The sequence below is a fragment of the Nuphar pumila genome, chromosome 3 (assembly GCF_984573655.1).
Source record: "Nuphar pumila chromosome 3, dmNupPumi1.hap1.1, whole genome shotgun sequence".
NCBI classification, from domain to species: domain Eukaryota; kingdom Viridiplantae; phylum Streptophyta; class Magnoliopsida; order Nymphaeales; family Nymphaeaceae; genus Nuphar; species Nuphar pumila.
Window position 1 is genome coordinate 122,284,143 of NC_143251.1, and position 288,358 is coordinate 122,572,500.

A 288,358-nucleotide genomic window follows, 5' to 3' on the forward strand; every position below is an offset into this window, starting at 1 on the left:
TAGACTTTGTGCTCTGATACACATGGCAGAGTTTAAGCTATAATTGTATATCTATAGTAGTGCATCTACAATGTTTCAGTCTAAGGGATGACGTAATGACGGTCACAGACTCTAGTGCTAGTATCTTGTTTTTCTGATAATTAAAATATAAAAAATACAAATTGTGTGAATGAACACTCCAAGAGAGACCTGAGTATCCATAGTTGGTCAAGCGTGGTACTCTAGGGTAACAAGATGAAATTTAACTTTAATGTTTGCAAGCATTGCATAAATTACAAAAAAAAGTTAATTAAAATAAAGGAAAACTATTCATGCATAAGGTAAGTTATAACATGGTTGTATAGTTGTATACATTTAAATTGTTTATAAGTGTATTTGTATGTTTAAATTGATATTTGTATAATTGTATGCATAGAATACATGTTAGCATGATTGCATGCTTAAATGAGATATGTGCTTAACTGTTTGCATAGATTGGTATATGCAAATGTAAGTATATGTTTGAATTACTTGTGCATATAACTATATGTGCAAATATAGGTGTATATGTTTATATGTTGAATTGTATGTGCACTCATGTATAATGAGATGCGTGAGTTGTATGTTTCATTTACACGTCGATGTATGAATAAGATTGTATGCTTAAGCAAATATAAATGTATACATGTATTGTATGTTTGATATACACACGAAAGTGTGCGTAAATGATTTGTTTGTTGAGACTTAGTAAGGGTCTGCAAAATTGTGCTGAGACAAGTTGTGTCTCCCGCTCACTTTTTTTTCTCTTTTGAATTTTGTGAGAATGGGCAGACGGATGTCGAGGGACACAAGGACTGTTGTATTAGACTAGACTGTTGTAAAACATGGGTTTTTCGATAAAAAAACTGGGTTCAGGTTGGATCTGAATCCAACCCAGATCCATACCTGAAAGACCCCCCGTGCTCTTCTATTTAAGCATAGAGAAGGGGGGCTCTCCTTTTATGAAAAGGAGCCCCCCTCAACTATCTCTCTCTCTCTCCCAACTCTTCTCTCCCTTCCCGTCTCTCTCTCTCTCTCTCTCTCTCTCTCTCTCTCTCTCTCTCTCTCTCTCTCTCGTCCCCTGGCTCAACCTCAACCCACCGGAACAACCATCCAATGCCGGTGACCACCAGCCGTACCACTCGCCAAAGACCCCCCCCGGTGCATGTCTTTATCTCTTTCCCCCCCTTCTCCCTGCTCTCTTTTTCTCTGTGAAGGGCACTGGCAGGAGGTTGCTGACCTCCTGCCTCTCCCTCCCTCTTCTCTTTATCTCCTGCTTTCTCGGTTCGCGGGGAGGGGCTCTACCCCCTCCCTGTTCTCTCTGAGGTCAGGGAAGGGGCTCAACCCCCTCCCCTTGCACTCTGAGCCGAGGGAGGGGTGTTGTCCCCCTCCCCGTTCCCTATTTCGCCAGGGAGGGGTGTTACTCCCTCTCTGGTCCTCCATTCTACAAAAGAGGGGTGATGCCCCTCCCTATTTGTTTTTGTTAATGGGGAGTGGGGGGCATCGCCCCCCTCCCTGGTTCCCTCTTTCGGCAAAGAAGGGTGATGCCCTTCCCTGACCTCTCTTCTCTCCCTGCTTCTTTTATCCAAAGAGGGGTGCTAGGTAGTCGAGCCCACCTCCCTATCGGTTTGAGGTAGGATCGGGATCAACTTGGTAGCCGATCCCACCCCATCTCTCTCTCTCTCTCTCTCTCTCTCTCTCTCTCTCTCTCAGGTTTGGGGCCAGGCTCAGCCTGACAGTCGAGCCGAGACCACCCCAGCCCTTTATTGTTTTCAAGAAGGGGCTAGGCTCGGCCTGGTTGTCGAGCCCACCCCAACCCCTGCTTCCTTTTTGCTTAACTGAGCCCGACTCGATTGGGGCCTAACCTCCCCTCTATTTTTCCAGCTCGGCGTCTGGCTCAACCTAGTGACTGAACCAAGGTTGGGTTTCACCCTTTGTGACCTGAACGCAACAACAACTCATGATTTTCTCTTTTCTTTTTCTGCAATATGATGAATCATTGAGCGCACCCCATTGGTGCAATGGATGTGGCACGCGCAACAAGGCATAAGCCTTTAAAGACCTACGATCGAAATCGTCCACAAGTTCAACCATCTCCGAGGTAGGAAAAAGTTGCACAATGGACAATGGATGAATAAATCTTAAAATATGTGAATTAAATATATATGTATATATATACACGTATGCGCATTTAATTCAAGGATACAATTTTGAGATCCTTGTCATCTTTCCTTTATGTCATTTACTTTACCATCACTCTTTTACGTGCATAGACTACTGCTTACACATTTAATTCAAAGATTTATTTTTGCGTTCTTTGTCCTCTTTCCTTTATGTCATTTACTTTGCCATCGCTCTATTACGTGCACATGCTAGTGCTTACGCATTTAATTCAAGGATGTAGTTTTGTGATCTTTGTCCTCTTTTCTTTATGTCATTTACTTTGCCATCGCGCTTTAGTGCAGAGGCTACTGCTTACATATTTATTTAGTCAAGGTACAGTTTTGTACCTCATGTACTACTTATGTATTTATTTAGCTGAGATGTGGTTTTGTACCTCATGCACTGCTTACACACTTATTTAGCACAATGTGCGATTTCGTACATTGAGTCTTGCTTTATACATTGTCGTCGCGGTGTAATGTGCACATGCTTACATTGTAATATATGTATCATTCTTACATAAATGCAACCTCGTAGGACATGCAAGAGTGTATCCTATCTTGCTTGTTCCCTACTCACTCTTTTTCAAAAGACATAGGTTTGTGCATGGATGCTAGAATTTTTAAGAAAAAGGATTCCTTGAGAAAATCCAACTTTCCAAATTTGTAGCTTTGCAAAGCAAAGTTTGCACGCTTATAAATTGTGAAATTGCAACTAAGCTTTTCCAAGTCGGCGCATTTGGAAGAAATGTTTTACAACTTTGGTTTGAGATTCTGATATAACCCGGATATCCTCGGTTAGGGCATGAGAATGTGTTTGGGTGGGGTTTCTACTAAGAAATCCATACCCTCCTTTTTTCGTAATCAATATCGCGAGACATGCACATCATGTTGATACTATGATAATTGGATGAAAGATTCATGGCAATCTCTATCATACAAATTGCACAATATTATAAAAATAGTTGAAAAGACCAAATTATGTCAAACTAAACTAAATAGTTGCATCATTTCTTTTACAAAACATTGTGTTGGGGTTTCTTTTGAGAAATTGTTATCCCTCTCATTGTAGCTGTACTTTTTGACATGCACGACATGTTTGTACTAAGATGATTGGATGAAAGGTTTGTGTAACCTCGAAGCGTGTGAATGGTGCATTGTGTAAATCATAAAATGGTAATGATCACCTTCACATGCAAGATGCTCGAGCTGATTTGAAAGACCAGAGCATGTAGAATGAATCTTCAGTTAAATAAAATCTGACACACTCATTCGTCCTGTTGTTTTCCGTCAAGGGAGAGGATGAGATGGTACAAAAACTCTGATGGTCAGGTTATTAACAACTACCCTTCAATCAAATGACTTGGTGTCCCCAGTCATTGGAGTTAGGAGACGGGACTGTCAAAAATTACCCTAAGTGGTAGATCCCATAGAGTTCTATAGAAGTTAGATGCATCCCTTGCTACGTATGTCTTTGGAGAATTTTCTCTCGGTCACTGGTCGTCTTTTTAAGAGCAGACTCAGCTAGCTACCCAGGATATCGGAAATACATAGTATAATAAATTCTTGGATTAGTCTTAGTTATTTCTACGTTTCGTGCTTGTACGTACCTACAAGACAGTTAATATCGAAACAAAGTTATCTTGCTCATATCACTTGTTGAATTGTGTATCTTGTATAAATTAAATGCATATGCTAGAATTCTCTACATTACTTGTTGAATTATGTATTATGTATCATGTATGAATTAAATTCATATGCTAGAATTGTCTACATTACTTGTTGAATTACGTATCATGTATAAATTAAATATTTATGCTAGATTTGATATATATTATCATATTCGTGCACCTATTAGTTTTTCATGAAACTGAATCATCTTATGGGTACACGCGATGATTAGGTTGGTACAACAAGCGATGGCACGATGACATGATAGTATCAAGATGAGACTATTTTTTTGACGTTTTACTCCTAAGGATATTGTTGTAATTTTGCGTAAGAGTTTTCTTGAAAAATCCTCTTTTTGTATTAACTCTAAATTATTAAAAACAACATTTCTTTTTAATCTATTTAGTTTTGAATATACGAAGTTTCAATTCAGTTGTGTAAAGGAAAGGTTACACAAGTAATGTGCCCTGTTGACTTGTTATTTAAAAAATATTATTTTTCATTGAATGACTATTTAAAACTCTGATAAAGGAATGATTACATGACTTTCAAAACTTTTCGTAAAAAGTTACAAGTCCAGGATTTTGGGGCCGTTACAATTTTACCCTTTTATCTCATTTTTGGTGTTTATGTATAAACTTTAAAATTTTATTTGTGATATAAATGAAAGCATTTTGTGACATTTGAATTGCAATGCTTTGATTCTAACTTTGTGACATGCCCAAGTTTAAGAATGGTTTCAAATTAGCTCGAAAAGGTCTTTCATTGTATTATATATATATATATATATATATATATATATAGGCAAGGCGTTACATAGCTGATAGGGGTCTGCCTAACCCCAAGCTTGCCTTTTTAAAAAAAAAAAGTTAACATCCATCGTATCGAAAAATATGATTTGTTTCTTAGTTTCTTGTATTGCCCTTTAAAATTGAAAAATATGTTCATCCTCACAAAAATGAAAGGGTGAATGTTTTAACCTACGTCACAAAGATGCATGGATACGATGACGTGTGACACGGGTTTGACTTGCAAGATCATTTTTTTTTTTGAAAAAATTGACACAAGGACACCGAACTAAAAAAATAATTTTGCATATTTTAATGTTAAAATACATTTTATTAATATAAAATTTTAAAATATTAATATATTGTTTGTACATGTCTGTGTCTGTGTCCACAAGCTCAAGCATGTTCGCTTGTATCACCAGGGATACACCGTCATAGGTTTTAACATGTGATTGTGAAGGTTCTCGTTGTTAAATTTTATACCTTTATTTTTTTACAATTTTTAAGAAAACAGAAGCTCATACCAAAAATATTTAAAACCCTGAGGCTTATTTTTTTTTTGGAATTAAGGGAAAAAACTTAGCTCTCAAATAAAAATTTTCCTTTGTTTAATTTGTAAACACCCAACAGCAAGAGTCAAGATTTTTTTTTTTAAAGGCAAGCTAAGGTTAGGCAGGCCCCTACCAGATATCTCTTAAACATGCCTATGTGGCCGAGGGATTCAAACCTGTGCCTTCAGCTTGGCACAAGACCCCGCTTACCACATGGGATATCACCTCGGTGGTAAGAGTCAAGATCACCACAGTTACCAGAAAAAGAAATGGATATAGTGGAAGAGGAGAAGTAAGCGATAACAAAGTAGTATGATATACAACTATGAAGCTATTGCGCAAGTGCATGAAAAATGAAAATGAAACACATAAAAAGCAATATGAAGTGTGAGCGAGAGCGAGAGCAAATAAGAAATGACATAGAACTCAAGTATAAAACCAATATGTAAGCCGGGTATGGTTTGTGAAATTTCATACCAGAAGCGAGTCCGACCCAAGTTCTGATTAAGACACATGATTTTTTAATAAAAAAAGATTAAACATTATTATTTTAACAGGTATAGGCTGGGTTCACTTCATATAATCCTTGTAAGACCTAGGTACGATCGATGGATTATGTTTAACTTAAAAAAATGTGATTCTTGTGTTTTTGGTTTCTTGTATTGTCCTTTGAAATTGAAAGATATCGTTTCATCATGGTAAAAACAAAAGTGTAAATGTTTTAAGCTACATCACAAAGACACATGGACACGAGGACGTGTGACACGGGTTTGAATTGTAAGTTTGATTTTTTTTTTTTAGAAAATATGACACAAGGACACCAAATTTTTAAAAAATTAATTAATGAAAAATATTTTTATATATTTTAATGTAAAATGCATTTTATTAAAATAAAACTTTAAAATATTAATATAATATTAAAATATTATAAGTACATGTCAGTGTTTTTGTCCACACGCTCGAGCATGTCCGCTTGTATCCGACGATGAATCGAACACGCAACCTTCTGATCTGGGGCTCCGCTGGTCTGGTAGGAGCAGTTAGTGCCCGTCACCTTGTGTTGGGACGTTGCAAGTTCCATTTGCTTGACAGTTTTTAAGAAGACAAAAGCTCATATCTAAAAAAATTTAAAAACCTGAGGCTTATATTTTTGTAATTAAGGGCAAAATCTTAGCTCTTAAATAATTTTTTTACTTTCATTTTGTATAGGCCAGGTCTGGTTCAAGTAATCATTATAGATTTTTTTTATAGTGGACATGATCAGACCTGGGTTCGAACCTAGTACCTGCACCTTAAAGTCAGATTCGGGTTCGGATTTACCTGGGTCCGAACCAGATCCGACCCCTTGACACCCCAACCTCTGATGCTTAAAGGTAGGCACATAAAACGGCCATTATTTGGATCATGTTAGACAAGAAAGGGTCAGCTTGAGCTAAGCACAAGCTACGCATGGTTAGTTGAAAACAATAGTTTAAATTGTGGCCTTGTGGGGAGTTGTTTCAACCACCTCCTAGATTTTGATACAAGCAAGAAAAGTTCAAGCCTTCATAAAATGGTAGGTTAATTCATTCAATTTAATATATTATTTAATTTTCTTTTTCAGGTTCATCATATTTAAAGGCATCTTAAGTTTGAGATTTTGGAGACTTATTCACTTACCTTTGCTTGTTTGCTTTGCCTAACAGGAAACAATTGAATACCAAGACGCCGTTGCCAGCCCAACCAAGGGGATCAGGTAACCATTTATTGTCTGCCTTAACATTAGAATATTAATAAAGGTATTAGATTCATACTTTATTATTCTCAATATTTATGAAAACACCATACTCCTAGTCTAGACTAAGGTACTATGTGGCTTTTAATAATACCCCTTAGACATTATCCAAAAATAATAATAATCATAAACTCAGCTGCACATTCTAGTATTAGGCAATTACAGGCAATATTTTAAAGAGTGAAGGCATGTTAGATCATAGTTAACAATATATGGGATGACAACATAATCTTTTTCACAAGGCTAGAGAATGAACACAAGACACACACATTAACAATTTTTTTTTTAAAATGTTTTCTGAAAAAAAAAACTCTTTGGTCCAAAAGAATATGGTTTCTGCAAATGCTTCAGGGAAAAAAGCAGGATTGCATTCATCTTTTGGGTTTTGAGAGTTTTATAAAAAAAACTGCTTTAAATTAGGTTTTACTAAAGATAACCTCAATACCCCCAGAGACTTGTGAAATATTTTTGTGATGTAATTTCTCCAGTCTATGCACATTTTTTCACTAAAAGAAGCTAATTTCTGGAGCAATTGATACTACTGCGGCACTGCCTATGATATATATATACATGCCTAACACTTTTTGGGCCTACAGGCTGCCTACCAGGATTTGGAAAGATTTTTTCTATTTTTCTAAAATTTGACCATACAAATGTGATCTACATGACGGATTTTATAGAAATAGACTCTTGAATCATCCGATTCTGACACACAGTTAGGTTTTTATAAGATTTAAAAATCAATGGTCTATAATTTTCAAAAACATTCAATGCTTAAAAAATCACTTTTAGAAAAAAAAACATGATCCAAGTATTATTTCCTAGCAAATCGTGCGTCAGATTTGCAAAAAACAACCTGAAAACCCTTATCACTTGTAGTAGGTTGGTGGTAGGCTCAAAAAGTGTTAGACAGCTATCGCTTTTCCTATATATATAAATATAAATAAGAATGATAGGGTGCTCCTGGAGCACTTACAACCATCTAATAGAAACTTAAAATTTTCAAAATTTTTGAGCTTTTTCCTATAGATATGATCTACAATCATTATTGAGTCAAAAACAAATTTTGGATCATGTGATTATGGCATACATGTAGGTTTTTTAAGATCTTCAAAAATCAACGGCTTACAATGTAACAAAATTTTATGACTTAAAAAACCTATTTTTGTTTTTTAGGTAAAAAATGATCCACAACATGATTCCTATCAAATAATCTATGTTAAGTACATCTGTAAGGTTTGATAGAGAAGATGCAACCTTTTTTTTTTATTTTTAACCTGAAGAAACCGCACCCGAGACAAAGACCTGGTAGCACTGACTCATCCATACCTACGGTCGTCGTGCCGGCAGCGTAAAACTCCGAGGCTAGAACCTCTGCCCCCGGGGCCTATGCTATGCATTGGCTTGCGCAGAGGGGCGACATCTATGAGAATCGAACCTTAACTGCCCGAGACGATGCAACCTACAACGATGATTTCTTGTATGTGAGAGTAAGTGCTCCTGTGTGTGTGCGCGCGCGCGCGCCATTCTCGACCTTTCATCACTTTAGTGCATTGACATGCATCAATGTGGTTGCTAACTCAAGTACTCATTGGAACTTGAAAGCAGACAATGAAGCGCGGATCTTACTGAACAAACACCAGGGTTTGTTCATCAACTACACTTTCTTACATAAGTTTTTTTTTTCGTTTTCAATACAGTCTCTCAGTGAGCAAATTTACCATGGCCGGAATGCAAGGGAACCCATTGGACAGACTGAGCCAAGGATTTGAACACTTTAAGAAGGAAGTCTATCAGTTAAGTATCAGTATTGTATCTTTGTTCGAAAAATTCTTGATATCTACACTTCCTAGCTTCTGTAAGTTCAACATATTGTTCTACAAGATCTTGGTTTAGAAACAAAATCACCCTTAATTAGCTCCATACTGAATTTTGATATGTAGTGCTCTTCAATTTTCCCTTTGTTTTTAAGGATTCTATTCGTATGGGTATCTAAAAAGTTACATGAATTGAGGCATTCTTCTTGAAACCCATTGATGTTTCTACTAATTATTCTAATGCCACAATGAACATGGATATAGAAACACCATGTTTCATGAACTTTGTCATGTTATATATGATCTCTAGCTTGTATGCATTTTCTTGTTTAATTTAGCTGCAAACTGCTGATTCTTTCAGGAAACAACCTGAGGTTTTCCAGGCGCTGACAAAAGGGCAAAGCCCCAAGGTATGATTACGGGATTGCCTTGTTAACTTCATCTAAAAATGGCCACATACACCTAGAGTGAGACCTAGCTTAGGGTCTCATTGGGTTGTGAACCAGAGACCTGTTAAATCCATATGTGAATCAAACATGTGGAATCCAACTAGAAAAGTGGTTGGATCTAATCAGATAAATTGCATTTGTTCATAATCTGGATTGAACACACATTTTGGATATGTTCAAGTTAAAATTTGACCAATAAAGTACAATGACAGCCTATACCCATATCCAGAATTGAAGAAATATGGGCCTGTCCGGGACCAATCATGGGATTGAAATTAATTTGGATGTTATGCCCCTAATTCAGGCTTGGTTGGGTTCAAGTAAAATTTGGTTTATGGACTTTTTGATATTTAACCGCCCTCAGGATCAGAGACCTAGCTGCTCTGGCTCTGCCTGCCATACTTACGGTCGCTGTCCTGACAAGGTAAAACTCCGTGGGCTTACTCCTTGCCCCCAGGGAGTCGTCATGCTTTGGCTTGCGCAAGGGGTGATGCCCATGGGATTGGTTTATGGGCTTGAAATTACCAATTCTATTATGCAATCTTGAGGAGTTTGAGAAAGAATCTTTTGGCCCATTGGCTTCAAAAACAGCTAGTGGATCTTGATGGTCAGAATATCGTGATTTTTAAACCAGATCCAATGCCTTGGCTAAGCAAGTGCTGGGCTCCCGCATCCAAACATGCTCTTCCTAAATTGTGTCAAATCAATCGAAAACAATACTCAAGTCTATTTTGTATTAATTTGAACAGTAGATTATATAGGCCCTTATAGTTTCAATAACTTACTTTTTTTTTCTTTTTCTTTTTTGAACTTCTTTGTTCCAGTACATGATCTTTGCTTGCTCAGACTCCAGGGTGTGCCCCTCTCACATTATGCAGTTGCAGCCAGGGGAAGCTTTCATGTTTAGAAATATCGCAAACATGGTGCCTCCATATGACAAGGTAAGCGACCAGACAAGTTTTTTGCATATCATTTTCAATAAATAAAAATTCAAGGTTCTTTTTTTTTATTAGTGATTATTTCACTATTATCTTTTGGTCTTATTGGCTATAGACAAGATACAGTGGGGTCGGTGCTGCTATAGAATATGCAGTTCTTCATCTCAAGGTATGCATCTTCCTGCTTGCCTGGTGAAGGTGATGTTGCAAAGCTTCCATCAGTTTAATAGAAAAATGTTGTACAATTCACATAAAAGCTCAGAAATATTATGAAAAAAAGAAAGGAAAAGGAATGACTTAGAGGGAAGAGCGTAGAAATCAAATGCTTTAAATATCCATGCAGTTGAAACAATTCTCATAATCAACTTGTAATTCTCTAAAGTATTCATCCCCTTGATCATTTCCACAAAGTTTGATAGACTTGGATCAATTCTTTATTTCCTCTCAGGAAAAAATACTATAAAATTACAATTTCAGAGGAATGTCAAGGATTTTGATGTGATTACATTGAACTTTAAGAGTTAATAATAATATCAATAGTGCCATATCATTGTATTAACCACAATCTTTAATATTGAAAATAATGCTAATGAAGATGTAGCAGTAGCAGCAGTAATTTGAGAATGAATAATATATTCTAGGCATTGAATAAAACAAATAATTAGAACGTATAGTAATGCCACATTGTACTGAACATCAACTTCATTGGCAGACGATCATTAAATTAGCATGGCTATGTGCATATATCATAATTACTTCTTTCATTTATAGCTATTTTTCATTCTTAGAAATTTTTTAGTTCAAACATTTAACTCTTATAAGTTAGGTGCAAGAACTCATCTATGATCCTCTATTACATCGACGCATTCTTGTCCACATTCTAATTATTTGCCATTTAAATTGAGGGCATTTATCAAGTTCCATTTGCCTACTTATTCAACACATTCTTCTTAGATATTACTGTATATTTTTGTTTTTATGACGGGGACTCCTACTAGGATGTTAGAATAATGCCTCAGGTGGGTTTGTACTCAGTGGACCAGCTCCCTGTAGTTAAAACTCTGAGTACTAACCCCTTTATCCATTAGGAAAGTGCTCCCAAAATTTACTGTATATGAACAAAGAGAACCTCATCTAAAAAGAAAATTGATTTGAACCCAAATGAGGTTCCAATCAATCCTTTTGTTCAAGCATTTTCTAATAAATGTCTTCCTCTTTATTTTGGTGAAGGTGGAGAATATAGTAGTAGTCGGTCACAGCTGTTGTGGTGGCATAAAAGGCCTCATGTCCATCAAAGACGATGGCACCACTAGCAGGTAATTAGACAAGGCCGAAGCATTCTTCTATTAAAAGTACAATGTTATATTTAGCCAAGCACTATATATGCAACACAATGTTAGTGATATTTTGTTGAGAAATAGAAAAATCATTTATTTAATTTAGTGAATCAATAAGGAAAATAAAAAGTATTTTAACAGCTAACAAGGGCAAAGTTGTTTTAGTTGGTAGAACTATTTACTTGCGATTTTAGAGAATCTGACTTTGTGGGTAGATAAAGAATGATCCAGATATGCAGCTTAGTAGTAATATCTAATTTCTAAGAGGAGCCAGTCTTGGATTTTTACTGCTATGAAGATCAATATGGGTTCTTGAACTACATCTGCATCTGACCTGATGTTAGACAGATCACCAGACCTTAATATTTCAACCAACCATCACACAGTGCTCAGATGAAATGCTATGGTGTTTTCAGTGACTTCATTGAGGACTGGGTGAAGATCTGCTCTCCTGCCAGGGAAAAGGTGAAGACCGAACATGCCCAACTCTCCTTTGCTGAACAGTGCGCCAAGTGCGAAGTGGTACTTTCCTTCTTTCTCAACACTCATCAGAGAGAGAGAGAGAGAGAGAGAGAGAGAGAGATTTCAAAAGACTAGTTCGATCATCATGAAGTTTTGGTTGGTTGGTTTGAGTGTGCAGGAAGCAGTGAATCTGTCTGTGAACAACCTGCTGTCCTACCCCTTTGTGAAGGAACATGTTGCAAACAAAAGTTTGTCCCTGTATGGAGGCTACTACAACTTCGTTGATTGCGCATTTGACCTGTGGGAGGTCGATCAAGGCTGCGCACGTGCGGTGTGATGCTGCCAGACCACCAACTATTGCACCTCTGCTTGTGGATTTCACAAAGTTTGAGACTCTTTTTTCTTCTTTGCTAATCGAATAATGATATGCCTCTCTTTATTGAGAGAGAAAATATAAAAAATTGACATTGCTGTGACTCCACACCCTTTTGATAAGAGGGTGGTCATGAATCATTTTTGGCCTGTTGTTTATGTGCCTTCATCTTTTTTTGTTTGCATCATGAGCTAGTAGCTTCTTCTATTCCTACTATCACCACCATTTTTTTTTATTTTAGATAATCAAGAAAAAAACTCATCACTGACCACACATTGCCAGCCTCCTGTTGGTGAAACCTTTGATTTTCCCCTCTTCCCACAGGGGAGTACACCCAGTTTCGACCTTGCAACAAGGGATGCCAACTTGTGACCACGCGTCAACTTGATGGCATTCACAAGTTGCCTCTACCAAACGATCTAAGTCCTTAAACTAGTTCTGGTTTGGGCCCTTTAGTGTGACAACTTTCCAAGTGCTTGATTGAGGTGGCGCAATATGCCCAACCAACCTGACCCACGCTGCTTGGCAATCTTGACAAGGTTTGCAAGATACTTGCATTTTACAGTACGTGCACGCCTCGTAATTCTCCCCACATGAAAGCATGTAGAGACTGAGGGCTCTCAAATTGGTTTCTCTGACTCACTTTCCAACTGAGTTTGTCAGTGTGGATCCATGAATCGCATTAGCTTGGATCTGTACTTTCATTGTGGTTCAGCCTATTCACATCTTTGCAGTACGCAGGTCCTTATAACCTGAGCAAGAAATGACATGTTTTACATATAAGTGGTCTAGTCTAAGTGCTAGCTAGTAAGCTGGACCCAATCTGAATCCAAGCCTTGGAGGGAAACCGAGTCCAATCCAACTAGGACTAACAGTGTGGGCTCACCCTGTCTAGTGCCTAGGGTTCTGTTAAAATTTATGCAGGTTTTCCATCGTCCATGTGTGTACGAGAGAGAGAGAGAGAGAGAGAGAGAGGTGGGGGTTTGCTGACATGTTAGTTACAAACTACACGGCTTGTCAGCTACTAGGATGGGCCTTCTTTGAATACTAGATGAACTACGGGTGTGAAAAAGAGGGAATATCATGGTTGTAAGCATTTAGGATTGATACTTCCATCAAAACAAGACCAAATCCTCACTCATAATAGACAGTCATTATATAGGTAGGGGTCCTGCCTTAACCCAGCATTGCTCATAAATGGAAAAAAACAATAGACAGCCATTTGCATTCCAAAAAAATAGAATCTAACTTCACTGCAACAAAAAATACATAAATAAGCAGAATAAAGCAAACACCATGCCGCATGATTTAAAAAGTAAAAAAACTTCTGACAACAAGCCACTTGTGATGAAAAAAGGTTCTTTTAAATAGAGAAATAAACTTAGAAGCATACAGTAAAAGGCCAATAAAAAAATTTCTTTCCCAGGTTTTCCCTTGTTTGCTTTAAAGTTGAAACTATCTTTGTAACGACCCTAACTCCGACTTGTTAAAAAGTGATAATTTTTTTTAAACAATTGCGAAAACAATCCCAGAGACCCAAAGCCTTACAGTCGTAACCACATCAACAACCACAAGGGATCATACATTACCAATACCGAAAGCAATCCAATTTTATTCAATATGAAAAGTCTAGTGACATGAACATGAAAAATAATTATAATAGCCAAAATTAAGAATAGGTCTCTAAAGTAGAGCCCTTTTGTCCAAACTGACCGTGAGTCTAGCAGTCATGTAGCCCTCATGGCATCCTAGAGTAGCAAGTCTCATCACTGAGTCTCAGTAACTATGAAAAACATAAAAAGCAGGGTGTCAGAATGCAAGATCTTGCGTACAAATCCCTCTATCAACTTAAATAAGAATAAGATAATGCAAATGGAATTCACGCAGTATAATAGAGAAAATATAACAACTATCTCATGCTTCAAATGATCATTTATGCATTAAAAGAGCAAGAATTATGTAACCAGGAACATCATAATTCAAAAAAAGCAATAATGTTGCATGATCTAATACAGAATAATAAAATGCATGGATTCAATGCACATACATGAATAACTTATTAAGTTATTATTAGAGTTTTTTTTATATATGCATGTCTTTATTTAATGCTCATATTTTTGTTTATCTTATTATTATCATAACCTATGGATACTCAAAACGGGTAAACAATTCTTGAGTTTAAGTTGGACCCTCAGTTGTAGCTTAACATACAAATTGATATTTTAATACTGGGTTTTCTACTTGACCCTCAACCGACTTCAGGATTCAGCATCATTCATCGAAATATTAGAATTCAACATCTAATATTGGGACATTAAAGAAATCAACATCCACTAATGCAATTTTCTTGGTATACCAATGACCACAGTTGTGTCTACACACCATTCCCAGACAAAGTGGCGGAATCTTCCTAAAACAGTGGTCGGGCGGTGAACCACCTAATTAGGTTTAGGGGCACAAACTCACGCAGAGTTTTAGTATCCTCACGGTTCTCCAAAACCACAGTCCACAATTTTCACATTAAAGAAGAGACATCCAAAAAAACATTAATTACACTGTTTTCTCATTTATCTTTTCAGTTGAAATAATGCTTTATTTAAATTTTTTGTTTTGCAATTCAGCATGTAAAAGTCAAACATTTGTTTCATAATTTAATATGCAAAACTCATCACGAGACCACGGCCCGTTATCACATAAAACAGTATAATTTATTTAAAAATCCTAAGTTGATTTTTGTGATGCATAGACTAAACATAAAGCAACACATACTCAAGGCCCACACGTAAAGATGGCAATAGACCGGGGCGGGGGACGGGGTCTCCACCCCACCCCGTCTCAAGATTAGAACCTCCATCCCCGCATGGGGATGGATTTTAGCCTCCACCCCCACCTTCATCCCTGTTTCATGTCCTCCATCCCCGGTTCAAACGGGGATGAGGCGGGGCGGGGCTCCGTTTCCCCGTAGTCTATTGCCATCCTTTAGAAGGACTGGGGATGGGGCGGGGCGGGGCGGGGAAAAGTGTAAGTCCATCCCCGCCTCCATTTCCGAACGGGGATGGATTTTAACCTTTGTCCCCGCGTCCATCCCTGTTTTATACCCATCATCTCGGGTCCAAACGGGGCGAGGCGGGGCCCACTTTCCCCCATTCCATTGCCATCTCTACCCACACGGCCTACGGTGACCCAATTTGACCACTAACACATCAAAGGCAAAAACCATACAGAACATGCAACTATGAAATCATTCAATATGATTGGGTTATATATGAATAAGTCAATCTCTCATGTATAAGATCACATGATACAAAAATACAAATATCATTTTCCTTATTTTTCTCATGATCATTATGCACTAATCCATGTGATTAGGTAAGTGCCATAACAAAAATTCAATTTCCATAGTGTACATTTTTATTTCATGCATATGTAGGTAGACATCACTTTAAATGTCAAAGTATGCATAATCGACATACCTTGCCATTTTGCAAGCTCGGGGTACGACACTCGTACCTACCGAGGCCATACTATTGTTACCCGCACACGGGACAACATTGGTAGATATAGTATTACATTCAAATGTTTTCATGACATGTGCAACACTGTTCAGTAAATGTCATGTAAAAATCTGTATATGTAAAACTGCATATAATGTATGTCTATGTCTACATTTTCTTGCATGATACTAAACCCTTTTTAACATATATCAATCTAGAAATAACATGAGTCTTTCATTCAGGCGAATCTGGACTTTTATATCACAAGCGTGGGTAATCCGTGTCAATCTGGACAATGATAATACATTAAAGCAAAACATTATACAAGCTTAAATTTGCATATTTGTATGCACAGGCTGAGTGTTTATCCATCAAAAAGCTAAACATATAACAAGGAAAAATTGAATGTTTTAACATGCAAAAATCAACATGTGAATTTTCAACATGCATAAATTCTCGAAACAATAACAAGCAACCCAATATATATATATATATATATATATATATATATATATATATATATATATATATATATATGTGTGTGTGTGTGTGTGTGTGTGTGTGTGTGTGTGTGTGTTTAAATGGCTTGGCTCAGCCTACTCAGGTCGGCTGGCCCAGCCTGACAGACCCTGTTTAGCCCAGCCGAACCCAATTCGGCTGGGCCTAATAGGCATCTATAACTGTCTAGCCCAAACTCCTTTTGGTTGGGTTTGACAGGGCCGTTGTTAGTAAAAAAAAAGTAACACACACACACACACACACACACACACACACACACACATATATATATATATATATATATATATATATATATATATATATATATATATATATATATATTTCTTTGAAATGATTATAGCCCACCTGCCAGCCAAACCCAGTTTGGTTGGTCTTGACAGGCTGTCAAACAACCCCAGCCGACATTGGTTCGGCTAGGACTAGCCATCATCGTCTAGCCCTGTTGAACCTGGTTCAGCTGAGACTGACAGGCCCTATAGTTACCCAGCTGAACCGGATTCAGCGAGACCTGCAAAAATGTTGTAGAATAATAAAAAAGAAATATCTTTTATTATTATTTATATATATATTTTGCTTGCAGACACCTGGCCCAGCCAAACCCAGTTTGGCTAGGTCTATTCCCTGCTAAGACTTACCCAGCCAACACAGTTGGTTGGGTCTGTGCCATGCTAATATTCACCCAGCCAACACAATTGGCTGGGTCCATCCATAGGCATATGCCCTGCTAAGGCTTACCCAGCCAACATAGTTGGCTGGGTCCAGCCGCATGCATATGTGCAAAAACAAAATCATAACAGAAACAAAAATCCATTTTCAACACATGAACTTACACAATATATGCTTTATCAACCCATGATCTAAACGCACAAAAATGGAAATATGTAAAGAGTTTGAACTATGGCAATATAACACATCTCAGTATATGTATTATTTTTTGCAGATTTCACATTCTCTTTGCAATGAATATTAATTCTAGCATACTTTGTGCATTGAACATCAACCTTATCAATCCCAGATTTAACATTCATTAAGCATCGAATAACCATTTTATAAAACACAGATTCATTATGCATTGGATGATACTCCTATAGATCACCAATTTAGCAATTAATGCGCATTGAATATCAACTTTATAAATCATAGATTCTTTAAGAACTAAATAAGAACTTTATAAATCACCGTATAACAGATTTGGGTCAGATCTGCATATGGAAGCCATGGCAGATTTGTTTCAAGACTGCATCATGTGTGTGTGTCGGATCTGTCCAGATCAGCCCACACTACGTGTGGCCGATCTCTACAAATCTATTTTCTTGTAAAAGTGGACAGATCTGCATACAAATTCATGTATCCAGATTTCTTTTTTTTACAGATTTGACTTTCATGAAATAGGAATCAATAACGAGATATCAAAGATGAATGAATGGGATTCATACTTCGTAAAATCCGATTTACATCCTCGTTTTCTCATTTGAGAAGAGAGAAGAGTTCGTATCTTTTTCTGAGATGTGAAAAGAATCTCACGTTCTTCTTCCTCCCTTCTTCTTCCTCTTCTTCTCACGTCTCTCTCTTTCTCTCTTTGTGTGTCTTTCTCTCCCTCTCTTTCTTTCCCCTTTTTTTTTCTTTTTATTGAGGAAGCCCTAGAGGTGATGCCCCTTTAGGGTTTCCCCATCTGGTGGGTTGGAATTAGAGTCTCACTCTATCTCCAAATCCCACCTTCCCCATTTTTCTTCAACCATTTTTGTTAACTTTTTAAAACCCTTTTTACTACTTTCACTTTTTTACTAATTGCTCTTCTTTACCCCGCTTTACTTACCTTTTTCTTTTCTCATTCCATGGTTAGGGTAGAATCTTCTCAAGAATAACTATAAGGTAAGTTTTGAAATTCTAAATTAATACTTATTAAATAATGAATTAATTATTTATGACTTATTTCTTACTAAATAAGCATCCAGAAGCTTCCAGAGGGTATCTTATCCTTCTGGAGGCCTTTTTAACTTTAATTTAACTTTTAATTTAATATAAAAATGAATTTGCAGCTATATCATTGTTGGGTATGGGTTTGGATCTAGATCCAAGATCCAAATCCATATCCAAACCCCATTTGCATCCTGGGCCAGATCAAATCCTAATTAATGTTGGGTCTTGGATAGAGTCCAGATTCATGTTAATTTGGGTCAAAGACAATGGGAATCAATAACGAGACATCAAAGGTGAATTAATCAGATTCATACTTCGTAGAATCCGATTTACATCCTCATTTTCTCATTTGAGAAGAGAGAAGGGCCCGTACCTTTTCCGAGATGTGAAAAGAATCCCACGTTCTTCCTCCTCCCTTCTTCTTCCCAGGTTTCTTTCTCTCTCTCTCTCTATGGCTTTCTCTCTCTCTCCCTCTCTTTCTTTCTCCTTTCTTTTTCTTTTTATTGAGGAAGCCCCTAGAGGTGACGCCCCTCTAGGGTTTCCACGTATGGTGGGCTGGAATTAGAGTTTCACTCTATCTCCAAATCCCACCTTCCCCATTTTTCCTCAACCATTTTTTTTTAGTTTTTAAAACCCTTTTTACTACTTTTCCTTTTTCACTAATTGTTCCTCTTTACCTTGTTTTACTTACCTTTTTCTTTTCTCATTCCATGGTTAGGGTAGAATCTTTTCAAGAACAACTATAAGGTAAGTTTTGAAATTCAAAATTACTACCTATTAAATAATAAATTAATTATTTATGACTTATTTCTTACTAAAGCATCCAGAAGCTTCTAGAAGGTATCTTATCCCTCTGGGGGCCTTTTTAACTTTTAATTTAATATAAAAATAAATTTGCAGCTATATCATTATTGGGTATGGGTTTGGATCTAGATCCAAGATTCAAATATATATATCCAAACTCATTTAGATCCTGGGCTGGATCAAATCTTAATTAATTTTGGGTCTTGGACAGAGTCCAGATCCATGTTGATTTGGGTCAAAGACATTAGATTCAACCTGATCCAAATCCGGACCTGTTGAAAAAAAAAACTATTTTCGGGCCAACCGTAGCTCGGATTGGAAAAAGTAAAATATCGTTAGACTCGGGATTTCGAGACACATCTAACGGCACATACTTTGAATTTTGTTTTCGAAGTTCACCCAAATTTAACTTGCATTTTGCTTAAAATTCGCTTGAATTTAAAGGTTGAAAATAAAACGTTTTCTCACCTTTTAATTGACTCGTTTAGACCTTATTGATGAGACCTGGGTCGATTCCATACTCAAAGAACACAGGCCTATTATCGAGGTTTACCCGATTTTTTTCTTCTATACTTAGCACAAGATATTACAATCTGGCCCTTGATTGTCTTCATAAGTCTCACTCTGACGACCTGTTCATCATCATCAGAACCCATCATATCAGCCTCTAGTTCTTGCAGATTGTCCATCACGGTTAACTGTAACCTACCTCTACATCAATGAGCATCCCTCGAACTGAACCAAGACTGCTGGGTACTAGTTCACGGCCTTTGAAAATGGTCGATCTTGGACGATGAATTATAGAAGCTATTACTGATAAGTAACCATTAGATGGAAATGTGAGGCAGATTCCGGAGTTGATGGAACCATAACATGAAGCTTGTGATTACATGAAAGGTGGAATAAGTAAATGAAAGTTATACGTTAGGCTGTTAGCAACAGAATCCATGTTAGTTGAAGGAATATTGAAAAGTCATGAGCAACTTCGATGGTTCATTTGACTTTAGATTGGTTGTCAACTGAAAGCAGATGCCTTTAATGGCTAATGTAATTGCAAATCAAGTAGCAAGGACATCAAGATATAAAAGTAAATATGGAATCCGTCCATACTGTAAATCTCAGGCACTCACAAACACATGCACACACTACACGACTCACAATTTTACATGGTTTGGTTTAGGGTAAACCTACATCCACGGTGAAATACTCTCTTTCTCAACGTTTTCCAAAGGAAAAGAGAGGTTATAAATCAAGCACCAGGATTGGAAGGACGAGAAGACGAGTTACTGAGGAACTCCAATCCAAAGATTGGCAGATATCCAAGACCATTGCACAGTCAACTCCCATTTCATAGATCACGTGAGCCATCTCATAGAATGAAAATAAAAAACTGAAACAACTCTTAATGAAACCAATAAAAAACCGGTTATCTCCCCAATAAGTGTTACAAGCTGGTTTCGAGGCTCCATACCCAGATCAAATGGGTCTGGATATGGTTCAGGCCCAATTTTCACCTCCTGAGATCGGATCGGGTCGGGTCGGGTCGGGTCTGGTTTTTTACCTAGATCAGACTCAAACCCGATATTTTGGTCCCATTAATGTTGAACAAACCCAAACTTAGCCTAATTGAGCCCCGATGAAGCTCAAACTTAGTTTTAGACAGAGTCAAATCCAAATCCAACTACTTTATGGATCTGGATCAAGTATAAACCAAACCTATTATCCCTCAAACTTGATCCAAGCTCTGTCCTACCTTATTTCGGGTCCGGCCACTCATAATATACCCAATCCTATCATGATCCAATTAAATCTTAACCACCCCCATTGTGCAGACCACTTGAACCCTAACCCAAATAATGATCCAAAATCTCTTAATGAATCTAAACCTCTTTTAGTGGATCTCCTTGAACCCATTGTAAGCCCCAAAACCCCACACCAAGAAAACCCTAGTTTAGGCTTAAGCTCGTATCCAATTGATCCAATCCAAAGTGAACTTTCTCATAACCTACTTATACTTAAATCTATTATGGATCCAAACTTTAATAACCAAACCTAAAATCATCTTATATCCATCATGCCTCTAACCCAAGCCTGCTCCAAACTTTTAACTTGCCTAAATCGAATCAGTATCAGTTTTCACGATTAGCTATGGATGAGGTTCCTCCGTGGATCCAGATTTTGACACAATTGTTTGCACCAGATTCGTTTGACATGTTTCACTTCGAAGGCATCTCATATGATTATAGTTGGTTTGGAAAGAGCATACCTTGTTTTCTTACACCTCTTAGAGTTTGAAGGGCATGTGATTGTTTATATTGAATATTGTACATGCATGACATGAACAATAGAACAGAATTGAAAAAAACGCAAGTAGAATCCAGCCGTGTGGGCAAGTCTTCTCCAACTTAAAGAGAATGATGCAGGAGCGAGAGTGAGTTGCCATCGGGTCTACCGGGTCCATTGAGATCCATTTTCATTATTTGGATTTTTTTTTGTATTTATTTAGTTTGGATCTTAGTTTAGGATCATGTTTTGAATTTTATTTCACATCCGATCTATTTCAAATCTATATTAGTTCGAGTCATGTTTGGATCATAGTATCGGATTGGATCTATCTTAGATCCATATTATCTAAGGTTTCTTTATTGTTTGTTATAAATATTAATTGTAGAGAGACCTAATGTCACAAATGAATGAGTAATTTTTTTTATTATTTTTCTGATTTTTCTGTTATTTTGCATGTTTTCTTAGTTTTGTAGCTGTACTAGGGTGCCAATTCTTGCAGGGTTCAGGAGATATCTTCCCACTTGTTGCGTCAAAGTGTCAAACAGACAAAGGTTGTAATTGTTGGTGCTACACGACACCATGTGGTGCACGTTAGATATGCTTTCCAACTCTAACAGGTCCAAGATGGATTAATTGGACCCTCCCCATGTTGGGACAAGGGGTGGTCTCATCCAGACAATTCATAGGCTTTCCCCTAGCAAAGGCTATGACACGTTGAAATTGTGTTTCAAAATTATTCTTTTATCGAGCTTAATCTCTTGACCGTATTCGACTTAACTTTGAACAAGCCACCTAGCTTAGCTGAGCTCATGGTTGTGCCTGTTTTGACTTCAATTTTTTATACTTTTATAAATTAGTTGTTAGAGGAAGAATTGATTGTTGACCGTTAAACAAATGAGTTAACCGTTATGTGACGGCACTTAATTGAGTTGGTTCGTTACCTGACAGTTGGGATCAAGTTTTGGAGGGCCCTTTCGCAGCAAGAATACAGTCGGCTCAATGCCCTGTTATCAGGTTATGCCCGGCCTCAAACTGGGTAGTGACGTTACCAACTCTATGCATTGATCCAGAACACATGATGGGTCTTCACGGTGGCATCCTTATATATGCATTATAACAAACACACATTTTCTCCCAGATTCTTGTAACATTGTAACTCTCTTTGCTAATGCAAATAATATTCGCTCTAAAAAAAAATGAGCATTTTCAGACATTAAAGTGAGATTTATTCAAAATCCGAAGCAAAAGATGGTCATTTATACAATTACAAATCAGAAAATAACATTTAATTAATAATCCAGGGAAAGAAGTTGAAGCCAGTCAGACAAACTATTAAACTTGTTCTTAGCAAAATTTGGGAATGATTTAGAAACAGTAGACAAAATATCATCACTGAATTCTCTGCAAAAGTTTTTCTGCCATGATTCTTTGTTGTGTTCCACTCAAGTGCTCTGCATTCATGATTGCATTAGCTACCACTATCACTGTCGATGGTGACGATGCATTCACCTGCAAAAATAAACACAATTACATAAAATAAATTACAAAGTTCGTAGTGTTTAGCATACAAACGGCCCCATAATACACGGTAGACACCCACCAGAGAGAAACTTTACCAACAATTCTTTTTACAGTAAGAAGAATGGTGTGCTCCCTTTAGTTTTAAATTGCCTAAAAAACTTGATAAATTTGAAAAAATCAGGAACATCGACGAGATATAATCATACCCAGACACGGCCATTCAACCCAACAGCTATCTCAAATGAAAGCTTCTTCCCAAGGGCCTCAAGAATTGGACAAGTTGGCCTACTCAGCAACCTGATGCGAACAGAAGTAGCACCAATCAGGTCCATTTGAGAACTGCAATTTCTATTTCCAGAATAAAGAGGAACAAGACGCATGGCACTTACAAACGTGCCATCCCAGTTGACGATTCAAACATATAGCCATCTTTCAAAGGACCAAATTCTGCAGCTTTTCCACCATCTGCAATTTTAAAGGAACTTGGTGAAGTTTCCATGTACAGGTACAGATAAACTTCAGAGCCACTATCCAAAGTTTATCCAGGCATTTTAACACTTTGGCAAAGCAAAATGACATAATCACAGGCACTTTTCAGTAAGTTTATAATAAATCCTAAGTTGAAACTCCAAAATATTCTAAGAATTTTTTCACCTGCCATTTCAAAGATCAAAAGAAAAAATTTAAATTCAGCTCTTAATTCTTAAATATAAGAAAACAGATAGAACGTAGAATTCCATATAAAACAAAATCAAGGTTAAGCTGGCCTCAAACAATTTAGCAAAGGTTATAATAACCTGACAAGTAGCCAGACAAACCAATTCCATATATTTGTCACCCTGGCCTGAAATGAAACCTATAACTGGATCATGATTGACAGGTGTTGGTAAGATAGCATGTTACAGTAGCCTCAGAATGTCGAGATGTTTTATATTAATATATACAGCAGGGAAAAAAGAGTATCCATGATGTGGTACCATTAAGAACACTGTTACATGTCCTGAGGGCATGTATAACTATGGAAACAAATCCATACACAACACATTCATTCCAATTGGCTTTTCCAAGTAAATAACAATTGAAGTTCTCCCAAGTCCATATACAACATATTAATAGAAATTACAATGTCATGCATTGAAAATTAGTAAACCATTACAGAAACTATTGCCAAAGTATTGCATAAAAAATGAGTATAACATGATGACCAATTTGAGGACTCACTGCGAAACAAACCGTGGCAAAAAATCCATGCATGCAAATTCCAAATATCTCTTGATAATAACCACACTTGCTGAAAAGCTCTTATGCACCATCACGTGTGTGTAATAAGATAAAGTGGAGTACATGAAGTAAAAGATGTTTCATATGCTGGAGATGCATACAAAAATATGAAACAGTTACCATCAGTGCAGGAGAGCTCAGGATTCATGCTTCTATTTGCTTTGACAACTCGGAGATAAAGCAAGGTACTTATCTACATTGTAAAATTGAATCAGTTAAAAAAACAAAAATAGCCATATTTCTGCACACACATGATCCAATAGTGAGGGCCATGAGGATCTAAATGGACAATAGCATACACAGCCAATGCTCCCCAAAAAACTTTACCAAGTTTAGAACTTACTTATCATGAACCAAAGTACTAAAGAGAAAAAATCTAAATCTCCACTCAAAGCATAAAATAAATTGTACCACCAAAAACACCCTGAGTGAATGTAACTTGTATGATAGGCAAATGCAGCTCACACTATAGAATGAGTATCAAACAAATTTTTATTTAAAAACCCAACCTAGACATATGATGGCAATTCCTGTAATAAAACAATATTCATGAAATAAAATCCATATAATGCATTAAGACTTCTTTCCACAAATGAAACTGAAGATCAGAAAAGTATTTAAGAGCCTCATTTTTTATAGCAAGAGATTGCAGGTTGACTATAATTGATGACAAGATCCCAACTTGCTGTTAGAATTTGGCTATCAATGATTCACACAGTTTGCACATGCATCAACCTTGGAGTACAGGGATGCCTAGGTATTTGATAGGGAGAACATTCTTTTTTCAATGGAATAGATTTTGCATTTCTGATATCCCCTATCCAGATTCAAATCACATTCGATGCAATTTATTTATATCAACCGAACAGGATTGAAGATGGATGTTTCCTTATCAAGAGTTACATTATCTTTTCAAACTCATTGACAATCTCCTTGAGGATTGCAATTGGTTTCTTCTTATCCTGTACAAAGAAAAACATATCTCCAAAAGAAGTTATTGTTCAACCAGAATTAATGAATTGTTTAAGGAACCAAATTGTCTATTCTATCCTCTAGCTATATTCTCTTTGTCAAACACACCATGGCCAGGAAGAAAAGGGAAAATGAAAGTGGTTTTCCTTGGTCAAAACCATAGTGGCATCTGCCCCCCAGTTGTCCATTAATGAGCACTACAAATTTGGCTGTTTGTGCACAAAGCATTGCCTTTTATATCTAATCATATTTAAAATCCAAAATATGCCAAAGAGTCTTCAAAATCCTCAAATCAATATGGTTATCAAATCAGTCATTAAAATTGCATCCTTCTTCCTGCTTCCATGCAAAAAACCGCCATTTCCTGAACTATAAAGATACCTTCTTGGATAGAATGGCCCTTAAGGGGGGGTTTGTTCAAGGTTGCCAAACTAGGAAGCGGAAGCGGGAAACGATACGGGAAGCGAGAAGCAATGCATTTTAAAATTTATAGGAAGCGGGAAGCGAAGTATCAATTTGAAAGAGAAATATGAATAAACAATGAAGCAATATGGTAACTGAATAGGAATCAAACAAGAAACAAATAAAACTAAAATAAAACTGATCATTCTTATATTTCATGATTTTCACTAAAAGAGTTAATTTTTTATTAAAATCTAACAATGAAGGTTACCAATTTAGAGAAAGTACATGGGAAGTGAGAGGGAATACATGAAAAACATGAAAAAAAAACGTGAGAAAAGCATATAGGAAGCATAGACCATGTGTGTGGGAAGCATAGAAGAAGCGTGGGGGAATCGAGATTCCCATGAAGTTTCGAAAGCGAGAAGTATCTTGCTTCCGAAGCGAGTTTCTGGGAAGCGAGCTTCCCACCTACCTAAGAAGCTTCCGGTAACTCTGTGTTTGTTACACTCCCACACAAAGGAAGCCTCTTTCCTTTGAAAAGGCTACTTTGGAGGGAAAGTGCATCCCCATGGGGGGAGGTATGAACCATAGTAAAAAATATCAGTATCGGCTATATCTCGGCAAGGCTATTTTTTGCAATATTATAGGTTTGGTGATAAATCTCGAAAAAATATTGGGGCTTAAAAAATATAACAAAAATAAGAAAATATCATGTTTAGATTAAAATACATAAATAATAAAAGAAATAAGTAAAAAAAGAAGAAAAATATATTTAAAATGTAAAAAAAAATAAAAACAGTAAAACTAATTGAAAATATCATGATATTTTACCTCATTTGCTGCATTTACAGTGATAATATCATGATATTTTGATAATATTGCGATATTTTGAAAATATCGCCAATATATGTGACTGGTATGAACCCATTTTGACAGGAAATCTGCTTTGATTTGCAAGATATGTTGTCATGACTGATAGCTTTTTGAACATCATAATTTTAACTGAACTCGTTTCTCACGTGGCTATATAAGTAAAAAGTAATTTATTTGGACTACCAAAAGAAGATAAGCGAAATGGAGAGATTTTTTCTATATGAAATCACAAGATTTAATTCCTCCTCAACTCCAAATATTTGGAGTATATTTGAAGTACTCCTGCTCCTAATTTTCCCAAGCCTGATCCGATCTTGAACTGTGAATCTCACACTTTGTGGAATAAGTGGCACAAAGATGACATATGATTATGTATTCCATTCTAAACTCTATAGAGGATCATCTCATACCCTCTTTTGAGCATCATAAAACTAGTAAGGAACTTTTGAATGTTCTCAAAGCAAAATATGAGGAAGCTACTACTGTTAGAGATGCTAACCTCCACAAGAAGCTACTTAGCATCATCATGAGTGAAAAAATTAGGGGTGTCAACAGATCAGATATATTCGATATCTGACCCAATTTCGAATTCGATTAATCAAATTTGGTTAAGAAAACAGAATATAATTAATAAACAGATTTGGTTTCGGTACAATTTCGAATTTTCGACAGATATCTTAATTCAATTACTTGTATTTTTTCAGATTCAGTATTAGCTTTTTTCATTTGAATCAGAGTCCAATTAGCCAATATCCAATTAATCGGATTTGGTATTGGCTACATCGAACCTGAATCCAAACCATTTACATCCCTATCAAAAATCAAAGATTATATCCTTGAATCCCATAAATTTGTTAATGATCTCGTTGTTGCTGGGAAACATATTGGTGAAGATATTGCATGTCATCTCATTACTTTATTTATTTATTTATTTTATCTTGAAATTTATTAGGGACATGCATATTGTCACGGGCTAATTTTTTATGAGCCTATGTGGCACCAAGCAAACCCAACGTGGCCAGCTTAACAGTCAATGGCATTATACACTACCCCATATACGGGTGCCAAGACGGTCCTCTGCCCTATGCACTACCCCGTGCATAGCAACTTGGGATCGACAGCCTCGTGCACCACCCCAAGCGCAGCTGCCTTAGTGCGCTTCCTGAATGTGCGGACGCAATTGTTGTTTGAGTTCTGAATAGGGGGCGATGTGTACGCCCCTCCGAACCAACCAACTAGAGTTTATATGTATGCAGGGTTTTAATTTTGGCTGCGAATTGATTTTCAGCCATGGCACAAAAGCTCTTAAAATTTTCAAAAAGATCACTTCTATTTTTCATAAAATATATCCATGTGAACCTTGTAAAATCATCTATGAAAATCACAAAATAGGATGATCCTCCTTTTGACACAACCGGAGAAGGATCCCACACATCTGAATGTACCAAGTTAAAAGGATTACCAATCACTAGACTTGAATGGCAAGGCATGATTTTTGGCTAGTCCTCAGCTCACGCAATCTTTAACATGATTTGACACAACTAGCTTGGATTTTCCAAAACTTTCAAAGGACACTAAACTTTGCAATCTAGAGCTGAAAATATGACCCAGTCTCTAGTTCCACAAAATAGGTTCATCCAAAACTGAAGTTTCATATCCAGTTTCAACTTGCTTTTGCTCCCTCGTATCAATCCAATCCAGATAACACAGATATCCTCTTCTTTGGCTAATCCTAATCTTCTTCCCTGACAACTTATATTGCACCACACAACCAACTAAGGAGAAGATAACATTTCAGTTAAGTTTGGTAAGTTGACCCACAGAAATATGATTCATGGTAAGGGATGAAACATGATAAACTTGAGAAAGATTGAAATTACTACTAGGATAGGAATCACAAGTAATTGAACCTACTTTGGAAACAGACATAGACGAATCATCTATAGTGTGAAAGATGCCACTGCAGGGATGACAGTCAGCAAGGACAAACTCATGAGGTGTCACATGGCATGAAGCCCCAAAATCTATCAGCCAACCAAAAATACCTGAGAGAGTAGAATTAGAGGAGAAGGCAGGAATGATAGAGAAAGAAGGGCCAATGGTTGACTGAGCAAGAAGCTGCAGGTACTGGATCTGATGTTGTATCTCCTGATGAACATGTTCCAATCTCTGAAGCTGCCCATTACCCATCACTTCACCTCTTCCATTCAACTTCACTGGAATAATTTGAATTGGTTCACTCTTCTCCATTCTTACAACCTCCAACTACTCTGAAATATATGCAAGACAAGCACTACAAGTATGTAGCAACAAAACAATCTCAACCAACAAGGAAAAAGAGTACAATATCCTAACATGCTAGTCAGGACACTCAGCCCAAGAGAGCTTAAATCTGAACACAAAAATAGAACACACTACTTATGTAGGAAAACTACCAAGAAAACCACAGCTTTTCAACCCAAATAGATCAGCTCACGCTCCCAAGAGAAACAACAGAAGTTTATCACAAAATCAGCCTACCCGATATCCAGAATATGCTTAGAAGGACAAAAAACAAGTTACTGCTGGATGTGAACACCTTAAGATTTCAACAAAACTCAGCATAAAACTCAAAACTAAGCACAAAACTGATATTGAAGTACTCCAAACTAAAAAATGACATCAATAGAACCAATTCAAACCCTTAATAATCAAAAAACCAAATCAAATTTAAGGGTTTTCTCAAGACTGGTATGAGATTTTCAAGAAACTCAGAAATTCTTGAAAATTTTACCAAAATTCTAATATAGCTCCAAATCCAATGGGGTTTGATTTATAGACCTTCTAAAATCAAACCCTAGCAAGTTCCCAATTCAAACCAATCAAACCTAACCAGAGTGGACTCAACCTTGCTGATACTGACCAGCACACCCAAACTCAAAAAAACAAGATTATCATCCCACACACTTTTAGAAACTTCAACAAAGTTCCGAAATACCAAGAGAATATCACCCAAAGTCACTCCCAATGTGATTCTCTACCAAAAACAACCCAAATGCAGTCAAATAGAGCAATAAAAAACAGTTGATATGCTCAGAATAGAGAAAACTCTCCAATCTGGACAGAAAACCATACCCAATCCAGAAAATATTGAAAAATCTGTAGAAAATCCAATATTTCACCAAATCCAACGATTCCTGATTTGATAAACTTCTAAAATCAAGAACTATTGAATCCCCAACACAAAACAGTCAGATTCTACCAACCCTTCTAGACGACAGCAACACGTAATCCAAGACAAAAAAATGGTTGACGTGGAATGAAGTATTCTTTGCAACGAGAACCCTCCTTGAATCCTTTCTTCAAGCTTGGTATGGCTATGATACCATGTGAAAATTGGAAACATGTGTTAGGGTTACTGCTTCACAAATGGAGCACAAAGGAGGAGAAGTTCACGTATTTCATTATCCTCGATCTTTGAGAGAACCCTCTTACATGTTAAAAAGGGTCAACCCCCTTTAGAGTACATCAAAAGAAAAGATAAAAAGACAAGTATACCCCCTTTACTATAGGGTATGTACATAATAACTTTATAAACTTACTTTACACATGTTTATAATACCTTATATTACATATACTTTCAATAGCTCTAAGCTACATCTCTTTTTTATTTCCATTCAAGCCAATGCCTCATATAGCAGTTAGGATCACCATCTTCCTACCTTTGAGGCTTGAATTAGAATTATTTTACAAGTCAGGTAAAAGAGGGTTTAACAATCAAATAGATATCCACTTGGTGGGATCTTTCATGATCGGGTATGCAAAGAGGTTGTGCCACATAATGCTCCATTCTATCAAATCTGCCCGTCTACAAAATCCACCCCAGATTCAGCATTCCAGAATGGGAAGTTCATTAGAAGTCAAGGCTGGTTGTGCCAAGTTCCATTGCAGTGTCATTGATAGACACATAAAGCAGTAGTGGCCTTCCAGGGATTGGAGGTGATCGCCGTATGAATGAGGTAACACGTAAAAAGGAATATGAAAGACTGACAGAGAAAGGAAAACAAACTAAAGCCTCCAAAGCAGAGTTACCGGAAGCGCCTAGCCTAGTGGGGAAGCGCGCTTCTGAAATGCACTGGAAAGCACCAAGTTTTTTGGGAAGCGTGCTTCCCCCTTTTTTCATTTTTTTGTATTTTTATTTTTATTTTTATTTTTATTCTTATTTTTATTTTATTTTTCTCTTTTTTCGCTTCTCCCTCGCTTCCTGATCGCTTCCTAGGTCGCTTCCGGTTCGCTTCCTAGGTCGATTCCTGATTCGCTTTTAAGTCATCCCACGCTTCCTGCTTCCTAAAATTTTAAAAGTTCCTCGCTTCCTACTCCCGCTTCCTCGACTGGCAACCATGCTCCAAAATCATTGTAGGCAATGCCATAACTGAATCAGAAGGCTACAGATCTAAAGCATACAATCCACAGAATTATGACAGCACTTTAAAGTCTTCAGCAGATACATATTTCAAAAGTGTTCCTCTATGCTTGGTTACATGTTTACAGTTTTCAAAACAAGGTCTTATTCATGGTTCTTACCTCAAACTTTGGTATATTTCTCCTGGTTCCCCCTTCAAATGCAAGTACAGGAAGGAATGCTACAGTTGGCCCTTTTATATCCACTAAAAAGTTCTGTACCAAAACAACAAAGAACAAATAAAAAATGGTATCATTAAGGCTCATGAAACAAGGGTAGAGAAACATGATGCACTAATAAGAAACCATAATTTCACAGTAATATGCATAAAGCAGTACCTATGACCATCCACAGAAATGGGGAAAAAGAGCTGGGGAAAATATCACAACAGGGAAAAGAAAAGCATGATATTCAATGCCAATTATTTTAATATTAACATCACCACATATCAAGCTTAGTGAATAGCTTACTCTGAAGAAAAGCTAAACATATATGCATCAATTATAGATACTTCCAAAAACTTCCATAAAAGATCTTAGAAGAAGAAAAAAAAGACTCGGAGATAAGTTGCACAACAAATATTCAAGGGGTCCTAAACTAACATTGATTCTCATTTTTCATTCCTTTCTGTAGAAGAAATTATTTTATTAAATTTCTTATTGGTAACATGCAGTATTGTTAAAAGCACGCCTCTCCTTGAGGCGAGGCCCTCTGCGCCTCAAGGCGCCAGCCTGAGGCATGAACAAAGTATTATATTTTTCAGAAGAAGTTTTTCAGTTATATAATTAGTTTTCAGATATTTATCAGTTATATAATTAGTTTAAGAAGAAGAAGAAGTTATATTATATTTTTTAGAAGAAGTTTTTCAGTTATATAATTAGTTTTCAGATATTTTTCAGTTATATAATTAGTTTATATAATTAGTTTTCAGATATTTTTCATTATATAATCAGTTTCTTAGTTACTTTTATATGTTAATCTCATATTTTTTAGTATTTATTTGATATTTTCGAAGAAGAAGTTATATTTTTCAGCTATATAATTAGTTTTCAGATATTTTTCAGTTATATAATTAGTTTTCAGATATTTTTCAATTATATAATTAGTTTTCAGATATTTTTCGTTATATAATCAGTTTCTTAGTTACTTTTATATGTTAATCTCATATTTTTTAGTATTTATTTGAGATTTTTTATTTCTTATTGGTTGTTGCTTCATCAATAAAGCATTTTTTTATTTATTTGTATTTTTGGATATGTTTTTATATTTTTTTAAGTTTTCAAAAAAAAATTGAGGCTTACGCTTTACGCCTCGCCTCAATTTTTGGTGGAGCGCCTTGCTATGCCTCAACGCTTTTCACAACACTGGGTCAGATAAATACATATTGATAAATGAGTCATACTTGAAACAGGGTCTGATAATTATCATTTAACGACATGATTTGTTTATATTTATTTATCATACAGATTGACATTATCAACTGGAAATTTTTATAATAATCCAGGCTCATCTTCTTAGTTATTTTATCTACTAAAAGAAATATAAACAAGCAAAGAAGAATATGAAATTACATACAAACAGTCTTAGCCATACTATGCAAGGCAATTCTTATGATATTATCAGTTCCCTATAAATTTTGACAGAACATTTGTATTTTGGAAAATTAAGAATATAATTTTGTTTTTTTTTTCAAAAGTGTCAAGAGAAAGGTAGAATTTTTCAAAATATAGAAAAACAAAGGTAAAACAAAAAAAAACATATTTAAGTAGAGAAAAACAAGAACAATAAAAGTACAGCAAGAATCACAGTAATATTACAACAACCAGATGCCAATATTCAGTTCAGAACCACGCATGCCTAGAAAAAATGACATACATTAAAACAAAAACAAAAAAGACAAAGAAAAGGTCAAAGAAGACTTGCACATATAGTTAAATTACATTGAATGCACTTTCAGCAAAATAGAGCAGGAATTGAAGAAACAAACTGACTATGCTATATAACTTGATGTGAAGAAAGAACTTTACTGTTATTTGTAAATTACATCATCCAAGCATGGAGTGGTCATTTTATGAGTAATGACTAATGAGATATGACATTGATAATATAGATGCACTGTAGATATAATGTCAAGTAATAATAAGCTTGACACATCAGATACAATAACAAAAACTTGCAACTTTTAAACAGAGAACAAGTTATCAACAAACCAAAATAACCAAATGAAGCTCATCCATAAATGCTTACGTCTGATTTGCAATCAACAACAATACCAAGAACTGTATCACCCACAGATGGTACATACTGCACAGACAGAAACCGAATCAGGTTACACCATGATCATTGTTACAAACATTAAAAAACATAAATTTTAGTACAATAAGGACATAACTATAAAAAGGAGATTTTCCTTGTAATGTTGTTCATATCTCCAATGAAAGCAGTTGACAACATTGTCAGGCATTAAATAGACAGGAAGAGATGAAAGAGCACAAACATTGAAAGTCAGGCTCCAGAAAAGGATCAATTGCAGTTAAAATTTACAGAGAACTTCTCAATGAAGCAATCAAGCAACATATTTAACATATAAAATCTTCGAATAGATCCAAGCTACAGGCTCAGAATCATTAGAGGGAAACACATCTTATCGCATGAAAGACCACAAAACTCATCAGGCGTATTAACTAAGCTGCTTCATATTTCAGTCACCAATTTTCAGAAACTAGCAAATTAAAACAAGCTGCAATGATTCTGGCTAGCAGATATCCTTGCTAAGATGTAAGGCATGGTCTTTCCACTCACCCTCTTCTGGGAGCTTTCCACCCAATATTTATTCGGTTTAGAGAACCTAAGCCTCCCAGCCATCATGACAGAGATAGCATCACAGTCCTGAAAATTAAGTCATAAAGAATGACATGAAGGTTCAAGCGGAAACATGAGAAAAAAATCCAATGCAAATTAAGGGAATAAAAGAAAAAATAAGGATATCAAATAAAATAAACATTTCACTGCAAGGGTATCCGAGTACAAGAAAATAGAGCCAAAAAGAACCAAAGAATGTTCCAAAACAATTATTTCAGATTCCAACATGTGAACCAAACTACTGCAAAAAGCTTTGGCTACAAAAATGATAACCACATATAACATCCATAAAGGCTGCAACACCATTCAGACGCAACCATATGCACAGATCATCATGTCATGCTTAATCCAAAATAATATCTTAAGAGATCAAATAAAAACAGTAAAGAACGCAAAGCTAGACCCGTTCTGTACATGGTCTAAAGGCACCAAAATTAAAACTACATACGTTTCAAAGCTATGATTAGCTGGTCTGGTAGTTAAGACTTAAGACTAAGGTGATCTTGCTTCCAAATTTGTTTCTCCATTGAATATCAATCAAGGTGGGGAACAGCGAGCCAATTATAGAAAACCGGAAGCAGGAAAAGAGAAAAAGTAAGAAACTAGCTTTTCAAGGCACCATAAGACGAAGCATAAATAGACGTCACAAGTGTGGAAAAACTCACATTATCATGCTAGCAAACGACAACAATAAGCTGATCTGTTAACTAAGGAACTAAAGTAATTCTATCTCTTTTCAAAACCCAATCTCCAATGAGGTGGAGACCCAGAACCACAGATAGCCACGTAAAAAAAAAACTAGCATTTTTTAAGATAGCGCTCCGAATTCAGATCACCAAATCAAATCGCCAACAATGCAAGGGCAGAGACATCCGCCCCCAAAACTGGATTTCATGCTTGTCATTGCATCCATGAAATCTTAAGCGCATACAGCCACCACCATAATGAAAAGAAACACAAATATAACAGTATAACAAACAACCTTTACTGCTACAAATAGCAGAGAATACAATCACAAAAACTGATAACTACCGAACTTTGGGTATGCTTATTCTGTCTAACCAAGAACGTGGGGAAGTGATTTATGATGATAAGAAGCAATAGTAACCAATGTCACCAACATCATGGTTTATTGGATAAGTCTAACCATAACACGAAACTTGAGCAACTAATGGAAGCAGAGGAGAAAAACGAAGGCATATCGATGATGGGTGATTGAGCAAGAGATGGATTAAGGATTTACTTAACCTGGCGCAGGCCTCCTCCGAGTTTGAGGGTCTGGTTTACCATCTTGGACAAGTCAAGAACCACATCGCCCGGTGCCTAGAAAACCAAGAAAACTCAACAACGAGGGAGATTTTTTGTGAAGAAAACTGCCCAAATAAGGAAAGAAAAAAATAAGAGAAGAGAAGGAAACCAACAACGAGCTGATCGACGAAGGGAGATATGTTCGAGGATTCTTCCTCCTTCATATTCTCTCTCTCTCTCTCTCTCTCTCTCTCTCTCTCTCTCTCTCTCTCTCTCTCTCAAGAAGTTGAACTGAAGAACAGGAAGCAAGAGCGGCGACGTTCCACAAAAAACCCCCAGCAAAAGGAGAGAGCGAAAACTCTAATAATGTCTAAGGTCGATTGTAGAACCTAAACGTCAAGGCTCCGCACATTTTACGGCAGCTGTAGAAGAAAAAAAGTTAGACAACCAATAGTAACTCTGACATGATCCTCCATACTTCTGCCTAGAGATGTAAACGGGTCGGTCTCGGGCTGGATCTAAGCATGTCGACCTAGTCGGTCATGACTTAAGCGGGATTCGGATTCGGATTCGGATTCGGATTCAGATTCAGATTCAGAGTGACACGGAATAAGATAAAACAGAATCTATAACTGACACTTAATTGGGTTTGGGTTTTAATCAGATTTGGATCAAAATCGGATTCCAGTTCAGGTTTGAATGCAAATCTCAATGCCAAACCCGATTCCAAATATTAATAGGATATGAAATTGACTACCGAATCCGACTAAATGGACGTCGGATTTGGGTGTGGATTTTAACTTTACATTTTATTTTATTTTATTGTTTTAAAAAGATCATTTATATTTTATTTAATAATAGATTATTGAAAGAATATGTCTAATTCGACCGATTGTTTGCACGGACTGTCAGTTCTTGGACCCTATCGACAGATTACCGATTTGGTTCGAATCGCCCAAGGCCTTGTTTGTTTCATGCAACTTACATGGGAAAATATTGAGTTAGCAACACACCATGAATGAAACAAACACCAAACCATCATAATGGTGGGAAAGCGGCTGATACAAATGGGGCCCAGTTTTTTTCACCACCAACCACTTTTTATACCTCCTCCACTATACTACCTTTCACGTGAAAAAAAATCACATGGGCTGAGATGGCAGTACTTTTCCCATGTAAAGCCTTTACTTTACATGAGAATGAAACAAACAAGGCCTGGGTGCCTTCACTTTCTTATTTCGGCAAACTACCTTCGGAACATCATTCTTCCAATTCAGCCAAACTTTTACCCAAATCTCACTCTGATCCCAATTACCAACTTCCAAACAAGGTAATTACCAAATACTACAAAGAGGAAAAACGCTTTCAAGATGATTAACCACTTATATTCAAAGAGGGAGAGACAGAGAGATTGCAGTGAAAATTATGTTCTGAATATTTTACTTAATAAGGTTTTGTTCAAGTCATAAAAAAAAAAAGATTTTATTTAAGAACCTTGAATTTGTGGTTTTCCCACGAGGGTAGTTTTGAAACACGGTGTGTTATGGTTTGGGAGGAGTCCATCGCAGTTTCCCCCAACAACCTCTATGGTTTGGGAGCAGCTTATTGCCAAAGCCACTGCATTGGAGATGGAGTTCGCAACCTCAACACCACATATCAACACCATTCAATGCGGAAGTCAATTTTTTGAACTTTGAATTTTTAAATTCTAATAGTATTAGAGAAAAACTCTGATAAATTTGGTAAGAATTTATAAACAAACCACTTGACTGTTTTTGAGGAAAACACTTGCCAAAATATTGTTGAGACCGATACTAGTGATTATTATAGGAACTAAAATGGTTGACCATGCCCACGAGAGCTTCCTATGCTTGGCTAGGTGGGTCAGCTCAAGGCATTCAAGTTGAAGGATATCGCCAGGTCGATGCCTGGGATGTACATCCCTTGTCACAAGGTCAAACCCAATGAAAAACTATCCCCGGTGGGCAGGAAAAGGAATACTCATGAAATTTTACACTGCAGACCACCACCACAAGACCAGAGTCAATGTTCAAGGTAACACCTCTGAACCGTAACAGTGGTTTTCCCTTGTCCAAAAGAACAAGGCTTCACCACCCTTAGTGAGCTAGACGCCTAGACCATTTTATGCTTAACTGGACCATGGTTCTCAGTTAATTGTGGTTCAAACCGGATCGAGTTGTCTAAGAAGAGTTAACTGTCTCCGGAGTCCAGAATATTGAGCAGCCAGCATTCTGTATATAACATGCCATGCTTTATTTTTGGACAAGTTAAAAATGGATGAACATTATTTGATTCAAACCAGTAACTTTGTCTGAAAAAGATAATTCTCCAAACACCTGACAAGATAAACCGTTTTTCACCATCCAAGCAGGAGAATAGCCCCCCAGTGGCACTCTTCTTGAACACTGACAAAAACAAAATTTTGGAATTGCTCAGCAACATTTGAGTTCAAGGTGTCGCTTTATAATCCCCATCATCTCACTCCCTTGAAAGCGCCCCAAGCAACCCCTTGCTGCTGCTATTTCATTGAACTTGCACACAGAATCACCACTGAAAGGCTTGCTGTGCCTACCCCCATTGCTCTCCGCCACTAACTCAGTTCTCCCTTCATCTTCACCAGCTTCTGCTGAGGGGAGTGGAAATGTATCCAGTGAAGTATGCATCACGATACTCTCTCCTCCAACTGCACCAACATAGTCCTTCAATTGGCAAAGCACAAATGGCACTGGTTCAAAGCTGTGATCGCCATACTCAACAGGAGTCGAATGATCACCAGTGACACAGAGCAAGTACTCAAACTTTCCAGTGTTTTCGGCCTTCCAAAGAAGGCAAGCTAGCTGCCCGATTGCCTTATCAACTGCTTTTAAAGCTCTAACCTTAAACGAGCTTGCCTTGTCATGCCCAGCATCGTCTATCGCCTGCAACAGACATGCGTCACATTATTTCCTACCAGGAGTATTACCATATTGTAGAGACAATCAGAATTGCTGATTATTAAATAAAAAAGTAAATAAACAACAAATACAATATATATGTTCCACTACCTTGATGTGAAGGAATCCAAAATCATAGCCATCTGCTCGACCAGGTTTAGGATCATCCTCCCCTGGAACAAAAACACAGGGAGGTGGCTGTAATGGAGCAGACAAGGCCTTTGCTATTGTGGTTGCTTTTGAAGTTAGCAGTGTTCTGTAGTCACCAGTTGCACCAGGTGCTTCCAGGACATCAATGTCCAGCGAGAGGCCAAGTCCTGCAATAATTTTGGTTGGAGCTACCATGCAAGGCCACATTCCATGCTTTTGCTGAAATGCAGGTACCTGTGAATAGGATGAGGTCTAACAGGATCAGCATTAACCTTACACAGGAAACACCAAAATCTTACTAACAACATTCATCTGATTATTGCTTGTTTAAGTGCTTATTTTAACTTGCCATGAGCCTGAAAAGGGTCTCAAGGTTTGAACCAAGCCCATCAAAAACCGACTTATCTAACATTGCCACATGCTTTCCAAGTCAATTAGGCACTCCAATCACTATGTTCAAATGATGCTGAGTCATCCCATCTTGCAAACTAATGGACATTAGATTTAAACAAAGTAGATGTGGTTTAGCTTGTGCGAGGAGAGTTGCTTTCATCTATTCAGAATCAGAGTACTACTCAATCTTGATTTCCGAAGCAAAATTGGAAGAACATTCATTTAGAGAGTGGAAGTGTCATTATTTTCTTTAGTTTTCTTCCTCTTTCTCCTAAACGGCAGGTTGCTTTTCCACCATAACTGTTAGAAAGTTGCACAGCGGAATAAACACAACAGAGAGAGAGAGAGAGAAGAAAACAAGCACACACAATGACACACGATTTGCGTGGTTCGGCCAATGGCCTATGTCCACGGGCAGTGGAGGAGCAGAGATTTTCACTATGTCAAAAAAGGGATTACAAAGGTAGATGACGGCTCTCTATCACAGAAAACCTAAAGCCACAAAGAACACCCAAACTCACAAAAGTTAACTAAGCAAGAAAACCCTAAAAGAGTATTGGGTCCATAAAAAGCAAAAAAAAGGAAAAGCGGGAAACGTTTTCCCTTTTCACTCATAATCAGAATATCTGGCAAAATACGCTTTTTTCAGTAAATAATTGTTGCTTTCTCTCTCTCTCACTTTGAATATAGATATCTTCATATTTAGTTTAGATTTATATTTATATGTGTGTGATGTATGGTGTATGTGTACATGTGTGTTCAGTGCATTAGGGGCACGTTTGTGCAGCGGAAATGCACATACCCCCATGCAATTTCTGCAGGGCCCACTGCAGCAACAGAAACACGAGATCCTCTTTCCGCATGGAAAGAGGACCTCATTTTCAACGGGCCACCCCCCTTTCTGTTGAAACACTTCCCGTAGAGGGGCAGGAGTTCGAGTTTTATGGAAGAGTGCTCCAGGCAGGTGGTGCCGCAGAGCTCTCTTCAGCAGCAGAAAAACATGCCTTAGGTATTTATGCATGTTACAAAAGAAAGAAACTTCAAATAGTATGTATTCATCCCACCTCAATTCGAATTCCACAACCTCTCAAAAGGACCACATTTGCAATGTTTTTCCCTTCTGAGGCACGCTTCTTGTTCAGTGGATGCGAGACTAGAATGTGTGACATTTCTTTGGATAGTTCATTAACAACTGCAGCTGTATTCTTCGATTCCTCTGTACCATCGAGAGGCATAGACTTCAAAAGCAAGCGGTTGTCTTTCAGTGGGTCAGTGCCTGAAATGTTGCCACTCAGTTTTGGCCCTTTAACCACCACTCCACACCTATGCTCTGTTGCATATCTACATAGAGAAAACATTCGACAACTCACTGGTGAACAAACAATACAAAGAAAACAACCATACCCTTCGATATTGATGATAATTAATGGTAAGACATAATTTTCCTGACCACTCAATGGAAGAGTTAGACAATATAATTCTTTTTATAAATTCCAAAGCACGTGTTGGAAATGCCCTATCAAAAACCTCAGTCAAATTCATACTTTCTAATCTAAGGACATGATTAGGTTGAACGGTAATCAAACAATTAGGACAGAACCTTTGACAGTAAGCATTTTTTTTCACTAACAAACAGTACCAAATTCATTACTGCATTTAAGTACGTATAAGTTATAATATTTCCCTTTCAATTGTTTTCTGTTTAAAATATAATTCTATATTTTGATGAACTTAAGTCAAACAAATACCATCAGCTAACAAAAAACAAAATATGTATCATCTTCTAGTGAATCCAAGACTACTCACCGTACTCTGACTTCATATTCAGGAAAAGATGGTAATTTCATTCCATCCAATGCTGCACAGAGGACTGGTCCCTCTTCCTCAAAATGCCTATCTGCTCGCCTGCTGGTCACTGTTCCAGTGTTCTCATCCAAAGTAGCAAAGTTTGACTATTAAGGCAACAAGAGTCTTTAGCATATGTAGGAAACCAACTATAAGAGAGAATTCACAAACCATAGACAATCAAGAAATGTTGCTATCAAACCAAAGAGGAAAGTAATCAGCCAACAATTAGAAGACATCTAACAGCTTACAATGGCAAATCTAGCATTCTGACCTCTTTTCCAAACTATTTAACATGCAAATGCATGAGAGAATGGCAATACTTGAGAAACGAACCACAGTCTGGCGTCAAAACCATCCTCTGTGTCACCCTTAATGGGATACAATAGTTGTAGCACATTAACCTAAAAAGGTTCTAGGAAACCAATTTTTTGCTTTTTGTCTTTTTGAAATAAACCTCTTGGACAATTTAATTGTGATGATATTCACGATTCAACACCGAAATTTCAACTAAATATCCCAACAACTCCCTTAGGTAGATGCAATCACACTTGTCTAGATATACGATTAAATCAATACCAATAAGAGGAGTTAAGCTATGGAGTTAGCATACATAGTTTATCAGGAGGACTTTTTCGATCCTAAATTCTTAACAAGTAACAGCAAGATAGCCACATAAGGCTTGTCTGAGAAAATATATTGAGGAATTATGCAAGTAATCTCTCAATAACTATCAATTGCATTGTCACAATATTCAAATCTACAAACAATACTGATGCACGTGCCATGGAATTGAGAAGCTCGTCTTTGTGAATAAGATGAAATATGAAATCCATGAGGAGACATTCATGGTATCAGCAAAGAATGCCCAGTCCTTATCTCCCATAGATGCCACGGCTTAGAACAACATCCTGTTTTCATACAGAGCAAAAATTCTTTCTCAGAAGGAAAGCTCGTTTGGAGAAAGAGCTACTTTTCTTGAAGAATGGTCTTGAATAAGCTAATAATACCACAAGCAATACCACTGCTTTTATGCCCTTCAATTTGCACCTACAATAACCTTATCCAAAATCATGTCTAGGTCAGCGCCAAGTCTGTACACTTCGGCAGGAGGATAAGTAAACTACATCTGAAAATAAAGAACGGAATATTTAAAAGGAAGAAAGACTGAGAATGCTATGACACTGCATGAGCTTTGATCAAGTTCTCAAACGTCACTTTTGAGTCATAATACAGAATTGAATCTTCATACATCTAGGAACTGAAAATTATGTTCTCTAGTAACGTGGTATTTCACTTAAAAATGCTACCTTGGAACCTCTGGTTCAGGGTAACATGAAAACCCACCATATATTAATCCCCAAAATCTAATTTCTTCATAACACCATCTATAAACTTCAAGGATCAAAATCACCAAGAACAGAAAAAAGAGACCCTCCAAAACCAAATTCATCACATTCTACCACAAACAAATCTTCAAAGCAACAAACAGATAAAGTATGGGAAAAAAGAAGGTGGGTGGTCTGACCTTGAATGCAATATCACCAGGGGACATCGCCAAACCGGCACCCATCGATTCAAAGGCCCCTCTGCCTCTGTAATAAACTCTTGGGTTGTACCCGAGAAGGGAGAGGTGGGCAGTGTCGCTCCCACAGGCCAAGCCAGGCTCAACAGGGTCCATCAACCCATTGACGCCAGCAGAGGCGATGGCATCCAAATGGGGAGTGCATGCCGCTTCAAGAGGGGTCTTGTAACCGAGCATGGGCAAGGAGACGTCCCCCAGACCATCGATCAATACGAAGGCGACCCTCCTTCTCTTCCCCTCCATGAAATTCTTCTCTGCTCTCACTAAAATGGGTGCTAATGGGTTCTCTTCGCTCGATCAAAATGAGAGAAGCAAATGGTTTCCGGTTTGAGGGAAATTTTGGAGAGAGCGAGAGACGCAATCGCTCGATGACATGGACAGTCGTAATAAATAACTTCATGAAAATGATCGTATCCCGTACCTGCAGCCGTATCCATGTGACGTACAGTTAATCAAACGTTCTCCCACGGCCACTGTATTTTTATAAGTGTTGACAGAATCGAATCGGATTCGGCCCTTCACCAGTTTTCTAGAAAAAGGGTTTTGTTTTTTTATTAATTTTGGTAATTATGATATTTATTGGCTATTATATTGATTAGGCATTAAATTCATATTTTAGAATTTGTTTATATTTTATAAGTCATTATAAAATTTATTGGTTATTCCCTCAAAAAATTATTGGCTATTATAATGTGTGATTTTTATGAAGACTAAGTCTTCTTTAATGAATATTCTGAATGAATCTACCACACTCACCGAGCTCACTAGCAATCGCAGGCCCTCTCTTGCCTCGGGGGACTTTGTCCTCACGGTATAAGATGCACACTCGTGGGTTTTGAACTGGTAACATCTCTTCACCTTGGTGACATTCACGAGCTGCCCCTACCAAACGAGTGGAATCCTTGTGGGCATAAAACTAAAGTCTCAAAATCCATTACTTGTCATATCTAATATATGAAAAATCAATTACTGTTATAATAGAAACAATATTTATTATTAGATAATAATTTACTTTTAAGTACGTGCATGCAAATCAAAATCTAACTTCAATCTTGTTAGAAAAAAATTGCGAAAAACAGTGTAAAAGTCACATGTGAATATAATCATATATGAGAATAAGATAGTTGTTTCCTTTTTTGAGACTCAGAATTAGTTTTAACTAGGTTGACCTGTGACCCCATTGGTCTTTAAAATGCTTGAACTATCATTACATGAAAAAACATTTTGTTTTTTTCACCGTTGAGTTTATCCATCGGTGGATAGGCATTAGAACCTGAAATAATAGTTTTTCATGCTCCCAAACATCCGGGGCCTGTTGTGGATTCCATACTTCTACTGTAATATCATATGTTTTTATACTTGGTTAAATTTTGAGATTTATGAAATTTGGCTAAGTGTTGTAGAATTATAGGAAAACCCTCAATATTAGGATGAGATAATTGAATCTGGCTTGGCCCAGATCTCATTGTCAAGACTGAAACGAGACTGAAACGAGCCAACTGAAATATGATAAAAAGTTTTACTTTCAACGTTTAAATTCAAGCAAAATTTAGGTTAAATTTTGATGAAATTCAATGGCAAAATTCAAATTATATACGGTTAGATGCACCTCAGAATTTTAAGCCCAACGGTATTTTACTTTTCTGAATTTGGGTTACGATTGACCCAAAAATCATAATTTTTCAAAAAAGGCCCACCTTGATGGGCCGAGTCCAGATTTGGATCGGACTTGATCCAATTCATATAATCCAAAATAATATAGATCTGGACTCAGTCCAACCAGCTTAAAATTTAAATGAATTTTGGATATAAATTTGGATCTTGGATCTAGATTCAGATCTAATGAGATTAAAGTTTTAATATCATAATAAAGGTTTAATTTGAAGATATTTAAAGTTAAAAAGATTCTCAAAGGGATAAGGCACCATCTAGAAGGTTCTGAATAATAAATAATTAATAATCAATTAAATTAATAATAAATAATATTTAATTTCAAATTTCAAAAGTAGCTAACTAATTAGGTTCTCTAAAAGAGTCCATTAAGAGTAGAGTTGTTAAAGAAAAACAAAAGTTAACAAAAAGGAAAGAAAAATGGGTTTGAAAAAAGTTAAAGAAATAATTTTTTAAAAATTAGGAAAGAGGAGTTGGAGATGGACTCCCATATGGAAAGTCTAATCTCCAGCCCCCTTTAGAAGGATCTAGAAAGGAGGGGCATCATCCCTAGATGCCCTCTATATAAACACAAAAAAAAGGGGAAAGAAAGAAAGGAAAAGAAAGAGAGGAAGGAGAGAGAGAGAGGAAGAAGGAGGAGCTACCTCCTTCTCCGATCATCCGACGATTTCCGACTTCGTTTATAAACTTCAAATAAGGTATGAGTTTGTTCTTTTTATTCAAATAAGGAAAAAGAACCTAAATTTGATTTAGGTGATATTTTCTAAAGAAAATCATGAATCTGGTTTGGTTTCCCATGTTCAAATTAGGGAGAATCGATATATTCATGGTGGTTTAATTATATTTCAAATTTAAGATCTGATTTCATAATAAAAGCATGCTCTAATTCAGATTTATGTATATATGTGCATATATATATATATATATATATATATATATATATATATATATATATATATATATATATATATATATATACCTGGACAGATCTGTCTCATAAGATGAATGGTCAGATTTGGAAAAATCTGATCATTGCAGCGCTAGACAGATATGTCTTATCATGCTTGTTGTTCGATTTGGACAGACATGTCCATTACAATGGTGGACCGATCTAGACAGATCTAAAGAGAGGTTGTAATACCTGAAAATGAATGTGAGTATGAATGAAAAAAAAGTATTTATTTGATTTTTCATTCCAGCATGTTATTACTTCGACTAATGCTGCATTTTAATTTTTTAGAATGTTATCAATACACACCATGTTGTGCTTTATTTCTTTTAGCATACTATCGTACCCTAAATTATGTCTTGGGTTACTTCAAAGTTTTGAGTACTATGCAATTGTTGTCATTTGTTTAAAAAAAAAACAATGTTGAGGTCTATTCAGACTGAGTTATTAAGGTTTGCCAATGTTTTCAACGTTGAGGTCTATTTAGTGTTCCTGTTATCAGTTGGTCCCAGTTCTGACCAAGGTCTGGACAACGACCAGTGTGCTCGCCCCATGCATGCCGCTATACTCATTCGGGTGTAGCAATTCTTGTGAAAAAAAATTAATCTGACAGGCCCAGCCAATCCACAGTCGGTTGGGCAGTCGAGTTTGTTTTTGGCCCCAGCCGACTGGTTTGGCTAGGCAGAATTAAGACCCAGCCGACATATCGGCTGGGCAGTATTGAGAAGGGCACAACCCTAGCCGACTGCAGTTGGCTGGGCTATGTACTTGAGGATTTTGGAAACAAAACAAAAGAGTTTTTTTCTTTATGTTTGATTTTTTTTTAATTGAGATAGAACAGGGGACTGTTCAGCCCTAGCTGACACAGTCGGCTGGGCAAAATAGTGCATTGTTCAGTCCCAGCCAGCTGGTTCAGCTGGGGCTGAAGCTCAAAAAAAAAGGGGCAATGATTTTGGGTAGAACTGAAACAATATATATATATATAATACATAACAAATATGTCATGTATATTCAGGTTTGCATGCAATACACATCCAGATGTACATGTGATGAATGTTCAGAATTATGTGAATGTATGTTTAGATGTTTGACAGATTTAATACTTAGATTTGTGCACGTTAATTATACAGATTTCGGCATGTTTAAGATTCTGATTTGTGTGTTACCATTACCCAGATTTATACATGTTACACATGCTCATGTTATAAAGATTCAGACTTATACATATATGTTGAATGTTGCATACATGATTAATGTGTAATGTGTAATGTGTTCTGTCATGCCTGATTTCATGTGACCAAAGTACATGTTTTCATGTAAATTAGGCAGGCATGTATGTGATTTTGTCACATAAAATGTTATTTATATTATGCAAGATTAGACTGACACATATGCTTCTATACAATTGTTATGCATACCTTTACATGCATGTTTATATGTCACAAAGCGTCGCAATGGCTTTACATGGTTTAGTGTGATACAAGACACCACATATGTGCAAAATTTTCATAATTATTACTAATGGTTAAATTTTTTGAAGTAGCATATGAGGCATTAACATAAGCATATGCAAATTTGAATGAAATGCATGAGACAATCATGTGAGATCAAGATGTGTGTTTCTAAGCCTATGTTCATATACATATGAAATTGTTACACATGTACATTCTTAATGTGAGTGAATGTATGTGCATTTGGTGAGCATGCTGAATGATTTCATAAATTACATGTTCACTGTGATTTTTGCATGTGATGCATGAGTAGTCAGAATCTGCACCATTATAGGCCATGTGGGTCGCAAGCAGGTGTTGCTCTAAGTTATTAAATGCATTGCAAAAATCCATTTAAACTTATTGGTTTTTAAACTAATTACACTGTTAGATTTTGTATCGGGCAAAGGTCCCGTGTTGTGTTTTGCATGTTGATTTGCAAAATGAATTTTGTGCAAAGAACTTGTCCTTAATAAAAAGATAAAATGAACAGAATAATATAATTAATGTTTCTTCTAGGATGTCTCTTCTTTAGTGTAGAAATCCTAGATTATTGTTTTGGGGAACCGTGAGGATACTAAAACTCTGTGTGCAACTGTGTCCCTGAACCCAACTAGGTGGTTCACCTTCTAGCCACGGTTTTAGGAAGATTTTGCCATTTTGCCTAAGGGTGGTGTGTAGACACAGTTGTTGTTATTGGTATACCAAGAAATTGACATCAGTAGATGTTGATTTCTCTGGTGTCTTGACATTAAATATTGATTTCTAATGTTTTGATGGATGATGTCGATTCCTGATATCGGTCGAGGGCCAAGTGTGAAACCCAATAATAAAATACAAATTTTGTATTAAGCTATAACTGGAAATCTAACTTAAACTCAAGAATTTATTGTGCCCATTTTTTAGTATCTGCGAGTTTTAATGAAAAGTAAAACTAAAATTATATGCATTTAATAGGGACATGCATACAAAAGAAAACTCTGATAATAACTTAATAAATTATTCATGCATGTGTATTGCTTTCATTTATCTTTATTGTTCTGCATTAGATCGTGCATCTTTACTGTTTTCCTACTTGTGATATATTCTTGTTGCATGATTCATGTTCTTAAAATGTTTGAATGGATATTTAGAGTATGAGATAGTTATTATATTTTCTTTAAAAATGTTACATGAATTTGATTTATGTTCTTCTTGCTTATTTGATTTATTAGAAGGATTCATACATAGAATCTATGATTCTGACACCTTATTTCTTATATTTTTCATAGCCTCTAATGCCCAGTGATGAGATGAGCTACTACTGTGAGCTACGAGAAGCACATGACTACTTGACATTTTACTTTGAGACAAAGTGGCTCTACATTTTGTCTTGACTTTTTTTATTTATTGTTCTTAGACCTTCATTAATAATGAATAAAGTTATTTTGGTTTGGATCATGGTGGTGTAAGATCCCTTGAGGTTGTAGATGAGGTTATGACTGTAAGAGCCCGGGTCTCTAGGATTGTTTTCGTAATTGTTTAAAAAAAATCCACTTTTCAACGGGGATGAGTTGAGGTTGTTACATCCACTCCAACGTCCTCCCAAACAGAGCCTTAATATCGTCTACATCATTGATTTATAGTGTCAAGCCAAGCTAAAGCTCGTAGCTCATGACCAGCTTGAACTAAACAAGCTAAACTAGAGCAACTAGTTTATTAAAAGAAAAAAAATGATCATTTTGTATGGGTAATTTGTCATAATTCTCTAAAACCCTATAATTTTTTATATTCTCTCGATGTCCAAAATCGCAAATATCTGACATCGTTAAGACCCTTTTACCCTTTGCAACTACGAGTTTAGGCATTTTTGCAATAAAATTATACTAATTGTCGAATATGTCCAACACCCACTTAAATCCAGAATCGCAGGTTTTTTATGTGAATTTAGACCTCACGAGCTCGCATAAATTTATTAGAGGAATCTTGATGAAACTGAAACCACCAAAATCACAAATATCATACTCTTTTGTATATAATAAATATTTTTTGCATAAAAATATTTGTGAAACATCTCTCACAAATAATGTACTTTCACATATATCCTAAAATTGCATAAATTTATATGTGAAACTCCACTAAAGAGAACCAATAAAATCATAAATATGCTACTTATATATTTGTAAAAATTTATTATATGTAATTTTTCTTAATAGTTTTGATTTTGTTGAATCATATATATACTCAGTTTTTTTCTACAGTTTCTTCTTCTCGTTTGTGTCTGCAAATAACTTCTAACCCTTGAGGCGATTCTTATATTTTTAAGAGGTCACAATATCATCATTGTGATTGACTTCCTCATCTATAGTTTCGTAAGGTGAGTTTCATATAATATATACACATGTATCCCCATGCATATTTCTTAGGAGGTTCCGGTATCATCCTTGTAATCGACTTTCGTTTAGTATTTACTATGTTTATGATTTTTTTCATGGAAATATATATTATTATACTTAAGGTTATCTAATTTCACTAATATTTGTTGTTCTTGTGTTGGTGTAATGTGGCTACAGTTCACTATGCACAAGCATTAAAAGGGTTAAAGTACACTATCGTGGTTATTGTAGGTAGTCAATGATGGCGTCTAAAATGACCAAAGTACACTATCATAGGTCTAATTACACTAATTAGAAATCTATAGTGGTTTTCAAATATATTATTTTTAAGGAATTTACGACTTTGATGTCTTGCAAAACCAAATATATGGATTTAACCCTTCATTATAGTTATTTTTTAAAAAACCAAGAAATGTGGATAGATGTTGAGGATGGTGATGATGTAGAATAGATATTATTTAGTGGTGATGTTTACTTGAAAGTATGCAAAGTTAATGAAGGAGCAGTTGACCAATGAAATGATGCAAATCCCGTAGAGAATGTGCATCTATCTCAAGCACCATCTATCAATCTGAGTCCTTTACCGATTATCCAATTGTCTCAAACAATAGATGATATTAATGTTGTACTTAATCAACGGATCACTGCAAAGGATGTGAAACCACATGGGTAAACCAATGTCAGTAATCTTCATCGCAGTGATTTGAATGACATGCAACCTTTCTGGGCATATGACAATGCTATGTATAAGTTATAATTTTGATATAATTTATAGTTGAGATGCAAGTGATGATAAACGTAATATTTTAATGGTTAATCTTGAATATTGGAAATGCAAAAATGATGCATGCATGGAAGTAAATAATGCGATAAATAAAATAATTTTTGATGTAGTTGGTGAAACCGAACTGTCAATTAGTGATAGCTGCAATCATGTTGACAATATAGAATTGGATGATATTGATGATGATAAGTATACCATGTCAATTGGAGATGGTAGAAGTGATGAAAGTGATACACCAATGCCATTGAAAAATGTGAACCCTTGGTTTTCGTTCAATGAGTTCTCATATAATGAAAAACAAATGAAAATCATTAAAGTGGAGACATCTAATTTGTATGAGCATTTGTGTAATGAAAGGCTTAATGATTATGAACAATTCCAATGGCTATCAACACACTCAAACAATCTAAAATTTGCTTAAGGCAAAAGGTTTAATGATCTCCAACACTACTGCGAGTTTTTAAAAGATCATGTGATCAAGAATAACTATAAAGAAATTTTTTTAAAGAGTTGTAATAATAGAGTCATTGACGTATGCACAAGGAAGAACGCTCATATGATGGTTGATTAGCCCTGAAAGATCAACTGCACAAAGGTACATGAAACGGGTTTCTTTTAAGTAAAGAGGTATGATAGCGAGCATATATGTGGTGGATCATTGGGCAAGCTTGTAGTGGAGAAAGTGTCTTTTAAGTGTATTTCAAGTATTATTCACAAACACATGCACGATAACCCGAAAATTACTCTAAGCGAAATCATGAATGACATCAGTCGCGAGAAAAGTGTGGAGGTTACGTACAAACAAGCATAACGTGAACGAGAACACACTATGGCTGCATTATATGGTTCATTCAAACAGTCATTTAAGATGTTTATCGCCTATTTGAATAATTTGATGAATGCTAAACGAGGATCGCTAGGGTATATTAAGACTGATCAGAAAGATCGATTTAAGTACATGTTCTTATCCTTTCAATCAAGCATCGATGGATTTTTGAAAGGATGCCCTTTAGTTCTTATGGTAGATGACACATTCCTAAAAGGAAGATATACATGTATATTATTGTCGGCCCATAGTATTGATCCTTGTGGTGAGATGATTCTGGTAGCATTTGCAGTTATTGATGAGGAGTCTAAAGATTTATGATCATGATTTTTAGAGGTATTAAAGCACAAATTCACACACTTCGATGAGTTTAGAGAGAGTTGAGTATTGATATTTATCTCAGATAGGCGTCCAAGTTTAAAGTATATTACTCCACACATATGGCCTACATGTCATGTTGGATTTTTTATGAAGCATTTGATAGAAAACTTTTCAAAAAAAATTGGTTTGCCACTCAATGCACTTTGGTGGAGTGCAGCTTTAGCAACCACAAAATAACAATGCAATTATTTTATTAATAAAATTAAAGAATAAAGTACAAACACATACAATTATATTGCCACTAACGTGCATTCAAAACATTGGGCTAACTGTCACTTTCAAGCAAAAAAAATATGGTTGTTTAACATCTAATATAGCAAAGAACATCAATTCATGGATTCTCGTCATACATGACATGCCCCTAATTTCACTTATTGAAAAGCTTCATCTTATGTTGATGAAACTTTTTAAGAAAAAGGGATTGTAAAGTAGCATATGACAGATGTTGTGGTGTCGAATGTCAAATAAAATTTAGAGATACTGAAGAAAAAAGCACAACAAATACATGTGTAAGTAGTGTATTGGCTCCGACAACCTACCAGATGATTACTTTGATAAATGGTTCAAAGTTGAATCGTATTGAACTATATATGATCAATATCTATTCTTCTCGATGGTAGATAATGTCTCATACATTGCTCCACTTATTCTTATAGTTGTCGATCCATCAAAAGTGGTTCACAAGGCAAGCAACTTAAGTTTAATAAACGGAGAACAAAACACAGGGATGTGTCATACAAGTACAGTGTATGTGGTGAGGTTGGCCACAACAGGTGGCACCATGAATAACAATGTATATATATAGTATTGTTTAATGAATTGCTTCTTTGTGTGCATATCCAGTGTTTTTTTTTGTTTTTTTGTGTGTATATCTAATGTTTTTAATTAATTACTTCTTTATGTATATATCCAGTATTTTTTAATTAGTTGTTTCTTTATATGTAAATCTAGATAGTTCGAGATGTATGACTGTATATGTTCTTACAAAAGAAAGAGATTCAAAGAGCCTCAAGTTTTGACGACCATGGAACAATCGGTCGTATATAAGGTATAAGCAATATTCTGAATCATGTGTGTATATTTAATATTAATCGTATATAATTTATTTTGTTGTTAAGAACATGTTACTAAAAAAAAAGTTATAGAAGAGAACACCCCAGATTCGAAAGATTATAAGTTTGGCAAAGAAACTCTCTTGGCAAGTGACGTAAGTGTTAGTTTTGCACATTAATTTGTTTGTTTTTTTGTTATATTTGCACATAATTTTGTTTGTTCTTTTGTTACCACACTATATTTACTATGTAGCATCTACCAATATTCGTAGAAAGAATCCAAGTGGCTCACAATGAGGACAAGAAAAAAAACAACTTGCCGAAGACCCTTTACCTTATCTTGTATTTCTCTGTGAGTTATAAAAGTGATGTTTATATTATTTTACTACCGATTAATAAAAACTAACTGGTAAACCTTCTTTGTTCACAACAATGGTCACAACTAAAGGACATCGAGGTAGGGCAACTGACTGCTTAGAGAGCAAGGACTTGCCGTATCATTTTCTTGATGATGACAAGTTATGTTTTTACACAACTTTTCATACTTACAAATAAATTTTTATGTGCACAATGAAGTTATACTAGATTTATATTGCATCTTTTAATTTCTTTCAACCGGGACAACAAGCACTAGGTTCTTTGGGAAATGAACATGAAGGAAAATGATTTTAGGCTATACAATTTCACGTTGAACACATATTTAGCAAATAAAAACCTCAAACAAATAGTATGATAACATAACTTACTCAATAATGTACTCGCTTTTTTGTGTACGTTTGTTATCTCCTTTTTTGCGTATGTTTGTTATCTCCTTTTCGTGCATGTCTTGCAAGTTCATTTTTTTAGCACAATTTGGGTTTGACTGTTATAAAAATTGGACGGCACAGAGGATAAAAGGTATTCCTCAACAAGAGAACGAGTAATTATTTTGTATTTATTTGTTAATTCATTTTGTACATGTATACATTTTTTCACTTGGTATTTCCTTGTTCTATAGGTATGACTATGGTATATTTGTCATACAATATATGCAGTACTTGAACAGAAATTGGAGATTGAACTTCACGAAGGTATGCATTTATATGTTAGTTGTTCATTAGTTTGAGATGTTCGATGTAGTTAGTTGTTTACTAATAAAGAGTTATTTTCAGCAAGATGTCACCAACGTAAGAAATCATATGATCAAATTCTACAGGCACATGAAAGAAAAAACTTTCTAAAGATGTGAAAGATAATGAAAAGGTGGCAACATCAATTAGAAAGGTACTAGACAAGTCTGTTCGACTAGCTTAGCTATGAACAATTACACATCTTTGTAATAGATCAAGTTGAACTTACATTTGTAATTGGATGTATCAAGTTAAACTTTGTAGTGGAATGGATCAAGTTAAAATTTGACTATAACTTTGTAATGAAGCCCATCTATTGAATGCAACTTTGTAATTATTAAACTTTAAGTTATCTAATTTCGTGCAAACCAACTATATTTATTTCTACGTTAATCATATTGACTGTTCGATTTTTGCAATTTGGAGAAATAGTTTTGCAAAAATGTTTCATTTTTGCTGATTAGTAGGATTTTCGCAAATATACTTCATGAGATTTAAGAACATACATGCAAACAAGTATGATATATGCAAATGAGTTGGAAATAGTTGCCGAAATTAATAGCTGGAAGGGAAGCAAGTTGTGGACCACTGATTAAGAAGAAAAGAATAAAAAAAGCCCTAGATTATGCGAAAATAAGTAGGTTGGGGACCAAAGTGGGTTTTTATATTATTCGAGCAATTCACAAAAAATAAGAAATATCACATATTTATCATAGTTTTGCAATTATTTAAGAACAATATTTGTGATATATAGATATTCACAAATAACTTCATGCGAGAGCATGCAATATATGCGAAAATGCAAGTTATTTGCGAAATTAGTGGTAAGTGTTTTATACATAAATTTATACGATTTTAGGATATATGCAAAAGTATGTTATTTGCAAGAGATGATTCATAAATTTCTTTATACACAAGTATTTATTATATGCAAAAGAGTATGCTATTTGTAATTTTTGTGATTTCAGTTTCATCGAGATTTCATAAATAAATTTATGTGAGTTTGTGAGGTCTAATTTCACATAAAAAAACCATCAATTTTAGATTTACGTGTTGAACATATCCAATGGGTGGTAGAATTTTATCAAAAAATGCATGAATTGGCAGTTGCGAAGGGTAAGGGTAAGAGTCCTAATGTTGTCAGATATTTGCAAGTTTAAACATCAGGATAATATAAAAAATTGTAGGGGTTTTATAGAATCGCGACAAATTACCCATACAATACAATCATTTTCCAAAAAAAAAAAATAGTATCAAACCCCCAATGAACAAAAACTGTAAGGCAATGTATCCCCTATGTGTCGTGGCTGATTTTTGTCTTTTTTTTTGTTGATAGCCAAGCTGGGGAATAGCCATGCAGGATTCAAACTTGAGACACCATGGTCATGATAGTATGACCTAACCATCCAGCCATCTTATTCGACCCTTAGTTTTGTCTTGCTCTGAATTAATGATTAAAAAAGGATAGGGAAAGAACCAGCATTTTTATAAAGAGTGATTTGATGAACCAAGAATATCTTTTACAGATCGAGGAACAAAACATTTGGCTTGAACATCTAAGCTTTCTGTTCTGAAAGGCAAGGTTAATGATCATGTCATGTCGGGTACATCGGCTTTTTGTTCGGTCTATCCAAGAGCAGCATGTACCTTGTATCTTTGTTGCAACAATCGACCTCTTACTCAAGACTATTTATTACTAGATTGCATTAATCGAGCTGATGAGGAATTGTGGTGGACTGATAAGCCGCCAAATTGGCATGTATTCTCCGAAATGTAACTTCATCTTGGGTAATGGGGTTGCGTTCAGCCCCCATCGTGTATTATAGAAAAAAATTCTTGTAACTCATTTTTAGGGAAAAAACAATATCTGATTGTGGGTGTGTCCAGAAATATGTTTGTTCTCAAAAGCATGGCATGATGTACCTCGGCATAAAAAGAAAGAAAGAAAGAAAAAGATGTGCAGTTTAATCGCATTCATGGGCCAAATCAATGCACCTGTAACGTGTTTTGTGATATTTACAGCAGTTACATTTAAGAGGAATTAACCAACTGATGGTAATACAAAATTATGATGCCTCAATATAACAAATGATGTACAATAGCTACACAACTATGATTCATCAGGCTTTGGCTCAAGGATTACTGGAAATTGCTCTTTGTGATCCCCACGCAAGACCTCGACAATTACCTGGAAGAACATGGGAAAAGGTAAAAAACATCCAAACAGCAAAAGAAATACAATGCTAATGAAAATTGAAGAGAGAGAGAGAGAGAGAGAGAGAGAGAGAGAGAGAGAGAGAGAGAGAGAGAGATTTTAAAGCATTCAGGTTGTAAAACATTGTATGCAGAGATTCAGCATTAGCTGTTACGTTAGAAAACTTTCGATTGTAAAAGCGCATGTGATGTGACAAAGTTGAAGGACCTAAGCAACTATGCAAATTGATTGCTTGATGTCTTATGTCGGCATTGTATTTCTTAGAATCTGTAGTAAGATGAGTCAACAGTTCAACCCATACACAGCATCTTCACACTTAAACACTTTGAATTCTGGGGTATAACACTAAATGGTTCATTCCAGCATAAGATTTAGAAGCAACTAACTGAGAACCATAGCATTCAGCATTTGGATGGAAAAAAGGCACATAAAGAAAAAGAATTGAATAGCCAGGTACAGAAAGAAAACTGGGCTGCAAAGCTTTGGACTGAAGTTACCTGATCACCTACTTTACACTGGTCAAGGATTCTGTACAGGTCACTCCCATTTGTAACCTTCTTTCCATTAACAGATGTTATGATGTCACCTAAGATGAGGCGTCCGTATCCATCTCGTTTGGTGGGTTGCAATCCCTGCAAGGATCCTCATTCGTTTAGGCTTTACAACATTCACTCTTTTACTTGAAAAGTGTAATATCCACAATACATGGCTACAATTACAAAGTGATTGATGATAATACAGTTAAGCATTTTTTAAAGAAAACAAATTGGCGCATATTATAGATCTAAAATTTCCATATAAAACTAAGATTTTTTTTGGGGGATAATCAAACAAGAGGGAAATTAACACAAAGAAAAGTAAATATCAAATGGATATATAGATAGTAAGGTGATGAATGTTAGCGGGTACCGCTTTGCCGGCAGGACCATTTGGAGGAGCATCTAGAACAAGCACCCCACTAACACCCAACTGCTCAACAGATTGATCAGGCGCAAATTTGATCCCCAAAATAGGTCTAGTAACTTTTCCAAATTTCACCAACTGCTCAACAATTCCACTGACCTTGAAAAGCAAAACCAACATATATAATGTAAAAAACACCTGTGCTTGTAGCAAAAGGAGCCAGTCTGATACTAGTGCATCGAGGGGAACAAAAAAAGAAAGAAAAGAAGACAACAAATGCTCAAATGAGAACACACACTGTGTCAACTGGAATTGAAAAACCAACACCAGATGATGCGCCCGATGGTGAATATATAGCTGTATTTATGCCAATTAAGCTCCCTGAGCTATCAAGCAGAGGCCCTCCACTATTTCCTGGATTGATTGCTGCATCAGTTTGAATAACATCTTGTATAGGATGCCCTGTTGCTGCTGAACTTATTTCTCTTCGAAGTCCACTGAGAGTGATGGTAAAAATAGAATTATCAATTGGAACACAAATCAAAATTATAAAAAACTAACCAAGAATCACAATGCCAATTATATCTCAAAAAATGCAAAAATATTGTTCAGTAGGTATAGATTCGTCTATTATCGTCCATCACCTTACATTTTTTTGCTATGCCATCACTATTTTATTATTTCTTCTCTCACGTGTCTAAAGCAGCAATCTATGAAAGACTTTGAAAGGTAAGTACATTATGTTATTTCTTTCAGTGAGGCTGAATGTGCCCATGTGCATCACACATGAAAGGAAATGAGAGCCTCTAAGAATGTTTACCAAATCACCACAGTGGACACACAAAAGAGCCACAATAAGATCTCTCACAAAACCCACCAAAGGAGCACACAAAGAATGCTCATAAATGTAAAAAATAATATTTTATTAATGTAGAATCCATGTGAGAAGCATACATAAAGAGGGGTTTCACCATTATATATACATACTTTTGGGAGCTCCATAGAGTTGTTGGAGCAGGTCCAACAGCTTTATTTAGAACCAAGTGTTGACCAGTTCAACATGAACTAAAAAGTTTAAAAATAAACTAACCTAGTTATATATATATATATATATAGAGAGAGAGAGAGAGAAACATATATATATACATATACATACGTATTTACACTATGTATATATACATTTTTAACACTCCCTCTCAAACTTACGGTTGGATAACAGAAAGTTTGCCTAAGAGAAATTGAAATCTTAAGAGCAGTGAGAGGTTTGATGAAGAAATCTGTCAACTGATATTTTGAGGTAACATATGAAAGATCGATAGTGCCATGTAGATAGTCATTGCGTACATAGTGGCAGTCCATCTCAATATGTTTGGTACATTCGTAAAAAGTCTAGTTGTTGATAATGTAGATGAAATTTTTGTTGTCACAACACATTCGTAATTGAAGTCTTAATATATCTAATAATATGCAAAATTGCTCCCATATGAACAGAGGTGGAAGCATGCTGAAACTGGTTGGTTGTGTGAACTGCATGCACTATATCGGGTCTCGTAATTGAAAGGTAAGAAAGTGTCCCGATAAGTTGTTTATACGACATCGGATTTTCAAGTGGTTCTCCATTATCAATTATCATCTTAGTATTGACAACTTTGGGAGTATCAACCTTTTTATCATCTGAGATTTCAGACCTGACAACAATATCTAGAGCAAATTTAGATTGAGTCAATAGATAAGCTCTAGAAGAATAAGCAATTTCAATGCCAAGAAAATGTTTTAGAAAACCCAAATTAGTCATTTGAAAATGTGTTTCGAGAAGTTTCTTAATGTGTTCAACTCCCTGTTTGTCTCCTCCGGCGATGATCATGTCGTCACATAAAGGAGAAGACAAATAATACCTGCACCAAAAATCTTAACAAACAAAAAAATCTTAACAAACAAAGATGTGTCAGTTAGAAAAGATTGAAATCTAACATTAAGCATAAATTGACTAAACCGATCATACCAAGCTTTTGGTGCTTGTTTAAGACCATAAAGGGTTTTATCCAAACGAAGAGTTTTTCCTCTAAGAACAGTTATACCAGGTAGTGCTTCCATATAAACATCTTCAACCAAATTCCCATTAAGAAATGCATTCTTGACGTCCATTTGATATATAAGCCATCCTCTCACAGAGGCTAGGGCAACTAAGGTCCTAACTGTGGTCATCTTAGCAATTAGGGCAAAAGTATATTCGTAATCTATGCCATATTCTTAAGAATATCTCATGACAACTAATTTGACTTTGTATCTTTCAAGAGTTCCATCACTCTTGGTTTTTACCGTATACACCCATCTACAACCTATAGGTTTCTTTCCTGAAAGAATGTCTTGAATAGTCCAAATATTTGCTCTTTCTAGAGCGTCTAGCTCCAACCTCATGGCTTCTACCAATTTAGAGTGTTCTTTTGCTTGAACATAGGTCGAGGGTTCTATACAGGAATGTAACAATGCAATATAGGCTTGATACTTAGGTGAAAACAAAGTCATAAGACACAAATTTCCCAAGAGGTTTTGAAACTCTAGAAGACCTTTTAGTTTGTATTTCTATATGGTTTTTACTATAAAACCCATAAAAAAACCTTTTTGGACACGAGTCGAATTCGGACCCGACCCAGATCCGATAACCCATTAGGGTTATAACACCCGATGCAGGGGGCGAGGTTTTTTTTTTTAAAAAAAAACCCTCTACATCCCCCACGCGTCGCTTTCCCCTTTCCCCCTCGACTGAAAAGGGAAACCCTTTGAGGGTTTCCCGAATCCACCCCCCCCCCCCCCACGAGCTCTTTAAGAGCAACACAGAGGGGAGGGAGGACTCACATCACCTCCTCCTCTCCCTGCGTGCGACAGCGCTCACGCCGCCGTAGACGCCAACCCCCTTCCCTCACAGGTACGCCCTCCCTCTCTTTTCTCTTCTTCTCCCTCTGCTCTTCTTCTTCTTCTACTCTGCGCTCGCCGGGAGGCCGACAGCGCCCCCCCCCACCCCCTCTCTCTCGGCCTGTTGGGAGGTTGGCAGGAGGTCGGTGGCCCCCTGCCGTGGCCACCCCTTCTTCCTCGTTGGTTGCTGGAGAGCCGACAGGAGGCCGACGACCCCCTGTCGTGCTCTCCCCCTTTCTTTTGTGTACACCGGGAGGCCGGCGGCCCCCTGCCGTGCCTCCCCTCCCTCCCTGTTGGCAGGGGAGGGGCTGAGCCCCCTCCTTGCGCTCCTTGTTGGCAAGGGAGGGGTCGAGCCCCTTCCCTATGCCCTCTTTTGGTAAGAGAGGGGTCGAGCCCTCTCCTTTTGTTTCCAGTAGGGGCGATGCCCCTGCCTGTTTGTTCTTCGGTAGGCAGGTAGGGGCGAAGCCCCTGCCTTCACCTCTTTCTGTCAACCATCGGGGTCACCGCTTATTTGGCAAGAGTAGTTAGTGCACGTCTCCATGTGTCGGGACGTTGCAAGTTCAATACCCTATGTTGCGTTGTTTTGAGGTCAGTTTAACCTCAGCTTTCGAGTTAGTCGAGTAAGACCCACTCATGCTGCCCCCTGCTTCCACCGCATGGAGTTGACCCCAACTCAGTCAACGCTTCTTGCATTTTAATAAGCACTTTTAATTGTTTGCAGTTCGCCCAAGTTCTGCATCACCTACACTCGTAGGCACACGCAACGTAGCAACCTCCTGAGGCAAGGGAAGACTTTGGATGAATTAAATAAAGATTTAAGAAATTAAGATAATAACATATGATACTTATATGACTCATGATTTACTGTTCCTTGATTGTCCTTATATCCCTGAAATTATATGCTTCCTGTAACTGACATATTTTGCATGCTTATTTAGTTTTGTAGTTAGTTCTTGTCATTAATTTCCTTTACTTGCTTCTTGTTGTTGTCGTCGTATTGTGTAATTTTAGATTTGCTAGTATTAGTTCTAACTTGTGTTCCATCTGTGCGTTGCTAGATGCAACTAATTGTACCCAGAGTCGGTTACTCGGAAGGAATGATTGGATCCACAGTAATCTCAAGACTTGTTTGAGATTTCTTGTTTTGTAGTGATTGAGCATGCCAAGTTATATTACCGATTTTATGTCATACGAAACACTATGTGGGGTTATCTTTCGAGAAACCCATGACCTACTATCGTAGTCAGACCCTTTAGACGGGTATGGTATGTTCACTATAATGAGTAGTATAAGAGGTCGTTGAGCACCTCGAGCTGTGCAATAAGCACTCTGTTAAAATAAATAAAAATAATGATGTTTGCCTCTACAGGCCAAATGCTCAAAGATCTATGCATGTCAAGATTGAACCAAATGAATTGCAACATATTGAATGTTCTCCTTTCGTCGTAGTCGTACTTTCAGGAAGGTACAGTCCTACTTTTAGACAAGTACATCACACTGGTGTTACGATGCTTGGGATGATGAGGTTGTGGCAACCTCGATGCGTGTAAATAACACAATGTTGAGATCATATAAATAGTGATGATTCGCCTTCACAGGCAAGATACTTGAGTTGGTTGAAAGACCAGAGCATACAAAATTGGTCTTCAGTAAACTAACACCTGACGTACTCATTCGAACCGCTGACTCCTATCAAAAGAGAAGACGGGAAGGTACAAAAACTCCGATGGACAGGCCATTAATGACAGTTACAGGCAAAAAATTCGGTTTTCCCAGTCATCGAAGTTAGGAGAAATGGGCTACAAAAGATAGCTTTCAAGCACTTCTACAGAAGTTAGATGCATCCATTGGAACAAGTGGCCTTTGGAGAATTCTCTCTCGGTCACCGACCGTCCCTCTAAGAGCGAACTCAACTAGCTATTTGAGGTATTGAAAATATATGGCATAATAGACTCCCGAACTAGTCTCAGCTGTTTCTACGATTTGTGCCTTGTGCGTACCCGCAAGGCCAGCTAATATCGAAACATAAATTAACTCGTTCTCATTGTTAGTTGAATTGTTCATGCCTCATGTGGCATTACACTTATTAGTTAAACAAATTATATAGTTCTTTACTTGTATTAATTAGCTAACCGTACTAGTTAACTGTACATAATGTTGCTTACATCTTGTGTTGTCTCTTTCCTTCAGTTTAGATGTTCTTTGCATATATTTTTCAGATTTAATTTCTCGCAATTACAAATGTTACTATTGCTTTCAATAAAATAAACTGTTTATCTTGTGATGTCCTACTTTATTTATTCTACATTGTCTATTTGTGCATCTACCAGTTTGCTACGAAACTGACCCATTTCATGGGCAGGTGGCAAGTAGAACTTTACAGACGACCGAGCACTTGGATTTGAATCTTCAAGCATGCAACCATGATCTCACGAACATCAACATGAAGCTTGGAAACCACCAAGCTCTTATACACAAAGAGAGATGATTCACCCCTATATATACACACTTTTAGGACCTCCATAGAGTCATTGAAGCAGGTCCAACAACTCTATTTTAGAGCCATTAGACCTCCCCCAACGACTCTATTTGACTCTCGTCAACCAAGTGCTCACTAGTTCAACATGAACTAAAAAGTTTAAAAATAAACTAACTAACCTTGTTAAAATGTATTGTGTATATGCCACTTGTATTCATTTGTATTTTGTATATATATATATATATATATATATATATATATATATATATATATATATATATATATATATATATAGTTCACTATGTATGTAATCTGAAATACCCATCAAGGGTATTTTAGTCATTTCATATTGTAATAGGAGTCAGTCTGTAACGAACGGAAACTTAACCAATTTTTTAAAGAATTTTTTTTTTTTAACACAGCGAAACTACTTAATCCACTCTAAGCTAAACATCTCGGGTATGTCATAGGGAAATCGAAGCAACACATCCATTCCATTACTAATAAAATTTTTAACATTAATCAAAATGTTCAAATTATAACAAAAGTAGAAATGAAAGTAGCTAAGCTATTTCAAGTTGTCCCGAAAACATCAAAATTCGTGTATCATAATCCCTACACCATCCCGCAATCACTCTGTGTCATTTGTTCTTCACTTGAAAATGGTAAAGTAATTGGATCAGACTACAACCAATTTAAGCATCACTGAAATTTAACAACATAATCATTCTGATGTCTTGACTAATGAAACAATCAATGTCATAACTCATTCTTAACATATGAACAAAACAAAGTTCATTATACGCATATTCAGGTACAGTATATCGCAAATTCCATATGAACCAAAAACATAAATAGTTAATTTAAGTTTCTCTTTAATTATCCCACGGGTACTCGCAGGCCAAGGCAACCGTAGCAAAAGAGAATGGAGGATCTGTATTATAGATCTTACATTCATTGAATCTAGTTATAGGTTAATATGTCAAGCATAAAATGTCAATCGCTAAACTCATAACCTTCATGTGCTCTATGGATTTGGAAATGCTGCAAATTCCATTTCAGAAAATGTCCCAACTTGTTTTATGTATCATAACTGAAGAAATAACTAGGCATCAGGATAATGGTGCAACATCTGCAGTTCTCTACAGGGCTGCAGCAACCAATGAAATATTCAACTTATTTATGTATCAAGGCTGAAAGAACAACTCGGTATTGGGATCACTGAGCAAATGGAACTGTAGTTTTAACATGGACAAGGCACAGGGTTGCAGTCAGTTGCTGCTTCTACGAAAAAAATAACTTATTATAGAGTAGCACTTTTTCAAACGGTAGCCATCATCCATGCTCCACAAAAGCCTTCCAATTATTAAACTAGAGCAAAAGATTGTCACTAGCAGCTTGGCATATGATGCCTATTTTACCAGATTTGGATAAGCTGGTCTAAAGGACACTATTTCTCTACACGAGCATAGATATGCATAGATGATCTCTGTTAGTTTTCTTTTCCTCTTTTTTCTTTTTTAATTTTAGTATGAAGGCACTTAGATATCCTATTCCAATGAATTCCAATAGTTGGGCCTGAACTGTATTCATTAGCACTTAAAATTTTACTGCAGGTGGTAATCATGTAGTACATGCCTACATGATATTTTTGTAGAAAAGGAATTTACAATGTTCAGAATGAACAGAGGCCTGAATATCATGCATTACTTGAGAACAGTGCCCTCAAATGGCATAAACGACTGCAAGTTCTATCTACCAATAATAATCAAGATTATTCATTTTCTAAATTGGTTTTTATCATGAAATAGCTTCTAATGAAATAACTGTGAACAATGCTTGATGGATACAGATTGGTGCATATAAAATTGTAATGATCTCAAGAGAAATTCAAGAAAAGAACTTCCAGGAATGCAACTGCAGGCTTGCACAATAAATCACAATAGAATTATTCCAGTAAAATTAGGAAGAAAAAGCATGATCATAAGCACAACATATGAATGAAACATCTTTAACTATAAACAGAGAGGAAATATAGTAAATCATGAACTAGTTCCTCAGAATAAATGGCATTTGCATACAAAGTTATAATGGAAACTTAAGACTTGAACTGGTTGAAGAATAAATCGTTTTAAGATTAAAAAGAAAATTTATGAGAATAATAACAAAACAAAAATGTGTGAACCAAAATTCATAATAATGAGTTAAGCATGGAGAAATCTGCAGAGAACAATATTTTGAAGATATGAATACCACTTTTATGCTTCTTTTATAGGGAAAAACGAAACGTTTGTTGGTTACTATAATTGTGGAAAACTCTGAACTATAGACCTTGTAGTCACAATTACATCAAGAATATATAACTGTAAGAGTTTACAAAATCTGTTAAGATATTCCAACATAGAAAAATGCATTTCAGAAACAAGAAATAAGTTTCTTTACCTGATCACACCTGTTGTAAGTGTATGATCAAGGCCAAACTGCAATTTCAAACATCTGAAAGTGTCAATCCTATAGTTTCTACAAGCAGAAAGGAACATTGCCAAATGTCATGCAGAGACATGAAGAAGAGCACCTTCAAGGCAACAAAGAAAAAACAATGTGTCAAAGTGATAATGAGAAACTACACCATATATGTGACACCAATGTGTTTGTCCTGTAGAGCACATGTTATTCACTATAAAAATAAAAAACAAGAAAATATTTAAAATTAGCACCCTTTAATGAAATCACAAACAAAAGTACACTCAATGTTATTAAGAGCATACAAAAAAGTGCTTAAGCACAAACCCACAAAGGCAAAACACTAGCCACCAATGGGAAAATACAAGGCCATAGGGCACAGTCACAAAATAGCGCACAATAATATTTTATTCACTGTAAAATTCTTAAGAAAAGCACACCAAAAATGTATGGGAGAGATCCCATATATATAGAGAACAAGGAGAGCAAGAGGGCTAGTCCAACGGCTAGTTTGACTAGCTGTTGGACTAGCCCAACAGCTAGTTTGACTAGCTGTTGGACTAGCCCAACAGCTAGTTGGGCTACTCCCAATGGCTAGAAGGGTTAAAAAAATGAAAAATAAAAAGTACAAAAATGCCCCTAATGGGCATGGCCTATTATAAAAAGAAAAAAGACAAAAATGCCCCTAATGGGCATGACCTATTACAAATACAAAATAAAGAAAATACATAGGAATCTATATAACACAGACACATGAAAATGATCGGTGTACCCGTGTCGACACGAGGGCAGGTACCGGACGTAGTGTGGGTAAGTTGTGGTCGGGTTCAACCCAGACCTGAGTTTTCTTTAAGTTTTACCTTTGTCAAACCAAGGTCAAAGAGGCGTACCTGGATTCTCCTTCCTCTTCTTCTGTCAATGTTGGAGCGAGAGGGAGAGAGAGAAAGACATGTTTCTTTTCTCTCTCTCTCTCTCTCTATCTATATATATACACACACAAGATGGATTAGGTCCAACTCGATCCAAAATCCAAACTGTATATATATATATATATATATAGTCGTGTCCCCATAACCCCAAATTTTTAAATCGCCATGTCGTACCCATACCCATGTGACATAGATAGGAATCCTAAGAATATATATATATAATTTAACACATCCATGTAAAATTACATTGAGGTAAAATTCATCTATAAGGATATGGGAACTAGAGCCCAAAGGGGTTAGCATAGTTGGAGCAGGCCTTGGCTGTAAGACTGGCGGTCGGGGTCCGATTCCCATGGGCGCTACCCCCTTGTGCAAGCTGAAGTAAGCACAGTTCCTGGGGGTTAGGGTACTCAGCCCTTGCGTTTACGGCGCCCTGCTGGTGTCTATGTCTGAGGACCTGGTAGTAAGATAAAAAAAATATAGTGAAATGACCAAAATACTCCTATCAAGTATTTTGGTACAAATACACCAAATAATATATATATACATATATATAAATATACACATATATATACATGCATGAATATATATAAATATATATATATATATATATATATGAATATATATTTTAACAATTATCTCCCCATTCAGCATCAATATAAGCAATTAAATCTAATGAAGATGAAGCAGACAAAAAGAAGCCTCGTGAAAAAGAAGACTTAATGTATCTAATAATACGCAAAACTGCACCCATGTGAACAAAAGTGGGAGCATGTTGAAATTGACTAGTTGTGTGTACAACGTGTGCTATATCAGATCTAGTAATTGAGAGGTAGGAAAGTGCTCCAATAAGTTGTCTGTAAGAAGTGAGATTTTCAAGTGGTTCTCCATCATCAATTCACATTTTAGAGTTGACAACCTCAGGAGTATCAACTCTCTTATCTAATGTGATTCCAAACCTGAAAACAATATCAAAAGCAAATTTAGATTGAGATAATAAATAACTTCTGAGGGAATAAGCAACTTCAATTCCTAAAAAATATCTCAATAAACCTAGATCAGTCATTTCAAAATGATTTTTAAAAAGTTTTTTAATGTTTTCAATTCCATGTTTGTCTTCTCCAGTGATAATCATGTCATCCACATAAAAGAGAAAAATAATAATACCTACATCATAAATCTTAACAAATAAAGCAGTGTCAGTCAGGCAAGTTCTGAATACAATATCGAGCATAACATGATTAAACCTGTCATACTAGGCTTTTGGTGCCTGTTTAAGACCACAAAGAGTTTTTTCTAAACGAAGAGCTTTACCCTTAAGAATATTTATACCAGGTGGTGCCTCCTTATATACTTCTTCAATTAGGTTTTCATTGAGAAAAACATTTTTGATATCCATTTGAAATATAGGTCATTTTCTAATAGAGGCTAAGGCTATTAAGGTCTTAACTGTAGTCATCCTACCAACTTGAGCAAAAGTTTGTTCGTAATCTATGCCATACTCTTGGAAATATCCCTTGATAACTAATCTGGCTTTATATCTTTCAAGAGTTCCATCACTCTTGGTTTTAATCTTATAAACCCACCTATAACCTATAGGGTTATTTCCTTATGGAATATCTTAAATAGTCAAAGTCTTCTAATTTTGTTCTCATGGCTTCTACCCATTCAACATGTTCTTTAGCTTGAGCATAGGATGAGAGTTCTATATGCGAGTGTATTAATGCAATGAATGCCTTATAGTTGGGAGAAAAAGATTCGTAGGACACAAATTTATCAGGAGGTTTGGAGATTCTAGATGACCTTCTGGTTTGTACTTCCAAATATTTTTCTAGTGCACATAAAAGATTGAAATCCTTACGCTTGGAGCTATGTCACAGGGATTCGGCTAGCACGGTGCCGCACCCGCGTCGACGCGGGTGCGGTCAACGCACCCAGGATCATTTTGGTCCAATTCTCGGACTTAAAAAAAAATTGCCAAGAAATTTTTTTTTGCCCTATATGTCACAGGGATTCTCCAACTAGGTGCTGCACCCGCACCCGATGCGATCAACCTAACCCTGGGTGCAGTCAACGCACCCAGGGTCATTTATGTCCAACTTTTGGACTTTATATATATATATATATATAATTTTTTATATTTTTGCCGCACCCAGGTTTTTTGAAAGTGCCGCACCCCCGCACCCGCACCCATGTTACATAGGCCTGGAGTATTGCAAACAATTGGTGTCTCTATGGGTTTGCTCTTCATTAATTACTTTTTATTCTATATCTATGACATCTTGACCATCATTAAGGTCACATTCATAGTCACAACTATCATACTTTGAAGTCAAATCTATAAGAAAGGAATACTCGATTACTTCCTTAGCTTTTTCAAAAAAAAAAAACTTTTCCAAGAAGGATACATTTCTATATATATACAATTTTCCATTTTGAATATCAAAACACCTATAACCTTTTTGGTTATCTTCATAACCTAAGAAGACATAAGAAATGTCACAAAAAGAGGGTTTATCATTGTTGTTAGTGAAAAACAAAACATTTACATCCAAAAACTCTTAATCTAGAGTAATCAGGAGTTAATTTAACAAGTTTTCTATTGGAGTTATATTTTTTTAAAGAAGATGGCATTCTGTTAATGAGTTAGGTAGCAGTTAAGGCTGCTTCAACCCAAAATTCTTTTGGTATTTGGTTTGCTATTAATAAGGTCCTAGTAGTTTCCAAAATGTGTGTGTTTTTGTTCGGCCAAGTCATTTTGTTGTGGTACGTGAGGACGAAATCTTTAATGTGTGATGCCATATAAATTGAGATAATCCTTAAATTCTTTTGACAAAAATTTTCCCCCTAAATCGGTATGAAAAATGAAAATATCATTTTGAAACTTATTTTTAACCATTTTGTGAAATGTTTGAAAATGTAAAAAAACCTTGAATTTATGTTTAAGTAAATTCAAGTATGCCTAAAGAAATCATAAAAAAAAATTATATAATGTGTATCCGCCTTTTAATCTGACTGATGCTGGACTCCAAACATCCGAATGTATTAACTCAAGTGGCCTAGAGAAAACAAAAGTTCTATCATGAAATGATAATCTCTTCATTTTACCAAGAATAAAATCTTTACAGGCAAAATTTTTATAATTATAAATTTTTCCTAAACTTAAAAAATGTTGGATTTTGGACATATGAAGATGACCAAGTCTTTTGTGCTACAGATCCAAGTCTAATTTCTGAACACTATAAAAAAAAATATTCTTGGGTAATTTTAAAAAAATCATATAGTAGAGACCTCCTTCTCTATGGCCTTCCCCAATCAACTTTCCTGACTGACGATCCTGTACCCAACAATCATTAGAAGAGAAGATGTTATATCCATAATCAAATATTTGAGAAACATATAAAAGATTTAAATTTAATTTGGAAATATATCTAACTTTTGAGATAAATAATCTTTTGAAGTTTTGAAATTTTTTGAAATTTTCAATTCCTTTTATTTCAAGAGATGTACCATCGGCTGTGAAAACATTTGACACACTTGAGTTGTTATGGCATTCAAACAAAATATTACTATCTGGGGTCATATGAAAAGAAACACCAAAGTCAAGAAGCCAAAGAAATTTACCGAGATCGAAAAAAGATGAAACAATTGCTCCATTTGAGGAAGATCCTTTGAGAAGAGGTTGAAGTATTCCCATTACTTATGCCATAGATACGGGTGAATCTTGATTGCTTTGGTCTTTTGACTCTTGTGATGAGCCGACCAAAGCTACTTTCTTTTCATCTCTTCTCTTTAATTTGAGGCATTGAGGCATATAATGTCCCGGTTCATGGCAATGGTGACAAATCACTCGTTTTGTCATAATCATTGCCTTATTTGCTGAAATGAGGTGGCCTATAGGTGCACATATAGTTTCTCGGTTTAGACACGGCTAGAACATAATCATCTTCATTCTTTGGAGTATGCTTTTTTAGCCTATTCTCCTTCATAGCTATTCCTCAATAGTGTCAACAATAGAGGAAACTTTTCCTCTATGTAGAAGGGTTGATCTGGTGGTTTCAAATTTCGGCCTCAAATTATTCACAAATTGGTAAAAGTGTTCCATATCAAGTTGTTTTTGGCGAAGTTCGATATCTTCGGAACAATGCCACTTTGGCTCAAAAAGAGCCAACTCTTCTCAAAGTTCAAACAACTCATTATAGTATTCTCTAATACTTTTGTCTCCTTGGGTCATAGTTCGCACTTTGTCTTGTAGATTGCACACATGTGCAATATTTTTAAGGGAATACATACTTTTAAGGTATTCCCAAGTGTAAAACCCGGTAAAAAAGAAGAAGATCAAACCCGGTTTGGATCCGGATCCAGACCCGGGTTAACCCCTCGTGCCTTTTATAAACACCCCCGCAGGGGGGGGGGGGTTCTTTAAACAAAAACGCAGACCCCCCTGCGTCTCCCGTCTCTCTCTCCCCTTCGACAACCCCCGCTCTCCTTCTCGTCCCTCGCCTGCCGGAGACCCCCTTCGCCGACAAACCCTCTCCGACCACCCTCCCGTTTTCTCCCTCACTCTGCTAACACTCCCCCCCCCCCCCTACCCACACACACACACACACACACACCTGTCGATCATCTCCCTCCCTCGTCCTCTTCAGTTCGCCGGAGCCCCAGGCTGGCTACCCCACCCCTGTCCGGCCAATTCCCGATCCCCCATCCCCCGACCACTCTCTTCTCTCTCCCATATCCGACCCCGAGCTCCCCCTGCCGGAGCCCTGTGCCTTCGACAACGAGCCCCTATCGAAGTGTCTCGTCGACGACTTTCCCCTTGCAGGTACGCACCTCCCCCCTGTCTCCATCTTCTTCTTTTTTCTTCGTCTCTCCTTTTCGGGCCGACGGCCCCTGCCTGTCTCTCTCTTTTTCGGCTAGGAGGGTAGGGGTGTCGCCCCTGCTGACCACTCTCCCGTTTTCTCCCTCACTCTGCTACCCACCCAACCCCCCCCCCCCCCCCCCCACACACACACACCTGTCGATCGTCTCCCTCCCTCGTCCTCTTTAGTTCGCCGGAGCCCCACACCGGTGACCCCACCCCCGTCCGGCCAATTCCCGATCCCCCATCCCCCGACCACTCTCTTCTCTCTCCCATATCCGACCTCGAGCTCCCCCTGCCGGAGCCCTGTGCCTTCGACAACGAGCCCCTACCGGAGCGTCTCGTCGACGACTTCCCCCTTGCAGGTACGCACCTGCCCCCTGTCTCCACCTTCTTCTTTTTTCTTCGTCTCTCCTTTTCGGACCGACAGGCAGGGGCGACGCCCCCTGCCTGTCTCTCTCTTTTTCGGCTAGGAGGGTAGGGGTGTCGCCCCTGCCTTCCCTCTTCTTCTTCTGATCTGCGGGCAAAGGGTGGCACACCCCTACCTTCTGCCCAGCCTTTTTTTTCGACAGTAGCGACATCACTCCAATACCGCTACCCTACCTGAGTGGCAGCCCCTGGTTTGCTCACTCACTCGTTCGGTCGTTGTGCCGACTAGTGGGTGGCTTCGGGCATGTTGTACTTACTTTGGCGCATGAGGGTTGTTGGTTTTGATGCCCCACATCGTCATGGCTGTGAGCTGTGTTATTTTGCCACGAGGTGCTTGGGTGCTCGGCTTCTCAACATGTCCATCGTGCACATGTTTGTGTACACGACTGGTGCTTTTTGAGTCTCTGTGTTTGCTTTCCCTTTTGTCGCAGCGGAATCGTGTCCCTACTTGGTGTTAACAGCTCAACTGCAAGGTACCTTGTGCATCTTGCTAGAGGGCTTGGACGTGCGATTTGGCAAGCCAACGGGCAGGGGCCCCTCTCCTTGCTTACTGTCAGGCCGCTGGGCAGGGGCGTGCCCCCTTCCCCTTCTGTCTGGACGTCGGGCAGGGGCTGCGCCCCCGCCCCCCTTATTTTTCTCCGCCAGATTAGCAATAGGGGCACGACCCCTGCCCCCTCCCTCTTATGTCAGATCTGCGGGCAGGGGTTGTGCCCCTTCTCCCTCTGTTGATCGGCGGGTAGGGGTTGTGCCCCTGCCCCTTCCACTCTTTCTCTGTTGATCGGCGGGCAGGGGTTGTGCCCCTGTCCCTTCCTCTATTAATCGGCGGGCAGGGGTTGCGCCCCTGTCCCTTCCTCTCTTCCTCTATTAATCGGCGGGTAGGGGCACAACCCTGCCCTATTCGGGGTCTCGACCACTTTTTGTTCCAAGCATTTGAGTTTATCGGGTTAAGATCTCACCTTTGTGTTTTTTTCAGCTCGCGCAACGGATCCCGCTCGCGCAACAGATCCTCAAGCCTTTCGTCACTTACACTCGGAGGCGACCGCGACCCCGAGACTTCTCAAGGTAGGGAAAAGTTGCGCAAAAGGACAATGGACGAACTAAATTAAGCAATTAATACTAAAATGGAAAAAAGACAAATATATATATATATATATATACGTATATGTATATATATGTACGCTTTTAACTCAAGGACGCAATTTCGCGATCCTTGTCATTTTTCTTTCTGTCATTTACTGCTTTCTGCTTTTACTTTGCCGTCGCGCTTTAGTGCACAGGCTTCTTCTTTTTGTCATTTACTGTTTTCAGTCTTTACTTTGTCGTCACGCTTTAGTGCATAGGCTTTTGCTTTCGCATTTACTGTTTTTGTCTTTACTTTGCTGCCGTGCTTTAGTGCACAGACTTTTGCTTTCACATTTACTGCTTATGTCTTTACTTTGCCGCCGCGCTTTATTGAACAAGTTTTTTTTCTTTCGCATTTACTATTTTTTGTCTTTACTTTGTTGCCGCGCTTTAGTGCACATGCTTTTGCTTTCTGCTTCTGTCTTTACTTTGCTGCTGCGCTTTAGTGCACAGGCTTTTGCTTTCGCATTTACTGCTTCTGTCTTTATCTTGTCGCCGCGCTAAGTGCACAGGCTTGCATTTTGATACATGTGATTACATAAATGCAACCTCGCAGGGCGCACAAGAGCATATACCGTTTTTGCTCTTTTTGAAAAGACGTGAATTTGCGTATAGACGCTACAACCTCGAGAAGAGAATTCCTTGCACGGTTTCCGGCCTCTCGACTACGCAGTCTTGCAAAGCAAAGCTTGAAAGTATTGTGAGTTGCAAAATTTGCCACTAGATTTTCCCAAGCCAGTGAATTTTAGAAAAGTGTTTCAGATCCATGGCGATCTTATATCATACAAGTTGTACCTCTGTTTCAAAAGACTAAGCATATCAAAATAAGTTACTTGATTACATTATGTCTTTACGAATCATTGAGTTGGGTTTTCTTTTGAGAAACCCATACCCCTCTCATCGTAGCCGTACTTTTAGACAAGTACGGTATGTTTTTACTACGATGATTGGATGAGAGGTTCGTGTAACCTTGAATCGTGTGAATGGAACATTGTGGAAATCATTTACATAGTGATGTTTCACCTTCATAGGCAAGATGCTCGAGTTGGTTTGAAAGACCAGAGCATGTCAAGTCAAACAAAATATTTGTTGCATCATTTCTTTCACAACACATTAAAGTTGGGGTTTCTTTCTGAGAAACCTATACCCTTCTCATCGTAGTCGTACTTTTAGACAGGCTCGTTAGCACTATGATGATTGGATGAGAGGATTATAGTAACCTCGCAATGTGCAAAGACATAATGATGAAATGAAAATCACATAAATGGTGATGATTCGCCTTCACAGGCAAGATGCTCGAGTGAATTTGAAAGATCAGAGCATGCAAAATGGGTCTTCAGTTAAATAAAACTTGATGCACCCATTCGCCCTATTGTTTTCCATCAAGGGAGAGGATGGGATGGTAAAAAAACTTCGATGAACAGGTTGTTAACAACTAGAGCATGCAAAATGGGTCTTCAGTTAAATAAAACTTGATGCACCCATTCGCCCCATTGTTTTCCGTCAAGGGAGAGGATGAGATGGTACAAAAACTCTGATGAACAGGTTGTTAACAACCACCCCTCAGGCAAATGACTCGGTGTCCCCAGTCATCGGAGTTAGGGGACAGGACTACCAAAAAGTATCCTAAGTGGTAGATCCCATGGACTTCTGCAGAAGTTTGATGCATCTCTTGAACAAGTGGCCTTTGGAGAATTCTCTCTCGGTTATTGGTCGTCTCCTTAGGAGCAGACTCAGCTAGCTATCTGAGGTATCAAAAATACATGGCATAATAAACCCCCGAATCAGTCTCAGTTGTTTCTATGTTACACACCTGTGCGTACCCGCATGCCAGCTAATATCAAAACAAAAGTTACCCCACTCACATTACTTGTTGAATTGTGCATCATGTATCGATTAACTGCTTATCTTGTGTTAGTTAACTGCTTATTACTTGTGTAAATCAAATACTCATGCTAGAGATAGCTTATTGCTTGTGTAAATCAAATGCTCATGTTAGTTATAGCTTATTACTTGCTAAAATTGCTTACCGTTAAAATGAAATGCATATATTTAATTTTGTTCTATATTGTCTTACTTGTGCACCTACCAGTTTTTCGTGAAACTAACCCATTTTATAGGCACAAGTGAAGAATAGGTTTACGTGATGGCTGATGGCGCGATTGCGAGATGGCTTTGAGATTTCACTCTTTCTGCTTGCAATTTGCGTCCTGGATACCTTTTTAGTTTTGTGTTTTTGTCTAAGGAAAAACCCTAATTTTGTACAAACTAGGAGTTTACCTCTAACACATATAGTTTACTAAATGTCTTGCTAAATTGCTTCTGCTGATCATGATGGTTTTTACACTAACGTGCCAAAAGTTGTCAACTTGCTTTTCTTTTAAAAAAAAATTGTTTTCGCTGATTTACTAAAACAAAACCCTAAAAAATAAAGGATTTTTTAGTCTCTTTCAAATATTTTGAAAGGCTTATAAGTTTGAAATTTTGGGGCGTTACACAAAGCCTTATTGTCATGCTCAAACTTTGCAAGACTAGAGTATTTCTTGATATCTACGTTATTAATTAACCAAGACATGATCTTGGTATGCCCCATCCTCCATTCTTTCAATTTTTTCTCATATGTAGCTAATACCTTAGTTTTCTCTCCTTCTGTGAGGGGTACCTCTTTCTCGTTTTCTATTTTTTTGAGGAATAATTTTGGTTCCGAATCGGAACCATCTACTAACCCCCACAACCCCTTTCCCCAAATATGGTACTTCATAATTGAAGCCCACATTACATAATTGGTATCATTTAGTTTTATGGGCATGATGGTGACTTTATTATTGTCATCCATTCTTACAACGGTGAAAGAGAGAAAGAAGATAAGAGAGAAAAAGAGGAAGAAGAATGAGAAAGAGGAGAAAGAACAAGAACACAATCATGGTTTCAGGATCTTTTAGTAGAGTCAACAATCTTTTTGAGCCAACAAACCACTCATTTCTTCAACTATGTAAACACAAGAATACTTGAATCACCAAAAAGGAGAAGAGACAACTACTTGCTTCAATGGCACAAAAGTCGAGGCAGAAACTTTCCAAGATCCAAGAGCTTGCTAGCTTTGATACCATGTAAAGAAATGAAGGCCTTCAATAAAAGCAGAAATGCTCACAAGTGTCTATTAAAGGCATATTAACCATAACCCACAAAAGGGCACAAATGAGAAGGCTCAAGAGTAAAAATAATAATCTTTATTTCATTCACATAAAATGCTTAAAAAGCATTGATATAATGAGAGGGGAGTTACCCCTATTTATACACATAAGAGAGAGGAAGAGACGAGCCTTGAAGGGACTCAAAGAGAGTCATTGGAGCTAGTCTAACGGCTCTATTTGTAGCAGTTGGACTAGCTCTAACAGCTCTTAAACTAGTCAAAACAAAGTTTGGACTAGTTTGAGTCTAGTTCAAAATGAACTAGACAAACTAAAAAAGAAAAAGAAAAGAAAAATATATATAAATATACATATATATATATACACATTTTTTAACAAGCACATGTGAACTTGTTAACTAAGTGGACGACCAACAAATATGCACTTTGTTAACATGAACTCAAGTTTATCCATATTAATTTGAAGGTATGAACATAGCTAAAAAACGGATACCATGAGGAAATGATTTCTCATTTTGTTTCTGCCTATTTCTTGATATATGATAAAGGAGTTTGTTAATAAATGTTATACATGAAGTGTTGCTATAAGTGAAAAATCATTTACAGAAATGTGAAGTATCTAAACCAAAATATAGAATTGACATAAGCAAGTCCACAATCCCAGTGAACCAAATAATCATATGTTCCAACTAAGGGCTTCAGATATAACACATGTCCATTTTCACTCTCCCAAATCTGAGGCTGAGTGGAGCCATCATGCAACTAGCAGTAGTGAAGGGCCTTGCTCAAAGTGGAGTCAATAATGAAGAATTAAGGAAGTTCATGTTGTTATCACAGTCATGTTTATTGAAAGGGGAAATCTTCTCATTCAGTTATTCATAAGGTTAAGCAAAGTACAAGAAACAAATTAAAGGAATATGATACCTGCAACCATCCTTACAGAAAAATATATAAATCATAAAAAGAAAATTACTCACAGGATTTCCAATTGCATATACTTTCTGGCCTACAAGCAGGTCAGCTGAAACTCCAACAGGTATGGGTCGTAATTTGTCCTTTGGTGCATCAATACGCAAGACGGCGACATCCTTGTCCTGATCAAATCCAACAACTTTTGCCTCATATGTTGACTGGTCAGAAAGAGTTACTCTGGACATAACAAGAAACATGTAAATAGTAGCCTTGGTGCAACTAACAACAAACATGCTAATGGCAACCATATACAAATGCTGGTAATACTAACTGTATATTTGTTTAGTTATTATTTGTTTTGGTTTGGCCTAGGTCACAGTTTGTCATACAGGAACAGTGCAGTTATCCACATGAAACCCTCAGCAAAAGAACACCTAGAACCAGGAGAGAGTTTAGCTTAAATAACAAAGTTGAAAAATCCTGAATGAAGAAGATGGATTCAAAGTTAAAAGGTGCAGGTTGAGTGGGAATCATTCAGCAAAAGGCTAATCAAGTAGAAAGGACTAATTCACATAGCCAAGTTTGACATTTGCTTTGCTCAGGAAATTTGTCAGAATTCCACCTGAATAAGCAGAAGTCAAGTCTCATTTTGACTCGAGTTCCATCACCTAAGTTCCTGACAATTGAAAGTTCTTTACCTGAGCATTACTCAAGTTGGTCAAATTCAATATTCAAAATCGGGCTGACAATCCCTTCAACTATTGACTATTCTAGTGATCATGCTACTAAACATTGTCACAGACTCAAACATAAGAAGATGTGAATGAAGTACAGTTACATGAATATGAAAAGAAGTGCTAGATAAGGAGATGTCCATTTTGTGTGCCCAAACAATGGCACATGTAAATTCAACAAATAATAAGAGCTCAAAGTAAAAGTGACCAAGTTTTTGACAACTTCCAAAAATGCAACGAAGATGGAGAATACAAGGCTGACTTAATCAGGGTGGACATTTTTGGCTAAAGTAGATGAGCCAACTTTATTGTCAAACTTATTAGTCCTTAATGAAAATTATCCAAAATAAAAAACCCTACTGTACTTTGGTTGGTTATCTTAATGAGATCAACTCTCATTAATCATAATACCTGTAGAAGGATGCAAAAGACCAACTTCAACCAAAAGCAATGAAACCAAAGACCATAAAATGGCATGAATAAATAGTAGAAAGATCACTAACACCAAACTTTGATGATAAACGACCGATTCTTGGTGGACACCACATCCATCTAGAGTTGGAATTTTCCAGTTCTCATAATAAATCACAATTCTTAGTGGACACCATTTCCATCTAGAGTTGGAATTCTCCAGTTCTCATACTGTGTGTGTGTGAGAGAGAGAGTGCATATGAAACAAATCTATAAAATAAGGTGCATATGGTACATACAGTGACATACACTTAAACACCCTCTCACCATTGGTGACATCTTGGAGTGATAACTCCTCTCCACGAATATCCAGCCTTGTTATAGAATTGTCGAAGCATGTTCTTCAGGGTATATTTTTCCAACTTAGGTAGCTGGGCTGGTTTTAGACTCAGTTGCAACTTAGGGTGTGTTTGATGGCGGGTCGCACGGGATGACATGCCGAATGTGCGACTATAGAATGGTGAAACACTGTTACACTGGGAGAGGATGGTGGTAACACCACTAAAAAAACTCGGGCGGAGGGGGGGGTTCTAACCCCGACCCTCTCTCATTCTCCCCCCCTCCCTCTCCTGTGCAGCAGCGAGGCCGATGGAGAAAGGCCTGCTCTCTCTCTCTCTCTCTCTCTGTCTCTCTCTCTCTCTCTCTCTCTCTCTCTCTCTCGTCGTTCTTCGTTTTTCTTCTTTGATTAGGCTCTGAATAAGAAATTTCTTTGATTAGGGATTTAAATCAAATTTCTTTAATTTAGGATTTTTTATATTTAGTTTGATTAGAGTTTTTCATTGATTTGATTAGGGCTTTTTTTCTTTGATTTTCTTTGATTATGTTTTTTTTCTTTGATTTTCATTGATTAGGGCTTTTGATATTTAATTTGATTAGGACTTTCCTTTGATTTGATTAGAGATTTTTTTCTTTGATTTTCTTTGATTAGGGTTTTGAATCAAATTTCTTTAATTAGGGATTCTTATAGTTAATTTGATTAGGGATTTACTTGTATTTGATTAGGGTTGATTTTCTTTTATTAGGGTTTGAATTAGGGCTTTTTATATTTAATTTTATGGTTTATTTATGGTTTCTTTTTCTTGTAGTTTAGGGTTTTTTGATTTATTTTCTTGCATTTTAGGTCTTTATGATTTATTTATGGTTTTTCATTTGTATATAAAAAATATGAATTCTTATTTTTTCTCAAATTACCCAAAAATTTAAATATTTGTTGGTACTTGGATCCAGTTTGAGATCCATATTCGGGGTTAAAAGCAATAATTTTTGATAAACTTTCATAATTAGATCCAATATGACACCAATAAAAACATTTATATATAAAAAAATATCAATTCTTATTTTGTTCTCAAATTACCCAAATTTTAAACATTTTTTGGTTTTTAGATCCAATCAGAGATCCATATATGAAGCTAAAATCCATAATAAACATGTTAAAAAACTCATGGTGGGCGGATCGAGTCATACGATCCAAAACGAAGTTATCCGACCCATTATCCATATGTGTCCAAACTGTCTACATAGCGTAAAAATCAAATGACGGACAGAAGGAACACAACTTTTTGTCCAGTCGAAACAAACACTGGACATAGTACAATTGTTATAGAACAAACAAAATATGTGTTATGTCTGTTATGTTCTATTGTTCCGTTCAATCTTGGACAAGCAATCAAACACACCCTTAAGTAACTAGCTTGGCCAAAGACAGGAGAGCATATTTCTTATAAGATAAAGTTCACACACAGTGCTATTGGATGTTAACAATTCATTATATTGTTTTTTGCCTATAACAAATTCCGATGGTGTTTCAGTACTTTCATCATCATTCTAAGATTAATCAAGTGATCTGATAGAAACCAAAAGATACATTTACTAGTTGTACTTTTGGAAGTTAAGTCATACCTTAATGTATTATGAATTCATGAAAATACCTTATTGGTGACAATTTATGTAAAGTTCGTATGTCATTTCAACTTTGCTAGGGAAAATGTACATAATTTGTACACAATTGCAAAGGTCATAACTCATAACCTTGGAACAAAGATATTTACAGCGACAACGTTTCAACAAAGAAGAACCCTTGACAGGTTAAAATATATGATCATCATGGATTTCCACATATGTTGACTGATAAAAAGCACATTGTAAATAACAATTTATATGAAGAAAATACTTGATTCTAATTTAAAATTCAACTACCTAAGGTCAGAGGCTCCCCGGATTACATGATAATTTGTAACAATGTGTCCATCTTTGTCCCACACAAATCCTGACCCAGAACCCTGTGGTACCTCCAACACATCCAATGTAAATACATCTTGCCTGCAAATCAAAGATCAAACATTAGAAACCACAGCGCACTCCTAAGCATAAAACCAAACATACCATTTAGTAAATAATAAAGCATCTGTTGACGCAGGAGGCAATTCAAGTTAACTTCAAGGAACGGATTCAGGAAATAATCAGATAGATTTGTGCCGAAGACAAACTAAGAAAAGAATCATGAACTGCGTTTACAACGACAATCCAATATCACCGAATTCACAAGAATACAGAACAATTCATTAAAGTATGCTCCAGATATCTCGGAAGGATTTTCCCAGGACAATGTTACCAGGCAAAGACTGCTACTCTAGTCTTTATAACGCTGATCAAAACCATGAATTGGTGCTTACCCACAATGAAAATTCCACAAAAATTAATAATTTGAAACGCCCACAAATTGAAACAGGAAAAAAAACCACAAAAAAATAGAATCAAACTAAAAAACAAAAAAAGGTGATTCACAACCTTACAGCAAGATTGGTGATATAGACGACGGATGGCGTGTTCTCCTGGAACAGGCGGACGGTGGCGAGCTCATCCGACTGCAATTTTCTGGGCGTAGTGAAAACGAAGGCCGAGGCACGATCGGCATCGGCGGCAAGCAAGGAGATAGAAAGAGCAAGGGATGTACAGAAGATGAAGATGGAATCAAGCTTCAAGGAGGAAGTAATAGCTTTATGAAGAGAAGATAGGAAGTGGGATTGATGGTGGTGGTTCTGTTGCAGTTGGTGGTGGGTTGAGGTAGCAGAGACAGCGGTTGTGCTTCTGAAAATAGAGGATCTGCAGATGAAGAAGCGTAGCCTGATGGTGGTGGGTGTTCTCTTAGAAGAGAAGGAAGATGGTGAGGGAGGGAATGCAATGAGGGAATGGAGGGAAGAAGCGAGGAGCGAAGCAGCCATCGCCCCCTCAATTGTAGGACGCAGCCTTTCAGCTCGCTAGCCACTTGGATTGAAGTTTATTGGCAGGCGTTGGTCGTTTCTCCAAGTGTATGTTTCTCTCTCTTCCCGTCGAGTGTTTTATACTGTTCAGTAGAAGTCATCATTTCGCCTTTTTTTCTTTTTATTTTTTAGTTTAATGTTAAAGATATGATCTACATAGTATATTTAGCCTACGTGTTTCAGATCGTTTTATTACAACTTCTAAGTGGGTTTTGCCAATATTTTAATAAATTAGAAAAAATTGATTTTTCATATCGAAGAAACAAAATATAAGATGCACCGTGTTGAATATATCCATGAGCTTCGATTTATAGTCATAAGTTGCACCTATGATTCTCTAACTAAGCTTTGAGTTTTTATTTTTTAATTTAAAAACTCATGTATTTTTTTAATATTCACAAAATGTGATTTAAGGTGCCAAGCCTGACAAACGAACCATGATGTTGAAGCGCTCGAATTGCCATTAACTAGATGTTGTGGACAGTCAACTGTAGCAAATAAATAAATAAATAAATGTATCCGGATAAACAGCAAAATCAACCTGCTCAAGTTTTTGGATCTAGGTCATAATATCTACATTCCAACCCTTTATAGATGTGGATACTGTACCTGGGCTGGTTCAGTGTTTTTGATGATTTCTGAAGTGCTGTGTTATATTCGGGCATGTGAATTCAGAAAGAATAGTTTAAAAACTCATAGGCTTGGTTGACTTGGCTCGGATCACTCAGTTACTGTGTCAAAAATGAATATAAACTTGTTTTATACAAAACTATGCTGAGTCAATCGAGTTGAACTGGCCGAGTCATGGACGAGTAGAGATGGCAATGCATTGGGGGGAAATGGGGGCCCCGCCTCGCTTCGTTTGGACTGGGGATGAAGGACATGGATGGAGGTTAAAATCAAAATCCATGTAGGGATAAAGGCAAGGATGGACTTATGCGTTCCCCCACCTTGCCCCGTCCCATCTCGAACCCTATTAGTAAAATAACTAAAATACTCCTCAAGGATTCAACCTCCTTCTTTAAGAATGAGGGTGGACTAGGAGGAAACGGAGCCCCACCCCGCCTCGCCCCATTTGAACCGGGAATGGAGAACCTGAAATGGGGACCGAGGTTAAAATCAAAACTAGTGTGAAGATGAACACAGAGATGAAGGGCAGAATTTTGAGACGAGGGGGGGGGGGTCCTGGTCTACTACCATCCCTATATGGACGAGTCAGCTGAGTCATGCATATATATATATGTTGGATTATCCACCACTATTGACGTGGTGGTTATCCACGATGTGGATTCATCCTCACATCTCGGACGATCTCTTTCGATAAACCAGCATAGGATCAAGGGGGAACGGTTACGCAAACCGTTCCCACCCTATGCCCTATATAAGGGTGTCATGAGCAGCCCTTTAAGGCATCAATAATTTGTAATCTAAGAGGGAAGTGGTCTACTCATCGGCTGCCTAAGGGAGTCTGCGCTCGTGGTGGTTGCAGCCCGGTTGAACAGATAAATTCCTTTTGCCCGATCGATCACCACCGGACCGGCAACGATCTCCTCTACTCCAGTCGAACCTCACCACCGGCAACAACAGCCTGCCAATGGCTGCCTCAGGTATAACAATCTTCCCTGTTTGTTTTGTTTAACATAGTTTTGTTGTGTTTTCTCTGTCTCAGCGCAGACCACCGCCATTAAGGGGAGGCAATGCCGGATGAACCAACATTGGGTTATGGGCCCACACCCTGCATCCACTGCACGGGGTGTGTTTTTGGTCGTCTAGCTGTGCAGGTCGCTGTGGGGCGATGCTGCAGCTAGTCGCCGGCACCGATGACTGTCGTCGTTGGGCGACAAACAAAAAAATAAGAAGGTGGTTTTGGGTTTTTACCTGTGGTCGTTGGGCTGCAGGAGCATCAGCCATCGCCGGTGGAAGCCGCAGACTGTCGCCGAGCTTAATGGCCGATATCTGTCCAGCGACACAGCCGACATCTGTCCGACGACGCAGCCGGCACAAGGGTTTCCCTACCGTCGGGTGGGAGAAAGTTGATACGCTAGTCTGGGTTTTCTGTGAGGGTCGTCGGAAGGTGTGGCAACTCGCCAGCAGGCGACATTGGTCGCCAGAAGGTGACGTTGGTCGCCGGCAGGTAGATAGGGAAAACCACTCTTTTCCAAAAAAAAAAGGGTTTCTGTTTATGATTTTTAAACAGTGAAAGTGGGTCGGATCGGGTCAAGGTATGGGTTTGATCGAATTTATATCGGGTCAGACCCAAATCTGGTTCATGCCGGGTCCAACCCGGATCAAGTTAAAAATCGGGCCAGACCCGGATCTGGTTCATGTCGGGTCCGACCCGGATGAAGTTAAACCCTGGGTCAGATCCGGATTCGGTCATAAACCGGGTTTGACCTAGATCCAATTAAAGTCGGGTCCAACCCAAATCCAGTTAAAGTTGGGTCTGACCCGGGTCCAGTAAAAGCCGGGTCCGATCCAGATCCGGTTATGTACCGGGTCCGATCCAGATCCGGTTATGTACCGGGTCCGACCCGGATCAAGTTAAAACCGAGTCTAATTATATATGTCGGGTCAGACCCGGATCCAGTTCAAGCTGGGTCTAACCCAGATCCAGTTCAAGTTGGGTTCAACTCGGATCCAGTTTGAACTGGTTTTGACCCGAATCCAGTAGGGTTCAGGCACTATTTGGCCTGAACCGGATCAATGACTGATTCGGCCCCTTCCAAGACCGGCACAAAGTTATTTTTTACTGGTTCCTTCCAGTTTCTCACCGGTTCCTTCCAGTTTCTCACCGGTTCCGAGATGCTAAGACCCTGTTTTCATAAATATAAGAAAATACAGGGATTTTGGCATATAGTTATAGGGTTTTTATGAACCTTTGTTCATACTTGACACTGATTCATAAGGTTCAGAATCGGTTTGGACCCTTAGATAACCAGTTTGGGGCTGTTTCAGACCGATTTAGAGTGCTTTCAGACCGGTTTTTGCTTAATGACCCATGATTTTACCCATTTAAGCTTATTTTTTTGTTATTGTTCATACATTTATTTAAAATTATGCATGCATAAATGATTGCTTAATATTGGCATCAAGAATAGCTAGATGACTTAGTGAATTCATGTCACCAAAGTGACTTAATACACGTATGTTGTCAAAATTTTATACTATCATATGATTTTAGCTAATATTACTATTGTACTTAGATTCATGAAATAATAAACGACCCAAAGGTAATTTTATCGTGTTTGGAATTTAAGTAGAGTGGAATAAGGTAGATGTGTCTAGATACATCACACATGTGTATCCAAATGTATCGTGTGTCAATGGTCTAACTTCATAAGAACCTTAGTTTTACCGAATATGGTCGGTAGGCGAAGTGGTTTCGCGTGTCGGAGCTTTTACCAAAGTAGAACTCCGATGACCCCCTTCACTCGCCTAGAAATAAGCATATTAAGGGCATTTATTCTTTTGCTTTTTCATTAAAAGTTTTAATCGCGTACGAATGCCTTTTTGATACATGTCTTTTGTTGTGCAGTTTCTAGTTCTATGATTTTAGATGGCTCTAGTTGTATACATTTTCTAGATGGATCAAATTTTAGTGATTGGAAAAAAACTGTACTTTTTACATTATGGTATATGGATCTGAATCTGGCCCTAAGGATAGAAGAACTTGCTGCTCTAACTGATTAAAGCACTATTGATCAAAAGACTGCTTTTGAGAAGTGAGAGTGCTCGAATAGACTTAGCTTGTTGCTCTTACAATCTAAGGTGGCTAAGAATATTTGTAGTGTCATACCACAATGCAGGACAGTTAGAGAGTTTTTAAGTGCTATTGAAGCACAATTTGTGAGTTCAAACAAGGCCAGAGCCAGTACCCTGATGTCTAAACTCATATCTATAGAATATACTGGAGGGAGAAACATTCGCCAGCACATTTTGGAGATGAGGAACATAGCGTCTCAGCTAAATGACATGAAGCTCACCATCTCTGATTCTTTCCTAGTGCATTTAGTTCTAGCGTCCTTACCCTTAGAGTACGGACCTTTCAAAATCTCTTACAACACACATAATGATGAATGGACGTTCAATGAACTTATGTCCAAGTGTGTTGAAGAGGAAGAGAGGTTGAAAGAGGAGAAGGTGCAGAGTGCACATATGACTTCTCATGCATCCAAAGTAGGACAAAGGAAGAATGCATTTAAAAAAAATGTTAGGAAGAAGCCAACAAGGGATAAGACATCCCAAGTCAAACAATCTGACTCTGATCCCATAAAGTGCTTCTTATGCAAGAGAAAGGGGCATAAGAAGATAGATTGCATAAAGTATAAAAAGTTGTTGAAAAAGAGAGGTAATTTGTCATTTATTTCTCATGAATGTAATTTATTATAAATTCATGAAAATAGTTGGTGGATTGATTCTGGTGCTACTGTTCATATTTCCAATTGTCTACAGATGTTCCTGAGTAGAAGGGAACCAACAATGCATCAGAAGAGCATCTATTCGGGAAATAAGTTGCGTTCACATGCGAAGGGTGTTGAAACCTAAAGGATTATTCTAGATACAGGCGTAGTTTTGGATCTTCATGATGTCTTTTATATTTCATCATATAGTAGAAACTTAATTTCAATTTCAAAATTTTATAAATTTGGATATTATTTTAAGTTTGAAAATTCTAAATTGTTCATTTATAAAAATTCAATTGAAATTGGTTCTGCATCAGTTTATGATGGTTTGTATAGATTGAACATGAAGATCCAAACTCAGGAGTCCCTGACTTCTAAATACGCATTGGTTGAAAATAAACATACCTTGATAAATGATAAATCTTACATGCTTTGGCATCGAAGGTTGGGTCATATCTCTGAAGAGAGAATAAAGAGACTCGTAAATGAAGGGATCTTGAAATATCTAAATTTTACCGACAATGACCTATGTGTTGATTGCATAAAGGCTAAGCATACAAACACATATAAAGAGAGTGTCAAACGCAATAGTGAGATATTAGAGATAGTTCACATACATGTATGTGGACCTTTTACCCCATGTTACACAGGCAAAAAATATTTTGTCACCTTTATTGATGACTATTCTTGGTATATGTATCTCTACTTGATCTTTGAAAAATCTGATATTTTTCAGATGTTTAAGAAATTTAAGAAAAGAATAGAGAAAAAAATCAATAAAGTTATTAAAATAGTCAAGTCTGATAGAGGTGGCGAATATTATGGTAGGTTTACTGAGATGGGGCAAAGGGAAGGACCATTAGCGTGATTTCTCAAAAAGAAAGGCATTGTGTGTAAAACCCGAAAATTTTATAAAATAATTCAAATTGGGCCTAGATCCATATTTCGGATCTAGGACCCATAAAGGGGTATTTATGTTTAAATAATAGAGTTATATTAAAATAATATTAATATTGGTAATAAAAGAGAAATATACATGAACACATATGTATATATATATATATATATATAGCAAACTCGAGGATCCACATTTGGACCCACATGGATCCGACTTGCGGATCCATATTGATGGGGGTCAATTGGTATGAATAGGGTAAATTTTAAATAAAAACTAATAATAATAATAATAGTAATAAGAAATAAATAAAATTTAAATTTTTATTATTATTTATCCGAGGATCCATAGTTGGATCCATTCGGATCCAACTGGTGGATCCATATAGTTTGGGGGTCGGGTTACGGGCCTCGGGTCCGAACCCGAGCCGCGCCCCTGTGTAACCCCTTTTAAAGAAAGGGGCAACCCGATAAGGGTTGCCCGTTAGGTCTTCAGCAAAACAAGAAAGGGGCAAAAGGGGGGGGGGGGGGGGGGTGGCGATAAAAGGGAGGTGGAAGAGGGGGTCTCACCCTCTTCCCTCGTCTCCCTCGTTTCTCTCTTCCCCCGCCTTTTTCTCTCTCTCTCCCTCTCTCTCTGTCGAGTTGGGGGAGAGGAGGTCTCCGGCGAGCTGCGGCAGCCCACATCCACCAACGCCGACCTCCGGCAAGCACCCTCTGTCACGGCAGTTGCGTGGAGCGACGCCAGCAGCTCGACCTTCGCGTTTCCAGCCTCCGATCGCCGGAAAAGTCTTCTCGAGGTACGGTGCTTCTTGGATTTCGGGGAAGGAATCGAACAAGGGTTCAATTCCGTGCGATGGTTTGAGATGGGTTCTTGAAAAACCCTTCCTGGGGCTATTCTCTTTCTCAAAAATCATGGGGTTTTCAGTTTCTTTTAGATTTGGGGATGATTGACGAAAACCCCAATCCGTCGAAACTGGGGATTGACAGTTTATTTTCGATTTGAGGGGGGGGGGATTGTATTTAAATTTCTTGTTAATTTGATGATGCTAACTTCTTTAATGATTATTTCTCGATGTTTAGCATTTTATGTGAGTTCTTTTAAAACTTGTAAAGCTTGAGACATAGCCGGTACCGATATTTGTGACTGTGATAAATATAGCGAGAGAGTCTATGGTTGCTAGGGTAATGGACATCTGTTTTACCAAATTTCCTATGTACTTGCATACTTTTACCTTCCTAGAGCATGAAATTTCTTAGATAGTTAAATGAGATAGCCAAACATTGAAGGGTACCATTATATTGGTTAAAACTCAAAACCATTTGATTTTCTAAGCATAAGAAACATCAGCTATTTATAAATATATGAAATTTGAGTTGCAAAGCTGGTAGTCAAGAAGGTCCTAGAAAGAAGAGGTTTCTACCAGAAGATGATGATTTTTATCAATATAGAACTTCATGAGTCTTGAAGGTAGGAGAACCGATTGCGTACAAGTAAATGTGAATTATGAAGCACCGAATGAGATTTGGGAGGTGAATCAAATTCTGTCTGGTCACACATGATCTAGTGATTCACTAGAGAATGAATCAGTCCAGTTGCCTGTCTAATATCCAAATTTGTTGAAAACATAAATAGGTGGTTGCATGGTCAATTTAGTGGTATTCTTTTTACCATTTCTTAAAGGACAGTTGATGCAATTAGATAATTCAGGATATGCAATGTATAGAGGCAGCTATTTTGAGAAGAGAAAAAAAAATGAAACACCGAAAACTCAGTAACTCTTGGGAATTAGAGGAAATTGGCTTTAATATGGATGCACCACATGCCTGATGATTATACCTGCAGTGATGATATGCACATAAATTTTTTGACTATTTAAAAGTTATTTTTCGTGTTATTCAAAAAAATAAAATTTATGGTCATACTAGATTTCTAGATAAATGGTTTAGGTTGTGTAGGCTAACGTGGTATAGCTTGTTTCTTGTGATGGATCAAACTTGGAGCATTTTAACAACATAGAATTCCTTGTTTGTTTTAGAGTGCTTGTGCTGGTCATTCATGTAGACTGATGTTTAAAAAAAAAAATGTGCATGATAGCATGTTTTCAGCTGTACACTTATTATCAATTGTGGTTGCTTGTGTGTCTAGCCTTGTATGTTCATTTCATTTTTTTTAGGGAAAGTCTTGTATATTCATGAAAAATGCTTATATGTGATATTTCTACATGTGTTGCTTTCATGAGCACGTAATTGCAATTGAAATATAAAAAAAATAATGTAACATGTTTGTTTTAAACTCACTTCATGGATCTTTATTTCATTTGCACTCTCTTTATGGGTCTTCACAAGTCATTGATACCAGTCTTACGTTAAATTGTCAAGAGTTTTCTCTAGAGAACCTATAAATAAGTGGTTTTCTTGAAAAACCTCAAAAGAGCTTTCATCAGAACATGCTTGAATCTAGTTGATAGCATGCTATAGGCAAGAACTGTCTTAGGACCTTGGGATTTGGAATTGGGAGCAATTTCCTTTATGTAGAAGTGCAACTGTGATCTCCGAATTAGTTTCGGTCAGGTTTGGATGTGTAGGTATTCACACCCAGGTTTGAGCAATAACCAACTTGATTCGTTCCTGATGTGGGCATGGTAATCTCAATATGTCAATATTAATTATAATGAAAGTATGCATTCAGCTTCAGTAAATTCAGGAAGGATTAGAGCATTCCTGGCTCTTTAAGTTCTGGAAAGAAGTTTTTGAGTGGTAAATCCTAATATCTATCTGAAATTAACTGCACATGGTATCGGGTAATCAAATGCATGTTGTACTACATTTCTCTTGTATTCAAAACCCTGCTATGATGCATGTCTTACTGTTTCAATTGTATGAATGAGCCGTACGCTTGAAAGATTAGTTGCCTAGTAAAATACTTGCATTATGAAATAGTTTGTGACTGCGTAAATGTGTAAATTCTGGAATATGTGTGGGTATTGAGGAAGGGGTATATAACCATGCTCTTAAAAACTTTTGTAATCGGTACGGCATACTCTCTAAGGAATCAATGGGCTGTAATTCTCTAATTGCTTATGAGAAATTTAGACACATGCTTTGCTGAATGGACAAGATGGATTAGATACCCGAGGCGGGTATTTGGAGCTGATAATTTATGCACATTGAAAGATAAATCTAAATATAACTTTAAAGTTAATGGTTGTGTGCTTACGGGTTTAAAGGTACCGGGGCATCGGTGCTTGTGCTGTAGAATTTGTAACATGGGAAATAATTGATTTTTGTTAAAATGTATTGCTTTGGTACAAGTGTATACATGATAAGAATGTGAGCATGATCCAGTTATTGATAATTCTTCTTGAAATGGTACATGTACACTCACACACTTAAAGAAACCATGGATTGGTTAATACCCATATGTGATGTAGGTAACACACACATTGAAAATGCATATGAATGAATTATGACATGCATATGTTTGGGTTTATATTTGCATGAATATATATGCTTTTGGCATTTTGGCTTAGTGTTATAAATGAAACACTATTTTGGGTTTTGTTATGAGATGCACTGATGGCCTAATGGGACCATCATCGGCCTGGAGAGCCGTGAGTGTGGTTTTCTTTTATTTATGTTTCTAAATGCATCACTTAAACCACATAAGTTGGTATGGCACATTACTACACTGTTCTAGTGGTTTATACGAGCTGGAGTCCCGAATGAGTCCCCGCAAGGGAGGATGCGGGTTTTCACTTTACTTTTGCATATGGTGTTGCAAACTTAAAGAATGAACTTTAAATAAAAATAATGAATAAGAACAGTGTAATATACATTCTAGGATATCTCATCTGGAGTATGAGAATCTTAGATATCCGGTCTTGGGGAGACTGTGAGGATACAAAAACTCCGTGTGCGTTGTTGCCCCTGAACCCGATATTGAGGTTCTTCTTCTGGCCACGGTTTTAGGGTGAATCCGCCACTTTACCCGGGAGTGGTGTGTTTGACACAGTTGTTGTTATGGTACCAAGAAAGTGGCACTTGTGGGCGTGGGGTGTCCCTTGTGTCCCCGACATTAGATGTGGAGGTCTAATGTTCCAATGGATGGTGTTGTTTCCTGATATCGGTCGAGGGCTAAGTGGGAACCCAGTAATAAAATACAAATTGTGTGTTAAGCTACCCTGGGAACCTACTTGACCTCGGGGTTTGTACCCGTTTGGTGTATCCGCGGGCCACGGTAATTAAAAAGAGGAACTTAAAGATGTGTGCATTTAATAGGACATGCATCTGGGGATGGATGAGTTATACTTGGGCTTGTCAGCTTCAGTAGAGGATATAGTGGCGCTTTCTTTTGTCTTTTAGTTCTTTTAATTTCTGCAATTGTTACTTTACTTTCAGTTGAAGAAAACCTTGTCTTTGAAATTTTCTTACTCATTAATAAAAGAGTTTTAGTTGGTTGATATGAATGATAATTGCAACTTCGTTTGTGGTGGATGGGCTATCCAATGGAAAGTGGAACTGTGAGGACCCCAGATCTCTGGGAAGGTTTCCGCGACTCTTAGAAAAAAAAATCGCATTTTTAAAGGGTATGAATTGGGGTCGTTACATTGTGCCTCAATATACCATGCCTGGTAGTGCCTATTAGAATGATGTAGCTGAAAGGAGAAATCGTACACTTAAAGAAATGGTCAGGGTCATGTTGAATTATTCAACACTTCCCATGAAATTGTGGGGTGAAGCCTTAAGGACTGTTGTGCATATTTTGAATAAGGTTCCTACGAAATCTATGCCTAAAACTTCCTACGAGTTGTGGACAAGTAGGAAACCATCACTGTCCTATATGCACATATGGGGATGTCCTGCAGAGGCTAAGTTGTATAATCTCCACGTTAAAGCCTTTGATTCAAGAACAACCAGTGGATATTTCATTGGTTATCCAGACAGATCAAAAGAGTGCAGGTTTTATTGCCCATCTCATTCACCGCAGATTGTTGAAACAGATAAGGCAAAATTCCTTGAAGATGGTTCACTAGGATTAAGTGCACTTCAAAACCTTGGTTTTGAAGAAGTACAAGATCCAATTTTGTCACCTGTTAAGAAAAACACTGAAAGATACCACATTATTATTCCTAATGATGAGGTGGTTGATAATTTGGTTATTGATGTACAGATCAAAAGTGAACCTATTGTGGATAATGCAGAAGAGCACGAACATGATGATCAGGTTCAATCTGAACCTGAAGAACTACCTGTTTGGAGATCCATAAGGATTAGGAGATCTGCCATACATCCTGATTATGTGGTGCACCTTCAGTAGTCTGGTGATTTCATAGATATGAATGATGACCCATTGACTTTTATAGAAGTTGTGAAAAGCAAACAATCTACACACTGGATAGAAGCCATGAAAGAAGAGTTAGACTCTATGACTAAAAATTAAGTGTGAGATCTTGTCGAGTTACCTAAGGGAGTAAAGCCCGTAGAGTGTAAATGGGTCTTTAAGACCAAGAAGGACTTCAAAGGTAACACAGAGAAACATAAAGCAAGATTGATTGCTAAAGAATTCACCCAGATGGAGGGCATTGACTACAATAAGATGTTTTCTTCTGTCTCAACTAAAGAGTCAATGGGGATAATTTTGGCCCTTGTAGCTCATTATGACTTGGATCTACACCAGATGGATATGAAAACAATGTTTCTCAACGATGATCTGAATGAAAAGGTATATATGGATCAACCTCTTGGTTTATCTGAAAATGATTGTCTGGTTTGCAAGCTCAACAAATCAATATATGGACTTAAACAGGCCTCCCGACAATGGTATATTAAATTTTTCCAAGTCATTGTGACTTTCGGGTTTACAGAAAACATTATTGATTAATGTATATACCTTAAGGAAAGTGGGAGTAAGTTCATTATATTGATGTTGTATGTGGATGACATTTTACTTGCAACCAACGATATAAAGTTGCTTTCAGAGACAAAATAGTTTCTTGCATCATATTTTGACATGAAAGATATGAGTGGAGCTGCTTATGTTCTTGGCATTGAGATCCGTCGAGACAGAGCAAAAAGTTTTTTAGGCCTTTCCCAGAGATCCTATATAGATAAGGTGTTAAAGCGATATGGGATGGAGAATTGTTCTCCTAGTTCAACACCTATATCAAAAGGTGACAAGCTGAGCCTAAAGGATTGTCCACAAGATGATATTGACAAAGCACAAATGAGTGCTTATCCATATGCACCAGTTGTTGGCAGCTTGCAGTACGTACAAACATGTTCTCGACCAGATATTTCTTTTGCAGTAGGGGTGCTTGACAGATTTCAGTCTAACCCAGGTATACCCATTGGAAGGCTGCCAAGAAAGTCTTGCGGTACTTGCAAGGGACAAAAGACTATATGTTGACGTATCATAAAGTTGATCATCTCAAGGTCATTGGCTACTCAGATGCAGACTTAGGAGGATGCCTTGATAGTAGAAAGTCTACTACTGGGTATGTCTTTTTACTTGTTGGGGGCACGATCTCTTGGAGGAGTGGGAAGCAGACGACCACTGTTGCCCACACTATGGAGGCATAATTCATAGCATTGTATGAGACTACCTCGCAGGCTATATGATTAAAGAACTTCATATCATAGTTAAAGGTGGTTAATTCTATTGGGAAGCCACTGAAGGTCTACTGTGATAATGAAGCTGCGGTATCCTTTTCGAACAACAACAAAAATACTACGTCATGTAAGCATATGAAATTGAAGTATTTTGTTGTTAAAAAAAGGATGAAGAATCATTTAGTGCATATTGTTAATATTGGTACCAAAGAGATAATTGTTGATCCTCTTACTAAAGGTAGCACCGGGATTATATTCCGAACATATAATGAGGATGAACTTGTTAAACTCTTTTTGACATATGCATATAAAATAAAGTGATCACTTTCAGTTCATTGATTCACGTTATTACTTGTTTGTTGTTAATCTCATAAGGATTAGATATTCAACTAAGGACCTATAGAATAAAATAAAAAGGTCATTCTATTCATCAAGTTATTCCCATAAGGTTTTTTGGTTAAAGGGTTTATCGTCGAATCAAGTGGGAGAATGTTGGATTAACCACCATGATTGACGTGGTGGTTATCCACGATGTGGATTCATCCCCACATCTCGGATGATCTCTTCCGATAAACCAACATAGGATCAAGAGGGAACGGTTATGCAAATCGTTCCCACCCTATGTCCTATATAAAGGTGTCATGAGCAACCCTTTAAGGCATCAAGAATCTGTAATCTAAGAGGGAAGTGGTCTACTCACCGGCAGCCTAAGGGAGTCTGCGCTCGTGGTGGCTGCAGCTCGGCTGAGTAGATAAATTCCTTTTGCTCGATCGATCACCACCGGACCAGCAACGATCTCCTATGCTCCAGTCGAACCTCACCACCGGCAATAGCAGCCCGCCAATGGCTGCCTCAGGTATCACAGTCTTCCCTGTTTGTTTTGTTTAACACAGTTTTGTTGTGTTTTCTCTGTCTCAGCGCATGCCACCGCCATTAAGGGGAGGTGATGCCGGACGACCCAACAATATATATATATATATATATATATATATATATATATATATATATATATATTATAAAATATAATATAAATTTATGTATATTATATATAAAAATATGGTTATAGATAATATATTATAAACTTTTCATGTCCTCCATTTCCGCCTCCATCCCGAATGGGTTTTGATTTTAACCTCCATTCCCGCCTCCATCTTCGTTTCATGTCCTCCACTCCGGGTCCAAACGGTGCCCCATTTATCCCAAGTCCACTGCCATCCCTAATGCCATTCAACACTGGTTTTCCTGTGTTTCAGATGGGCCCCAAATATTTTTTCAGAGCTATTCATAGTCCAGTTGGCTCCGTTTGGAAACTGGCAGTCCAAGGCAGTGTATACATTTGAAAAGGTGGCAGTTGCCAAATCCTGGATTTGGCATCTACCACCTCTACGAGGTGCCAGTTACCAAATCCATTCATTAGTACAGATACAAATGGAAGAGGACCTCACTTCTCACCTCAAAATCAAGTGCATAAACTCCTTTCCCAACATTCATCAGACCATCACTAAGGTAGTTTTAGAATGTAAACGGTTCCCGGATCCAAACAACTAGTGATTTTCACACCATAACACAACTTCATCGATGGACGATTTAAGTTATCGGGTTGTAAGCTGCTTGATTTTAAGGCAGTGAACAAGCTGAATTCTTGAAGCACAACACATTTTATCTTTCAAAGGCACCGGATCAAACCTTGCTGGTGTACAGGTGTGTCCGTAGCTTTTAGAGGTGGGCCATGTAAGGCAGGGTGGTCGTGGGACCCCACCCAGGGTTTTCCTAGCTTCTTCGGAGAGGCTTTCTCGTCATAAAAAAAAACACATCTTATCTTCGGAGCAAACCCTAATCTGCATATGAGTAGCGAACCCAGAATCCATTTAAAATGAAGACAGTGCACTTATTTCACAAAACATGATGCAGAACAGTTGATGGACTTATCCTTTGCTTTGGCACACCCATTGATGATCCTGATCAACTCAGAGTTTTGCCATCACTTTCTTTTTTTTTGAAGAGAATTTTGCCATCGTAATTCAAATCTGTTCAAGATATTAGGAATAACCGAATAAGTTCCCTTTGTATCCTATGAATCTGGAAAAGGTCGGGTTGGATTATGTCCCAATCTAGACTATATAAACACTGCTTGATTTTGGAGTGTGGATCAGGTCACGGGCACCCCTATCGGATTACCATTAGGAGCCACTTTGATGCCGTCCATCCACACGACTAACGGCATCCAGGCGACCATGGTTGGATTGCATCTCTTAGATGGATCCCGCAATTTTTTCCAGAGCTGCTGATGCTCTAGATGTACATCTAGAGCATTCAAATGAACGACTGAAATCAAAGGCAAAACCATGGTTGCTATGATGTCATTCATCACATGGTGGCTGCAAGTAATGCATATATGTACCGCTTTGATTTTCAGTTAAGCAAAACACCTTGTCTATTTTTTTCTATTTTCCTATTTTCATTTTAACCAAGCAATCAAATTATAACGCAGTTAGCAAAACTCTTGTTATCCAAAGATGGTTGAGCCAAAAGCAATGGTTGTATAGATTCTCTCCTCAACCGAAGCACAAATAGAAAAGCACAATTCCACTACCAATGCATCCCTCAATACACATGAATAATATTCAAGCCTCAATTCTTATACGCAAAATGTAAATAATTGCAGAGAAAAAGATTATGAGATCAATGCTGATATCAACTTTCTACAGAATAACAATAATTAAAGCATATCATAAGCAAGTGAAAATTTTACATAGTTTCTGCTAAAAGTAATACATGTAACAGATTGAATGGCACTGGAAAATAGGTGCAAAAGGAAACTCGGCATCAGTTGCCCTCATGGCGTTTACAATTTTCCACTGCCTAAGAAACAGATAGAAGTCAGCCTTGGCCAATGCCTAATACTAATAGTAGCACGAGTGATTTGTGGAATCCCAACAGGGAGTTTTTTCATTTGCAACAGCAAACAGGGTAAACATAAAGAACCTTGAACCAGGAACACTGAGGACAAGCTCAAAGGCTAAACTGAAATCTGGAAACTCTCCACCAACTCAAACATCAGCTTCATTTATCATCGAAATTCGAACATGACTGTCATGCCTCTCATAGGGATAAATATTCTTAAGAACTCACAGAAGGCAAAAGTTGGAAGAAAAATGAGAACTAATTGATGAGAAGAGACAACAGCACAACCGTGACAGGAAGAGAGCAAACCAAGTTGCTGAAGAGAGAAGATGCAAACAAGTTCCTCAAAGATCAGGACAAGACATTGAATTTAGAGATCATTTGCTTCATGATCAACTGAAGGAAGAACTTAAGATTCATTTCATGATCGGTTAAAGTATAGAGCATGCTGATTGGCAGGAACCCAATGATGACAAACAGGACATTGCATGTCTGATGCTTCAGAAACCCTGTTCACCCGGAAACAACTCGGCGAACAGTTATCTGAGCCCATTCAGCTGTTTCCTTAATCGTGCAATCATCAGAAGAAAGGCATTCATCAACAAAATCTCTGTAAAACACAGACTGCCGAAGTAGAGGAGCTGCACTCACACCGAATGTATCAGCCAAGTCCCCAAGAACTCCAATTGCAGCTTTTGTCACCATATCATCCCTGAAATGGATCAGATGGCACAAGGACAAAATTCTTACAAGGCAAAATTAAGAAGGTAAAAAGATCTTAAATTTTGGAATTTTAACATTAGCAATCGCATAAAATTATAATTCCTGCAACTATAGCACTTTTTTTATGATGAATCTCTTCCTGCAACTATAGCACTAGTACCAAGAGTAAAGAAGAACAAGTACGTACATTTCCCTTTCCTGGTAAATGCTCTCCAGGAAATCAAGAATGTGACCAGCATAAGGCATCAAAAGTTGAGTCTTGGGTGAATTTTTGAAGCCTTGAAAGATCCCAGAGTAAGCTTCCAATATTCCATTCCTCAGTTGATTAGCAAATTCAATTGCTTCGTCATCTTCAAATCTGGACTGCATAATGAGTTCTGCAGCACTACGAAGCATGGGCATTGCATAAACTAGATACCTATTGAAATTTTCACCTATTGCAAGTGCAATATCGCCAAAGCACGAGAATATGAGCGGCTTCACTGAATGGTGCAGCTGATCACAAGACAGATTTTGCAAGAGCAACATCATGATGCTATCACAGAATGGAAGGATTTTAACATCCAATGCCCTACATAAGTCGCCTGTCACACCAATAGTAACAGCACAGACTTCATGTTCATCAAAGTTTCGAAGACCCATCTCCAGAAATGGGCTGAGATCCTGCATATGATTTATGAAACCTGCACCTACCGTGTATGCCAATGCCCCAATGGCAAGCATTGCCTCTTCATGCACAGCAGAGCTTCTGCATGAAAGAACTCTGATAAAAAGACTCATCAACTGATCTGAACAATGAACCAAGCCACATTTAGCATTAACAAAGGATGTCAACTTCTGGATCACAACCTGTAAACACCCACATAGAAGGCCTTGCAGCTCATATTGTGCTTCACTCTCTTCAGAAGATAACTTTTGCAGATTGAGAGCAACATCTAGTTGAGACATCAGCACTGGAACTAGTTGAATGACCACTGATGCAGTTTCCTCAGTCGAACATCTAACAACCTCATTTAATGTCTCATATGCAGACACCCTAAGCCTTGATTCACCAGCATCATTCCTCTGAGCAGTGATTAAAAGAGCATGCATGACATCTGGAAAGAATGGTATCAATGGAGAGAATGGCGCCCCTTTCCTTTCATAACCATGGATAAGATGATATAGTGCACCACAACTTTTCTCTGCAACAATGGGTACATCTTTGAGGCTCTCAATCAACACTAAGAGTATGTGTGGAAAATTTGATTCAGTAACTACAGAAATCCTTATATGAGGACCATGCATGAACTCAAAAATCCTTCCCAAAGTCCACGCAGTAGTACCCTTGACATGACGGCTTTCATCTTTCATAGCTTGAAGCATAAAACTTAAAGCAACATCAATAAAGGGAGTCAATTTAACAGGTGATGGACCTTCCAAAATAGAACCAAAGGCATAAGTTGCAGCCTCTCTTCTTCTCCAGTCAGATTTTGTTATGTTCTCTTCAACAAAGGGAACCACAAAAGGAACAATGTCATCACCAACAGCTCGTGCAATCAAACCCATGCATGTTCCTCCAGCCATAGACATATTCCAAGCCCCTTCATCTTGATCCTGACCATCCTCTTGCTTTAATAGAGTCTCCAAGAGCATTGGAACCAGAACAGGGAGAGCCTGTTTAATTAAGTAAAAGCACGGAGTGTTTGGATCGCCATTAATGTAGCCGCCAGATTCCTCTAGTATATCAATCTCCTCATCGCAAATAGTACTCCAGAACTCAATAGATTGTAGTGCAACAGGCTCATCATCTTCCTTAATAGCCTTAGCTGTGATGATAAACAATTCTTTCATGTAAGGTGAAAGCCTAGCATAATAGGCTGATGCAATCGAAACCAAGCACTCAAATGCAGTCAGACGGATCTTTGTGTTCAATGATGTAGTTGCCTCACATACAACCCTCATGATATAGTCCCTCTCAGTATCATTGTTGAAATTGCTCCGAGCAAAGAAAATAGCATTATGTAAAGCCCGAGTAGCATAGAACCTCACATCATCGTTTCTTTCAGTAGCACTCATCCCTTGAACAACAGCAGTAAGAATAGAATTCACTTGATCTTGTGACAGAACATCTGCAGATATTTCCTCACACAAGTAACCCAGGGTTTCAAGGGTAGATTGCTTAACACGATCAGGCACTGCAACCTGTGGCTCACCCATGTTCAGCAAAAGCACCCTAACAAGATCCTGCCATTCGTTGAGAGGCAATTCAATGGCAGCAATCTTTGAAATGACTTGGGATGAGGTGGATCGAGCATCTGAGATATGGGAAGAAAGAGTGAGTAACAAAAACTCTTTGATCTGTTTCCTTACACCTTCATCTATAGACATCCATCTTTGTGCCAATTCTGCCTTCTTGGACTGCTCCCTGGCATCTAAAGCATTTTTCAGAACTAAACCTCCAAGCATTCGACTCTCAATTGGCTTTCTATCATTAGCCAGCTCCGCAGACAAAGATAAGAGAAATGTTGGAAGGTGATTTTCTTGAAACTTTCTAATGGTGTCTTCTGCATGATTTCTTACTCTACCATCTATGGATTGTGCATTTAGAAGAATTTCTGTGACTTCCACTGCCATCATATATAGAGGGAAGACGAAAATCTGCATAAAACATCAACCACAAATTATTTATCACAGTTTATAGTGGAAAACAGCAGAAATAAGCTGATCAGTTGATTCAGAACAAATATGTCAATCCTCTAGTCCAGTATTTGAAGACTCGTGAGCCCATTGAAATCATCTGAAAGCACCTCAAGCCCAAATCCAAGCTCACAGAATCTAGAGCTGCTTCAGAGTGTAAGGTGAATTATGTATGAAGATGGGCAGTAGAAGGTAGAGTGACCAAGCCACTACGTGGCTGAGTTGTATTAACCAACACACAGGCAGTTCCTCTAATCCTGACTATATGTCACAAGTCTAATGGCCCACAGCCAAGATCTAGTGTCAACGAGCATGGGTCTCTAGCAATTGATTCCCTAACTATTGAATTGCAAGACCTACTGCCCGAGGATGCAACACATGCATAAAATTTCCAACACAAGAAATATGGAATTGAAATAACAGGCGCACACCCACATACGCATTTGTTTATTTTTATTTATTTCTGCACGTAGGTCTTTATACATATTGAATGGCAACCAAACCACGTGGACAACAGAAGCAAACAACACAGCGTACATTACATTAGTTGACCTCAGTCAACTGAACTCTAGGTACCCCTCTTCCCAAGTTGAGCAGGTAATTGTAAATCTTGACCAGCATTGATGGATTATTACATTAAGATACTTAAATCACCAAAATAATGCCAAACTATTAGCAGAGAACACATCATATAAGCAGAAAACCGAGAAAAATAGATAGCAGAAAGATAATTGGTTCCACGAAGATATTCCATACTTCACCTAAAAGAATAGTAGCAATTGAACAAGAATATTAATGAACTGTTTACATGTCAATATAACTAGAAGAAAATCAGAATAAATGCACTAGAGTGCATAGCATATTCCTAATGGTTCCAAGACATAAGCATTACCTAAGGGACCAGACTGGCTTGTATGACTGGATGAAACCACCCACATACAAGTCCAGGCTTGAAAAGGCCGAGAAGACTAGAAAGATCATGTCAATTGAATAGTACTCTAGGAAATTTGAGAATGGACTAAGACCAACTTTCCGGACCTGCGTAGCTAATCAAGGCACAGAATGGGTCAAGTAATGCGACTCAAACTGAGATTCCTGAGGTGATCTTGGCTGTCAAGGCATAACTTTCCACTTGGTTAATAGTAATCGGTAGTTCCTCATAGTTAGAAGCTACGGAAATTAGCCAAAAAGACACTTAAACTATTCACCAAAATGCACATTACTTGACCAAGAATATTACCTTAGAAGCACACGTATCGAAAAGAATCAACTGAGATCTCTATAAATTTCCTGGTACCAAAACAACTAGTTGGAGAAAATAGAAAAATAAGTATCACAACCAATTGGGACACTACTTCAATTTATCAAGCATAATAACTACATCTCATACAAGAAGCACCAAGCTAGTCCAAGTGCAAGGTTTCAAACCAGAAGGCGTATCAGGAAACATCCCGAAGCCACTAGCTCAAGCAAGCATCCCCAAGCATTAGGAGTCCTTAGCGTCAAACCAATACAAACTCACTAATTTATAAGTTATAACTAACAGAAAAAAGGCACATCAAGATGCAACCATCAACTTGCATTGAAATAATAACAAACCCCAAAACAACCCACCAACCTTTAAAAAAAAAACCCTCATGCTGTTTACATCTCCATGAGCATATCAAAAAGCACAACACCACAAAGTGAACAAACAAGACAACATGTTCCGGCAAAGCGAAAAACATCCCAAGCCGCCCGAAGGCAACACACAAACCATAATTTTGCGACACTAAATGACTAACTAAGACGCTAAACCCGCAGCTCGAGATGCGAAACCAAATCGAATCGGCCTTGGCCGGTGACTGTTTTCCATTATCCTGGTTGGGTATCAGAAGAACCCCACATTCCGAGTCGATTCCAAAGACAAAAACAAAGACAAGAATCCATTGGATTCTTCTGGATGAAAGAGGCAGTAAAACCCTAGAAAAAAGGGGGTTTGGACAACAGGAAGACGCCGGTTTGAACAGTAGAAAGAAACTAATAACTCATTATCTTTAACAAATCAAACAACAGAATCAGAGAAAATGCGCAGTGGGAGGGAAAGAATATGAATTTGGCACTACCTCTTCTACCTCTCTTTCAAAAAAGGAGGAGACGAAGGAAGTTCGCCCAAAACACACTCTCGGTCAGAGATGGCGCACACAATATCTTGGCTTTGAATGCCGTTGCTAAAAGGAAATTACAGTTTTGGACCCCAGCGATTCAAAATTAAGGAGTTGCGGGCGCGTTGCTTTCAGGGGTAAACTAAGGAAACGGGGAATTAAAAAGTAAAACCACTGTTTTTGGCGTCCCCACCGATAGATATCTCGTCGATTCGGAAAAAATGCATGCACCCAACTCCCCAAACGGGACCCACCCGGTTCAATTCGGGTCGGTGTTAATGCGATGTGGACACGAGACAAATCAAACCAATGATCCTGTCAACGATTTGGCTATCCAAACCATCAGGGTGCACCCGAACCGGCTCAAATAACAAGCACTTTGGGTTCAGGTTGTGTTGGGTCGAGAAAATGGATTCTTAAACTCCACACGCATTATTGAAATTTACATAAAAAATATATAAAAGAAAAAGACACACTTGGGTCAGCTAAGTTGGATCAGATATCCAATGAAAGTTATAGCCTTAGTTCAGGTCATGGGTCAAAAGCAGGGTACGCCACAAAAAGATTAGGTTAATTTGGCAAAAAGTTTAGAAAGTTTCAGGATTGGTACCTGAAAGCTTTGGGTTATTCATTGCACTATTATCAAGGTGTGTTTGAACTTCTCTGATTGATGTGGGCCAATGCTAAGTCCAAGTGGTTCCTTTTTAAGATCTGAGATTCATTTTTGAACGTAGGATCATAGACATATGACCCTACCCTCACGGGTCCGGATACATACGTGAACCTTAAATCCTCGGTTCCACAAGTTTCAAATTTGAAAACCAGGGCATTCAATCACATCCACTGTACGCTCTTGTTTTGGAGAGAGAGAATCTTATCAAGGCCAAACTACATTGACGCGTGTAGAAATACATATATAACATACAGGGATAGCATTTGCTACTCTAGGGGATCCCCTAGTTGGAACTCACAAGAGACCAGATCTGACCTCAGGAATGTCTTTAGCATGGTCAAAATAGTAGGAATAGACCCTTGGATCATAGTTTTTTTTACGTAAACACATTTTTTGAAATAACATGTTTTCCAAAGTGCTTCATAAATTTTTAAATTCCCTATGTTCAAATTCATAAATGTTTGATTTCTTTAAGACCATTTTATACACTTCAAAAATATAAAAATTTCATTCCAAATATGTAATTTTTTTTAAATATATTTTTTTCTCCTAAATATGTGAATTTCCTCTTAAATATGTAATGTTTCTATCAAATATGTGATTTTACTCATAAATATGCCATTTTTCTTTCAAATATGTAAATTTTCTCCTAAGAATAAATAAAGAAATAACAAATGTGATTCAAACAATGTTTCACACAAAATGTAAGTTTAACTTGTTGAAAGTTATCAATTTTTCCTAGAAGTCAAACAAAAAATTTCTTGTAGGGTCTTTGTTTTTAAGTCGAAAAAATGGAACAAAAATTTGTTCAACAGATAATAACAATCGGACATTCTGTCTTTCGATAGTCATTTCCCTCAAACCATTCATCAAATCGGGGTGATCTTGATTGCTTTAAAAAATTAACTTTTCAATCTTTTTCTATTATTTTTACTGCTTTTTTAGATTTATAGAGCTGTTAGCCGAAAAAAATAGCTTAAAAGAGTTGGAACAAGTGCCTCGGCACCTATTTTTCTCCTATTTTAAGAACATTGCAGGGCTATATCTCAACAACCATTTGTTGTTTTCTAACATGTAAGGTACCATTGAAAAGATATTTGAGTCTACTTTCTTTGTTTTTATTTTAAGTTTTTTAAAAATCTTTTTTTTTAATTCAAAATGAGTGCCAAAATTTGATACAAATATTGGATTCAGGAAAATCCAACAAAACTCTAGTTTTTGGGTGAGATTTGGTTTTTGGGTTTCGAGATCTTGTGGTCCCATTATCCTTAGCTCCTATTCCGATCCTGGTTGTTTTGTTTGTTGTGTGTGTATCCAAGGAAATCCTTGGGTAAAAGTTTCTTCTGAATCCAATCTTTGATCCAATTAGGAAGTTGGTTTCTCTTAAAAACTGTTTTTATATTTTCCTGAAAATCCTTGCTAGAAAAATACAATATTTTTTGGCATTTATTTCTTGTATTATAGGTAGATACCTTAGTTAGAATTCAATGTTTTATTTATTTGCTTTAACTTAAGAGATATAACTAAAAACACTTATTGAAAAATATCATGACACAAAGACTTTTCTATAAAAAATTGTTAACTTCTATGAAGTTAGTCTTACATTTTGTATGAGACCTTATTTGCATTACATTTATTCCTTCTTTATTCAAAAAATGACTGTACTGTATGACTAATTTGATGTGTTTTCTTAAAAACCTTAAATTTTTTTATATTCTCCCCATGTCTAAAATCACAAATATCTAAATTTAAAAAGACAAATTTACCTTTTATACATGCAATTTTCTTTATATATATGCAAACTTCCTCTTAAATATGTGACTTTTTTTGCAAAATAATATCGGTTCTCAAATATCTCTCTCTCTGATTTGACATCAAAAACTTGTGTTTTTATAATCGTTGAAAAGCTGAGACACAATCCTATAATTTTCATGTTTTGAGTCAAAGCTGAAAACCTCTCTAGGGTTTTCGTTTTTGAGTTTCAAAACTAAAATAAAAACATGTTCTACAAACTGGAACAACCGAATAATGGGTAATCTCATATAACCTTTCGACCTAAAAAATGAAGGATTCTGAAAACAACAACAACAAAGAAACTAGACAAAAATACCTTTTTAACGATACATGATTTACTAAAAAATAATGAAAGAGCACTAAAATACATTCATGACAATGTTCTTAAAACTTGAGAAAGTTTGCATAAAATATATGCAAACTTGAGGAAGTTCGCATAAAATATGTGTAAACTTCCTCAAGTCTGCATAAAATCTATGAAGAGTTAATGAACTCTACATAAAATATATGTGAACCTCCTTAAGTCTGCATAAAATATATGTAGACTTAAGGAAGATCGCATAAAAATATATGCAGACTTGAGGAAGTCTGCATAAAATATGTGCAAACTTCATTCACATATATTTTATGTGAATTTTCTCAAGTCAACATAAAATCTTGAGAAAGTTTGCACATATTTTATGAGGATTTCACATATTTTGAGGACTTCTTCAAGTCTCTATATATTTTATGCAGACTTGAGGAAATCTGCACATATTTTATATGAACTTCCTCGAGTATGCATATATTTTATGAGGACTTCTTCAAGTTTTAGAAATATTGTCAGGGTTGTATTTCAACATCTCTTTGTTATTTTCAATAAATTAGGTATCGTTGAAAAGATATTTTTGTCTAGTTTCTTTGTTCTTTTTCCTATTTTTTTTTTAAATTCTTCATTTTCTAGGTCAAAACATCAACTGAAACTATCCATTATTTAGTTGTTCTAGTTTACAGGGCATGTTTTGTTTCGATTTTGAAACTCAGAAACGAAAACCCTAGAGGGTCTTCGGTTTTAACTCAAAACATGAAAGTTATAGGATTGTGTCTCAAATTTTCAATGACTATAAAAACATAAATTTTTGACGTCATATCAGAGAGATATAAATATGAGAACAAAGACTGTTCTGCAAAAAAAGTCACATATTTAAGAGAAAGTCCGCATGTGCAAAGAGTAAAAAGGTCTTTTTAAATCCATATATTTGCAATTTTGAACATAGAGAGAATATTGAAAATTGTAAGGTTTTTAAATAAACACGTCAAATTAGCCACACAGTACGATCATTTTTCGTTCTTTATTTATCTTTAGGAGAAAATTCACATATTTTAAAGAAAAATCACATACTTAAGAGGCAATACATGTATTTGAGAGAAGATTCATATATTTAGGTGAAAATTCACATGTTTGGGAAGAAAATCATATATTTAAAGATATCACATATTTAAGAGTAAATTTAGATATTTACGAAGAAATTCACATATTTATGAAAAAATGCATATATTTGAGAGAAAATTCGCATGCTTTCAAAGAGCGTAGAACATATCACACAAACCTCAAGAGGTTTGGTCATGTGATATTTAGGAAGAAATTCACATATTTGACAAAAAAATCACATATTTAAGAAAAAATTACATATTTAAGAATATCACATATTTGAGAAAAAAATCACATATTTAAGAAAAAAATCACATATTTAAAAAGAAATCACATAATTAGAAAAAAAATTACATATTTAAAAAAATCATATATTTGAGAGAAAATTCTCTTATTTTCAAAGAGCATAGAGACGTTGCACAAACCTAAGGATATTCGCCCTTGCGAAGGATGCAATGGTTCTAAAGAAGTCGGACATTTGCAAATGTGGATGAGGAGATTTCAAACATTATGGGTGATTTTGAGAAACACTTCATTTTGTCGTACAATACTACGGTTATTTTGTTTCAAAATTTGGTATATTATAGGCTGTTGATTTTTCAATCTTTGTAAAATCCGACATATACATCAGAAAAACATGATCCAAAAGTCAGTTTGTATTAAACTTAATATGTAGATCACATTGGAGGGTCTGATGAGCAAAAAAACTGAAAAAAAAACTAAAATATTAGTTTTTTTCACTAGGAAGTTCCTTACCCGAGGGTAGCAAATATTACCCCTAGCATACACGTACTTGCCTTATATTAGAGAGTACAGATTCTAAAGTAAGTATTTTTATCTTGCTATTAGAAATATTCCCATATTTGGTGCCACCGTTTGTAGGTACAAAGTCTCATCTTTTATTTTTTATTTTTGTTTTTGGTTGTTTTTCATGAAACTAACCTTATAGATGTGATCAACATATTTTTCTTAGTGAGAATAGGCACTTAGGACGTCTGATTATGACATATAGTCAGATTTAAATCAATGATCTACAATATGTGATACTTTCTCGGATCATAAAACCATGTTATTTCATTGAAAAACATGTTTCTCAAAGGAAGAGGAGGTTATGAAATGGTTTTAGTATATGAAAATCCTGCAGTGGGTGCGGAAAATGTGAGGTCCGCATGGGCCAATGCCTTTCCACCCCACTGCACTTATCTTGCAGGAGTGCTGGAAAACAACCATTTTCATACGAGAATGGTTCCCTTTTTTTTTGAAAGGCAAGCTGGGGTTAGGCGGACCCCTACCAGAACAACAGCTGCCCCATGTGGCAGAGGGATTTGATCCTGGGCCTTCAGCTTGACACAGGTGGGATACCACCTCGGTAGAATGGTTCCTTATGAAACAATGGAGACTATGTAATGTACGTTCGGGGATGAACAAGAAATACCAATATCATGTCCTAACTCTCCTCATCTAAGTCGAAAGCCGATTTGATCATGGGAAGATATCAGCCTGAGGTGTCTACAATAAAAACTGAAAAACAGCCGAATAAAATCGAATTTGGTGCACAACAAAGACAGGTAAACTGGAGTAGACACTTTAAACGGTGGAAGTAAAATCTTAGAGACAAAAAGTGGTTCTTGCAGAGATTTCAATCTAACATGCTGCAAGAACATAAGAATGATCCATCCAATTATTACAATTTACTTGGAATCATAGCCACCAATCGTTGATATTTTGAAAATATCGTGATATTATTAGTATTTCAAAGTCGGCTCACATTTTCATTTCCCCTAGGCATTGAATGACGGACATAGATTTTCATGGTGTGATTGATGAGAACTCACAAAACTTTCTCAATGGGCCTCAAATCTCTCGGTAACCTGTCAAAGTTTCCAGTGGTGACATCCGATTGCAGCATTGGCCGTTTCCCGATCGTCCGAAGAACACCTTCAGCAAGGTGCTCTTTGGTTGGTGTCAGCATCACATAATTTGGATCTGCCCTTTGATAGCTTCATTTAGAGCAAGAGAAATTAAATTAGACTCATGAAGTTGGTGAAAATACTAACGAAAGAAATGTATAAATACAATCATGATTGTTCAGAAATAAGTTTAAATAAATGAGAACTTACAGCAAGAGAATTGATTTTTTATTAAAAAATAATACATAATTAACGAATTGTGATTTCTATAATAACAACACCATAACCCAGAAAGCAAGATAAAGAGGTAAGAGAATCATGACCACCAATTTAAACAAGTGTAAGCACAGAGCATTACATAAGGATGACTAACCATAACAACGGCCGTTACAACAGGCAAGTTGCAAGGTAACATTAGATAGAAATTGCCACTACTATAAGACATTTATTTACCAAGTATTCTGAATTTCAAAGTTTGACAAACTATTACTTTAATTCTAATAACTAATTTTCCGTGATACAAACTGCAATATTGAATATGTTGGAAGGCAAAACATAAGGAGAAATAAAAGACCGCATGATTCAAACTAATCATTTAAACAAACCTGGCTTCCCTAAGGTCCTCAATTCTTATCCCAAATCCAAAGGATGTTTTCCCAACAACACGGTCTTTAATAGCTGCACCAATATAAATGACCAAAAAAGTGAATACAGATGATCACGCAAAGATGAAGATTAACCAAAACAGGGTCATAAATAAAAGCTTTTTTATGGTCAATATTGATAAATGTTACTCTTTTTATGTTAGCATCTATTCAAGAATCAAAGGTGCATTAGGGTTTCATAAAGAGAGACATCAAAGAGAGAAGTAAAGAGTAACTTCGTTTTTAAGCAAAATGACAAAGAATACATCTTAAAGGGGACGTCCCTCATGGTTACACTACAAGACAAAATTGATTGACTATTTAACTACCTGTCAAAGTACAAAAAATGACCCTCATAAATAATACTATGTAAAAGTATGAGGGTAGCACAAAAGCTACAAATACATATGATACATTTGTATTACACTTCTAAAAATCCCCCCCCCCCCCCTCAAACTTGAGATGATGCTAAAGGAATCATCCCAAGTTTAGAAAGAAATAACTAAAAGTGTAAGGGAGTCGAACTCTTTGTAAACAAGTCTGCAATCTGCTGCTTTGAGAACACATGCTTCAATTGTTAAAATGTATATATATATATATGTATATATATAATAATTCTAAACTATTTTTTTTCATTTGTAATATGTAATACCCTTTAGGGGTATTGTGGTAATTTTGTAGATGTAATAGGCTCTGTCCATTAAGGACAAAATGGTAATTTTGTACATGTAATAGGCTTTGCGAGGGTTCTCTAGAGACCTTAGTGGTATTTGTGGCTTGTGTTATTTCTTGGTTTTATGTCTCTTTAGTAAAAACATTATCTTACATGTTTTTACATCACATGGGAATTTAAGAATAATGCTTCTTGCATGATTTTAGTGATCAATAAAATATTATTCTATTTGAGCCTTCTTCCGGTGTATCTCCTTTGTGGGACTTGTGGGTGTATCCATGTGACCATCTTAGTTATCAAAAACTGTACCTAGGCGGTACTACCTAGGCTTATGGGTCTAGGTGGTAGGGCCTTGCTTTTCAACCTATGTTTCTTAGGTTGTCTCCACCTAGGCCACAAAGACATGGTTGTTATTTTTTTGTCTCCCTCTTCTTTTTTTCTTCCTCTCACCCCAAAAAACTTTCTTTTTTTGTTTTCTCCTTTTCTTCTTCTTTTTGCTTTTCTTTTTTACCTTTTTTTTCTTTTTCCTTCTCCTTTCACCCCTCACTTCTCTTTCTCTTCTTCTTTTTCTTCATGTTCTTCCTTTTTCCCTTCTTGTTTTCTCTTTTTTCTTCTTCCTCATCTAGCCCCTCCACTCTTCTTTTTTTTCTTCCTTTTTCTCTCTTTTTATCTTTTTTCCTTTTTTTTATTTTTGTTGTTTACATGTATGCATGCATTTTTGACACTCACACACAAATATAAAATTTGTTTTTTAGTTATCTATTTATCTATCTATATACAGGGTTAATCTAAAATTAAACTACTTGCATTTAATATTAGATGAATTCAACCTTATTAAAATGACTAAAATACCCTTAACAAAAGGTATTTTTAAAAACACATGATTACTTTTTGAGATAAAATAGATAACTTTGATAGATTCATAAAGTTACTTTTTTGGAAAAGGTGTTTGACTTTTCAATTCCCTCCAAGTTCAAAAGACCTATAATACCTATAAAAGTAAGCATGCATTTTTAAAAAATATCATTCTTTTAATGACTTTTTAGTCATTTTAATAAGGTTGAATCCATCTAATGTTAAAGGGGATTCATCCTATCCTTTTTTTCTTTAAGTCATGGTTAAGACCCTCTAAATATCAAAGTTTTAGGTGTTTTATGCTAAATTTAAACCATTAGATGTGTTTATCAATACTTATTTATTGAGAAACAAGCTTTGTTTCAAATTAATTTGATGTAAAAAATGTGAACATTTTATCAAGGTTGTAAGTATCGCATCATAACCCGTATCGGTCGATCTCAAAATAATATACATATCGTATCGTATCATATCATAAAAAAGCATAATTAAAAAAAAACAGAAAATAACAAAAATTTTAAAAAACATGACACGAAACAATGATGAAATGAACAAAATACAACCATAAAATCATATATGAAGCATTTATATTTCTATGAGCTGCATAAGACATCATCAAACATCAACTATCTCACAAGAACAATGCAGGGCAAGGGCTCCCGATGCAAACCTTTTTTGGAGAGTAGCTTTGTAATTTTAGTTATAATAAAGATTTTTTATCTTAACACATTTTTTTTAGTGAAAAATGGTGGAAATGCATTTTTTTTTACCTTAACCCACTTCTTTGAGTGAAAAAACGGTGGAAATGCAGTCTTACTTGACGAAATCACGAAAGCCCTCTCCCCGACGCAAAGATCGGCCCTCAAAACAGTCTCACAACTCCTAGTGTAACGCCCCTAAAATTCAGAAACTTAAAATTTTCACTTCATTTTTTTAAGTCTCACAGCTCCTAGTGTAATGCCCCGAAAATTCAGACTTAAAATTTTCACTTCAATTTTTTTTAAACACAACGAAAGTTAAAAATAAAAATCTCCAGGCTCATTGTTGGTTGAAAAATAACAAAAAACCAAACCACAACAATTATTTAAAAAATATTTCATCCCATTGAATGAATATCAGAATTTATACAAGCAAAAAGTACAAAGACTCACAGTCAGTTTAAATCAACCTAATCCATACCAAAATTTCAATTGAATCCTCGCATATTGTAGCATCCGTTTGTTCACTTCTGTGAACCTGAAATTTTTTAAGTAAAACAAGTGAGACAACTTAATGTCACAATACATACTAATAGACCTCTATCGGGTCTCTAGTGTGTACGGAATTGCGTACACAAAAATATGTCACCTCTCATATGTGACATTACACAATATACATACATCTCCTTTGTGTTTTCTGCAATCACAATTGAACTATGCATTTATTAATACATATCCTTATTTCATTTCACATGACAATCTTCTTAACTGAACTTAATCTAATTACTTGCAATTAATTAAATGATCATAAGGATGTTAATTTGATGTAAAAAATGTGAACATTTTATCAAGGTTGTAAGTATCGTATCATAACCTGTATCGGTCGATCTCAAAATAAGATACATATCGTATCGTATCATAAAAAACCATAATTAAAAAAAAAAACAAAAAATAACAAAAATTCTAAAAAACATGACACATGAAACAATGATGAAATGAACAAAATACAACCATAAAATCATATATGAAGCATTTATATTTCTATGAGCTGCATAAGACATCATCAAACATCAACTATCTCACAAGAACAATGCAAAATATTAAATATCTTGTAATTAAGAATGTCACAAGACTCATACTTTCATATTACATAAAAAAATATTATGACAATAGTTGCACTCGATTTTCAATCGGTTTCCACTCATTACTTGAGTGCCCCATTGCCAAGTCGAATCATCTGATGCCATCTTTGTTGGAGGAGTGTGGAGCTTGATTTCTACCTTGATATAAATGTTTAATTTGGTGGGGGATTGTAAGGGGCAAGGGCTCCCGATGCAGATTTTTTTTGGAGAGTAGCTTTGTAATTTTACTTATAATAAAGAATTTTTATCTTAACACATTTTTTTTAGTGAAAAAATGGTGGAAATGCATTTTTTTTACCTTAACCCACTTCTTTGAGTGAAAAAACGATGGAAATGCAGTCTTACTTGACGAAATCACGAAAGCCCTCTCCTCGACGCAAAGATCGGCCCTAAAAACAGTCTCACAACTCCTAGTGTAACACCCCTAAAATTCAGAGACTTAAAATTTTCACTTCATTTTTTTAAGTCACGGCTCCTAGTGTAATGCCCCGAAAATTCAGACTTGAAATTTTCACTTCAATTTTTTTTTTAAACACAACGAAAGTTAAAAATAGAATTCTTCAGGCTCATTATTGGTTGAAAAATAACAAAAAAACAAACCACAACAATTATTTCAAAAATATTTCATCCCATTGAATGAATATCATAGTTTATACAAGCAAAAAGTACAAAGACTCACAAACAGTTTAAATCAACCTAATCCATATCAAAATTTCAGTTGAATCCTCGCATATTGTAGCATTCGTTTGTTCACTTCCGTGAACCTGAAAAGTAAAACAAGTGAGACAACTTAATGTCGCAATACATACTAATAGACCTCTATCGGGTATCTAGTGTATACGGAATCGCGTACACAAAAATATGCCACCTCTCATATGTGACATTACACAATATATATACATCTCCTTTATGTGTTTTCTGCAATCACAATTGAACTATGCATTTATTAATACATATCCTTATTTCATTTCACATGGCAATCTTCTTAACTGAACTTAATTTAATTACTTGCAATTAATTGAATGATCATAAGGAATTACTTGTATCTCACAATCACTTATGATTTATGTATATAACCAGAATAATTTAATCTAAATAATCATAAAAAATTATTTTCACCTCATATTTCTTTATAATTATAACAATCAATTTAAGCAATTAATTAAACAGATAATTATGTATCTACATGCTTATCTTATATTCATGAAGCATATTAATATCTTTCAAATTAATTTGCTTTTGCATTAAATGTCATGCTAACAAATATTTCATAAAATTAAGTGACTATCTCGATTCAATAACTCGAGGCACCACTAGCTCGGTCAAAACTACAAGCATTCAAACCTTCAAGGGATGTTTATTCAAACATTTCATTTTCATATTTTACCCCTATGCCTGCACCAAGTATCCGTAATTCCTTCGTCAAGGAATCACTCCACGGGTAAATCACAGTGTAACTGTTAACACACATGTATATGGTTGGACTGTCCAGCTTTCTTAGCCGAGTCCGTTCCCCTAATCAGCCGTGGTTGAGGGACAAAGGTCTTTTTTAACCTTTAAGTGTCTAGACTATTTGGTATTGAGAATTATCCCCCACAAAGACTATTGAAAATTCCATGGGATTGGTACTGACGTTGGTTCATATCTGACCGACTCTCTTGTCCACAAACTTTCATATGTGACGAGCTCTAAATCATTTATGCAACTTTTCTTATCCTTTTGAGATCATATTCTCAATGCATGTCATTTTTAAAATAAGTACATGCTAAAAAATTCACAATAGTTGCACTTTTGGGTCAATACCCATATAACTTTTCATGCTATTAAACATATATCAATATATAATTATAGATTTACTATAATTGCAATTAAACACAAATAACATGAATTATCAATATGAGGCATACATTCAATAACTAATAGATCTCAGGACAATTCCAGAGTCCTAGGTTAGCACTAATGGCTCAATCACAATCATACATACGTATGTTGATCTTAGCATACATATTACATACAAGTCTCATAAAATTATTTAATTAAATTAAGGCTTTGAACCCATAATTCCTATAAATAAGAGTGCCAGATGTTTTCAGTTATCTTAGAAAAAATAATGCCAAAACCTCATGGCCTACGATTTTATTTTGTATCCTCCACAATATATCAAATTAAATTCTACACAGTTAAAATTCTCTAAAAATAGTAATAGTTCCTTTTAAATCAAATTGAATCCATATTCAAATAAGACAAAACTACTTACTCTGTCTTGCATCATGGGTATTACTTACCCTATCTCGGATCGTAATATTAAAAAATTATTATAAAAATTTGGACAATACCTGCCCTATTTTAGTATGAAAAATCCAAAAAGTTATTCTAAATTTTTTGACAAAAACCCCATATATAAGAGTGTAAATTGATGAAAATTTTGACATAGTCACCACATTTCAGTCCACAAAAGAAATCCTAAGGGTTCAGGAGAGAGCTAAGAGATTCTATAAATCCATACAAGGGACAAATGAGTTCTACGTGTACATACCTTGCTTATTTATTTTGGAAGTCAAAATTTGGGCAAGGCTTCAACAATCTTAAGTTCGCCTTTGAACGTGATGATTTTGGCAACGCTTCTATTGTGCATTCTCAAAACCTCTGACGGTGAGCAAAGATTTTGGCAATGCTTTCACGGTAGGGTCTCAAAACTACCTTAAAAAAGACAGGGCTTTCGCTATTGAACTGTAAATGATCGGTTAGCAGGTACCCTAACTAGGCAGGCAGGGTTCGGAGGTCAAAATAGGAAGAATAGGAAATAGAGCAGGGTTGGGATAATTAAACAAGAGAGAGAGAGGGTATGGGGGGAGAGAGAAGCTCTAAGGGAGGGACAATTTTTAGTGAGAAAAACCACCTCCTGGGGGGAATTTATAGGCCAAGGGGGTGTCGCCCCCTCCCTGGGTGTCACTCCCAAGTGAGGAGGTCCTGGGGAGGCTCTTCAATGCCTGCTATTTTTTATTTTTTTTATTATTTATTTATACAAATTTCAAAAGTTAACCTTATATTTTTCAGTATTTCATATTAAGTATCTAAAAAATTACCATTTTACCATATTACATTTTTGTTATTTACCAGTATATACCCTTGGGTCATGAAATTATTATTTTGCCCCTGGATAATTTAAATATTTATAGGTATGTCCCTGAAATATGGATCCAGATCTGCTAAAAATATCCATTTGGATAATATCCATGTCCACTAAAAATATCCATTTAGATAATATCCAGATTCATTAAAAATATCCATTTGGATAATATTCGGATTTGTTAAAGAATCTATTTTATTTTTGGATATGGATTCATATCAATATCCAAATCTGGTAAAAGATCCAGATCCGAATATTATTTAGATCGAGCTTCTAGACTTTGGATCATGTGTAGATCTGGTTCATGATCCATAGGGTTCAATTTCATATAATGAATTTATTTAACATTTAAAAATTACAGTTATTACACTTAGGGTGCGTGAGAAGCTCTCCAATATGTTCTATACGAATGAGGGTTTTGGCCCTCAAAAGCTCTTTAAAATTCAAACACATAAAAAGCACGATTTTCCCATTTTTAAGTCTGCAGGCACCATATCGTGCAATATATAAGATACACACTCGTATCGAGATACATGTGTATATCGTATTGATCTCTTGTATCGATACGATATAAACAACATTGCATTTTATCATAAAATTTTAGTACGATGTCAACTGATGATTTTTTTACCTCTTTAAAATACACGTCTTTCTTTCTACTAAAATATTACATAAACTTGACCTAAGCTATTTCTCCCCATTCGAATCAATAGAGAAGCCCATACCTTTGTTAAAGTTTGAAAAAGATCAGAAGAAAAAATCGGACGATCGGAGAGGAAGAGGGTCTTCTCCTTCTTCTTCTCTCTTTTTTTTCCTTTCTTCCTCCTCTCTCTCTTTCCCATATTTTTTTTGAGGTTTTTATAGAGGGAATCCTCTAGAGGGTGACACCCCTCTAGGGTTTCCCATATGGGTCTGGAAATAGAGCTTTCCCATGTGGGTCAATATCTCCAACCCCTTTTTTCTAATTTCTTTATGTTGACTTTTTTTCTACTTACTACCTCTTTTAATACTTACCTTGTTTTTTTGTTTACTCAACCAAATTGGGCTCTTCTAGAAACCCTAATTATTTGGTAACTACCACATCTAATAAATTTTAGAATTAATTGATTTTTAATAATAATTTAATTAATTATTAATTAATAAATATCCAAAAAATTTCAAAGGGTATCTTACCCCTCTGGGAGTCTTTTTAACTTTAACTCCCCTTAAATTAAACCTTTATATTGAATTTAAAACTTTAATTTCATTGAACTTGGATATTGGATCTAGATTTGAATCCAAACAAAATCCATATCCAATATCCATATGGATCTTGAACTGGATCAGATCCTAATTAATATGGGTCTTAAACTGAGTCCAGATCCATATTAACTTGGACCATACATATCATATCCGATCTGATCCAATCCAGACTAGGTTTCATCGAGGCAGGCCTTTCTTGAAAAAATATGATTTTTGGGCCAACTGTAGCACGAATTCAGAAAAGTAAAATATCGATGAATTTAGAATTTCGAGGTGCATCTATTGATATACAACTTGAATTTCACCTCCTAATTTTGCTTGAATTTAACCCAAATTTTGCTTGATTTTAAAGGTCAAAAATAAAATTTTTTATCACATTTCAATTGGCTCGTTTAGCTCTTGTCGACGAGACCTGAGCCAAGCCCAGATTCAATTGACGCCACCTAATATCGAGAATTTTACCGTTGTTTCTACAACACTTAACCAAAATTTCAAAAAGCTAGAATTTAACTTAGTTTAAAAACACACGATATTACATCGACCCCTAAATCGCTCTCACGAGTCCTAGGGTAAGTGTATATCTTTAATGACTTCTACACAAATTAGGGAGTTGACCCTAAAGAGTTATTTAAAACTCAAAACTAAAAAATTATGATTCAACTCTTTTTTAAGTGTGTCGATCATGTATCGTACGATACACCCTGTATCATACGATATAGTACAATACGAGGTTGTATCATACAATATAGATACGATACACACTCATATCGTGATACGAGTGTGTATCATATCGATATTCTCCATAATAACGATACATATCATACAATAAGATATGATACTTACAACATTGTCCATGATAACTTTGCTCAAACCCAAGTGATTTTATAACAATGCTAAAAATTTTCAACTATGCATGGAGAACCTGCTTGAGCTCATATAAGGTTTTTCTTAACTTGCATACTTGACCCTCAAAGTTTGAATACCCTTAGATAATTCCATAATGTAAATACACCTATAGGTACAACTTAAACAACGATTATAAAATGTAAAATGACTAAAATACCCCTAATGAGTATTACCTATTACAATTATGAAATATATATATATATATATATATATATATATATATATATATATATATATATATATATATAAACACAAACATATTATATAGGTATATATAACTATATATATATACCATAGTCATCTTGTATCGGTAAAGGTAATTTCCCGACGAGGGTATTTCTCTAAGAGATTTTCAAAAGTTGATAAATCTTTGGAATATCTCAGGAAAATATTGGGAGTTTAAAAAATTGAAAAAATATAAATAACAACAAAAAATCTAAGAAAATAATATGTTTTGCATTATTTTTCTTTCAAAAATCTAAAAAAACATGTTTTAAAGGTTTTAAAATATAAAAGAAACAAAAAAATAGGAAATGCAAACCTAAAATAAATAAAAAAATTCTCAAAAAATACCACGATATTATCATGATATTTTGTTACTGGTGATTATTATTGGCTACCTTAAAATAGCCAATAATATCACAATATTTTCAAAATATCAACTATATCGGTGACAATGATATATACACCTATATATACAACTTTAACAATGGTTACACTACAAGACAAAATTGATTGACTATCTAAACTACCTGCTAAAGCACAAGAATGCCCCTCATAAATAATACCATGTACAAGCATGAGTGAGGGACCAAGGGTAGCACAAAAGCTACAAATACATATGATACATTCGTATTACACTTCTCAACAGCATTCATATTCTCTTCTCATTCTTTACAGAACACATTGAAAACTGGAACATCTATAATCAGGGCATGCATGCCACTGTATCAGTAAATAATATTTATTTGCATACAAGGGATTCTAATTAAAACTTACGGTCACAAGATATTATGCAGTAGCAATGGTACTTCACGTGATAATTCATGATATCATGCAAATAGATCATATAAATACAAATCATTTCATGCAGATAGTATAATGAAATATGCAGAAATATAAAACAAGGGCCTCTAAGGGCTTACAATATCATAAACACAAAGTGCACATGCCCATATACAAGTCCAACTGTAACGCTCCGAAATTTTAACCCAAAATTTGAAGATTTTTTTTTTTTTTTTTACAGCGGGAACAAGAAATAAAATAAGGTTAAACATTTCGAGACATTACGGTGGAGAGAAAAACCAACACCTTTATTTAATTTCAATATCAATGAAAATCATCAGAGTTAAAATCATAAAAGGAACCCAAGCGATCCCTGGAACAATAAATCCAAAAATCTCGATCCGATGCCTCATCCCGCAGCCGCTCATAAACCCTATTCTTTACCTGAAAAATAATAAATTGATTGGAATTAGACTACCACGTCTAAGTAGGAAAACTGTAACTCTTAATGCAGGTATATCATGAGTCCAGTATGAGATGTGGGTGTCATAGGTGATTTTTAACATATACATAAGCAAGTAAGCAACAACAGAAATCAACAGTCATATACAGGAGCAGGTAAACAATTATGCAATAACAATAACTGAGCAGGTAAGGCATAGTATGCAACATTAATAAGCAAGTGAGGTAGGCGATGCAACAACAATAACAATAACATGCATAACTTTCATGTAATAGTTCAATCACCTCGTATTTACCCATTTCAGGATTTCAGATCATTACAATTTCACAATATAGAGCATACTGAAAAATATGCAAATGTCTCTTTAATGACTCCATCACAGTGATACCTAACTGTTCTAATTGAGGTTTATCTTTTCTTATCCCACGGGTACACGTGGGCCAAGGCAACCATCTCAGAAGAAAACGTTCGGGGGTATATTATTCAAGGGTATTTTATTAACCCGAACATTTTAACTAAGACTGAAATCCCAAGGGAGCGGCCAGTGACCGAGAGAAACTCCCAAAGGCCAAAAATCAAAACAGGATGCATCCTAACTTCTGCAGAAGAACAAAGAGCTACCACCTAGGACATATTGGTAGTCTGGGTCCCCCAACTCCGAGGACTGGGGACCATCGAGTCACTTTAGCTCGAAACAGTAAAACACATGTCCCCGGAGTTTTGTACCACCTACCCTCTCCAAGGTAAGCCCGAATCTGAGTGGTTTAATCTTTTCATTTAATTATGTTCCCGAAGTATGGGGCATTTCCCCAACTTCCTTCTACTATCATAGCAGTAGAATTCCCAACCTTAGTCATTTTACCAAGGTGTATAAACCAGTCCCAATCCTTTGTCATATTGATTGCATAACCCACTCAAAGTGCTCCGGTGCCTTTAAACCAGTCAAGCACGAATGCCCCGGTGCCTTTAAACCAGTCGGGCAACAATATTATGTTTTCTTTTTCATGTGGATTCATATCATAACTTCGATGGTTTATGCATGACCCTCAATACACTGGCCTGACATTCATATGTCCATAACAAACCGACCCATAGGTTCGGTTATCAAATCATCATTCACCATCATTATTATGATTTATTTATTCTTTAATAGCAAACTGCCACAACGCCTTCATATATAAAAAGGGTGGCATGTATTAAAAGCTCTGCCAACAAGCAAAGACACTATTGGTGTCTTTTATTGAGCAAGCAGGGTAATCTTAGAGATTTGGTAATACAACTATATACTTTTTTTTTCCAATCACCTTCTCATTTAAACATTCCACAAGATATACAGCTTAGTTGGCATTTGATACTTTCAGCAAATATGTAGTGTTAGGCAATAGTACTTCAGAAAAATATACAGTTTAGCATGCATATGAACATTGGGGGATAAGCATCTTAATGGCCATTTGAACCTTTTAGATGATATACACTTAAGGCATTGGAGCATTTTAAGAAATATGCATTTGAACATCATAACTTATGCAGCTTAATATGCAACTAAAGATCTACTTAATATACAAGTTAATATGCAATTGAACACCAAATTTGTATGCAGCTTAATATCCTGAACTGGAAATCACCAATCATCACATGGTAACTAAAAAGGTTGATTCCATCTAATAAACACTTATATCAAACACTCCCATGGTTGTTCAAATAAGATCCAGACTTTCATTATATAGCATTTGACAACTACAGAATGTATTTGCAAAACCTTTAAAACATAATTTCTACTATTTCAATGTCCTTTAAGTACAAACAATGGTTGACCTATGCTATGTACCTAACAGGCAAGCCATTGGGTGGTTTGTTCATCCTACAGACTTGAAACTCTGTCTCCTTGGGACTTAAGGATACAGTTGTACAATCGATGAAACAAAGCTTATTCAAGTAAGGTCGTAGAACGATTTTCTTTATCAAAACACAACGTGGTCTTCTATAAACATCTAACGACACTGACAAGCATCTGCCTGTAGTGACGGTGTTGTATTCAGTTATGTGACTTATTTATCATGCGTTTAAAGGGTAATGTATTCAAAACCACTATTTGTATAACACACCCAGTACAGTTAACTGCTTCTGTTTAGATATACGTTAAAATGAAATGTCAAGTTTCACATATTACTGTAAATCAATTTAACAGCGACATAGATAAAATATGGACCACATTGCCATCTAATTAATGAAACAGATTCATCCCAACCTGTTGCAGTCTTTCTAAACCTAGATTTTGATATGAAACAGTACATACAGTCTTCTGGTACGTGAAGTATTACCCATACTTCAGCAAAACGATGAACAGCTTATTCTAGAGGGATTTCCCTAAACAGTACATGAAATTTTCGCACTACCTTCTATTTATCCAATGCAGATGTGAATCATAATCTTAACTGTAACATGGTTTGAACCAAGAAACTTTAGCATGTATTCAGATATTACCGAATTACCAAACAAAAACCTTCTAACAGCCACATATTCTAATTTGTAGTAAGAATAGACCCTATTTTGCCTAGCTTATGGAGACTCTTAGAGGCAACCCACACGGATCACCATGTTGTGGTTGCACCTGTATACAAAAATACTAATTAAGGTAACAAGCAAACTAAAAATAAATTTGTTAGTTTATTAATTATACCCAGGAAATACTAGTTCTAGTTTCTCTCACACAGGAGTTCTGATATCGATATATACATCTTATTGAACTTAACACCGAAGGAAACGACTATTGTAATAAACGCAGCAACCAATTTCTTTGACAGGGGACTTGATACAAAGAAAGGATAAGAAATAAACTACATTCTCTATTATCATCGAGGCTTCACATAGAAGTTAGGCAATGTAAGCACACCCATCCTGATTCAAAACCATACCCCGTATTAGGTTGTCTTGCCATAAATCTCTGTCTGGAAAACTATTACTCAGGCTACCATATATGAAAGTAAGAGTTAAAAGCATAGAGAAATAAACTCACTATTAATCTAATCATCGAGTGGGGGGGAACGGGGATGTCCGAATGGGTTACTCGGTGTTACCCAGCCTGCGTGTAAACTACTAATCTCACGGACGGTGTTCTCCACTTTGGGATTATACCCGTAGAACATAGTGAAACCATTTATTTGATAAACAAAGTCTTAACATTTTCTATCGACCTCTGCAGCAATTGTGAAGGGTATACAGAGACCCTGCTATTGAAAATCTGAAATCCCAATCTCTTAAAAACCTGAAACCCCCAAACCCAAGAAATTTGGGGATCTTCAGTTTAGGGTTATCAGAGATTTCCCCCCCCCCTTTTCTTGACAAACCACCACGCCACTAAAATCAATCCATGACCTAGCACGAAAAATCACAGAATCCCTACCTGTTTCGGCGCTTAGTGGTTGCTGCCGCAGAAGGAGGGTCGCCGGCTCCGGTGAGGGTGGCTGCTGTAGCGAGAAATCGAGAGTCGAGGAAGTATGCGAGGGAAGGGGAATCAGCAACGGCATTGCTGGCGGCTGGAAAGGAAACGTGAGAGAGTTGAGGAAGACCGAGAGTGGGAGGGTTTGGCTAAATGGGAGAGGAAGAGCGCAGGGGGAGATGCAGAGGGTGTCGGCTGCCCCTGCTGGCGCGTGCAAAAACGAGAGGGAGATGGGAGGAAGAGGCTCGGGAGGGGGATTTTGTAGGATGGTGGCCCCCGAAACGGAAGGAGGTGGTTACCTCCTTCACTCTTCTCGGCTGCGCATCTGCATTCCCCAGCCACCCCTCATGACGAGTTAGGGTTCAAAAATGAACCCTAACACTTGGTTTATCGGGTAGGGGCCCTTTTTTTTTTCTTACGTACGCGGGGTGGGGCTTGGGTCCGGGTCCAAGACCCGAGATCCAACCAAGAGTTGGACCTCCGACTCACCTTTGGTGCGGATCCACAACTTGCCCGAAATATGGATCCTCATGTTGGATCCAGATGGATCCAACTGTGGATCCATTTATTAACTTGGGTATATATATATATAGGTTATGTTCATTATTATTTTATTTTATTTTTATGATATTATACATAAATATGGACCCTTTATGGATCCAGAATTTGAAACTTTTCTCTCTATTACACGATTGAAACTATGGATCCAAATGATATAATTTGGATCCAAACCTTCAGTAGATGACTATGGCTCCCAAAATAAACTATTATGTATCTTGTATAAAGTTCTCCTTTAAGATCTGATTACAAATTCGCAGATCCACATAATAAGTTTTGGATCCATTATTAAATCTAACCATGATATCAAGATCCCAATATCAAGGATCTGAATAAAATCTACTATTAGGTCTTTGTCTGGATCCAATTATCGAAGATCTAAATAATATTTTAAGGATCCGACATCGAAGATCCGAGCAGGGCATCCAAGATCCAATTAGATATAAAATAAAACAATGAAAGTATCCGTGTAGCAGCTTCTGAATATGAAGCTCAAGTTTATTTATCTGATAAAATTCACGATTATTACATCCTTTCCCCCTAAAAAGAATTTCGTCCTCGAAATTTCGTTGTAGGATTCCCATAGAGATCGTAATCTGATGGAATTGGTATCGACAAGGATGCACATATATGTGCAAGTTCCCAACATATAAGGATCAGGACAACGCACAATGAGTTTCTAAGAGACGTTTGGAGCTAAAAGTCGGTCCCGTCAAAATCCGTACATGATTTCATTAATAGCAAAATTTGTACTGAATCACTAAAAAGTCTTACCCTGAGGCAGTTTGAGTGTATGTTCACTACTTCCTACTTGTTTTAATCACGGATAATAGATATGACCTGCTATTCCTTTAGCTTGTTCTAGATTATTGGATGAAATTTTCTTTTTACTTTTCAGCATAATCGAAATTACATCATACAAATAAAAAAAACTATTTGCATAACACTGAATACAGGTTTCATAACAATGTAAAGATCTGAGAAGATAAACCCCAGATTCCCAGTTTAGATTTGGGCTTTTATTTTTTTATTTTATTTATTTATATATATATTTTTTTCAACAATCGAGATCTCCCAATTTAGTTGATTTGGGGTTAATCGGACCACCCTTCATACTTGACCCCAAACTCCCAAGAAACCATCAGGGAGATCTACTCACGAACATTGCGTTTGTAGAAATCCCCAACTGTCCCCACGCCACTCGTGATTTGGGGATGTTCTTTTCCCCACTCACTCACACCCCGAGCACGCGAGCTACCTACACAGAAAAAAAAAACAGCAACCTACCATTATCCGGCGAGGTTGTTGCGGCATCCACGAGAGGGGTCGGTCGGCTTGGACAGCACCACCACCGGCGAAGTTGGCTCCTCACTGCAAGGCCTCGAGCTGCGGCTTGGGATTGGAGGGGGCTTCGAGGTTTAGAAAGGTAGAAAAGAGTGAGAGAGAGAATGGGACAGCGAGAGAGGGAGAAGAAAGGGTTCGGGTCCCCCTTTGTAGGTGGGTGACCTTCCAAAAAGGAAGGAAGCCCGGCGGCTTCGGCTTCCTCCCCCCCCTTCCCATTTCCAAAATGTTAGGGTTCAAAAGAACCCTAACCAGCGACTTATCGGGGGTTTCCCCCTTTATTTTTATCGGGCAGCCCTTGTATCCTTTTTACAGGGTGTGGGCCGGGTCCGGGTCCGAACCGCGACCCGCGACGCTGGACCCGATAGCGATTTGGATCCGGGGGAAAAAAATGTGGATCTGTGTCGTGTGAACAATAGTGGATCCATGGGTTGGATCCACTTGGGTCCAACGTTGGATTCGACCAGTTTATTTGCTATTATACCCATATTTTTTTATTTTTTTTTAGTTCAGCCCTCATGCAACATATACATCAAACAGTGGTTTCAGCCATTCTACTGCATTTTACAGGATTTTTAAGTATTAAACATGTTGTATTATGCAGAACCAACAAAACAAAAGAACAACTACTGGACATATACAAGACTCAAACATGGGCAGCACCTGGTTTTATCATAAGTAATTCAAACTAAAAACACAGGCTTTAAACATGCATTTACATTGATTAATCATATGAAAACAAATGTCCAGACCCTTATGGTATTCAAGCATGGTCATACGTGTACAGACTGTGTGCCAGTCTACCCGAATGCATCATTTCTGTTACCGAAATTTTTCCAAAACATAGTAAAAACCTAAAACTTCCTACCTGTTAATCCAGTTACACATAACCAAAAGAACTTGTAACAATTTAATAGAATACAAATGAACATTCAAAATTATCATACCAAGGGCGTGGCTAACTTCTTTATGTATATTTTCTTTTGTGAGAAAAAAAAAAAACAAAACTTAATTTCTCTTACCCAACTACAACTGAATCATACTAAGGGAATAATTTACAACTTTTCCCTATTATAACCCATTCTGCCCCATTTCGACAGGTTACACATATTCAGACCATAATTTAGTTCAAAGAATAATCATGTAACAAGGATTCCTATAATTTTTATCATTTTCAGGCACAGAGTAGTCCATGAGCGAAGCAGGATGAGGCGCTGACCATGACTGGATTTATTTGTTCCCTGGCGGTCCTAATTGCTTTTTGATTGAAATTTTTGTTTTAAGACTGATGATGTGATAAACTCTGTTTGGATTCTATTATTATTGAAATAAAAATAAATGGTGTGGTTTGTTTTTACCTTCCTGTATCGTTCTGAAATACTTAACCCTGAAATCATTTGTTGTTTCCGCTAAAAGAAAAAAAAAAATCCTCAAAAATTTGGGTTTAAATTTCGGGGTGTTACACCAACTAAGAGACAATTCAATAGCACAAAGGCACTACACAAGCACTCAGTGCATTCAAGACAACAAAGAATTTAAAAGAGGAACACAAGAACATAAAAAATATATATTTTATTGAGCATGAATGCTGAAGAGGAGCATTAGGAAATGAAAGGGGATAAAAGCCTCTATTTATAACATATAAGAGAGAGGGAGACCTCAATAGAGCTGTTGGACTGGCTCTATTGACTAGTCAACTCTATGTTGACTAGTCAAAAAAGAACATAACTCTATTTGGTATTTGACCAAATAGTCCCTATAAAAACAGAAAAGGACAAAAAAAGCATAAAGTAAAAGTACTAATGTGCCCCTAATGGACACAACCTATTACAAAGACTGAAATAACCAAAACACCCCTAATGGGTATTTACCCATTACATCATTATAAATAAAATATATATACATGTATATATGAATATAGATATGTATATATGTACAATATGAACCAAAAATATATATATGTATATATATATATATACATACAACTTAACAAATACAAATAATTTAAAAAAAGTACATACTTAGCATGTAAAAGAAATGAAGCATTATAGCAACAAAATGAAAATGAAACTTCATTTATAGGAAGTTGAAACATCTTAACTACCAAATATACCTGAAATACTAAAGGTGAAGGAAGGCTTCCACCAAGACTTGAATGCTAATGCTATAGAAGAGCTAAGAGGTCCTACCTTTCCCTGTACAATTGAAATCTCCAACAAATATGGGTTTCTGAAATATGATATGCTCTATAAACTTCAGAAATAACAAAATAAAAGGCATAACACACCTTAACCAGAAAGTTCTTATTTGCTTGCCAGGACGCAGCCATCTGAAAGGTGGATTCCATATTGTTTGATGGATTATTTTCATGAATCCTTATCAAACAGGAAATTAGTTGAAAATAAAACGTTGACATTCAATATAGGAATCAACTCAGAAATTAAATGTACCTAGTTTCCAATTCGAAACCAAAATCTATGTAGTTTGTGATTGCAACTACCTCATCTTCTTCAAAAGGATTCTTAACCTGTTATACTTACAGAGATTAATATAAACCAGCACTAATAATACAAGACAGTGAACGATAAAATAACTTTGATTAGCCAATATTTGGCAACACTGACCAGCATACAAGGTATTAGGAAATTTAGGAAATTGGTGCACATCTCAAGATACAAAAGCAACTTTTTTTTTCTTTTGGTTTATTTCACTAAATAAGCATAAGAAGAGCATAAAATATTTGGACTAAATAAGATATCAGAGCTGAAATAAATTCTTTTATAAGTCCATCTCAGAACCAAGGTCATACAGTTTGAGATCTAACCAACTTGACTTCTTCAGCACTCGACCTGTATGTTTTAAGCACTCTAATCATGATGACTATCAGAATAAAAAAATTTATACTAGAGGAAGTCTATGAGAAGTTGAAAATGCAGCAAAGAGTATTTAGTCTAGCAACTTTTAGTACCAGTGTCCACCCCGCTACATGTTAAAAGAATTAATGCATCTCTAACATGATCTAAAAAAAAATTTGCAGCCTGTTTCATTAAATGAACATGCAATAAACATGAAAGATACAAGGACAACGCTATGTTCCAATTCAAGATAAATGATCGGTTTAGCATAATGTTTTATCTTCAGGAGTCCTATTAGAAAAAGAGAAAACCAATATGTTCCCATCAGAATCTATATGCAGTCATTTTTTTTTCATCCTATAACAAATCCGCAGTTTCTCTTGATTCTTTTGAATCTGAAGGTAAAACTAATGAGCTAATAGATACTTCTATACTAATACAGTGATGAAGAATATTTCAGTACCAGTCCCAACCAGCACTAATGAAAATATTTGGATGATAGTGGTGGCCCTCATGGAAGCAGAAGAGCACACATTTAAATTGTATGATTGGTGAGAACAGATATGCTGCCTAGTGTTAAGATGTGCTTCTAATGTATATATATATATATATATATATATATATATATATATAACCGAAATACCCATCAGGGGTGTTTCGGTTATTTTACCTTGTAATAGAAATCAACCCACTAGGGGCTGACTGTATAATTTTATTTTTATTTTTTATTTTTTGTATTTTGCCTTTTTGGTGTAATCGATTGGGACAACTACAACTAGTTGTTGGAGCCGCTCAGCCTCCGTATCTCTCTCACTTGTTATAAATAGGGCCTTAAGCCCATGTATATTTTCAATGCTTTCTTAAGCATTTGTGTAATACAAAAGCATTTATTTTTTTTCTCTTGACCCTTGTGTGGGTGGTGTGGATTGATCAATTGGTGTTCCTTATGGGTTGGTTGTGTTCTTTTAAGCCCATAAGAAGCACTGTGCTTTTGTTCTTATTTCATTACATGGTATCAGAGCTTTGGTGCTCATGAGTTGTGATTCATTCGGAAAGGCCAAGAGAAGGATCGTGAGATTGGTGGAGCATTGGTTTGTGGGATCGTTGCATTGGGAAGCACACTATCAAAGTTTTCTTCTTAAAAATTTTTGTTACCTTCCTTTTTCTATATCCCTCGCTATCTCTCTTTCTCATTATTGTAAAAATATAGAATGAAAGAAAAGTGATTGTCTCCATTCCTGTGAAACTCAATGATACTAACTATGCGATGTAGGCACTGTAAGAAAATGAGAATCTTCCACAAAAGCAAAAGCACAAATGCTTGTAATCAGTGTCTATTAAAGACGCTACAATCATAACCCACAAAAGTAAATAAAAGGAATAACACAAAGATAAAATAATAATCTTTTATTTCATATGAAAATGCTTAAGCATAGATTACAAAGGAGAGGGGATCACCCCTATTTATATACAAGTAGAGAGTGGGAGATAAGAGCTCTTAAGGAGCTCTTCATAGAGTCGTTAGAACTAGTCCAACAACTCTATTTATAGTCGTTGGATTAGCTCCAACAGATATACTAGTCAAGATCTAGTTGAATCTTGACTAGTTTAAAAGTCTAGTTCAAATTGAACTAGACAAAAACAAAAAACAAAAAAGAAGAAAATAAAAATAAATAAATAAATAAAATATTATATTATTATATTATATATAATTATATTTTTATATTTTTAACAAGCATCCATAGTAAAACATAAAATATGGAAAAATGGACTATGGGGTTTGTTTGATGGCGCACTGAAAGGGAGTCCAAATTTTACTTACCTAGATAAAAAATGAAAAAAATGGCTCTTCAAGGAGAAAAGATGTCTAAGGCTGTCACCGAATATAAGAAAAATGAAAAGAATGGAGGATGGGTCAATCCACGATAATTGGATGGCTCATCAATAGTGTTGACATAAAAAAATACTCTAGCTTAGCAAAATTTGACTTTTCTAGTGATGCATGAAAATATCTTAAAGATCTGTATAGTCTCAAGGATATTGTTCACATATGAAATGTGTAAAATAATGTGAGAACTATGATGCAAGGAGAGATGAGCATTATGAAATTTATAATGCCCTCGCTCTTCATTGGGATGAATTGGCTCTTCTAGAGACAAAATGACATTGCCCCAAGATGTAGAACTCCGTGAAAAACAAATTAAAATGAAGCATTTCTATCAATTTGTTAATGAGCTTACACCCGAATTTGAATAAACTAAATTGACCCTTTTTCATAGAGGTGTACCTACCATAGTTGAAACTCTTGAAAAATTAACTATGGAGAAAAATAGGTTGAAAAAAACATCTTCAAAGGATGAAGAATTCGTGCTTGCTATGTCAAAGCCCAGAAATCACATAAAGAGTTATAAGCCTCCTCAGTTTGGAAGAAATAATGAGAATGAAAAAAATTTCAATGACTATAGAAGAAGTCAAAATGATAAAAGAGGTGATCATGAATACTAGAAGAGTAACAAACTAATATGTTATCATTGCTATGAGCCGGGTCACATCAAACTTTTTTGCCCTAAAAGAAGGAAAGAGGATCAAAGAGATGACAAGAAAGTGGCGTTGGTGGGACCATCGCTTGAAAGAAATGGTGCAGACGAATCCAAATGCATCTGCTCATTATCCTTGGCACAATTCATGGAGGCACTACAACCAATGTTCAAAAATCAAAGCTTCTTTTTTCTCGGGTGCGGCCGTATCCACAAGCATTGACCCCGGTAAGACTTCTTGGATTCTTGATACCGGTGCTTCTTTTCATATGACCTCAAATGAGTCTATATTATTTGAATATCATACCAACCCAAATGATTCTTATGTTTCAACCATTGAAGAAACTTCCTTAAAAATTAAAAGTTTTGGGTCTTTTAAAAAACAACAAACTTTCTTTGTACCAAATATTAGAATAACACCAAAATTGAATTTAAACCTCTTATCAGTTCCCTAAATTGTAGATCATGGATGTAAAATCTTGTTTTCATCTAATGATTATTTGTTACAGTATCTCCAGTCTAGGAAGCCGATTGGGAAAGGCCATAAAAGAAGAGATCTCTATGTTATGGACAATTTTGAATTATCAAAACATACTTTTTGTAATTTTGTAAAAAAAAAAGATATACAAAATTGACACAAAAGACTAGGATATCTTAGTGTGTCAAAATTACATTTGTTTTCATTTCTTACAAGTTATAAACAAAAGGATTTTGTTTGTGAAGATTGCATCTTTGGTAAAATAAAATTTTTATCCTTTGGGCCTATTTATTTTATATCTAAAAATCCATTTGAGTTAGTACATTCGGATGTATTGGGTCCGGCTCCAGCTCCGTTTATATCCAAAGGAGGAGTATCTTATTATGTTGTGTTTGTAGATGATTATAGTAGACACTTTTAGATATATTTTCTTAAACACAAATCTGAAGTATTTGATTGCCTCCAAAAATTTCATTGTTATACAAAGACTCAATTTAAAACCAATATTAAAATCTTTAGAACCGATTTCGGAGGAGAATTTGTATCAAAAGAGTTCAAAAATTATCTTGACTTACATGAGATTATTCATAAAAAAGCATGTCCTTATACTCCTCAACAAAATGGACTAGCTGAAAGGAATCATAGACGTATTTTTTAGACTACTAGAACACTTCTTATATCAAGAAATATTCCAAAAATGTTTTGGGTTGAAGTCGCTCTTACGGGAGTTTACTTGATAAATAGAATGCCTTCAAAAATTATTGAAAACATTTTTCTATTAAAAAATTATTTAAAACATTTCCTGATTATAAAAGGTTGAGTCTTTGGTTGTAAATGCTTTGTCCTTACCGACAAAACAACGAACTTTTCCCAAAAGCTATTCCTTGTGTTTTACTAGGCTATGAAGAAAAAAAAATAGTATAGATGTTATGGAATTAAAAGGAACAAACTATATGTTTCAAGAAATGTTACTTTTCTTGAAAACGAAAATGGAATTGGTAAAGAGAAAATCCAAGAGCATCGTGACTATTCATTCATTTTCGGCCTTATTAATGAGCATGAAAGATGCGATGACATTCATGATATGCATGAGTGACAATAAGGACACTCATGATGCACATGGGAATGTGAATGAGGGTCTTGATAATATAGATCAATCTAATAATGAAATTGAAACCTATATTCGACGTACCAAAGACCATCCACCGTATGCTTTAAAAAGATACTCCCAAAATAAAGATATAAATTCCTCTAGTGTTAGACGACTCATGAGAATTTCAAAGGCTCCTAGTATATTCATATTTTATGATTCCTTTGAACCTAAATATAGAACTTGTCTAACGGCTATACACTCATATGTAGAAGCATCATCTTACCATGATGCTAAAAATCATCAAGAATGAATTAATGCAATGAATGATGAATTAGAAGCTTTAGAAAAGGCAAAAACTTGAAAAATTCAAACATTACCTAAAGGAAAGAAAGTTATAGAATGTAGATGAGTCTATAAGATAAAAACTAAAATTGATGGGACATTAGAAATATATAAAGCTAGGTTAGTAGTCAAAGGGTATAGTCAAGAATACATAATAGACTATGATGAGACATTTGCCCCAGTCGCTCAAATGACTACTGTTAGAACCCTTATTTCTATAACATCAATTAAAAAATGACAAATTTTTCAAATGGATATAAAAAATGTCTTCTTGAATGGTAATCTCAATGAGGAAGTTTACATGGATCTCCCACTGGGTTTAAGTTTAACACATGAAAAAATTATTCGGTTATGAAAAGCGTTGTATGGCATAAAGCAAGGCCCCAAGGCTTAGCATGATCAATTCAGTAGTGTGATGACACAACTTTACTTTAAATCTTGTTATACTAACACTACATTGTTTGTTAAGTCTTCTAATGCAGAAGTGGTGATATTACTTCTCTACATTGATGATATGATTATTACAGAAGGTGATAAGTAGGGATTTAGTCATATCAAAGATGTGCTCAAAGCTAACTTTAATATGATAGATCTTGATTTTTTACGGTATTTTCTTTGAATAGAAGTGGCTTACTCACCTCGAGGTTATTTGCTATCACAAAGCCAACTTTCAATGCTTTCTTAAGCATTTGTGTAATACAAAGCCATTTATTTTTATTCTCTTGGCACTTCTGTGGGTGGTGTAGATTGATCAATTGGTGTTCCTTGTGGGTTGGTTGTGTTCTTGTAAGCCCATAAGAGGCACTTGTTTGCTTTTGTTCTTATTTCATTATACCTAGATACATAATTCTAGCATCTTTGCACTCTATCAACTTTTTGGCTGCTACTCAAGGATTTTCAGATATATATATATATATATATATATATATATATATATATACATGCACTGATAATAAACCTGCTAGATTTTCAATGCAAACAGCTCGTAATCCCTAAACAAATTATGGTAACAGCAAGAACATATCATGCACGAGTGCTAAAATGGTAGAAGAAAGAAGCCCAAGAAGAAAAATGGATTCTCTGATGTGTGGGTGTTGCTGATAGGGCCTCAATTGTAAATATTTACATCTTTGAATCAAGATCAATGCACAAAATATATCAGTATTGATGTTACTATAGTGAACAATAATGCCATCACTTTAAATAAATTTCTGAGAACTGACCGATTTGAGTAAAAAAGTTAAAGATCGAGGAAAACAACAAAAGCTGTAGTTCAAAGAGAACTCACATTTCGATCCTAAACTTACCCTTCTTTGAACCACAGCATGTTGATAGAATGATGTTATCAGCTGTATTAAAAAAATGAACAATATCAGAACATCCTATTCCCTTAAAATAAAGAAGAACAAACTAATCAGGACGACATTTATAGATGAAAAAGATTCTACATTAAAAAAAGCCATTTATGCATTTTTTTATGTACTAGTCACAAAGCATTTGCATTATATATTTTGTTCAACAAATAGCAATAAAGTGGAATTAACATTGCCACCTGAACAATGACTTCAACGCCCATTGCACATCAAATGTCATTAGATGCTAAAAGACACACCTACGCACACACACACATGGGCCAGTATTAGGTACCACCATCAGTACAGTACTATTTAGTAGCCTTACTTATAATTGAGATTCTCACTGCACAGATTTGACCTTCATACTTTTGAAGAACAAGTATTGAATTAATAGATTTTGATGTTGATGTTGTAGACAGGTTTCCAAAAGAATCTAAAAAACAATGGCCCACATTGCATGAAACTTTAAAAAAGGTACATGTTTTACATAAAAAATATTAGTTCCAACATCCAAAGCATGTTAGTAAAGAAACCATGATAAATGCATCAACTTGTCTGATTGACTACATATTATCTTCAATTATGACTTTCTACTCGATAAATATGACACTATCATGAGATAACTTATATGTTTCTGTTGCATTACCTTTTCTTTTTTATTATTGGATAATTTAGATGGGCCTCAACTGCTCTAACATGGTCACAGAAAATTCACTTTTCTGTGGGTGGAGACTCATTCAATCATCCAAGTATGTTTTATGGCTGCTAACATGGGCTGCACAGCATGCTAATGCCACCAGTCCAAATCAATGCAAGAGGGGATTACAATAGATCAACTACTTTTTCCGAAGTGTTCAATAGTGGAAGTTTGCTCTAAAAATCTCAATAGTTTGGTAAGGTTCAAGCTCTCACTTCACCCAATTCATGGACATGAATCAATTATTAGTTTTGATCTTATACATGTTAAATCATTTCAGATTAATGGAAATGAGTCGGTATCAGCATGCTGACACAATCAACTAATGCCACCAGCCAAACAAAGGTGATTGTATATCTCAATAAGTTCAATGTTTCCATAAAGGGAGGTTGATGTTTAACAATCTCATGCCTTCAACAATATTCACTTTTACCCTTTTCCTCAGCTACTCGGTTGATCTTTGATTTAGAACTTGTACAACCACACATCTTCTGCAGCGACAGATTTGATTCCTTTTTCTTTTTTGTCTTTGAGTTCTCTTCTAACACAAATCCAACTCAAGAATTCAATGACTTCTGAATCTTACTTTATCAAATACCAGTATTACTAGTTTTGCAGATTTAATTTATGAGAAGATTAAACAGGACAACAAGAAAAGGGTATCGAGATGAGAAGTCATAAAATAGAATCATGTTACTTTGGTGATCATGAAATCTTTAAAAATGACAATATTTCCAGAGGTTGTGGCAAAACATCTCCAAGATGATTTTATGAAAATCTTGCAATAATATCATGACAGCTTTAAGATATCAAGGAAGCTGTAGCCTGCGAGTATGGTCAATGTTACCAAATTATAGTCGAGATGACTATCTTTACGACATTTGCCTAAGATATTACAAAAGGTATAATGTTACGCAAAATTACATACATCCTTCAAATGTTCTTAATGTTCAGCATGTTACGATACTTGGGCACCAGCAGCTTTTGTACTTTCGAAATTTTTTACTCAGCCTAAGAGTCTAAATACAACTCTGCTCTTAATCTTGATGATGGTGAGTATTAATTGTTCTATTTTCAAATATATTCTAAAATTCTTCTAATATTTAGTTTTGTATCCTCTGTTCCCAATCAATCTAGCATAAGCAGGCAACATAACCAAGTGACAACCGGACCTCCAAAGGAGCATACCTTTAAATCCCCAGTATAAATAATAAAAAAGACCTATCTTTGAGAAGTCAAGTCAAATCATTAACCACGTCATTGTATAGATGAATATTTTTCTAAATGTAATGGGTCAAACAACATGTACACCAAGAATATTTACAAATATGCATTTCCCAACAAGGAGGCAAGTTACTTTTAACATAGAACACACAGGTATCACCATTATTTCAGTAGAGATATGACCATCTTTTAAGGAGATTACTGTTATGAGTAGAACATAAGGCGACACATGATGCAAGTAACAGGGGTGTAAAAAATGTAAATTTTGCGTATTATTAATAAATAAATAAATCAGCTTTATCTTCGAGTTAGAAATGTGTTTTCATCGTTTAAATTTTATTTATTGTTGTTTAAATTTTATTTATTGGTGTTTAAATGCTCAATTACTCATTTCTAGCTAATAAGGGTAAAATTGATATTTTTAAAACTATTTCAGATATTTAACAATCAATTATATTACTTCCGATCAAAAACATGTTTTTAAGAGTTTTATAAAATATTGGTGTGATATCATTGAATTTTGGAATTTATTAGATGAATTTAGAAAGTCAAAATTCTTAATTTTTAACCAAGGGGCATTTTGGTCATTTTAATCAAAAGTACTATTTAAAATATTTAATCGATGTTTTGCAGTAACCAAATTTGGTGAGATGGAATGTTGGTGTATGCGGCATTTTCTGCTCTGCAGTTAATATTTATTGGTGGTTCACCCTATCTTTCTGGATTTTTGGGGATTTCATATTTTTAGAGCTTTTGGCATTTTCGACCATGCACCAAGTGTTCGTTGCATCGTTGCTTGAGCGGTCTTTGCGAATTTCGAAACCCCTCGGTTTTTTGGGTTTCGATTTGTTGTTCTTCACATTATTAAAGTAAGTTTACTTAACTGAACTTGTAGAGAGCATGTTTAGGCACTAATTGCATAAGCATGATGTTGTGCTAAATACTTCACTTAATTGCAAATACAAGTTATATGCACACACCGCATGTAGTTGTGGATATCTAGAGGTGCTATGGTTGCCTATATGTTTAACTGATTTGAGTGCAGGATATACTAAAAATGTGATACTTATGCTAAGTATCAAAACAACTATAAGTCAACGTGCATTGAATGCAATGTGAAATGCAAATCAAGTAAATGCCCGTGCTAAGTACGTGGTGCAAATGCATCACCCAATAAATTTATTTTTATTGTATGCAACACTTTCTTGCTCACACACACCACTTAGTTGTGGATATCTGAGACTATTGTGATTGTAGAACGGAGATCATGCTGAGCATGATTTGAATGTATGAAAATAGAAATGATTTTCTTGTCGTAGTTCAGAGATCCTGCTCGTCACGATTTAAGTTAACGTAATATGGAGTGTCTTTGTTGTAGGTACATGTTTTAGCATGCATTTGTGTGAATGAATGTTGCATAAATTGATGTGTTTGATATGACCATATTGAATGTTAGTATAAAATAATAATTATGTAATCATGAACGAAATAGAATCATGTTCATGATAGGATTATGCAAATACTCTTGTGCTCTCATGAACAAACCATGATTTTTGTGAATGCTATTAATATATATATATATATATATAGACACACACTATGTATGAGACATATTATGCATGAAATGCTTGCTTTGCATATTAATTCATGTGGTGAAACAATGCATATATGACTTGAATCTTGTGTGCATAACTCGAACTACGTAGGAGTTACGTATGTTGAGGTTTAGTGGCTTTGTATTATGAAATGTGCATGTTTACGTATGCATGTATAGAACTCGTGTTTTGTTTACACATACTTCAATGTTTAATTTATAAAATGCAATGTTTCTTGTAGCGATGATATGATGCGTAGGATAATATGCTTATGTATGTTATGATTTATGTTGATTTCTTTCAGCCCTAGGTTCGATTTAAAGGAGACGAGAGAGAGAGTTCACGATTCATTAACCCTAATCACCTATTTAAAGAGGTGATTAGGTGTAACACAATTACAAGTAGGCATACGTAATTATGCTTAATTACGTATGACCACCTCCTGACATATGAATATTACTTTTAACACTCCCCCTCAAGCTGGAGCATATATATCTATCATGCTCAGCTTGCTGCAACATCTTGTGAAACCTGCACTTGCGAGAGGCTTGGTGAAGACGTCTGCAACTTGGTCTTCAGACGTCACATGACTAGTAGAAATATGCCCCGCCTGCACTAAGTCACGTATATAGTGACAATCAACTTCAATGTGTTTCGTTCTCTCATGAAAAACAGGATTGTTAGCTATATGGGTAGTTGCTCGATTATCACACATCATCAACATTGGGGATAGAATCAACACTTGTAGATCTTTTAGAATGGACCTAACCCACATCATTTCAGCAGCAGTTTGAGCCATAGCTCTATATTCTGATTCAGCACGGGAACGAGCTACCACAGTTTGTTTCTTACTTCTCCAAGTAATTAAGTTTCCTCCGACAAACACGCAGAACCCTGTAGTGGACTTTCTATCATCGATGGCCCCTGCATAGTCTGCATCTGAGTATGCAATTATATTAAGGTTGGAGCCTTGTTCATATAGCAATCCCTTTCCAGGAGAGGATTTCAAATACCTGAGAATCATCATAGCTGCCTGCCAATGCACTCGAGTAGGTTTGTCTATGAATTGGCTTATCTTACTCACTGCTAAGGAGATATTTGGTCGTGTTATAGTGACATATAAAAGTTTGCCAACCAGGGATCTAAAACTTCCACTGTCAATAGGTTCTGCTTCTTCATCATACATATGCAGTTTAGGATCCATTGGTATATTGGCTGGTTTGGCGCCTGACATCCCTGTTTCCTGCAGTAGATCAAGTACATACTTTCTTTGTGATAGGACTAACCCCTCACTGTTTCTGGCCACTTCTATGCCCAAGAAATATCTAAGAGAACCGAGATCTTTTGTGACAAAATGCTTCTGAAGATGAATCTTTGTGTCTGAGATATCCTTTGCACTATGTCACAGGGATTCGGCTAGGAGGGTACCGCACCCGCATCGACGCGACTCGACGCGGGTGCGGGTGCCGCACCGGGTGCGGTCAACCCGATCCTGGGTGCGTTGACCGCACCCAGGATCATTAAGGTCCATTTTAAAAAAAAAAATTTGCCCAAATGGGCTTACGACTTTTTTTTAAAAAAAAAATTATGCAACTGACAGGATCATTAAGGTCCATTAATGCTGTCAGCAGCTGACAGCAGCTGGCTGTCAGCTGCTGACATTAGCTGACAGCTGAAAAAAAAAAAAAACCCGCCTATTCCCCTGACCCCCTTTATATATATATATATATATATATATATATATATATATATATATATATATATATATATATATATATATATATATATATATATATATATATTACATTTTTGCCCCTGCCGCACCCCCGCACCCGGGTTTTTTGGAAGTGCCGAATCCCTGCACCCGCACCCGCACCCGCACCCGCACCCATGTGACATAGCCTTTGCACTACTCCCTGTAAGTATAATATCATCTACATATACAACAATAACCACAATACCAGCGGAGGTTTTCTTGATAAACAAGGAGTGATATGAAGATGATCTGTTGAAGCCAAATGCAGACATAATTTCAAATAACTTTTGAAACCATGCACGTAGACTTTGTTTGAGACCGTATATAGCTTTCTTTAGTTTGCACACCTTGCTACACTCCCCCTGAACCTCAAACCCGGAAGGTTGCTGCATGTACACTGTCTCAGATAGATCTTCATATAAGAAGGCGTTTTTCACATCTAACTGACATAAACTCCATCCATAATGGACAGCTACAGATATGACCAACCGAATAGTCCCAAGACGGGCTACTGGAGAAAAGGTCTCAAAAAAGTCAACTCCATATGTTTGAGTATACCCTTTAGCGACCAACCGGGCCTTGTACCTTTCAATTGAGCCATCCGAGTTGTACTTAATGGTGTAGACCCACTTACATCCAACGATATCTGCATCAGTGGGAAGAACAACCAAATCCCATGTGTCACATGAGAGCAAGGCATCCATCTCGACCTGCATTGCTTGCTTCCACTTAGGATCTAATAATGCTTGTTGATGATTAAGTGGGACAGAAGTGGCAGATAAAGCAGAGATAAAATTCCTCATGTGAACCCCAAGTCGTGCCTCAGTAACAAACTTGGAGATAGGATGTAATGTGCATTGCCTTTTTCCTTTTCTGAGAGCAATAGGTCTGTCATCATCAACATTAGACATCGTAATATTTTCAGGAGAACTCACTTCTGAAGAAGGCGATGGTGTAGGTGCTGATTCAGGTGGTGATCTGCGAGTGTACACCAGAGGAGGATCCTGGTACCGAGCAAATGTGGGAGACTGAGAATGAGAGATAGACTTAGAAAATGACTCCAAAGGAAAAGGAGGAATGGGAAGAGGCAAGGTATCACCCTGTTCAACATGCAGTCTGGATGTAGTGGTAGAAAAATAAGGAACAGATTCAAAGAAAGATACATCTGCACTAACATACTCTCGCCGGGAGATGGGATCATAGCACCGGTAGCCTTTTTGATTTTTCGGATATCCAAGAAATACACATTTGATAGCTTGGCAGACAATTTATCACGGTTAGGTCCAAGTTTATGAACAAAGGAAATACATCCAAATACTTTGGGAGCAATTGGGAACAAAGGAGCATTAGGATAGAGAATGTGCAAGGGAATTTGTTCTTCCAAAGATGAAGATGGCATACGATTAATGAGATAACAAGCGGTGAGAACAGCGTCCCCCCCAGTATGAGGGTGGCATATTTGATTGCAACATAAGGGTGAGAGCTACATCTAGAAAATGCCTATGTTTTCTTTCAGCAACGCCATTTTGCTGAGATGTATGGGCACAAGTAGTTTGAGGACGAATGCCACGGCTTCGATAAAATTGTAACAATTCATTGGATTTGAACTCAAGAGCATTATCTGTACGGATAATCTTGACGAGAGACTGAAACTGAGTCTTTATTTCAATAATTAAAGATATAAGAATGGAGGCAACCTCAGACCTTTCTTTTATTAAGAAAACCCATGACAATCTAGAAAAATCATCAACAATAACTAAGTAATAACGACACAGAGACCGACTAGGAACTCTACTAGGTCCCCATACATCAACATGCAAAATCTCAAACATTGTTTGACTCGATGAACTCTGACGAGAAGGAAAAGAGCTTCTGTGATGTTTGCCCAATTGACAGGCGTCACACTGGAATGAATCAGATAGAGAAATCTGAGGAATAAGTCTACGAAGCTTTGGCAAAGGAACATGACCAAGACAGAGATGCCATTGATAGGTACTGGAAGATGGCTCAAAAATTCATGGATCCAACCAACTGATGTAGATAATAGACACCACCCTCCTCATGGCCTCCACCAATCTGCTTCCCCGTCAGCAAGTCCTGAAAAATGCAACACACAGGATCAAATATCACCCTACAATTATTCTCCTTAGCAATACGACTAACAGATAGTAAGTTCTGAGGAAATGAAGTAGCATGAAGGACATTAGTCAATTGAAGTGTGGGGGATATAGGAATGTTTCCTTGGCCTACAACAGGAGAAGATCTCCCATCAGCAAGTATAACATTGCGAGGTTCTGCAATAGGATGTAGCTTAGAAAAATTATGGGAAATCCCACACAAATGTCTAGAGGCACCAGAATCAATCATCCATCTACTACCTTGATAACTCAGGCTATCACCTGTAGAGCATGCCACATCCGCAACAGGCATAGGGGCACTCAAACTGGGAAGCTGGTGAGACATCAGTTCATTATACTCTGCACGACTGAGAATAACCGAATCGCTTGAGGAGGTAGTGTGGTTCTCTGCCTCGAGATTAACAACTTGAGCCTTGGATGCATTCGGTTTAGGTGGTGGAATAGGAGGATGACCAGTCTTATCCCAGCACCTATCTTCAAGATGTCCAATTTTACCACAATATGTACATTGAGGTCTGCCTCTACCTCCAGTGCTACAACCTCGACCTCTTCCTCGAAAACTCAAGAAAGTACCTCTTCCACGACTTGAGGTGATTGCAAGGGCAGATGCCTGTAATTCAGAATGAGTTTGAGGAAGAGTGATGGCAAGCCTACTCAGACGATTATAGGACTCTGTTAGAGTAGGAACATCAGAACTTGTTAGCATTTGGACTTTGGCAACTGAGAATTCTGATGACAACCCTATAAGAAAATGAGCAACCATAGTCTGCTCCTGATGGATCTTCTGTTTGGTGCAGCATAAGGGTCTGTGTGCATTTAGCCTTTCAAAAGCAGATTTAACTGAGGCATAGTATTGTGCTAAAGTTTGATCTCCTTGTTGCAACTGATAAATCTCATGCTCAACTTGTAGAATACGACTCACATTAGTTTCATGAGAATATGTATCACGAAGATTGTCCCACATTTGATTAGCTGAGGTGTAATAAATCAATCCATCAGCTATATGTGGTTGTACACTGTTCATTATCCATGACATCACGATGTCATTGTCTTCATCCCAGGTGGCATATTTTCTTATTCTTTCAGTGGGCTCCAATTCCAACAAGACATGCTTTTTCCGATGACCGAAAACAGACATTATGAAGGTGCGAGACCACCTCGCATAATTCGAATCATCTAGCTTAACTGAACATCCATATGAAAATGGATTTGCAAAGGCCTTATATTCACCAATGACCTCTCCTTTTTTATGATTATCTAAAGCACGTGACTCAGCCATGTAAAATTTTTCACCCGGGGCAACCAAAAAAAATTTAGCCAACCAACTATTTATGTGAAACAATAATCTCCTGCATACTTTGTTTCAAATCATAATAGTGATTAGATCACTACCACGACACCAAAGGCTACACAACGACTATCAACTTGAGATTGAAAACAACTACCATTTAATCTTCCAAAGCAAAGATCTGTTCCCAGACATGCAACAGTGGCTGATCCCTATTTTTAAAACTGATCGAAGACTGCAATATTTCAACTGCATCCATTAAAAATAATTCTAAACCCAAGACGATATCAAAACGATCCAACCTTGATCTATAATTTTTTTTGTCCAATCGAGGTCTACAGACGCAATCTACAATCAGCAGTTGCAGCGGCTTCAACCCACAATCAGTTCACGATTGCAACAGCTTCTCCACGATCAACACCAGCACATGATCACGATCGGTAAGTGACCTCCACGCCAGAAAAAAACACGATCACTGTTTCAGCAGCTTATCCACGATCAACACCAGCACACGACACGATCACTGTTTCAACAGCTTCTCCACGATCAACACCATCACACGATCACGATAGGAAAGTGACCTCAAAAAAACACGATCACAGCAACAGTTTTTGTTTTTGTTTTTTTGTTTTTTTCCAACTGCGTCGCCCATCTACGGCATCCAGTCCTTCTTCACGTTCAGCGGCAGCAGCGTCATCCCAGAAGGGAGACCTGCTCTGATACCATGTTGATTTCTTTCAGCCCTAGGTTCAATTTAAAGGAGACGAGAGAGAGAGAGAGAGATTAACCCTAATCACCTATTTAAAGAGGTGATTAGGTGTAACACAATTACAAGTAGGCATACCTAATTATGCTTAATTACGTATGTGTAATGAGATATTGCGGAAATATAAAAAATGCTTATAAGCACTTACAACAATGAATAAAAGAGACAATATCACAAGTCCACTAAGGGACAATACAAGCACAAGCCTTTAAGAAGGCAACAATATAAAAAGCCTCTTATTGAAAAGAGAGAGAGCTCTGAAGAATGAAAAATATACAAGGGGTTCACCCCTATTTATACAAGAGGAAGAGGAGAGAAAGGAAGGCCAAAGGAGAGCCCAAAAGGGGACTCCCATAGAGTCGTTGGGAGACCCCAACGGTCACATTTGTGACCGTTGGGGGCTCCAACGACTCTATGGTTGGAGCCCCTTTTGGTCCTCAAAAAATACAAAAAAGAAATATAAAAAATAAAAAAGAAAATTACATTTTATCAAAACTCGAAAATAGTTGTTTTCTAAAACAACTATGTGAAATTACAAAAATACCCCTATCGGGTATTGATGTAATATATATATATATATACATATGTATATATATATATTATATATATATATATAAGAGATATATTTTAACACCCCCTCTCAAACTTTACAGGGAAATGACGAAAAGTTTGCCAAGAAAAAACATGAAGCGAGGAGCCGGAAGAGCTTTAGTGAAGAAGTCCGTCAACTGATATTCTGAAGTGACATACGGTAGAGCAATGGTTCCTCGTAAGAATTCGTCACAAACATAGTGGCAATCCATTTCGATATGTTTTGTACGCTCATGGAAGGTATGATTGCTCGCAATATAGATGGCACTCTTGTTATCGCAACATAATGTTGAGGCTTCGGTAATATCAACCCCAATGTCTTTAAGCAGACTGCGAAGCCATACAAGTTCCATTGTCGTAGTTGTCATAACCCGATACTCAACTTCAGTGGATGATAGTGAAACTTTCTGCTGCTTCTTGCATCGTCAGGCAATCAAAGAGTCCCCTAAAAAACACAAAAACCAGTAGTTGAGACTCGATCATTGGGATTACCTCCCCAATCTGCATCAGTATAAGCAAGAAGATTCAAGGAAGAAGAGGAGGATAGAAATAGCCCTTTATTAATGGTATTTCGAATGTAGCGGATGATTCGGAGAACAGCACTCATATGCACAGTTGTAGGAGCATGCTGAAATTGGCTAACTGAGTGAACCGCATGGGCGATATCTGGTCTGGTGATGGTTAAATAGGTAAGAGACCCAATGAGTTGTCTGTAAGGTGTGGGGTCTTCCAGAAGAACCCCATCCTCCAACCGTAATTTGGCATTAATAACCTCGAGAGTCTCTACTTTCTTGTCATCAGAAATCCCAGACTTAGAACAGATATCTGCAGCAAGCTTCATCTGTGACAAAATATATCCTCGAGAAGAATATGCAACTTCAATTCCAAGAAAATATCGAAGAAAACCTAAATCAGACATATCAAAATTATTTTTTAACATATTTTTAACATCAATAATACTATTTTGATCATTCCCAGTGATAATCATATCATCAACATAAAGCAATAATATTACGATACTAGTACCTGCATTTTTAACAAAAAGAGCAGTGTCAGTATAACAAGAGTGAAATCCTAACTTTACCATGATATCACTGAAACGATCATACCAAGCCTTAGGAGCTTGTTTAAAGTCATACAATGCCTTCAAAAGCCGAAGTGTTTGACCTTGCTTAACATTAATTCCGGGTGGCGGATCCATGTAAACTTCTTCACTTAAATTTCCATTTAAAAAAGCATTTTTTACGTCAAGTTGATAAATAGGCTATTTTTTGGTTGATGCGACAGCTAGTAAGGTCTTGACACTGGTCATTCGAGCTACGGAAGCGAATGTTTCTTCATAATCAATGTCATATTCTTGGGAGTATCCCTTAGCGACTAATCTAGCTTTATATCGTTCCAAAGAGCCATCGCTTTTAGTTTTAACTTTGAAGACCCAGCGACAACCAATAGGTTTTTTGTGTGAGGGTAGATTAACGATTTCCCAAGTATTAGCCTTTTTTAATGCATTTAGCTCAACTTGCATTGCTTCAACCCAATGTGGTATAGATTTAGCTTGATTATAGTGAGCGGGTTCAAAATAAGAATGTAGGGTTATTAAACACGCCCGATAGTTGGGGGTTAAGGAATCATAGGATACAAACCTATTTGGGGGTATTGATATTCTAGAAGAATGTCTAACTTGTGGTTCCTCAGTAGATTCAGAAATTTGAGAGTATTTTTCGAGGGCACTAATAGGATTTTCTTGATTTCTTCTTGAGTAAACATTTATATTTGTAAACACTTATTGGTTAAATGTGTGATTTTATTATTTAAGTGGCATATGAAGTGATGTATGATGTGATGCATATTGATTGTATACATGCTTATTCCCATGTTGGTGGCTATCGACCCTGATAGTAGTCAATTATATTGATGCATGTATCACAATAGTTTTCACTGGTAGCCCGCAAAGACGGTATATTCATGTGAGAAAGTGTATCATCCAAGACCAGACAGATCATCTGTCTAGGGCGGTAACTCCTTGTGAGGTTGTACATTTCTCAGACCAGGCGATTTGGCGTGGATCTTGTGAATATTTATATAATTAAATAAAATATTATGATGAAATATGATGATCTTCTAATTTGATTGAGATAGTTATAAATCTATAGATTTAGCCTTTTTTGTTGTAGCATGATTATATACTGAACTCAGATGTGAGAATCAGATCTTTATTGATTTTAGATCTTGATATGAGGTTATGATTGTGATGCTTATGCTAGCATATAGGTGAATGACAAATCATGTTTACAAATGACTAATTTTAACTTATTAGGTTAATGATACATCACGCCTACATAGTTTCATTACAAATTATTGCATTATGATTGTCTGAGTGAATATATCACACTTATGTATCATGATTGATGTGTCATGAATATCTAACGAATTACTTAGAAAGTATGTGTGTGTGTTTCACGTTGGATGGTCAAATATGATTTGACCTATTATTTATAAGAATTATGAATGCATATAAAAATGATGCAATGACCTGAATGTCTTAGATGCATGTATATATTCAAGCGATGACTTGTATATCTTGAATGCATATGAATTATACTTTATGATCGGAGTTCATGTTGAATGAAATATTAAGTGATAGAATCAATTTAAATGACTTATGAGATGTTGTCCCCTTGTCTGTCACTTGATGAATAATATATCATGTTTTTACCTTTGGATGCTTGATATGTTTTCTTTAAGTTTGAGTTTGGGTTGTTCTACCAGACTTAAGCGAGTCTGACCCCGTTTTATGGGTGACAGGTGATGCAGGTAAAGTATGATGAGTAGTCGAAGCAAAGGACTGGTCGAGCTGCATCCTCGAGGGTTCACTCTTACTTTGCGATCTTGGTAGACATGATTTTTTCGTTTTAAATACTTGATCATGTAAAGACTGAACTATTGTTTTTATACTCTGATTTGAAATAAAATTAAAACTTTTTATATTTCAGTCTTATATTGTATGTGGTTTGAAATGTGTATATCCCATACATTTTTATTTGAATGTTATCTTTAGTGTAACCCCGCCCAAAATACTAACCGTTTTCTAAAATCGCTTTCGCATTATAAGATCTGATTTACTTATAAAAAAAAATTGGTCTCGAAATTTCAATATTTGAACAATAATTAAGGTTAAAATTTTGGGGGTGTTACAAGGGGAGCTATGGAACACGAACTCTTCTAATAGGCTACCACACCCGCATCGCATCCGCACCCATGCGGGTGCGGGCACTTGGACACGACTTCCTTTATGTCAGGTGAAGTAATCCACACTGAGGTCCATTTTTGTCCAAAAGTAGATTCAGTTAACCCTAACCAAGTCCAGTTTTATCTATATTATATATATAAATACATAAATGCACACACATACACGTATGTATATATATATATGCACCTCTGCACCAATGTGATGTTATTTTTTATTGATGAGGAATAACAATTGTAGATTGTTAATTTGATTTATTGCATAAATTTATGCATAATGAATTGATGATATGATAATTGTTTTTATTTCATTAGTGTTAACTTAAAACTGATAATATATATATACCCTCCCTGCACCCAAGTTTATATAAAGTGCCGCATCCGCACCTGCGCCTATGTGACATAGCAAGGGAGTATCCATGCGACAGATGCCCAACATGTTCAAAGTGGAAAAAGATAAGTCTATCACCCTTTAAAAGTCATACAATAATTTGACCTTCACATGATAACTATCACCTAATCAAAATGAACACTAGCGACTGCAAAAACTGGGAAAAAATCATAAAACTTGCATATAACCAACCTGCGAACCTTTGACAAGTTCAAGGCCGAAACTGAAGGAGGGGCTTAATGGGCTGGTTAGGCCTAAACCATAACCAATTGCACAACTCCAGTTCATCAAATTGTTGAACTTTTCCCTACTTTTAGTTCCAACTGATAAACATAAAAAAATCAGAATTGAAATTGTAATAAACAATCACAAGATTTTATGGAGAATATTGACTCACAAAACAATTCTACACCAATTTTCAAAATTTACGAAACAAGCAACCGAATGCCAAACCTTACGCTACTATTCTGAAGTGTAGAAGACGATCCAATAAGGTAATGAAGACAAAGTTAGAAAATCAAACATCTAATGTTGTAATCAAATCCTGTATTTGCTGGAATCCCTAAATGAGGGTCCTGAAAACCCACTTACTCGTAATAGTGACTAGAACTCACCAAGTTGACTGGGAAGAGATGAGAAATTACTCTTAATCAACAAGTATCCAAAATAATGGCACAGGCAGATGTCAAATTTGCAATTGGAACATCAAGAAAATAAACCACTGATGAAGATTTACATTAAAACTGATGATTGACTAAATTCAGTTGGTTGAACTCACTCAGTGGCCTGTACTGGACACCAGCAGTTAATTTTCCAATTCTGCCCACAACCCATGCACTGTTTGGAAACTCTGAAGCAGCTGCACCCATACCAGATCAAGATCAGATTGGCCATAGCACTGCAAGTGCATAGACAGAAGAGGGTAAAAAAGGATAATCTACAACTCTAGAAAAAAATAGGCATAAAATGATGCGAGAAGGGGAAATAGCATCTAGCATAGTTCTGAAGAAAATAATTATATACAATCCGATTCTCTTTTAAACTAGCAATAATTTACAAAAAGCTGCCTAATTTATCAGCTATTTAAAAAAAACATAATTTTTTTTACATTTAGCCACCTGCTTTATCCGAATGCATTTCAAATACCTCCCTGAAGTGTAAAATGATGTTTTTGTTCTTATGATCAAATAGCTCAGCTTATGCTCTTTCATTAAAGAAATAAAAATGCCATTTTATTTGACTAACCAAAGATCAACTTAATGATTTCAGGCCCAAGAATATCTGTGAAACATAAAATGAAATGGCAAGCATCCAAATGTAATAATCAAAATGTTGGTTTGCCTTTTGTATTAGGCAGCTTTTTATAAATTAGTCAAATAACAAGCAGCAGGTGTGATAATAATTTAAATCTTTGGGTCAAAATAAAGTTTCCGCCCAAGCACATTTCTGTGGAGGAACTCCAAGAGATTTGACTTGCTCAGTTGCTCTCCACTCCTCTCCTGCCTCATCTCCTAACTGTGCAGTCCCCATTTATCAAAGAGTCCTCATAGAACCTCAACCAGCTTGCTTATGATCATCCCATGATTGCTGGAAGTGTCACCAATGTTGGTAGATGCTAAATGAATGTGTCCCCCACAAGACGGATATCATATGGTAAAAGGTTCAATCTCACATCAGCATGCTTCAGCTGCACAGCCGATCTCACATAGCAGTTTCCTGGCAAAAGCACTAATGATATGGAAGATCAACATCTCATCTAGCTCTAAACATTTCATGGTCAACAATGACATCCAATAGTAACTGTCCAATGCATTCTTGCCCGTCTTCTCTTTTTCAACTCATCAAACAACTCCATAGAAAAAATAATGAAGGAATGAAAGGCATGTGAGCAGTCAAACATTTTTTTTCTCAAAACATGAAGGGGAGGGTGTTTGACCAGAGAAAGAAACCATAAACACTTCGTGCATAGATTGAAGAGATAACTATATGGGCATAAAGGCTATCCTAGACATTATTAAAAGTTATCATTGTGAATTAGAGATGAAGGATAAGAGAGAAGCGGGGAAAGAAAGAAAGGAAAAAAAATATTGGCAGCAAAGGTCGACACCCACATCATCTGATCAACAATTTTGAGAGAAGTACCAGAAAACACTTTATGTATGAACAATATATGTATATGCTACTCATTGTCATACTATGAGATACCACCAGTATTCTTTGACTATCAGCCTCTTCCAAGTTGTGTATTGGTAAGAACCTAACAAAAGAGACATCCAAGGAAAATTCTGTCATTCAAGTTGGAAGATATTCATTAATGGCCTTTTTGTAATTTTACATACATTGGTACTAATATGTAATATGTAATATTCTGTAGGAGCTTTCTGTAATCATGTGACAATAACCTAATTGCAGATAGATGCTAATAGAGGATGTCCACATGAAAAAAGAGATTGTGTGGGAAGCTTTTCCAATGTGGTACTTCCCCTCTTCTTCTCCCTTCTTCGGTATATGGTATCAAAGCCTTTGGTTCACAATGAATTCACTTTTCTTCCATTATATAGGTAGACCCAACCTGTTTTATTGCATTATCATTTAGTTTTGTCCTCTGCAATATACCCTGTTCTTTTTCTTTCCTTTTTTCTTTTCTTTTCTTTTATTGAAAACATCTTCCTTTCTTCCTATATTTATTCCTTCCATTCAGTATTTCTCATGTGACAATAACTCCGCCTGTGTATAACTGTTTAGTTATCCACTGCCGGTCCTAAGCCCGGATAAAGGAGGAGGGTTGTGGTAGGCCTGTGACAGCCAACATAAAAACTTAGTCATACCCTATGAACCAATATGAGAATTTCGTTGGGGCGTTCCCCTACTGAGCGACGCGCTGTACTCTATAGGCCCAGAGGCAGTGATAAATGGGCAAGGGTTGCTAGGTCGTCGCCCGGAAGCGACGCGTCACACCAACGCCCGGGTGTGGTGTCAAATAGGCAAGGGTTCCCTCACTTTGTTGGACGGGTGGGGGTAAAGAAGTTAGTCCAAGACCATAAAATTAGGTTAGCCACTTGGAACATAGGATCTTTAACTGGTAAGTTGGTAGAGTTAGTAGATGTTATTTGTAGGAGAAAGATTGATATTTTATGTTTACAAGAGACCAAATGGGTAGGTGAGAAAGCAAAAGTGATAGAACCTTGGGGATATAAGATTTGGTATACAGGAATAAATAGGAATAGGAATGGAGTGGGGATTGTTATGAGTCGTGAGTTTATAGATAATGTAGTTGAGGTCCGTAGGAAGGGTGATAGGATTTTACTTATTAAATTAGTATTAGGTTCGGAGATCATTAATATTATTAGTGTTTATGCACCTCAAGTAGGTTTAGATGATTCCATTAAGCGTCAATTTTGGGAAGACGCAGATTTGCGCATCCTCCTGCCTACTTTAGATTATGCTTTACTATATATGTATTTTATATACATATATATATATATATAACCTTATAAGGTATGTATACTCCTGCCTACTTTAGATTACGCATGCATTTAAAGACGCAGATTTGCGCATCCTCGCCAAGTCTCTATTTTTAAAAGGATTTCACCTGCAAAATTTCAAGCTCGTTTTATTCGTTGTCTTGAAAAGCAAAACAAGTATTTGGCGTTTGCATTTTTATAATTGAGTTTTTTCCTCAAACCTGCATAATGGAAAGGCTTAGACTACATAGCCTAGGTGGTACATACATCTGATCCTTCTCTTTGGTATCCGATATGACAAGGATATTCTCCGGTCTAAAGTACGAAACATTAAAATTTCTAAATAAAAGTTGGGATTTCTTTCCGAGAAACTGATATCCCTCTCATCATAGTGGTACTATCAGACATGCACGGGATGTTAACTACGATGATTGGATGAGAAGTTTATGGTAACCTCATAGTATGAAAATGCATGATGATTAAAGAAAAATCACATAAATTGTGATGATCGCCTTCACAGGCAAGATGCTTGATTTGGTTTGAAAGATCAAAGCATATAGAATGGGTCGTCAGTTAAAATAGAACTTGACATACCCATTCATCTCTTTGGTTTCGTCAAGAGAAAGGACGGGATGGTACAAAAACTCTAATGGACAGGTTAACAACTACGCTCCTTGAGTAGCAATGACTCGGTATCCCCGGTCATTGGAGTTAGGGGACTGGGCTACCAAAAATTATCATAGGTAGTAGGTCCCAATGACTTCTGCAGAAGTATGGATGCATCCCCTTAAACAAGTGGTCTCTGAAAAATTCTCTCTCGGTCATTGGTCGTCCTCTTAGGAGCAAACTCATCTAGTTGTTCAAGGTATTAAAATACATGGAATAACAAACCCTCGGGTAATCCCAGTTGTTTTTACGTTTTTCATGTGCATACCCTCATAACAGGTAATTATCGAAACAAAATTATCATGCTCATTTTGCTTATTTTGAACCGCACATCACGAAAGGAACAATGTATATATTAATCTTGTTCTAAATTTTGATATCTATACACCTACCAGATTTTTATAAGTCTGACCCATTTTATGGGGTACAGGTGATGATTAGGTCGGTACGACAAGCGATGGCGCGATGACGTAATAATATCAAGATCCCACTCTTTCTCTGGCGCTTCGTTCTTGAGCATGTTTTGAAATTTTGCATAAGGGTTTTCTTTTGAATTTCCTCTTTTGTATAAACTTTAATTATAAAAAACTTTGTTTTGAATTTACGTGGTTTCAATGCTTATATGGAGATACAAATCTATTATGTAAAGGAAAGTTCACTTGTAATACGCCTAAGGTCCATTGACTTGTTATTTCACACACTATTTTTTCGTTGAATTGTCATTTTAAACTCTGAAAAAAGGATTGATTGCAAAGCATTTAGATTTCTCCTAAAAGATTAAAAGTTCAGGATTTTGGGGGTGTTACACAATGGTGTTAAAATGTACTCATTAATTATTGTAATTAGATATATTTTATATATATAAAAGATGATACATATACATATATGGTATATATGTATATGTATCTTCCTAATTATATATATAAAATATATATTTTCCTATATTAGCCGTAGGAGTAGTTTAGTCATTTTACGCATATTCTATTTTGGAATATGATTGTATTTTCTCTTTTATTTTTATTTTTATTTTTATTTTTTCTAAATTTATTTTTTGTGGTTTGTGCCACATTGGAGGACTCCCCAAAGAGTCGTTGGGGAGCCCCCAACGGTCACAAATGTGATCGTTGGGGGCTCCCAACGACTCCTTTGGGAGCCCCTTATGTGGCTCCTCAAAGGCTTATAAATAGGGGCTTTCCCCCTTGTATTTGTTACTCCTTGGAGGAGCTTTTACTCCATTGTAATGGGTGTTACACTCTTCTTCTCTTCAATAATATTAACTTATGCCTTATAGGCATTTTTGCCACTTTCGTGGGTTTATGTGTTAGCACATTATGTGCTTGTGTTTTCCCCTTTAGTGGGTATATCCGCACTTCATGTGCATGTGTATTGGTTCATTATTGAACCTAATGTATTCAAAGTCGTTTCCTTACATGGTATCAAAGCAAGGTTGGGATCGAGTTGCTCTTTGTTGCATTGGGAAGCGTGTTATTCAAGAGATTTTAAAGAAAAATGGTGAAGTTCTCGTTTCTCTCTTTTGCTTCTTAAAATTATTTGGTATGCATTATATTTCTTTAAGTATTGTGCATTATGAAGAATTAGATATGTTTTTGCATATGTGTTCTCCTTGTCATTATGAGTTTGGAGTCTTAACATTCCATTGAACTTTTTATTTTTCTTTCGTATGTCTTTTCTTGAAAAATAAGTCTTTTAAGAAAGTTATGTTAGAAGTAAAATGTTTGTGAGATATGTAGCATTGCTCACATACTCTCATCATATTTATTTCATATTAAAGGTATGTGTTTACCCTCTAAAATGTCCTATATGAGGCTTTTCATAATATCATGTGTCTTTGAAAAATGATTTTTTATTTTCCTACCTAATGAGTTCTTTTTCATACGAGCAATATTTGATTAAGAAGGCATTTTGTAATACCGGTTGAATTAAGTTTTAAATGATCTCATAAAATATGGTTATTCTCTTTACATTCTTCAATTCAATTTCAAGAATATGTTTTATTATAAAATTTATGATCTTCATTAATGTTGCATACTTGTTACATTAGGAGTTGGTTATAATCTATTAAGTCATATAATATTATGAATTTTTGTTTATATATTTATGCCATAACGCAATCCTTTTTGGGATTTTCTCCACTTCAATAAAGTTTTCCCTCTTCCTTTCGTATGTACCCTCATTTGGGGATTTGTTTTTTTTTTTGTGTTGATCTCTCTTTGAGAGGCCTTTTGATCTTTGTGAATCTTCTTATGAGTATATACTCTTTGAGAAGATTTCATGATTGCTATAAGCTTCTTTTTAAATAAAAATATTGGTTTTTATGAGACTTCTTAAATATTACCATCTTTATGAAAGCTTGAGAGACTCAAGCATTTGCCCTTTTCTATATATTATATGCCTTAGTGCATGTTTGCTACTTTTACGTTTTTTGCATATTTTGTTCAAGTATTGTGAGAGTGCCTTTGTGCACATCTTTTATAAAGTATTTGTGCTTGTATGTGTATTGTCTCTTCGTAGACATTTTCACATGGTACTCTCTTTTCAATAAAGAGATGTTTATATTGCCTTCTTTAGGGCTTGTTTTTTTGTCCTTTAATGGACTTGTGAGATTGTTTCTTTTATCGTTATAAGTGCTTCCGCAATATCTTGTTACATGTTGTCCTAAATTTGCTCATTTGAGATTATTGCTATTCTACATCTTGGTATGCATATAATTGCAATTTATAAAGGCTTGATTTGATTCTTGGATTATTCCAAATCCGTTCTCACACATAACATTGCTTATATATTTCATGTTGTGTTTATTAAGTCTTTTTTATAATGATCATGATTGAACATAATTTCGTGTTTATGCAAAATCATTGTTATAAGGCATATTGTAACGGCTCAAAATTTTAACTTGTGATTTCGAAAACATTATCGAAAAACCTTTCAAAGATTCAAAGTTTTTACTTTTAAAGAAAACAACAGCGGAAGACATTTAGAAAGGAGCACAAGTCAACCATCCTGGGTACATTAGCTGAAAGAAAACATCACTCACACGAACAACTACTTGAAAGAAATGAGGCAATAGATTATTAATAAAATCTGCAGTTTATTACAAAATGAGCAATTTCCCCAAAGTTCAATAATCTAAATAAAACTCCAAAAACTCATAGCCAAGCTGCCAGCAGAAAGAAGAGGAATCTCGAGTCACGTTGTGCCCCGCCATCGGCCGCTTGTGAAGTCCTACTCATCACTTGCCCGTGAAATGGGTCAGTTCCACAACAAACCAGTAGGTACACGAATAGATAAGTAGAATAAAATAAAGCAGGACATTCATGAGAGAAACAGTTTATTATATTAAAACAATAATTACAATTGTAATGTATTATAACAAGTGTAATATATGCAAAGAGCTATTGTTTGAAGTAATTCGCAGAGTGTGACTCTCAATCATCAACAACTATTTAAAAAATATTCTTTAAGTTCTGATATTAACTGACCTGTGGGTACACACAGACGCGAAACGTAGAAACAACCGAGACTGATCTGAGGGTTCATTATGTCAGGTGTTTTCATTAACTCGAATGGCTGACTGAGTCCGCTCCTAAGGGGACGGTCAGTAACCAAGAGAGTAAATCCCCAAAGGCATTCGTGGTCCATGGATGCATCCAACTTCTGCAGAAGTACCTGGGAGTTACCACCTAGGATAATTTATGGTAATCCCAATTCCCCTAACTCCGATGACTGGGGAAGCCGAATCCTTTGCCCGTGGGGTGGTTGTTAACAACCTGTCCATCGGAGTTTGTGTACCATCCATCCTCTCCCTTGATGAACCGTGAAGGTCGAATGGGTACGACGGGGATTTCTTAACCGCCGCCCCATTCTACATGCTCTGGTCTATTAGACCCAATCGAGAATCTTGCCTGTGAAGGCGAGTTGTCACCATTTTTGTGATCTCAGCATTTTGCTACATGCACTCATCGAGGTTGCTACAACCTCATCATCTAACCATCGTAACCCGTGTGGGACGTACTTGTCTAAAAAGTACGATCGTACCTTCCCAGAGATACGACTACGATGAGAGGCAACAATAATGTTATATGATTCCTTTGGTTCATACATGACATGTATTGCTCTTTGAGCAATTGGCCTGTGGAGGCCGACATTAACTCATTGATATCAACCAAGTGTTGATTGTTCATTTCGAGGTACACCATGACCTCCCGTACTACTAGTACCATACCTGTTTTAAGGTCTGATTACGATAGTAAGTTCGTGGGTTTCTCGATAGATAACCCATCACAGTATTTCATAAAATCAGTGATATATTTGGCATGCTTGAATACTAAGAAGCGAGAAGTAACATACAAGATGCATCAGGCAATAACCCATAAGTAACAGTGAGCAAGGCAGAAATACAGTAATAAGATCTTTCTAGCAATGAGTCTACTCGTAGAGCTCACGATAAGCAAGAAATTTTACAAGAATACGGATGCGGAAACACAACACAAACAATCCTCAATTAAGAAATTCTACGAGTAAGAATGCATGCCAAATAAACTATTCTATCACAGAATCCTTATAATTTATTTCATTCATACAAACCCTTCGTACGACTTTCCCCTACCTCGGGATGTTGTGCAGCTGTGTGCGTCTACGAGTGTAGATGATACGAGGCTCAGGCCGCGGAGCCAGAGCGGGGTTCGATGCGAAGTCTGCAAAAGTGTGAGTATTCAGCGCTACGTTAATTATCATGCGAAGAATAGACAGTTAGGCCTGTCGATCGAAAAAGAGAGAGGCAGCAGGGGTGTGCCCCTGCTGGCCGAAATCAGAAAAACGACAGGGGGCGAGTCCTTGCATGCTGACAATAGCGGGGTGACAGGGGTTGAGCCCTCTGTCGAAAACACTGAGGCGGCAGGGGGGTCAGCCCAGAGTTACCGGAAACGCCTATAGAATAGGAGAAGCGCGCTTCCCCGGGACGCGTTTCGGAAGCGCGAAACGCAGCGCTTCCGAAACGCGAGGGGAAGCGCAGGTTCAATTGAGGAAGCGTGTCCCCCTTTAAAGGGAAGCGCGTACCTCTTTAAAGGGGGACGCTATTATGGAAAGGTCGAGTTTGCCCTTAAATTTTTTTTTTTACACATGAATATATTTTTTACCGAGGTTAAAATGGGTATTTTATAAAACCCGTGAAAAAATAAAATCAAAAGGGGCTTAGGGTTTTGTTTTTTCACGCGTTCCGACTCCTCTCTCTCTCTCTCTCTCTCTCTCTCTCTCTCTCTCTCTCTCTCTCTCTCTCTCTCTCTCTCGAGTTTTCGGCGAGCTCCGAGTTCCGGCGACCTCAAAAAATTCCGGTGGCCTCCACCGACTTCCGAAGATGAAGATGTTCACCTTCAGGTACGCTATCCCCCTCTCTCACGCTCTGTCACTCTCTCTATCTCTCTGTCGTGCGAGCTCCCCTCCAGTCAGCAACACCAATGGGATCCAATAGGGTAGTTTTGGGGAAAGTGATCAAGGGTTTTTTCTTTCTCGGTGTAGATCTATCGCAGGGTTTTTTTTTTCAGGGTGTATATCAAGGGTTTTTTTGTTCCTGTAGATCAAGGGTTTGTTTATAGTTTTTTTAGTTTCTGATTCATTATCGCAGCCGTTTTTTTTATTCATTCTGCATGAAGCAGTGGGTTGTTTTTTATTGTCTCCATGATACTAGTCTATTGATAGCGTAAGCAATGTAATATTAACTTCTTATCTAAACAGATGGTATGCATTTGTCACAAAACTTTTCTGATATAGCTGGATTGTTAATTTGCATTGGCCATTATGTGCTGTAGCTTCTTATTTAACTCTTCAGTTGTTTATGATATGATGGTGATAGTGTATGTGGAAGTTCATTTTATACTTCATCAGTTGGCAAAGAAAATCAGTGCACCGGATGGGGTGGAAGTATCATTAGAGATAACATGATATTGTTGATGGTTTTAATGATCTTAACTATTCTACACTACAACAACAACAACAACAACAACTACGCCTTCATCCCAAAACAATTGGGGTCGACGATATGAACCAACAAAGAAAATCATTCTGGGTCTTCCACATGAATCCTTCTCCTCCATTCATTTCTATCCAATGCCATGTCCTCGGTGAGGTTCAAAGCATTCATATCCTTTCCTATCATCTCCATCCAAGTCTTCCTAGGCCTACCCCGACCTCTTTTAACTAATATATTTTCCCATTTCTCCAACCTTCTAACTGGAGCATCATTAGGCCTTCGCCGAATATGTCCAAACCACCGTAAACGATTCTCTCGCATCTTATTTTCAATGGGTGCAACACCTACCTTCTTACGTATCTCTTCGTTCCGAATCTTATCTTTTATTGTATTTCCACACATCCATCTAAGCATCCGCATCTCAGCTACACTCATTTTTTGAATATGATGTCTCTTGGCAGCCCAACATTCCGTACCATATAGTAAAGCGGGTCTAATAGTCGTCCTATAAAACTTTCCCTTCAACCGCAATGGCATTCTACGATCGCACAGCACTCCAGTAGCACTTTTCCACACTGATGAATAATTTTTTTGCTAATTGGTGTATAACGGGTATAATATGCAATATTATTGTTTTATTGGAGAGCATTTGAGTGTGTTGTTCCCACATTTTAAAAGCTATTTCTTCAGTCCGATGTACAGTGAGAGGCTGAGAGCTGCTGGAGGATGTGAGCTGGTACAAATAGTAAATGAACATTATCATGAAGAAGATAACCGTAATGATTTAGAACCTTAGTTCTAAGTCTATTGTCTCATAGATCAATGTTTGCCAAGGCTGGTAGCACTTTAATGTTCTCCATTTGTGCAAAATTAAGTTGATGGGTACTTGGAGAATTTCCCAATGAGTCGGGTATTGAACTTTAGTGGAGTCCTGAAAGAAAACTGGATTTATATGTTCTTGATCTGATTTAGCAGTTCAATCAAACTATTCTCTCTCTCTATATTCTCAGTTATTTATGTTGCTTGTTTCTTATTAGAACTTGAAGTGCCGGTTTGAGTATTTAGTTCAGTGATAGTCAGATTGCACGTAATTTCCCCCCCTTTTTTAGCTTAGTCTTTTGTTTACATCCCCATGCTTTGTGTTCTTCACTCTCCATTATTTACTGTTAATAATAGCTTTTTTTAAGTGTTTTAGGTTGATTCTGATACTTTTATGATGCAGATATATTTGCATGTTTTTTGCTTCATTAATGACCATCTCAAGCTATGATCACGATAATTCTGATGACGATGACGATTCTTTGTACAATTTGGAGCATGAATCATCTAGTGGTGTTGGGAAGGGCAAGAAGAGGTCTTCTGCTTGTCCATATCAGTTTGAGGACCGAAACGAAAATTGTTTTGATGAGGAAGATGAAGAAGAATATGACTTGGATGATTACTATTCTGAAGATGACCAAGATGATGAACCACCTAGCATGCATAAAACAACAGTGCTATGACGCCATGTATTGAAACAAAAGAAGAGTGGGCAAGGAAAGCAAGGTGGAACCCAAGTTTTTATGTGCAGGCACTGCAAAAATATTTATCATGGGGCATATACTCGAGTTTTTGCACATCTCATGGGATCTCCAAAGGGACAAAGTGTTGGGATTGCCTTTTGCCCTGAAGTTGCAAAAAATGCAGAATTGGTAAAAAAAATTAAGAGGCAAGTTCGTCGAGTGGAGGTTTCATCAAGTGCATTTGAGTTGAGGAGATCAAGAATTGATACTCCGAAGAAGCCTATTAGTATGACTACATCATCTAGTGGAAGCCGAAAAACAGTTGATATTCGTGATACCTTTAAAAAGGTAGAAAGAGATGATGTAGATCACAAAATTATCAGATTTTTGTGTGCAAATGGCATACCTTTCAATGTGCTTCGATCACCATATTGGGAAGAGATGATATCTGCAGTTAGTAAAGTGCCCGGATATAAACCCCCATCATATGAAAAAGCGCGAACAACGTTGCTTGACAGTGAGAAAGAGTGTGTTCACAGGGAGTTAAATGAATTTCGAGAAAAGTTTGAGGAGTTTGGAGTTTCCATTGTCTCAGACGGTTGGACAAATATCAAGAACAAACACTTGAAAATATACTTGCCTCAAACTGTTTTAGCTCGATGTTCTTATATGCAAGCGATTTTTCTAATGTGCAACAGTCAGCTGTAAACATTGCCGAGTTTTTTAAGTCGGGATTTAAACTTGTGGGGCCTTCTAATGTAGTGCAAGTGATTACAGACAATGCAGCAAATTGCAAGTTAGCAGGTGAAGAATTAAAACAAACGTACAAGTATATTTTTTGGTCACCTTGTGTTGTGCACACACTTAATTTGATCTTCAAGGATTTGGCACATGAGTTTCATTGGTTGGGAGAAACATATTTGCAAAGTAAAGAAATTGTGAAGTATATCACAAATCATTCAAAAGCACTAGCAATCTTTAGAAGCAATGAAAAATTAGAATTAATAAAGATTGCAAAAACAAGGTTTGCTTCACATTATACTACTTTGAAACGCTTGCTTGATGTGAGGGAGAGCTTAAGGCTCACAGTAATTTCAGATAGATGGAGTGATTGGAAGCAATCATGCACGGATGAAATTATGAAAAAAGGGCTGTTACAACAGAAACAACTGTTCTTGATGAAGAATATTGGGATTCTGTACGTTTAGCATTATTGATTACAAAACCCATCTATAAGATGATTAAATTTTGTGATCAGGAAGGCCCTATAATTGGTGAAGTGTATGAAGGCATGGACAACATGTTGGGGGAAATCAAAGACAACCTAAAAGGACAACCAGATTTATATGAAAAGATTCATAAGATTGTCTCAAATAGATGGGACAGAATGAATGTGCCTCTCCATAGTCTAGCCCACATGCTTACTCCAAAATATTACGAGTCGGAGTATCTCAAAATCCCAGCAGCAGGAGGGGTCAAACGAGTTTCTCCTGGTAAAAATTTAATTCTATCTATTTAATAAAGTTTAAAGTTAAATGATTTAATTATTTTATTATTTCATTTGCATTTCTCTTGTTATAGTTACTAAACATTTTTTTTTGCAGAAAAGGATAATGATATCTTAGACGGTGCAATGCTTGCGCTTGAAGTCATATCTTCTGGAAATGAAGAGTTATCTACACTTTATAGGTCACAACTTGTGGCTTTTGCATCAAGAAGTGGAAGATTTAGCCGAAATGCAGCACGAATAGATGCACTGAATCCTACAATGTCAGTGCTTAATTGGTGGCGTTTTTATGGTGGTGATACACCAGAGTTGAGAGCATTAGCCATTAAGGTTTTATCTCAACCTATTAGCACATCTTCTGCAGAAAGAGTGTGGAGCACCTATAGTTACATTCACAATGTTAAAAGAAATAGGCTCAATGAAGATCGTGCTGATACCTTAGTGTATATTCATTCCAATCTTCGATTGATTGACAGGTATAATTAAACTGTATTGTACTTTTGTTTTGGTATTTTTTTTCTCTTTTTTTATCATTGATTGTTTATTAGCATTCATATTTTATATTCTTGTTATAAAAGGTGCAACAATCGCTATAAAGAAGGGCCTAGTCGAAAATGGGATATCAATCCAGAACTTCCTATTGTAGAAGAAAATACGTTGAGATTAGAGGATATGCGATGGAGAGATTTGGATGATAGTGCACAACAATCAAGCACTATTTCCAAATCCAAACATAAAGATGCACAACCAAGAGCTCCATTACCTCCAATAATTATACGTACAAATGAAGTTCAAGAGGATACAAATCAATCCATCAGAGCTAGTAGAACTGCAGATATACAAGAGCGACCATCAGTTCCTCATGGTCGGATTGATCGTTTCTTTAGCTGGAGACCTAGGCAAGGTATGTTGATATTGTGTTTTTTATATTTTAAATTATGGTTTTTGAACATTTTAACTTTTTAACGTATTCATTATAGGAAATGAAGGAAGGAGCAGAAGACATGGTCGTGGAGGACAAGATGCACGTGATGATGCAGAAAGTTCACGATCTATTGCTGACTTGAAGGGGAAGAGAAAGATGACAGATTAATGAACTCTTGAATTATTATTTTTTTTTTATGATGTAGTTGGAGTTGTCCAACTTTAAAACTTTTATGTTACTTTTTTGTCATGGTCTTATAATATTTTTTTGGTATACTTTTATTTTGAATCTTGCATGATGAAGTGAAGTAGTGGATTATGTTAATTTTAAGGTTAGACTTAGAGTTTAGAACATTGTAGCTTATAATTTACAATTTAGAAATTTATAGCTTCTTAGGTCGCTTTCGGTTCGCTTCCGAGACGCTTCCTATGTCGCTTCCGAGACGCTTCCGGTTCGCTCCTAAGTGGTCCCACGCTTCCCGCTTCCTAAATTTTTGAAAGTGCCTCGCTTCCCGCTTCCGCTTCCCGTATCACTTCCCGCTCCCGCTTCCTCGACTGGCAACTCTGGGTCAGCCCCTGCCGATCGCAACGAAGCGGCAGGGGCTGAGTGTTAAAACATATGTAATAATACCATAATACTCGATAGGGGTATTATGGTCATTTCACAAAGTACCCCATAGGGGTACTTATTTTGTTTCTCTTATTTTACTGTTTTTTATTTTTCTTTTTATTTTTTAATATGTATTTTTTGGATACCGAAAAGGGGCCCCACAATGGAGTCGTTGGGGCCCCCAACGGTCACATATGTGACCGTTGGGGGCTCCCAACGACTCTATTGGGAGCCCCTTTGGTCTCCTTTTCTTATAAATAGGGGGAACCCCCCATGTATGGTGTATTGCTCTTGAGAGCTCCTCTTCAATAATAGTGATATTATTTTTCATGTGTGTAGCCTTTTTATAAGGCCCTTTGTATATCCCTTAGTGGATTTCCTCTCTTGTGCTTGTTGCACTTATCCGTGTGGGACATAGTGAATGCTTTAGCATTCTTGGCTTCTTCCGCTTATTTCATTACATGGTATCAGAGCCATACGATCTTCTAAAGGTAAAATCTTGTCTCTTTCTACTTCCTTTCTTTCTCACATCTTCATTGTGTAGCAATGGAAGTCAAGATCGATCTATCATTCAAACTCAATGGAAAAAATTACATGATGTGGGCATCCGCAATGGAGAATAATCTCAAAGGCAAAAAGCTTTGGGGTTATGTAATGGGAACCGTTCCGGAACCCCAACTTAAGCTCACAAAGATGGAAGGAGATCAAGAGAAAGCACTTGAAGGCGATGCTCGTCTCAAGGCCATTGAAGATTATAATCATCAAATGGAAGATTGGGAGAGCAACCATCAAAAATCCTAGCATGGTTTATGAATAATGTCGAACTCAAGGTATGTGCAAATATTGCAAAATTCCGCCGGGCAAATGAAGCTTGGTTTTTTATGAAGGGTATGTTTACCCAAAAGGATCTTGCAAGAGCTTATTTCTTGCAAGAAAAAGTAAGAACCACAAAACATGGTGACATGAGCATACAAGATTACTATAGTGCTCTAAATCCTTTGTGGGATGAATTGGCTCTTTTAGAGCCTAAATGGGTATCTATGGAGGATGTGGTTCTAAGACAAAAACAAATGGAACAAGATAGATTGTTTCAATTTTTATTTGGGCTTCGTCCCGAATTTGAACAAGTGAGATCCTCACTTCTCCATAGATCCACGTTTCCTCCCTTAGAAGAGGCTATTGCCGAGATTACTCAAGAAGAGACTAGGCATAGCATGGGTAAAAGCATAGAGGAAGTTTTTGCCGTATCTAAACCCGACAATCATGTTAAAACATACAAACCACCTCATTTTGGTAAGCAAGGCAGTGGTGGAAGAAAAATGATTATATGTCACCATTGTTATGAGCCGGGACATATTAAACTCGTTTGCCCAAAGCTAAATGGGGCATTCAAGCCAAAGGTGGCTTCCGTTGAAGAATCCACCACCAAAGAAGATGACGGCAAGAACGGGGATCTCAAAGATACTCTTGGACAAATCTCCTTGGCTCTTCAACAAATTCTAAAGGTCACTTCTTCCACCTCCGGTGACACCATTGCCTCATCATCACCTCCCGGTACGTACTCTTGGATTTTAGATTCCGGAGCCTCTTTTCACATGACTCCTCATGAAAATGCATTAACCAATGTGCACGCCAATTCAAAATTATCTTGTGTCTCTACAGCCGATGGAACTTTTCTCAAAATAAATGGTATTGGAACTCTTGATTCTAAAAATATTCAAAATTTTCTTGTTCCAAAAGTTAGAATAGTTCCTAAATTAAATCTTAACCTCTTTTCCGTTTCTCAAATAGCCGACCATGGATGTGAAATATCTTTCTCATCCCAAGGGTGCTTTGTGCAGGATCTCCGGTCCGGGAAGCGGATTGGGCAAGGCCATAGGAAGGGAGACCTTTATTTTATGGATAACTTAACACTTCCAAATACCTCATTTTGTACTTATGTCCAAGACAAAAATATTGAAACTTGGCATAAAAGACTTGGACATCCAAGTTACTCTAAAATGTATCTTTTTCCTTTTGGAAACAAGTTTTGTAAAGAAAAAGATATCAATTGCAAAGATTGTATTTTTGGAAAAATGAAGTCTACTCCTTTTCCTATTAGAACTTTTGTGACAACAAGACCTTTTGAATTGGTGCATTCCGATGTATAGGGGTCATCTCCGGTTTTATCCAAAGGTGGTTATTTGTATTATGTTACGTTTATTGATGATTATACTAGATACGTATGGATTTATTTTCTTAATGCTAAATCGGAAGTTTTTAACTTCTTCAAAGAATTTCATGCAAAAGTTCAAAATCAATTTCAAAGTCAAATATCCATTCTTAGATCCGATTCGGGTGGAGAGTACTTATCAAATGATTTTCAATCATATCTAAAACAACATGGCATTTGTCATCAAAAATCTTGCCCAAGGACTCCTCAACAAAACGGTCTAGCGGAGAGAAAACATAGACATATTTTAGAAACCACTAGATCCTTACTCATTTCTAAAAATATTCCTAAAATTTTTTGGGCCGAAGCCGTGTTGACCTCCACCTATTTAATCAATAGGATGCCATCTTCAAAATTGAATAATATCTCTTCTTATGAAAAACTTTTCAATATGACACCCGACTACAATCGTCTTCGTATTTTCGGGTGTAAATGCTTTGTTCTTTTGCATAAAAGAGATAAATTGTCACCTAAAGCAATAGAATGCGTATTTTTAGGATATGGTGAAAATCAAAAGGGCTATAGATGCTTTGACTATAAGAACAATAAATTATTTGTTTCCAAAGATGTGACGTTTTTAGAAGATGAAAATGGATTTGAAATTTTGGAAAAAACAAATGAAATTGATTATATGTTTATCAATGATCTTTTAGAAGACTCAAATGATGATCTTTTGAGTCATCCGGAATCTTTAGAAAATACTCATGATAATGATGTATCACCAACAAATGGTGACAATCTCCAAGTATACACTCGGCGTGAGGAAGCACAACCTATTAGTGCTTTAGAAAAATTCTTGCGGCTTAATGAACCCCTAGAAGAAACCTCTCTTAGGCGTTCTTCTAGAGAATCCATTCCACCAAATAGGTTTGTCTCATATGAAACTCTCTCACCTAAATATAGAGCTTGTCTATTTGTCTTGCATTCTTACTATGAACCTTCCCACTATAATCAAGCAAAAAATATTCCTCATTGGGTTGAAGCAATGAAAGTTGAACTAGATGCTTTAAATAAGGCTAAAACTTGGGAAATAGTTCATCTTCCTCCAAATAAAAAAGCTATAGGATGTCGATGGGTCTACAAAGTCAAAACAAAAAGTGATGGTTCCCTAGAACGTTATAAAGCTAGATTAGTTGCTAAGGGATATTCACAAGAATATGGCATCGATTATGAGGAGACTTTTGCCCCCTGGCTCGCATGAAAAGTGTTAGAACTCTAATAGCAGTAGCATCATCTAAGAAATGACCTATATTTCAATTAGATGTTAAAAATGCCTTTCTTAATGGTCAGTTGAATGAAGAAGTATATATGGACCCTCCGCCGGGAATTAATGTTAACCAAGGTCAAACTCTGCGGTTATTAAAAGCTTTATATGGTCTTAAACAAGCTCCTAAGGCTTGGTATGATAGATTTAGTGCTATCATGTTAAAATTGGGATTTCGTTCATGTTATACTGACACTGCTCTCTTTGTTAAACGTGCAGGTAATAGTATCATCATCCTTCTGCTTTATGTTGATGATATGATCATCACTGGCAATGATGAAAGTGGTATTCTTAATGTTAAAAATATGTTAAAACATAATTTTGATATGTCTGATCTGGGTTTTCTCAGGTACTTTCTTGGTATAGAAGTAGCATACTCTCCTCGAGGGTATATACTGTCACAAATGAAGCTTGCTGCAGACATATGTTCCAAATCTGGGATTTCAGATGACAAAAAGGTGGAGACTCCCGAGGTTATTAATGCTAAACTACGACTGGAGGATGGAGTTCTGCTGGATGATCCTACGCCCTACAGGCAACTCATAGGCTCCCTCACCTATCTGACTATCACCAGGCCGGATATTGCTCATGTTGTGCACTCTGCAAGTCAATTTCAGCATGCTCCTACATCTGTGCATATGAGTGCTGTGCTCCGGATCATTCGATACATCAAAAATACTTTGACTAAAGGGCTATTCCTATCCTCAATCTCTTCCTTAGACTTACTGGCTTATACTGATGCTGACTGGGGAGGAAACCCAAATGATCGAATCTCAACTACTGGCTTTTGTGTTTTTCTAGGAGATTCGCTAATTGCTTGGAGGTGCAAGAAACAGCAGAAAGTCTCGTTGTCCTCTACTGAAGCAGAATACAGGGCTATGGCAACCACTACAATGGAGCTTGTGTGGCTTCGAAGTCTTCTTCAAGATATGGGAGTCGAAATTACCGGTGCTTCGAAGCTTTGTTGCGACAACAAAAGTGCCATCTATATTGCCAGCAACCACACCTTTCATGAAAGGACTAAACATATTGAGATGGACTGTCATTATGTGATGAATATCTTCGTGGGACAGTTACACTGCCATATGTCACTTCAGAATATCAACTTGCAGATTTCTTTACCAAAGCCCTGCCTGCTCCTCGCTTCTTGTTCCTTCTTGGCAAACTTTCGGTCATTCCCCCGTAAAGTTTGAGGGGGGTGTTAAAACATATGTAATAATACCATAATACCCGATAGGGGTATTATGGTCATTTCACAAAGTACCCCATAGGGGTACTTATTTTGTCTCTTATTTTACTGTTTTTTATTTTTCTTTTTATTTTTTAATATGTATTTTTTGGATACCGAAAAGGGGCCCCACAATGGAGTCGTTGGGCCCCCCAACGGTCACATATGTGACCGTTGGGGGCTCCCAACGACTCTATTGGGAGCCCCTTTGGTCTCCTTTTCTTATAAATAGGGGGAACCCCCCATGTATGGTGTATTGCTCTTGAGAGCTCCTCTTCAATAATAGTGATATTATTTTTCATGTGTGTAGCCTTTTTATAAGGCCCTTTGTATATCCCTTAGTGGATTTCCTCTCTTGTGCTTGTTGCACTTGTCCGTGTGGGACATAGTGAATGCTTTAGCATTCTTGGCTTCTTCCGCTTATTTCAATACACTGAGCCCTTGCCGAAAACAACAAAGTGGCAGGGGCTGAACCCCTACCGGCAACAACAAAGTGGCAGGGGTTGAGCCCCTGCCGGCAACATTAAAGTGGCAGGGGCTGAGCCCCTGCCAGCAACATTAACGTGGCAGGGGTTGAGCCCCTGCCGGCAACATAAAAGTGGCAGGGGCTGAGCCCCTGCCAGCAACATTAAAGTGGCAGGGGCTGAGCCCCTACCAGCAACGCCAAAGTGGAAGGGGCTGAGCCCCTACCAGCAACGCCAAAGTGGCAGGGGCTGAGCCCCTGCCGGCAACATAAAAGTGGCAGGGGCTGAGCCCCTGCCAGCAACGTCAAGTGGTAGGGGCTGAACCCCTGCCGACAACATCGAATCGGCAGGGGCTGAGCCCCTGCCGACGGACACGAGACGGCAGCATCGATGCGGCAGGGGGGGCAGCCCCTGCCGACAACCATGAAGCGGCAGGGGCTGAGCCCCTGCCGACAACCAAGAGACGGCAGGGCTAGCCCCTGCCGACAGCAACAAGGAGGCAGGGGCCAGCCCCTGCCGACAGTCGAGAGGCGGCAGGGGGGGCCAACCCCTGCCGACAGAGGGAGGGAGAGAGCTCGGGACGGGGGTGACAGGGGCCAACCGACCTCTCGTCGGTTTCCCTCTCACCTATAGGGGTGAGGGGGTGTCGCAGGGGCCATTGGTCCCCTGCCGGCACTCCGGCGCACCCCCAGAGGAAAGAGGGGACGACAGGGGCCTCGTAGGCCACCTGTCGGGCCCCCGATGGGCACAGGGGGGTGGTGGGAGGCCGCGGCAGGGGCTGTGAGCCGCCTGTCGGCCTCCCGGCGAGGTGACAGAGAGGGGGTGAGGAAGAGAAGAGGGAGGAGAAAAGGGTGGAGACGGCGTACCTAGGAGGCGGTGGCCGGCGTTGGCGGCGTGAGCAGCAAGGGAGGAGACCGGCGCGATGGGGGGGGGGGGGGGGCGAGGGCTGCAAGAGGGAGGCGTGACTCCCCTCGCCCTCCTACGCTTCTCATAAAGGCACAGGGGGGCGATAAATGGGGAAATCCTTGGTGGGTTTCCCTAATCCGCCCGAAAGCGAAGGGGAAGGAGGTGCGGCGCTCGGGAAGAGGGTTTAAAACAAAACCCTCTTCTCGAGTCGGGTTTTGTTTTAAAAACCCTAACGAGATTGGGCCCGGGTCGGGTTCGGGTCGGGTTCGGGTCTGGGCCCGGGTCGGGTTCGGGTCTGGACCCGACCCGGGTCCGATACTAATTTTTTTTTTTTTAAACGTGGGCTTTACACATATTGTTGTGATTAATTATGTTGGACCTTTGAATCGGCCCTCTTTGTAAAATCACATATTTGGAAAATGATTTCCCTAAGAGTTCATTGCCTTTTTATGGCATTTATTTTCTATCCATCACAAGTTATATGATGCATCAATCCTTTTTTTATGGCCTTATTGTTATATTAGAGATGAATGTTGAGGTGAGTTATGGGCACCTTGTGTTATGTCATTTTAGATTGTCCACATGCCATATTATAGATGGTTGTTGAGGTGAGTTATGGGCACCTTGGGACTCTAGAATGATTTGTTATATGATCTTTAATTATGAGTGTGTCACTCATTTTCTTTTGGCCATTGATCTTATGGATGCTCTTATTTATATATAAATGTGATGGATATATGGTGTTTGGAACCTTAAATGTTTTAAGGTATATTTAATTCAAGAGTTTTGGAACTATTGCTTAACCTTTTGTTGTTTATGAATCTTATGAGTGCATTTGCATATTTGTGAGTTCGTGTTTTGTGCTTTTTATGCACAAGTGTTCTTGTTGTGCGTATGTGCACGTATTTATTTTCAAGACATTGTCCAAGGTTTTATTTATATGTTTGTCATTACAAGTTTTATTGCCTCAAAAATCTTCTCCTCTTATACCTCTTATCTAAGTGACATCATATGTAGACAAGACATTATTACACCGTTGTGTGTTGGTAGCCCTTTGGTGGCTTTGTTCTCTTGGTCTAGTAGTTGAACACACTTGTCTTGAGTGTTTTTATATGTAGACAAGGCACGTTGATTCACACCATGGTTGTGATTTTAGTCCATGTTGGCAGTTGTGTCCTTGTTCTAGTCGCTGAAATGTATGCCCATGGTTGCCTTCTTTCATTTATTTCAAGTGTCATTTTATGTAGACAAGAGATGTATTGTGTTTTAGCCCATGGTTGGCTTGATACTCTTGCTCTAGTAGTTGAACATACTTGTTTTTTAGTGTCTTTTTACGTAGACAAGAGATGTTTTTGGTCCATGTTGACGTGTATTCTCTTGTTTTTGTCGTTGATACACTCATTTCAAGTATTATTATATGTAGACAAGAGGTATTTGTACACACTTTTGTGTGGGTCTTTTGGCCTTTAATGGCATTATGTTATGTTCTTGTTCTAGTAGCTTATACACTTGATTTGTGAGTTTTTGAGGGCTAATAAGGTAATTGCTTGTAGTAGATGAACTATTGTTGAAATTTGTGAAATTTCATTCATACTTTGCCCTTTAAAGATACAAGAGAATCATATCATTAATATGCATATTTTAAAAGCAAAATTTTTTGACATTTAATCTACATATTAAGTGCTTATGGTTTTGGCCACCTTTGTATTTAATATGAAAAATGAATTTTTATAATTGCAATCATTTGAGTGAGATGTTCCTAAATGTGTAAGGTTCCCTGCTAAAATAGAGAAATGTGTAGGTTATGCATTGTAAAATGAATAACACCCATTAATTCATACCTCTTTATATGCTTCTTTGAAGCCTTCTTGAGTGGAATATATATTTTTCTCTTCTTTTAGGTGTTTTGTCACTTTTGTGGTTTTGTTGTTCTCTTGCCCATTAGTGGCTATTTGGGTATGTGTGTGCTCTCTTGTTTGCTCTTGAAGACTTCGTTTCTCTTGTTCGGCACTTCATTATAAGCCTCTTATGGGGTCCCATGGCGGACCATTGCTTTATTCCCCATTGTGGGGTTGTGTTTTGTCCATTTTTAAAGCTTGTGAAAACATTATGCATTCTTGTAAATTGTTTTCTCTTTGACATGATATATGATTTTGAAATTTTGGTTTTCTAAAATTTATTTTCATGCTAAAGTAATTATCCTATCATGTGCTTCAAATTTCTATGCATAAGTTATATTTTTGCACCATTGTTTTGTGGGTGAGTTATCCGATATGGTTTTGATTAATCTTGTTAGGAATGTTCCATTTGATTAAAGTGCAAAGATATTTTTTACTTGTTCTTGGTTGTTATTCCACAAGATCTTGGAGATGGGATAAAAAGTACCGTGGATAGATCGGGAAATGTGTTCACCATTAGAAGACAATTGGAGGAAGGCATTTACAAATTTCAATGGCATCCTTACCGAAGCATCTTGGAGTCTTGCGACTTTTTTCAATCTTTTTGTTTCCCCACACAAAGTTTGAGGGGGGTGTTAAAATGTACTCATCAATTATTGTAATTAGATATATTTTATAATTATAAAAGATGATATATATACATATATGGTATATATGTATATGTATCTTCCTAATTATATATATAAAATATATATTTTCCTATATTAGCCGTAGGGATAGTTTAGTCATTTTACGCATATTCCATTTTGGAATATGATTGTATTTTCTCTTTTATTTCTATTTTTATTTTTATTTTTTTATTTTTTCTAAATTTATTTTTTATGGTTTGCGCCACATTGGAGGACTCCCCAAAGAGTCGTTGGGGGCTCCCAACGACTCCTTTGGGAGCCCCCTATGTGGCTCCTCAAAGGCTTATAAATAGGGGCTTTCCCCCTTGTATTTGTTACTCCTTGGAGGAGCTTTTGCTCCATTGTAATGGGTGTTACACCCTTCTTCTCTTCAATAATATTAACTTATGTCTTATAGGCATTTTTGCCCCTTTCGTGGGTTTATGTGTTAGCACATTATGTGCTTGTGTTTTCCCCTTTAGTGGGTATATCCGCACTTCATGTGCATGTGTATTGGTTCATTATTGAACCTAATGTATTCAAAGTCGTTTCCTTACAAATGGGTGACACACCAAAGGTCTAAAATCTAGATGAAAACTTAGGGAGGGCCCAAACCTGGCTAAATGGGACCCCTCTTCCCCAGGTTTCCAACTTGGTTTATCGCCAACCCCCTCCCCCACCCTCCCCTCACATCCTCAACTCCCTCTCTTTCTCTCTCCCCTCCCCCTACCTCCCTACACACACAGTGGAGTTTGGCCATTTTTCGGCTGGTGGCTGGCCAGAAAATGGCTGGAAAACTCCTTTTTTTTTGTTTTTTTGACATTGATTTTTTAACATTTTTTTTAAATAGGGCTGGTCGGCCATTTCCCAGCCAGTGGATGGCTAGCCATTCCCTTTTTTTTTTACATTTTAATGGTTGGTCTGCCATCGGCCAGGCCATTTCCCAACTAGTGGCTGGCCGAAAAAAAGCCCCCTTTTGTTTGTTTTTTCTTTCTTTCTTTCTCTTTTTTTGTTTTTTTGTGACAAAAACGTAAAAGCTAGGTTTTTGGTCATCCAAACAGCCTATGAAGGCTGGCTTTTGCCATAGTTTGCCAAAAATCTGGATGGAGGCAAAACCTGGGTTGGTGAAATCCCAAGTTTTGGCCCCTGCCATCCAAACGGCCCCTTAAGCATTTCTTCTTAATAAAATTATTATTTTTTATATTCTCATGTGTGTGCCCCTTGTGGCTTTTATGCTTTGCCCATAGTGGCTCTTGTGAACTCTTTTGTATTTGCTCTTAGTGGCTATTGTATTTTGCCCATTGTGGCTTTTGTACTATTGTGATCTGGATTCCATTACAAGTTGCACGTGTTTTTTGCTTAAACCTAACTTGTAAATGCATTCATCCTTGCTTATTTACTAAAATACATGCTTTGGATTGAATTGATTCAATGAAAAAACTCCAATTATATTTCACCAAGTTTTGATGCAATATGAGCCATCAATTTTTTATCGCTCTAAATGTGCATCAAAACATGAAAAACGCATAATCTAATACATTATACATGGTTTCCACTAAGTTATAGATAATATGTCTATGAGTTTGGATTAACCAAACATACAAAACTTTGTTCCTTTGAATTCATCTAAGACGGTTTAGGAGATAAGACTCAGATACTGTTATATATATAATGTATGTGTGGATATGAAATACATGCATAAACAGACATGAAATGGGCACATGCATGTACATTCATACATATACAAACTTTTACGCTAGTATTTTTGACTTTGGGAAAAATCCATTTAGGGCCCAACCCTTTGCCCCTAATTCCAATTATGGGCCAAACTTTTCCTGAAAACAGTCAAATAGGGACCTCAGGTCAACATCCATCATATTGGAAAATGTGAGTCCTTTTTGGTTTCTTGTATTGTCCCTTGAAAATTGAAAAGTACCCATTTATCCTCATTGAAAAAAGGAAAAAGAAACAGTTTGAACTCTTAATGATGGCCATTGTTGTAATTTGACTTATGATTTAACCTGAGTTAAAGGACAACAATAAATGCAGGCCCTTCGCCAGTTTCCAGAAAAATAGAGGACCATATTTGGAATTAGGGGCAAAAGGTTGGCCCCTACATGGAATTTTCCCCTTGACTTTTTTCCCCTAAAACAATGTACCAATGGCCTCAAGGTGACAGGTTTTCAAGATAAAATACCACATTCATTCTGTTCATAGCAACAAAACTTGCACTATCATGGTGATGTTTTATAACCAAAATGCTAACAATTGCACTAGTGAGCATATTTACACTAATAAAAGAAACCTTGCCGGATTGAGAATTCAGAGGAGAAAAGCTTAAATATAATATCAAACCTGGAAAAGGCGTAAAAGTGGTTCCAATTGATAGCTGCCCTGAACCATATCGTAAGCCTATAACCCCATAATCCTCCAAAAAAGTCCTGCATGAGAAATAAGTTTACAAAACTAAATAAGCATATATGTGCAAGCATTTGGGAGGAAGTGGTTGTAATCCTCCAAACACATCCTTCATGTGAGGCAAGTTTAAGAAACTAAACGAGTTCTACATGTTCCATCTCTTGTAGGACATGCACTGCATTCATGTTCTTGTTTATGCATGCTTATATAGACAAAGTGAGTTTAAGGGCATTCGTTCTTTTTCCATTAAATGATGCACTTAAAAATGAACACACAATAAATGAAAAATAACTAATGTTGTGAACATAACATCATGTATCTCTCGTACATCACATGTACTAGCAGTCATTTCCGTTTGAACGGCCTAGCAGGTTCTAGCCATCTGAACTGTGCAAAACATAACCCTTGTTTGGATTATACAGAAGGCATAGAAGAATCTAAAGAAACCTAAAATAAGGTCTAGAATAGAAACACTGTTACATGGAAATAATCCCTGAAACACTGAATAGGAAACACTTTCAGAATGGTGAGATGAAACTACATCTTGCTACATAAACCACAACTAGAAATTTATTGTAACTGGGGAAAATTAGACCATTGAGCTCTGATCATATAAATATTTTTGAAGTTGCCAATGCCCGATTCGGGACTGCATATGTCATAAACAGAAATGGCCCATGGTAAGAAAAGTGAAGAAGGAAAACAAACATTGACCTGTCTCACCAGACAATTTCAGAAATTTTAGAACTATCAAATAACAAAGGCAATGCATGTGATCTACTGGATCATATCCAAGAACCCGAGTTGTCTAGCTAGCTAATGCTTTCACATGGCCCCAGAAGAATTACATTGCTCTTAAGTCATGCCTGAGACATAAAATGGCCATCTTGAATAGGTTTCCCAATGGCCAGTAGTACACCTTTTGGTGATGACAATCTTCTCCTCGATTTATAATAAATGCAATATCAAATGGGTACTGATGCCTCAAGGGGGGTTGGCATAGTGGGGTTGGACCTTGGCTGCTAGACGGGCAGTCAAGGTTCGATTCACATGGACGTCCCCTCTGCGCAAGCCAATGCGTAGCATAGGCCCTGGGGGCAGGGGTCCTAGCCTTGGAGTTTTACGCTGCTGGCACGAGGACCTTAGGTATGGCAGGCTGAGCCAGCGCAACCAGGTCTTCGGAACGGGTGTGGTTTCTTCAGATTATAAATCCAAAAAAAAAGGGTACTGACGTGTTGTATTTGGTAGAATACAAAAATGGGTCGAGCAGCATGAAAAATGTTTCTGAGAGAAAATTGACATGTTTATATAATTATATGTGCCTCCATGGCAAAGTCATACTAATTGTTTTGGTGTTGTTTATGTAAGTGCCAACAAGGGGATTCCAAATAACACTATAAAGCAAATGCTTATTTATGCCATTGTGTATACATGACAAAGCCATAAGAGAATAAAATCATGTTTGACATGAAAACACTTTTTTTAAAAGAAATAATTTAGTTAAAAGGAAATGCATAAATAATGACGCAATCACCTTATGATGCAAAACACAATGTTTAAAATGTTTATATATATATATATATATATATATATATATATATATATAATTCATGTAAACCAAAATACCTAATAAGGGAATTTTGATCATTTTATACCTGTAATAGGTACTGTCCACTAGGGACAGTTTTTATATTTTTCTCTTTCACTTTTTTTGTATTTACGTAAAAGAACAGTCACAAATGTGACTGTTGGAAGCTGCTCCCAACAGTCAAAGAGGTGACTGTTGGGAGATGCTCCCATCAGTCATATTTGTGACCATTGGGAGCTGCTCCCAACAGTAAAAAATATGACTGTTGGGAGCTCTTCCCTCTTCCTCTTTTGTAACCTATATATAGAGACACTTGTCCCCTCTTCCTCTTAACACTAAATAACTCCAATTTAAAGGTTTCTAATGAATTTAAAGGTTTCTAATGAATTTAAAGTTAGAAATTTGTTGGACATGGATTTGGATTCGAATCCAAGATCCAAACCCATTTCCAAAAATCCAAAAGAATTTTGGATTGGACCAAATTCAGATTAATATGGGTCTTGGATAGAGTCCGGATCCATATTAATTGGATCAAATTCCTCAGATCCAGTCTGATCCAAATCCAGATCCGAACCAACAAACTGCTCCTTTTTCGAAAAAATGTGATTTCTGGGCCAACCAAAACTCAGATTCTGAAGGGTAACATATCGTTGCACTCGGCATTCCGAGACGCATCCAACAGTATATAACTTTAATATAAATTCTGAATTTTGCCCGAAAATAACCTGAATTTTGCTTGAATTTAAAAGGTCAAAAATAAAACTATTTCTTACATTTTAAATGGCCCGTTTAGACCTAGTTGATGAGACCTGGGCCAAGCCCAAACTCAAAAGCATCGGTCTAATATCGAGGTTCAAACGATTTTTCTTCTATACTTAGCCAAATTTTTGAAAAAATTCAAAACTAAGTGTGAAAATACGCGATATTACAATTGTAATGAGTCGAGACACATAAGGCCTAATTGTCCTAAGCTCAATGGTAATTTAAAGGACAAAGTGGCTTTCATTGAAAAATCCAAACCCAAAAGAGAGGAGAAAAAAAAAGAGACGCTAAAGACACATTTTCTCTTTCTCAACTATTGGAAGCACTTCAACAAATACTCAAATCATCATCTACATCCGGTGCCGCTATTGCCTCTTTTTCTTCTTCAGGTATGTGTTCTTGGATTCTTGATTCAGGAGCCTCTTTTCATATAACCCCTTATAAGGACTTTATTTCCGATATATGTATCAGCCAAAATTTATTGTTTGTTTCAACCGCTGATGGGACCTTTTTAAAAATTGAAAGCATTTGGACTTTAAATTCAAATTCCTCTAAAAAATTCCTTGTTCTAGAAATAAGAGTTGTTCATAAACTTAATTTAAACATTTTTTTTGTTTCTCAAAAAACCGATTATGGATGTGAAATCTCTTTCTCATCAAAAGATTGCACCGTGCAGGATCTTTGATCCGAAAAATGGATTAGGCAAGAAACTAGAAGAAGAAATCTTTATTACATGGATTTTTTGTTTATTCCCTCTAAGTCATTTTGTAATTATGTTCAAGAAAAGGATGTTGAAATATGACATAAAAGACTTTGACATCCTAGCTTTCCCAACATGTATCTATCTCAATTTGTGGACTTATTGGAATAAAAAAGATATTACTTGTAAAGATTGTATTAGTTACTCTTACTATGTTGTTTTCATTGATAACTTCATAAGATATGAATGGGTCTACCTCCTTAATTTAAATTAAATATTTTTTATTCTTTGAAGAATTTCATATGATGATTAAAAATCAATTTCAAAGTAACATTTTTATCCTTAGATCCAATTCAGGTGGAGAACTATGTCACATGGGTGCGGGTGCGGGTGCGGGTGCGGGTGCGGGAGCGGGTGCGGGGATTCGGCACTTCCAAAAAAACCCGAGTGCGGAGGTGCGGCAGGGGCAAAAATATAAATATATATATAAGGGGGTCGGGGGTGAAGACTTGTTACCCACGTTCTGCTGCTTGTGTACTTTAGCTCAACGGGACAAAATTAATGAACCGAAAGGATTGGCAATCTGATCGACCCAGTCTGCTGCGTTCTGCTGACTGTCATGATTTAATCATGTCTGAAACTCCCTGGTCTTCACGAAAAAAAATAAAAGCGAAAGGTTTGACGTGGTTTGTTGGAGATAGAGTCTTCACGAGGCCTACGACGCCACTGCTACTCCACTGCCTAGGGTTCTTCAAATTTCATTTTATATACAGTTGCACACAGATGACAGCTAAAAGAAATTTATTGGATTTGACATGTGGAAAAGAGAGGTCTACACAAGGCTACGGCTAGAGCACCTCGTCATGAGAAAAGTGAATACTAATAGCCACCAAGGCTCTACTCTACCACCATCATTATCATTTATTATGGAGAGAGAAAATCCTTGACGAAAAAGGATTTGGTTGGTTGAAGCATAAAGACTTCAAAAGGCTCTTGAATTTTGGTTTTAATTTTTGAGGAAGATGGATCATCATTTCCAAGTTAACAATATGTTTTCCAACTGTGAATTAATTGTTTGGAGGCAGGAATAGCATGGGATGCCAACAAAGCTCGTCAGATGTTGTGGACACAAGTGCCCCTTTATAAAACAAGAGCAGCAGCAGCAAGCAGCTGTCCAGAAAATTTTTTTTTAAATTCTACAGCCCATTTCGTAGGGCAAATTTTTTTTTTTTTAAATCCAAACAAAAATGGACCGAAATGATCCTGGGTGCGGTCAACGCACCCAGAATCGGGTTGACCGCACCCGCGTCGAGTCGCGTCGACGCGGGTGCAGCACCCTGCTAGCCGAATCCCTGTGACATAGGTGGAGAATACATGTCAAATGAGTTTCTAAATTATTTAAAGAAAAATTGTATTAGTCATCAAAGATCATGCCCTAGAACTCCTCAACAAAATGGGTTGGCAGAAAGAAAACATAAGCATATCATGAAAACCGCTAGAACCTTACTTGTTTGTAAAAATGTTCCTAAAAGGTTTTAGGCCAAAGCCATCATAATTTTAACATATTTAATAAATAAAATGCCTTCTTCGATTTTGCAAAATACTTCTCCATTTGAAAATTTATTCAAAATAACATCTGATTTCAAACGATTATGTATTTTTAGTTGTAAATGTTTTGTACTTTCTCACAAGAATGATAAATTGTCTCTAAAGGAAATTGAATGTGTCTTTGTGGGATATGGAGAAACCCAAAAAGGATATAGATGTTTTGATTCTAAGAATAACAAACTTTATTTGTCCAAGGATGTGACTTTCTTAGAAAAAGAAAATGGTTTTGACAAAAAAAAAATAACAAAGTAGACTATACTTTCTTGTTTGATTTCTTGTCAAGGCATAAAATTGATTCTCATGAATCAAATGAGTGTGAATTGAGTCATAATGATATCTCTTTGAATGATACTTCCTTATATATCAAGATCCCGATAATGGTAATTTAGAGTTATTCCATAATAATAATGATAGTTTAGTTGAGAACCATCATATTCAAAAAATGAGTGTAGCTGAGATGCGTATGCTGAGATGGATGTGTGGAAATACAATAAAAGATAAGATTCGGAACGAGGAGATACGTAAGAAGGTAGGCGTTGCACCCATTGAAAATAAGATGAGAGAGAATCGTTTACGATGGTTTGGACATATTCGACGAAGGCCTAATGATGCTCCAGTTAGAAGGATGGAGAAATGGGAAAATATATTAGTTAAAAGAGGTCGGGGTAGGCCTAGGAAGACATGGATGGAGGTGATAGGAAAGGATATGAATGCTTTGAACCTCACCGAGGACATGGCATTGGATAGAAATGAATGGAGGAGAAGGATTCATGTGGAAGACCCAGAATGATTTTCTTTGTTGGTTCATATCGTCGACCCCAATTGTTTTGGGATGAAGGCGTAGTTGTTGTTGTTGTTGTTGTTGTTGTAGTAGTTGAGAACCACTCTCAAAATATTCAAAGTTTATACCCGGCGTAGTCAAGAAAACCAAACAAATGCTTATGAGAGATACTCTCAAGACCTTTTGTTAGATGAAACTCCTAGTCAAGATTTGTCAAATAGAGACACCACACTTAGAAAATCTGATAGAACTTCCATTCTACCTAATAGGTTTGTATCCTACGAATCCTTCCTATTAAACTATAAGACATGTCTTGTAACTATTCATTCCTATCATGAATCCTCTCATTATAGTAACCCAAAAATTGTTCTCATTGGATTGAGGCTATGAATTTAGAACTTGAAGCACTTTGTAGGGATCATACTTGGGAGATAGTACATTTACCTTTTGAAAAGAAATTTATAGGATGCAAATGAATTTTTAAAGTTAAAACTAAAAGTGGTGCAACCTTAGAACGATACAAAGTTAGGTTAGTTGCTAAAGGCCATTCACAACAATATGGAATTGACTATGAAGAAACATTTGCCCCTATAGCTAGGATGACTACTGTTAGAACTCTCATAATTGTTGCATCCACCCAAAATTGGCCTATTTATCAGCTAGATGTGAAAAATGCATTTCTCAATGGGGATCTTAGTGAGGAAGTCTATAAGGATCCTCCGTCGGGTTTTAAGATTGAACAAGGAAAATTTTTAAAATTAAAAAAGGCTTTATATGGTCTTAAACAAGCCCCTAAGGCTTGGTAAGACTGTTTTAGTATTGTTATGATAAATTTGGGTTTTCGGTCATGTTATACTGACATTGCTCTCTTTATTAAGAATACAGGTATAAATATTGTGATATTGCTATTATATGTTGACCACATGATAATTATAGGAAGTGATAAAATGAGTTAGTGAAATTAAATCTATTTTAAAATAAAAGTTTGATATGTCTGATCTAGGTTTCTTGAGATATTTCTTAGGTATTGAGGTTGCCTATTTTCCTAGAGGATATATCTTATCACAGATGAAGTTGGCAGTTGACATTTGTGTTAAGTCAGGTATTTTTGACGACAAGAAGGTGGAGATTCTTGAGGTTGTCAATGCAAAATTAAGACTTGAAGATTGGACTCTTCTTGAAGATCCTACACCGTATAAACAATTGATCGGATCCCTCACCTACTTGTCCATTACCAAATCCGACATAGCCCATGCAATTCATGCAGTCAACCAATTCCAACATGCCCCAATGACCGTGCACATGAATGCAATGTTAAGGATTATTCGATACATAAAAAATTCAATAAGCAAAGGGTTTTTCTTATCCTCATCCTCCTTTTTAAATTTGCCTATACTGATGTTGATTGGTGAGGAAACCCTACTGATAGAATCTAAATTACTGGTTTTTATATTTTCTTAAGAGATTTTATAATTTCGTGGAGGTGCAAGAAGCAACAAAAAGTATCTTTGTCCTCAACCGAAGCTAAATATCGTGTTATGACCACAACAATAATAGAGTTTGTGTAATTAAAAAGTTTTCTCAAAGATATGAGAGTAGTCATCTCAAATCCTTTGAAGATGTATTACAATAATAAGAGTGCAATCTACATTGCGAGCAAACACACCTTCCATGAGCGAACCAAACACATTGAGATGGATTGTCATTAGGTACACGATAAATATCTGAGAGAAACTATTGAGTTGCCATATGTTACATCGAAGTACCAGCTTGCAGATTTCTTCACTAAAGCTCTTGTTGCACCTCAATTTATTTTTCTCCTTAACAAACTTTTAGTAATTTCACCGTAAGTTTGAGGGGGGGGTTAATATATATATATATATATATATATATATATATATATATATATATATTCATGTAAACCAAAATACCTAATAAGGGTAGTTTGGTCATTTCATACATGTAATAGGTACTATCCACTAGGGACATTTTTTATATTTTATCTTTCACTTTTTTTGTATTTATGTAAAAGGGTCTGTGTAAGAACTCAAAAAAAAATATGTTTGGATCTGGGCCGGATCCGGATCCGACCCGGGTAAATCAGTCGGCTGCGTGCTTTTAAAAGCACGCAGCGACTGAGGGAGGAGGTTCTCGAAACCTCCTTCCCCCTCTCGTCTCTCGGTCTTCCCCCCGACTCGTCTCTACGACCTCTCTCTCGCTGGAGACCCCGGTCGACCTGCCGCCACCTGCGACCTCCCTCCGACGCCGACGATGCCGCCGCCGGCGACCACCAGGTACGCACCTCCCCCTCTTTCGTTTGCCACTCTCTCTCTCCTCTCTACCTCTCCCGTCTCTATGCTCCCTCTGTCACGGCAGGGGAGGGGCCGAGCCCCTCTTCCCTACCTCCTGTTACGGCAGAGGAGGGGCTCGCCCCCTCCTCTCTGTTCCTTTTAATCGGCAGGGAGGGGCTGAGCCCCCTCCTTGCCCTTTTGATCGGCAGAGGAGGGGCTCGCCCCCTCCTCTCTGTTCCTTTTGATCGGCAGGGAGGGGCTGAGCCCCCTCCTTGCCCTTTTGATCGGCAGGGGAGGGGCTGGGCCCCCTCCCTGCCCTTTTGATCGGCAGGGGAGGGGCTGAGCCCCCTCCCTGCTTCGTGTTACTTTTGGGGGAGGGGCTGAGCCCCCTCCCTGCTCCTTGTGTTGACAGGGGAGGGGGCCGAGCCCCTCCTCCCTGTGTCTCCTTTCAGCAGGGGAGGGTCAATCCCTCCCTGCTCCCTTTTGACAGCAGGGGAGGGTCGACCCCTCCCTGCTCCCTTTGACAGCAGGGGAGGGTCAAACCCTCCCTGCTTCCTCTTTTGGTCAGGGGAGGGGTCAATCCCCCTCCCTGTGCCCTCGTTGTTCAGGGGAGCGGTCGAGCCCGCTCCCTGTGTCTTTTCTCTCTTTAGGCAAGGGCATCGCCCCTGCCTCTGTTGTTCTTCGGCAGGCAGGGGCAAGGCCCCTGCCTCCCTCTTTGTATGTCGTCTGGCAGGGGTGAAGCCCCCTGCCTCCCCTTAGTTGCTGACAGGCAGGGGCTCTGCCCTTGCCTCTTTTCTACTTTGTCAGGCAGGGGCGCAACCCTGCTTGCCCTCGCTTTTTGAGGGTAGGGGTGCAACCCCCTGCCTCCTCGGAGTCCGCTGACAGCAAGTCAGCAGGGGCTCGCGGCCCCTGCTTCTGCTTCTTGCGCTTATAGCAAGTGCGCATGCGCACGATGCCCATGCCTCTGTTTCCCTTACGTCAGGGCGGCGATAGTGCCTCTGACTTTCTATTTTGGTATTAGCTTGCTAAGATCGTTACTTTTGCAGCTCGTACGACGGATCCCGCTCGCGCTCCGCGACCCGAGCCGCCAATCGCGTACATCTGCGGACGACAGCAAGCTTTCAACTCTCAAAGGTAGGGGAAGATTGCACGGAAGACTTGGACAATTGAATTGAGTTCAATTAACTAAAAAGGACAATTAAATAAATATATATGCATATATATATATATCATATATATTTATACGAGTACACATTTAACTCAAGGACGCAGTTTCGCGATCCTTGTCCTTTACTTTGCCGTTGCGCATCGCGCACAGGTTTTGTGTTGCACTCCTGTTTACAGTTCCTTTACTTTGCCGTTGCGCATCGTGCAAAGGTTCTGCGTTGCACTCCTGCTTACAGTCTTTACTTGCCATCGCGCGTTGTGCGAGGGTTTGCGTTGCACTTCTGCTTACCGCCTTTACTTTGCCGTTGCGCCTAAGCTCTAGCTTTTGCATATGTGTTGGTATTGCCTTGCTTTTGCAGATGACGTGCAGGTTCTTGCTCTTTGCGTATGCCTTAAAAGCATCCTCGTGGAGGATGCAAGAGACATCTATCACTCACTCTTACGACAAGAGTTCAGTTGGGAGCTGGCGATACATCCTCGTCTAAGGAGAGGGATACCTCGCAAGGATCCTGGCTCTTCGTGCGTGCAGTCCTGCAGAGTCGACTTGAGGTTTCAGGGAGCTGCGCAAAAGCATCAAAGACTGCTCCAAATCGAAGCATTTGGAAGGATGTGACTGGCTGGTTCTGCTCGCCTTTTTGGCATATCTCGGGTGATCCCGAATTGGGGGTTCAAGCGAACTTCTTAGCGGGTGTTCTGTTGAGAAACCCGTATCCCGTTTATCGAGGCCGGTATCGAGTCATGCGAGACATGTAGACACCCCGATAGCGGATGTGATTCGAGATAATCACATGCATAATGTTGGCACAAGGTACTGCTGTTTTAAAAGATAAAGTAAAGTAGATAAACTTTACATCTTTGTGAAACACTCCTGTTGAGGCTTCTATTGAGGAGCTATACCCCCTTCATCCTAGAGTACTTGTAGTCGTGCACGACACGTCTAGTACTGCGATGATCGGATGAGACGGTCGTGCGACCTCGAACAACGCTAAATGCAAAATGTTGTAATCACATAAATGGCCTCACATTCGCCTTCACAGGCAAGATGCTCGGGTGGTTTAAATACCACAGCATAGAATGGGTCGTTAGTTAAGCAACCCCTAACGTACCTATTCGCTTCTTTGTGTCTGTCAAGGGAGAGGACAGAGCGGTACAAACTCTAATGGACAGGTTGTTAACAACCACCCTACGGGCAACGATCCGGCCTCCCCAGTCATTGGAGTTAGGGGAAAGGGGCTACATTAGTTAGCTCAACACTTCTGCAGAAGTTGGATGCGTCCGTGGCACAGCCTCCTTTGGGGAATCCTCTCTCGGCTAAAGCTGTAACGCCCCAAAATTTTGAACCTTATAAATTCCTTGAAATAGTTGGAAAATACCTTTTCTTTACAGAGTTTATTTCTAAATCAGCGGAAACGATTTCTTTTAAAAGAAAAAAGACGGGTTTGACAACCTTGGGCACGTTAGCGAGAAAACAAAGATTTACCATGGACGATCTGCAATAATACTTAGGAAACCATTCCTTCTATTTGAAGAGAGTATCAAGTTTGTACAAAATTTGGGTTTCCTCAAGGGAAAACCGTATCAAAAACCAAAAATGTCCAGGAGAAACACTACGAGCAGAAACAGTGGATCCTTAAATCATCTCGCAGTCGCGCCATCGCCTGATGCACTGTGAACACCCCAAATTTTTCAAAGATTTACAAAATGACCATTTTTGCCCCTAACCCCATTTTCTGAGAAAATCAAGTCATTTCTTTAGATTCTCTGAATTAAAATCCATATTGATATATTCAAAATCAACTCCGGATCCGAATCCAACACTTTAAATCCATATTTTCTCAAAATCCGGATCAAAACCCATTTCTGAAGAAATTTTCTCAAAATAGTTTTTAAATTTTTAGAAAATTTCCTTCTTGTAAATATTTTTTGCAAAAACACAAATAAATTTTTAGTTTTAACCTTTGTTTTCTCACAAACTTTAGGATTTTATTCTAAAAATACAAAAAATTGAAAAATAAAACAAAAAAAAACCAAAAAAATGGAAAATTTCGAGAAAAATGAATGAGTTTAAACTTTTTAAAATCGATTTTGCTAAAAAAATCATTTTTTTAAACCATGTTTATGAAATTTTTTGTTAAGGGAACCTCTTTTTGGAAAAACCAATTTTTTTTACAAATAACCCTCCTAAAACCTCTCTTTTTCCTCTCGCTCGATTTTTTTCTCTCAGGGTTTTCCCTCAAAAAACCCTAACCGCCCCCTCCATTCCCCTCTCTCTCTTTCTCTCTCCTCCATTGCCAATCGCCCATCACACCCTTTCCTCCTGTCGATCTCTAACAACCTTCTTCTCGGACCTCCTCTTCTTCCCCTATAAAGGAATCGCATAGGAGAACCCTAAAATGATCGTTTTCACCCCTCCACAGCCTTCTCTTCTCCTTCACCATCCGTTATCGCCTCTCACCCCCGCACCTTTCTTTTTCTTCACGCATCGACCGTCTTCTACCCCACCACCTTCTTCCTCTCTATATCGTTTTTCTCCCTTCCAACTCCTTTTTTCCTCTCCCACTATGCCTCTTCCATCGGCTCTTCCCTCTTTCTCTCCCTTTCTGGGTATTGCCGAAGGGAGGATGGTTTAGTAATAACAACAGCGATCATCCACACAGCATAAGGCCCCCTTTAAGCTATTGAAAGAAGTCTCAGCAGAATCCCTGCCAAGCCATGAATACCCACCCGGCAATGGTGATTTTTCCCCTTTTCAAAGGATCAAATCCGAGCCTCTATTCCAACGGCGGTGGCCAAAGCTGCGCTTAAAGCAGGAGGCCACGATTTCCCCTTCCTCTTCTGCCCCTTTAGAAACCCTACAGCTCCAGCGAGGCTACGGTCGATCCATCTTCTAGCATTCCAGATTAATCCTACAATTAAGAATCAAGGTAAGCATTATCCCTTCTGTTTTCTAAACTTTATTTTTCTGCTCTTTCTCTTTTAATGCAACCATCGTAGAGTCGATTTGCTTATGGCAAAACCGACCTACGCTTATGCAACATCAATCGGAACATCTTAATTCCAACATTCCCCTTTGATTTTTGTAATTTACTTATATATATATATATTTTTAATGATCCGAACATTAGTTAATTCAGTATATCCTTATATTTAATTCCTATTCCCTTTTCTTATTCAGCTTGTTGATTTCCTGTTTTGATCTGATTTTTATATTTATGATCGGTTTCTGGTTTCGGGATGACATCCGATGGTCTTCTTGCATTCCATTTTTTTTTTATTCACTCGGTATTTAGCGTTTGTTTTTATCATTCCTTGTGTTGCATTTCATTTCTTACATTTTGTTACATTCCTGTGTAATCTTCCTTTACATGTTGATTCTGAAGTGCGTTTGATACGATTAGACTTCGTCCATCATTACTTGAAGAATGTGAAGGTAGCAGAAATCCATGTTTGAGGATCTGAGATCAGATAGTAAAATGGTTATGAATTCTCTGGATCAGTCTTTGTTATTACGAATGATCATTGTGCGAATTACTGGCTTTGGCGTATGCCATCTTGAAACTGCAGTGATTGTTGTCTATAACAATACACAGTGCCCGCATTTGTTATTTTTCCCCTAAGACGAGTTAAAGCAATTGCTAATGCTATCTGTTTGTTTAATATCACCTTGATCTTTGAGTATCTGTATGATTTGGCATTTAATGAAATTGCTCCACTTCTTGAAAGCAACAACATGGTTGCCATCGTTAGACTTGTTTCTCCTAACAGTCTACGGGTTTCCATCATATCCGGCCATGTTTTCCAAAAAGGCATAATGGGACCAATGCTAAAATCCCTTCGGAAGGTAAGCTGGTTCAATATTCGAGTGGCCGCCTGATGGTCTTTGAAGGATCCAATCAGAACAAATCATACAGAAGACCCATTACAGGATCCTGAAGGGAAAGGTTCACAGATCAATAAAGAGTTCTCTGTGTTTGGCTTTAGGCAGGGCATAATGGCATGGATATCATTCCCAAAACCATTGTTCGTGAAATATAAGTTACAAAGTGCTTAAAATATATCATAGCCTTTTAGATCCCCTGTTTGTCGCTCAGAGCAATGGAGTTTCAGCACTATGGGTTAATCTTTGAAATCAGAAAATTATGGTTTATCCTCTACCACTATCATGTTTTGATTGATATTTGTATTTGCTGTAAATCGTTTATTCATTCCATAGAGAATCATTGTCCTGATTTGTTTCTTTTACTATAGAACTCGTTATGGTTCAGCATGGAAGCGTGGTTTCACTATAAGATAATGTTGATACCTGTCTTAAAATTTTTGAAAAGATGCTGAAATCCATCAAGGTTGCCAAAGATCTGAGATGTTCACCTGCGGGTATCACACGTTATGGCAGTCTGTGCCAACTATTAGTTTAGTTGCTCTTATGATTAATCTTGGTATGTCGCACCCGTGGCTTCTTCAGATGGCTAAAATCCATGCGGCAGGTAAGTGTTTAAAATTTATTTTCAGTTGTATCTATGATTTTCATTACCCACCTTCACATTTACTTGTTGCTTACCCATTTTCACCATGTTATTGCCATACTTGGGTTTTTTTTGTGTACGTCATGATCATTGTAGTTTGGTTATAAATCCTTGTATTCTAGTCTCTAGGTTTCAGTGATTATAGTGTCTCTGTTTCATACATACATGCTTCTGCCATTATCAGAACATCCCCATTTAGTGGCTGGTTCCATTCTAGTTTCAGAAAATTTTTACCAGCATTTCATTTCTGGCTCATTTCATAATGTCAACTGCGTTTTATTTGAGCACCTGATTTAATTTTTCTGTATATACTTTGGTTTATCGATTTGTATCTCTATTGTTGAGCTCACAATAAATTCTTCATGGTGATTTCATTGTTTAGTTAGAATAACCCAAATTCTGGTCATAGTTCTGCAAGCATATCATAGGATTTGAGTTGAATATTTCTGTTATTTTCCTCTTCCCTCTTCTTTTGATAATTCTAAATGTTGTGTTTATCTTCCTTTTTGTATACTACATCGGTTCTGCATCTACCTTGGTGGTCCCTTTATAACAGAAATTGTAGTTATGAAATCTCTATTGGTTTTGAGGCCAGAAAGAGAATGTGTTCTGGATCCATCAAAGTCGATGGGCTTTATTGAAATATTTCCTGTTGTCGGAGCTGGTTGAACCATTGGGGGTCTGAAGTTTGGTAACTTTGGCTGTGTTCCAATAAACTTCTAAGAGTCATGAAGGACCCATGGATAAAGTCTGTTGAAGGCCTTTCAGCCAAAACTGCCATGGCCCAATGATGGTGATGGTTGAAATATTGAATCCTGAACATTGTAGAGGATGATCTTGTCGATCAAATGGATGTCCTGAAATCGCAAGGCTTCAGGAGATCATTGGAATTATGGTTTTTGATAACCCCTCCCAATCTATCATTGGTCTTTCAGCTATGAGCCTGGATGTCTTTTTATTTTTTTATTTTTTTTTTTGGAGCCTCTTGGATCAACAGCAATTGAGAATTTGCATTACCCAAGCTGATACCCTCCAGGACCAGCAAGATGGGAGATGTCTAGATAGGAATTTAGTTAGAGTCCTCATTAAAAACAGAGCAGGAAAATCGCGGGTTTTGTGTGATCTTCATCTTCACATTGAATAAATGAGTATGTTTCATATATCTTTCCCTTCAATTTTTGGATGGTTGTTTCGATTAGACGTATGTCTCCAGCCTTGATAGCCTGTTCAACAACATTTGACTCACCCAATGAGCTCCAGGTTTGTATATCTATGTCTGTCATTTGATTATTTATCTCATTTATTAACCCATTTGTTATATTTTCATCTTCTTATCAATTATGTGTTTGTTGCATTATCGATCATGTTGTTTCCTGCAAAGTCATTAGCCTTGGTGGTTTATGTTGTAGATGTGAATCATAAGTTTTATTTAGCTTGAAAACTAAAAAAAAAAAATGACACCAAGATCTGATATATCTATTTTTTTTGTCAGTTAGCAACATTGGTACCATTCTTGTTCTCTTTCACCATGGTTTTGATTAGCATTAGTCTATGTATTACTCTTCAAAAGGTATTGTCACCATTGGTTCCTGCCACTCAAACAAAGTTCTAGTTATCAGCTGCAACTCTCATTTCTCTGCTATATCTTCTTGTTAAATACTCATGAACCCCCAGCTCACTGAGCGATACACTTAGTTGCATACTATTATGACTTCACTTACCTTCAGCTATGTCTGCACAACTGTCTCAGCAGCACCAACTGCTATCCATTACCCGCAATCTCTCCAGCACCTGATTTCTCCATCTTCACAGCTTACTGATAGGAAACAGGTTTTGTGTCATGGCATTTGTTATTGTAAAAACCCTTTTTTCTTTTTTTTCCTTCTTTTACTTTATTACAATCCAGCTCCAGTGCCCTGCACCCTCACCAAGCCCTTCCATTTGCGGCAACCGGTCATACATTTACAGCAGTTCCCATCACTGCTGTAACTATTTGCATACTCATAACAGTGCCCCTGCGCTGCTATGATTCATACATCCACCACCAAAGCCCAGGCCTCTCCTCTAATGCTTGTACATTTGTTAAATTTTTGCTGAACCACTGTGTGAGTGCACGGTATGCCATTCACCACACAGTCAATAAATTGTGTAAAAAAAAAAAATACATTTTCTCATTCACTTCGAAAGCAAAACTCTGAATCCCTTTTTCACATGTGACTTCTCATGTGATGTTCTATATTCATGTACAAATGTATATATATGTCCATATCCATATGTATATGCGTATATATATGTATATATATATATATATGCATATATATCCATGTATAGCTCTATATACTTTCCAAATTGTTAATATACATATATCTACCTATACGTATATACACCCACATATATATGTACGTATGTATTTACATACATATGCCATTTTCCATCCTCTTTACCATACATATATTTTCATCATTTGATTTCCATATATATATACATATGATTCTCCTTTTCTTTTCATTACTAACCTGGTTGTTTTACAGGAAATATGGAAAAGGTATCATTACTCAGAGTTGTAAATTCAATTTTATGTGTTGTAATAAGCTAGGTTTTAATGAGAATTTACATTTCCTGCTTTAGGTAGAATGGATGAGCATTATAGAATACCATGAATGGTTTATTCCATGCATTTTTTCCTTTATTTCTCAAAATCCCCACAATGGTGAAACACGAATAGCACGTGCACCATTTCGTAAGAGGTAAGTTAATTCTAAGTTGACGATTTACATCAACGGCCATAGTCGGGGTGTGAACAAAACTCAGAATTCTTATCTTTTACGAAATAACATTGGATCCACACTGGATCCCCTTTCAAAAATCATCATATTCTTCAAATATTTTACCTTTTATCAGAGTTTAACTTAGAATTAATTCAATATATATACCAATGGCCATAGTCAGGGTATATTGAGAGTTAATTCCATGCTAAACTCTATAAAAGCACAAAATGTGTTTCATTCTTTACTAGAATTTTAATATAGATTACTATATAATACATTCAATGACCATAGTCAAGGATGTATTATATTTTCAATCTTATTTTAATTCATTTAAAGAATGAAATAGCTTTTCAAATTCCAATTTCAAAATTATTCAAATTCATTCATCATATAGGATAGAATTGCATCATATTTTCAAAGCTTCTTATTTTCAAAAACTCCAAGTGATGTTAATATCTTCTTCAATCTATCTTCGATCCTTATCAAATCCAATTCATCCTTTTCATTTTCAAAATTCAATTTTCATTTTCAATCTCAAAGTTAAATTGAACTTTGAGATTTCAAAGTCATTTTTATTCAAATTCAAATCAAATTTCAAAGTTCAAATTGACTTTGAAATTCCAAATTTATTTTATATTCACATTTTCATTCAAAATCAAAGTTCAAATTAACTTTGAGATTCTTGATTCATTTTCAGAATTTAACTACAAATCCATTTTTTTCAACACTCATGTTAGATCTCAGGCTTCAGATCCAATTCCTCCTCAGGATCCAGACTCCGATTTTACTTTGGATCTTAGACTTCTGGTCCAAATTCCATCTTAGGGTCTAGAACCCAACTCTACATTAGATCTCTGATTTCAGATCCAAATCCATCTTAGGATCCAGAACCCAACTCTACATTGGATCTCAGACTTCAGATCCAAATTTATCTTAGGATCCAGACTCAAACTTCACTTTGGATCTTAGACTTCAGATCCAAATCCACTCTAGGATCCAGAACCCAATTCTATTGTGGATCTCAGATTTCAGATCCAATTCCATCTTAGGATCCAGGATCCAATTCTACTTTGGATCTCAAACTTCAGATCCAAAATTCCATTTAGGATCCAGAGTCCAACCCTATCTTGGATCTCAGATTTCAGATCCAAATACCATCTTGGATTCCAAATCTTGAATCCGATTCCATTCAAAATTCCAAAATCCAAATTCCACTTTAAATTCCAATTCTTAAAGCCAATTCCATTTCATTCAAACCAAGTTCCTATTTCGGATCCTAAATCCAAAAAATCAACTCAAAACTCTATTCAGAATCCAGAACTTGGATTCGGATTTCATCTTGAAATTCCAACTGTTACAAATCCCATTCCTCAATTCCTTTAGATTTCCCACATTTCCTTCTAAAATCAAAACTTCAAAATTGGAATTCAATTCCATTCCAAATATTCATCTAAGTTCAAAACTTCTAAATTCAAAGTCCATTTATGACTTTGAAAATTTCCTTCATTCTCTTTTTATTTCAAGACTTCAAGATCAATTTCCAAATTCCAGATTTATTTTCCCAAGCTCTTGATTATTCTAAAACTTAGAACTTTAATCTTAAGTTCTAAGTTAGAAAACATTTCTTCACTTTATCGGATTCACTTGGGGATTCTTCAAAACATTTTCTAAAAAAAGCATACATCTTTGCATTTGCACCAGCATGATTCATTGTGCATTTTTAGACTTAGGATAAATACTTAGATAATTTCTTAGCAAAGCAAAAGGCATTAATTCGACCCTTGGTTCGATTACCCCTGGTAAAGGCGCCAGGAACGGTCGAACCTCGTACCGACGAGCGGATCCCGTCTCCTAGTTTTCCCGCAAATATTTCAAAAACGGAGGCGAGTTATTTCAAAATATTTTTCAAAATCAAGGTCAAGTGAGACCCGCAAAAGAGTTCCTCTTCTCTTCTCTTCTTTTCTTTTCTCTTCTCTCTTCACTTTCCGTCTTCTATTTTCTCCCTTCAAAAAGGAGGAAAATAAGAGGTTGGAAAGGGAAAGAGAAGGAAGAGAGAGAACACTACGAGAGGAAAAATTTTGCGATGATCACATGCACCTAATCGTCACCTGTGCCCATGAAATGGGTTAGTTTTGCGAAAAACTAGCAGGAGAGTACAAAGACAGAAAGAACTAAATTAGGCATAGATAATTTATGCAGCAGGTAGTAACGAGCAAACTAAGCAGATAGACTGGAGGAATAATCTAAGTACAACAAACTGAAAAGGGTGTGCATGCTCAATTTAGTTATTACTTGATAACCGACCATGCGGGTACATACATGGCACGTGAGTCGAAACAGTCGAGTCCAAGCCGAGTGTTCATTATGTTAAGTATTTTAATATACCTCAGTTGTCTGACTGAATCTTATTCCTATGGAGACGACCGATGGTCGAGAGAGTAAGTCCCCAAGGCCTGATAGGGATGCATCCAACTTCTGCAGAAGTGTTAGGCTAACTTATGTAGCCCCTATCCCTCCCCCTAACCTCCGATGACTGGGGAAAAACGGGTCTTTTGCCCTTTTTGAAAGCCATAAATGGACTGTCTATCGAAGTTGGTACCCTTCGTCCTCTCTCTTGACGAAGCAAGGTTGAATTGAGCGTGACGGGGTTTCTTAGCCGTTGCCTCATTCTTCATGCTCTGGTCCATTAGACCGAAACGAGCATCTTGACTATGAAGGCGATCCCACTCTTATATGTGTTTTCAACAACCTGCACTAAGCATTAATCGAGGTCATAAGACTCTCTCATCCAATCGTCGTAGTACTAACATGTCTCGCATGTTTAAGAAGTACACTTACGAGAAAAGGGATACAGGTCCTTAATAGGAGCCTCAAGAGTGTGTTTCGCAAAGATATAATGTTTTATAAAAACTATTTTAACATATCAAATCTTTCGAAACGACACACAATCTTGCCAACATAAGGCATGTGATTTTCTCGAATCTGACATCCGATGACGCAGTGTCTGGGTGTTATGTAAGTCACGACACTGATTTTGGTAAATGGGTTTTACAAAGGAATCTATCACCCAACAACTTGGTCTTGCTCCCGATCAAGGGTTTTCCCAAAACGTATCGGGTGGAAAGAGGAATAGGCATTCCTCTCGAATACACTGAGTCTATGGCAAGGAAAAGAAACAAAAGATAATAATGCGAAAAGGAAGTGCCTGGGCGCGAAGCGCGACGGCAAACAGGAACTGCGAAAGCAAGGGACAAGGATCGCGAAACCGCGTCCTTGAATTAAAAGACAGTAAGTAGTAACTATGAAAGCAAAAGCCTGGGCGCAAAGCGTGACGGCAACAGAAACAGAAAGTGCGTAAGCAAAGGACAAGGACCGCGAAACCGCGTCCTTGAATTAAAAGACAATAAGCAGTAAATACGAAAGTAAAAGCCTGGGCGCAAAGCGCGACGGCAAACTGAAATGCGAAAGCAAAGGACAAGGATCGCGAAACCGCGTCCTTGATTTAAAAGTGTACTTATATACATATAAGTATATAAATATATCATTAAGTCCTTTCGATTATCAATTATTTAAGCTTGATTTAATTATTTAAGTCCTTGTGCATCTTCTCCTACCTTGGGGTATTGCGAGGATGGAGTCTTCTACGAACGTAAGTGATTGTCGGTTTAGTTCGCGGGGCGCGAACGGACTCCGTTGCGTAAACTGCAAAAATACGTAGTTTAGCATGCATAAAATGAATATAGGTAGGGAGAAAGCTCGGTTTCTCCGCAACTCAATGCAGGGGTCATCGGCCCCTACCGTTGCGAAAGAGAACGGGGTAGGGTCCAATGACCCATGCCGTTAAAGGAGATGGGTGCAGGGGCCAAATGACCTTTGTCGAGTTTTGCTCGACAAGAAAATGGGACAGGGGCCAGAGGCCCCTGTCGGTCTAGAGAGGGGCAAGGGCCATTGGCCCCTGCTGGGTTTTTAAAAGGAGGGGCAGGAGCCTTCGGCTCCTGCCAGCCTTCTTAAAAGAAAGGGGCAGGGGCCGATGGCCCCTGCCAATGGAACGAGTAGGGAGGAGGGAGCGCAGGGGCCAAAGGCCCCCCCTGCGGCTCAAAAGGAGAGGAGGTAGGGGAGTGCAGGGGCCAAAGGCCCCTGCCGAGCCCTTGCTCGACAGAAAAGAGACAGGGGCCTCTGGCCCCTGTCGGTTTAAAAGAGGGGCAGGGGCCAAATGGCCCCTGCTTGGTTTCCGAGGGGTGGGGCAGGAGCCTTCGGCTCCTGCCCCCCCTCTCTTTAGGGGAAGGGTAGGGGCCATCGGCCCCTACATGGAAAGGGAAGGGCAGGGGCCATGGCCCCTGCCGGAAAATTAAAAGGGAAGGGGGCTCCGCCCCCTGCCTGCTAAGAAGAGGAAAGCAAGGGGGGCGGAGCCCCCTTGCTTGTCGAAAAAGAGGAAGGCAAGGGGGCGGAGCCCCTTGCCTGTCGAGATAAGAGGAAGGCAAGGGGGCGGAGCCCCTTGCCTGTCGTGAAAAAAAGGAGGAAGGCTCGGCAGGGGCCGCCGGCCACCTGCCGGCCTTCCGGCGAATCAGGGGGAGGAAAAAGGGGGAAAAAGAGGGGGGAAAAGGAGGGGGCTACCTGGGCTGCCGTGAAGGGGGGTTCGCCGGAGAGGGTGGCGCCGTGAAGAGGGGGGGGTTGTCCTGCGTCGGCAAAAAGGGAGAGGGAGATGGAGTCGGGGGAAGAGAGAGCAGAGGGGAGAGAGACGAGAGATGAGAGAGAGAGAGTCGGGGGGGGTCGGGGGAGGCTCGTAGGCCCTCCCCTCTCCCCTCTCGTCTTTTAATAGGGAGGGGGCGCACACAGGGCTCGCCCCCTGTGTCGCCGGAGGCTCCCCTCCCCCTGTGGGCTGCTAGTCCCCTCGAAAAGGGTTTTCGAGGGGCCGACCCGGGTCCGATCTTAATTTTTTTTTTTTTTTAACTGGTTTTACAAAAGCCGTCCCTTTGGAGCGAACTCAACTAGCTATTCGGGTTATTGAAAATACATAGAATAACAGACGCCTGAACTAGTTTCAGTTGGGTCTACGTTTTGCCTGCGCGTACCCGCAGGTTCGTAATTATCGAAACATAAGGTTTGTTCACACTGGTCGTTGAGTCGTGAGCTTCGCTTGAACTACTGCTTCTCTTGCACTACTGATTCGCTTGCACTACTGCTTCGCCTGCACTACTAATTCGCTTGCTTGCTCGATAGTTCAATATGCTACTCATTGAGTTGTGTACGTCTGTCAAGGCGTTACTCTAGTTGGTTAAACTGCTTACGCAGTTCTTTGCGGAGTAATAAGGAGTTTCTCATACTAGTTAAATGCTTATAATAGTAGCATTATGCCAGTTGCTACATATTAGCAGGTGACTTGCTTTATCCCTTGGTCGAACTGTTTGGTGCTTATTGTAGCGTAGCACTTGTTGGCTTGCATCTCTTATGATTGATGTGATTGCATACAGCTCGTAATCTACGAACTGGTGGCAACTAGGATTGATGTGGCCGCTTGTCTTATAAGCTGCTTACATATTGTGATATAATTGTTGTCGTATGATTGCTTATGAATGGCTTGTGATGTAATGGTTTATACCTTACGATTAAATTAATTACTTGTTCATGGACTGAGCCATTTTATGGTAATTATATGTTTTACGAGCATTGTTATGAGTGCTTGTCTTATTCAGTTGTTTTGTTTGGCTGACGGGTATAGTTAGTTACCCTTCGCCCATAGAATCAACTAAATTGCCATATCTGCGCATTCTCATGTGTCGTTTACACATGCTTTGAGGGCCTATTTGAGGATTGCAATATTCCTCGGGGCAATCATACGATGCGTAGGATTATATGCTTCTGCGCGGAGTGATACAATGCATATTGTTGATATACATGCTTGTGCCCATATTGTGGCTACTGACCTCGAGAGCAGTCAACTGTTCGGAGCAGTCGATTGCATAGATGTGTGTATCACCGAGTAGGGTGTCTGACGAGCACCTGATCTCCAAAGGATTATCTGCGAGGGCGTGTATTATCAAGACCAGGTACCCGGCTAGAGTGGTAGATTCTCCGTGAGGATGTACACTGTCCACGAACGGGTAGCCGCAAGGACGGTGAACTCCTGTGAGTAAGTGTATGGTCCAAGATCAGGTATACCATCTAGAGCGGAATTCCTTGTGAGGTTATACATTTCCCAGACCAGGTGATCCGGCGTTGATCTTATTGTTGGTATTAGTAGCTATCGACCCCAAGAGCGGTCTTTTGTGTTGATGCGTGTATCGCAATGATTTTCATTGGATATGGCATATGTTGGGGATCGGTTTCCCAAAGGTTTCGCTGTGAGGTTATACATTTCCCAGATCGGGTGACCCGGCTAGAGTGGGAGATCTCTGTGAGAATGTATATTGTCCACGAACGGGTAGCTGCAAAGATGGTAAACTCCTGTGAGGAAGTGTAGGGTCCAAGATCAGGTATACCCTCTAGGGCGGTAATTCCTTGTCCGGTCATATATCTCTCGGACCGAACGATCCGACGTGGATCTTGTGTTTTCGCTTACCATAAAAAGTTATGGTGAGCTGTGACGATCTTCTGAGATTGTTTATGATAGCCAACTATGAATTCATAGTTTCGGCTTTCTGTTTTAGCATGATTACATGCATGACTCAGATGTGAGAATCAGATCGTTAGTGATTTGAGTTAGGGATCATGTTTTGGACCTTCTACGGAAGGGTGAGCTTCTCTGAGGAAGTATGACGCCTTAGTGCGTCATAACCGGTGACGGTTAGCCGCATAAGACTTTGAGAGATGAGGATAGATTAAGGTCGTTCAGGACAAAGCGTTGGTTAGAAGTAGGGAGTGACAAGCTATGTCCTGGTGGTGATTAGATGCAGAGACCTCGTTCTAGGAACGAGGACAAGCTTGTTGCGTAGTAGTTCACAGCTTACGATCAAATTGATCGTATGCTGCGTTGGTCAGTTGCACTGCTTACTTGCTTTGAACTGCTCACTTGCGTTGAACTGCTTATTGTTTACACTACTTACGCATTTGCATTGCTTACTCGCTTGCACTACTTACTCGCTCGCACACCTTTCGCTTGTACTGCTTACGTGTTTACACTATTCACCTGCTTACATTGCTTACCTGTTTAACTGCATATCTGCTTTAAACTGCGTAGCCAACTGAATTAAATGTACTTAATTCAGTTCCTTGTAGTCTCTCTTGTGCACCTACTAGTTTTTCGCGAAACTAACCCATTCTATGGGTACAGGTGTTTATTAGGTACACTACGGGCGATGGCGCGATTGCAAGATGGCTTCAAGACTTCTTCTTCCTGCTCTTAGCTCGCGTCCTGGACGCTTGGGTTCGTATCAGATTTCCCTTAGGATATCCGAATCTTGTCAGTTTTGGTTCTTTTAGCTAACGTGCCCAAAGTTGTCAGCTTGCCTTATGATTTATCAAAGAAAAATCTTCCGCTGATTTCATAAACAAACTCTGAAGGAAAGAGATATTTCTAGTCTCTTGCTTGTTTTTCTGAAAAGGGTTCGCAAGTTTGAAATTTGGGGCGTTACAGTCTGCCTCCAACAATCACATTTGTGACTGTTGGAAGTTGCTCCCAACAATAAAAAAAAGGGTGACCGTTGGGAGACATATTTGTGACCATTGGGAGTTGCTCCCAACAGTAAAAAAAAATATGACTGTTGAGAGTGCTTCCCTCTTCCTCTATTGTAATATATATATATAGGGACACTTATCCCCTTTTGTTGATGCTTCTCTAAGCATGTCATGTGCAATAAAAATATATACTTTTTACATTGTTGTGTTGATCTTTTTGACTTTTTGAAGTCTTGTGTATGCCTTAGTGCTTTGTGTATTATCTCATATTGTGTTTGTAATAGTGTGTGTGCACTTTGTTTTGTATAAAATACAAACAAAAAGCTAATTCCTTGACTACAAAACTAATCCTCAGACAGCTAATCCAGTCAAAGTTTGATTTATTCCATGTCTCCCTAGCATATCTTAATAAAACTTTGTAATCTAGCATCTAACACCACTGCTCCACAGGCTAAGCTCTTGAAGACGCTCATGTTTCTCTCTAGCCAATCAAACCACCATGCCACCAATCTCCACCCTACCTCTTCCCCTTGGCTCTCAAACATGAAGCTAAAATCGGTTGCATCAACAATGAAACCGTAACATTCTCAAATATCTTGGCCTGACCATGAAAATGAAAAGATCTTCCTAAAATGACATCGCAGACATTCACACAGGCTAGAGCTGTCAACAGTCTGGACCTGCATCTGACATCCATGGGCCCAGATCCAGGTCTGACTTAAAGGTGCCAGCACTGCTTCTGGATCTGGGTCCAACTGGACCTAGCTTAGGTACAACTAGACCCTAGTCAAATCTTATTTTTTACATTGATAAATGCAGGATCTTAATCAAGACTAGGGTATGAAAACTTCTAAACCAGAGCTAGGACCATATAGTACTCAGATCCTATTGGTCTAACTGATTAGCTAATCAGACCTATGTCACTAAGTCTGAACACAATCCATTCGGATCAGAATTGGGTCATACCCAACCCATTGACAGCCATAACACAGGCACAGAAATAAAAATGAGGGTACAATTCCGATAGGCAATAGCAAGCTAACTCCTCAGACATCACACTCATAGTTAAATAGACAGCAATATGCACATAAGTTTATTATACATGAATGCAAGCCTGACTATCAAAGATAATTGCTATCCTATCCAACTGACACATAGCAATTATGTGAATTGAGTTACAAAATAAGGTACAAAGTTCCAGAAGGCTATTAGATGAGCATACCTTTTCTTTAGAAGCACTGGAAATATAGCGAACATCCCCATCCCATATTTAGGGTAATAAGCACATGACCTCATGCGCAAAATGCTGAAGTTACCAAAAAAATGTAATAGTAATAGTTAGCACAAGTCATTAGCCAGCTGCCAGCCAATCAATATAGACAAATTAGAAGACAACAAACAACAAATAAGATGAATTACAAAAGTAGGGTAGCCAACTTACTGGTCGGAACTAGACACGTAAAGATCCATAAAGGTATTTGGATCATCAATATTCCTGCCCAGTTGAAGCAAGAATAGACATGGTTAGACAAAAATAACCGATAACAGAAGAAGGCATTTTCACAAACCTTTGCCAACGAAAGATTGCATTCCCAGAAATATTTCCCCCACTCTTTGGGTCAAGGGGCCCTGACACCTGAAGCTGTTAAGAAAAACATCATATTCTTCTGCTTTAATGGGAAGCCAAAAATGACTAGCGGTCAACATATTCCTCCGATGTGCCAATTCTTACAATCATTTAAAGAAACCTTTTGATTGCAATGGATTGAAAAGTTTCCATACTCACACATGTTAAATTGTTATTAACAAAATGCAATAGTAATCAAATTCTATCTAACTAATGCAGTTACATCATTACTGAAGGAGTTGAAACAGCATAATTCAAATATTGTATACATCATTTGTAATATCTCACAAATTTTCCTTAATTTTAAAATTTAACAAATGTAAATTTTATTAAATGAATGTATTTTTATCATTGAAATCGATAAATATATATAATATGTATATAGTGGCTGACGTTGAGTTGGGACACATATATGGATCTTGGATTCATTGTTGAGATCCATGATCCATATGGGTGTGGATAAATAAGTGCTTAAAATAAATAACAAATTTAAAGCTACATAATAAAGATAAGATATATATATATTTAAAGAATTTAGATTAGAGGAGTTTCTATTTTCATAGAACTCTATCTAATTCTAGAAACATAGGGGACGTCCCCCCTTATGGGAGTCCCTATCTGCTATAAATAACCATATCATACCCTTTCTCTCTATACTGATTTTGAGAGAGAAGAGAGGGCTGAATACAGAAAAAAAAGAAAAAAGAGAGAGAGGGCTGAGCTGAAAAAGGGAGAGAGAGAGAGAGAGACATCACCTTCTTTTTTTGTGAATCCACAAGCGAAGGTGCGGGTTCTTCTCTTTTTCCGATAGAATGAGGATTTTAGTATGAACCGAATAGCATGGGGTTAAGAGAATTCGAATCTGCATTTTTCTGTTCTTGATCAGAAAATGCAGCAGGTGTATATATATATATATATGTGTGTGTGTTGTTAAAATGTATCATTCAACCTTTGTAATATTATATATATTTTATATATATAAAGGATAATACATATTCATATATTGTATATATGCATATGTATTATCCTAATTATATATATAAAATATATATTTCTCTATTTATAGGCATAGGGGTAGTTTAGACATTTCACAATTTTACGCATATTCCATTCGGAATATGTTTGTAATTTAATTTTATTTTTTATTTTTTTATTTTTCTCCTTTTTTTGGGTTTGCGCCACCTAGGGAGGCTCCCCAAAGAGTCGTTGGGGAGCCCCCAACGGTCACAAATGTGACCGTTGGGGGCTCCCAACGACTCCTTTCGGAGCCCCCTTTGTGGCTCCTCACTTGTGTTATAAATAGGGGTCTCCCCCTTGTATTTCCTTACTCCTTGGAGGAGCTTATGCTCCATTGTATAGGGTTTTTACCCTCTTCTTTCTATTTCTTCAATAATATTCAACTTATGACTTTAAGTCATATTTATCCCTTTTATGGGTTTATGTATTAGCACTTGATGTGCTTGTGTTGTTCCCTTAAGTCGGTATATTCGCACTTAATGTGCATGTGTATGGGTTCATTATCGAACCTAAAATATTCAAAGTCATTTTCTAACATGGTATCAGAGCAAGGTTGAGATCGAATTGCTCTTTGGTGCATCGGGAAGTGTGGTATTCAAGAAAGTTTTAAAGAAAAATGGTGAAGTATTCATTTCTCTCTCTTTTCTAAAAGTTATTCGGTATGCATTCTATTTCTTTAAGTATTGTATGAAGAATTTAATATGTTTTTTTTTATGTGTACTCTTTGTCATTATGTCTTTTTATAAAAATTTGAGTTACTTGATACTCTATTGAATCTTTTTCATATACATACTTTTTCGTATGTTCTTCTTTGAAAAATTTTAAAATGATAACTTGTTTAGAGAAAAATTAGATATATGATTGCTCAAAACTTAATGGGTTGGTAAAGATTTATGACCATTGGAGCCTTGAATTTATATTTTAAACCTATCTTTGTTTATAAGAATACCTTTTATATATGGTAAGTCTTTAAAGAAAGGTATGTTAAGGTTAAAATGTTTGTGAGATGTAGTTTTTTGAAAAATGCTTGGCATATATGAAAAATTCCTTAATAAGTTTTGATTCACTTACCTAATGTGTCCTTTTTATATGAGCAACATTTAATTAAGAAAGTTTTTTTTATATATATATAATTCTGGTTGAATTAAATTATGTTTTTTGATAAAACTTAAGAGCTTTTTGAATTTTTCCTCAATAAATGTTTAATTTTATAGATTTATGCCATAGTACAATCTTACTTTATCATAAGGTTTTTTAACAAATCTATTATTCTTCTTTGTTGGGATTTCTCTCACTTTAGTGGAGTTTCCCCCTTCTTTGGGAATTTTGTGTGTTTTGGGCTCTCTTTAAGGAGCCTTTTGGTCCTTATAATCTTCTTGTGAGTATATGCTCTTTTATGAAGATCTCATGGTTGTTGTGAGAAGATTGTTTGTGAGTATCTTTTCCCTTGAATAATATCCTTCAAAGATTCATTAATACTTGTAACCCTTTGTGGATCTTTTGAGATTGGTTGTGAGCATCATTTTTTAAGTTACAATAGTGGATTTCATAAGATTTTCAAACTTCACCATCTTTATGAATGCCTATATTGGCCTAAGTTTGTTATTTGCTCATTCAAGATTATTGTCATTTAAAAATCTTGCATTGCATAAAAGTGCATCTATTATCATTTGGTATGCATTTAATTGCACTTTATATCTATCATAGTTGAGGCTTGTTTTTGACTTTTTGATTATTCCAAATGGATTCTTACGCATAATGTTTAATATTTCATAATTGTGTCAGTTGCATAATAAGTTTTTTTTTGTATAAATGACTTCGTTTGAAGATTAAGCATAATTCGTGTTTATGCAAAATTGTTGTTATAAAACATATTATTGTGATTGATTATATTGGACCTTTGATTCAATTTTTAATCGGTCCTCTTTTCTTTGAAAAATAATTCCTAAAGTGCTTATTGCCTTTCTGTGGCATTTATATTTGTCCATCACATGTTTTTTTAATGCATCATTGTTTTGGCTTTATTATTGTTTTATTAGAGATGTTTGTTGAGGTGAGTTATGGGCACCTCGTGTTATATCATTCTAGATTGTCCACTTGCCATATTATAGATGGTGATTGAGGTGAGTTATGGGCACCTTAGGACTCTAGAATGATTTGGTATATGATCTCTAATTATGAGTGTGTCACTCATTGTTATGTCATTTTAGTTTGTGCACTTACCATATTATAGATGGTGGTTGAGGTGAGTTATGGGCACCTTGGGACTCTAGAATGATTTGGTATATGAGTGTGTCACTAGTTTAATGTTGGTCATTGATCTTATGGATGCTCTTATTTATATATAAATGTGATGGATATATGATGTTTAAAACCTTAAATGTTTTAAGGTATATTAAAATCAATTTTTTGGGATTATAGCCCAACCTTTTTAGTTGTTTATGAATCTTATGAGTGCATTTGCATATTTGTGATTCCGTGTGTTGTGCTTGTTGTGCACAAGTGTTCTTGGGTGTGTATGTTCACACATTTATTCTCAAGGTTATTGCGTTATCGACTAAAGTATCTTGTTGAAGATACTTTCACATGGTATATTCACACATTTTATTTCAAAATGATATTGTTATGGGTATTCTTTTTTTGAAGAATATTGTTTCAAGGTTTTATTTATATGTTTGTCATTACAAGTTTTATTGCCTCAAAAGTCTTCTCCTTTTATGCCCCTTATCTAAGTGTCATCATATGTAGACAAGAATTTTATTACACCTTCGTGTGTTGGTAGCCCTTTGTTGGCTTTTGCTCTTTTGGTTTAGTAGTTGAATACACTTGTCTTGAGTGTTATTTTATGTAGATAAGGCACGTTGATTCACACCATGGTGTGTGATTTTAGTCAATGTTGGCGTTTGTGTCCTTGTTCTAGTCGCTGAGATGTATGCCCATGGTTGGCTTATTTCACTCATTTCAAGTGTCATCTTATGTAGACAAGAGATGTATTGTGTTTTAGCCCATGGTTGGCTTGATACTCTTGTTCTAGTAGCTGAACATACTTGGTTTTTATTGTATTTTTACGTAGACAAGAGATGTTTTTGGTCCATGTTGACGTGTATTCTCTTGTTCTAGTCGTAGATGCACTCATTTTAAGTATTATTATATGTAGACAAGAGATTCTTTTGCACACCTTTGTGTGTGTCTTTGGCTTTTAATGGCATTATATTTATATTCTTGATCTAGTAGCTTATACACTTGATTTATGGGTTTTGGAGGACTAATGAGGTAGTTGTTTGTAATGGATGAACTATTGTTGAAATTTGCAAAATTTCATTCATGACTTGTGTTTTAAGATATTCAAGTGAATCATATTTTTGATATGCATATTTTAAAATCAAGTTGATTTTATGGCATTTAATCTATATATTAAGTGCTTATGGTTTTTTGGCCACTTTTGTATGCAAAATGTGTTTTTTGTCAATTGAGTGAGATTTTCCTAAATGGGTAAGATTCTCTACTCAAATAACACTCTTCGTTTTGCCTCGTAAATGGATTTAAAACCTTGTGAACTCTTGTGTTTATTTTGTCTAAAGTATGCTAGGAGACTTCGTTTCTCTTGTTTGGCACTTCATTACAGGTTTGAAGCATGTTCATTAATGATTCCTTTAAGTATTAATTCATTTCATGATAATATATGCATATGCTCTTTATGCCTTTTAGGATCTTATTCAATAAAGCATATGTAACTTATGCCTCTTCGTAGGCTTACTGTGGTGTTCCTTAGGGGACCATTGTGTTATTCCTCATTATGGGGTTATGTTTGTCCAATGATGGACCTTATGAATGCATTATGCATTCTTGCAATTCATTTCCGCATAATTTGCTTCCGCTCACCATTTAACATGATATATGATTTTGAAATCTTGATTTTTCTAAATTTTCCTCATGCTAAAGTAATTATTTTATCATGGGATCTTGCATAAATATAATTTTGCACCTTGTTAGGAATGTTCCATTTGAGTAAAGTGCAAAGATATTTTTTACTTATTCTTTGTTATTGTTCCACAGGATCTTGAAGATAAGTGGAAAAGGAAGTACCTTGGATAGATCATGGAAGGTGCTCATCGTTAAAGACGTTGGAGGAAGACATTTGCATTTTCAATGGCATTCGGACTGAAGGCTCTTGAAGCCTTGAGATTCTTCCTCTTGCTTTCTTCAATCTTTTCGTTCCCCCACGCAAAGTTTGAGGGGGGGTGTTAAAATGTATCATTCAACCTTTGTAATATTATATATATTTTATATATATAAAGGATAATACATATTCATATATTGTATATATGCATATGTATTATCCTAATTATATATATAAAATATATATTTCTCTATTTATAGGCATAGGGGTAGTTTAGACATTTCACAATTTTACGCATATTCCATTCGGAATATGTTTGTAATTTTATTTTATTTTTTCTTTTTTTATTTTTCTCCTTTTTTGGGGTTTGCGCCACCTAGGGAGGCTCCCCAAAGAGTCGTTGGGGAGCCCCCAACGGTCACCCTTTGTGGCTCCTCTCTTGTGTTATAAATAGGGGTCTCCCCCTTGTATTTCCTTACTCTTTGGAGGAGCTTATGCTCCATTGTATAGGGTTTTTACCCTCTTCTTTCTATTTCTTCAATAATATTCAACTTATGACTTTAAGTCATATTTATCCCTTTTATGGGTTTATGTATTAGCACTTGATGTGCTTGTGTTGTTCCCTTAAGTGGGTATATTCGCACTTAATGTGCATGTGTATGGGTTCATTATCGAACCTAAAATATTCAAAGTCATTTTCTAACATATGTGTGTGTGTGTAAACCTGTGTTTCCTGTGTTCTTGAATATATATATATTTCAGCGATTTTCTGTAATCTGGAACATGCATAAGCCTGCGATTTTCTGCGTTCATGACCATGTACATGCCTATGTTTTTCAGCATTATTGAACATGCATAAGCCTGCGATTTTCTTCATATATAAGCCTATGATTTTCTGCATTTTTTATCATGTACATGCCTGTGTTTCTCAACGTTATTGAACATTCATAAGCCTGTGATTTTCTGCATGCATAATCCTGTGATTTTTTGTGTTCTTGATCACGTACATGCATGTGTTTTTCAGCATTATTGAACATGCATAAACCTGTGATTTTCTGCATTCTTGATCATGTACATGCTTGTGTTTTTCAGTGTTATGGAACATGCATAAGCGTGCAATTTTCTGCGTTCTTGAGCAAAGCTCGCCGCATAGATATATATATATATCTATCTGCGATCTTGACTATGTTTATATCTGTCGGTGACCTTGACTGTGTTCGCAGTGTGTGTGTGTGTGTGTGTGTGCGTGTTTGCGATCTTGATTGTGTTTACAGCATATATATCGGTCTGCAATCTTGACAGTGTTCGCAGGATATATATATACGATTTGGATTGTCTTTACAGCATATATATGTATATATATATATGTCTGCATTTTTTAAAAGAAAAAAGTTTTGTTACGAACAGTTAATCAATCCGAGGATTTTTAAATGTTTTGACTTCTCTATCAATACGGTAAGACTGTTATACATGGTTCAATATGCATTCATCAAATTGTCATGATTATACAATGAGTTGTGTTATGAACATGAAAATTTGATTATCTATGTGTGCTTCATGTTCACTAAAATTTTTGCAATGTATCTTATTGTGGTAATGTAAGAACCATTGATAGGCCTTTTGAGGTCATGAGCATGTGTTGCTCATGAAATATTAAATTGTACTTTGCATTGCAAAGATTTATTGAAAAAATTTGTTTTAAAATATTACATTGTTGATGTGATAGGACAAGGGCCCGAAATTGTTATTGCATGGTGATCTGCATAATTTTTCTTGTATAAAAATACTGAATTGATTAAGAATGGTAAAAGAGACCAAATAGTGTAATAATTTTCTTTCCCGGTGTCCCTCTGAAAATGGTAGGACCTTGGATAGCAGTCATGGGGGGCGTAAGGATACTAAACACTGTGTGCATTTGTTGTTCCCTAAGAACCTGATGTTTGGTTCGTGTTCCTGGCCACGGTTGTAGGAAATTTTCAGCCACTTTGCCTGGGGGCAGTGTTGTTGACTCAATTGTAGTTATTGGTATACCAAGAAAGTAGCATCAATGAATACGAATTTTCTTGATGTTCGAGTATTAGGTGAGGATTCCAAATGTTCTGATTGATGTTATGGATTCCTGATATTGGTCGAGGAACAAGTGTAAAACTCAATAAGTGAAATACAAATTGTGTGTTAAGCTACAACCGAGAACTGCCTTGAACCTCAGAAACTTTGCCAGATTTTTAGTATCTGCAGGCTTGTAAGAAAGTGAAAATTAAAATTATGTGCATTAAACAGGAACATGTATGCAAAAACAATTCTGGTAATTTAACGTAAAAATTAATTCATGCATGTTGCATTGATTTTATGCATCCCTAAATGTTTAATTTAGTATGAAATTGTTGATTGCTTACTTAAACTGCTTAAATTGTAAGTTGTTATGTACGAGTGTTGGTTGTAGAACCTTCTTAAACTTATGTTTGATTTAATCTATGTTAAATTTCTTATTGTTGGATTTCGAGAGGGTCTCGTATGACAACTTCGGTTCTTACCCAGTTTTTTAAAAATCTTTTTCAAGTATTAAGTGTAACGCCTCAAAATTTTAACTTGTGATTTCGAAAACATTGATGAAAAACCTTTCAAAATCTAGGATTTTGACTTTTAAAATCGCCAGCGAAAGCAATTTAGAAAGAAAAACAAGTTGACAAATTTTGGGCACGTTAGCTTTAAAATAATCATCACCCATAAAACAACTACTCAAGGGAAGTGAGTAACAAAACCATAGATTATTAATAGAATTTGCAGTTTATTACAAAAATAAGCATTTTTCTACAATCCAAAAATCTAAAAAAAAAAACAAAACACAGAGCCAAGACATCAACAGAAAGAAGGTAATTTCAAGCCAAGTTGCATCATGTCATCGGCCGTCTGTAAGGTCCTACTCGTCACCTGCCCATGAAATGGTCAGTTTCATAACAAACTGGCAGGTGCACAAATAAACAGTGTAGAATAAGTAAAGTAGGGCATTCATGAGATAAGCAATTTATTTAATTAAAAACAGTATTTAACATGCGTAATTGAAATGTGTGAAGGTAAATCTATTCTAGCATTCTAGCATGAGCAACATATGCACAAAACTACTCCACTGAAAGAGATATTCATTACAAGATATAAGCAACATCGTGAGCAGTATGAATCTCATTAATCTACAACTATTGTGAACAAAATATTCTTAATTTCTTATATTAACTAGCCTGTGGGTATGCACAGACACGAAACGTATAAACAACTGAGACCGATCTAGGGGTTTATTATGCCAAGTATTTTCATTAACTCGGATGGTTGACTGAGTCCGCTCCTAAGGGGACAGTCAGTGGCCAAGAGAGTAAGTCCCCAAAGGCATTCGTGGCCCATGGATGCATCCAACTTCTGCAGAAGTATCAGGAAGCTGCCACTTAGGATAATTTATGGTAGTCCATTTTTCCCTAACTCCGATGACTGGGAAAGCCGAGTCTTTTGCTCGTGGGGTGGTTGCTAAAAACCTATCCATCAAAGTCTTTGTACCATCCATCCTCTCCGTTGATGAACCGCAAAAGTCGAATGGGCACGACGAGAGTTTCTTAACCGCCGCCCCATTTTACATGCTCTGGTCTACTACACTCACTCGAGCATCCTGCCTGTAAAGGCGAATTATCACCATTTATGTGATCTCGGCTTTATGGTCTATGCACGCTTTGAGGTTGTCGCAACCTCTTCATCAAAACATCGTAACACCAGCGTGATGTACTTGTCTAAAAGTACGGTTATACCTATCTAAATATACGACTACGATGAAAGGTAACATTTAATATGTTGCACTTCATTTGGTTTAAATTTCACATGCATTGCTCTTAAGCATCTCGCCTATGGAGGCGAACATCATATTTTCATTTGTTTCAACAGAATGATCATGTCCATCTCGAGGTGCTCAACGCCCTCTCATCTTACCCATCGTAGTACACATACCGTACTTGTCTAAAGGTCCGACTACGATAGTAGGTCATGGGTTTCTCGAAGGATAACCCAACACTGAGTTTCATATGATATAGCATAAGTGAATGTAGTTGGCATGCTTAGTCCTATGAAACAAGAACACATGTCTTGAGATTACCGTGGATCCAAGCACTTCTTTCGAGTACCTGACTCGAGGTGCAGATAGTTGCATCTAGCAACGCACAGAGAGAACACTAGCTTTATAAGCAGGCTTTCGTGCTCAAGAAGTCGGACCTTGCATAAGGAAGACCCTCTTCTTGACACTACAGTGCATGTACACAACTTCACACCTTTTTGAAATGTGCAAAATGTTGTATGTGCACCTGCACACCCTGTGAGGCTTGTCTGAGGGCGGCATCAAGAACAAACATGAACGGACAAAACTAAGCACCTACGGTGCGACGACAACAGAAAGCAAGTTCAGGAAAGCAGTAATAGGAATTTACTATAGAATAAGCCTATGCATGTAGAATACAAGAAATCATGTAAATTTCAGAAGCATAAGGACAAGCAAGTACAAGCCAGGCACTAACAAGTCATATTTATCTACATGTACGCATGCATGTAATATCAATTATTCTATCTCAGAATCCTAATACTTTATTTAATTCATCCAAAGTCTTCGTGCAACTTTCCCCTACCTCGGGAGGTTGCGTCATCGCGTATGCCTGCGAGTGTAGGTGATATAGGACTCGAGCCGCAAGGCACGAGCGGGATCCGACACGCAAACTGCAAAGTGTGAACACTTAGTATGCTATAGCCATAATAAAGAACAGAAATGGGCAGGGGTACAACCCCTGCCTGCCCATCAACAGATAGCGAAGGGACAGGGGTGCAGCCCCTCCCGCCACTCTGCTGGCAACCATAAGGAGGCAGGGGCTCAGCCCATGCCGGAAAAGTCGAACGAGTGGCAGGGGCTGAGCCCCTGCTGGAAAAAGAAAAAGTGGCAGGGACTAGACCCCTGCTGGGAAAACTAAAGAGTGGCAGGGGGTCGGCCCCTGCCAAAAAACCGAGTGGTGGTAGGGGCTCAACCCCTACCAGAAAATTTAAGTAAATGGCACGGACTCGGCCCCTGCTGTGAAAACCAGGTAGTGGCAGGGGCTCTGCCCCTACCGGAAGAATTCAAGAAAGTGGCAGGGGGCGGAGCCTGCCTGATGGACTATGCAGAGGCAAGGGCCCTGCCCCCTGCATGTTGGAAGACCAGGAGGCAGGGGTCGGAGCCCTTTGTTTGCATGTCGAAAAACACAGAGGCAGGGGTCAGTCGATGAATCGAAAGAGACAGGGGGTGGATCCCCCCTGTCTGTCGAAAATTGCCGAGGCAGGGGGCTCTGCCCCCTGCCGGTCAAGAAATTGAGAGAGACAGGGCTGCCGAAAAGTTATAGAGGCAGGGAGGGGGAGAGCGAGGCAGGGGCAAAAATGTAAAAAAAAACTGACACGGATGCGGGGATTCGGCACTTCCAAAAAACCCTGGGGCGGGGGTGCGGCAGGGGCAAAAATGTAAAATATATATATAAGGGGGGTCGGGGGTTCCCCCCGGCGCGGGTCCAAGAAATTTTTTTAAATTCCGCAGTCCATTTCATAGGGCAATTCTTTTTTTTTAATCCAAAAAAAAAGACCGAAATGACCCTGGGTGCGGTCAACGCACCCAGGGTCGGGTTGACCGCACCCGGTGCCGCACCCACACCCGCGTCGAGTCGCGTCGACGCGGGTGCGGCACCCTGCTAGCTGAATCCCTGTTACATAGCGTATATGTTGGGAGTCAACTCAAAGCTAGTTTGACTTGCTCTCAACGACTAGAATTCTAGCCGTTGGGAGGGCTCTCTCATTCCTTAATGAGAGAGGATTTTCCCTTTCATTTTCACTCTTCTTCTTTCCTCTACTTCTTTTCTCCCTTTCTCCTCTATAAATAAGGGTGTGTGTGAATGTGTAGGGGTCAAGAGAGTGATGGGTAGTATTAGGCTTGTGTGTTGAGTGTATTTATAGTGAAGATTAAATGAAATTTTCTGTTTGTATTTTTAATATCCATTATAAATAGTTATTCATTCACATGTGTCCAAATGTATAATGTTTTGATTCTTTGAGTTCATCATGGAGTGTATTGAAATCCGCACTAGAGTTCATCATGGATTGCATTGGAATCCGTATAATTTCGTGACAAGTTGATCTTCCACATGTTGATCATCCACTTCAACATTAGATTGTTCAACATTATCAACAACAATAGACTCATCATGAGTCTCACAATCACAACAATCGTTATGATTTTCAAGAAAGTCAAGCAAGAAAGAATATTTGGTCACTTAAGATTTTCCGAGTCAAATAATTTTCATTTTCAATAAATGATATATTTTGAGAAACATGTGATTTATTGTTTCGAGGATAAAAACATCTATACCCTTTTTTGTTTTCACCATAATCCAAGAAAACACATGGAATAGCACAAGGAAAAAGTTTGTCACCCTTATAGGATAAAACAAAACATTTATATCCAAAAACTCTCAACCTAGAGTAGTCAGGTACAAGTTTGAAAAGTTTTTTAATATGAGAGACATTTTATAAAGATGAAGATAGCATACAGTTTATCAAATAAACGACCATTAGAGCGGCTTCCGCCCAAAAAAATTTTGGAACATGACTTGAAATAAGCTAGGTTTTAGTGGTTTCTATGATATGCTTATGTTTTCTTTCTGCTAGACCATTTTGTTAAGGTGTATGTGGGCAAGATCTTTAGTGTAAAATGCCATACAAGTTAAGATAATCCTTGAATTTATTTGATAAAAACTCACTCCCCCCCCCCTCCCCCATCGGTACGAAAAATAAAAATGTTTACATTAAACCTATTCTTTATCATGTTATGAGAATTTTGAAAGTACATAAAAACCTTGGATTTATGCTTAATAAAGTATACTCAAGTGTATCTAGAAAAATCATTAATAAAAACAACATAGTATGATCTATGTCACATGGGTGCGGTATATATATATATATATATATATATAATTTGTGTAGGGAAGGGGTTGAGCTGATGAGTTGTGAAGCCTGATTCAGAGTTTTTGCCCTTGCAGAAAGGGGGTCCCCCCCCCCCCGGCAGCGCCTCCCAGAAGAAATTTTTTTTTAATAAAAAAACTAGACACAAATGACCCTGGGTGCGGTCAACGCACCCAAGGTCGAGTTGACTACACCGGGTGTCGCACCCGCACGCGCACCTGCGTCGCATCAACGTGGATGCGGCACCCGGTTTGTTGAGTCCCTGTGACAGAGTATGATAATAACTGGTGCGGGACCCAAACATCTGAATGAACAAGTTTAAATGGTTTAGAAGAAACAAAAGCCCTTTCATAAAAAGGAAAAGTTTGCATTTTATCAAGAATATAATCACTATAATCAAAATGTTAACATTACAAAAATTTTCTAAATTTAGAAAATGAGATTAACTTTAAAGCACTAGGATATCCTAATCTTTTATGTCATAAAGTTACAACCAATTTTTGAACATTATATATAACAAAAGATATTCTTGAGAAATTCCAAAAAATCCATGTAGTAAAGGCATTTTTCTCTTTAGCCTTCCTCAATCAGCTTTCCTAAGTGACAATCCTGCACCCAAGAACCATTTGATGAGAAGGAGACATTACATCCATGGTCTGAAATTTGAGAAACTAATAAAAGGTTTAGGTTTAATTTTGTAACATATCTAATTTTTGGATTTTTTTTTTTAGTTTTCAATACATTTTTCAAAAACTCCAACACCTTTGATTTCAAGGAAAGTGCCATCGACGGTAAAAACATGTCTCATTTAAATTTGGTTGGCATTTAGTTAAGATATCACAACTAGAGGTCATATGGAAAAAAGCACTAGAGTCTAAGAGCCAAGGAGACATACCGAGATTGAAGAAATAAGAAACGACAACTCTGGATGATGAGGATGCTCCCTTGAGAAGGGGTTGAAGAACCTCCACCAATTATGACAAGGGCATGTTTATGTTTAAGTTTTTCTAATAGCTCCTTGTGAAAGTATCTTTAACAAGATACTATGATCAAGACCTTAATATTCTTGATGAGAAACACGTGCACACTAAGCACTCTTAGAGCACTTGTGCACAAAAGCACAACTCACTAAATCTCACAAATGCGCAAAAGCATAAAAGAATAAAAAGCTTTATTGAAAACACTTGGGCTTTGACCCAAAGCCTTAAAATTACAAAGGGGGATATGCCCCTATTTATACACAATAAGGAGGACCTTGGAGGGGTCCAACTCATAGACGTTGGAGCCCCTCCAACGGTAACAATTGTGACCGTTGGAGGGGCCCAACGTCTATAAGAGTGGGCCCCCCCATGGTGAGTTGACTTAGTCAAATGAAAAAAGAAAGAAAAGAAAAATAAAAAAGCAAAATTACAAGCATATTCGTAAAATGATTATGCGCAAGAATGGTGAAATGACTAAACTATCCTTATGGCTAATAATAAAGAAATATATATTTTATATATATAATTAGGTAGATACATATATATATAGTATATGTATATGTATCACCTTTTATATATAAAATATATATATAAGATTACAATATTTGATATATAATTTAACACCCCCCTTAAACTTAGGGCAAGATAATCAAAAGTTTGCCAAGGAGAAAGTTGAATCGCGAAGCACACAAAGCTTTGGTGAAGAAGTCTGCCAACTGATATTCTAAAGTAACATATAAAAGATCGATGACTCCCTTCAGATAGGTTTCACAAACATAGTGACAGTCCATTTCAATGTGCTTAGTCCGCTCGTGGAAAGTATGATTTTTAGCAATATAAATTGCACTCTTGTTATCAGAGCATAGTTTGGCGGGTCCTTCTAATATGATCGTCATGTCTTCTAACAGCTGATGAATCCATAAGATTTTCATGGTAGTAGTTGTCACGACACGATATTCAGCTTTGGTTGAGAATAAACACTTTTTGTTGCTTCTTGCATCTCCATGAGATCAACGAATCTTCTAAAAACACATAAAAACCAGTGGTGGAGTGACGGTTATTTGGGTCACCTCCCCAGTAAGAATCAATATAAGCAATTAATTTTAGTTCAGAAGAGCATAAGAATACTCCCTTATTTAGTATACCCTTTATGTATCTTACGACCCACAGAATTGCACTCATGTGAACCGATGTTGGTGCATGTTGAAACTGATTTGCAGTATGAACTGCATGAAAAATATTTGGTCTAGTAATACTCAGATACATCAATGATCCCACAAGCTATCTTTAGGGAGTGGGATCAGAGAGAGGAATATCATCATCAATCTTCATTTTGGCTCCCACTATAGCAGAAGTTTCACAAACCTCATCATCCGTAATAGCTGTAATCTCGGAGGCAAGTTTAGTTTGAGATAAAAAATACCCTCTATGAGAGAATGTTACTTCAATACCAAGAAAGTAAGTTAGAAAACCTAAATCAGACATTTCAAATCTATCTTTTAAAATTGATTTTATACTTTTAACCCCTTTAGAATCACTTCTGGTTATAAGCATATCATCCACATATAGAAGCAGAATGATAATCCTTGTATTAGTTTTTCTTACAAACAAGGCAGTGTCAGTGAAACATGATGAAAAACATTTTCTATCATTACGAAGTTAAACCTATCATACCAAGCCTTGGGAACTTGTTTTAAACCATAAAGTGTTTTGCGAAGGCGAAGCACTTTCCCTTTGGGAGTCTTCATTCCTAGTGGAGCATCCATATATACCTCTTCATTTAAATCATCATTTAGAAAGGCATTTTTAACATCCATTTGATAGATGTTTCATTTGTTGATTGAGACAACGGTGATGAGACATCGGACACTGACCATTCGGGCTACAGTGGCAAAAGTTTATTCATAGTCAATCTCATATTCTTGACTATATCCCTTTGCAACTAATCGCGCCTTATATCTCTCAAGAGATCCATCGCTCTTAGTTTTTACCTTAAATATTCATCTACATCTTATTGTTTTCTTACCCTTAGGAAGATCTTGAAATTCCCAAGTCTTGGCTCTTCTTAGAGCACCGAGTTCATTGTCCATAGCTTCTACCTATTCAGAACATTTTCGTGCTTCCTCAAAATTTCTAGGTTCTATGTAAGAATGAATGGCACTAAGACAGACCCTATATTTAGGTGAAAATGAATCATATGAGATAAACCTAGAGAGAGTTTTCCTATGTCTTTTTGTCCTACGCAGGTTCTCCTCTCTTAGGGGAACAGTCCTACTGGTGTCATCATATCTTTCAAGAGCGCTTCTGAAGGTGTTTTTATCTCTATGGACATAGGTGATGGGCTCTCTAGATGATCCCTCATTGATATGTTGATGAGGAGGAGAGAGCAGAGAGGTGATAGTTTTCTCGGTTTCATTATCGCTTGAGTTATTTTGAGTTAACTCATCATCACTTGTATCATCATCTTTAGCTAACATTTCAAATAGAAAGGAATAATCCACATTCTCATCATGAGATACAAGATTTTCGAAACCACTAAGATTTTCCAAAAAAAAATCACATTTCTTAAAACATACAATTTGTCATTTTTAACATCATAACACTGAAAACCCTTTTGTGTTTCTGAATAACCAAGAAAGGCACAAGGAATGGCCTTTGGGGAAAGCTTATCATTTTTATCTGTAAGGACAAAACATTTACATCCAAACACCCTTAACCTACTATAGTCAGGTTCCTTCTTGTAAAAATTTTCAAAAGGGAAAATTTTGTTCAAATTTTTTGATGGAAGTCTATTTATGAGATAGACCGATGGAAGGGCAGACTCAGCCCAGAGTTTTTTTGGAATGTTTTGCGAAATAAGCAAAATTCAAGTTGTTTCAATAATATGCCTATGCTTTTGTTCGGCTAATCCATTTTGTTGAGGAGTTTTTGGATAAGATTTTTTATGGAGAATACCATAACTTTCAAGATAACTCTTGAATTCGTTCGATAGGTATTCTCCTCCAGAATCAGATCTAAGGATTTTTAAGTTTCCATTGAATTGATTTAAGATCATCATATAAAAAGTTTTAAAAGTTGAAAAAACTTCATGCTTATGTTTGAGAAAGTATATCCAACAATACCTAGTGTAGTGATCAACAAAAATCACATAATATGAGAATCCTCCTTTAGATATCACAGGAGTCGGACCCGGACCCCATACATTGGAATGAACGATTTTAAAAGGTTTTGTTGTAAACATGGATCTTTGATAAAAGGGTAAACTTTTCATTGAAATCTCCTTTACAAAGATGTTTAACAAAAGGCAAATATGAAATTTTAACAATATTGGGATGTTCAAGTTTCTTATGCCACACATGAATATCTTTATTTTGAACAACATTACAAAATTGATTATTAGAAACTTGGAGAAAGTCGACATAGTAGAGATCTCCTTTCCTAGAGCCTTCTCCAATCAACCTCCCGGACCGGCGATCCTTTATCCAACATTTATTAGAAGAGAATTTTATATCGCAACCATGGTCCGAGAGTTGTAAAACCGAAAGCAAATTCAAATTTAGTTTTGGTATGAATCTAATCTTTGGAATAAAAAATTTTTGTTTTTCGAAATTTCTTATTCCTTTAATTTCAAGAGATGTTTCATCCACCATTGAGACAAAAGATAAAAAAGAATTTTTAGAGTATTCAGAAAGAGAACAAGCACTTGGGGTCATATGAAATGATGCACCGGAATCTAAGAGTCAAGATGTCTTACCGGGAGGGGAAGAGGTTGACATAGCGGCTCCGAAAATTCCTCCTTTGAGAAGAGGTTGAAGAGCTTTCATAATTTGTTGTAGAAAGAGAGACCCATTGGAAGAGGATGGTCGTTCTTCTGGTTGAGCGGTGGTGGCCATTGGAAGCAATTTCTTCCATTTTGGGCACATTGGTTTGATATGCCCCGGTTCTTTACAAAAATGGCAATTTAATTTGCTATAGTCTCTCTTTCCATTTTGCCAATTTCCTCCTTGATTTTGATTCTTAAAATGATGAGGTTTGTAAGTCCTCACATTGTTACCTGGTCTTGACACGGCATTCACCCTTTCACTTTCTTCTTGAATAGAGGAGGTTGCAAGGATGCTAGGATTGCTTTTACTAATGCCCATACGGGTTTCTTCCCCACTCAATTTAGTAATAACATCTTCAATGGCAGGAGATGTAAAAGAAGAGAAGACCGATATTCCTCTAGTTGATTATGTTTAAGCTCTATAGCTTCACCACTTCATTTAGGTTCAAGCATAGCAAGCTCGTCCCAAATGGAAGACAATTCGGCAAAGTATTCCCGAATAGTCATCTCATTTTGTTGTAAGGTCAAAGCCCCCTTTTGAAGGTAGTATTTGTGTGACAAATCTCTTGAAGTATACATTTTTTCAAGATATAGCCAAGCTTCAAAAGCTTTATTGAATTTGATGTATTGGCATTGATCTTGGTTTCAACGGATGAGAAAAACCAAGATAAGATCTTGAAGTTTTCATTTTTCATTCATCATGTTTCTTTGAATAATCTTCAAGAGCTCTTTCTCTTTCTTCTCCTTCAAGAATCTTTATATCTCCTTTTTTGATAATGGTAATTTTTTGTTCGGGTTCCGATATCGAACCTTGAACATACCCCCAAAGCCCCTTCCCTTTAATATGGGCTTTCATATTACCGGCTCAAACATGATAGTTTGAACCATTGAGTTTAAACCCGAGGGAGAAATGGGAGTCTTTCGCTCATTAGAGAGGATAGAAATAAAAAAAGAACACGTACCTCAATAGATTTTTAAGTCTTTCTTGACAAAGAAGACTTCTAAAATATTGACTGAAGGAAATGATCCACTCCAATCTCCAATAGCTTGAAGGCACATTTTTTGAGGCACCCAAGAATGTGGAGAAACGCATGATCTTTCTTCCTCAAACCAAGCTCTGATACCATGTGAAAGTATCTTTAACAAGATACTATGATCAAGACCTTAATATTCTTGATGAGAAACACGTGCACACATGCACAATAAGCACTCTTAGAACACTTATGCACAAAAGCACAACTCACTAAATCTCACAAAGGCATAAAAGAATAAAAAGCTTTATTGAAAAACACGTGGGCTTTGACCCAAAGCCTTAAAATTACAAAGGGGGATATGCCCCTATTTATACACAATAAGGAGGACCTTGGAGGGGTCCAACTCATAGACGTTGGAGCCCCTCCAACAGTCATAATTGTGACCGTTGGAGGGGCCCAACATCTATAAGAGTGGGCCCCCCAAGGTGAGTTGACTTAGTCAAATGAAAAAAGAAAGAAAAGAAAAATAAAAAAACAAAATTACAAGCATATTCGTAAAATGATTATGCGCAATAATGGTGAAATGACTAAACTACCCCTATGGCTAATAATAAAGAAATATATATTTTATATACATAATTAGATAGATACATATACATATATATAGTATATGTATATGTATCACCTTTTATATATATATATATATATATATATATATATATATATATAAGATTACAATATCTGATATATAATTTAACACTCCCATGTCCTTAGCTTCTTGAGGTGGCCGAACCAAGGAAATCTTTGTCTCTCCTCTTTTCTTTAACTTGGGACACAATGGTTTAATATGTCTCTTCATTGCAGTGATGGCAAATGATCTTCCTCTTACGTTCATACTCATTGTTTTGTCTCCTAAAGTGAGGTGGCTTGTAAGAACGAGTGTTGGTCACTGACCTAAACACAGCCAAGACCAAATCTCTATCATTCTTAATTGCTTGCTTTCTCAGTCTTTTTTTTTTTATGCTAAGCTCTTCTATAGTATCCACTATGGTAGAAATCTTTCCTCTATAAAGAAGAGCTGATTTAGTAGCTTTAAACTCAGGCCTCAATCCGTTCATTAATTAATAAAAGTACTCTGCATCAATTTGTTTTTGGCAGAATTCAATGTCCAAGGGCAATGCCACAGGCTCGAGCAATGCAAGCTCATCCCATAACTCAATGAGAGCATTTTAGTACTCTTTAATGCTCCCACCCCTTTGTCTCATAGCCCTTATTTTATCTTGCAAATTACACACATATGTAATGTTCTTGAGTACATGTTGAGATATTTTCAAGCATCATTGGCATGCTCAAGCATTGCCAAACTAGAACACTTTTGAATATCAACACTATTAATAAGCTAAGACATCATCTTGGAGTATCCCATCCTCCACTATTTCCACTTCCTTTCATATTCTTTTGTGGCCTTGGTATTCCATTCTCCTTGAAGTTTAACACTCTTCCCATTGTCAAGTTTGGTGAGAATTAGTTTAGGTTCCACATCGAAACCATCCACCAATCTCCATAAGCCCTTTCCCCATATGTAGTGTTTAATAATAGATAACCATATGACATAGTTAGCGTCATTGAGTTTCACAATCACAATTGTGACACTATCCTTGTCATCCATAGATGAAGACATGGAGATAGAAGAGATTATGAGAGAGAGAGAGAATGAGTAGAGAGAGTGGATAGGAAGAAAGAAGGCACGAACACTCAAACTACAAACACTTGATAGAGAGATAACGAACACACAAACCACTTTAGATGCTTGAATCTTCAGCTTCTAGGATCAAGAGCCGATGGCTCTGATATCATGTAATAAAGCGTCACCAAATGTTGAACCCACCAGCACCAAGGTCACGATCAAAAGCACAAGAGCTCACAAGTAGGCTAGTAAGAGCACAAGCACAATAGCCACCAAGGGCATAAGAATAATAGCCACTAAGGGCATAAAATTAGAGTCACAAGACAACACACACACACACACACTTGAAAATTTAATATTATTAAGGGAGTAAAATGCTCAAAACAAGCATTCTACAAGAGGGGGTGAGAAACCCCTATATATACACAAGCAACAGCCCAACCTAATTGTTACGCTAGTAGCCCTAGCAATGATAAAAAAACAAAAATATATATACAACAACAAATAAGAGTATAAATATAAGTACATATATAAATATATAGATATATATACATATGTATATAATATGCACAACTTTACACCACTCTCTCCTTTCTTGTGTGTCTTTAAAATCCCAAAACTTTCTTCATTGGTCATCATCATTAAGGGCATTTCAATAATTTTAGAAAATGTACATCATTTATTAAAAAAAAGTGTATTTGCATTTCCAAATAACTACTGATAAGTATTGCTTGAATCTTTTTATAAAAATACAAAAATACCCTTGGTGAAGACATTCAGTATAAATCATCAACATAGGATCCAAAAACTTTAAAGGGTAAAATATTTTTGTGAACTTAACATCTGCTAAATACCATGGACAATAACAACACCAGTTTTGAACCCGTGCACATGCAAACACACACACATGCTGAAAGTATTCATATTCACATTGGAAAGTATTTAAAAAGTCATATTCCCGGTGCCATTCTAGAAGCACAAACTTATGCCCTCCATTTGCTTTGTGGTCAAAACTGGTACCGAGAGCAACCCTTCCCCTATATGCCCTTGTCAATGATGGGCTTGAGGGCCTATAGGAACTCTTTCTTGCCCACCTTTTGGCACCTTACAAACATCTATGAGATTAATAAGCATGATGATGCCATCTATGCTATACAAAGCAAACCATGCCTAACCCCATTCATCCTGACACCAAAAAAGGTGCTGGAACTGCTTCATATGAACTCCAAGATATACACTATCACATTTTAGACATAAATAAATAACTATACAGATACATATACACATGACTATATACCGTAGTCACACATATAGGTCATATTTTGAAAATACCACAAAAATATAGCTGTAAATTCATAAAACGATATTGAAGGCCAAATATCGTGATGTTTTGAAAATATCAGAATTTTGTATATATTGTTATATTATTGCGATAATATCATGATATTATCAGTTGCTTTTGCTTTTTTGCTTTTTTGCTTCTTTCTATATCTTAAATATATTTTTTCTTCTTTTTTTATGCTTTTTGCTTATTTCTTTTGTTATATGTGTATTCTATTATCTAAACATGTTATTTTTCTTACTTATTTCTGCTATATTATATATATTTAATTTTTTAAGGGCTGACATTTTATAATATTTATCAACTAAACCTATATTAGAGCAAGAAGTTGCCTTGCCAAGATATAGCCGAGACTGATATTAATGACTGCTAAATACATATATGTGTGTATATACATGCATGCATATTATAGTCAGACATGCGTACATACATAAATACATATATATATATATGTGTGTGTGTATGTGTGTGTGTGTGTGTGTGGTAACTAAATGCATGCAAAAGTGCTTTTTTCAGTTGTATTTTTAAGTGAAAAGGGAAAACAATCAAACACTCATAATAATAGCCTCTACAGCAATCTATTTTATTTTGAAGATATGACAATCTCAAGATTATTCGTAAGATGGATGGTTTGAACAGGTCTCCTCAAAAGCCTCACAGTGTGCACCTTCACATTATAGACTTTTTGTATACACATCGCAAAGTAGAAAAAGAGAATAATACAAAATTGGGTACATCCCAAAACATGTAAAGGCGTACAACATAGCTCGCCTAACAACCTTATCTTGCCTTTTAAATCCATGGCCTATCTGATCCTGTAATTCAGGGACACACCTTGCCTGCAGCTTTTCAAATCCTTAATCATGTTGGATCTTGTAATTAAAAGGACAATGAATTTAAGACATCACAGAAGCATCTGTGGGTGGGCACCAACAGTCAAAAGCTACATATAGTCATACCACAAGATGAGATCAGCACGAGAGCAATAAAACTAGATTACATTACTTTTTGGTAATCATATTAGTCCAAATTTACAACTATCTGTGGCAATGAAGTGACATTCACATATACCAATAAAAAAAAACATTGGCAACAACATAAAAAGTTGGATTACACATAAATAAAAGAACAAGAGATTGTTTCAGGATACAGTTGCCACCAAGTCAACATGAGAGTCATCTATAGGCTTCAACAATATGCTTGTAGTAAAATGCCTAGCCTGTTCAAAGTAATCTTCGAATAGACATCTCCTAGCAAGCTTCCCAAACAACAAATTGTATGCAGGCTCCAGCATTCTGCATGAGTACAATATTCAGACTGAGAAATTAATTGTGACATGCTATGGAACTTTTCTTCACAAAGAACTAGCGTTCAACTTGAGAATTAGAAAGTCTGCTCCACCATGACAAAATTAAAATTAAAAAAAAAAACGTTTAGATCCAGGAATTCTCCTACAGGAAGGTGATGAAATTTGTCTGAAAGAATGCAATAGATTTCTAAATATGCTACTCTATAAATTGCTCACTCGGAGCATTGGGAGTGACAATTAAACAACTCAAACTTAATTGAATTGGAAGAAGTCACAATAGATTATGATAAAACATTATATAGATACTAATTCTCTTCAAGTACATGTGTTTGTATACATACTAATGAACATTTGGGAATAAGTACCCTCTGAAAATTAAGAGATCACATGCATTTGAAAAAACAAATTGCATGCTAATCAGGACTAAAACTACCCTTTACTTTACCAAAACAGGGCAGCAGAATAAGATGCTTTTATTCTTAATAGTGCAATACCAACTATGTCACGATCATCACTACTGACAGAAATTTAATATCTTACAAAATTTGGCTTTTGTTTAAAGCACTTGATAATGACTTGGATGCAACATCTCCTCTTGCTATTCACATCCATATGAGATGGGTTTCTATCTTCAACATGCTCTTTGGGGATGCCAAACAAACACTGGCCAAGGACCTAGTATTCTTGTGATTAATGCCAAGTTGAGTCAAGCTTTGCACCTGCTCAACTTATTGATCCTTTGTCATCAATAGGAGTGATCTTTTTTTTTTTTGACAGGCAGGGTGGCGATAACCACATTGGATTCAAACTCAAGAACCCTCGGTTATGATAGTGTTCAACCATCCAGCTATTTCATTCAATAAGGATGATCTTTGACAGATGCATGACATTAAGATCATACTTTCTCATTAAAGGCAAAAGATCTTAAATGCTTAAGGTCCTCATTGGATATTGTGGTTGCCTATGTTCATCAAATTATCTTCTCTTCAGTGAAATATGCAATTGACAATATTAATCTTATGTTGCTCTTTCCAAGTCTGCTAAAGAACTTGCATCATGAGATCCCAACTACATAGTACATACAAATGATTGTAGCGAATACATACATATGTATATATATATGGAGAGGGGGTATCATCAGACACGCTGGCCGTCGGACCCAATGCGTCTGTTTTTTTTTTTTTTGCGTGATTTAGAGCTTTAGAATTTAGCAGTGGTCGCGACTGCCGCTAAAGCGTCCTTTTAAAAAAATGATGCTTTCTGCCGCTGATCTTTTCTACTAGAGTGTGTGCCTTAGATAGCAGTTTGCGAGAGAGAATATTTTACGAGAGCATTAATGAGAGAGAGAGAGAGAGTTCCTTAATTGATCATCAACAAGCTAAAAAGAAAAAGGTTAGCATGTATTAAAAACAATTATTAGTTTATGATATAATACAGAATCAAAATCCTTCAAATTTGTCAATAAAATATAAATATTAAAAATGAAAATAAATATAAGTACTATGTATATTCACCTTTTCACAAGGTAATATTATTTTCACAACAATAAAGAAAAATTTAGCATTTTTTTAGAATGAGGTAGATAATGTATTCACTTTAAATTTCATAATTTATGCATTTTTGCTGTCATAAATTCTACAAGTTGTATGTATTTGACCATAGTGTAGCTTCGATAGAATTTTATCATATACCTACGATATTAACAATTCCATCAACTTTAAAAGCACAATTAAATAATTTTTATTTAAAATTTAGGTGTTTATAGTTATAAAATATAAAATTCATGTTTTGCTAATTAATCACGATTTGGTGAGTTCACAAGCTGAGGTTGACCGAATTTTGTTCTGATTAATCGCAATTTGTCGAGAATGACAATCTCCGATGAATTGCCGAGGACGAGTTTGGCTACTATGGTTTGCAAGGCCATATTGAGAAAGAGGTGGCAACATGTGACAGTAAGGATCCAGAACAATCCGTTCCAAATCCAATGTATGTCAAGGAGTGCAAGATATATCCAAGTGATAGGATTGCAATCGATTTTCAATGCCTTGCATTTTGGAAACTCCAAATGTTGATTGCAATAAAACAAGGGAATTCCCAAAGATAAAACGTGGAACAGTAAAACTGATTGCAGTATATATGTATATGACAATAGATCACCAAAAGAGTTTGTTTTCTTCATCCTTTATTTTCACTTCTCTGCAGCTAATCGTTCACTTTTATAGGCAGAATCGCATGCTTCTGAATTCAGGGCAGCACGGCTTCATGTGATAAAGGGTAGATTGTATTTCATAACCCTCTTAATTCCAGCGATCATGGTTAATCCAACAACTTCTTTAGACGGATAGAAGGAATCAAAGAACAGCCATGGACGCTGGTCACCAACTTCGCACATAATCGAAGTCTCATTTTTGCCAACAAATCAATCCGCAATCCAAAATATTTAAAACAAGATGGCTTAACTTCAAAGACCAACTTGGTTTCCAAGATTCACAGATACCCAAGTTGAAATCCATTTACTAGACTTGGCTTAGAGAGGAAGAAAACAGAACAAATCCTTACATGGGTGGGTCTTAATTTCACCAGATATGCAACACAAAAATGCAAAAGTGGATCAGAGAGAGAGAGAGAAAGAGAAAGAGACCTTGTTCGAGCGGCGAGGGGAGGAAAATCGAACAATGGTGGGACCAAAACGACCGGCGGGGATGGTTCCTTGTGAAACAGATTCCCCATTCTCTCTCTCTCTCTCTCTCTCTCTCTCTCTCTCTCTCTCTCTCTCTCTCTCTCTCTCTCTCTCTCTGCGTTGTGAAACAAAACAAGACTGAGAAGGGAGGAGAGGAAGTTAACTTACAACAATTTGTGAAAGCGGGAAGGAGCAGCGCGTGTCCCTTGCCTCCGTTTTACTCTCGTCCAACGGACTCGCAAATGGATCGGATCGGACCAACTTCTCGCTTAGCCCACCTCTGTCAGAGCTCAATCCGATCGTGGAACTTGGGCACAAAGCTAGTTGTATTCTCCCTTTTAAGATGTTCAGATCTAGGCATTACCGAGTCCAACTTAATCAAATCCAGATTTGCAACCAGAGCTTATCAGCTTAGACTAGCTCAAAATCCGACATCATTTATATATATTCGGTTTCTGATTTGGTGAAATTTGGATTTTTCTAGGGTTTGAACTCGGCTCGAGATGCAACACTTGATAGACTTTGGCTCCTGAATCTGACTAAACGAATTCCTATTTGGTTGGCTGTCTGACCTGAATTTGATTAAACATGTCTCACGTCTTTCTACAGCTGTTATACACACCCCTAATGATTACAAAATAACGTTGCTTTTGTATAATGCAGCTAAATGGTCTTTTCTCTCAAAAAGAAATCCACATTCTTTTCAAATACGTCTTAATAGGGTAATACATCCGTGCTAAATAAAATATATTAAATGAAACATGCACAATGAGGTTTTCAGGCCTTTTTCCTTTCATTTTCAAATTCTAACATTACAGATGTGATATATACACTTCATTTTATAGGGATAAGCACTTGAAGCGTTGATTCCTACTTATGGGTGGGTTTTTATAAGGTTCAAAAAAATCAACAATCCAAAATCTTTGAAAAAAAATTAGGCTCTAAATATCATTTTTGAAAAAATAACCATTCTGTACGGTTAATTTGATGGGGTTACCTTAAAAACTTTACAATTTTTTATATTGTCCCCATGTCTAAAATTGGAAATATCTAAATTTAAGAAAACCATTTTACCTTTCGCACATGCGAACTTCCTCGTATACATGTGAACTTCCTCCCAATCTTTGTTGTTATATCTTTATCTATTTGATCAAATATCAAAAACTTGTATTTTTATAGTCAATGAAAAGTTGAGACACATGCATATAACTTTTATGTTTTAAGTCAATACTGAAAATCGCTCAAGGGTTCTTATTTGAGTTTCAAAACCAGAATAGAAACATGCTCTACAAACTGGAACAACCGAATAATTTGTCTTTCAAAGGAAGTTTCGAGCCAGAAAATGAAAGATTTCAAAAAAATACAAAAATTTAGACAAAAATATCTTTTCAATGACACATGATTCACTGCAAACAATAAATGGGTGTTGAGATACAACTTCGAAAGTGTTCTTAAAACAAGAGATAAACAAGAGTGGTTGCACCTTTTTCGTCTATTCTATGCTATTTTCTTACCACCTACACCAGAAATCCAAAAAAAAAAAATGAACAGATCAGGACATTAGCTTTTCACTGCCACCAAGATCACCTTAATCTGATGAATAATTGGGGAGAAATGTCATCTAGAAGATAGACTATTCTTCCTAAACATGCAAACAACGAGTATAGACGAGGATGAAGAAGTCCACATAAAATATAACCGGACTTGAAAAAGTCTGCATAAAATATAGGCGGACTTGAAAAAGTTCGCATAAAATATATGCAAACTATGTCAAGTTCACATAAAATATATATAAACTTAGGAAGTCTGCATAAAATATATGCGGACTTGAGGAAGTCTGCATATAATTTATGCAAACTTGAGCAAGTCCGCATATATCTTATGTGAACTTGAGGAAAGATTTCAGAAAGTCCGCATAAAATATATACGAACTTGAGGAAGTCCACATAAAATATATGTGAACTTCATGAAGTCTGTAAAAAAAAGTGTGAACCTCATTTTTAGTGGGAGTATGCAGCACCCGACAAACGGGGCAATATTTCGCATAATTTTGTGAGTTTGAAGGGTAAAAAGGACATTCCAAAACTGACTATTTATGATTTTAGACTTGGGGAGAACATCAAAAATTCTTATGCATTCAAAAAATGTGTCAAATTATCTATACAGTACCATTATTTTTTGTATTATTGTTCTTATTGAAAACATATGATCAATGTGTGGATTCCTAGTAAATCAACCATGCCCAACACATTTATGGGGTTAGAACCGAAAAAAAAAACAAAAAAGCCAAAAAACATATTTAGCACATTTCATTTAGCACGGATGTATTAACCCATCTTAATAATATAAGTATGACAACCAACGGGGGCTCTACCTAGTTGGTAGGAGCTATCAGTGCACGTTTCCTTATGGTGGGATGTTGCAACTTTAAAACCCCACAACTGGCGAGGGTCAGACTAACCACAACTTGCCTTTCAATATATGTATATATATATATATATATATATATATATATATATATATATATATATATATATATATATATATATATATATATATATATATATATATATATATATATATATATATATATATAAGTATGACTTCCCATGTTTAAAAAGTTAGTATGCTTAACTTTGTAGTTTAATCTTAGGGAAGACCGCAACATTATAAAAATACTATTTTACCCTTACAAACATTTCCTTTACCTTCTAATTTTGTTTGTGAGCTTCCAATTCAAAATGAGTTTGTATTCCATGGGTGTTGTCATCTCGAACCCAATATCTAGGCACATGCACCATCTTCTAGGCATGTGCTTGATAAGTGGATGTGCATGCATGATCTCCCTGGATCCCTAGTTCAGAAGGCCACCATTCATGGTGTACAAAACTCACGTTTGGAAACCATAAACAAAATGGAAGGCAAAGAAAATGATTGTAAGGGTAAAGTGGTCTTTTTAAATAAACAACCACAGTTTAACAAGAGTTAAAACTAGGGCTGGAAATTTGGTCGTTTAGAACTTGGTCTAGGCCCTTTTATAGCTTGGCCCGTTGGGCTTTAAGTGAAGCCCGACCCAGAAATGGTCTGGCCCATTTACTAACGGGTTGGGCTTTGGCCTGATTCTTAACCAATTCGGGTTTGAAGAGCAGCCCATGACCCTGTTGGGCCAATGTGAAGTGGGTCAGGCCAGGCCAATCCTAACTAATTAGGTAAATAATAATAGTTACTATGCAATTAATTATTTGTTAATTTTTATATTATTAAAAATTAATAAATAGCTCAGGCCCATCGAGCTGGCCCGATAGCCCTTAGGCCAACCCAAACCCAACCCATGTACATATATAACAGGCCGGGTTTCAGCCCGGTGGCTAACTGGTCTAGGTCTAAAACCTTGACCCAAACTTGGCTTGGCCCATTGAAATTTTTAGCGATAAAAGGTAAGTCTCAAATTTTTTATCAACAGTTTTTGGCAATCACGATGGGATGCCGTATCTTTTCTTGATTTTATGTAGCTAGATTTGCATCGCAACAAAGTTTTGAAAACTTTGATTTTCAGGTTTTATATTCGGACAACAATCTTTGTTTTATCGTTCGCTACATTTTGGCCATCAGTGACAGCACCGGCTGCAGACCACTGTTCGCAAAACTGTATTTTTGCAAAACCTCAGGTTTTGTCGTCCGTCTGTTTGGCCGTCTACCAGACTTTGGTCGTCCAGTGACAATGTCATCCGTGGGTCACTGCTCACTAAACCACATTTCTGTAACATCTCAACATTGGCCGTCCGCCAACTTTTAGTTGTCCAGATTCTGCCATTCGACATCCCTTGCCGGCAGGTTTGCCAGACAATGCCATCCTCTAATAATGCCCCCTGGTAACCTTTGGTCATTTCACAAAACCTTGTGTCTGCATGTTTGGTCATTTTTCTGCCAGACAACATCGTCCGGCTTTGTTTGGTCGTTTGCAAATCCTCGCATTTGCAGGCGCTGCCGTTCGCAGATCCTCGAATCTACAGGTTTTGCAATCCACTGACAGGCAAAGTCGTCCGCAGACCCTCATGCCTGCAGCCTTCTTTTGGCATCTTTTTGGTCTGTGTAATTTCTCTTTTCCTACGAATAGGTTGGTTTTGCATTAGTTACATGCATTCAATTTAATGTTAATCTAGAAACCTTTGATGGAGACTTGCATGCTCACATAAAAAATAAAAAAACACAATCTCCACCAAGTTAAGGCTTTTTGTGGGACATTGCATGATTCTTATTATGTGCTTCTCATTTTATCTCCCTAATCTATTAGGAAAAGAACTATTATGTTTATTATTAATTTCAAAAAATCTTTTATCCTCTAATTTGGATCTTCGGATCCCCCCATTAGTACTTTTGAGTTGTTAGCTGAGGTATATTGGTGGCGGTACCATTGGAGTTGGCTGCTCTACACTATTATTGTTCAGTTGTTAGCCGAGGTATATCAGTGTGAACTCAGAAGGAAGCCAAAAACCTTAGAACCTTAAGAAACCTCGTAGATAAAACCGTTCTAGGGTACCCAATTGTTTGAAAATCTTTCATTATTTGTTTGGGCCTATGTGAACAATTGTTTGGGGTATAATAAATAATTGATCCAAAGCCCGCAAATCTAAAATTCAATTCATCACTGAGGAACCACATCTACAGAATCCTACCTATAAGATGCCACCCTATATGATGCAGCACATCGTATTCAATGAGGATCCTGATGAAAGGATTGACACAGACATTCCTGATGAGTCTATGGATGACCAAAAAAGGGAAAAGGCCTCTATGCTTTGTGAGTTTAGCTCACGTCAGTACCCTTAATGTTCTCATAAAGTCTCTAACGCGGGTTATAAAATAGGTAGTTCTAGCACAAATGATTATACCAAAAGACGTGTCCACAAGACCTTGCATTTCAAAGATGGGTCTTAAGAACGGCACCCCATCAGTCCCATAAAGTTCCTCGTGCAGGTTACGATAATGATAGTTCTAACACAGGTGAGTCCACCAGGAGATGAATTCGTAGGAGCCCGCATTTCAAAATTTGGTTCAAGGAAGATGATGTGCCAGCACATGCTAGAAAGAGTATGAAAAGGATGAAACAAAAGATGAGAGAGATCCAGGAATAGTTGGGACGAGATCACATCAGAGCCGAGAGAAGAGCCCGAACAACCCAAGAATCAGAATGTGAGAGGGCACGATCCAATAGAGAGGCTAGAAGAAGGAACAGACAGACTCCATAGCCACAAGAAGAGTATAGTCAGTTGGGAGAGTCCCAAGTGTCTAACCTGGAGAGGAGAGTCCACAAATCCAAGTTGACTCGTCCAATACAAATCATGTCATCTGAATTAGATAGAATGGTCAAATCCCTAGAAGACATGTTCCAAAACTTAACATTTAGAATGAGATATATGGATATGGATAGAAAAGAATACTCAATGAACAACATTTTGCTCAAGGGATGTGATGATGACATACCTCACAAGTTCTTAAAATTCGGTAGAAAATGAGACTCAATGACTCATTTGTCCATGTTCATGAGCACTATGGCCAAATATCGGAACAACAATATAAGGCTGATCAATTGGTTCACCAGAAGCTTAAAGGAAGAAGCACTGGAATGGTTTGTCACCCTGAATCTCTAAAACATTAGGGAGTTCAAGTAAATAAAAAATTTGTTCATGGAGAAGTTCAAATTTAACGTTGAGGCCTTTCCTACTATAAGCCAATTGTACAATCTAAAACAGAAGAAGGATGAAGGTGCTCATGAATTCATCAACTGGTTATGGTACACAATCAACAAGATGAAAGAGACTATCATGGATTCTTATATACTAGTCATCATGATGGACAACTTCTCTCAACCTCTACGGAGTCTGATCAACATGGATCAAGTTGAAACATATGCCCAACTTATAAAAAACGCTACCATCTTCGAGGTAGGCATCAAGAGAAGAGTATATGATGGGTTCTTGGAGAATAACAAAGAGCACACCATCTATAGGAAGTCAGATCCATCTAAAGGTCAGGTTAACGCTAAAGGACCTCCAGGCAGAACCCTAGGAAGAACAAGTATAAAGGACGAAAGACAGATAACCAGAACGACTCTGCAAAGAAGAAGAGCAAGAATAGATACAAGGGCAATCCTAAGTGGACCAGGGTTTGAACGTTCGCCAAGTTTGAGGAGTCTCTCTCACAAGTCATGAATTTGTTGTTACAGGACGACTTTGTAAAACCCATATTTTTACGAGAAAAAAAAAATTGGACTCGGGTCGAATCCGAATCCATACTTGGGTACTCCCCCTCCCCTCGTGCCTATTAAAAGGCATGCAGGAAAAGGGTTTTGCAAACGTAAAACCCTCCCCCTGTTGCCTCTCGCTATTATGGCTCGACGCCCCCCCCTCCGTACTCCGTCCCTTGCAGCTCGTCGGCAACCCCACCCTGCATCCGGCCACCTACCACCACCAACGACCTTAGCCGGAGCACCTCCCGACCTCCTGTCTCCGCTACCATCTCCCTCTCTACCATTTTGGTTCGCCGGGCACCCAACTACCTCCCTCTTTGACAACCTTGTCGGGCATCCAACCCCGTCTGACACCCTCTGTTCCCACTCTCTCTTTCTCCCCTCCCTCGTCTTCTTTAGTTTGCAGGAGGAGACTTGATGTCGGCAACCCCCGACGCCCTCCTTTCAGGTGATCTCTCTCCCCCTCTATGTGGTCTTCTCCTTCCTCCCTCTATGCGTGTCAGAGGGGAGGGTGCCTCCACCCTCCCATCCTCTCTCTCTCTCTCTCTCTCTCTCTCTCTCTCTCTCTCTCTCTCTCTCTCTCTCTCTCTCTCTCTCTTGTTGGGTCGGCAGGGAAGGGAGGCGATCCCCCCTCCTTGCTCCCCTTGTGTACAGGGGAGGGGTCGATCCCCCCCCCCCCCTGCTTCCTCTGTGTGCAGAGGAGGGGTCAGCCTCCCTCCCTGCTTCCTCTGTATGTAGGGGAGGGGTCAAGCCCCCTCCCTATTTTCCTCTGTTCATAGAGGAGGGGTCGAGCCCCTTCCTACTGCCTTTTTCACATAGAAGGGGTTGAGCCCCTCCCTGCTCCCTGTCTCTTTCCTACTGGAGGGGTGTGCCCCCCTCCGCTTTTTGTTTTTTCAGCGGCCTGCAGGCAGGGGTTGCGCCTTTGCTCCCTGCCCCTTTTCGGCAAGCAGGGGCTTGCCCTTTACCCCTCACCCCTCTTTCAGACCGAACAATGGGCAGGGTTGCGCCCCTGTCCCTTCCTCTTTTTCTCTATTGTTTGGCGGGCAGGGACGCCACCCTGCCGTCTTTTGGGGTCACAATCCCTTTCTTTTAAAAATTGAAGTATATATGTATGATTCACACATTTTACTTTTTGCAGCTTGCGCAACGAAGATCACTCACATCCCACGGCCCGAGACGTACATTACTAACGCTTGAAGACGTACGCAATGCCGCGACTCCCCAAAGTAGGAGAAAGTTGCACAAAAGACAATGAATGAACTAAAATAAAGCAATTTAAAATTAAAATTTAAAATAGAAAAGAAAGGACAAAGGACAATATATATATATATATATATATATATATATATATATATATATATATATATATATATATATACATATGCCTTTAACTCAAGGACACAGTTTCGCGATCCTTGTCCTTTTTACTTTTCTGTCTTTACTGCTTTCTGTTGCCGTCATACTTTATGTGGACATACTTTTATTTTCGCATTTACTTTTATGTCATTTACTACTTTTTGTTGTCGTCGCGCTTGATATGCACATGCTTGCTTTTGCATTTACTTACTGTTTTGTGTCATTTACTTTTGCCATCGCGCTTCAGTGCACAGGCCATTTACTTTTTGCATCTATTTGCCTACGCATTTTATTTAGTTTGATATGTAGCTTCGCATATCAAACATCACTTTCTGTTATTTACTTCTGCCACCGCTCTCTAGTGCACATGCTATTTGCTTTCTGCATTTATTTGCTTACACATTTGTTTAGTTGAGGTACAGTTTCGTACCTCATGCATTGTCTTACGCATTTACTTGCTGGCGTATTTATTTGGCCGATGAACGATCTCGTACCTCATGTTCTGCTTATGCATTTTACGCTCATTATGTAGTTTCGCACTTTGAGGATCGATTGCACCTTACCGTCGCACTGTAATGTGCACATGCTCGCTTTTTAATGACTTGTATAAGTGCAACCTTGAGTGTATACTGTTTTGCTCATTTGTTTTAAAAGACACGACTCACACGTATGCATTTTGGTTATCTAAAAAGAGAATTTTTAGGCGTAAATCCATTTTTCAAATGCGTAGTTTTGCAAAGCAGAATTTGAAAGTCCTTTCTGTTATGAGATTGCAACCAGGTCTCCCAAATCAACGTATTAGGGAGAAGTGTTTTTACTACTTCGGTTTACGTATCCGATACAACTCGGATAACCTCGATTAGGGACACGAGCATATGTTTGGGTGTAGTTCTGTTGAGAAGCCCTTGCCCCATTTATCAAAACTAGTATCGCGAGATATGCGCAACATACGGATACTGTGATAGACAGATGAGAGATTCGTGGCGATCTCGTTTTGTGCGAGTTGCACAATGATGTACCCATGGTTTGAAGGATAAGTCATGTCAAAATAAGATATTTGGTTACAGTGCATTCTATTTATGCTCTTTTTCGAAAGATGCGGGTTTGCGCATGGGAGCTATAATTCTTAAGAAAAGGATTTTTGTTCGTGAGTCCAACTTTCCAAATATATAGTTTTGCAAGGTAAAGTTTGAGAGCCTATAGGTTGTGAAATAATAACTAAGCTTTTCCAAGTCGGTGCATTTTGAGATTAACTTTTACTATTTGAGTCTCCGATACAACCCGGATAACCCCGATTAGGGGCATGGGCATGAGTTTGGGCGAGGTTTCTGCTGAGAAACCTATATCATTAGTAGTATTGCAGACATGCACAACATGCCGATGCTACAATATATAGGATCAGAGATCTGTGACAATCTCGCATCCTGCATTTTACACCATGTTGTTCAAGTGATTGAAAGATAGAATCTTGTTAAACTAAATATTTGTTGCAACACGTCTTTTGTGAAACAATGTTGTTGAGTTTTTTTTTTGAGAAATCCATACCCCTCTCATCGTGGTTGTACTTTTAGACATATACGTTGCATACTACGATAAGTAGGATGAGAGATTTGTGGTTACCTCAAACATGTAATGGCATGTTGAAATCACATAATGGTGATGTTCGCGTTCATAGGCAAGATGCTCGTGTTGGTCTAAAGGACCAGAGCATGTCAAATTTAACTAGAATGAGTACACCGTGCATTTTTTGCAACACATTAATATGGGGGTTTCTTTTGAGAAATTCATACCCCTCTCATCGTGGTTGTACTTTTAGACATGTATGTTGTGTACTACGATGAGTAGGATGAGAGGTTTGTGGTTACCTTGAACGTGCAATGACACATTAAAATCACATAATGATGATGTTTTGCCTTCATAGACAAGATGCTCGAGTGGGTCAGAAGACTAGAGCATATAAAATGAGGTCTTCAGTTAAGTAACACCTAACATACCCATTCGACTCACTATTTTCATTAAGAGAGATGATGAATTGGTACAAAACTCTGATGGACTGGTTGTTAACAATCACCCCTCAGGCAAATGACTTGGTGTCTCCAGTTAGGGGACATGACTACCAGAAATTATCCTAGGTGGTAGATCCCATAGACTTTTGTAGAAGTAGGATGCATCCATTGTCTACGTATGCCTTTGAGGAATCCTCTTTCGGTCACTAACCGCTCCCTTAGGAACAAACTCAACTAGCTATTCGGGGTATTTGAAAATACATGACATAATAGACCCCAGAACTAGTCTCAGTTGTTTCTACGATTTGTGCCTTGCACGTATCCGTAAGTCAACTAAGTATCAAAACAAAGTTATCATGTTCACAACACCTGTTGACTTCGAGCCTCGTGTTATGTAATTGTTTGTCGTGCAACTGTTTACATCTTAAAATTAATGAATTGCTTACGTCTTGTGATCAATGTAATTGCTTATCTTGTGATGGATGAACTGCTTACCTTAAGTTAGTTAATAGTTTATTTGTTTTCATAATCAATTGCTCATGCTAGAGATAGCTTACATGCTTGAGTAAATCAACTATTCATGCTAGTTATAACGTATTGCTTGTTAAAGATTACTTATTTCAGTTCTATATTGTCTCACTTGTGCACCTACCAGTTTTTTGTGAAACTAACTCATTTTATGGGCACAAGTGATGATGGGTCTGTATGGACTGTGATGACACGATGACGTGATGAGATCAAGATGAGACTCTTTTCTTGATGTTTCGCTCCTTGGGATATTTCTGTAAGTTTGCATAAAGGTTTTGCAGGTAATGCGCCCAAGGTTCATTGACTTGTTTCAAAAATACCGTTTTCGCTGAATTACTATTTAAAACTCTGATAAATGAATGATTTCAAGGCTTTCAAAATATTTCCTAAAAGTTACAAGTTCAGGATTTTTGAGGCGTTACAGGCTTACTCAAAATACCCGAAGTGTCTAACCCTCCTCAGATAAAAGGGAACGATCTGACTATGTATTACCGATATCACAAAGTTGTGGGGCATGACACCGAGGATTGCTTTATCCTAAAACATATTATCCAGGACCATATAGACAATGGGGAACTGCTTTTGAATGAGGAACAACCAAATACAAGCAACATCGATCATACCACAGCGGTTCAGGCGTGTGAAGCGAATGAGAATTGGTTATCAGAGAACAATATGAAGCAAGGGTTTTCCCCCAACACAATGGTTTGCATTCCATGAACCATCATTTTGCAATAATTGTTCATGTTCGATGCCTCTAACATCCTAAGTCTGCTATCAAGGAGGACAGAGGGTCCAAGGATGAGGAGTTTCATGGGACAGAAAGTCAGTCAGGTAAACATGGTTTATCTGGATCCACCAATCAATAATCATATTGAGGTTCCTCCTCCAACGTCCCAGCATCGAACGTCCATCTCAAAAAAGGGTGGTCTCGCTATATAGTCTCAACATTCCAAACCCAAGGGGCAAGCTGACATACTGACTATCCGAGAAGAAATGACCACATCAACAAGTTTAGTTGTAAGTAGGGCATCATCTAATTCGAGCCAAGTGTCAGCCAAAAACCATCCCAAAAGGTCCAAGGTCATTCCCACAACACCAAGAAGGAGAACCCGATATCTTGGATATAAAAGGCTCAAGCCGAAAGCCAAAAGTGAAAAGCACATATGGGTCCGAAAGGACCATCTCATAATACGGGCCTCGATGAAAGGATTGAGTACATCAGATAACACAGGATGATCTCTCCCCCCACAAGGACTCAACTTAAAATAGAAGAAACTCCAAGGCAGTCTTGATTCTATTGTCTCTCCTTCATAAAATGGTCACCATAAAAGGGCAACCACATATCATAGCAAAGACACCATGGTTTGGTGAAAAAGAGATCTCTAGCATGAATCATCATCCCCCAGCCCCAGGTGAGTCTCCAAGACTTGAACTTTGTAAATTGTTTTTGCAAAATCCAAAAAATTTGAAAAAACCAAAAATCTAAAAAAAAAAAAAATCTCAGAATCCAAAAAAATTGAAATATTTCAAAAATTCAAAAATATTTTCCTCTTCCAAGCTATCTCTTCATTGCAGGAACATACTATTCCTGTCGACAAGACTAAGGAAGCCTTTATCAAGTTCTTTTTTGTTTTCAGACAATTTCTAATGATGTCTTTTTATCAAAACCATGTGGGGGCATGTAAAAAGAGTTTGAACCCATCCAAAACCTAGAGATAGTATATTGTAAAGTCATTTCAAAGTTCAAACCTCTTGGACAAGAAGGAACCTCTAGCAGCCAAACATCCAAACATCTAATCTGAAATCGGCTCATCGTTTGACGAGACCTAAATGGTCATGAAAGCCCGGTATACCTCTGGGTAGTGGCCTGACCTCGTTCAGAGGGACCCATAACTGTCTCTACACCCCAGTTGTCCTAGACACTGGGTCAACCTCATTCAGCGATACCACAAACAGTCTTGATGCCCCAGTTGTCCTTAAACCGATCTGACCTCATTCGGCAAGACCCACAATGGTCTTGGCAATCCAGTTCACCTTAATTCACATAGTCATAGGAAAAGGATAAAACTCCACTATGATGCTAAGCATATCATTGCATTGATTATTAAAGGTTAAGGTCCTTCCTCCAAGATGGATTTAGTTATCTTCACAACAATCCTTCCCTCAAGTAGGCCTTTGCACCAGAGATTCTATCACATAAGGCATCCAATTCTTAGGTTAAGATAAAAAGTGATATACTGAAGACAATGCACTTTTATCCAATAATTTCAGCCCATAAGTCCATAAAGATAAATTATAGGGGCACAAGATTATTATCAATGGATAATGTAAAGCCTTTGAAAGCTCACCTAAGTGACCAACTCTCTAGGAAAAGAGTAAGGTGGTGAATACCTTCGATGCTGATCTATCCATAGGTTGGTCTCCAGAAAGGTCTTTCCTTCTATCTCAATAGGAAAATATTGAAAAAACATGCAAAAACAAAGCAATGCATTTAAACTAATACTTACCTCTGAGACCATGCCGTGGTGAGACTCTGGTCATGAAACAACGTTCGGAGAAGGGATTGAACACAAAAATGTGTGCAAGGAAAAAACCAATACTTACCTCTAAAACTTATGACAAGGAGGCAGGTTTCGGTCAGGTGTTTTTGAAGATAGAGGTTGGATAGACAGGGGCATCCCTTCTAGGTTGAAAGGTCATTCCCTTGAGCATTGCCCTTGTGAGCTTGATGACATGAAAGTTGCTTCACATATATTACCAGGAAGAAAAGACAAGGTTCAAAGCGGCTAATAGACGACAAGTCATAGATTTCACACCAATGATACTTTTTAAACATGCATACCATGACTTTTAGAGGCTGTGGGGGTACCCTCTTACTATATATATATATATATATATATATCATCCGTTGCACTTTGGTACCAGTACCCAAAACAGAGGCAACAAAGATATAGTCTTGCTTTCAAGGTCTTGTTGATTCAAACAAAGCTTGAAATGGCTGCCTCTTTCTTCTCTAACAGAAGCACAACTCTGAGCTTGTTTCTGCCTGTGTTGGTCACCATGGCTTCCTCTCCCGCGTGTGCCCAACTCTATGTTTCCTTCTATGCAAACACTTGCCCTTCTGTGTTTGACACCGTACGTGCTGCTGTGAGGTCGGCCATCAACAGGGAGCCTTGCATCCCTTGTTCGCATCTTCTTCCATGACTGCTTTGTCAATGTAATTGTAACCCCCATCTCTCTCTCTCTCGCTCTCTCTCCATGTTTCTTCCTATCTTTCCTAGCAAGCAAAATTTTACTTTTTAGCTTAGAAATATGTTGTGTTGACACTTTTATAATAGGCTTAAGAATGATGCGGATTTAGGGATGCAAACGGGTTCGGATCCGAAACAGCTAAATACATAGAGATTGCAAAACCTTCATCCTAGATCCATCCCTAGTTGTGATGTACCATCAATTAATGGGATGAAATGGCAGTCCAAGGGCCCCGCCTCGCCCCGTTTGGACCGGGGATGAAGGGTATGAAACGGGGATGGAGGCGGGGACGAAGGTTAAAATCCATCCCCGTCCGGGGGTGGAGGCAGGGATGGACGTGCACTTTTCCCCGCCCCGCCCCGCCCCGCCCCGTCCCCGCCACGATCCCCGCCTCATCCCCGCCCCGACCACTTTTCCCCGCAATATCCCCGCCCCGCCTCATCCCCGTTTGAACCGGGGATGGAGGACATGAGACGGGGATGAAGGATAAAATCCATTCCCCGCCGGAGATGGAGGCGGGGGTGGAGGATAAAATCTTGAGGCGGGGCATGCAGGGGTGGAGACCTTGTCCCCCGCCCCGCCCCACTGCCATCCCTAGTTGTCTCCCATCTAGAAACGCACCCAACATCATATACTTATACAACCATTCATTATATTCACTTGATATGAGTTCATCAAAATTTAGAATAATTTGTCAAGTGTTATATACCTTTATATAGTTTTTTTTTTTATGATAAGGAACCCTCGCTGAAGCGAGGAAAACCCGGGGTGGGGCCCACGACCACCCTGGCCCACCTCTAAAAACCTTCAGATAGTTTGTTAAATGATATATATGTCCATTCAAATTTCAAAGATAGATGATCCCAATGGAGAGAAGTCAGCACTTCCAAACGTCAACTCAATTAGAGGGTATAATGTGATCGACAGTATCAAGACTCAACTCAACACAGCGTGTGGTGCCAACGTGGTCTCTTTGTGTTGCCATCGCTGCACGTGACTGTCGCAGAATTTAGTCAATTATTATTTTTTTAATTTTTACTCAGAAAGACCACCACAGGATCAAAGACCTAGTGGCACTGACACTGCCAGCCATACTTACGGTCGCTGTCCCGACACTGTAAAATCCCGAGGGCTTACTCTTCATCCTCGGCAAGTTAATTAATTATCAATCATATATATATATATATATATATATATATATATATATATATATATATATATATATATATATATATATATATATATATATATATATATATATATATATATGCTACTTTAGTGAAAAAAGAACCTTAATTTTAAAAATATAAATTTTTTCAGTGATTTAAGTTTATTAAAAATTAACCTTTGGATCATGTTTTTCTGATCTATTGAAAAATGCTTATAATATATAAAATTTTCAAGACTCAAAAATACATATTTTTACATTGAAAAATCATGATCCAAGAGTTGATTCCTACTATTTTGACCATGATGAACACATCCATGAGGTCAGATTTAGTCTAAACAATCTCCACATATAATGAATGAAAACCTACAAAATGAAATATAATAAATGGCTTTTTCAAGGTTTTTTTTTTTATTTTGATCATAAAGATGCAATTTATATTCTTGATTTCATTCGGATCTGCTTCCAACACATGGATAGGGTTTTGTAAGGTTTAAAAATTCAACGTCCTGACATCTTAGTAAATTTTTTAAGCTTGAAAAATCCTTTCTTTTTCATTGATAAAAATTTGATCCAGGTATCAAATTCCTATCAAATCAAGCTGTACCAAAAATATCTACAAGGTCATTCAGCATATATATATATATATATATGGTTGTGGTAATTGGTGCTAATTTTTATACATGGGAGGACAATCATACTCGGTGCCAGTGGGAAGGAGAGACTCAAGAACATCCAACCAAGCAGGTGCCAACAATGAACTTCCCTCATTCTCAGAGGACCTAAACTCCATCATCTCCAAATTTGCCAACAAGGGCTTCACTGCAAGGGAGATGGTGGCCCTCTTTGGTGCACACACTGTTGTCCAGGCTCGCTGTGTAACCTTTCGAGATCGCATCTACACCGAGACCAACATCGACACCGCATTCGCAACCAGCCCTGCAGGCCAACTGCCCAAGAACAGCAGGCCAAGGGAACGGCAACTTGGCACCACTTGATCAACAGAGCCCAAACCTGCTGCTTCATCCTATTAAAAAAGTGTTCTTTTAAAAGAAAACTCTCTACAAAAAAATCTCTCTTCTTTGGAAAGGTTGAAAAATCTATTCGGATTTTCTATTTTGCATCGCTTTTCCTACTTCTTTCGCCCTTGGTTTCCCAATCAAACTTCCGGACGTGCCCTTGGTCTCCCAATCCAATGCAATCCGGTGCCCTAAATTGCATGCAAAATAGCTGTGTATGGTGGTGCCACATACCGATGATATGACACTTTAAATGCATCGACTCGATATGTACAGTCACAAAAGCAAAATACATGGGAAAGAAAATCCAAAGAATGAAAGTATTGTTTATAAGACTAGTCAAGATGGAATGAATGGAGAGAATAAGGATAAATAAGGAAATATGTACCACATTCTAAAACTCAAAAGAGGAAGATAATGAACATGAGAGCATGGTTTAAGGGACTGCTTAGTATGGACTCTGGCTCACAATTAAAAAATGGCAACTTTGATGGCACAAAGTTATGAAATCCATCAATGGAACGGTTAACTGGGGTCAAGAGAATGTTATACATGATGGCGGACACCAAGTTTAGAATCAAATTAAATAAATTAGCAATATGTACTTTAACCCTCAAGATTCTCGCCAAAAAATTGGCCACCTCGGGTTTGTGAGCTACGATTACTAGGAAATATTGTGAAATGTAGCAATCCACCTTTAAAAAGTGCAACCATCCTTGGCAAGAGATTGCAGCATCTCTCAAAGGTCAATCAAGCTTGCCCATAAGATGCAGATACTGTGAAATTAGTCTGGATTTTCAGATGGTTATTATGATTTAACCATTGTAAAAAGTTTTCCATAAACTCTGCACAAAAGATGTTTCCTTGGATTGATTGTTTATGTTCTGCTAAAAGGAGAGTTTCCTTTCTAATATAACAGCATCAACCTCTGTATATCCTCTGACAATAAGAGCCATCAAATTTCTGAGGAAGGGGTGATCACTTCTGATCTTAGTCAATTTGACTTGTCTTGTGTTCATTGATCTGCTTGAAGATAAGCCCTGTCTCCAAATGCAAGAATGAACCCCACGAGGGTGAGTTTGATCGGTTTTAGCTATTACTTTGACGCCTTGTTTTGGTTCCATCTATTGTGGAACTTCATTGAAATATCACTCTTTGATGGCCAAGCTCGTGGTATCCAAGTGGGAAGTACTCTTTAATTGGATGTGTTGGTACTAAAAAATTAATGGGGTGTTGACAGTAAAAGCTATTTCTCGTCATGCAATCTCTCTCTCTCTCTCTCTCTCTCTCTCTCTCTCTCTCTCTCTCTCTCTCTCTCCCAAAGCAGGTTATATGTTCCCCCCCCCCCCGAAGAGGGCAGACAGGGCAGTTAGCTACATCTCATGCTCGGGGGTCCCAAAGAGCACCACGTATATAAGCATGTGTGTCTCACATCCCCATGTTTGTCAGCATTAATTAGCGTTGGAGTTTGATGCGATTGCAAAGACTTAAGTACCCTCTCCTCCATTGGTGCCAAAAAAAATGACGATTCTTGAAAAGGAGTGGTTGTAAAGACTTAAGTGCCCCGAAGATGATTATTTAAGACCCAGTCTCTGCACTACAGGATTATCTGAGAAAGAAATCTCCCCTGGAGGAGGCCATGAACATCAACCCTCTCACTCTCTCTCTCCCTTCTCTTTCTGCTTCTGTGCACATCCAACAGAAGATCTTACATTGCTCCATCAAGCACCGGCTGACCTGCACATTGACTGTTGTGGAGCCTAATTCAGAGTTTTTACCCTTACAGGAGGAGGGTTTGGGGGTTCATCCCAGCGTGGGTAGCATCATTCAACTAAATGAGTTGTAGATCCTGATTTTGAGTTTTTACCCATATAGGAGAGGGGTCTGGGGGCTCCTCCCAACGTGGGTAGCATAATTCAACTTGAAGAGTTGTGGAGTCTGATTCAAAGTTTTTATCCTTACAGAAAAGGGGGGTCTGAGGGCTCCTCCCAGCGTGGGTAGCATCATTCAACTTGATGAGTTGTGGAGTCTGATTCACAATTTTTACCCTTATAGGAGGAGGGTTTGGGGGCTCCTCCCAATGTGGATAGCATCGTTCAACTTGATTTGTTGTGGAGCCTGATTCAGAGTTTTTGCCCTTACAGGAGAAGGGTTTGGGGGCTCCTCCCGATGGTCATCCGAAGAAACAAACCTGAGCCATCAAAAATGTTTGTTTGAACTTTTCATCGTCATCTTCTTCTTCTTCCTTCTCTGTAAAACACTCTCTCTCTCTATAGAAGAAATCAAGGGAGGCAAAAAGTTCCCCCTGGAGAAGGCCATGAACATCAACCATCTCACTCTCTCTCCCTTCTCTCTCTACTTCTGTGCACATCCAACAAACGATCCAACATTTCTCCATCAAACACCGACTGACCTGCACACTAACTGTAGCATCATTCAACTTGATGAGTTGTGGAGTCTGATTTAGATCTATCGATTTGTATGTAACCAGAGCTCATTTTAATCTGAATTTTTTACTGCAACTTCATGCATCTGTCTTCATGCTCTCCACCAAAAATCAAATCATTTTGAGTTTGTTTGACTCACTTTAAAAATCGAGATTCAGAACCTGTTATTTTGCACCGTCAGGATTCTAGCAGAATCAGGACCAACTTGCGGGAGTGATTTCTCCCTAACCAGAGATGATCTTTCTGATCCGTAAAAAGGGTTGTTTTCTAAATTGAATCTAGTTTGTTCATACCAAATTTCAGCGATTTCTATGGTGTTTTCAAACCAGTTTTGGGTCAAAAACCATAACCCTGTCACCTTGTGTCATTTTAACGGCTCAGATTTTGATCCATTTTGTTTGAACTTTATTTCCCTAATGGGAGATCATTTTTCAATTATGTAAAACGGGTTCTCTTCGTTTATGTGTCTAGTTCATCCCTGTAAATTTTCAGAATTTTTCATGGTCAATTATTATTTTATTTTGATTAAATACCAGAACCTTGTATCCAGATTTTATAAATGTTCTGATTTTGGCCCCCATATCATGACTGTTGTAGCACTTCTTCAACAAATCGCTATTTGATTGACAATATTCTTCAACAAATCGTTATGACTTTTTGGGGTCTCTAATGAGTCTCTACTATGATTTGTAGTATTTTTGGGTCTCCAACGAGCCACACAATTATTTATAGTGTTGTCTGGTCTTTTAACTATAATTTATAGTGCTTTGGGGTCTCCAACGAGCCCCACAGCGATTTGTAGTATTTTTCGGTCTTTTAACTATGATTTATAGTGTTTTTGGGTCTTTAACGAGACCCACAGCGATTTATAGTGTTGTTGGATCTCGCTATAGCGATTTGTAGTGTTTCTCGCTAAACACTACAACGATTTGTGATACAAATCGCTATCCGAATCAGGACCAACTTCTCAGGGCCATATCTCCTTAACCAGAGACCGGATTTCAAATCCGTAAAAAATGGTGTCTTCGTTATGAAGTCTAGTTTATTCTTGTAAATTTTCAGCGATTTATATGGCCATTTGATACCCCATTTGGATCTAAAACCAGACCCCTATCAGTCTGCCTTATTTGAGTGACATAGGTTTTTATTTCATTTTGTAAGAGTCATATCTCCCCAACGAAAGATCATTTTCCAAATCCGTAAAAAGAGTTTTCTTCATCTATGTGTCTAGTTTATATTTGGAAAGTTTTATAACTTTTTATGCTCATTTAATATTTCAAACCTGTTAAAAACCGAGACTCTGTGCACCATGACTCGGTTTTTAACAGGTTTGAAATATCAAATGAGCATAAAAAGTTATAAAACTTTCCAGATATAAACTAGACACATAGAGAAATAAAACCCTTTTTACGGATTTGGAAAATGATCTTCCATTGGAGAGATATGACTCTTACAAAATGAAATAAAAACCTATATCACTCAAATAAGGCAGACAGATAGGGGTCTGGTTTTAGATCCAAATTGGGTATCAAATGACCATAAAAATCGCTGAAAATTTACAGGAATAAACTAGACTTCATAACGAAGACACCACTTTTTACGGATTTGAAATCCAATCTCTGGTTAGGGAGATATGACTCTGACAAGTTGGTCCTGATTCGGATAGCGATTTGTATCACAAATCGTTGTAGTGTTTAGCGAGAAACACTACAAATCGCTATAGCGAGGTCCAGCAACACTATAAATCGCTGTGGGTCTCGTTAGAGACCCGAAAACACTATAAATCATAGTTAAAAGACCGAAAACACTACAAATCGTTGTGGGGTTCGTCGGAGACCCCAAAGCACTATAAATCATAGTTAAAAGACCGAACAACACTATAAATCATTATGAGGCTCGTTGGAGACCCAAAAATACTACAAATCATAGTAGGGACTCATTAGAGACCCAAAAAAATCATAACAACAATTTGCTGAAGAATATTGCCAATCAAATAACGATTTGTTGAAGAAGTGTTACAACAGTCATGATATGGGGGCCAAAATCAGAACATTTCTAAAATCTGGATACAAGATTCTGGTATTTAATCAAAATAAAATAGTAATTGACCATGAAAAATTCTGAAAATTTACAGGGATGAACTAGACACATAAGCGAAGAGAACCCATTTTACAGAATTAAAAAATGATCTCCCATTAGGGAAATAAAATTCAAACAAATGAATCAAAATATGAGCCGTTAAAATGACACAGGGTGACAGGGTTATGGTTTTTTACCCAAAACTAGTATGAAAACACCATAGAAATCGCTGAAATTCAGTATGAACAAACTATATTTAATTTAAAAACAACCCTTTTTACGAATCGGAAAGATCATCTTTGGTTATGGAGAAATCACTCCCGCAAGTTGGTCTTGATTCTGCTAAAATCCTGACGGTGCAAAATAACAGGTTCTGAATCTCGATTTTTAAAGTGTGTCAAACAAACTCAGAATGATCTGATTTTTAGTGGAGAGCATGAAGACATATGCATGAAGTTGCAGTAAAAAATTCAGATTAAAATGAGCTCTGGTTACATATAAATCGATAGATCTAAAATGCACCAGAATTCAAAGTATAATCTAGAAAGCAACTGAACATGATGAAAGCAAACTGCACATGCGTGGATGTTCAAACATGAGATCTAATGCCTTAAAATATGAATGAGTAAAAACTTTGAATCAGACTTCACAACTCTTCAAGTTGAATGATGCTACCCATGCTGGGAGGGGCCCCCAAACCCCCCTCCTGTAAGGGCAAAAACTCTAAATCAGGCTCCACAACTCATCAAGTTGAACAATGCTACAGTTAGTGTGCAGGTCAGTCGGTGTTTGATGGAGAAATGTTGGATCGTTTGTTGGATGTGCACAGAAGTAGAGAGAGAAGGGAGAGAGTGTGAGATGAGGTTTTACCCCTCTCTTGTAAGGGTAAAAACTCTGAATCAGGATCTACAACTCATTTAGTTGAATGATGATACCCACGCTGGGAGGAGCCCCCAAACCCTCCTCCTGTAAGGGTAAAAACTCTGAATCAGGCTCCACAATAGCCAATGTGTAGGTCAGTTGGTGTTTGATGGAGCAATGTAGGATCTTCTGCTGGATGTGCACAGAAGCAGAAAGAAAAGGGAGAGAGAGAGTGAGAGGGTTGATGTTCATGGCCTCCTCCAGGGGAGATTTCTTTCTCGGATAATCCTGTAGTGCAAAGACTGGGTCTTAAATAATCATCTTTGGGGCACTTAAGTCTTTTCAAGAATCCTCTCTTGATTTCTTCTCTAGAGAGAGAGGGTTTTACAGTGTTTTACGGAGAAAGAAGAAGAAGACTTTGAAGAGTCAACATCATCCTCGACTTTCTGGATGGAGGACATGTTTGTCCTTTTTTTGAACTGTTTGTTTTTTCTTTTTTGAATAAAAGGCATTTTTGTCATTTTCTCAAACCATCACTTTATGAGAAGAATAGCAAGAAAGGGTACTTAAGTCTTTGCAACAACACCAGAGTCCGATGCAAAGTTATGTCAACATACACGGGAATACGAGCCCCATGTGCTTGTATACGTGGTGCTCATTCAAAGCCCCGAACACAGACGTGGGATTCAGTGAATCATCGGGGGGGGAACATACACCACCCTCTCCTCCTCTCCCTCTCTCCCCTCCCTCTGGCGACGATGCACCCAAGGACTACTGCACCACCCCCCTCCGGCGACGACGCACCCAAGGACTATGGCACCACCCACCTCCGCCGACGACGCACCCAAGCGTCCCTCTCCCCCTCCCTCTGGTAACCCCCTGTTTGCTCACTCTCTCCCTCTTCTCTCTCTGCTCCACTCCCTCTCCTGCACGAAGCATGCGTCTCTCTCTGAATCAAATTCTATTTTGGTAATTAGTTTTTTAACTTCCTTGATCTTTTGTGCTCTCAACCCCACAAAATGATCGGCTCTAACCTTTCCTGTCTCCCTCCTCTCTTTCTCCTCGGCCCTCTCCCTCCTTCGACTCCTCTCCCTCCTTCGACTCCCGCTTTCCCTCTTCCTGTTGCTGCTTACCATGGTAACCTTTGACCCCCCCACCCCCCACCCCCCCCCACCCCCCCTTGCTTACACCGGCGACCCCCAACCCCTTCCACTTTGCTGCTCTCTCTGACACTGATTCCCCTCCCACTTTGCTGCTCACTTTGGCAACTCATAACCTCCTCCCTTTTCGCTATTCACACCGATCATCCCCAACCCCTCCCTCTTCACTGCTCACTCCGGTGCTGGAAACAACCATTCTAAAGTGAACTGTCACCGCTGCTGCAACTCGTGCGCTTCCAACGTAGCTCCGGCCGGCATCGAGGGCCATCTCCATATCCACCCGCTCTCTCTCTGTCTTTGGCTGTGACACATGCCTCCCTCATCCCTCTTCTTCTAGGGCTTAGGCGCCACCAACCCCCTGCATGTCAACCAGCTTGCTCTATCTTCTATCCAAGAGGCTTTGAACGACTGGGGGCTCACTTTCGCTCTACGTTGCCAGAGTGCCTCTGTTGCCCTCCCTTTCCGCCTATCTTTCGTGTGTTCTTTTTCCTATCGAAGGTCTTCGCGTCCTGTCTCACCGCCGGATCGCTGCTTCCTCGTGACGTCAAGCGATTCCTGGGGGCCGTCAGGGTGGAATCCCTTCAGGCTTGCTCTGTTGGCGCCATGCTTTGGGCTCCATTTTTCTTCTGTAGGCCTCCCAGTTCGATCGTCGGCCGAGGCTGGCAGGAGGTGAAAGCAACTTGGCAGCGGTCTTTCACCAAAAAGCTTTCTCGTTCTCGTCTTCTCTGGGCAATACTGGGTGACTGATGGTGCGCGGGTAGCCTTTCGCTCAACTTTCGCAGGCGTCGTGCCTGCCTCCATTGTGCCTCGTTGTTCATGTCAAGGCGGCACCTGGTTTCCAGGCGCTCGTGGGCGGTAGCCTCTCCTTCCTCCTTCGGACGGGCCTCTTCGCGAGTTATGCACCTCCCTCGCAAAATATTGTTCGCGCCTTGGGTCCAGATCCGCAAATTGGAAGATCATTCATCATCGTTTTTGGGGATCAAGATCGGCTCTTTTTGGGTGTCGACGCTACCGTCGTCGACCGCGCTGATTTCGTTCTTAGGGAAGCATTTCAGACTCAACCATCTCTGTTGCGATCGTCCCGGTGGTTCGCTCGCCCAAATGGGTCGGGTCGGTTCCTGCTCCGCTTTGTCGGGTCCACCTATCTATTGTGCTGCCACCGTCTTTGAGGGCTCTTCTTCCAGTGATTTTTGCAGCTCGGGGGTGCAGGTTGCGTGCTTTGGGGTGCCTGCGATTAATTTGTCCTTCTCTATTCGGCGGAGCTCGGGGGTGCATGTTGCGTGCTCTGGGGTGCCTGCGATTAATTCATCTTTTTCTTTTCGACGGAGGTACTATTTCTCTTCTTTCGCCTTTTTCGATTTCCGAGGAGATGTTAAGGCCATAGGTAAGGCAGCCAGGCTCTCCTCGATTCCTATGCCGAGATCTCGCCTCTCTTTGTTTTGGTGGTCGTGCTGGCCACTCGGGTATCGAGTCGTACATCATCCAGTGGCTAGGGTGGGGCCCTTTACCGACGTCATGGGGTCCTCGTGGGCGAGCGAGGGTTTTCTTCATCCGCTGTCGTCATTATGCTCTCCTATGGGGGCATTGGCGTACGGGCTACCTCGGCTGCTTGGCGATGTTTGTGCCTTTGTTTCGGCATGGGTTTTTTTGCAGCCTCGGGATGAGAGACTGTCGTCATCATCATATGCAGTCTCATCCTTTTTGAGCTCGTCGTTCGGAGTCGGGCGAGCTATCAGGTGGAATGGCGGGTGTAACAAGGCATCTTTGCCTCGGTCAGGAAGATGCTTGCTGTCGTGGGAATCCTGGTGGTCTGAGTCTCGAGTTTCGATGTTGCGGATCCATTTGGTTGATCCCTACTCCGAGGTTGATGGCCATCGGGGATTGTCAGGGGTCGCCATGGTGCCTACGGATTCTCTCAGCCTCTCTGTAGTTGCAGCATCCTCAATTTCGTTTGCTATGACCAATGAGGCATTTGAGATTGGGCCTTTCACACGGAAGAGGTCTCATCTTTCAGAGGCTTTGTTTCTTGCTCCGGCCAACAGGTCACCTATTATTGGAGTCTCGGTCTGGCAACATTTTTTTCTGCAGGCGAGTTGATGACCTTTCAGCCTTGGTTTCGTCTATCACAGACAATTGCATCGTCTGTCCGCTTTGCCTGGTCTCCAATAGTTTTGTAAGTACAACTTTGCTAGTCGTGTATTGCAGGGCTCCGTCTGTATTGGACAACACCTCTTTCATCTGGGAGGGCGACATCGATGGCCATGGGGTTCCCCAAACTCGGTCTATACGTCGCTTGCGGGTTCGCCCTCTATGAGTGGTCATCTTTCATCAATTATGGGTCTGTTCGTGGATGAAGCAGCTCTTCGTCTCGACCTAGCGCTTACCCAACCCCAGTTACTCAGCATCGATTCTGTTATGCGTGAGTCCTTGGCCGCGATCGCAGATCATTTATCGACCTTGGTCGCGGATGATTGGCGTATCACGAACGTCAGCACCCAATCTCCTTCGGTCGGGGGGTTATCTCAAACTGGGCAGGGTGGTCTCCCAATAAGGAGACGTTGTCGGCCTTCGCTATCTCCATCCGGCGAGTCTGGGGTTTCTCCTAGGCGGTATGTGAGGATCCGCACTTCTCAGGGATTTTTGGACTTCCAGTTATGAAGATCTTGTGTTAGAATATTTGGGGACTGAATTGCCCCTCCAAGCATCTTTTCCTGGTGAGTTGGATCCGTCAAGAAAAGCCTGATCTGATTGCACTTTGTGAAACAAAGATGGCGGATATCTCGAGCTCTGTCGTCTCCGAAATCTGACATGGTGCAGATTTCTTCTTCAAGCCTGCGATTCAATATTCGGGAGGCCTCCTCATCATCGGGAAGCATTCTCTAGCCTTACAACGGGTGGATGAAGGAGCATTTTCCATATCCATCGCTCTTCCCCTACCACCAAAGACGCTCCAGTTGTGGTCACAATGGTGTACGGTCTCCATCGCCAAAGCCGTCGGTCGGACTTGAATAGGGTCATTGCTTTATTCGGGGACCAACATATTATCATGGGAGATTACAACTGCCTTTTGTCACCTATCGACTCAAGCATTTCAGAACCGGCTGTACCACGTTCCCCATGCAGGTGAAGCTTTCTCTTGAACCAATCTGCGATCTAGACCGTGCTTCCGTCTGCTAGACAGGGTGCTCATTTCGTCGAATCTGCTGAGCTCTATTAATGACATTTCATGTTGCCTACTTCCATCATCTGTCTCGGACCATAGTCGGATTGTTATTCGATGAGGCCAAGGCTTCACCGACGACAAAACCTTCAGATTTGAGCAATGGTGGCTTAACGAGACGGGTTTCGAGTCGTTAGTCCAACAATCTTAGAGTAGACCTTGTTATGCGGTCCGGGCGGCTACACGATGCATGGTTAAGCTTTTTTGCTTATCCTCTTGGCTTATCTCCAATAAAATAAGCAAATTCTAAAATATGGGGGATTGAGAGTGTGAGTTGTCTTCTATCAATCAGTCTCTCTTGGATACAACCTATATGAATGCATCAGATATTGAAAGCCTCAATGCTAGATCGGCCGAGCTGACTCTTCTATTGCAATCTTGGCGTCTAAAAGATGAGATTCGCTGAAAGCAGCGGTCAAGGGTGATTTGGCTTAAAGCGGGTGACGAGAACACAAGGTTCTTTCATTCTTTAGCATCTCATAGGCATCGAAGACATGCAATTCATTCTATGTATATCAACGATGTCTCCTTCTCGGGCGATCAGGTACTCCATGCTGTCACCAACTATTTCTCTAACCTGTATTCCTGCAACCAAGCTGCAAGTGGCTATATGGGTACGACTTTATTTTTGTCCATAGATCGGGTGCTCTTCAACTCGATTCAGGGGTTGTTCACCAAAGAAGAAATCTTCTCGGCGGTGCAAGATTCGTCTGGGTGGAAGGCTTCAGGATTTGATGGGTATCCGGTGGATTTCTTTAGCATATTCTGGCAATGCGTTAAGAGTGACATTCTTAGTGTCTTCGCTGAGTTTCATCGCAACGGTCGATTGTCGGTTCATTCTCACCTAGCCATTGTGTCGCTTATTCTTAAGGAGGAAGCCGCATCAGACATCTCGCGGTTTTGCCCTATATCAGTGTTAGGGGGTTTATATCGCATTATCGCCAAGGTCTTGACTAATAGGATGCGGTCAGTCGCTCCTAGGATTTGTTCGGAGGCTCAGTTTGCCTTTATTTCTAATAGAAGGCTTCAACATTCCTTTATTTTGGCCACAGAAGTGTTGCACTCTCTCAAGATCAGCGGGGGGGCTTTCTTCACTCTTAAGCTTGACTTTCATAAAGCCTACGACTCAACTCATTGGATGTTCCTCTTCAACATCTTGGCGAACTTGAGCTTCGGTAGGCTTTTCTCTAGCTGGTTGCATGAGCTGATAACCAATGCCCAGTCACAGATTCAGATCAATGGGGTCAAGGGAAAACAATTCAAACTTGGTCGTGGTCTTCGGCAAGGATGTCCCCTGTCTCTGTTACTCTTCAACGTCATCTTTGAAGGCCTTGTGGTTTTGGTTAAGAGGGCAATGGAGTGTGGTCTAATTGAGCCTCTCGGTATATAAGAGTGTCGTAGTGAGATCCTGACCTACGTTGATGACATAATTATCTTCGGAAGGACTTCCATCCAACAAATGTTAAGATTCAAGCTTGTCCTTCTTTTTTTCCTATCGATGTCAGGTCTATCCATGAACTACGATAAGTATTGTCTGTCCATGGTAAATGTCCCTCTGTCAATGCTGGCCATGGGCCAGCGGATATTTGGGTGCTCGGTATCAGAAAACTTCTTTTCTTATCTGGGTCTGCTGCTTCAGATCAGTCGTGTAACAACGACAGCCTGAAACACTACTCTTCAAAGGGTTCAGAATAAAATATTGGGCTGGCAAGCTTCCTACATTTTCATCGCTGGTAGACTGACTCTCATCAAGCACGTTCTTAATGCTGTCAGAATTCTTTATGTCTATGTTCTTGATGCCTATGGGGTTAGTAAGAAGCTAGCTCAGGTAGTGACGAACTTCCTGTGGTCTGAGAAAGGTCCCAACAACAAGCACCACCTGATAGGGTGGGACACCCTTCGACTTCCTCTATATAAGGGGGCTTTGGGAATCAAGGATCCCAGGCTGAGGAGTATGATACTTGTCGTGAAGCAGAGTTGGCTTGCGCACCAACCTGGGTCCCCGTGTGCAAGCGTTCTTCTAGCTAAATACGGTAGTATGGAATCATTGGTGGGGGCTACAAGCGTGCATTAGAGAACAATGTTAAAGCTTCGTCGATCATGGATCCAAGCATGGTATGTGGTTCTTTCAAATAATAGAAATGTTGACTCGCAATCTCAGTTCTTTGGACGCAACTTTGCTCCAAACGGATCTTTCTGCTCAAAAGAATGCTACCTCGCTCTCCTTCCTTTGGGGGTGGACTGGTTCCCGGCGAGCCTGATCTGGGGCAAGGGACTAACTCCTAGATCATGTTTTCTGGCTTGGCTAATCTTACACGATCGGGTGCAGACTGACAACTTCCTCAAATCCATCAGATTCCATCTACCGAGTAAATGTGTGTTGTGTGAGGCGGCCGAAGAATCAGCGTTTCACCTTTTTGGGGAGTGCTCTGTTTTTCAAAACATCTTTAAGGTGACCCGGAATAAACCATGGGTCAGCATGCGCCAGGAATCGTTCGCCAGCGATTTGCTGTGGGGTCCTCAACCAGTTCGTCATTGCAATAAATGATGAATTATTTGGCGAACTTGTATTCTCTCATCCTGGTGGGCCGTATGGATGAATCGCAACAATGCTATTTTTTGGCATATTCTGGCAGCGTTCAATAAACTGGTGAATCTGATTTTGTCGGACGTGTACGCCATTCTGTGCATCAGCATCCCTGATCTTCAGCGCATTCTGCCACCATGGCCCCCTCATGATCCAGGGTGATGCTCGTCGACTAACTGTATTTGTTTCTTGTTTTTCTTTTTCTTTTTTCGTTTTTCTTTTTTTCTTTTTTTTTGGGGCTCCTTGGCATGTCTTGGGCCTTTTTGGTTGTCTAGCAGGTTCAATGTTGGTTGAACATGTTTCGTAATGTTGATGGTTATAGTCTCTCTCTCTCTCTCTCTCTCTCTCTCTCTCTCTCTCTCTCTCTCCTGAATTACTAGAACTTATGTCCAGCTAACTTGTTTAATGAATAGGTTCATCCCATTGCAGTTTCAAAGACGTTGGTAAAACACTTTTTTAATGTGATTGGTGCAAGTTGTTTTCACCAAATTTGACTTTATAGATCAATTCAGCATGGTCAATTTAGTAAGAATCGATCCTTGGATGGTATTTTTTTCATGAAAATATATGATTTTTTAAATCATAAAATTTTGTGTTTTGTGAACAGTTGATTTTTTAATCGCCAAAAAATCCTGCACATAAGTCAGATTTCTGCAATTTAATTGTCGTAGTTCCCTTGAGATATCTTAGGATTCTCTTAACATGTGTCCAATGATCATGAAAATATCTAAACCTCGTCCAACACACACAATGAGGAGAGGAACAGGCACAACACACACTCAAATGCACAAGATTTTAACGTGGTTCGATCTTAACATGATCTACGTCCATGAACTCTCTCTCTATCTCACACGGCAAAGAGGAAGAGATGGTCTCTCTTCATATTTATAACTATATACAGGGTCTGTATGAGAGAGATCCCTAATACGATTGGGACTCTCAAGAATACATCGGACTCTACACTTTCTTCCGTCTTCTGAGTCCACATTAAGTGGGTTTTTTACATTTGATTCATCATTGAGAGGAGTCCTCATTGTGGGAGACGACTTCACGTTGGGAGGAGTCTTAGGAACCTTAAGCATGTCATTGAGAGGAGTCCTCATTGTGGGAGAGGTCTTCACATTGGGAGGAGTCTTAGGAGCCTTGGACTCTTGGTCACATCAGGTTATCTTAACAGTGGTGTGGGGGGATGGTGCAACCAGGGGAGAGAGAGATTAACAAGCTCATCACAAAGTTATAGACTTGGTGGTTTCATGCATTAGTTGCCACCACCATGGATATTTTTCATGAATATATACAGAATATATAACACATTTATTAGTTATACATTGTGAAATGCAAAATGAGTTTTTGTTTTTTTCTCATCCTAAAATTACTAAAATTCCTATGGTTAGTGAATATTAATACACCTAATCATTTTGTCATTTTTTTATTTCAGAGGGATATAAATTTGAGGTGAATGTGCTAACGTCCATGGATAGCAATAGACATTAACAATTCCCACATATCCAGCTGTTTTCTAAATGGATGCAAGTATATTTTGCTTTATACATTCATCCGCATTTAGGTGTTCTTTGTTCTTTTCTAGCTAGTTATTGTGATTAGCTGTTTAGCAATGAAGTGCTCCTTTTCCATAAATTTTCCTTGTCAATAATATAATTCATTAACCCATGAAAAATCCATCCTCGGTTCTTTTATTATGACCATTTCAAAATGTGTGGAGAGACTAACCCCAACTCAAGAGAGTGAGCTTTTTGCTAGTGAAATGCTACCACCCACCAGCTTAAAATAATAAAGTGCACTAAGTTGATATCCCGAAAACCTCCTCATCACTTTCATACCAAAGAAACAAGAACCAATCAGGTAGACACACTCCAACTTAACCACATGGCTCAAATCCTTTTTTACCAATCAAACTTATTATACCATTTTTCCCCATATGGTAATAAGAAAACATAAATGAAAACAGACATTTTTGTCAGACGGTATAAGAACAAAAAACTCTGACTAGGAAAGGTAGCAAATACCAATATTCTGCCATGGTTTTTGAATGAACACATTCAGAAAAGTTATCATTGCTTCTGAAGCCAAAAACATATACTTTAAGTAAAGACCACTTATTACCCAAAACTGGAGTTCATGTGTTCAGCACATCCCATCACAATTACACGGGCCATGTTACAGTGGTGTAGCAAAACCTGCAATAGAAGTTGAAAAGACAGATGATCCTTCCAGCTCAAATTAAGATAAGATCAATCCAGTGCATAATGCATGGTCTGTCAACCTAGACATCTGCAACCATCAAAGAATGCACTGTCATGCCAACCCAGGAGAATGATCCAGCTGTTCTCTAAGTTTTCTTAAGTTTTAAACAATATAAACAAGACTATTTTCTGAAACAATGAAATCGAGCAGCTGGAACTCCAAAATAATAAAGTCAAAGCAGTTGCAGTATACATAAATGAGTTACTGTATTCCAACAATATGTTAAGCAAAAGAAAACGGCAGAACCATAGGAGAAGAAATAGGTGCATGATGAAATGTTATGTACTTATTCTTTATACATTAAAACTCACAGTTTGAACTTTTCACCTTCCATTCATGAAAGGCAGAACCGATGTTCTCCATAAAGATGACCTATAAGCTCAGGAAAATAAGACACAAAAGCCATCATAGTAGTTGCTTTATTAAGTTAGAGCTTCCAAGTACTATTGGTAATTGAAGGGGCTTTCTGTTGAAGGACTGCAATAGGCAACACAAAAATGTCTATACAACTTTCCAAGGATCACAGTAATGGAGATACAAAAATGTAGTTTAATCAGCCTTTCCATGTCCATTTGCATATTCACTTATTGATCAAACTTTTACTCACTGAGTTCCTTGTACAAAGTGAAGCAAGCTCTAAATTGATATTATCCCCTTTTACAAGATTCCAGTTGTTGGGAATTTATAAAAACTACTATAGCAGAATTCACTTTTGACTGCAATTTATCTCCTTTGAGTTGGACATGCTAGTAGTGATTACCAAGGTTTTTATGAGACAGATTTTACCTTCTCATGCATTTTGCATCATACTTTGAGCTTCATACTGGAGACTTCCAAGTTTTCTAATAATCTGACATTTCCTATTGTTATTGCCCTAATGGGAACTGCTAAATTGGAACTTCCTTAGGATACCTGACAGTCTTCAATTCTCAATCATGAAGTGGAGCCTGACATAAGCTCCCAACCATGATAAATGACACTGACAAATCTACATGCTACATGATGAATGTACTTATCTCATAGGTAAAAGGTCAGGGATAAGAGAGAGAAACAGGGTGTCAAGTTTCTCATAGTTCAGTCTTGTCCTGATGCGTTAGTTTCTTCAATTTTCTGAAAAAAAACTTTGAGGTCTCCCCCAATGCATTGTAAGGAAATAAAGCGGAAAACAAACCATAATGTGCACAAGCACAAGTACTAGTCCTACAAGGGACAATACAAATGTCAAAGGCAATACACAAGCACACAAGTGCACAAAATGGCTACAAAGAGCCTAAATGTGCACAAGCACAAGTCCACAAAGGGATCAAACACAAGTCCATCAATGGAAAATGCATAAGATCACAAGAGGCACCAATGGGCATACATAAAAGAACACAAAAACATAAAAAATAATCCTTTATTGCTTAGGAAAAGCATTAGCAAACATAGGGACAAGATGTCATTTTTTATATAATCTCAAAAGGGGTCAACGGAGCCCCATATAGTCATTGGGAGCTTCCAACAGCTATATTTATAGCTGTTGGGGAGTCCCAACGACTTTATGGTCATTTGACCATAAAGCCCCTACATAAAAAGGGAATTACAAAAGAAAGGAAAAAATAAAGAAAATACAAAAAGACTGATGTGCCCTAATGGGCACAGCTTATCACATAAATGTAAGATGATAAAAATACCCCTAATGGGTATTATACCTATTACAACCATTTAAAATATATATACATATATATATGTATGTACATACACATATATACTTATATGTACAACTTAACATGCATCACATATTGTATTCTAAATACCGCTAAGAGAAATAATCATAAATTTTATTTAACATAAAATTATCCAATGGACCAGATATCAGATCTTGTACAAACAGATACTGCACTTGAACTTAAGGTATCCACACTACCTTGAAATCAAGAAATAAAATCCACAAACAATGAAATATCTGATCTGCTGAGATAACTTGATGCCTTCATGAATCTAAGCATTTTTCTTCTTAAGTTGGAAAACAAGATTTCAATTGCAAGAAAAGGGTTCATGTAAAAAGCACAACAAAGAGTAATAATGTATCCCCTATTCAAATTCTGCAAGAGAAGTGCAAAACCCAAACCATGATCATGAAAACTGTCAATGCCAATATATATAGCATAAAGTATGCACCATGTAGAAAGAAAAAAGTATAACTTGATCAATTCATTAGCAACAAGATGAGCCTTTTCTAAGTGACTTGTCAAGAAGCGTCACCATCCTTTCAACCCGCTTAACAGTCATTAACAGTTCCAAGTCACATAGGAGAACCACCCACCATCTGCACTAAGAGGTCCTCCACCATGTTGTATCGAATTCATGTTTGTTTTCTACATGTTGCTTGGGTTATAAGGGAAAAAACAAAGAAGATTTTGCACTAGGTAGAGCTATTGATATGACAGAAGACAAACATATGGTATACAAACAGAATAAAGATGAAGCTCACACACTCAGGTTTTACATCACAATCTTAATGGTAGATAAAATAAGAATGCAAAGTAATTGAAAGTTTGACCATGCAAGTATTTTATCTTTGCCCAAAATTGACAGCTAAATGTCTAGATCAGTTACAGTAGATACAGCTGGCAGCACCAAGGGATGGGAACCCAACGGCATGATTAACAAAAAAAAGATATAGAAGATGCGAGGAACAGTAGACATCAACATAACCTATGGGATTTGCTTTCTTTTCTACTTTTCCTTTTTTTTCTCCCTTGGTGGAGGGGGGTGGGGGTGGGGTATTGGCAATAAATAGATGGGTCACAGAACTTAACCGACTACAAGCCAGTGGAAACAGCTGTTGCCATGAAGTCTAGAACTAAAAAGGGATTATCCATATAAGAGTTGACAGCAATTCTTACAGAAAAGTTCTGAAGAAGTGAGTAACTTCTGGCCATAAACATGAGATATTAGTATTTCAATTGAAACAACTATGGAGGGTTCCACAATGGAGAGAAACTAGCAAACTCTTTTCTAGTCAAAGATAAATAAGAATAAATAATGATTGAGTGCTTGAAGTATGCATAAGATATGGAGAAAGAAGAATTTTAAAATGGACAGAAAAGGTTTGGAAATAAAAACAGAAACTGTAACATCATAGAAAACTTGTGCTGAATCTCATATATTGAAGAACTAGTCCTAGTGACAAACTTTTTCCATGCAAAATGCATCAGCAGGATCTGGCAAAGAAGAGGGAGTATGTGCCAATGGATGGATAACTGTTTTGAGAAATGTCAAATATTTTGAGAGCCTACATCAGGTACCTGTGATAATTAGTGACCCATAAAGAGATGAAGAGAAAAAAAGCTGTTCAGAATGTGATCTACTGGTCATGATACCTATTGCATGTCACTAAACCATTCAAGAGCCATTTTAAAAAGCAACAGCAATGGTGGAAGACGTAGAAATGATCCTGGGCACTGATATAATTGTACATGGCCTGCAATTTACTATGTTATAGCTAGATGAAGTTTTTCACTAAACAGGAGACCAAAAATAAATGTTTTGTGATGCTACAATTACTTGCTGACATGTCTGATTAGTCTGAGATCTTGTCAACTTACTGGTGTAACTTTTCATAAAAATGAGATCAAATACCATTATTCAATCCATAGTTACAAATATCAGTCTCAGCTATATCCCAACAATGACAAATCTTCGGATATTATAGTTTTCTTGATAAATATCAGGAAAATCTCTGAAAATAAAAATTTTAAAAAAAGTTGGAGTATTAAGAAAAAAATGTGTTAAGTAAAGATGAAATAAAACATAAATGTGAATATAAATAAGAAAAGTTACATGTCAAGAAGAAATAAAACATGAACACAAAACATAAATATAAGTTCCCGAGATTTTCCCGATATTATCACAATAAATTAGATTCCCGATATTTTCAAAATATCACCAGATTTTGCTTGTAAAATCATTTTTTAATTTTACAGTGATAATATCATGATATTTTGAAAATATTGCCCTTATTTGTGACAGTGATTCAACCCCATGTAAAAGGAAAGGAATGTCTAATTTGACTATGAATCTGCGCTTTTTTTGTCATATGAATTGCTTTAGCATGGAGCTAAATGCTCTCTCTCTCTCTCTCACTCTCTCTACAGTCCATAAGGACGGATGGTTTACTGTAGTGAAAGATGAAGAAGAAATGGGTAAGTCATACAGAGGATATTATCCACTCATTTCAAACATAATACTGTTTACAGTTCAACAAACTACTACCCTTAACCCAAAAGAATAAAGATTATAAAATCTATAGAAAGTCAGCATGGAGAAGTGACAAAGAATAATCAAAGCACTAGTGCGTGCGTGCATGCTGCACGCACCACGCAGTAATTAACTAACTAAAAAGGCAACTATATAACCCACTTATGTATCATCCCACTCCCCTCAAGTTCAGTAGGTAACGTTCATTTAAAGATCCAAATATACTATTAGCATAAAACTTGCAAATTAGAGAAAAAAGAAAACCTCTGATGCGATCAAGCAGAAAAAACGTAACACCTCCAAGAAGCACCAATCATTTTGGTGGGCATTCGTCTTAGAAACTATACTCTTTAGGAGTTAAAAAATGCGCATGTCCATCATTGTTATGCAAAGTGAGACTAGAAAAATCCCACTATCAGCTAAAACTCTCTAGGATAAGCGTACCTTAAGGTACTAGGAATCAGCTTGGTTTGTTTACTGCACCTGCCAAAACCAGTACATATGACAGCATGATGAGCTAAAAAAAAACAATTATAACTTCCAAGGTCACAGATGCTTAAAAAAGATGTAATGGCCACAAAAATTTCAAACAAAACGATTAAAAGAAGTCAGATTATTAGCAAAAAAGAGTGAATCCAAGTAGAAAGACATATCCACTACAGAAGGGTAAAAGATAAAAACTACAAAAAAAGTAAAGATGGGAATTATTCCACCAAGCAAAAGAAAATCATCCAGGGCCTAAACCATGAAAGGGAAGACGAGCACATAAACAAAACAAGCGAAAGAGTAAAGAGACGGAGGATGGTACCTTCAGACAACCATCCCAAATTGTTAGACTTCATGGAAAGCATGGAAGTCAGCAAAGCGGATGCAGTAACGCTGTGCAGAGGCATTAAGGACTCAACGGGCCCCAACATCCTAGTCATCCTACAAACAACAAAAAGGCCACATAATTTTCAGAGAAGCAATCATGAAAATCAAGATGAATAACCACAAACGGGTGAAAAAATAATCATACTTCCGAACGAATTCGCGGGGAATGAAGCAGAAAACGCAAATGGGTAATTGGGGGGATAGGATCTTTATCAAGCAAAACGTAGACTGGTGGCAAGAAACAAGACAGAGAGCCGACCTTGAAACGTGCGAGTGCTGCCGCAGGGGAGAGCGAGCGAATTGGGGAGTGGCGGAAGGAACGCCGGCGTTGGACCTCACTCGAGACGCGATGAATAACCTGCTGCTGCTACTTTTTTCGAGTGAAGAACGCACCGCTCTCCTCACACAGGCAGAAGACGATGCCATTTTTCTTTGCTGGTTCAAATTGCTTTTTCTTCTCTGAGAGAGAGAGAGAGAGACCCCAGAAAGGTTGATGTGCCAAAAACCCTTCCGCAGGGTTCAAAGTAGCATGTCGCATAGACTTTCATAAAGGACACGGAACACGCGCTTTTCCTGTACTTTGTACTGAAATATTATATGAATGGACACGACACGAGAGTAAAGTGGAGAATCCCTGTGACGTAAGAGTTTCAAAGGTTTCAAGAACCTAGGCCAACCTGGCTCATGACCGTTTCAGAGCTCGGCAAGTTTTGGCCCGATTCCCATGACCCGGCCCATTGGGCCAATGTTCATCGGGTCGGTCCAGCCCAACCTAAACTCACTTGTACTTGTAGGTTATTTAAGCTCATAAATTAATTTATATGATATCAAAAGCAATTAATTAAATGAAAGATAATGTATCTTTCTAATTTTCATGAGAACTGAATATATTAGGGTTCTGCTTTATAGGTTTTAAGTGTTTTATGATAGATCTGAAGCGTTAGATGTGTTCAGCATGATCGATTTAGCAGGAATTGAATCATGTTTTTTTATTAAAAAATATGATTTTATGAGTCAGGAAAAATGGTGCCTTCATAATCATTGATTTTGGATCACTGGAAAACCCTATATGCATGTTAGCTTCTGTCGATCCAAAAGTTGTAAATCACATCTACAATGTTATGCAAGAAAAAATACTTAAAACTACAATTTTTTAAAGGAGCTAACGAAAAAAAGAGCCTAAAAATGCATTACTCATTTTTATATAAGCAATGCAATTAATTAGGTAAATAGTAATAGTTATCAAGTTACAACCAGCTACTAAAAAATTAATTAGGTAGCTATTGTCTCGGTAGCCCGTGGTTGACCCGGGCCTGACCCATGTATATAATGGGTGGGGTTTCAGCACGGTAGCTAACGGGTCAGAGTCAAAACCCTTGACCCAAATCCGACCCATTGTAGGCTAGGTCGGCTTGTCCCATCAAGCCACCCGACCCATTGTGCACCCCAACCATAACCAGACCAGTTTGTACTGAACTGGTCGGAGTTGTACTGGAGCTGGATTTGTGTAGATGGTCTGAATATGACCGGGATCTAAGGATATAAGATTGAGTTTGGATGTGATACTGGATTCAGTAAAGAAGATTGAAACGAAAGTTTTTTACTTGTAAAAGTGCAAATGAATTGGATTAGATTCGAATCTAAATATAAGTCCAGTATAAAATGTTGATACCCTGTTCAGGAGTTAATGTTAGGGGTTATTGAAGGCACAAAACTGTTGAGCTAAAAATCTTATGTTCAAGCTTTATTGACTCAATATGACCACAAAAATGTGTTAAGTGCCGTTTGTTTGCTAATGATCAAGCCTGGATCAGTGTTATCTCATTATAAAAAGGATGATTTTTTGAGTTGCAAATATTTAATGCATTTGGGCCAATGATTTGTGAAGCTCTTAAAAAATCATAGAATTTAAGAGATACCTTTTTTACTAAACAAACCTTGTGGATCACATCCATAATGTTCAATCTATAAAAATATCAAAAAAATAATGCAGGCTGACCTTGGGTCAATAAAACCCTTGAGGTGTCCCAGCCCAGTGGACCAGGGGGAGAGCGGGGAACAAGATCTCCACCCTCGCCCCGTCTTAAAATTCTGCTCTCCGTCCCCACATGGGTTTTGACTTTAACTTCTATCCTCGCCTTCATCCCCGTTTCATGCCCTTCATCCCCGATTCAAATGAAGTAAGTTCAGGCGGGGCCCCATTTTTCCCTTGGTCCATTGTCATCCTTAAAAAGGGAGCGAAAGGTTTACTAACGGGGATCGGGGATGGGACACGACGAGGGAAAGCGTAATTTCACCATCGCCTTCATTGCACGAGTTTTGATTTTAACCTTCATCCCCACCTCCATGTTCGTTTCATGTCCTCCATCTCTGGTTCAAACGAGGTGAGGCGGGGCAGGCCCCGTTTTCCCTCGATCCACTGTCATTCCTACCCACGGGCAATGCACTCGGCCTCGAAGTTGCAACAAGGAATGCCATATGTGGGTTTTGTACTTGTTACATCCTATAAACTTGATGACATTCACGAGTTGCCCTTACCAAATGAGCGGAGCTCTTGTTGGCAAGTATCCCAATTTATTGTTTTATATTTGGTACATTTTCTTTTTAATGATTCAACAATATCTCAACACTCTATTTATGTGCGATGCAAACATGCTAAATAGGGTTTTGAGCTTTTTTGTTTTAATTTTTGAATTCACTAACCATTCAATTCCGACACATGGTTGGGTTTTTATATGGTTTTAAAATAAATGAATGGTCCAAAACTTTTTTAAATTTTCAAGGTTTCAAATATCATTTTTTCATTGAAAACACATAATCCAGTTGTCAATTCATTTACTCCAAAAAAATAACGGAAAAATAGAAAACCCTTAGCATGTTCCATTTATCATATTTGCATCACTCCTCAATTTAGAGTGAAGGCATTTTTTTTTTTAATATTTAGACAGAGAAACAACCCTCAGGATCAGGATCTAGTTGCTCTGGCTTTGCCTTGTCATTCATTTTTTTTACGATGAAGAGCATCCAAGGTTTAAGATATCAATGAATAAGGAAGCAGGAAAAACTCAATACATACAAATTGTAGTAGTCCGGTAATAAGAAATATATTGCAATAATCTTGTTTATAAAAAAAAAAACATATAAAATATTTAAGATAACTAAAAATTGCAAAAAACAACTATTTTTAATAAAAGCAGCTATATGTGACTGTTAAGTTGAACAAACTTCATCATATAAAATCATTGTCATTGGTATTTTCAGCAGCTTAAATAATATGATCTAGTTGTTTCCGGAATATTTTCTTCATGTTATTTTATGATTTTTTATTTTATTTTATTTTATTTTATTTTGCGGGGGGGGGGGGGGGGTTGAGGTTGATCGAGGAAAAACTACCATGTTCACCCAGCTTAAGTTTGTTTGAGCTTAGCTGAGCTCAGGACAATATATTTCAGTTTTTCCCCAATTATTAATGAAAAGAGGTGCCTATGAAATTGAGTCCATCAGTTTTTCTTTGCAAGGCAAAGAGAGCCGTTGCATGGTGTAATAGTAAGGTGCTTAGGCTGCCAGTGAGAGATCATGGGTTCGAATCCTGGTGTGACCATCTACAAATCGATATACATAATTGCATTAAATATTAGTACTACAAACAAGCTTATTGAGATCGTAGTTGGTTATAAATTAGGTTTTAACCGAGCGTGTTTAGCTAAATGAGCCATAAATTGAGCTCAAGTTGGCTCATCTATTAAAGAAACAAACTAGCATTGCTTGTCCGCACCTAGGGATGTCAACAGTTTGGGTCGGATATCTGAGCAAAATTGAATCTGCTCAGTCACATTTGGCAAAGAAAAGGGTGTCCAATTCGCGATTGGTTAAGGATTTCGTTTGGTTCTGTATTAGAATCCAAATCTGAGTCCGATCCAAGCCTGAAAACGGTGGATATCCTTGTCTGATTGTATGTAAATTTGCATCCTATTAGCTATTTATCAATCCTACTACTCTGGTCCAGAATCTGTACTACCCATTCTCTATCTGAATCCACATCCAACTCCGAACCCGGTTCTATTGGATTTAGTAATACCTGAACCAATTCCGACCCTTTCGCTACCCATCACGTTTTGGCCTATGAACCAAGCTAGCTTATGGATAACATCGATTGTGGATAGGGATGTCTGTGTACCAGGGTGGGGGTGGGGGACAAGGTCTCCGCCCCACCCCCACCCCATCTCAAAATTCTACCCTAGAGTCTCTCATGGGTTTTGATTTTAACCTTCATCCCCGTTTCATGTCCTCTAAATGGGGTGAGGTGGGGCAGAGACCCGTTTCCCCTCGGTCCACTGCCATCCCTAAAGAAGGATCGGGGACGGGGCAGGGTGAGATAGGGATGGGGTGGGGAGGGGGAAAGCGTAAGTCCATCCCCGCCTTCATCCCCGCATGGGTTTTGATTTTAACCTCCATTTCCGCCACCATCACCATTTCATGTCCTCTCCATCCCCATTTCATGTCCTCCATCCCCGGTCCAAACGGGGTGAGGCATGGCGTGACCCCATCTTCCCTCGGTCCACTGCCATCCCTAATTATGGAATTACAACTGTACTTTTTTTTATTCATAAGGAGAAACCACCCCAAGATCAAAGACTCAACCACGTTGGTTTTGCCTGCCGTACTTACGGTTGTTGTCCTGGCAGCGTAAAACTCTGTGGGCTTTACCCCTTGCCCTAGGGAGTCACCATCTCTGGTTTTTATTTACATTTAAAACCGAGTGGTTGCTGCCCAAAAATATTATTGGTGGATCAGGTCTGGTTCCAAAGTCATGTTTCTGGACCTTCCAAGAGACCGTCTCATTATGATGTGGGTCCAAGCAAATGGGCTTCAGTCAAACTCAAAATCAGGTTTGGGTCTGAAAATACCAAAATCAAAATTCGAGTTCAGTCAGTAACTGAACTTTATCTTTTATAGCAAATCCACCCAAACGAGCTCTTATTCAATAGAATATATGACCCAAACTTGAATTGTTTACATCTCTCGGGCCTTTCATGATAAGCACCATTTTTTGTACCTTTATTTTATTTTAATCATCACAAAAAATAAATATCAAATGATAAAACACAGATGGTAGTCTCATCTCTAACATCTTAGAAAGGTTGGTATTGTGATGTTGATGTAAAACGGATAGCCGAATTAGGAGAAAATTCTACTCAACTATGAATTAGGAGAATATTCTATATGGGACCCACATAAAGGAACCTCTTGAAATTAAAATAAAGCTAAGGACAAGAAGAGGAAAGAAGACCTTTGGATTTTTCTAGAAAAATCCAAAGAGGAGGTGGGCTTGGGTTATAAATAGCTCTCCCCACTCTCTCTCTTCTCATAAAATTGTCCTTCCTTTATCTCTTGCATTCTCTCTCTCCTAAACCTCCTCCACCTAGCCCACTTGGTATGAGCTCACCTGACCTGGTTTGAACCTACCTAACCTGGTCCAAACCCACTTGACTTGGTTTGAACCTAGTTAGGTTTAGTCAAAGTCAAAGTCTCTTTTTATCCTAAACCTAAGTTTGATTCACTAGACCCAGACCCAACCTACTTGGGCTAAGTTTGAACCTGCCTAACCCAATTGACTTGGATCGAACCTAGTTTGGTTCAAATCACTTGGGTTTAGTAGCTTGACCTGCTCTTCCTCTTTCTCAACTAGATCAAACTCATCTGACCTAGTCTAACCTCTCAAAGGAAGGTTCAAATTTAGTTTGAAGCAAACGAAGCATTCAAGAGCCATTTTTCACCGATCAGAAGTAAGTTCGCTTCATCGACCTATCTCTCTCAAGTATTTGTATTGTGGTATATAGTGTATACCTTCTGAAGTAGTATATGACCCTAGTCCTTGGCTGAGCTCTCTAGGATACTTCGGTGTTCACACGCTCGTCTTGTGACTATCGTCAGATATATATGTTTGAATGCACAATATATGCGTCCTTAGAAATAATGCTTTGCCCTAATCCTTAGTTGATGCTCTCTAGGACACTTTGGTGTTCACGCGCACGCCTTGCGACTATCATTGGATGTTGATTCCCGTGTATATTATATTGAGATTGTCACCACGTTATATAATGCCAAGGCTCCTACTTTCTATAATTTAAATTATGCATTTAGTATTATTGTCGCATCAAACGATGCTAAGACTTTCATTTTCTGCAATTATATATGTAAGATATTTTGTTAGGTTTCACTCATCGAACAATAAGTATATGCACTCATTTATGTCATCGTCATATAAAGTACATGCTTCTGCTTATATTACATATAGTGCACATAAATGAGCATTCAAATGAAGATCAAACTCCAAATCGTCGATGTAATTCCATTACCGCTCTTCGATCAAGATTTTGCTTGACGAATAAAGCCCCTATTAGAAAGACTTTGCCTTTGCACAAAATCACTTTTTCCGTAAAGACCTAAATCACTTACGCATGGTTTGAATATGGCCTAAGATTCTATCAAACCTTGATGGATGCTAATTACACACAACAGTGTACATCCATTTCTGAGTTAAAGCATAGCGATTTTCCCATCAAAGAGGGGAAGTGTTGTTGGAAATTCTGAAAAGATGCTCATCGAGCTTAAAAGAAATGCACACTTCCTCGGTTAAAGAAAGGGAGTGTTGTAGAAATTTCTGAAGAAGCTTAATAAAGCTCGGAAAGAGCGTAGCATGTTACTCTATCATACAGAGGAGGTGCTGACCATATTTCGTCAAGTACTTTCTATAACGTAGAAAATATCGATTCACTCCTGTCGTCGAAGCAGAGAAAATGCTGTCAAAATGGTTGGCAAAAGAGTTGCCTGAACCAGTTGAATATCACGATGATGCCCTACTGTCGGAACGCTACCAGAATGACTCATTTTCATGTTTGCCTGTAAGAGCACTTTACTCATAAGAGCCGAAGAGCCAAAGTAGTTGTTGCGCCTTGACTAGGCCAACTGCTCATTGTAGTGATACACGTCGAGCAGTCGATCCGTTGAGATCATATCATATGCATGCTTATTGAGATACTATTAAACAACTAAACTCGTAAGGGCCATTGTGCCAGAGTACATTGTCTACCCAAAAAAAATGAGATGCTCGTGTTGGTCGTACACGCCTAGAGTAGAGTCAAACATGTATATGAATAAGACTTAAAGTCTCAAAAATTTCATGGTTGAAGACCACGTTAGGGAGGGATACTGAATGGGGTCGGGTACATATGTCCTGAGTGCGAGAGACACTGACTTGCCATAATGACATACACATATCCGATAAGTAATCGTAAGACCGACATACCCTTTTAGGACTATTGCTCATCGTAGTATACGCTGATGGTACAGTCGTGAGTGACATATATTTGATTATGAATTTGATAGAGTTTAATGGGACCTCTAGTCACTCAGGGGTTTTAAGGTCGTAGTTATCCTTAAATATTTAAGGATTGAACCCAACTATTATAGTAGATGATGCATCTGAACTGGCCTGTTAGGGTTATCCCGGTATGAAAACTACCTCCCTAACATGGATGAGGTCAACATGCTTCTGAGGTATCTAAAATACATTGAATAATCAACCCCTAGAATGTCGCATTGATGCCTGGTCAAAACTTCTTCCATGTACCAGGGGGTGAACCACTAATATCAAAATAATGCATTAGCTCTAGGTTTAACGATGTATGAATGTATGAGTGAATGAACGTTGTTGTGTTAAGTCTTACATAACCTCAATGAAGGTATCATGATCGATATACTAGTGGACAGATAGGGCAAAGACCCATGTTGTATCCGCACGACTAAGCAAAGCTCAAGGAGCTTGCATTAGGTTCGTGGGATACAGATGTGTCAAGTATGAAGACTTGAGCTTAACATCTCAAAAGAGGCTTTGAAGAGGTTTATGTTAAGTCGTGAAGACTTGAGCGAGATATTCAAATCGCAGTCCTGAAAGGCTCACCCCAAGTCATGAAGACTTGAGCGAAATGTTCAACTCATAGCCCTGAGAAGGCGCTTGCGATATACGCTAAATCATGGAGACTTAAGCGTCGTTATTGCGAACTGTGACTCTGAGTGGTCAATGCATTTACTTGAGTTGAATGGATGTGTGAATGATTGCTTGCTTACCAGATCATCAGTGGTTCTGACCCCGTTTAATAGAGATTTCAGGTGTTGAACCTGCGTTGCAATATGCGGAGTAAGGCGGTATCAAGCTTAAGGGTTTCTCTAGACAGTGTTGTACTGCTTTCTTTATAAAACCAAATACAGTTTTTTCAAGTAGTGATGATTGTAATAAACAAGTGATTTTTATAAATTGAACGCCTTGATGGTGAAGAAGTGCTTGGCCACATACCTGTGACTTGCCTAAAGTTTTCTAAAACTGACGACTCATTATCGTCTGATTCTGTTGCTAAAAGTTTTTCTAAATTTCGCTGAAAAAAAAAATCATGAAAATTTTAACTTAGCTTTGTTTTGAAAATTCGAGGCATTACAGTTTTTGTACTATGAAGAGTAGTGAAGTTGCACCTAGAGACGGGATGTTCAATACAACCCTATTGTCATTGGGAGGCTCCTTACCATTGGATAATGCCTGCAACCTTACTCCACATCACCAACTTGAAGGATGGCTTCTTTATGAGCATCATGAGTAGGATCTTATTCAATTAGTCGTTTCTCTAGACACTGCGAGAGACCAACACATTGTTCCAACACCTTACATCATCGATTCACTTCTTGTTGGTTTTCTTTCATCTCATGCATCGTCTTAGCTATCAACGAGACATTAATCACGAGTCATCGCCGTTCAATAAAAAAACAAGCACCCTCAACGATGTCGTTTATTTTGATGCATCCAATGATGAATATTTGTTTTGGAACATCTTAAACATGATAAGGATTTCAACTCTAATATCAATTGATGTAGATCAAGAGGAGATGCGAGGATTGCACCAAACTATAATTTTTTTTTAAGATAACTAAAAATAAAGAGGAGACTCGATTTCTAGCATATTCTTTTATTTACAAGAGCAACTTGTAAGGATGTCTAACTTAAATCTCTCTCTCATTGCAAGATTTGTGTGATGGTATCCCAAGCGGTTTCTAGCATAAAGTTACAACGAAGCATTCTTTGTCAGTAAAAATTTTCTGTCATGAAAACTTTCGTGATAAATGAAACATTAGGATAATTAATTCGAGTACGAGTCAAGTTTGAGCTGACATGTTTATAGCAAAAAACACACTTTTGTAAGTGAAAAGATAGGGTTATAAAAACAGGTAATATATATATATATAAGAAAATGCGTAGATGTATGATAACTTTCGAACATGACCAAGATGAATTTGCGCTAAGCCATCGTGACAAAAGTCATTGCCAAAAAGTATCAGGCCTTTAGTGGCGACTTTTGTCATCGCTAAAAGTCTCTTGAACAGCGCAAGAGCGCAAGTTCGTTTTGGTCATGCACCTGCACCTGCACACTACTTTATATATATATATATATATATATATATATATATATATATTTGATTTATGAGCCAACTTTATCCCCTAATTTTAATTATAATCACAAATTTTTAAATTTCAAATATGGTCAAACTTTTCTTAAAAACTGTCAAACATAGGCTTGCAATTATTATTATCCTTTAACTAAGGCTAAATCATAAGTCAAATTAGAAGAGTAACCTTTGTCTTTAAAAGGTCACACTGTTTACTTTTTTTTTTTTTTATAAGGACACGTAAGTACTTTTCAGTTTTCAAGAAACAAAAAAGGAGTTAATCTTTGACAGTTTTCAAGAAAAGTTTGCCCATATTTGAAATTAGGAGCAAAAGGTTGACTTCTAAATAAAAATTTTCTTATACTTTCTACTAACTAAAGTGCTTACACGAGTCGACCCAAGGTCAGTTCAGCTTGCCGAGCCTATTTTTAGGGCGAATGAGCTTTTTATGAGCCAAACATGATCATAAATTGGGTCAAACAGGTTTGGATTTGAACAGATATCCGATCCAAAATCGAACCATTTACATTGCTAGACTAATTGGGGGAGGCTCATTACTATTTTATCATGTTGCACATTCCAAATTTCAGAGAGTCATGGGAGGGACATAAAAGCCATACCCAAAATAGATTCATGGCATTTTTGTCAAATAGCGAGGGATCGAACTCTCTCGTAGTGGTATATAAGTTCATTCGAGAAGAGAGAGAGAGAGAGAGAGACGAAGAGGAGGGAGAAGAAGGCAAAAGGAGGAGAGAGAGAATGCGTACAGATTAGAAACCCTCGTAAGAGGAAGTAGCAAGGGGGAGAAGAAGAACAAGACACTCTAATCCAAGAAGAAGGAAAAACAAGAAAATCTACAAAAAATCTCCAAAAAAATCCTTCATTGCTAAAACCCCCGCCCAATCTCTCTCTCTCTCTCTCTCTCTATTCCTGCAATGGAGGCGGCGGCAGATCAGCCTGCGGCGGCGGAGGCCAACGAAGGGGCGGCAGAGGCCGACGCGTTGATGGCGAGGGCGCAGAGCTTGATGGCGAGGATCACTTCGTCGCAGCACAAGCCTAACCCTAGAATCCTCCACGCCCTTGCCTCCCTGCTCGAGACCGAAGAATCCAGGTTTTCATTCTATCCCCAATCTCGATTGTTGCGGCCGGGAATTTCTATTGCTAAGGTTTTTGAATCGTGGGTTGTTTTGATTTTGGCGATGAGATTGGTGGACTGCTCGTTCGATTCGCGAAAACAGTTTGTTTTGTGTTTTGTTCTGCCGGCAGGATGGATTCGCTTCTTCTTTTCTTTAGTCTGACGGAAATTTTGTTCGTTTTGAAGGGTTCGTTTTCTTTGGGTTTTTTTGGTTATGTGGGTGGTGGATAGTTGGCTGGTGAAATTGAGCGTGTGTTTAGGAGGTTTTTCTAAGGCGATTTGTGATCAGGTGGTGTGGGCATAGGGGTTTTATGCGGCGTGCGGGCGTAAAAATTTGAAAACATTTATATTGTTGTCACTCTAGTTGGGAGCCTTGTTCTACAGACAGCATTTTACTGTGAGTTTTGGTGTTTTCGTGGCCATTGTCGATTAGGAAATCGGTAAAATGCTATAGGCATCCCGTTCGTAGTACGCTGCCTCGTCTTCTTATGGTAATAGTAAGAATGCAGAAACAGAAATGAGTTGGTACAAAAATAGTAATTATTACGGTAAGTTTTAGCTCCCTGCATAGTCTATTTTTTTTTTATGTTGCTAAGAAAGCCGGTCCTTTTTCTATTGCTTCGGTTTCCGATCACTTGGGAAAATTTGAAAGGGTGCATTTTCGACGCACTTCTTGAAGATTTTCACCTTCGGCTTACCCTGTGCCATTCCACATGCTTCCTAGGGTTTCTGCTTCTACACGTGTATTACCACTCAAGGGCCAGTTACGACTGGTGTATATTATAAGAGTGGCTGTATATTCGAGCTTTTCTCGTAGAGCAATTTCTGTCAAATGCCAACCTAATTTCAAAAGTTATTATCGTTCTCTTTCCGGTTGTATTTTCTTTGGAATCGTATGAGCCTAATTTTTTGCTTCAAATACACCATGATTATTAGAATCTATTTTCAAGCGTTCAGTACCTGGATATTCATTCTTTATTTGTTTATGCTTTTAGGGTATAAGTTTCATCCCCCCAATAAGCTGAAGCATGCCATCTTCTTTGTTCAGCAATTTTCTTGACTTGCATATCCAGCTTTTGACGTTAATGTCACCGTTAATTTCTGTTTCCAACAAGTTTCTCAGTTTTATGCTCTTCGTGCTGTGTGAACCCTATTCCTTGTCTTGCCTGATGGTAAAATATAGAGAATATTTGAGTCTTCGGGTCTTACGTAGTATACACGTGGTTTTGACTTTTGACAAGCTAGATGTTGCACGGATGAAAATAAAATATGATGGTGCAAAAGTTGGGTTTATCCTTGAATTTATCAAGGCTTGAACCATCAAAGGGGATTAGGTCAGGCATTAAATTTTTTTTCTTGAATGGAATTTTTGCTCGAGACAATTTTTTGTTACAAAACCAAATCAATCCTTTTTCTGATCAAACTCAGTCATTTCAATCATACATCTGATTGAAGGGTCATTGCCAAAAGTTCATATGGATATAGGCATCCAAAATAAACCATTTTCAATTGGTGGTCACATGCTTATTTGACTCACGTTTTTTGTTCAATGTTTTTATTCATTTGATGACAAAAACATGAGTTGGACACGATATGGACAGTACAAAATGACTTATTATTTTGTAATCTAGCTTCTGAGCAAAACTTACACACTCGTAGAGGTAGTTGTGATTCATACACAGATATGGATGAGAAACATCTGTGGCATAAACAATTATGATCTTCTTTTTCGAAGTTGTTTATTTTTTGGGCTCTTGTGTTCAACACCGGGTTGGTAAGGTGGCCACGAGAGCATTGCAGAGCAGAAATTTCAAGTCCTTAGCTACAGGTTTAGTAGATGAACAAACTTTGGGTTGTTAATGGGAGACGAAGAAGTGAATTGTTGAAGCAAGCAGGCGGAGTTTAGGACGTTGTCTTGAACGTTGGAATTCTTAGCTGCTTCTAGCACATAGCTTTCAGTTACTTGTCTATGAATTGGATGAACTTGGCTTCATTATCTCAAAATTTGGGATGCTTAGAATGCTTTAGTTTCTTGCTGGAATCAGTATTATAGGTAGCTGGCATTTATGTGTATTGTTTTCCATTTTCCTTTTGTCACGCCTTTAATACGGCATAGCCAATGGAATCCTGTATGATATGAATTCAGTGGGTGTAGGGGGTCATGCATGATTTATTTGAGTTCGACTTACGAGGTAAACCAAGTTCACATTTTTAGACGGTATGTATATCACATTATAAGTGAAACTTCATTTTGGTTTTTTTATCATATATCCCATGTTCTGCTATCCCCTTTAATCGATTAATTGTTTGCATTTATAGTATACTATAGTGGTGCTTTACTGATGCACCCTTATGGTTCTTGGATTGTTAAACTGAGTTGTCAAATTTTCTATCTTTTTGAACTATTTGTTTTGGTTTTATAAGAATGACCGCCTGGCTGTTTGTTATATCTTACATGCTGTGTTGGTTTTATTACAAGATTGAAGCATTATTATATAGTGCAACAGATGTGTTTGGTGACATTTTGCTTCTCACCCTGCCCTGTAAATCAGACGTTTTTTTTTCTTGCTCATTCATGTTGTTGTTGGACATATTCGGTGAAGGCCTAATGATGCTCCAGTTAGAAGTTGGAGAAATGGGAAAATATATTAGTTAAAAGAGGTCGGGGTAGGCCTAGGAAGACATGGATGGAGGTGATAGGAAAGGATATGAATGCTTTGAACCTCACCGAGGACATGGCATTGGATATAAATGATTGGAGGAGAAGGATTCATGTGGAAGACCCAGAATGATTTTCTTTTTTGGTTCATATCGCCGACCCCAATTGTTTTGGGATGAAGGCGTAGTTGTTGTTGTTGTTGTTGTTGTGTTTGTTGTATTCATGTTGTTGTTTCTCCTACACTTTGAAGCTGTTTATAACTCTGGGAAAATTGATGCAGTTTTGGTTATAGTTATTTCCTAGGATGATCCCTTACCTTTATATGCACTGTTTTTTGTTGCAGATATGTACAGGAGTTTGGTCATTCTTCTTTCAATAATTCTCGGGCATCTCATAATATTGGTCGCCTGGGTAGCTTGATTCGGGTTAGTGGATCACAAGATACTTTTGAATATGTCCTCCATGTAAATGATATCACTGAAGATTACATTTGTTCCTTGTTTATAAAAATCACCTTGCATGGCATGTTATCGCATAATGAATGCAATGCACGGTATGGAAGAGAAGATGTAGTGTCCTATCCTTCATTCGTTCTCTAATATGCCTGCTTGTGCTGTTGAGCAAGAGCTGAATAAGTTGTCCATATTGATCTATGTATCAGAAATAACTTGAATATAAGCTGAAGCTTAGGTACCATTTGGATGTATTTATAACATCCTTTATATGTTTATGTTTGTTTTACACCAGTGGTGTATGTTTCCATGTTTCCTGCCCTTTTTTTTGTTTAAAACAGATAGAAACAACCCCCTTCTCTCTTAAAATATGTGAGTCACTTTCTTTTATCTAATCATGCTTTTAGGTGTGATCATATTTTATTGAGATCCCATCTCTCTCTCTTTCCCTATCCATCTTCTCTCTTAAGAAAATCCCTATCCCTAGTGGCCCTCATGGGGTCATCGAGCAGTGTCTCAAGGCTGTTAGAAACAGAAGCCACTGTGAAGCTCTTAGCAAGTCCTTGCTTTGTTCCTATGGTTGTTAGAGATGACCCTAAGGAGGGTCCATTGTTGTGGACACTATTAGGGAGAATGTGGAGTAGAGATCAACAAAGTCGATGTAGAGATCAACAAAGTTGATGGTGCCATAGCACCAGTCCTCATTGATGTTGAGAGATCATGATGCTCAGATGATAATAGATTATTATTAGAACATCCAGGACCTGATTGATAGCATGATTGCATAGCAACAATTTAAGTGACAAGGAAGATTGAATAGTATATGCTCTTGACTCACCCACTCGTGGGAATTTGGATTCATCAAACATGGCAGCCATAGGATGAAATCGGTCTTTATGGACTGTGGACTTACTGAAAGTAGATAATTTTTATGGTTGTCATGTCACTTTGTCATCTTATCTGTAAACTTCTAAGTTTCTGAAAAAACTTCCTTTTCATGCTTATTCCTGCTTGTGAAGGCTTGAGGAAGCAAAAACAAGGTTTTCCTGACTAGAACGTAGTGTGAGATTATCATTTGGGATCCCATTAGGCATTTGACAAGTAAATGCATCAAATGCCCTGCCTAAATGATTGGAAACAAGGGTATTCTGCTGAAGGGGTATGAATATTGTTTTCTGAAGTGTATTCAACATTAACTTATTAGGATAGTTGTTGTGGAATATGGAGGTTGGCTAGAAACGTGAGAATTGGTATCAACTTAGTCTGTTAAATCGAACATATAAATCAGATACTTTATGTTCACTATGCATATTATAAATTAAAGTACAATATGCTTGAAAAAGGAACATAAAAATATGTTGATGTTATAAATTAAAGTACATTATGCTTTAAAAAGGAACATAAAAATATGTTGATGTTACCATGTTTATGTTAGTAAATAACAAAAAAGGGGAACCTGTGTGGCTCTGGCTGTTAATTTATGTATTCTTTTTTCTACAGGAGAATGATGAGTTCTTCGATCTGGTGGCAACAAAGTTCCTCTCAGATAGCAGATTTACCACCAGCATCCGTGCAGCTGCTTCCAGGCTTCTCCTGGCCTGTTCCACAGCTTGGATGGTAGTTGCCCTCTCTCTCTCTCTCCACACACACACACACACACACATAAACCAAAAATCAGTCATTCTCAGCATCCAATCATTTTTTGTTTACATAGCGCAGCATGCAAAGCGCCTTTAGAGTCATTTTTTAACCACTGTGAAAGGGTTCTGATTGCTGCTAAATGCCTCTTTCTGCTCTTTTTCTGTTTCCTTGTTTTACCGTCGCGTGGACAATGTTGCTCTGTGCAGGTTTTCATGGATCTGGGTTTGTGGGATCTCAAATCTCTCTCTCTCTCTCTCTCTCTATATATATATATATATATATATATATTCTCCAATTAAGAACCCCTCCTTGGATGTACATTAAAAAAACAGACCCATCTATTCAAAAATGATGTTTTAAGACCCATCCTCTTTCAAGAAATAGACATACAGTGACTGAAAGTCTTTTTTATATCAGGTTATCCATGACTTAATAGAAACTTTGCCAGAATACCTCTATTGCTTTTTCTTAAAAGCAGGGTAAAAGAAGTCATTTCATATGCATAGCCATGAATGTTATGTGTGGTCTCTTTTTTACTATTTTCTCAAAAACATGGAAGCTACAACATTGTTTTTGAAAATCTGCTTATGTCTTTGAAATGTTGGGTAGAATTGGGTCCTATTTGGAGATCTCACATTTCACACACATGCATGCACATATATTGCCAAATGGTTGTCTGTATCTATATGACCACATGCTATTTTGTTCAGTACCCTCATGTTTTGGAAGATGATGTTCTGGAAAATATCAAACACTGGGTGATGGATGACACACCGAGGAATTCTGGTGCCGAGTGTAACGTGAAGCCTGAGTTGGATGTGAGCACGGCCTCTGATTTAGAAATGTTGAGGACTCATGCGACTGGACTTCTTACAGTGTCTTTATCTGGGTACATGCCATTATCTAGTAGTCTTCCTTGTCTCTTAAGTTGTCTTACTTAACTATTTGCCATATTCATATATTTGCTGATAATTTCAGGGGCGGTCAGCTGGTGGAGGATGTCTTGATGTCTGGTTTGTCTGCCAAGCTTATGCGTTTCCTTCGTTTACGAGTTCTTGGAGAGACAAATGCAAGTCAGAAGGATGCTGGTTTTCCACCTGAGAGCAAACAGACATCAGGGGTTATTACTGTTAGAGGAAGAGAAGAAAGTAGGTCTAGAATCCGCCAAGTAACCGATAGTGCACGTTTAGATGCTGCAAAAGTCAGTGAGGAGGGATTATTTAGTGATCAGATTGCTGAGAAGGATCACGATAAAACCATGTCAAAACAAATGCATGGCGAGGAATGTTGGGAGGATCGGGTATCAATAAGTTCCAGGGACATGCCAATGGATGATATAAGTGATGATGAGGATGGACGGCACAAGGACTTCTATGATGGGAAAGCAAACTTAGGAGAAAGATTTGGTCTTGGAAGATCCATGAGAGATGAAGATGTGGATGATAATATAAGAGATGAGTGTTCAAGGCGAAAGGCCGGTCGACTGGGTGCTCGCTACAGAGGGAAGGAAAGGGTTGGTGAAGGCATTACAGAAGTTGAGAGGCCATTGGCCTCTCCTGGAGCTGGAATACGACTAGGATCACAAACACGATGTGCAAGAGAGCGTAATCCGACAAAAGCTGATTCGAAAAAGACAGTTGAGGCAAAGAAAGATCCAAACAATGCCAATGTTTCAGTGCCTGAGGGAGATGATAGTGATGATGGTGTTACAGAATTTAAGGTCGGAACAGTAGATATATCTGACCTGGTGAAGAAAGCGAAAAGGGCTGCCGAAGCTGAAGCTCGAGCAGCCAATGCACCTCCTGAAGCAATTAAAGCTGCTGGTGATGCTGCAGTGGAACTTGTTAAGACTTCTGCCTTAGAGGTAAGCAATTGATACACTTTTTTATTCTATTAGTTGCCCATTATGTTTTGCGTTTTACTTGTCTGACTTCTTGCCCTCTTCTATATTAGTCCTTTAGTAGCATTAACAATGAAGAAGCTGTTCGCCAAGCTGCGGACAAGGCTGCATCAACTGTAGTTGAGGCAGCAATAGCAACTGAGGTTTCGAGGTCTGTATTATATGCTTATAAGCTTGGAAAATTTTCTGGATCCCAATATATAACTGATTATTAAAGCTAATCATAGGAGCCGGATGAAACTTGATGGTGAAGCTCTTCAGTCAAGTAATGTGGAGCCTGAAAAAGAAGAAGAAATAGAAGGTTTCTACATCCCTGATGTAGAATCTCTGGTACAATTAAGGGAAAAGTATTGCATTCAGTGTCTTCAGTTACTTGGAGAATACGTTGAAGTTTTAGGTCCTGTTTTACATGAAAAAGGGGTAGATGTGTGTCTGACATTACTACAGCGTAGCAACAACTCCACAGAACCTTCAAAAACCTTGCCTTTTCTGTCAGATGTGTTGAAACTAATTTGTGCTTTAGCTGCTCACCGTAAATTTGCTGCATTGTTTGTGGATCGAGGTGGTATGCAAAAGCTTCTAGCTGTCCAAAGGGTCTCTCAGACTTTTGTTGGTCTGTCTTCATCTTTATTTGCCATTGGCTCTCTTCAGGTAAGCTACTTAACTGTTTGATGCTGACCGTACTCCTTGTTTGTTTGTCTTTTTTTTCTCCAACTTTAAGGTTAAAATTTAATAATCTTGGAGCTAAGTTCCTCCAAATCTGTGTGTATGCAGGGAATTATGGAGAGAGTTTGTGCTCTTCCTGCAGATGTTGTCAGTCAAGTTGTTGAGCTTGCTCTTCAACTTCTTGAATGCTCCCAAGATCAAGCTAGAAAAAATGCTGCCTTATTTTTTGGTGCTGCTTTTGTCTTTAGAGCTGTTTTGGATTCTTTTGATACTCAAGATGGTTTGCCAAAACTGTTGAATCTTTTAAGAGGTGCTGCCTCAGTACGATCAGGTGTTAATTCTGGAACATTGGGCTTGTCCAATTTAACAAATCTTCGAAATGACAGAGCACCCACAGAAGTTCTATCTGCATCAGAAAAGCAAATAGCATATCATACATGTGTTGCATTGCGCCAGTATTTCCGATCTCACCTTCTTTTGCTTGTTGATTCTCTTCGTCCAAATAAAAATCATCGAAGTGGGGCACGAAATATTTCGAGTGCAAGAGCTGCCTATAAACCCCTTGATATAAGTAATGAGGCTATGGATATGATATTTCTTCTTCTGCAGCGAGATAGAAAGCTTGGACCGGCATTTGTCCGAGTTCGTTGGCCACCAGTAGAAAAATTTCTTAGTTTCAACGGGCACACCACACTGTTGGAGTTATGTCAAGTATGGATAGTGTTAATTCACATTGACTTTTTTCAGTTTCTACACTCTCAAACTTCACTAAATATTCATTCCACCGCCTCCATTTTTCTTGTATTTCTAGGCCCCACCAGTTGATCGGTATCTGCATGACCTGGCCCAGTATGCCTTGGGAGTTCTGCATATCGTGACACTGGTTCCCTACAGCCGTCGAATGATTGTTACTGCTACATTGAGCAATGAGCGTGTGGGTATGGCTGTGATTCTTGATGCAGCTAATGGTGCTGGATATGGGGATTCTGAGGTAAATTGTTGCATTAGTGAAGCTGGTGAAACTATTGGTTATCCTGTGCAGAGAATCTGTATATATGATTTTCCCTTTTTTTTCGTGAATAATTTAATATATTTTGTTGGTTCAGGTGTTTCAGCCAGCGTTGAATGTGTTGGTTAATCTTTGTTGTCCTCCTCCTTCTCTTAGTAATAAACTTTCACTACCTCAAGGGCACACTTCGATTCAGAACTCAAATATTCCACCTGGGACCGATCACAAAGAAAGGCATACTGAAAGAAGCCTCTCAGACCGTGCTATACCCTTTACCCATTCTGAGGCTAGGGAGCGAACCGGGGAGCAAGGTACCAGTGAACGAGGCATTCCACTTCATGGTGCACCAACAGCAATAAGTGGCTCACAATCCTCTATTCCTCTTGCATCTGGAGTTGTTGGCGACCGCAGAATTTCTTTGGGTTCTGGAACTGGTTGTGCAGGACTTGCTACATTTATGGAACAAGGTTATCGTCAAGCATGGGAGGCTGTCCGAGCAAATAATGGTATAAAGGTTCTCTTGCACCTTCTACATCCACGGATACTCATTCCTCCTGCTTCTCTTGATTGTATCCGTGCACTGGCTTGTCGTGTTTTGCTTGGTCTAGCGAGAGATGATACCATTGCACACATACTGACAAAACTTCAGGTGAGTGAACCTCCCTACCGTTCGAGTCAATGTTTCGCTTATCAGTTTCTAAACATATGGAATTGATGAGGTTCTCAGAACATATTTCGTTTTGTATGATGGTATAAAAACTGAAGTATATCATAATTAAGACACCTCAATTACAGATTACAAGGCAATGATTCTCATTCTCCATCTGTTCCAAGCACCTAAGCTCTCTCTCTCTCTCTCAACATGCCCTAGAACTAGCCAAAACATTGCATTATTTGACTACAATGATATTTGTGCGCACAGTGCTTCTCTTTTTTATAATGTTTAATCTAGTTGCTATTGCAGTGTTGTGTTAAAACTTAAGAGCGAAATTGTCAAGCTACATATTCTACTATATGCAGCTGTTATATGAGTCTGCAATTGCCATTTTTCCTTTTTATGTGGAAGCGTCACTTTTTCGGTGGGTTTTAATGGATAATTCATCTCACACTTTGCTTACAAAGTTTTATGCCACAGATATACATCACAGCATATCACATATGCTTCGTTTTTTTTTTTTGAACTGTGGTCGGAGCCTCCTCACCTGAGTAACGTTTCTTTCTATGTGGACAAAACCTATTCTAATGCCTTCAAAACTACCTTTACTGCTGTCAGCAACTACTACAAAGATTGGATTTCCATTAACACTTATACCCTTTTCGTGATCCACCTCTAATCAACCATCTTTCATAGAATCAGATGGAAAAAGAAAGTTAAATAATCTTACCATAATGGTGAACTGTCCTATAGCTTTTGATATTAGTAGCCGTTACTAAATTAGTTCAGGTCTTTTTTTGGTTATTTATTGTGTTTCAAACTTGAGTTTGTATTGATGATTAACCAATCACATACAAATGCAAGGTGGGGAAGTTGCTGTCTGAACTTATTCGAGACTCAGGAAGCCAGTCTTCCACCAGTGATCAGGGAAGATGGCAAGCTGAACTAGGCCAAGTTGCAATGGAGCTCATTGCGGTAAACATTATAAAACACACATGCACACACACACACACACACACTCTCTCTCTCTCTCTCTCATTGTGAGTCAGTTTCTATCATTCAATCTCTTTTGTTCCTTGAGTGCATTTCTGAAGTGTTTCTTTTGCAGATTGTAACAAATGCAGGACGTGCAAGTACTTTGGCTGCCACCGATGCAGCAGCACCTACTCTTAGGCGTATAGAAAGAGCAGCAATCGCAGCAGCAACTCCTATTACTTACCATGCCAGGTAGTTATCACTCCCATATCTTAGTTGAGTGTTACATATCTTCTGTCCAATCTTAATGTGTCCACTTGTTTTTCAGGGAGCTGTTACTTCTTATACACGAACATCTTGTGGCATCAGGCATGACTGCAACCTCTGATTCATTATTGAAGGAGGCGCAGTTGGCACCGTTACCATCCTCAGCAGCACCACTTCCCATTCTGCATCAAACAGCTATCCAGGAGAACTCTGCAGTGGAGCTCCAATGGCCATCACGCGCTTCTGGGAAATTCCTCTTTGACACTTCAAAAGTATCTATCCGTACTGAGGATCCTGGTAATAAGCGGGATTCATCTGCATCTTCAAGAAAGAAGCCTGTTTTCTCGTCCAATTTAACATGTCAGATTAAAAGCCAGCTACCAGCTCAACCCTCCTCAACTAGTAAGGTATCTAGTGCATCAAAGACTCCATCTATATCCTTGAGGGTTGCTGAGGTTATCCCAGCATCCTCTCCCAGGCCAGGTTCGGATATAGAAACACCATTAAAGACTCCTATAGGTCTTCCATTTAAGAGAAAGCTTATGGACAGGGATATGACTTTGGCACCATTATCTAAGCGTCTGGCTACAAATGATCTTGTATTTCACTCTCCAGTTGTGTGCAAAACTCCTACGACTATGGCTGATAATTCAGATGATACTCAGGGTCAGGCCACTCCAACATTACCAGTAGTCTCTAGTGCACATGGACTTGTGCCTGACACGCCGTCTTCTCACGTGGAACGGGTAACCCTTGATTCATTGGTGGTACAGTACCTGAAGCATCAGCACAGACAGTGTCCAGCTCCAATAACCACTCTCCCACCACTGTCCCTCTTGCATCCCCATGTGTGCCCTGAACCAAGTCGAAGGCTGGACATGCCGGTGAATCTTGTCGCCAGACTGAGCACCCGTGAGAGCAGGACCAGATATGGTGGTATGCATGGCCATCGCCGTGATCGACAGTTTGTCTTCAGTCGCTTCAGGCCTTGGCGAACATGCAGAGATGAGGCAGCCCTCCTTACTTGTATTTCATTTCTTGGAGATGCCTCCCGAATTGTGACTGGCAGTCATGCTGGGGAGCTCAAGATATTTGATGTGAACAGTAGTAATGTGCTTGAGAACCATCTGTGCCACCAGTCACCAGTGATGCTGGTCCAGTCATCTTCTCGTGTATGCAAAACCTGGTCAGACAACTCTGGTGGTGGTCCAGAGCTTCTGCTCTCATCTGGCACCTTTGACGTTAGACTTTGGGATTCATCATCCTTGACTGCAGGCCCCATGCATGCATTTGAAGGATGCAAGGCGGCACGCTTCAACCACATGGGAAATATGTTTGCAGCAGTGTCATCAGAATCATCTCGTCGGGAAGTTCTCCTGTATGATGTGGAGACTTTCCTTTTGGATCAGAAACTCTGCGATACCTCTGCTTCCACTGGGCCCATCCGCAGTCATGTGCAGTCAATCATCCATTTTAGTCCTTCAGATGAGATGGTTCTCTGGAATGGCATCTTGTGGGACCGCAGGGTCTCTCGGCCCATCCATCGCTTTGATCAGTTTACAGACTATGGAGGTGGTGGATTTCATCCATCAGGAAATGAGGTAACCGTTGCTCATGTGTTGATAATTTGTTAACTACTGGTTTCAGAATCAATCCTGATATCTTCAAAATGCCCTGTTTCTTACATAATAAACAGGTGATTATAAACTCAGAAGTGTGGGATCTGAAGAAATTCAAACTCCTTCGGAGCGTGCCTTCTTTGGACCAGACTGTGATAAATTTCAATGCAGGAGGTGGCATCATTTATGCTATGTTGAGGAGAAACTTGGAAGACATAACATCAGCTGTGCACACCCGGCGGGTCAGGCATCCACTGTTTGCGGCATTTCGAACAGTGGATGCCGTGAACTATTCAGATATTGCAACCATTCCAGTGGATCGTTGTGTGCTGGATTTCGCAACCGAACCAACAGACTCATTCGTGGGGGTTGTGGCGATGGATGATCATGAGGAGATGTTCTCTTCATCAAGGTTATACGAAGTAGGGAGGCGGCGCTCGACCGATGATGACTCAGACCCAGATGATGGAGTAGAGACGGATGACGAGGATGATGATGAGGATGATTCAGAGGCAGATAACGATCCTTTGGTTGCAGCTGGTCTAGACGCTGATGTTGATAGTGATGGTATTGACCTAAGCAATGATGACGAGGATGATAGCGGAGATGAGCTTGATGATGCTGACTTCAACAGCGACGATGAGGGGGATTTTGACAATGGTGCTGCGATATTGGAGCTTGTTTCAGAGGATGATGATGATGATGACAGTCAGGTGGTGGAGTCCTTGAGCAGTGAGGATGAGGGGGGGATGGGAGGATTTCATGACTTCCACAATCTGGGCTTCTAGTGGATGTGGGATGATAGGAGGGTTGCTAGTTCGTTCTATAATTATTTTTGTTTTCTTTTTCCTTTTCAGCTTCCTCTTGGATGTTTCCCCTGTTATTTGCGTTCTTGGAGAGGCGGAATGCTGTAAATAAAAAGAGGAAGTAAAATTGTAGATGAGAAAATTGAAGGAAAGAACGTTTTATGCTCAATTGGATGGGTGTAATTCCATATGATTTTTGTCCATTTTGTTCATCTTTCAATTGGCGATATTTTTGGTAATATGTGTATTTTTTGTTTCATTTTTCTTTGTTTTTACTAGCCAAGCAAGTGTTTACGTTTTGTAAGATTTTTGTGGTGGCTGGGATGGAAGTTTTATGCACTTGGTGGAAAAAGGTGGTCAAACTATTTTGATAGTGGATGTTTGGAAACTGGTAGCTGAAATGTGTTTATGCTTTTGGGAGCATTGTAACAGTATCGGCTATATGTAGCCTATATAACGCAATATATCACCATTGAATTTAAATGTTAGCAATTTTCAAAAATATAGGCTAAAAATAGGTATCACGAAATATCACAATCTGACTTGGAGTTGAAGTTGTTTACCTATATTTTTGCTTGATTTTGAAAATTTTAGCCTTTCAAATGTTGCAAATAGGTACAACTACCAGCATAGGCCCAGGGTAAGTGTCCTAGCCTCGGAGTTTTACGATGCCGACACAACGACCTCAGGTATGGCAGGCTGAGTTAGAGCGACTAGGTCTTTGTGCTGTGTGTGGTTTTTTCGGGTTACAAATAAAAAAAGTCCTTTCACATGGCATATCCTCTTCATACGATGTAGCTCTGAAGAATCCCAATGTGCACCATGCATTGAATTTCATCGCAATTACTTTGTCATTTTATGGTTTATTTTTAAAATTAATTGACAATTTTAGCGAATGTATCCATTTTGTGTCTGAATTTGATTTTTTTCTTTTCATAATAAATCGCTGATGAATTAATGATATATAGCTGATATGTGGATTTCCACTTCATGACGTCCTTTGAGCTTGGTGATGTTCATGACTTGAGCCCTTGTGGGTGTATATTTTAATAAAAAATAGGAAAAAGAAAAGGATTGCTGGTCATGTAGGTGGTGATGAATTCTGCGTAAGCTTAGAGCTTGACTGAGCGAGCTTGAACACCATGATTCAACTCAAAGTTCAAACACAAGTATAAGCTAGCCATGCTTGAACAACCAGGGCACACTGCAGATTCAAGGGGAATGTTCTGCGCAATGTTGTCGGTATCGTTTGGCCAACGATTCAGGTGAAACGGCCGATACCGATACTCAAGTGAATAGTTCTGAATCAGCCAAAAAATAATTAAAAAATATTTCATGTCAATCAGAACGTTACACATGTTAAAGCCATTAAAATAATATTAAACAAAGGATTTCTTCTCCTAAACAAGAATATATATATATATATATATATATATATATATATATATATATATATATATATATATATATATATATATATATATATATAATGCCAAAACCAGAATCCTAGGAATTCCAAAATCCGAATACCACATTATTGCTTTTCTATACAAAATGTTACATGCCATGAACATGACCAACCAGCAATCCAAAAATAGGCTGTCCTGGGTCCCACTAGATCCTGCCCACAGAGGCTGTTAAGATGCAGGAACCCTTGAAAGTTGATCCATATTCTACAGCTTGGAAACCACATCACCAAAGACAAAGTGAATAAAGCAAAAAGATAAAAGTAAAGAAAGGAAAAAAATTGGCACCATTATACATTGTATATGAAAGTAATATGCAAAAGATTATGCTTGGTACACAAGGCACAGGAAAGAGAGAAAAGTGGGTGAAATAGTAGGATGCTTGCCATAGAGACATGCTTCATGAGTCAGTCCAGATAATATTCTGCAACTCTTGCTTGATTTGGGCTTCCTAGTGAAAATGACTTACAATGATCACCTTATCAACTAACTGCCTGTGTAAAATTCTGCACCCATGTCACAGGGTCACACCATTTAGGGTCCCATGTCTTGGGGACATGATCAGATACGCTGACATGCTGTGTGTGCGCGCACACACATGCATATGCATTGAGAGAGGAAACCCAAGTTACAGCTATTATATCTCATGCTTTCTCTCTCTTAATGCAGAAACCTCATAGCAGGGATACAGTTTGAATCAATACACCTTTTCCTTTTTTTCTATTTTTGTAAATATCAATGGCCCCAATTGAGACATGTTCAAACATAAACCTGACCCGATTAATCATTGGGTCAGCCTAGAGGGTGATTTTGTTGGGTGGGCTAATTTTTGAACCCTAAAGTGGGCCGTCTAGGGTGACCTGATGTCCACCACTATGACAATTTAGCAGATAATAAACCATATTTTGTTATTAAGCCCGAGCTAGTCATGACTTGGGGCCAGTTTGTTTTACCGAACATGAAGGAGAAGTGGTCCATTCTCACATTTGAATGAAGCGAACATTTAAGTGGAGACCACAGCTTGAAACTGTGGTTTCCCCATTAAGGTTCAATAACTCGTGAGAAAAATGAACTCCCCATGAAGCATATTTTGCTTTCCCTTTTGAGAAACAAACAGGCCCTTTCCTAGAAGAGGTCCCTGTCTGACCTAGACATGCTCACAACCAGCTGTGCAGAGTTACAGCCAACATGTTAATTTATTGGAAACAAACTCATGAAACATGACCAAGCGCCAGCTAATGTTGGCAACTCATAGTATGAGGGTAGCTATATTTAATTCCAATTCTGCCATTGCAGGAGGGCCTATATAAATAGTCAAATAACCAAATGAAAAGTTCAAAAACCCATGGGTATCCTTTGCCTCATGGCCAAAGCTGTATGGTGGGCAAGGAGAACCAGAGTTTTTCACACTAATGAGCTTGGTAGTGAGTGAAAACAGGCAAGTTGTTGGGGATATTCTCCCAACGGTTTCGAATCCGAAACCAACCTTGTGACCTAACCATCCAGCTACCGCATTCAACCCCAAGAAGGATGGTAGATACATGAGCAAGCAGTGAAACCATATGCCTTTTCTTTTTCTTCCTGTTCAGCTTGTGCTTCAACAGCATGATTGCGGTGGCAGAAGCCATTCAGTTTGCTCCAAAAAGTAGGCATGCTACAATAATTCAGTTCAGGGAAAGAAATCCAGAGGGGAAGATCAAGAACACTGCAGGAGATTCCAAAGCTATAAACATAACAAATACAAGAGCTCTTAATCATTGGCCAACAGATTGAACAATATCGGTAAATAAATGAAAACAATAACATGCAAAGGCTCCCCTGATTTCCATGTCCTTGCTGGAATGGAAACTAAGTCCACCACTAGAATTTGCTAATGATATACATTTATAATCAGCGCCTCCACCATCAAGATTTCATCATCATCTTCACGAAGTTGCTATACCTGAGCTAGAAATGTGATTAAGAGTCTCTTTCCTTGTAATGTTGGATTCCAAGAGAGTTTCAAGTGATTTTGCTTTCCTGTTCCGGGTTCTACCTGCTTCTTTTAATAGCTCAGCCAGCCTTCTCTTCTCATCATCTACATCCGGGTTTGCTGTCCCCAGCTTCTCTTCCCTAATTCCTAGAACATACTCCAATATCTCAATTGCATCCTCCAACCTGTCAAGGGAACCCAAAATCAATGGAGTTGCATTAAGGGAGTGAATAACAGAAAAAAATCCATCTCCATCGTAAATAAAGCTTTAAGTGAAAGCAGACACATACAATGTTAATGGATCGGCAATCTTTCTTCCGAAAAAAGAAAAAAGAAAAAAGAAAAAAGACAAACACCATCATCAAGTAAATGATTCCATTTTAAAAGACGCTTTGAAAGTTGATCAGCGCTCAAGCAAACCTTAGTCTCTTGAGACAAGGATGAGGTCTATTTGAAGTTTAGAAATGGCATTGAATAGCTTGAGTCATCCAAACTTTTAGTAGATCTTACACCATATTTTCCATATGACAACCAGAGATTTTTGAAGTATTCACCTCAGGAAATGTCTCCCCCAAAAGGTCAAGGGAACCAATCAATTCATGAGGTACACTAAGGATAGAGCAATTAAATCAGCCATGCAAACTCCATATGAATATCAAGCGACCTAGCCTTAAAAGATGGAATCTTGGGTTTACAAGAGTTCATGCTAATTAAGAATAGTCAACTGTAATCCATCATAATAGTAGCAACCAACCGATATGGACTTCCAAAGTGGTGACCAAGAAATAAAATGTTTCTGTCCTCTCAGTACCAGGAATGCCAAGGTGATCCTAGAGATTAGCCTCACTGGATGAGCAAATCACCTCAACAAAGCTCTCGACATCTCTACTCAATTTTCCTACTGCTATTGGGCAGAGAATAGACAAAGCCACATTTATGATGGCTGGCCCTTACACTAGTTTGGCCATTTAATTAGGTTGATGTCCTTTCCCAGTCATCTATAAGCCCGAGATATCTAATGGAAGTTTCACCTAATTATCCAGCAATTGTTTTGAGTCACAACCTTGCAGCATCTCTAGCTAATACAATCATTTTATCGGCCTTGGAATGAAACTTGGAGGGACCACTTGTCTTATAGAAAAGGTGGTGGAGTGGATGTAGATACAGCATTGCCCATGAAAAAATGGATTCATGTTGGGCTGGTTTATGTCCTTTCCCAGTCATCTATAAGCCCGAGATATCTAATGGAAGGTTTCACCTAATTATCCAGCAATTGTTTTGAGTCACAACCTTGCAGCATCTCTAGCTAATACAATCATTTTATCGGCCTTGGAATGAAACTTGGAGGGACCACTTGTCTTATAGAAAAGGTGGTGGAGTGGATGTAGATACAGCATTGCCCATGAAAAAATGGATTCATGTTGGGCTGGTTGTGCAAAATAGAATCAAGAGCCGCATGCAGCCACACCCTGGTGAGAGCGAATGTTAAAGAATGAGAAGCCATCAGAAGGGATTATCTAGGAAATGAATGATTGGAAGAGAACACCAATGAAAGAAGAAAAATACATTGACGAACATTGACAAAAGAGAGGCACAATGAACTCAATCATTATTGACAACAGCAGTAACAGGAGACAAGAGTGACCTGAATGGAAGGTTCATGAGGTGGATGATAGACAAACTGCAGTGCATATGCAAAACAAGACTGTGAAATCAACTGATCCCATACATGCTTCAGCATATACTGAGATTCCAGCAGCTAATGTCTGCGCAGTGCACATGTTTTCAACAATCAAAGTCTAATGGTTCCTAGCCTACAAGTTTAAGAATATGGACATAGGCCAAACAGCCCACAATGCTTCGACAAGCCTCCCAAAACAAATGTAAATCAAAAGTCTTTGTGCTACCGAGTGCTAATGGCACAAAAAAGCTAATAGTTTAGTTAGTGTGACAAAAATATACTATGCAGATTTAAGGTAGAAGTTCTCATGACATTAAAGTAAGTCTGCGTACCTGAACATGAATCTTGAATCAAGAACAAACTCTAAATTAAAATTTTCCACTCCTAGTAATTGTTTGCAAGACAAAGTTCTATGCCATGAGTTTGAGAAAACTATATCTTTTTCCTTTTTTTTTCGGATTGACAAGAGAGCTACATATCTTTTGTGTAAAAAAAGATTGATCTTCCAAACAAAAGAAAGCTTTTCCAAGAAAAGAAGGTGCAACTTCAAGATTTATTTGGTAGCTAATATAAATTATTATTCAAAATGAATTCAGTGTGAGCTCTAGATCCAAAATTCTTAGGAATTGAAACTTGAATCAAATGATAAATAAAGGCATGCTTGTTTGCCTCAAATAGCTTTGGAAAAATCCAACCACCAGATATATCCTTTTTGACAAACTACTCTGAACTTTGGTGAGAATTAAGCCAAAGAGAACAATGACAGCGAATACTTCAGAAATTACACAAGCAAATGATTAGTATACGTGGCCTAAGAGACCAGCCATCGTGAAAAAGGTTCATTGTCAGTAATTATTGCTAGTAGGCTATCCAAGAATAAGATGAAGTTCAACGATAACAACCAAGTCAAAAATAAGGAAACTGGGATGCTGTACCTGCCCATGGCATCATAAGTTCCAGCAAGATTGCTATATACTCCAAGTGTCTCGGGGTGGTATGGTCCATATTCTGTTTCTAAAATAGTCTTAGCTTCTTCAAACAAATCTGCAGCTTCGTTTATTGCATAACGCTGCGCACATGCCAGGCCCATTTGGTTAAGGACAATACCGAAAAAGGCAGATCTCTTTTCCCCACTGGCCCTAAGCTTTGCAACAGCATTTTTAAATGATGCATAGGATTCAGCATAGTTTCCAATCATATAGTACAAAACCCCCATTTGAGCCTCAATTCCAGCTACTGTGCCCTGCTGGCCAGGGATGTCATTCAATGTCTTCAAAGCTTTCTGCAGAAGTTTAAGGGCCTGTTCATGCTCATTCATGGCTTCATAGATAGCAGACACCTCAGTGAATCCACTAGCAATTTCTTCCATTGGGCTTCCAGGAATAGGCTTGCTATAGATGCGAAGAGCATTCTCACAATATGATTTTGATTCTCTGAGTCTTCCCGTTCTATTATACAAATTAGCAAGACGGACAAACACTGAAGCAGCTGCTGGATGGTTCTCACCTTTTGTGGATTTGAAAACAATAAGGGCTTTTTGATATGCAAAAACTGCCTCATCATACCGAGATAGTGATAAATAGATGTCCCCAATGCTGCAATCTACAGAGGCCACCTCATTTTCCTGGCCATTAGATACCATGGCCATGCTGGCCAAGACCAGATGCTCAAGAGCTGCTTCATAATCTCCACTTGCATCACAGATAAGACCCATGAGCCTCCTGTCGGCAGCTTCTTCAAGAGAAGCAGACACTCCACGTTCTTTATGGATGTCAAGAGCTTGCTGGCAAAGTTTTGTGGCTTCATCAAATTGCAAAGCCTGCATATGGGCTTCAGCCAAGTACCTGCAAGTTTCTGCAACTCTTGGATCAGTTCCTCCCAGAACACATTTCTGAATCTCAAAACCCATAGTGTAGCACTCAATGGACTGTTCAAGTTGACCTAGCATTGCGAACGTGTCCCCCAATTGCATATACCCAGAAAAAACAGCAAGGGCATGATCTTGGCCTTCTTCCAGGACTGGGATCTCGATTGAATGCTCAAGAATAGGGATAGCCTTAACATATTGTCCCAAACTGCAATGGATTGCAGCTAGAACATGCAAACTCATAACCAGATCCAAACTCGGTTTCCCATTTGCACATTTCTCAAATGATTTTGCAGCCCTTGTAGCAAGTTCCAAAGCCTTTTGAGGGTTGTCACCAGACGAGATCAATTCCCTTGCCATCTTAAGCAGGAAATGTCCCAGGTCAGGGTTATCTAGACTGGCTTCTGAAGGATCGTCAGTTGCGCCTTGTGACTTGCCTGATGTTACAGATGAAGGCCTCCGTTTCTTCACAAAATTCATAGTATCAGTAGGTGGTTTAGCTGTATTACTATCTGGACTGGAAAGAGGCTTCTTTTGGACCCTAACAGGGCTTCTTTCACCTTGAGATTCGCCTGAATTTTCAACAGAAGAATCACCTTGTTGGTTTGCATGTGGTTTTCCATGCGTTGGTTTGTTCTTGGAAATACTGGGTTTTGGTGAAAATTCATCTTTTGGCTGCTGAAACCCCTTTGGATTTATCTTAGTGGAACTGGACCATGAAGGTTTAGGCTTCAGCTTTTTCACAGTTTTCTTAATAGATCCATTTTCTTCCTTAGCCGACAATTCTTTCTTGCTATCCTTTCCAGGACTTTCTTTCTCCAATTTCTCTTCATCCATCTTTATTTCAACTTGATCATCATGGCCAACATCATCAAGCACCTTTATTTCTTCACCACCCACAAGATGCTGCAACTCTGAGTCAATCCTGGACTCTTCGCCATATGATCCAAAGCTTTGCCTTGACGGGCTTTGTTCACCAGAACTCTGCATCTGGCAAACATTATCATAAAGTCTTTCTATCGATGTGTCAACACAACTTTCCATCCGTACACCCACCATTGGGAACTCCATACATCCGCTTGGCAGCCTTTTGGGACTCAGAGGACTCCTAGGTGATGAACTCTCAAGCAAATCATCCACCTTATGGCCCACCTTCAATTGTGTTCGGATTCCCTCTGCATCTATTCGTCATCCATAAGCAATTCAGGAATGCTATAAGCATAATTGAATGAAAAATAAGAAAACAAGGAACATCCAACAAAAAGTTCAACATGTGCAAGAAAAATACACAAACAGCATCCTGCTGTCCTCTGCAGGAGGAAAACATACATTCAATTGATGCACATGCACCAAGCAATAGACAGGAAATTCAAAAACAGATCACAGAATCTTGGTATTTCTTTTACACAATATTTCACGTCAAAATTCCATAAAAAGAACATTTGATTCCATTGAAAGAAACAGCAACCAATCGAACGTTTAATAACTAAAAAAGCTGGAAAGATTGTTCAGAAAAGGTGGCAAACATGGTTCGTGGAATCTTAAACCAACCAAGCATATCCACAAAGAAATATATGCACCCAGAATTAATGATTAAAGAAGAAATGAAAAAAAATTAAATCCGACACTAATTGGCCATTAATACATTTAACAATTCCGACAAGAAATATATGCACCCAGAATTAATGCATATCCAAACAATTCGAGTTTTATTCAAGGAGCCAACAACAGATCAAAATACCATTAATAATAATAATTATCATAGCAATAATCATAATAATTATTGTCATTAATCAAGAGATTTTCAAAGTTGTGAAGCGGGTAAACAGCGAATCTAGAGAAGCAGGCTTTGGTTCACGGATAAGACAAACCATTAGAGCGTTGCACAACCAAAGCCACCATCAAGACTATCAATCAAATCAAATAAAAGCAGAAACATACCAAACATCATTATATAAAACTAGAGACGAAAAAGTTTGAAATTATAAGAAGAAGAAGACGTCATCAAACAAACTCGGGAATTTAATTTACAGAACCGAAAAATGAAACAATTTTCAACCAAAAACTAACCATGAAAACATTTTTTTTCTCGACAATCTCTTGATACACAGGTACCAATTGAACCGACCAAAGTAAAAAAAAAAGCCCAATGCTTCAACATCTCAACCTCTTCATGGTTTTCCAAAATGAAGACACCCAACTAAATTTCTTCAACAACCATGAACTCATAAAACACAAAACTCCTCCTCCTACCCAAAAAAAAGAAAGAAAAAAACATCAATTTCAGAAATCCAAAGAAACAGAGGAAAATAAATGGAAACAAAGGCCTACCTTGCGAATCACCCATGAAATTCCTTCAGCAAAAGAAGGAAAACTTACAAAAAAAACTCAGATTTCCACTCTAGCCTTATTTACACGGTCATTGGCTAAACATTTATCATCTTAGAAGGGAAAGAAAGAAAAGAGAAGAAAAGGGGAGGGTGGGTGCGGTTGGTTACTCGTACGGGGAGCCACGAAGGGAGGGTCCGAGCAGTGAACGAGTCCAGACGGGAAGAAGACGGCATCTGCGGGTGGTTGTGGTGGGTGACGACCCGCTACTCCCTTCTTTATCATCACCACCATCCTATTTTTCTCTCTCTTCATCGCCAATATAATTTTTTATGGTTTCCGTCGACTATTATGCTGCTAGTTAATTGGGATTTGGCGATTAAAAAACCCCCAAATGGGTTG

The 288,358-nt window shown here is 37.8% G+C and overlaps 9 protein-coding genes and 1 pseudogene across 20 annotated transcripts in view; 3 read left to right on the forward strand and 7 right to left on the reverse strand.

The window, feature by feature from the left end:
• The first annotated feature begins 8,686 nt into the window (after window positions 1-8,686).
• On the forward strand, window positions 8,687-12,304 carry LOC149843562 (carbonic anhydrase 2-like). The gene is made up of 7 exons (XM_090000928.1): window positions 8,687-8,760; window positions 9,143-9,191; window positions 10,055-10,171; window positions 10,284-10,337; window positions 11,399-11,484; window positions 11,922-12,027; window positions 12,146-12,304. The coding sequence occupies exons 1-7, from the start codon at window positions 8,687-8,689 to the stop codon at window positions 12,302-12,304; spliced, it is 645 nt and encodes a 214-aa protein (XP_089857054.1).
• Window positions 12,305-22,605: 10,301 nt separating this feature from the next.
• On the reverse strand, window positions 22,606-35,303 carry LOC149843563 (uncharacterized). The gene is made up of 9 exons (XM_089999905.1): window positions 35,140-35,303; window positions 34,967-35,041; window positions 33,659-33,745; window positions 33,104-33,160; window positions 30,979-31,071; window positions 24,286-24,358; window positions 23,274-23,349; window positions 23,091-23,181; window positions 22,606-22,872 (listed from the first exon to the last, which is right to left on the reverse strand). Exons 1-9 carry the CDS (start codon window positions 35,188-35,190, stop codon window positions 22,753-22,755), a joined length of 723 nt encoding a protein of 240 aa, XP_089856031.1. The 5' UTR covers window positions 35,191-35,303; the 3' UTR covers window positions 22,606-22,752.
• Window positions 35,304-37,261: 1,958 nt separating this feature from the next.
• On the reverse strand, window positions 37,262-42,253 carry LOC149843564 (uncharacterized). Its single transcript, XM_090001864.1, has 5 exons — window positions 41,837-42,253; window positions 40,270-40,415; window positions 39,528-39,804; window positions 38,032-38,304; window positions 37,262-37,905 (listed from the first exon to the last, which is right to left on the reverse strand). The coding sequence occupies exons 1-5, from the start codon at window positions 42,134-42,136 to the stop codon at window positions 37,420-37,422; spliced, it is 1,482 nt and encodes a 493-aa protein (XP_089857990.1). The 5' UTR covers window positions 42,137-42,253; the 3' UTR covers window positions 37,262-37,419.
• A 12,250-nt stretch (window positions 42,254-54,503) lies between these two features.
• DEG1 (DegP protease 1) lies at window positions 54,504-79,407 on the reverse strand. Of its 2 annotated transcripts, none has more exons than XM_089999906.1 (8): window positions 78,900-79,407; window positions 78,309-78,431; window positions 74,973-75,144; window positions 63,483-63,520; window positions 55,947-56,145; window positions 55,655-55,807; window positions 55,243-55,377; window positions 54,504-54,718 (listed from the first exon to the last, which is right to left on the reverse strand). In XM_089999906.1, the coding sequence occupies exons 1-8, from the start codon at window positions 79,331-79,333 to the stop codon at window positions 54,641-54,643; spliced, it is 1,332 nt and encodes a 443-aa protein (XP_089856032.1). In that variant the 5' UTR covers window positions 79,334-79,407; the 3' UTR covers window positions 54,504-54,640. The 2 variants fall into 2 exon arrangements, with proteins under 2 accessions (XP_089856032.1, XP_089856033.1); XM_089999907.1 differs by having other exon boundaries at window positions 55,655-55,802; window positions 55,945-56,145.
• A 14,581-nt stretch (window positions 79,408-93,988) lies between these two features.
• Window positions 93,989-99,748, reverse strand: LOC149843566 (importin subunit beta-1-like). Of its 2 annotated transcripts, none has more exons than XM_090001866.1 (3): window positions 99,690-99,748; window positions 95,093-97,545; window positions 93,989-94,894 (listed from the first exon to the last, which is right to left on the reverse strand). In XM_090001866.1, the coding sequence occupies exons 2-3, from the start codon at window positions 97,522-97,524 to the stop codon at window positions 94,696-94,698; spliced, it is 2,631 nt and encodes an 876-aa protein (XP_089857992.1). In that variant the 5' UTR covers window positions 97,525-97,545; window positions 99,690-99,748; the 3' UTR covers window positions 93,989-94,695. The 2 variants fall into 2 exon arrangements, with proteins under 2 accessions (XP_089857992.1, XP_089857991.1); XM_090001865.1 differs by lacking the exon at window positions 99,690-99,748 and adding an exon at window positions 99,203-99,582.
• A 5,430-nt stretch (window positions 99,749-105,178) lies between these two features.
• On the reverse strand, window positions 105,179-220,132 carry LOC149843567 (beta-galactosidase). Its single transcript, XM_089999908.1, has 14 exons — window positions 220,009-220,132; window positions 217,206-217,350; window positions 195,052-195,119; window positions 194,925-194,978; window positions 194,706-194,789; window positions 169,619-169,704; window positions 144,743-144,823; window positions 144,157-144,287; window positions 130,225-130,266; window positions 124,063-124,139; window positions 123,900-123,987; window positions 123,726-123,807; window positions 106,122-106,194; window positions 105,179-105,606 (listed from the first exon to the last, which is right to left on the reverse strand). Exons 1-14 carry the CDS (start codon window positions 220,095-220,097, stop codon window positions 105,438-105,440), a joined length of 1,269 nt encoding a protein of 422 aa, XP_089856034.1. The 5' UTR covers window positions 220,098-220,132; the 3' UTR covers window positions 105,179-105,437.
• Window positions 220,133-235,293: 15,161 nt separating this feature from the next.
• Window positions 235,294-235,608, forward strand: LOC149843568 (peroxidase 22.3 pseudogene; annotated as a pseudogene).
• A 14,181-nt stretch (window positions 235,609-249,789) lies between these two features.
• Window positions 249,790-255,895, reverse strand: LOC149843569 (protein NUCLEAR FUSION DEFECTIVE 6, mitochondrial-like). Of its 4 annotated transcripts, none has more exons than XM_089999910.1 (4): window positions 255,623-255,895; window positions 255,299-255,417; window positions 254,935-254,973; window positions 249,790-250,181 (listed from the first exon to the last, which is right to left on the reverse strand). In XM_089999910.1, the coding sequence occupies exons 1-3, from the start codon at window positions 255,787-255,789 to the stop codon at window positions 254,951-254,953; spliced, it is 309 nt and encodes a 102-aa protein (XP_089856036.1). In that variant the 5' UTR covers window positions 255,790-255,895; the 3' UTR covers window positions 249,790-250,181; window positions 254,935-254,950. The 4 variants fall into 4 exon arrangements, with proteins under 4 accessions (XP_089856036.1, XP_089856037.1, XP_089856035.1 ...); XM_089999909.1 differs by having other exon boundaries at window positions 249,792-250,275; XM_089999911.1 differs by lacking the exon at window positions 254,935-254,973.
• Window positions 255,896-265,578: 9,683 nt separating this feature from the next.
• LOC149843570 (DDB1- and CUL4-associated factor homolog 1-like) lies at window positions 265,579-278,841 on the forward strand. Its single transcript, XM_089999913.1, has 14 exons — window positions 265,579-265,969; window positions 268,996-269,077; window positions 270,605-270,721; window positions 271,456-271,634; window positions 271,724-272,609; window positions 272,699-272,796; window positions 272,873-273,296; window positions 273,420-274,022; window positions 274,123-274,302; window positions 274,418-274,969; window positions 275,840-275,950; window positions 276,084-276,202; window positions 276,279-277,818; window positions 277,914-278,841. The coding sequence occupies exons 1-14, from the start codon at window positions 265,794-265,796 to the stop codon at window positions 278,622-278,624; spliced, it is 5,778 nt and encodes a 1,925-aa protein (XP_089856039.1). The 5' UTR covers window positions 265,579-265,793; the 3' UTR covers window positions 278,625-278,841.
• Window positions 278,842-281,795: 2,954 nt separating this feature from the next.
• The window catches only part of KLCR2 (Tetratricopeptide repeat (TPR)-like superfamily protein), a 6,689-nt gene continuing 126 nt past the window's right edge, over window positions 281,796-288,358 (reverse strand). Inside the window, exons 1-4 of one of the 7 annotated variants that reach the window (XM_089999918.1) lie at window positions 287,960-288,097; window positions 287,699-287,877; window positions 284,697-286,809; window positions 281,796-282,265 (exon numbers count right to left, since the gene is read on the reverse strand). In XM_089999918.1, coding sequence (XP_089856044.1) covers window positions 282,034-282,265; window positions 284,697-286,809; window positions 287,699-287,789 — 2,436 coding nt within the window. In that variant the 5' untranslated portion in view covers window positions 287,790-287,877; window positions 287,960-288,097 and the 3' untranslated portion in view covers window positions 281,796-282,033. The other 6 variants (XM_089999914.1, XM_089999916.1, XM_089999915.1 and 3 more) reach the window with 6 other exon arrangements.

Excerpts from the sequence above, each read along its gene's own strand:
- LOC149843562 (XM_090000928.1), top strand. The coding sequence starts at position 8,687 with ATGGCCGGAATGCAAGGGAACCCATTGGACAGACTGAGCCAAGGATTT. Across the intron at positions 10,172-10,283 it reads TGGTGCCTCCATATGACAAG|ACAAGATACAGTGGGGTCGG; the intron begins GTAAGCGACCAG and ends TATTGGCTATAG. Across the intron at positions 11,485-11,921 it reads GACGATGGCACCACTAGCAG|TGACTTCATTGAGGACTGGG; the intron begins GTAATTAGACAA and ends TGGTGTTTTCAG.
- LOC149843563 (XM_089999905.1), bottom strand. The coding sequence starts at position 35,190 with ATGAAGGAGGAAGAATCCTCGAACATATCTCCCTTCGTCGATCAGCTC. Across the intron at positions 35,042-35,139 it reads CCTTCGTCGATCAGCTCGTT|GCACCGGGCGATGTGGTTCT; the intron begins GTTGGTTTCCTT and ends TTGGTTTTCTAG. Across the intron at positions 22,873-23,090 it reads GGTTGAATGGCCGTGTCTGG|GTGAATGCATCGTCACCATC; the intron begins GTATGATTATAT and ends TTATTTTTGCAG.
- LOC149843564 (XM_090001864.1), bottom strand. The coding sequence starts at position 42,136 with ATGGAGGGGAAGAGAAGGAGGGTCGCCTTCGTATTGATCGATGGTCTG. Across the intron at positions 40,416-41,836 it reads CTGGTGATATTGCATTCAAG|TCAAACTTTGCTACTTTGGA; the intron begins GTCAGACCACCC and ends TTGCCTTAATAG. Across the intron at positions 38,305-39,527 it reads GTTGTGGAATTCGAATTGAG|GTACCTGCATTTCAGCAAAA; the intron begins GTGGGATGAATA and ends TCCTATTCACAG.
- DEG1 (XM_089999906.1), bottom strand. The coding sequence starts at position 79,333 with ATGGCTGCTTCGCTCCTCGCTTCTTCCCTCCATTCCCTCATTGCATTC. Across the intron at positions 63,521-74,972 it reads TATATGCAATTGGAAATCCT|TTTGGCCTTGATCATACACT; the intron begins GTGAGTAATTTT and ends TTGAAATTGCAG. Across the intron at positions 56,146-63,482 it reads CTTACAACAGGTGTGATCAG|TGGACTTCGAAGAGAAATAA; the intron begins GTAAAGAAACTT and ends CATCACTCTCAG.
- LOC149843566 (XM_090001865.1), bottom strand. The coding sequence starts at position 99,223 with ATGAGGGTTTTTTTTTTAAAG. Across the intron at positions 97,546-99,202 it reads TGAGGGTTTTTTTTTTAAAG|ATTTTCGTCTTCCCTCTATA; the intron begins GTTGGTGGGTTG and ends TGTTTTATGCAG. Across the intron at positions 94,895-95,092 it reads ATTTACCAGGAAAGGGAAAT|GGATGATATGGTGACAAAAG; the intron begins GTACGTACTTGT and ends GATCCATTTCAG.
- LOC149843567 (XM_089999908.1), bottom strand. The coding sequence starts at position 220,097 with ATGGGGAATCTGTTTCACAAGGAACCATCCCCGCCGGTCGTTTTGGTC. Across the intron at positions 194,979-195,051 it reads GCAATCTTTCGTTGGCAAAG|GAATATTGATGATCCAAATA; the intron begins GTTTGTGAAAAT and ends TCAACTGGGCAG. Across the intron at positions 123,988-124,062 it reads GGTTTCGAATTGGAAACTAG|GATTCATGAAAATAATCCAT; the intron begins GTACATTTAATT and ends CTGTTTGATAAG.
- LOC149843569 (XM_089999910.1), bottom strand. The coding sequence starts at position 255,789 with ATGGCATCGTCTTCTGCCTGTGTGAGGAGAGCGGTGCGTTCTTCACTC. Across the intron at positions 255,418-255,622 it reads CAGCACTCGCACGTTTCAAG|GATGACTAGGATGTTGGGGC; the intron begins GTCGGCTCTCTG and ends TGTTGTTTGTAG. Across the intron at positions 254,974-255,298 it reads TTTGGGATGGTTGTCTGAAG|GTGCAGTAAACAAACCAAGC; the intron begins GTACCATCCTCC and ends TGGTTTTGGCAG.
- LOC149843570 (XM_089999913.1), top strand. The coding sequence starts at position 265,794 with ATGGAGGCGGCGGCAGATCAGCCTGCGGCGGCGGAGGCCAACGAAGGG. Across the intron at positions 269,078-270,604 it reads GCCTGGGTAGCTTGATTCGG|GAGAATGATGAGTTCTTCGA; the intron begins GTTAGTGGATCA and ends TTTTTTCTACAG. Across the intron at positions 274,303-274,417 it reads CTGGATATGGGGATTCTGAG|GTGTTTCAGCCAGCGTTGAA; the intron begins GTAAATTGTTGC and ends TTGTTGGTTCAG.